The sequence below is a fragment of the Leucoraja erinacea genome, chromosome 23 (assembly GCF_028641065.1).
Source record: "Leucoraja erinacea ecotype New England chromosome 23, Leri_hhj_1, whole genome shotgun sequence".
Lineage (NCBI taxonomy): Eukaryota > Metazoa > Chordata > Chondrichthyes > Rajiformes > Rajidae > Leucoraja > Leucoraja erinaceus.
In genome coordinates this window covers 11,464,397-11,708,967 of record NC_073399.1, presented here as the reverse complement: position 1 = coordinate 11,708,967, position 244,571 = coordinate 11,464,397, and the positions used below count along the sequence as shown (strand labels likewise).

General features: G+C 42.2%; 3 protein-coding genes across 5 annotated transcripts; 2 read left to right on the top strand and 1 right to left on the bottom strand.

Annotated features, from left to right (window-relative positions):
- Positions 1 to 7,184: 7,184 nt before the first annotated feature.
- Positions 7,185 to 191,416, top strand: LOC129708244 (dynein axonemal heavy chain 17-like). Its single transcript, XM_055653887.1, has 77 exons — positions 7,185 to 7,287; positions 11,124 to 11,551; positions 12,468 to 12,661; positions 18,920 to 19,112; positions 22,879 to 22,978; positions 24,235 to 24,320; positions 25,475 to 25,600; positions 26,312 to 26,464; positions 27,898 to 27,984; positions 29,631 to 29,798; positions 40,112 to 40,228; positions 45,527 to 45,795; positions 47,613 to 47,808; positions 49,034 to 49,180; positions 49,617 to 49,725; positions 56,304 to 56,407; positions 59,598 to 59,738; positions 63,467 to 63,610; positions 65,816 to 65,998; positions 67,600 to 67,854; positions 69,552 to 69,721; positions 73,339 to 73,561; positions 74,993 to 75,109; positions 76,144 to 76,230; positions 77,323 to 77,475; positions 78,364 to 78,612; positions 81,268 to 81,390; positions 82,011 to 82,358; positions 84,513 to 84,604; positions 86,331 to 86,457; positions 86,884 to 87,036; positions 87,808 to 87,933; positions 89,483 to 89,590; positions 91,456 to 91,626; positions 103,648 to 103,869; positions 104,855 to 105,082; positions 112,663 to 112,800; positions 114,445 to 114,577; positions 115,664 to 115,791; positions 123,943 to 124,091; positions 125,255 to 125,537; positions 126,592 to 126,765; positions 128,961 to 129,168; positions 130,031 to 130,196; positions 131,423 to 131,525; positions 137,232 to 137,379; positions 137,653 to 137,744; positions 138,669 to 138,830; positions 139,616 to 139,780; positions 143,424 to 143,615; positions 145,820 to 146,086; positions 152,423 to 152,584; positions 155,193 to 155,426; positions 156,150 to 156,314; positions 156,422 to 156,517; positions 157,792 to 158,009; positions 158,999 to 159,206; positions 161,116 to 161,231; positions 161,473 to 161,665; positions 164,788 to 165,023; positions 165,428 to 165,550; positions 166,749 to 166,953; positions 167,890 to 168,054; positions 169,233 to 169,373; positions 170,200 to 170,370; positions 171,286 to 171,408; positions 174,672 to 174,865; positions 176,297 to 176,445; positions 179,396 to 179,523; positions 180,650 to 180,877; positions 181,631 to 181,822; positions 185,098 to 185,277; positions 186,475 to 186,657; positions 186,949 to 187,131; positions 189,031 to 189,174; positions 190,559 to 190,784; positions 191,066 to 191,416. Exons 2-77 carry the CDS (start codon positions 11,183 to 11,185, stop codon positions 191,311 to 191,313), a joined length of 12,957 nt encoding a protein of 4,318 aa, XP_055509862.1. The 5' UTR covers positions 7,185 to 7,287; positions 11,124 to 11,182; the 3' UTR covers positions 191,314 to 191,416.
- LOC129708238 (CDP-diacylglycerol--glycerol-3-phosphate 3-phosphatidyltransferase, mitochondrial) lies at positions 190,864 to 221,467 on the bottom strand. Of its 3 annotated transcripts, none has more exons than XM_055653872.1 (10): positions 221,068 to 221,467; positions 218,784 to 218,976; positions 214,599 to 214,679; positions 213,209 to 213,308; positions 211,350 to 211,539; positions 210,698 to 210,876; positions 203,366 to 203,881; positions 196,206 to 196,354; positions 193,566 to 193,709; positions 190,864 to 191,247 (listed from the first exon to the last, which is right to left on the bottom strand). In XM_055653872.1, the coding sequence occupies exons 1-9, from the start codon at positions 221,166 to 221,168 to the stop codon at positions 193,590 to 193,592; spliced, it is 1,629 nt and encodes a 542-aa protein (XP_055509847.1). In that variant the 5' UTR covers positions 221,169 to 221,467; the 3' UTR covers positions 190,864 to 191,247; positions 193,566 to 193,589. The 3 variants fall into 3 exon arrangements, with proteins under 3 accessions (XP_055509847.1, XP_055509846.1, XP_055509848.1); XM_055653871.1 differs by lacking the exon at positions 190,864 to 191,247 and adding an exon at positions 191,337 to 191,596 and having other exon boundaries at positions 221,068 to 221,465; XM_055653873.1 differs by lacking the exon at positions 190,864 to 191,247 and adding an exon at positions 191,337 to 191,596 and having other exon boundaries at positions 214,599 to 214,676; positions 221,068 to 221,462.
- Positions 221,468 to 234,550: 13,083 nt separating this feature from the next.
- socs3b (suppressor of cytokine signaling 3b) lies at positions 234,551 to 236,274 on the top strand. Its single transcript, XM_055653870.1, has 2 exons — positions 234,551 to 234,913; positions 235,414 to 236,274. Exon 2 carries the CDS (start codon positions 235,507 to 235,509, stop codon positions 236,122 to 236,124), a length of 618 nt encoding a protein of 205 aa, XP_055509845.1. The 5' UTR covers positions 234,551 to 234,913; positions 235,414 to 235,506; the 3' UTR covers positions 236,125 to 236,274.
- The last annotated feature ends 8,297 nt before the right edge of the window (positions 236,275 to 244,571 follow it).

Sequence of the window (244,571 nt, the reverse complement as noted above, 5' to 3'; positions counted from 1 at the left end):
TAAATACTGATACATTTCATTTCTTCTTGTAATTTTCATGGTTTCAAAAGTTTCACATAAAAACTACTTAAAAGACTATGTATTGGTTTATTGTTGTTACATATACCGAGAAACCGTATTTTGCGTGCTACCCAAGCAAGCCTTCTGGGCTGAATAGATGTGTCCTGCAAAGCAGTATCCTTATCTGTGTTTGGTTTCTTCTTTGCTTAGGATATTAAATTGTGAGGCCTAAGGCAGTATATTAAATTGAAAGAAGCATAAAGCAATTTCCTGTTTCACTTGGAAGAGTTGTCTGGATCCCCTGGTTGACAGGAAGGAGTATTTTTGCTCCCGTTTGCAACAGTTGTATGGGAGATATGGTGAGGGGAGGAGTGAACATCGGTGGAGATAGAAGAGTAAATCAGAGCTGGTGAAAAAGATCCACGTGATACTGAAAAGGAAGACAGGCATGAGACAGGAAAAAAACTGAAAAAGGAGGAAGAAAGATGGGGGTCCATCCTGATAGGATTCCTGGCGGAGGTAAAAGGTGGTTGCGCCCCCTTTATGCAGACATTTTTTGATAATTGTACCTTGAAATTACACATTTTACTTGCTTGTCACTTCTTAATTTACACATACCTTAAAATGACAACTCCTTGCTTGTTTACACTTGTCATATTGAAAATATTTTATAATATACCTACATCTACTTATAGGATACCCGTTCCTTGCTTGTTTACTCTAATTGAAGCATGCGCCGAACTGAGAAGCAGCAAGTCCTTGTAGCTCCGAGTTTTGTTTTAGTGTTTTAGCATTTTAGTGTGTTTTGTTTAGTGTTTTATTTAGTTTTTTGTGAAGGACAAGGACAAGGACTTGGATACAAGTCCTTGTAGCTCAGAGTTTTGTTTAGTGCTTTAGTGTGTTTTTGTGCGTTGGCTGCTGCCGCTGCTGCTGTGCAGTAATTTTTACACAGCATGTGTAGAGTCGCGTATAGGAGGGATGAACTCCTTATGTGGCGACAGACAGCTTACGGAATAAAACACCATATTCCATCTGAGCTGAAGAAGCCGTTCCGTGGTTGCCGTGCAGGTGCCAGGCTAAGGGCCAGGCTAAGGGCCTGGAGGTGGATATACAAGCCGTTTCTGCCATCGATCCTTATGGGGAACGTCAACTCATTCCCTAACAAGTGTGAGGAGTTGGAGGCCCTTATGAAGAACCAACGGGTCTACCGTGAGTGCAGTCTCATGTGTTTTACCGAGACGTGGCTGATGGACATCATCCCGGATTCCTGTGTGGATCTCCCCGGCTTCACTACGGTACGAGCAGATAGAGACCCGAAGGCGAGTGGGAAGATCAAAGGTGGGGGACTTGCTCTGCTCCTGGCGGTTGGACTGAGACCTTATTATGTACCGAGGGAGTTCTCCCACATCGTCGCCATTATTGTTTACATTCCTCCTCGAGCGGAGCCTGTAGTCGCATGTGACGTCATCCAAGAGACTGTCGCGAGATTACAGACCCGACACCCGGACGTACTCATTGCCTTATCAGGGGACTTCAATCGTGAACATCAGCCCCCACTTGTCAGGCTTCTCACAGTATGTTGACTGTCCCACAAGGCACAATAAGACACTGGACTTGTGCTATGTCAATGTCAAGGAGGCCTATAGTGTCTTAGCCTTTCCACCGCTTGGCAAATCAGATCACAACCTGGTTTATCTAAGGCCTTCTTACAAACCCTATGTACTGAGACAGCCTACAACCACCCGGTCTTTCAGAAAGTGGACACCAGAGGCCAGTGAATCACTGAGGGACTGCTTTCAATGCACAGACTGGGACATACTGATGGAGTCACAGGAATTAAACAGCTGTATGGACATCGACAGGATGGCTGGATGCGTAACGGACTACATCAACTTCTGTAGGGATGTTGTTGTGCCAGTAAGAACTGTTTGTTGCTTTCCCAATAACAAACCTTGGATTACAAGCAACATCAAGAGCCTCCTAAACGAGAAAAAGGAGGCTTTCAAGGTTGGTGATCGGGAAAAAATCAAGAGGGTACAGCACCACTTGAAAAGGAGTATGAAGCAGGCAAAAGGGGACTATAAAAGGAAGCTGGAGAAGAAACTGCAGTACAACATCACAGAAGTGTGGAGAGGAATGAAGACCATCACTGGCTTCAAGGAGAAGAGAAGCCAGCCGTCAGGAGACGTGGACAAGGCCAATGAGTTTAACCTGTTCTATAACAGGTTTGATCTGGTATCCCCTCCCACCTCTACAGGTGCAGCCTCTCCCCCACCATCACCTCCACGAGGCAGCCCCCCCCCCAACACCTCAGCTGCAACACCTCCTACGCCGGCATCTCCTCAACTGTTCTTCACGGCAGACGAGGTGAGAGCTGAGCTGAGGAGGTTGCGCCCTGGTAAAGCAGCTGGCCCTGATGGTGTATGTCCCAGGCTACTAAAAGACTGTGCGGCTCAGCTGTCGGAACCGTTCCAGACCATTTTCAACCTGAGCCTCCAGTCAGGGAGGGTACCAGGTCTGTGGAAAACATCATGTCTCGTGCCGGTTCCCAAAGCAGGGCGGCCGACCGAGATCAACGACTACAGACCGGTGGCCCTTACATCCCATATCATGAAAACAATGGAGCAGCTACTCATTCGTCTCCTGAGACCACAAGTCCAGCACGCACTCGACCCACTACAGTTTGCATACCAGGAGAACATTGGGGTGGATGACGCAGTCCTCTACATGCTGCACCGGATCTACTCCTTTTTGGACAAACCCGGTGGCTATGTGAGGATTATGTTCTTCGACTTCTCAAGTGCGTTCAACATCCAACCCCTGATTCTGAATGACAAGCTTAAGAAGATGGGGGTGGATTCCATATTTATCTCCTGGATATACGACTACCTGACGGGTCGACCACAGTTTGTCAAGCTGGGGGACAGTGTCTCTGGCACAGTGGTGTGCAATGTTGGTGCCCCACAGGGAACGGTTCTGGCCCCGTTCCTCTTCACCCTGTATACAGCAGACTTTAACTATAAGTCTGACACATGCCACGTACAGAAATATTCAGATGATACAGCGATTGTGGCATGTGTAAGGAATGGGCAGGAGGAGGAATACAGGAACTTGACCAGTTCCTTTTGTGTCTGGAGTGAAGAGAACTGTCTTGTCCTGAACACAACTAAGACTAAAGAGATGGTGGTTAACTTTGGCAGGTCCAAGCTCCCCCTTCAGCCGGTCAACGCTGCTGGGGCTGACATCGAGGTGGTGCAGACATATAAATACCTTGGAGTGCACCTTGATAACAAACTGGACTGGTCCGTCAACTCTGACTCCCCCTACAAAAAAGGCCAGAGCAGACTCTTTTTCCTCAGAAGGCTCAAATTCTTCAATGTGTGTAGTGATATGCTGCACATGTTTTACAACACTGTGGTTGCAAGTGTTATTTTCTACGCTGTTGTCTGCTGGGGCAACAGCATTAGTGAAAAATACAACAAGAAGCTGGTTAAACGAGCCAGCTCAGTGCTGGAGGGGAGAGTAGACTCTGGGATGGATGTGCTTGAGAGGCGTATGAGGCACAAGGTGCAGGTCATCCTGAAAAACCCCGGGCAATTCTGGAGAGTCAAAAGAGCACTCGGAACAACAACCGGCTCCTCTCTGCCCTGTAGAACGGAGCGGTTCAGGAGATGCTTCACCCCTGCAGCCATTAGATTTTATAATTCGGACCGCTAGGTTGTAGGGGGATGCATTTTTGCAATTTTTAATTGTTAATTATTGGTCTTTTTAAGTATTTATTGCTCTCAGGTAGTGTCCACAGTGTATTCTATGTATTTTCTGTCTGCGTTCGTTTTGAATCTGTGGGCTTGTTGGTTGGGGGCTTCTGGACATCTGAATTTTCCTGAGGGGATCAATAAAGTATTTATTTATTTTATTTTATTTATCCTTTACAGGAATTTTTGATAATTATGCCTTGAAATGACAATTTCCTTACTTGTTTACCCTTAATTTATACTGTAATTTTTTTAAATTATATCCTACAATAACACATTTTACCTGATTGAATTGGGTAAAAAAAAGAACATTGTAGTGTCTATGACATACAACTCTTGAATGCAGTGCGAGCGTTGTGTACGTGTACGTAACTCTGTGCTCCCCGCGCCAACTCCATTACGGTTGACCTAGGGAACAGAGGAAAACTACTACTCTACATGTGCGGAGCTAAGCGCTAGCCATAGAGATGCGCATGCAAAGACGGTGGTCCTGCATCCGGGTATATGCTTTCCGCTAAAATAGACTCCACGGATTTCTACGCACTCAACCATCGGCGCAGCGGCTCACTGTCTCGCGGAAAGATTCAAGATTCAATTTAATTGTCACGTACCAATTAAGGTACAGTGAAATTTGAGTTATCATATGCCATACTAAGTAAAAATCTAAAATACACACAGCACATAAAATAAAGTTTAACATAAACATCCACCACAGTGGAATCGACATTCCTCACTGTGATGGAAGGCAATAAAGTTCAGTCATCTTCCTCCTTTGTTCACCCGTCGTCTGGGCCTTTGAAGGGGCCATTGCCGACAGTCCGCTGTTCAAGCCCTCTCGTCAGGATGATCGAAACTCTGGCGTCGGGAAGGATCGGCATGGAGCTCCCAAGTCGGCTGCTTCTTACCGGAGACCGCTGCTTCACAGTGTTAAAGTCCACAGGCCCCGCGGTCGGAGCTCCAACACTGGCGATCCTTGGCAAAAGTTCCAGGCTCTGCGATGGTAAGTCCGGGCCGGATTTAGACAAGTTTAAAAGGAAAATAAATATATTTACCGAATTTCAAAATCCGCGGAGAAATCGCATGCATGGGAAGATGACTGACACAGGATTTGTCAGAAATTAAAGAGGATGGTCCATTGAAGAAGAAGGCTGAAGGGGAGGAAAACATAATGTTGCTAGTCTCATTCAGAACACACAGGGGTGGGTGGGTACCAGCCCAGTAGGGCAATCTTTTGAGTGCCAGTTAAAACTTCTTGTCGGAAAAAAAAAGATAGTGTCTGCTTTACAATGGAATCTATTGGTCATAGAGTTATACAGCATGGAAATAAGTCTTTAAGCTAAAATCGCCCATAATTTCCCTTCTAAGCCAGTCCCATTTGCCTATGTTTGTCCTATATCCCTCAAAACCTTCTTATCCATGTACCTGTAAATATGTCTTATTGGACCTGCCTCAACTATTTCAAATGTCAGCTAGTTCCCACTATCCTCTATTTGAAAAGATTGCCCCTCAGGTTCATTTTCTATCTTTCCCTTCTCACCTTAAACTTGATTCACCCACCCTATGAAAAAAAAACTCTGCGTTCACCCTATCTAATCCCATGATTTTATACATATTTATAAAATCATCTCTCAGATTCAACTCTCCTGTGCTCCAAGTAATAGCCCCCCCAACATCCTTGTAATTCTTTTCTGGTCTCTTTCCAGCATAATAGCATTGTTCATATGGCAGGGTGAAAGGGGGGGCTTGTATAACTCTTGATGCTATATTATTTAGCAATCCTCATCTATCACCCATGAAAATTATAAATTATTAAGAACACTGTACAATAATTACAAATTCTGGAATAACAAGGGGTAGTTCTTTGCTGGTGTCTATGTTTTTGCTTTCTTGCAGGATGATCTTAGCTCTCTAAATTATGTGTACACATTGTCTAAATCGAATTTAAAGCAGCTACTAGCTTGCCAAACTCAAGAAAATGCATGTCCTGAAATTAAATTGAAAAATGCTTGGTAGTTTTTCATCATTACGAAATTGAAATTTACGCCTCTGATGACTACCTGCTAATAGCTGTAACACATTTCCCTGTTGTTGCAACACTTTTATTCTGTTTTTTTGTCCTGTCCTATGGTGCCGCGTGGAAATTGGTGGCGCAGAGTGTCATACCTTGACGCAGCTGTGTCGTATCCTGTCCTACTACTTGACGGTTTTTAGGCGACATCGGGCGTCGGTGACCCACGCCCGGCGTCGCTCAAAAAAATCGCAGTGGGACAGAAAACACCAGAGAAACTGCGATTCACGGGAGGTCATCGCCCTACAACGTTTACCTGCACAACCATTCCAAACAGTGGCATCATTCTCTGACTTCAGTTCTACCAGGAGTCCCAGCAACTATACCTCAAAGCTCAGAACATGTTTATCTTCCCCCTGGAATTTAGCTCTTTGGTCCAAAATTGCACCAACGCTGATATGAATAGTCTCCGGTTAATGCAAAAGCGAGTAGCTTAATGTTAATGTTGATATCGATCAGCGCAGGCATTAAGCCTCGTCACATTGAAACGTAAAGTGTCTAAGCAAAGTGTGGTATACCACAGAGTGGCAAATGCGAATGTACTTAATATTCATGGGAGTCCGGTGTAATTATATGAAAAGAGCATCGCATTTGTTGCTTCGGTACGCCAAGCAACCTTCATTTTCTAGCATTCTAGAAATTTGTTTTTGCTGTGGTCCCTTTACCCGATCTCAGTTCAGAAACGAAAGTTTTTCTGCTGACGGATACTATTCTTTTGAACACAAGGCAATCCCTCAAAATGCATATCAAAAACAAAACAAAAATGCAGGCAAGTGGGACCTGATGTGACTGGGAAATGTTGGCCGGTGATGGGTCGAAGGGCCTGTTTCCACACTGTATCACTCACTCCGACTATGAAAAATGCATTTCAAAATAAATCTCAAATATAAATAAATGCATTTCACAAATAATTTAAATACATTTCAAAAACAAAACAAATGCATTTCACAAATAAATTAAATCAAATGTATTTAAAAAAAACATGCATTTCACAAATAAATCAACTGCATTTCACAAACAAAACAAATGCATTTCACAAACAAAACAAATACATGTCAAAAATTCAATAAAGTGCATTTAAAACCAGGTGTGCCTACCAAAGATCCGCTTTATGATCTTTGGTGCCTACCGCGCCGTATCAGCCGCTCCCACTCAGCAGCGCAGGGGAGAAGGCAAAGACCGACCTAGAGAAGGATAACTATGTTGGTGTCACGGCCGTGACCAGCTGCATTCCAGAATGTTGATGCAAGTTGTTAAATCAGAAGCGCGACATTCGAGTGGGTTATGCATTTCCGTTGCAGATCTGGGGTTGAGGGCTGGGTCGTTGAGTGACGGTTGGGTGGGTGGCGGTTATATTCAAACGGGCGGCGGTTGGCGCTCGCACTGCGGGCGGAGGTAGGGAGGGAGGACGTGCAGCACCCGCGCTCAGTCTCCGCCGCGTCCATCGACCGAATACATTGAAATGTAAGAATCTAAAAATCGTGTAACTCCACTCATTTATTCCCTGCATTTCCCTCGTCTATTCCTTGTATTTCCCTAGTTTTCCTCATTTATTCCCTTCATTTCACTCATTTATTCCCTGCACTTCCCTCATGTATTCACTCAATTATAGAGATGCAGTGTGGAAACAGGCCCTTCGGCCCAACTTGCCCACACCGGCCAACATGGCCCAGCTACACTAGTCCCACCTGCCCGTGTTTGGTCCATATCCCTCCAAACCTGTCCTCTCCATGTACTGTATGTACTTGGCCAACTGTTTCTTAAATGTTGGGATAGTTCCAGCCTCAACTACCTCTGGCAGTTTGCTCCACACACCCAACACTCTTTATGCGAAAAAGTCACCCCTCGGATTCTTAGTAAATCTTTTCCCCTTCACTTTATTTGTTCCCTACTTTCCTCAACATTGTTTTAACCCTATTGTGCTGACAGTGCAAATAAACAAACTTTGGTCCCGATACAACACCTAAGATAGACTCAAAAAGCTGGAGTAACTCAGCGGGACAGGCAGCATCTCTGGAGAAAAGGAATGGGATGAGGGAGACATGGATATGGATGGGTAAAAGGTGAAATCAACAGATCAAAAGGGACAATGATAAAGGAAAATGTAGAAATACCTATCCATATTCTCCAGAGATAGTGCCCGACCCACTCCAGTCTGAAGAAGGGTTTCGACCCGAAACGTTGCCTATTTCCTTCGCTCCATAGATGCTGCTGCACCCGCTGAGTTTCTTCAGCTGTTTTGTGTACCCACTCCAGCACTTTGTGTCCTGCTATGTATTAACCAACACGTGGAAGGGAACGGAAGCACCTGGAGGAAACCTACACAGTTACAGAGAAAACGTGCAAATTCCATGCAGATGGCACCCAAGGTCAGGTTCGAATCCGGGTCTCTGCCATATGAGGCAGCAAATCTACTAGCTGCGTCACTGTACTGACCATGATGTGCACAAATAGTAAGCAGAAAAAAAAGAAAGTGCTGGAAGTACTCAGCAAATCACACAGATTCCAGCACCTGCAGTCTCATGTGCGGCAATAGCAATGTTCGCTTTGGTGCACGAGAGCTCCATTGTCTGCAGGCTCCCTGCTGCTCTTCTATGAAAATGCTGAAAGCCGTGCCAGCATAATAAATTGACTCTGCTGCGCAAGCCAATTGATATGGGGCATTTTTAATGCATGGCTATATTCCAGGGACTTTGATCTCTTACACTTCCTTATCTCTGTAACTCCCTCTCCCCTGACACGGTCCATGGCTCTCCTTGGGGACAAATGTGATAGCAAGGAGTCTGAAGGAGGGTCTCGACCCAAAAAGTCACCCATCCCTTCTATTCAAAGATGAGTTACTTCAGCCTTTCGTGTCTATCTTCGGTGTAAACCAGCATCTGCAGTTCCTTCCTACACACCTAATAGAATGTGATAGTTGACCAAGGGAAATTCATACGTGTGAAGAGATTTTATAATTGAAATGTTTGTATCATATTTTAAAAGCACGATTCGCTGTTGTGCAAGAAAATGGCACAAGAGGCAGAGACAAGTTTTTAATTTACCTTGGATTGTATTTAAATCGGAAAACAGGAAGAATACCCCAACAGAGTTTGAAAAGGTTTGCATTGGCAAAGGTAAATATTTTGTCAGCTGAAAAATAAGGTGAATTGAAATACAGGTCTGAGTAAAAATCTTTGTAAGCTGCAATGTTTGATGTTTAACATGGGGATGACTTCCTTGCACGGAACCACAAACCTGCATTGCACACACAGCTGTTTAAGACTTACAATTCACACTAGAAAATTGAAATCTGATATTGTGGATCTTTGTTTACTTCCATTAATTTTTCAACTATGCTTGTAGACTTTGATCTGGTGATTGTTCCAGTTAGTTAAATAAATCCTCAAAAGAAGAATATAGAATATGATAGCAGGAATGATCATGACAAAAGGGAAGTCCTGTCAATAATTTCAACAAACTCCCCAGGGATTTAGAGTTATAAATACATGTTAATCTTTTAGAGAAAAGGTAAGTTTAAGAACATTTATTTTGACATGAATAAAAAATGAAAGAAGCAATATACACTAAACAGTAATGCTTTAAATGGGATGGGATATGTGTTCATGTATATAAATCTCGAGAGGGTTGTTGAAAAAGCATTCAGGATAACAGCTACATTGTTATAGACAGTGTAAACGTTATACTAAATTTTGATACAATATTTATCTCTCAGTTGGTGGATAACGATGAAAAAGATAAAGCTACAAATAGTCTTTATCATAGCCAAGCTGGTTAGATGAAATGTTTAAGAAGGAACTGCAGATGCTGGAAGATCGAAGGTACACAAAATTGCTGGAGAAACTCAGCGGGTGCAGTAGCATCTATGGAGCGAAGTTTCCTTCGCTCCATAGATGCTGCTGCACCCACTGAATTTCTCCAGCAATTTTGTGTACCTCTGATGAAATTTAGATGAAAATTTGGCGAAAACTTATAAGATCGTGCATGGTTTGGAAAATAAATGAAAAATGTTTTCTTCATCAAAAATGGTGGCAATTTAAGGGAAGATTTTAAAGTAGTGGTAGCAACACTTAACAGGTTGAGGATAGGCTAAGTTATGCAAAGAATTTTAATGAGTTCATTGCTGGAAAGAACTTCCAAAAGGAAATTACATAATAAACATTCATATGGACACATTTGCAGTATGTCTGCTGGTAGGAACTGCAGATGCTGGTTTAAACCAAAGATAGACACAAAATGTTGGCGCAACTCAGCGGCTCAGACAGCATCTCTGGAGATAATAGACAATAGGTGCAGGAGTAGGCCATTAGGCCATTCGAGCCAGCACCGCCATTTAATATGATCACGCTGAGCATCCCCAATCAGTATCCCATTCCTGCCTTCTCCCCATATCCCCTGACTCCGCTATTTTTAAGAGCCCTACCTAGCTCTCTCTTGAAACTATCCAGAGAACCGGACTCCACCGCCCTCTGAGGCAGAGAATTCCACAGACTCACAACTCTCTGTGAGAAAAAGTGTTTCCTCATCTCCGTTCTAAATGGCTTACCCCTTATTCTTAAACTGTGGCCCTGGTTCTGGACTCCCCTAAATTGACGTTTGGGTCGAGACCCTTCTTCAGATACTCAGTCTGAAGCAGGGAATCAACCTGAGATGTCACCTATTCCTTTTCTCCAGAGATGCTGTCTGTTGTATTAGGCAAATAATTATATGGCGTGAAAGGTGAAAATAACGATGGGCATTTAATTGGGCAAAAATAGAAAACATAAGTTAGTAGAGAAACTCATGCAACAAATAAACCTGGAAATGGGTATGCAGATTTGGAATGGGTCTTAACCTACCTGATCTTCTGGTGGTTCAGCACTTTAACTCCCCCTTCCATTCCCAATCTTTCTGTCCTGGGCCTCCTCCATTGTCAGAGTGAGGCCCAGTGCAAATTGGAGGAACAGCACCTCATATTTTGCTTGGGTAGTTTACACCCCAGTGGTATGAACATTGACTTCTCTAACTTCTGATAGCCCTTGCTTTCTCTCTCCATCCCCTTCCCCTTCCCAGTTCTCCCACTAGTCTTACTGTCTCTGACTGCATTCTATCTTTGTCCCGCCCCCTCCCCTGACATCAGTCTGAAGAAGGGTCTCGACTCAAAACGTTGCCCATTCCTTCTCTCCAGCGATGCTGCCTCGCCCACTGAGTTACTCCAGCAGTTTATGTCTTCCTTTGATTTAAACCAGCATCTGCAGTTCTTTCTTACACAATATTTTTGATATGTTATAGATGGATTTATTTATATTCTTCCCATTTAGGAAAATAAAAAACACCTGATTTCACGAAGACATTGGGCAGAACTGGTTGAAGGGGCACAATGGAAGAAGAGGAAGAAACAACTCATAAACAAGAGGATGACCCACGGATGGCGTTTATTCAGAGCTTATGTTTATTGTTTTTTAGTATAAAAGAAGATAAATGGGACAAGTTTTCTGCGTCAGAAGACAGCAGGCGAATAGTGATGGACTTTTTTGGTACAGATGATATAATGATTCTGGTAATCTATATCAATGCACAAGGACAATTAACTGCAAATTTGGGATTTCCGCCTTTAATAAAAACTAAGGGAATTTATTTTGTGAAAAAAAAGATGATTCGTATCACTAATGAGAACATTAAAGAGGAACTATTAATTGGTGATATTAGTAATTCTCCTGTTGAACAGTTATTAACAGTGATCGAAGAGGTGAGTGCGAGGGTGAAAAATATCAATTAATCAATGATGTATGACAAATTGAAAATAAGGATGGCCATTCAGAGTATTAAAGTTCAATATTAGATTGGGGTGGCATAGCGGTAGAGTTACTGCCTTACAGCGCCGGAGACCCGGGTTTGATCCTGTGTATGGGTGCCATCTGTACGAAGTTTGTACGTTCTCCCCATGACCGTGCGGGTTTTCTCTGAGATCTTCGGTTTCTTCCCACACTCCAAAGACGTACAGGTTTGTAAGTTAATTGGCTTGGTATCTGTGTAAATTGTCCCTAGTGTGTGTAAGAGTGTTAATGTGCAGAGATTAAATAGTAAATGCAAAAATCTGTGCAAAACAACAGATTAGTTCGAAGATTTTCGTGCAATCTGAGGTAGTGGAAAAAGGAAATTAATTGGAATAACCGAATGAGGATGAATGTGAATGAAGAGTATGGGGTAGCACCTCCATGAAAGATGGGTTGAGATGATTGATTTTGTGAGTCTGATACTGAGCCGCGGTGAAAATCTGGATGTCCCAGCTTTCAAGCTCCTATATCTTCTCCCAAAGGAAGGATCCTGCATCCTCGCTGATACAATCATCTTTGACTATTTCATCACACGATGCATTTGAAAATAAAGAATATTCATATCTTGCTCAAGTTGTTATTGAATGCCAGAATTTCTCTATTGTTGGTGTGTGACAGAAACTGACATTGAGTAAAGAGCAATGCACAATGGTGCCTATGTGGAACTTTCTAGTCGGTCAGCAGCAAATGCCGTTTCCATCCACAGTAACTGCTAAATTTGGGCACCTGCAAAAAATATCGATGTCACTTGGATGCAGTATTTTATGGCTTTGGTATTTTCTGTGATTGTAGGTCATTCAAAATTCATAATGATTCTTTTCTTTCTAGGTGTTTTGTCCACTTTTCACAAACACTGATAATATGATTAAATGGCCTCAGGTTGTGTCAGAAGATGTAGTGAAGCATGCACAGCAGCTTAAAAATGATGCATTTGTCGTTGGTGGACAACTAAAGGGGAAAGCACTCCTTGCTCTCCCAAAAAGCGCTGACACTTTGGAAAATTCAGATGAGGACTCCGATAGGTAATTGCACATTTTCCATTTTATTTACTCATAATTGTAAACATTTTTTTCTAATAATATTTGGTCTAATATTCATTGTTTTCTGGTTAAACAATACAAGTAGGTGAGCTTGTCTAAGCACTCTTCCTATGATGTTGATTGAGTGTTGAAAGATGCAGAAAGTGATGTGCTCTGATTATACTTTTCCCTCTTGGCAACTTCCCAATTGAGGTCCCACCCCAAGCCACATAAACCATATTATGTATTTTATATTCACTATGTCTTTGCATCAGTCAGCAAAAGAAAGGATCGTAAGATAAAATGCTCCTTTTGTTGTTTTAAAGAGATTTTTGGTGTTGTTGATGCATGTTGCCTATGTTTGATCTTCATCTTTTTGTCAGCTTTGGATGCTCCTCGAATCTGTTAAGAAGCATGCATTTAACATAATAGTATAGTTCTGCATATGTTTTTAACCTGTAGAGTTCTATAATTTGGTGGTGAGGAAAGATACTCGCAATTAGAGACTAAATTATTAATGATTTGGACAAGTATGGGTTGTTTAGGAGACAGAAGAGATTGCAGATGCTGGAATTTTAAGCAAAAAACAACCTGTAGGAAGAACTCATCAGATTAGGGAGCATATCGGGGGGGAAAACATTTTGAATCGGGAGCCTTCAACAATTTTGATGAAGGATCGTGGCCCGAAATATTGTCTGTCCCTTTCCTTCCACAGATGTTTAATGTCTGACCTACTGAGTTTCTGTAGCAGTTTGTTTTTTGCTCATCGATTGTTGAGGAAAGTCAAATTGATGTGATAACAGTAAATCATGCTCAGTAAATGTTACTGTGTATTTTTATGGGAAACATATTATTGAAAACAATATAGCTAATGTTTATATTGACATTTTGGTTGGTTTTGTTGTTCAGGATCAGAATCTAACCTGTTTTTGATTGAATCTGATGGCACTTAATTCCAGTTGCCAGACGGTAGGGTCAATTTATATTAAATACCACAGTTACCTCTGAGCAATTGACATGTGTGATATTTTTTTATTTGCCATGCCATTTCTTTTCACGCTGTAAGGTTAACTTATTGCTTGATACAGTAGTTTGGTGGAAGTGGATCACACATTAATTTGAAGATTGTTACAATGATTTGACGACAGAAATGGATATTCATCATGCAGCCCACCTGTCCACAAGTATATTAATGGTTATTTTCTTTCACACCAGAATGCCCTTTGTTTTCTGTTTAATGCCGAAGATCTTTTTGCTTAAATTTCATTTGGTTATTTTTTTTACAAACTGTCTTTAGCCTTCACAAATCTTTGGTAATATGTATAGGAAAGAACTGCAGATACTGGTTTAAATCAAAGGTCGACACAAAATGCTGGAGTAACTCAGCGGGACAGGCAGCATCTCTGGAGAGAAGGAAAGGGTGACGTCACCCATTCCTTTTCTCTAGAGATGCTGCCTGTCCTGCTGAGTTACTCCAGCATTTTGAGTCTACCTTTGGTAACATGTAACCAGTTTTAAAACGATAAGAGTGTTTTGCTCAGCTGTTTTTCATCTTTTAGGACCGGAAACTATGTATCAATATTGTGAGAAAATCAGGCTAACGTTATGGAATCCAAAAATAAGGGTCCAGAAAGCTTCAAATGAAGAGTCACAATGATCAATTATGTAGAAGGACAATTACATTGTGGTAGAGATTTGTTTGTGATTGCTTGTTAAACAACTGATACCAAGATGTTAAAAGCATCAAAATAGTTGTTATTACATTCATGGCTTCATATTACAATGTGTGTGTGTAAAGTACTATTGATACAGAGTCATTATATTTCATAATGTACTTTAATTAGAAATCGTAAGTTGAAGTGCCTAACCAACATGGCTGCCCGCATCGCACTAGGTGGTGTGGAAACGTGACATGGATTATGGATCAGGTAGTCAGCAGCAAAACCAGACATGGATCAAATCAGCAATACATGTTTGATCTCCATCCCCCCCAAGGCTTCTTTTTTTTTCAGAGCAAACATAAAGCATGCAGAAGTAATATGTATATAAAGCTGTAGAATTAACTATCATCTACAGTAAAGCAATGGAGGATTTATTGTAAGTAATATAAATAATGTTGGTTATAGTTAATTAGAGTCCAAGATCTGCCTCTAGATGTAATCTCCGTATCTAGTCACAGGTTTGCTGACCCGTCCTGCATGCGTACGGTACAGCCTCGCAGGAAATGTCGCCACAGGCACGGCCTCCATCAGCAGTTTCTTAGCAGGCGATGACTCAACCAGCACACGTTTCACAGGGGATTTGTCGACAGGCTTTACAGGGGTCTTCATCATTGGCACCAGCCCCATTGGCAGTCCTTTTGCAGGTGTGAAAACAAAGTCCTGATCCCAGAACTGCTCACCGTCTGCTGCCACATGTCCCTCATACAGATAATCATCTCCATCCTCTGTCCATAAGCAGAAGATTCGTATATGTATTAATCCGAGGAACCCGAACACAGCACTCATCACCCCATGTATACCGTGGAGGGCAAGTCAATGGTGTTCTCTGTATTAGACGCCAAGAGCTCCTTCTGGCAGATTCCCCTGGATCAGGCATCATCTATGCGTACCTCCTTCAGCACTGCTTTCTGCTGTTACACATTTTTGCGCATGCCGTTTGGTATCAGTTCAGCCAGTGAGGTTTTTCCGCACGCCATGGAGCAACTGTTTGACGGATACCCTTATGCTATCATCGTGGACGACATCATTGTTAGTGGCAAAGATATGGAACGACATGATGCCAACTTGAGGAAGGTACTCGAGCGTGCCAGGGAAGTGAACTTAAAACTGAATCCCAAAAATGTCGGTTCCATGCTAACCAGATGAGCTACGTGGGGCATATTTGTATGGCTGATGGGCTCAAGCCGGATCTTGGCTGTTAGCGAAATGTCCACACCCACGGACGTTGCAGGCCTGCAGAGATTTCTGGGCATGATTAATTGCCTCGGAAAATTTGTTCCTAACTTCACCGAGTTCTCGGTTCCCTTGAGGCAACTTACTCACAGGGACACTGCCTGGACATGGCACGAACAGCCATGGGCGGTAATCCTAGGGAGGACAGGGGGGAGCGCGTGGTCCCCTCCCCCCCCCCTTGTTAATCATCCTTTGTTAATGATAAACGCTCATCCATTCCGTATTCATTACAAGCTTTGTAAAGTATTGTCGGGTTTAATGAGTAGTGTACTGCAGAACGATTCGAGTCGTTTATCACTTCATTCCTCTGACGGAGACGAAAACGATGTGTTAACTGTCACTATTAACTGCTCCATCGATATGCATTCCCCATTCCTTAGTAAATATAATTATGTTTAATACATCCAAGAATACAAAGTTTTAGGTTGCCTATAATGCAGATCATTTACATATTGCTCGGTTTATTAATAGCTTGAATATGACAATGAATATTAGACCAAATATTAATAGCTTGGTTTCCATACTACAGCTTGAAAGTGTCCTGTCCTATATTATGTACAGAACTGCACTAGTTAACTCATTCTAACCGCCCCATAGTAGAAGCGTCCACGTCGCGGGGCTGGAAACTGGAAGAATCCTGAGCTAATTACCATCCACTGGGCCCACGGCTGAAGCCTCCGAAGCCGCGGGTGTGCGTGCATGCGCGGCCTGCCAATAAATTGCGCCCCCCCCCCCCATGTTTTTATAGCGATTTCCGCCCCTGCGAACAGCAGCAACATGCTTTTGACACTCTAAAACGTCAGATGACATGCCCACCGATATTGTCTTATTACAATGTCCATCGACCTGTTACCTTGACCTGTGACGCATCCCAGTACGGCCTCGGTGCAGCAAGCCTGCAGGATGAGCAGCCTATTGCTTATGCTTCCAGGACGATGACGGACATTTGTATTGTATTGTATTCAAATTTATTGTCATTGTCTCAATTTGAGACAACGAAATGAATTTCCCTTACAGGCAGTATCATAAAAAAAAACCCAAAACACAAATAAATAAATAAATAAATAAATAATAAACATATTAAAAATAAAATTGAAATTGAATTTAAAAAAAGCACAAACACAGAAAGTCCACGACACAACATAACATAAATGGCACCAAGGTGAGGATGGCACCATAGTCCAGCCAGCCTCCCCTCCGTGTTCATCCATGGTCGGGGCCTTCCGAGCACCCGCAGTCGCCGCCCCGGGTGAACCGATGTTCAGGCCCTCACGCCGGGCTGGTGGAACGCCGACGCCGAACCCCGACAGTGAACATCCTCCTCCTCAGCGGCCCGGACCTCCCAATCAGCCGCCTCCCGCAGCCGGAGTCTGCAGCTCCTGAGTCCACAGGCCGAGCCGGGCAGAGTCACAGGACCCCGCGCTGTCCATCAGCGCCGCCCGCGTTGGGAGCTCCGCAAACCGCAGCTCCAGGATGTCGGTGCAGCAGGTCCATCACTCCGGGCTCCAGACGGCGAACCCCGGTAAGGCATCGCCAGCCCCGCGATGTTCCAGCGCTGTCCCGCCGCTGCTGGAGCTCCGGTCGATCCCGGCAGGAAAGGCCGCGCCAATCCAAGTAGGTAGGCCGCTGTGGGGGGAGGGGGGGGCGAGGACGCGACTCAAATAATAGTCGCGTCCTCACCAGGAAGCGGCTGAAGGACGGTATCCCCCGCACCGTGCCCTCTTCCCCCACATAAAAACACCAAAAAAAACACAAAAAAACACACTTTTTCATAACTAAATAAACAAAAAAATAAAAAGATACCGGGCTGTAGGTGGAGGCTGCTGACACCAGCGCCACCGGAAGTACAACACATGGAGATGAGGTGTGCTCAGATCAAGAAGGAATTACTGGCGGTGGTCTTTGCATGTGTTAAATTCAACGATTACATTTTTGGCAAGCTGCTACCTTAGAGACTGACCACCAACCTTTGGTTACCATTTTAAACAAGCCTATACATGCTGCTCCGGCGTGGCTGCAAAGAATGATGCTGTAGCTCCAGAAGTATGATATCTCTCTCACTTACAAGCAGGGGTAAGCACATGCATCTGGCTGACATCTTATCTCGTGCTCCCAGGAGGTCGAGCGCCCAGCACTCATCAGAAATAGACACTTTTGACATTATGACTTTTTATTTCACTCATCCTTCACATCTGGATACGTTGGTGGTTCACACGACAGAAGATGCCACCCTGCAGATGCACGCCTCAGTCATCAATCACGGATGGCCTGGCAAGCAGCATTTGCTTCCGCTTGCCGATCGGCCTTACTTTTCTGTCCGGGACGAACTGGCCATTAAAGGTGGGGTTATCAAAAAGGGCCACAAGGCAGAGATTCCGGCTTCACTCCAACAGAAATGAAGCCGGTCGTCGTATTCAGAGGTCATCCTCGTTCTGAAGCTACGGTGCAACGAGCGAAGAGCATGTTTTTCTGGCCTGCCATGTCAGACTATATACGCCAGAGGGTGCAGTCCTGTGCTGTGTGCAACAGCATGGCTCCACATCAACAGAAAGAGCCCCCTTTGCAGCACCGGTTCCTGACATGCCATGCTCTATGGTAGCTACTGCCATTTTTGACTGACATGGCAACCAATACTTGGTTCTGGTTTGAAATTGATCTGCTCCCCACAGCTTCCACTGCGGTGGTCGACAAGAAACTTACAAGGCATTTTTCGGTCCACGGGGCACCTCAAACCCTCATGTCTGACGATGGTGGCCAATTCATAAGCCAGCATTTCCTGAACTTTGCACAGGAATGGGATTTTAAGCACATCACCAGCAGTCCAGAGTACCCCCAGTTGAACGGGCTGGCTGAGCGAGCTGTCACAGTGCAAAGTGTTTTTGGATCTTCTCAATTTCCGCAACATTCCACGTGATCCCACTTCTGACACCATGTGTATACTATTGATACAGAGTCATTATATATCATAACAAGTACTTTAATTAGAATACATACAGAGACCATCAAAATGAAACCGCAAGTTGAACTACCTAACCAACATGGCTGCCCGCATTCCACTAGGTGGTGGTAGTGTAGAAGGCTGACATGGATTATGGATCAGGTCATCAGCAGCAAAACCAGATGGATCAAATCAGCAATACTGTTTGATCTACAGTGTGTTATTGCAAATAAATTGTATTTAAGAAACTAGTAATCCTTGCAATCTCCATAAAATTAGAGTATTACATTATACTACCATGTGGGTGTTTATTGAAATTGCCATGTGACAATATTAAGCTCTCTATTAATGGTATTTTTTTAATTCAAGCTCACCTGTTCAAGTGGATAGTGCCGTTTTGCATGCCATTGAATCTGTAGTTATTGACTGGATGCACCAAGTGAAAGATGTTTTAACCAAGGATTCAGCCCAATCTTTGTTGGATGGCTTGAACCCTCTGCCTAGAGAAGAGATTGATTTCTGGGACCTGCGGTTAAAGGACCTAAAGTGCCTAAATGAACAGGTGCTCATAATTATTAAGCATTTTTAAATAAGAATTATAGGTTAAATTGAAAATTCTGTTGGTCAAAAATGTTAACGAACTCCGTGAACTGATGTTTGGGCGGCACAGTTGCACAGCGGTAGAGTTGCTGCCTTACAACGCTTTTAACTCCAGGGACTCGGATTCGATCCCGACTTCTAGTGCTGTCTGTATAGAGTTTGTAGGTACTGCCCGTGACCTTGTGGGTTTTCTCTGAGATCTTCGGAGAAAAATTATAAATGGACTGGACAAGCTAGATGCGGGAAACTTTTTCCCAGTGTTGGGGGAGTCCAGAACCAGGGGCCACAGTCTAAGAATAAAGGGGAGGCCATTTAAAACTGAGGTGAGAAAAACAAATTTCACCCAGAGAGTTGTGAATTTGTGGAATTCGCTGCCACAGAAGGCAGTGGAGGCCAATTCACTGGATGAATTTAAAAGAGAGTTAGATAGTGCTCTAGGGGTTAGCGGAATCAAGGGATATGGTGAGAAGGCAGGCACGGGTTACTGATTGTGGATGATCAGCCATGATCACAATGAATGGCGGTGCTGGCTCGAAGGGCCAAATGGCCTCCTCCTGCACCTATTTTCTATGTTTCTATCTTTCGGTTTCCTCCCACACTCCAAAGACGTACAAGTTTGTAGGTTGATTGACTTTGTATAAATATGAATTGTACCAAGTGTGCGTAGGATAGTGTTAATATGCGGGGATCGCTGGTTGGCGGGGACTCGGTGGGCCGAAGGGCATGTTTCCACGCTGTATCACTAAACTAAACTCCAGGGTGCTATACATGATTAAAATAATGTATGAAGAATAGTGAAAGGTTTGGATAGAGTGGATGTGGAGAGGATGATTCCACTAATGGGAGAGTCTAGGACTAGAGGTCATAGCCTCAGAATTAAAGGACGTTCTTTTAGGAAGGAGAGAAGGAGGAATTTATTTTGTCAGAGGGTGGTGAATCTGTGGATTTCTTTGCCTCAGAAGGCTGTGGAGGCAAAGTCAGTGGATATATTTAAGGCAGAGATAGATAGATTCTTGATTATTTCGAGTGTCAGAGGTTATGGGGAGAAGGCAGGAGAATGGGGTCAGGAAGGAGAGATAGATCAGCTATGATTGAATGGCGGATTAGACGATGGGCCGAATGGCCTAATTCTACTATCTCTTATGATCTAAGTGTTATAAGGATCAATCACAATTCAGCCTGCCAATTCATATGGAAATCAATGTCATTTTGCCAGAAACATTCAATAATTTGATCAAGAGTTTAGCATTGATGGTGAACTTCAAATTTCAGGGATGTAAGAAGAGTTGCATATTTACAAAATGTACATATTTATTCTGCACCATTAACTTACCAAAATTCTCCAATATGCTTTGCAAAAGGATTATTAAATGAAATTTGATACGCCACCATATTAGAGATTAGGGCAGATGATCAAAAGCTAGCTAGATCAAAGAGGTAGATTTTAAGGATAGTCCTAAATTCAAGAGCTTTTGGTCCATGCCAGACAAAAAGGTAAGAATTGGAGGAGGTTCACCATTTCAGATGATTATAAAGCTGGAGGGGGTACAGAGACGAGGGAGAAATCCATGAACCTAGAAATACAGAAAAAGATATACCATCAGTCAATGTGATCATGGCTGCTCATATATCTCAAAACCATATTGCCACTCTTTCCCCTCAAGGTGTAAACCATTTTAATTTGAGATGTTGGGCAGTGCAGTGGCGCAGTTGGTAGAGCGGCTGCATCATAGCGCCAGATACCCGGGTTCAATCCTGACCTCAAATTCATGCTCTCCCCATGACCAACATCCTTGTGGGTTTCCCCCAGGTGCTCCATTTCCTTCCACATCCCAAAGACATGCAGGTTCGTAGGTTATAATCAATGTCTGTAAATTGCCCCTAGTGTAAGGGAGTGGATGCAAAAGTTGGATAATGTGGAACTAGTGTGAATGGGTGTCAATGGAGTGGATTCTGTGGGCCTAAGGGCCAGTTTCCATGGTGTATCGGTAAATCTAAAAATAAAATTTAAGACTGAGATGAAGGAAAATGTCTTCTCCAATAAGAATGGTGAACTTATGGAATTATTTATTGTTAAAAGCAGATCGGCACAGTGGCGCAGCAGTAGAGTTGCTGCCTTACAGCGCTTGCAGTGCCGCATGCCCAGGTTTGATCCCAATTACAGGTGCTGTCTGTACGGAGTTTGTACGTTTCCCCCGTGACCGCGTGGCTTTTCTCCGAAATCTTCCGTTTCCTCCCACACTACAAAGACGTACCAGCTTGTAGGTTAATTGGCTTGTATAATATGTAAATTGCCCATAGTGTGTGTAGTGTGTAGGATAATGTTAATGTGGAAGGATTGCTGGTCGGTGCGGACTGGGTGGGCCGAAGGGCCTGTTTCCGCACTGTATCTCTAAACTAGAGACTAGACTGAAAGCACTTGAAGCCAGATCATGAAATATATTCAACAGTGAATTAGCTACTTCTCTTCGGGCTTGAGAGACCAAAGAATATTGGGCAAGAGCTGGACAAGGTACTAAATTTGGATGGTTAATCGTAATCATATTGAATGGTCGGAACAATCTCAAAGGGCCGAATGGCCTACTCCTATTTTCTATAATTTTACCCTTCTGCATCCAGAAATGTCTCTATCTATTTCTTATGCTTATTCAATATCGAAAACCATAGGTATTTTATAACCCAGGAATTGCTTTAACTGTGAGCCAGTGTAGGTCAGCAGGAAACCTGTTTTGTTCCAGTTGTGCATCACAGCACAGTATGACTGATTCAACCTTGTCAGTAAATAGGAACGTGCAGTTTGGGTAAGAGCTATTTTTTGTTCCCCTTTGTAGGCTATTAAACAAGCAGACTAGTTGATAATAGGCCTAACTAAGCAATTGAGTAGCTGGTGTTGAAGATATTCCAATGAGCTGCTTGGCAACCATGAGGAGATATTGTGCTACTGAAGTTTAATGATACAACCAAGTAAAAAAAGTTTTGTTTATTTTGAAATGCAAGCAGAAAAGTATAGTGATACTAGCAGGTTAGGCAGTATCTATGTAAAGAGTAACAGATTTAACATTTCAGGTTGAAGACCCTTTGGATCTGGGAATGAAAGAAATGTCAGTTTTAATTTGCAGAGAAGGTACAGTAAAGATGGATAAGACAAAGGGAATGTCTATGATGAAGTAAAGCCAGGTGGCTCGGGGGATATGTTGTAGAGTTCATCAGACTATTAGGTTAATAAGGGCAGTTAGGGATAGAGAATGCAAACAAAGGACCATGAATAGCTGCAAAATGCAGAGCAGAGTTGTAGGATATGCTCAGCAGGTCAGGTTATGACCAGTTCCGATGCAGGCCAGAAAACTGAAAATTAACAGGTGGTCTTGCAACTTTCCATTTCCTTCTAATGTTTAGCTGCCTGCACGAGGATCTGAGAACAGAGATAATGACTGGATTTGGATATTTTGAAGGTAGACAGGCAGTGCAAGAATAATGGCCATAGGCAACTGGCATCGTCCACAAATATGATGGAAAGGCTGAGAAGGTGAGAGTAAAGTGAACGGTCTCTTGATGGAGTTCTCAAGGAGTGGTTTCTTGAACACTAATATTCTATGGTATGTTAGTAACTTGTATGTAGTCACTTTTATTTCTAGACTGAACTTGTGTATTGCTTATGGTGCCTGGAATATAAATATTATTCCAAACCATTCAGGCTTTATCATTTAAAAAATGTTACTGTATTTCAGTTGTGGATGCCAAAAGTACGCAAAATTTCAGAAGTTCTGGAAAAATCAAAGAGCAGTTATTGGCCAGCTTTGAAAAACCTTTATGAGGACATCAGAGCAGGTACTTACAATGTTACACTGTTTATTCTCTATGCCCTGTCTAATACCAGGACAAAAGGTTCATTTGATAGGTGCAGTAGGGTCTCTTCTCTGCTTTATTTTTATGTTGGAAAATCATGTTGTGTGATTAATGTATGCTCTTAGCTTTGCAGACTAAAAATCTATATACTATGCAATCCAAATTCTAGAAAAAAATGTGAATAAGGATTGGGGTCTTGTCACTTAGATTAATGTTACAGAGTTCCATCTGTATCAATGCATACTTTGATGTGTTCACAGCTTTCCAATGATGCAAATGCATGTTTGGATTTTCAGTTACCCATGGGTGACATACGTGGTCCACAGGCAGAGGTTTCCATCTTGCCTTTGGACGCTGTGTCTATGCAAGTTAAAGTGGAACTCTCTGAGCCTAGGTGGGCATTGGGACGACATAAGTAAATGCCCTTTAAGTAACTTAATTAATATACTCCTTCTGGACCACCACCTACTGACCTTTCCCTCTCCTTTTTCAAAAGTGATGATGGTAGAATGAATGAAGAGAAGTCAAAATCTCATTTTGGCTCGTGCAGCGTTTTGAAACAAAATCGCTCCATTGGCTTCAACTACACTAATAGCACATATGAACATAAGAAACAAGAACATGGAGAGGCTATATAGGACACTCTACTCCCTCCATTCCCTCAAGCCTAAGCCCCTTGATCCACCATCACCTCTCAGCTGTCATTCTCCCAACCACCTCCCAAAACACTCAATACTCCTCAAACTATTGCCATTTCACAAGTGACAATACCACTGCCCCAATTTAATTAATTCTCATCCAAATGGTAATTGCAACCCCTTGATTTGGCTTTTCTGCATGCCCTCACTCCCATTCTTCCAAGCAACAATTGCAGATTCTTGACATAACTTTATTCCTTCATCTCATTGATTGATGATCACACATATTCCCACTTACTATTGTTACCCTGTAGTAGATCATTTCCCTAACCCCTCTATTTAATCAACAATCCATGAGCTTATACTTGCAGGCCACTCTCCTCAGTTATCTGACTACATACAGCTTCGGACTTAACTATTTTTCTTCACATGCTCTACACTGGTCTTGCCTACTTTTATATTCTAGCTGTGCTCCTTTGAATTTAGCATTTGTGTATCTGCCATACTCTCATTATTACACGACCATCTGATGAACCTCAGGGCCACAATTGATAACTGCTTAGCTCTCATTTCTGTTACTATTGTCTTTGTTAAATGTAGGCCTGGAAGAGGCTAGCGACATTGTTTTGTATCTGATACCCCTGAAGTCTTTAGTCGATGATGTAATACAAACAGATTATGAAGAGGTAAGAAGAAAAATGAGAACTATCAACGTTCTCTTCAGAAATGTGTTATGTGGTCACATTATTTAAGTAGGTAGGAAAGAAAAGGAACTTGTGTATTTGAGACATTGAGCACATCAAAGACGCAGGCATGATTAACACAGATCCCAGTTCAACAGGAGCTGACAAGCCTGAGCATTGGTTTTGCTGTAGAACAGAAGTCTCCAAACAATCCAACCGCCACGATATCTTATCCGGCCCGCAGCAAGCTCAGCGCAGGACGGAACGTGTCTTAGTGTTGCCCTCTCTCTCTTGCTCTCTCTCTCTCTCTCTTGATCTCTCTTGATCTCCCCCTCTCTCCCCCCCCCTCTCCCCCTCTCTCTCCCCCGCTCTGCCCCCCTCTGCCCCCTCTCTGCCTTTCCCTCTCTGCCTTTCCCTCTCTGCCTTTCCCTCTCTGCCTTTCCACCTCTCTCTCTCTCCACCTCTTTCTGCCTCTCTCGCTCTCTTTCTGCCTCTCTCTCGCTTTCTGCCTCTCTCTCTTAGGGGCCTTAGATGATAGCCCCTCTCTGTCATTATCCTTATCCTAAAAAAAAACCCACAGATGACCCTTCCAATTTTACAGTATGGATATACAGGACCATATGTTTGGTAGGCTGAAAGTCCACATGCAATCTCAAGAAGCACCAATAGGGAAAGAGATTTGTGATTTAATGGAGGTGTTTTTTGTGGCAAAAAAAGATTAGTGTTTAAAAAGACTGGTGTCAGTAGCATGACAAGTATTTGTGAGGCTACCAGTTGAATCCTTAACCTTCGCTTTAGAAGCTGTCATTGTGTAGCGTAAGTGTGTGTAAGATGCAGAGATTTCACTTGTTCAACCATTTTGCATCAACTGCTCAATATTGTACTTGAATTCAGAAAATCCAAATCCGACATTTCATCAGTAGATATATGTGGCATTTGCAATGCAAGTAAAGTATCGGAAATGTTTGATAATGTATTTGAGTACCTGGTTTGCAATTCTCAGTGTTCACACCACAATATGAATTGAACAGTAAAGTCTGAGTAAATAATTGAGAGATAATATGTATTGCAAGTTAATGGAGCAGCCAGCAGTAGTGTTTAATGTGAATATAGCAATGACACTTTTTGCTTCTATTACTACTTATCTTTGGTTCCAGGTGTCTCCCTATGTTGATATTATAATGCATACTGTCTGCTTAGTGTGGGCCAATTCAAGATATTACAACACTCCTGCCAGAATCATAGTTATCTTACAAGAGATTTTCAACCTCTTCATTGAGATGGTATGGATTTGTTTTAACTGTCGTGCTTATCATTCAGCATATTAGAGATGCAAATCTTGCGTAATGTATTTTTATAATTAGACTTTTTCAAGTATAAGTTGCATACATTTTTCTTCATTATTTTGTACGTTTAATCACCCCAATGAGAGCGATTACAACCTCTTCATTCACAGTTGTTCCTTGGATAACCATGGGGATCCTTTCTTGAGTTTTTAGACATCTTTATTAAAATAGGATTTTAGATATTAAGGAAATCAAGGAATATGTGGCTAGTGCAGGATAGTGTGATTGATGGATCAGCTACGAGCGGCTAAGTGGCCGACATCTGCTTCTGTATCTTGAGTTTAGTTTTAGTTTAGTTTAGAGATACAGCGTGGAAACTGGCCCTTTGGCCCACCGAGTCCACACAAACCAGTAATCCCTGCACACCAACACTACCCTAAACACACTCGGGACAATTTTACATTTATACCAAACCACTTAACCTACAAACCTGTAGGTCTTTGGAGTTTGGGGGGAAACCGAAGATCTCGGAGGAAACCCATGCAGGTCACTACAAACTACATACAGAAAGCACCCATAGTCAGGATCGAACCCGGGTCTCTGGCGCTGTAGGCAGTAGCTCTACCACTATACCACCATGCCATTTGTGGCTTTCTAAATCAGTTAGAGAATATTTTGTTTTTGTTTCCTAAAATTTTGTTTTTGTAGACCTGTACATTTTTGAATCCAGATGAGTTGATGAAAGGGTTGCAGGGAGAAATAGAAGAGGTGCTGGCATCAATCAACATAGCAACATCTATTCTACGGAAGGTTTATACAGCCTATGATAATAACCGTGTAGGAATGGACAAGTTCTTTAAGGTATTGTTTAGTCACACAATTTTAGACTAGAAATTTAAAAATATTGAATTGAATACTTTTGCAGAAGTATTTGAAGCAAAATCTGCAGTTTGAAATCTAAAATGCTGGAAGTACTCACTCGGTCAATGAAGAGAGTAAAATGTTATGTTTCAGGTTACCCACTTTTCATAAGAAATTGTAAAAGGAAGGGAACAAATGTTGCAATGAAAGAAGGAGAATTGGTAAAATGTATTGTGTTGGAATGGAGAACAAGGTTGCCCAGGAAGCTATTATCTTTGGTGCTGATGGAGATAAAATAGATAGATGAACTGTCAGGTTCAGAGAACTGTAGTTACTACAAATCTGAAACAGAATAAAGTGCTGGATATACACACTAGATTAGACAGCATCAGTGGAGGAAAAGAAAACCGGAATTAATGTTACGGGTGGATGACTTTGCTAATGTGCTGGACTATTTTGACATACAGATGGATGACCACACATCAGAGCTTTTCAGGATTGACCTTACTTCATGGCTGGCTAGTTGTATTAATCTTTCATCTGGACAACTATCCTTCAATTTGGTCAATTGTGATGGAAGGTAATTAATTCAGTCAGAGTCAAGATGAACCGATATAACTGTGTATGATTGCCCAAGTTCTTTAAAGTGGAGATACACAGCACAGAAACAAACCCATCAGCCCATTAAGTTTTTGCTAACATCCAAGGACCCATTTATATGTTAATTCTATTTTAATCTCCCCACATTCCCATCAGCTCTACCCAGATCCTACCACTCACCTATATATTAGGGGAAATTCAGAGTAGCCAATTAACCTACCAACCTGCACATCTTTGGGATGTGGGAGTAAATTGGAGCACCCAGAGGAATTTCATGCAGTTACAAGGAAAAGTGCAAAATCCATATACAGTACCTGAGGAAAAGGATTAAACCTTGGTCTGAGACATTTTGAGGCCACGGCTCCATTAACTCTTTCCCTCTGCAAATACTGCTTAATCTGCTGAACATTTTCAGCACTCTCTTTTGTTTCAGATTTGTAAGTAGCTGCTGCGTCGAGAATCTGCCCTGTTTTCACACACTGTTCTTTGGTTTCCTATCCTTCTTTACCGTTGGCATTAAAAATAGTTGTTACGTGGACAACCTTGGTCTCCATCATCTGACAGACGATCCCTCAATTCTCTCTATCCCTCCTCCCAATGCAACTTTTAAAAATATGCTTACTTTTTGTCTTTTTTCCAATTGTGATATTGGCATATGGACTGGAAAATTTGATGCTGTTCATTCTGCTGCATGACCTGGTGGGCATTTCTGGCATTTTTCAGTTTTGTAGAAGTACATGGTAGGTTATTTTATCAGTTATTATTTTCCAAGAAACACCTACAGTCTCATATCTTGTTATCCATTTGGGGAAATGTATGTCCTTTTGTTTTAGGACAGTGAACCAAAGTACTGGGAATTCCCTTCACGTCTTGTATTTGTGAGGTTGGACAGATTTATGCACCGCTTACAGACCATTGAGGTACTGTGCTTTATTTATTTTTAAGATTCAGTCTTTCCTGGGCACTTCTAGTGTTTAGTACTATGAATATTGATGTGCAGGTGAATGACAATTTTTCTTTCTTTGGCATGTTCTTAATCTTATAATTCTTCCAGAACAAGACAAATACTGAATCAATACACTTGCTTTTTATCTTTTAAAATTCTAATTCAGAAATGACTGAAATTAACCATTGAATAAACTAAAGAAATAAAAAAAGAAAATCGGTAATGTTGGTAATTTATTTTTAATGGACAAGGTATGAAATGAGATTTTTTTTTTTCAATTTAATTGAACAGAAATTAGATAGTCAAACAATCCTTGTTACAGGTGCACAACCTTTTATCCGAAGTTCCAAATAACGAAAAGCTCCGAATAGTGGACATTTTTTCGGTCCTTGAAGAAAGGTCCTTGAAGACGTTCACCGAGGGCGGCCCGCAGAGGTGACAGCGGAACCTCCGGTCGGTCCTCGAAGAAAGGGGAACTAAATCCCCATTCATAAAAGAGAAGGTGAGGGTATATTGCGCGGGAGGGTTAATAATTGACAATCTGCTGCTGCCTGCCCGCTGAGTTAAAATGTTCCCACGGTAGACTCACGATAAACAGAGAATGATCCCAGCCTAACCCTCCCTATTCTCTCCTATTCTGCAAGAAAAAACTACATTGAAGACTCAAACTCGTGATCGAGTAACTGCCGGGATCGAGGCGCAAACTCGCGACCTTGCGGATATGAGCCGAGCACTCTACCACTGCGCCAGCCGTTAAAATCTTCGCTAAAAATCTTCCATTCCGAAAACCGAAAAATTCTGAATTATGAAAAGTGTCTGGTCCCAAGGCTTTCGGATAAAAGGTTGTGCACCTGTATTCATTTATTGCAGAGTTGACACATTTGTCCAAATAAGTATAACGTGTTGGGTTTGTGTAAAGTGTTTATACAGTTAAACACATCTTTATTGAATGCCATTATAAAATAAATATATCCCAGAAAGCTTTAAGAGCACTGAAATGGAGTAATTGTGACAGGACTATCTCACATTGTGCTTCGCATATTTTGCCCATGACAGAATGCCCAACATTAAACCCAACCATAACCCGAACATAAATTATATTGTGCATTCTGCATTTCGGCAAAATACACAAGGCACAATGTGGGGTGATCCTGATATATTTGTTTTACAATGGCATTCTCTGGATAGCCCTCACTACTTCCGGCAAGTTAAGACAGGATATTAAGCAAATATAGCAAATTCCACAGTTAAATGTATTTGTGATAAACAACTCTCACCAATTAGCAAAGATACATGTAATATGTTAGAGTGGCTGTGACAAGATTTTCCATTCTTTTTAGTCAGTTGAGGTTGAATTGAATTTGCTTAAACATGTGTTGTGTAGTTTCTGAACTGGCTGAAGAATGCTATGTGGGTTTTGCGGATATTTCCACAGGTGGGGCATATGATCATTGGTATGATGATCAAGTAGTTGGGTATGTTATATACTACTTCTACTGCTTGCTCATGGCCTCAGTAGGTTCCCACTGTAAAGACTCAAGGGACTTATTACCAAAGGTCATTAAGTGAATGAAGAAAGTATTATGATATACTGATACTGAGTTTTATGTCTTTATATAGGGGATATTTTCTACCACTGTTGAATTCTTAAAGCTTGAAAAGATTGAAGTAGGAGGGGTTAGAGGAAATTCCCTTGGTCAAATGGTACAACAAATCTATATGGAATTTCTAGAAGTCATTAAAGTTTTTGCTGATAGCAATTACAATTCTTTGAACGCAGACGAACATGTAAGAAAAATCCTAATAAAGAGATGCAATACTTTATGAAATATTTAAAACTATTTGAGATTTTAGTAGTTTACTGACAAAGTGTCAGCGTCAAAATTGAAATGTGCTCTATATTGCTATTGATATTAAAAATAATTGGCTTATACACTTGAAAACAGGTTTAAGTATAGGGATTTAATTTAATTGAGTTGTCCTACATTACGAAGGAATGAGAAATATAATTAAAAAAATAATTATCTCCCAACCTCTTCCAGCCACCACATTCTCTGGTCAATCTACAATTCTCAAATTCTTGCCTTTGTCCTCTTTCTTTGTTCTGCCATAGCTGCAACTTTTTAGACTTGCAAGTTCTTCAGTACTACCTAGATATTATGTTACCCTCTATTTTTGATACTCTATTAAAACTTATTTAAATAAATATTTGGTATCCATTCTAATGTTCACCTGATGTTCATATTTGACTGTACTCCTCGGAATTTCCCATGACATGTGAAACACAGCATGAATATGTGTAGTTATTTCTCGTGTTAGTTTTATGAACTGAACTATTAAGATAGAATTCTTGAGCTAGAAATATCACATTAACTCGTTTTGTTGGAACAGATGGTTTTTGAGATACATTTGAAATTTGGCTGGTCCTTACTTAGTTTTGCCGGTACTGTATTTCTAATTGTAGCTGTCAGCACTTAGAAATTAGAAATTAGGTGCAGGAGTAGGCCATTCGGCCCTTCGAGCCACTTAGGCATTGCAATAATCAAAAGTTGTGGATAATAATAATAATAATAATAAATTTTATTTTCGGGCGCCTTTCAAAGTCTCAAGGACACCTTACAGAAATTAACAGAGGAGAAAAAAAACATATAATCGGAGTAAAAAGAATAATAAGGACATCACCAATACACAAATTAAAGACAGAAATCGCTCCAAAGACAAAAAAATCAAAAAATACAATGTGAAGAGAGAGCAGCGGCAGCTAAAGCGCGCCAGCATCCACTCTTCCTTCCGACAGCCATCTTGGACACAGACTAACATGTTTACTTAAACACAAAAAAATCATCCCCCCACAGTGGATACCACTGTGGGGGAAGGCACAATGTCCAGTCCCCATCCCCAGTTCACCCAAAGTCAGTGCTATTGAGGCCACCGCTATTGCCTCTACGGAGGTCCGATGTTCCTGGCCGTTCTGGCCGGGTGGTATTGCCCCGTCGTCGGGAGAGTCCTCACAGCGGCTGGGCCACCTGGAACGGCCACTTCCTAGCTGGGGACCGCGGCTTCCGAAGCCGACAAGGCCGCACCGGGTTGGAGCTCCCAGGCTCCCGATGTTTGAGTCGGCGCCCTCCGCTCCGCAGACCCGCAGCCCGGAGGTGTTGACCTCGGCGGTCACAGCTCACTGGAGCTCCAGCGCGTCGATCCAGAGCGGCGACCCAAGCAAGGCATCGCCCGCTCCGTGATAGCGCCCCAGCGCTGTGCCGCCAACGAAGCCGAGGTGCTGGGCGGTCCCTGCCAGGAAACGGCGCTCCACGCCCGCTGGTAGGCCACGAGGACGGGTCGACGGGGCAGCCCGGAGAAAAAGCTGCCTCACCGACCAGGTAGGGACCTAGAAGTATAATTACCCCCTTCCCCCCACATTAAGAAGTCCATTTCTCCAACAGACCTGTAAATTATGAAGTTGCATAAGTGGGACAGGCCCTTTATTGTCATATGTCCCAGATAGAACAATGAAATTCTTATTTGCTACAGCACAGCAGAATATGTAATCATAATAAATAATATAACAGAACTCAAAAAAACAAACAATAACAGTGCAATAATAATAATAATCTATTGTAGTTCATAGCTTATGAGGTTTTAGTGTTTAATAGCCAGATGGTTGTAGGGAAGAAGCTGTTCCTGAACCTGGACGTTCCAGTTCTCAAGCTCCTGTGTCTTCTTCCCGATGGCAGTGGTGAGATGAGTGTTTGGCCAGGATGGTGTGGGTCTCTGATGATGTTAGCTGCCTTTTTGAGGCAGCGACTACGATAAATCCCTTCGATGGTGGGGAGGTCAGAGCCGGTGATGGAATGAGCGGTGTTCACAACCTTTTGCAGTCTTTCCCCATCCTAGACGTTTAAGTTGCCGAACCATACCATGATGCAACCAGTCAATATGCTCTCTACTGTACACCTGTAGAAGTTCAAGAGAATCCTCTTTGACATACCGAATCTCCGTAACCTTCTCAGGAAGTAGTGGCGCTGATGTGCTTTCTTGATAATTGCATCAGTGTGCTGGGTCCAGGAAAGATCGTCGGAAATATGAACGCCCAGGAATTTGACGTTTTTGACTCTCCAACATCGTCCCATTGATGTAAACAGGATTGTGGGTCCTCAACCTTCTTCTTCCAAAGTCCACAATGAGTTCTTTGGTTTTGCTGATATTGAGAGCCAGGTTGTTGTGCTGGCACCATTTGGTGAGTCGGTCGATCTCACTTCTATACTCTGACTCGTCACCATCTGTAATTCGTCCCACAACAGTGGTGTCATCGGCAAACTTGAAAATGGAGTTTACACTAAGTCTGGCTGCACAGTCATGAGTATAGAGTGAGTGGAGCCGGGGCTGGGCACGCAGCCTTGAGGTGCTCCTGTACTGATTATTGCTGAGGATGAGGTGTTTCTGCCAATTCGAACAGACTGTGGTCTGTAGATGAGGAAGTCGAGGATACAATTGCAGAGGGATGCGCAGAGACCCAGTTCTGTGAGCTTGGTAACCAGTTTGGAGGGGATGATGGTGTTGAACGCCGAGCTGTAGTCTATAAACAACAGCCTGACACAAGTATTTATATTGTCCAACTGGTCCACTGTGGAGTGGAGAGCCAGTGAGATCACATCCTCTGCGGACCTATTGTGACAGTAGGCGAACTGTAGAAACTTTGACGGTAGGCGAACTTTAGAAACTAGGAACTGTTGATGCTTGTTTGCAAAAGAAGACATAGACTGCTGGAGTAGCTGAACGGGTCAGGCAGCATCCCAGGAGAACATGGGCAGGCGATGTTTCAGATCAGGACCCTTCTTCAGACAGAAGAAACAAAATGTCACCTGTCCATGTTCCCCTGTGATGCTGCCTGACCCGCTGAGCTATTCCAGCACTGTATTTGACCTAACTTTGCTGGCAATTGAAGGTTGTCAGATATACTATGGGGAGGGCCTCTAATCCTTTCCACCAAGAGCCAATCCCATCCTTTCTACCAAGGGCCAACCCATGGTGTCAGGCCAACAACCTCTCGCTCAATGTCAGCAAGACGAGGGAGCTAGTTATCACTTTTCAGGAAGCATGATGGAGTACATTCTCCAATCAGCATCAATGGTGCCGAAGTGGAAATGGTTGAGAACGTCATGTTGCTTGGCATTAATATTACCAATGATCTGTCATGGACCAACCATAGTGAAGCGTCAGCCAAGCAGGCACACAAACACTCTACTTCCTTAGGAGACTGAAGAAATTTGACATGTCTCCAATGACTCTCAGAGACCTCTGGCAGCGTACCACAGAAACCATTCTGTTGGTTTGTATCACATCTTGGTTTGGAAACAGATCTGTCCAAGACAGGAAGAAATTGCAGATATTTCTGGAGATAGCCCAGTTTATCAGACTCTCCATCATTGACTCCACGTACACTTCATGATGCCTCTGCAAAGCGGACAACATAATCAAGTACTTATCCCACCTTTGTCATTCCTTCTTCCTGCTCCTGCCAGACACAGAAGCCTGAAATGGAGCACCATCAGACTCGGGAACAGCTTCTTCCTCTCTGCACTCAGGCTTCAGAACAGTCCTTCCGTAAGTCAGGATATTTTCCATTCACTTCAACCCCATAGTGGACATTGGACTATGGAGCTACATTGTATTCTGCGCTCTACATCTTCCCCTTTGTGTAACCTATTGTACTTGAGTTTGACGATTGGATATCTGTTCTGATTGGGTAACATGCAAAGTAAATCTTTTCACTATTCCTTGGTATGTAGGACAATAATAGACCTAAACCTAAACACTGCTGGACTCCAGGATGTTGAGGACCAGCAAAATTGACCCTACCCCAGGGAAACATGGGTGAATAGCAATTTTACTTCGGAGTCACGCGAGTGACTACTTGAAGACCCCGCCAGTACGCATGCGTGTCATATCGTCTATCGCATTGCGTGACGACTGGCAGGATGGACGTGATTCTCCTGCCAGCAACAGACCTGAGGTAAGTTTTTTTTTAAACTTTTTCAGGTTTTTTCATCTTCTTGCAGGAACCTCCACTTAGAGGTCCTGCTAAAAGTCCGGGGCAAAGTCGGGACTAAGGGGGAACCCCAGTCACGAACTTCCAGGGGACCCCGGTCACGGGGATGCCTGCCCACGGACCAAGTCGCTCGGGAGACCGCGGAACGCGGGGAGCGGGCGGCGGTGGATGCGCCTTCCGAGCCGCTGACGGTAAACCAGCGGCTTCATATTGGTGCTGGTGGCACCCAGAGCAGATACCCCCTCCCCCCCCCCGACTTTGCAAATCCCGGCTATCCTGGCTGCAGTTAATGCGGGGATACCCAGCTCGGGGGGGGAAGGTGGGGAGCCCTGACTGGAGAACATCGTGGAGAAATTCTGCTATAGGGACTGCAGAGGTAAAGCTCGGGGGAGAAATACCCGACATGGAAACCTTTCTACATGGACCACAGAGGGAACCTTAGCTGCAACAACTACGACCAGGAGGAACGTTGCCCCTGCAGCAGGAGGTTTAAAACGGGACATGCAGGTAAAATCCTAACTCAAAGGTCGTTTTGTACTATTTTATGAGAATATGTTACAGGAATGGACCGCATCCAGACTGACTGAGGAGGACCACGGAATTGCGGGCAGTCAGCAGTGGTAGGCTGCACCTGGATCGCTATTGATCAGCAGTCTCCGACCTGGCACCTGCACAGTCGGAATCAACACCACAGACTGGCGGGAAGGCCAAGCAGATGTCGGACAGGCCGAAGATTCGGACGAGTCGGGCTGTGAAGACTCACCGCCGGCGGGAGTGACTGATCGCACATCACGCATGGAGCGGTTGATGGAGCAGATGCTCCAATGTGACATGCTCCGGTATATGGAGTATAGTCACCATGGGGTCCTAGGACGCCCATGGCAGCACCTTATCGAGGGCTGCATAATACATCTCCCTCGACAGAGGGGAGCATTAGGAGTCACTTCTGGGCTAACTCTGAAGACTGAAGATGCCACAAGTGTGCTCGGGGTGCAGGAATAACACAACCAGCAGTAGGAGAAGGCTGTGAATAACAACTACCAAATACCCAGCACCAGGGAACTGTATTTCGCTCCGTGTCCCTGAGGTGAACATCTATCTGGGGGATACTGCCATTTGGGCAACCTGATGAAACAAGTCAAGAAGCTCGACAAGGGCCGTTGGGCTTATGAAGGCCACATCATCACACAAGACCTCACATCTCCAGCGGCAGCACCCCTACGCACCCACCAGCAAACCACGATACACTGAAGCTGGTGAAAGCTTGAAGGTCGTACAACCAGGACAAAGGTCTTTTTAGGCCACAGCCCAGAACGGCCTTCCTGGAAGATGCGCCAACCCAGTACTCGAGCTCCTCTCCCTCCCAGGAGCAGAAGTGCAAAATCATGCACACATGTTGAGGCAGCTCCTGGGTCGGGTTGCATAAGTCCTCCCATTTGGATGTGGAAGGATGAAGCTGATTGAGGCAACTCCTGGAAGTTCCCCATCCGGCGGTGTGAAGGTAGGGAGCCAGATCATGATGTCTCCTGTCGCGGATACAAGTTGGTAATATTTACACTGGTTTTAATATTTACCCTGGTTTGGGATAACATAAGATTAGTTTATACTGCACAACAGGTATGGTTGGAGTAGCCTTTCAAGGCAGGCTCACAATTATGGGAGATGTGGACTGATCATTGTCAACAGCCTCAAACCACAAGTGCAGTATAGACATTTCTGAATAATTTCCATGTGATCATTTCCGCTCACAGGGTTCGGAGATAATTGAAATTTAACTGGATGAGGCAATGATACACTCAGAACCATATAACTATATAACAATTACAGCACGGAAACAGGCCATCTGGACCCTTCTAGTCCGTGCCGAACACATATTCTCCCCTAGTCCCATATACCTGCGCTCAGACAATAACCTTCCATTCCCTTCCCGTCCATATAACTATCCAATTTATTTTTAAATGATAAAAACGAACCTGCCTCCACCACCTTCACTGGAAGCTCATTCCACACAGCCACCACTCTCTGAGTAAAGAAGTTCCCCCTCATGTTACCCCTAAACTTCAGTCCCTTAATTCTCAAGTCATGTCCCCTTGTTTGAATCTTCCCTACTCTCAGTGGGAAAAGCTTTTCCACGTCAACTCTGTCTATCCCTCTCATCATTTTAAAAACCTCTATCAAATCCCCCCCTTAACCTTCTGCGCTCCAAAGAATAAAGCCCTAACTTGTTCAACCTTTCTCTGTAACTTAGTTGCTGAAACCCAGGCAACATTCTAGTAAATCTCCTCTGAACTCTCTCTATTTTGTTGACATCCTTCCTATAATTAGGCAACCAAAATTGTACACCATACTCCAGAATTGGCCTCACCAATGCCTTGTACAATTTTAACATTACATCCCAACTTCTATACTCAATGCTCTGATTTATAAAGGCCAGCACACCAAAAGCTTTCTTTACCACCCTATCTACATGAGATTCCACTTTCAGGGAACTGTGCACAGTTATTCCCAGATCCCTCTGTTCACCTACATTCTTCAATTCCCTACCATTTACCATGTACGTCCTATTTTGATTTGTCCTGCCAAGATGTAGCACCTCACACTTATCAGCATTAAACTCCATCTGCCATCTTTCAGCCCACTCTTCCAACTGGCATAAATCTCTCTGTAGACTTTGAAACTCTACTTTATTACCTGCAACCCCACCTATCTTAGTATCATCTGCATACTTACTAATCCAATTTACCACACCATCATCCAGATCATTGATGTACATGACAAACAACAGTGGACCCAACACAGATCCCTGTGGCACCCCACTCGTCACTGGCCTCCAACCTGACAAACAACCATCCACCATTACTCTCAGCCACTGTTGAATCCATCTTGCTACTCCACCATTAATACCCAACCATTGAACCTTCTTAACCAACCTTCCATGAGGAACCTTGTCAAAGGTCTTACTGAAGTCCATATACACAACATCCACTGCTTTACCCTCATCAATTTCCCAAGTAACATCTTCAAAAAATTCAAGAAGATTAGTCAAACATGACCTTCCAGGCACAAATCCATGTTGACTGTTCCTAATCAGACCCTGTTTATCCAGATGCTTATATATATTATTTCTAAGTATTCTTTCCATTAATTTGCCCACCACTGACGTCAAACTAACAGGTCCATAATTGCTAGGTTTACTCTTAAACCCCTTTTTAAACAATGGAACAACATGCGCAGTACGCCAATCCCCCGGCACTATTCCCGTTTCTAATGACACTTGAAATATTTCTGCCATAACCCCTGCTATTTCTACACTAACTTCCCTCAATGTCCTAGGGAATATCCTATCCGGACCTGGAGACTTATCCACTTTTATATTTCTCAAAAATGTCAGTACTTCCTCTTCTTTGAATCTCATAGTTTCCATAGCTAAGCGTTGCAAAATGGGCTAACTTCAGTTTCCAGATTATTTACCAAGTCACTACAATCAGTGCTTTGACTGCACAGAGCTAACAAATAAGTGTTATGGCCAATCTGGATGATATTGAACATACTGAATTTTACTAAATTAGCCTTATCAGCCACATAGCTATATTTGATAAATTGGGGTTCTAACCCGTCCAGTTAAATTTAAATCAAGCTGATACCAACTGAAACTATTGATTATTATAATACAATCAATCCATTTATTTGTCTGGGATTCGGCTCTGAGACAAAATACTAGACATCTGCTATTCCCAGCTGAAACTATCAAAGTCACAATGGTGGACGAACAGTATTCAGCGTTGCTCCACTAAACCTCTCATCCGTAAATCTTCAGTCATTCACAAACTGATGCTATTGCTCAAAGATGGGGAATTTACTAATACCATCTCTAGTTACGGAGGCAGATGGGATTGCACGAGTTATCAATTGTTCGGTCATGGTATCAACTGCCAAATGGACACCAGGTGCATTCTGTGCATTAAAGGGTGTGTGAATATGTATAATCTGCATGCACAAGTCCTAGGTGATGCACTTTGGTGGTGGAATATGTTAATCGCTAAGGTACAATCAAATCAAAGTATCCGGTGATAGTTTTACCTAACCGCATTTAGCACTGGTGTATTATCGTGCAAATCAATGACAGCACAGAATGAATGTGCGATCACAAGGTATTTAATGACATTGTGGATCGATGGAACACTAACGATCGAGATGCTTGCATCTAGGCTCAATTACCAGCTGCAAAAATACGAGGCATTTCAGTGGCGAAGGGTGCATTCTCGCTACACAAGGGAGGAATGGTCTTTTATGTCTTCCTCCATTTGGCCTCATAGGACGGGTCATGCAAAATTCCCGCTTCCGGCTTTTTCATAGTGCCTGCCTGGGTTATTTACCCATGGTTCCCGCTGATGTGGGGAATGAGCATAAAACCTTACATGGTTATTTCAGGACACAAAGATGCTGGTTCAATTGTGATGTTGAAACCATCCTCTGCATGATATAATCAATTCATTGACTTACAGACTCTGAGAGACCGTTCCTGTGGCTCGGGTTGTCAAACCTAAAGCATTGGGAGTGCTCACTGCAGATTGCAGAAATAGCAGCATTCCTCATAGGAGATGGGAAGTATTGTTTATGCTTCTTTACGTTTAACTCGGCACGGATGACTGACATCTTGAAATTCAGTTTTATGGAATTTTAACATTAAGTTAATATTCCATTTACTGCGTCTGAAGTACCTCCTCACCATATGGCTGCGGGGAACATAAACCACTCTGTACAGTCTCACCCTCTGACATTTAGATTATGAAGGGTATCATCAACTTAAAACCTCCCAGGTCTAGGGACGCAGAGATATGGGTTGTTAACATTGTGCTACGTCACTTCGCTGATGGGCACCAGCAACATCCCTGTCCTTGGTTAAACTCACTTACTAGTGGTTATGCCATGGTGCTGAGTACAGCGCTACGGGTCCAGTCATTGCTGCACTGGATAGGATGATCATATCTGTGGGCTATAATAATCATGTTTTGTTCATGATTAGTCTAGCAGAGTAGACAGGGACATAGACCAAACTAGATGTTGCATATCCCATGGAACTTGGGTTGCGTGTAACCACGCATCTACACCAGTATGTCAAGGTCCCTAAGAGTCTCATAGACTCTGACTAGCTATATTGTTAGTTACATAAACCTCGTTAGAAAGAATCACTACAAATCTTTTCCAGAGGATTAAATGGGTCTGGCATATACTGGAGTGAACATTGACATTTTGAGTCTCACTCCACCAGGACCACTATACCTCAGCAGCAGTGTTATGGACCACATCCTAGCGGCTGCAGGATGGTCAAACTATTGATCTGTCCAAATATTCAGATCAAATTCATTGCCAGATTGGGGGTATTTGCCAACTCTATGTTAGGTATTTTCCTCCCGGTTGAGGGAGGTTACTATTGCACTATTGTTCATTAATAGCATCAACATGTCTATATCAATGTCATGTCTGAATGCAATATTAATGTTCACTCATCATTGGCCTACTGATGCAGTGTATGACGCCTGGACTCATTTCCACGGCATCGAATCACAGAGCTTTAAAATCCTCACGTAGTCACTCACGTGACTCCGAAGTGAAATAGTAAGATTAAACGAGAACTTGAAGTTTGATCTTTATTTTATGAGAAGTAACGTTGAGGGATTACGTGCCCTGCACTCCCAGCCCTCTATCATAAAGGTCAACTGGTATTATGGTTCTTTTATCTTACTATGTTCAGTTCAACAACTGTTGTCTGTGATTTCACACCGCTGCCTTGAAAATTGACACGCATGCGTACTGGCGGGGTCTTCACGTAATCCCTCAACGTTACTCCTCATAAAATAAAGATCAAACTTCAAACTGATAAGATCGTTTAATCTTACTATTATAGGGAGCAGGTGTATTCCAGCATGTTCCAGTCTATTCATTCTGAAAATAACTCCAGTCTTATACATATATTAAAATTTCAAAATTGTTTCTTTCTGGATATTTGTCCAAAAATAATAGCATTATTATATTTCAATGCATTTACAAACAGAAATTTGAAGAAGATTATGCAGTGTTTCAAAACGCAATTGAAGATTTTGACAGAAGATTGAGTATGATAATATCCCAGGGATTTAATGACTGCTCCAACATTGCATCTGCTGTAAAGGTAAACACAATTATGGTCTGTATTTGCGTTTCAGGAAAAAATAAAACTCTGCTTTTCTTCAGTAGAATCACAAAATGGTTATAACGCCTAAGGATGCTATACAGCTTGTCAAGTCCATACCTGGTCTGTATAGGACCAACCAGTTTGTCCTATTTCCTCATGTTCTACAAATGTTCATGGCTCTTATTTTGTTTTTTGTACCTTTCTAGCATCCCTTTATATGCTACGATGGAATCTTTTCCCACCAATATCCTGGCAGTTCCTATCAAACTTTTATCATTCACTCTGATAACAAAAAAAACTCTTTCCACGTGTCACTTTCAATTCTTTTGCAAATCACCATTTTATTCCCCCAATTTCTTGAAGGTGGCCAAGATTATACTACAAACCTCAATTAACATCAACCCACTTTTTACAACAGATTAACGAGATGCCCTCTCACCCTGCAAGTTTCTTCAAATTTTATAAAAGACCAAAATAAACCGGAGGCATTCAGCGGGTGAGGCAGCATCTATGGAGAAAAGGAGGAGGCGAGACCCTTCTTCGGACTGATGTCCGGGGGGTGGGGGGTGGGGGGGGCGAAAGAAAGGAAGAGGCGGAGACAGTAGGCTCTAGTGGGAGAGCTGGGAAGGGGTAGGGGAAGGAAGGAGAAAGCAATGACTACCTGAAATTAGTTAAGTCAATTTTCATACCGCTGGGGTGTAAACTACCCAAGCAAAATATGAGGTGTTGTTCCTCCAATTTACGCTTGGCCTCAATCTGGCAATGGAGGAGGCCCAGGACAGAATGGTCAGATTCAGAATGGGAGGGGGAGTTGAAGTGCTGGGCAACCAGGATCAGTTGGTTAGTACAGACATCTTCGTGTGTGGCTAAATCAGGCAGAGCGTAGAGCCAAGGCACGTGGGCACCAAGTGTCACTGCGGTGTTGTGAAGGATGTGCCTGGCGCAGATGCCATGCAATGTGCCAGTCAGCTGGACATTGCCACACCATCTGTCGTTCTTGGAAAGGTTCTTCCGGACCAACACCTTTGATCACAAGTCCATCGGGCAGTGGTCAGCATGGCACGTCCTGCAGGGAAATGACTCCATGGATCCTGTGGCGTGGTTCTCAGAGGAGACTGCCCAGCTTCTGGCAAAAATTCTCATTGCCAGAACTCATCAACAAGCACCAAGACCTGGCTTGGCTGGCGGTGAGGGGAGCCCTCCCAGTCAGATCTTTCCTGCACCGTCGGAACCTCACCACCAGCGCACGCTGCCCTTGGGACGGCTGCTATGGAGAGGAGACGGTTGCCCATCTCATTGCAGAGTGTGGATTCGCAAAGAGAGTCTGGAGAGGTCTGCAAGGGTCCCTGTCAAGGTTCATTCCGAACCGCTCCGTCACAGAGGACTCTGATTTACGGACTGTTCCCAGGGACGCATTCAGAGACGGACATCAAGTGCTACTGGAAGGTCATCAACTCGACACTTTTTGGACTGCCCGAGCGTTGTTGACCACCCAGCGGAGCGAAATGACCATCGGGGAATGTTGCTGACTGGCCAACTGCAGACTGCAGGAGTACGTGCTGAGGAACGCATTGAAGCTCGGTGCAGCCAACGCCAAGGCTCGGTGGTGGAGGACCACAGTCTAGGGACCTTCCGCTGCTGGACATGGCGGGCAGGATGTGGTGGAGACACCCCTCAAAATAAGGGAAGGGATTCCATGCCAGTGAGCCACATGAGTGGCAAGGGTGGGGGGGGATAGAATTTGTGATTTGGAGAAACTATTGTATGTATGTATAGCCTCCGAGAATGTCAGATGGAGTTTTGTAAGGATCATGTATTGTATATATTTATTTCTTGAATATAGTCTATTTTGAAATGTAAAAAAAAAAGTACGGACTGAGCGGAGGTGTTCGGCGAAGCTGTCGCCGAGCCTACGCTTGGTCTCGCAGATGTAGAGAAGGTGACACCTACGACAGCGGATGCAGTAGATGAGGTTGGAGGAGGTGCAGGTGAACCTATGCCTCACCTGGAACGACTGTTTGGGTCCTTGGATGGAGTCGAGGGGGGAGGTGAAGCGACAAGTGTAGCATTTTCTGCGGTTTCAGGAAAAGTACCAGGGGAGGGGGTGGTCTGGGTGGGAAGGGACGAATTGACCAGGGAGTTATCGATTTTTCCAGCATCTGCAGTTCCTCCTTAAACATTTCGTCTACTCCACTGTGAAATCGCCTCAGATTTTGTCTACTTTGAAGAAGTTCTCTCTCCGAACACAGTTTACCACGGGCCTCCACCAGCAACTCTGCCGCCCCGAGCCACTCCACCACCCACCAGCAGGCCGCAGTCGTCGCCTTGCCTGAATCCCAGGCTCAGCACCGTCTCCACGCTGCAGAATCTCACACCATGTGGTTCAACTGCGCTGGGTCCTAATGCTCCCCCTCCCAATCAGGGAACCTCAGTGGGGTTTCCATTGGGTCTCCCCCATCCCCCTTGAACCAGGTGACCTCAGCTACTCCCCACCTACACTATAGGCCTCATACCCCCCCTCCTCTCTGACCACCCACCATCCCCCCCACCTGACATCATCTGCCTTCCTCTGACCCCAACCCCCACCCTTGCCTTATGTTAACCATCCCCTCTGACCTCTCCCTTTCCGATACCGAACAGTCTGTCCTCAGTAGAGGTCTCACCTTTGTTCCCCTCCGTCCCCACCTCAATGATTTCCGTGTCCGCCACGATGTGGAGCTCTTCTTCCGTCACCGCATCCTAGTGATGACCCCTTCTCTCCTCTCCAACGGACCCCCTCCTCATGGCCCCTCCCCATGGCCATCTACCTTCTTTAGACCTGTTCATTTCAAACTGCCGGCAGACATCAACCGTCTAAACTTTTCCACTCTCCTTACTCAGTCTAACCTCCCCCCCCGGAACGTACAACCCTCCACTCACTCTGCAACAACGCGACTGGGTAATCAAACCGGCCGACAAGGGAGGTGCCGTGGTAGTCTGGCACACCGACCTCTACCAGTCTGAGGCCAGGCGACAACTCCTACTTATGGTGGACCATGACCCACAGACAAGCACCAGGCCATCATCTCAAGCACCATCACTGGCTTCATCGTGCCCGGCTTCCTGTCCGCCCAAGCCTCCAACCTCATCGTTCCCCAACCCCGCAAGACCTGATTTTATCTTCTCTCCAAAATCCACAAACCTTACTGTCCTGGCAGACCCATTGTTTCTGCTTGCTCATGTCCCACCGAACTTATTTCCACATACCTCGACTCCATCCTATCCCCCTTGGTCCAATCACTCCCAACCTATGTCCAAGACACCTCACACGTTCTTCGTCGCCTTCACGACTTCCGTTTCCCAGGCCCCTACTCCCTCATTTTCACTATGGATGTCCAGTCACTCTACACCTCCATCCCCCACCAGGAGGGTCTTAAAGCCCTCCGTTTCTACCTCGACCGTAGAACCAACCAATGTACGTCTATAATACTCTTCTCCACATAGCAGAGATGGTCCTCACCCTTCACAGCTTTTCCTTTGACTCCTCCCATTTCCTACAAATCCAAGACGTAGCTAAGGGCACGTGCATGGGCCCTAGCTATGCCTGCGTCTTTGTAGGGTACGTCACACAATCCCTGTTTGAGGCGTACCGTGGCCCCATCCCTGAACTCTACCTCCGCTACATTGATGCCTGCATTGGGGCTATCTCCTGCACCCATGCAGAACTCACTGACTTCATCCATTTCACCACTAACTTCCATCCGGCACTCAAATTCACCTGGACCACTTCCAACATCTCCCTACTGTTTCTTGATCACACCATCTTCATCGCAGGTAACAGATTACTGACCGACATCTACTACAAACCCACTGACTCCCACAGCTATCTTGACTACACTTCTTCCCACCCTGCTCCCTGTAAGTACTCTATCCCTTACTCCCAATTCCTCTGACTATGCCGCATCCGCACGCAGGATGAGGTGTTCCAGACCAGGGCATCGGAGATGTCCTCATTCTTCAGGAAACGTAGGTTCCCCTCTTCAACTATAGATGAGGCTCTCACCAAGGTCTCCTCTATATCCCGCAGCTCCGCTCACACTCCCCATCCTCCTACTCATAACAAGGACAGAGTCCCCCTTGTCCTAACTTTCCACCCCATCAGCCGGCGCATACAAAATATAATCCTCCGACACTTTCGCCACTTCCCATCTCCTCCCCTTTCTGCTTTCCGTAGAGACCATTCCCTCCGTAACTCTCTGGTCAATTCGTCTCTTCACACCCAGACCATACCCTCCCTTGGTTCTTTCCCCTGAAACCGCAGAAAATGCTGCACCTGTCACTTTACATCCCTCTGTGACTCCATCCAAGGACGCAAACAGTCTTTCCAGGTGAGGTGTAGGTTCACCTGCACCTCCAACCTCACCTACTGCATCCGCTGTCGTAGGTGTCACCTTCTCTACATTGGCGAGACCAAGCGTGGGCTCGGCGACCGCTTCACTGAACACCTCCGCTCAGTCCGTACTAACCAACCTGATCACCCAGTTGCCCAGCACTTCAACTGCCCCTCCCATTCTGAATCTGACCTTTCTGTCCTGGGCCTCCTCCATTGCCAGAGTGAGGCCCAGCGTAAATTGGAGGAACAACACTTCATATTTTGCTTGGGTAGTGTACACCTCAGTGGTATGAACATGGACCTCTCTAATTTCAGGTAGTCCTTGCTTTCTCCCTCCTTCCCCTCCCCCTTCCCAGCTCTCCCTACTGCCTCCGCCTCTTCCTTTCTTTTTGCCACCCCTCCTCCCCCGACATCAGTCTGAAGTAGGGTCTCGACCCGAAACGTTGCCTACTCCTTTTCTCCATAGATGCTGTCTCACCCGCTGAGTTTCACCAGCATTTTTTGTTTTCTTTCAATTTTCCCAGCATCTGCAGTTCCTTCTTCAAATAAACCACAGGTTTAGTTTTTATAGTTTTATTTCTGAATGTATAACCCTCTAAGAATGGCTATGGTTTTTCTATAGGGAGAGCTAAGTATTACCTCGGCTTGCAAGGAGCCTTGATTCAACTCTCCGAACACCAGGAATGCAGTGCTTTAACAGCATGATAGCACACTGTACCATCCAAAAATAATGCTGGTAATGCAGCATATGCCAGGCAACTTGTTGCCTAATACAAAGGCAGTATAGAAAGCAATTATCTTTAATATTTTTAAGAGTCTTTTTCCAACCATTATGCTAGATTAAGATTTTTTTTTAAATGTGTTAATTACACATTATGTTAAATTAGCAACCCTAGTGTTGACTTATTCTTCTCTTGTTTCAGATGTTAAACATGTTTGGATTTTTCATCAAGCGTCCACTGATTAAAGAAGAAATGTTTGAGAAATACGCAATCATGGTTGACATGGCCAACAGAGATTTAGATGATATCAAGTTAATATTTGATGCACACTTGAATGAAACTGAAGAAAGGGGTGGTTTTCCTTACATTAACAAAAATATGCCACTCGTAGCTGGTGAGCTGAAATGGGCATTGGAAGTTACTGAGAGAATGGAAGTCACAATGAAGTATTTTAGATCCTTTGAACATACGTAAGTCGATAAATTACAATGCTAGATGATGATAAAAGTGAATATTTAATTTGAATTGTATGGAGAGATAAGGTAACAAGGTACAGGGGGCCGTATAATATTTTTTCTTCCTCAGAATAGTGGTCAAATGAAATTTTCTTTAAAAAATGAGATTCACCACCTTTAGTATAATACCAGTGTATTAAAAAAAATTGTACCCCGTTTACCTGGCTGAAAAATGACTACATTTTCACCTTGAGATAACTTATCTCGTTATGCTTTCTTTATTGCGGTTTCTGAATAAGCGAAACATGTGCGTGTGATGACATGGGTTACAAGGGATACATGGGTTGTGAAGGCCTTAACAAGCCCCATTTTATAACAGCTCCATTATTTAACAGCCCCATTATCCTGTATGCCCATGTTCAGAAAATTCCTGAACATTTTATGAAATCATATCGATTGTATAAAATGAAAGGAACATAATACAAGATCTGCAAGTTACTCATTCATACCACTTTTATTAAAGTACAACAGTCCTTAAGATACGGGTGATGTCTTTTTATGGGATGGTTCAACAGTTATGCTTTAAAAAACAGTCCACAGCATGATTTTCCATAACGAGAAGCTGTGTTGTCTGATCATGCGAGGAGAGATGCATATTGAAAAAAATCAAGTGATTATTTACTTTTTCCAATAAATTCCATGAGAGTGATTAATATCCTGTATTTCAAATTTTTGGGTTGTGATTTGTAAATCCTGTTAGGGTGCAGTTCCGTAACATGGGAGTCACCGATATATGGCATTCAAAAAGCAAAGCTGTAAGTTGTTCAGAAAAAGCACACGGAGGCAGATATATACCTGCCAATAACAATTGGTACTTTAATCAGTGACGACACATCTATATTTTTCAATAAAGTACTCCAGTTGCAGAATCATATAGCTCTGTAATGGGTCCGTTTGCAAACCTTGTCCATGTCGTTTGTGATGCTTATTTACGTAATCCTGCTTGCTCGCAATATGCATGTATCCCTCTGCTCTTTTCCTATCTAAGTACCTGTCCAAATGCATTTAAAATGGTATAATAATATCTGCCTCCACTGCCTTCTCGAGCAGGTTGTTTCAAATACCTGAAATAAAGTGTGGCAGTTAATTGAGAAGAACGGTAAAGCTGGATTGTATAGTTTAGAGTCATGGTTAAGAAGGAATTTGATAGTTATTAAAGCTGTGAACAGTTTTGAGCAATGAGAAAGTATTTCCAGTGGCAGAAGGTTTGTTAACCAGAGGGGTTAGATTTAAGACGATGGCATAAAGATCCAGGGGTGACATGAAGAAACACATTTTAATACAGCAAGTAGTTGTGATCTGAAATGTGTTGCCTGAAAGGGTAGTAGAATTAGATTTGGTAGTAACTTTCAGAACAACATTGGATTTACTCAAGGGTAAAATCAAATATCATGCTGCAGGAAATATAGAGGGGAATGGGAATAATGAAATAGATTCACCTTAGAGCTGTCACAGGCAAAATCGAGCTGACAGCCTCTTTCTGTAAAGAATAATTGATCTCAATAAATAACTTTTTTTTGGAGTCAATTAATTGCTTCAATGTTAAAGTTGCCTTTTTAAAAATCACATCAACCACTTTCTATGCTATGTTATTCAACATTGTGTGTTCTTTTAAAGTATCCCTCTTGCCCCCATTGTGTGTTTTTGCCATATCCTATTACCTGTATAGAAAATATTTGTAGCATTTATCAATGCATCTAAACATCTTTAATGCCGTAACCTTAGAGATTCAATTTCATATTTGGCACTACATTTCATTTCCTTTCAAACAGTTATAGGTCAGATGATGAGGCTAAACTGCTTTTAAATAAATATGCAGAGATGAAATCCTTACTTGAGGATTTCAGTGGGAAAGTTTACGATGAGTGGATTACAAAAGTAGACGAAGATTGCCAATTTAATTTGAATCAACCCCTTATTCTTCGTAATGTGGCAACGGGCCTTATTAGTGTGAGCTTTAGCAGAAAGGTGAGAAATCAGCCTTTAGAAACTATTTTCTACAATTGTGTGAAAGGATTAAAACTAATGTAAAGGTATTTTGTGGTAAAGTAAAGAATATGGATCTCAAGAAATAACTTTTTTTTTTAAGTCAATGAATTGTTTCAATGTTAAAGTTGCCTTTTTAAAAATCACATCAACCACTTTGACAGGTATGGTAATATATTTCATATTTTTACTATAAAAATGAAATGTGTATGGTGGCCATTGAAATAAAAAGTTGGAAGTGCTGACCATGCCATGACCAGAGTATTTCCAGTATCGCATGTCTTTGAACATGTTGTCATTAATTTCTGTAAGTGTCCTTTGTCTGTCTAAAATGTTTTTAAATCGCACTAGGCCAATGTACACATTGGAATTTCGCATTTTATATAAACTGTTGTATGGTCTTTTGTCTATCTGAACCGGTAAACTTCACAATTTTTTTGACAATGACAGTAAAAGTCTTGCATACAATACGATATTGAGGACATGGATCATCAGCAATCAAAAATCTAAATGGAATATTGTGACCTTTATCTAAAGTAGGTTGGAATACAAAGATGAGAATTTCCAATGAAAAAACTATCCAGTTAGATTTTGAAGAATTGAACCCACACTTGTCACCAAGTTGTAAAATGGAACCAAACCATATGTTACCTTGCTATCACATTTGCCCCCCCCCCAAAAGAGAGCCTTGAACTTTGTATCTGTACCATCATTAAAATCAATGAATCATCAGACTGCCATCTCCTCAGACCATATCCACCCTTCACCTTCCAACATTGCTGACTATTTCATGCTATAATCCCTCATCTAAGCCTTTTCTATCTCATACTTTAACTATAACAATGCCCTTCTGCTGTCAGTTGTTCATCTTTCTGTAAATTTTATCTTAGAACTCAGCAACTTATGTCCTAACATACATTAAACCACGTTCACCCAGCACCCCTATGCTTGCTGACATACAAATTTACTCAGAAATCAGCAAGTCAATTTAAATTCAAATTTCTGTTTCCCTCAATTCTTCCTATTTAGAGCAGAAGCTTAAATAATGGCATAAGACTGTAATCAACAAAACAGTAATAATGTTTTAATAAAAGGATAATTAATTATTGATTATACAACATTTCAGATTCTTCATATTTTTATTGATAAAATGTCTCAGTTATACCTTTTGGATTTTTAAAAACATAATTTTATTTATTTTGTATAGTTGGTTGCGGTTCTTCGAGAAGTCTACTATATGAACATTCTGGAGAAGGAAGACATACCAGAGAGTGGAACAGAGGTCTTCTCCATGAATAAAACTTTCAGAAATTTTGTTGACAATTTGGACCTTATAGTTGGATGGTATAACAAGGTGCATTTCAGATATTGCTTTTATGTAAATGTTTTTCAAAAAATTCAAAGTAATTCAGATCTCTAATTTGACGTTCTCTAATATGGCTGTGAAATCTTGCCCAACAATGTTATTTATTTGATAATTATGCAGTATTTGGGGGATTTACATTGAAATGACAATATTCAGATAATGTAAATGAAATATTCTTGCACTGTTGAAAGGAATTGGCAATTATTTTATGTTGCTTCAAGGTTTTTTTTGTAAAATCAATGAAGTATGGTATATTTGAAGATTGTCCAAAAATTATAATTGATTGCAGTTTAAATAGTGAATTATCTATTTTGAATTTAGCACAGTTTATGAATACAACCAAAGTGGGATTGTATTTACAGTCTTGTTAACTGAGAAAATCGTGCATTGACAATTCTGTATTTATAATATTCTATTCTTTCAGATAAATCTTACAATCCTTGATGTTGAACGTCCATTGATAAGAAATGAATTGATTGATATCGATTTTAAATTGGTTAAAGCTGAAATGCAATTGCATTGGAATGATCCAGGTATATTTTCTACTAACATTGGAAGGTGTATGTCTTTACATCTCAGTATCATTCAACCAGAAGCAATATTAAATACTGTTCCAAAGGAAAATAATTCTGGTTAATACAAATTTTAATAACAAACTAGTCACATAGCCCATGTATTGTTTAAAAAAGACACAAAGTGCTGAATTAATTCATCGAGTCAGTCACTATTTCTGGAGAACATGGATAGGTGACTTTTTGTGTTGGGACTATCATCTCCCAGCTTTCTTTCACCCCCCACCCCCACGACAATAATTCTAAAAAAAGGCCGCCGATTCGAAACGCCACCTATTCATGTTCTCCAGGAATGCTGCCCGACCTGCTGAATTACTCCAACACTTGGTCTTTTTTTTGTAAACCAGTATCTGCAGTTCCTTTAGTCTCTATTTATTCTGTATTTCAATTGAATATGTTTGGATCTCTAATATGTAATTGATTTAAAATGCATACAGCATCATAACTGTAATGTATATTTGAGAGAAATTCAGCAGTGAAAGCTGTTGAAATTTGATGTTGTGGCGGTTACTGGGGAGTAGGCCACTCCCTGGTTCATCCCCCTCGGCACTTCATGGACAGGTCCGGGGGTGGCTCCCAGCTGTGAAGATAAGAGCAGGGATTTTTGGCACGAGACCGGTCTTCAGTCTCTCATTGAAACAGAGAGTAGTGTGCTGTGCTCATTAAAGCCTTTACAGAATTTGCCTGACTCCTCGCCTTCATTCCGGGCTCTCTCACGCACCCGCTACACTTGGTGACCCTCGACATTTCGTTACAAGTTGTGATGGACCCGAATGTTCTTCAGGACGCACAACCTGGTCAACTGTCCTTGTGCCCTGCCGGCTCAGCCGATCTCCACGCCGTTGCGCTGAAGCTGCCTACCCTGTGGACCGATGAGCTCGAGATCTGGTTTGACCAGGCCGAGGTGCAGTTTGCACTGCAGGGCGTGATGGCAAATGCAACGAGATACTATTACATTATCAGCGACCAGGCCTCTGCACGACGGGTTTAACCTTTTTTCCGCGCCCCCCCTCCCTGCGGCTAATAAGTATGAGGCCCTTAAGGCCTTACTATTACGTAGGTTTGGCCTCAGTGAGGACGAACGGGTGACCAAAATCTTGCGGATGACTGGCCTGAGTGACCGTTGGCCCTGCTGGGCGATATGCTGGCCCTTATGGGCGACCACGAGCCCTGTTTTCTTTTAAAATATGCCTACATGCAGCAGCTCCTGTTGGACATCCGCCTGTAGCTTACCAGCGACCCTTTCACTGACATGCAGTCGATGGGCGAGCGCGCCGATCAACTTTGGATGGCCCGTCAGCAGGCCCTGGATGCGCTGGAGATCCTCCTGACGGCGCCGGGCAGCGCACAGCAGGTCGGCACTTCAATTGACCGTGTCTCCGCCGCACCTAAACGTCCTCCACGGTGGGATCCGGCCGCCATTGCGCACCCGGGCGCCGGCACCCAGTGGACCTGCCGTCATTTCTTTCGGATGCCACCAGAGGTCGCTGGTGGTCGGAACAGCCCGCACCTCCACCTGTCTCTTCAGACGCCAGCAGGGCGAGCTGGTGCTACTATCACCGCCGCTGGGGGGCTGCAGCTCATCAGTGTCGGCAGCCCGGTACGTTCCCGGGATACAAATGGACCGGCCTTCAGTGATCGCTTTGGCCGGCCGGCAAGATTCCTCACGTGTTTGTATGGGATAGCCGCACTGGGGCTCGCTTCCTCGTCAACACCGGGGCGGAGATAAGTGTGCTGCTCCCTTCTAATGGTGAAGTCTGCGCCTGTAAACGCGGCCCCCTCCTCACCACGGTAAATGGGAGCCCAAACCACTCTTATAGGGTGCACGCTCTCCCTCAACTTCGGGGATGGCCGCTTTTCATGGACATTTGCCATTGCTGATGTTTCCCAGCCGTTGCTGGGCACGGACTTCCTACACGCACATTCCCTGCTTGTGCATGTCAAGCGGCAGCGCCTGGTGCACTCTGTGACATTGGAGCCTGTTTCCCTCCGTATGGGCGACCCGGTCGTGCTGCCTGATCGTCCGTGGATGCAACATTCTCGCGTGTACTGGCCGACTTCCCTGAAATCCTCGACCAGCAGTTCAGCTCCTCCGCCCCGAAACACGGGGTGGAGCATCACATTCCGACTACTGGCCCGCCCCTGCACGCCAGGGCGCGGTGTCTTCCACCGGACAAACTCTGTCTAGCTTGGGAGGAGTTCCGCCTTATGGAGTGGCTGGGCATCGTGCGCCGCTCAGACAGCCCGTGGACATCCCCGTTCCATATGGTCCCCAAGGCGGACGGTGGCTGGCGCTCTTGTGGAGACTATCGTCGGCTTAATGATGCCACCATCGCTGACAGGTACCCGGTCCCCCACATTCAAGATTTCAAAGTGCACCTGGCTGGGGCTGCGGTGTTCTCCAAGGTCGACCTGGTGCGTGGCTACAATCAAATTCCCGTCCACCCTGACGACATGCCCAAGACGGCCATCATAACACCATTCGGCCTTTTCGAGTTCCTGAGCACGCCATTCGGGCTCAAGAACGCTGCGCAGGCCTTTCAGCAGGTTATGGACTGCGTGTGCCGTGGCCTGGACTTTGTGTTTGTTTACCTCGACGACATCTTGGTGGCAAGCCGCTCGCGGTAGGAGCATTGTACCCATCTCTGCCAGCTATGCCAGCGATAATGGGCTGGCCGTCAAAATAGCCAAATGCCGTTTTGGGGTGACGTCCATTGATTTCTTGGGCCGCCACGTAACTCCGCACGGTGCAGTGCCGCTCCCGGCCAAGATGGACGCTGTGCGCCGGTTTCCACGACTGGCCACCGTGAAGGGCCTCCAGGAATTTGTCAAGATGGTGGCCTTCTACCACCGTTTTATACCGTCTGCAGCCAGGATCGTGCGCCCGTTGTTTCACGTCATGGCGGGCAAACAAAAGGAGGTTGAATGGACTGACGAAGCAGTGGCGGCGTTCCACCAGGCCAAGGAGGCTCTGGCACCCATGGGCGGATGCACCAATCGGGCTGACGGTCGACGCTTCCGATGTTGCGGTTGGAGCGGTGCTAGAGCAGCTGATCGACGGGCATTGGCGGCCTCTGGCCTTTTTCAACAGGCACCTCAGCGGCGAGCAGCGGCACTACAGTTCCTTTGATTGTGAGCTCCTCGCCCTTTACCTCAGCGTGCGCCACTTCCGTTACTTTTTGGAGGAGCGGACATTTACCGTTTACATGGACCACAAGCCAAGGTTTCTGACCCGTGGTCCGCTCGCCATCAGCGGCAGTTGCCGTTCATCTCTCAATACACAACCTACATTTGTTTCATCGAGGGCAAAGACAATAGAGTAGCCGACGCCTTGTCTCGTCCCTCGGTCAACGCCTTTTGCAGGTGTCCGATGGCATTGACTACTCAGTCCTGGCTGCTGCCCAGCTGACGGATGATGAGATGTCCGCCTATCGTACCGCAGTTTTGGGCCTGCAGTTGGAGGACATTCCATATGGCCCCGGGAGTGCGAGGCTGCTGTGCGACGTCTCGACTGGTCAGCCCATCGTCCCCTTTGCCTGGCGGCGCAGATTGTTTGAGGTGCTCCACGGGCTGGCCCACCATTCTGTTCGGGCGACGACGGCCTTCGTGGCTTCCCGTTTCATGTGGCACGGGTTGCGCAAACAGATTGGGCATTGGGCATGCAACTGCATCCCGTGCCAAACTGCTGCGCGGTACAGTGGCATGTGTGGGCACCGCTCCAGGAGTTTTGCATCCCTCGCCAGCGGTTTGACCATATCCACGTGGACATCGTGGGGCAGCTGCTGCCTTCTCGGGGCTTCACCCACCTCCTGACCACGGTCGACCATTTCATGCTGTGGCCCGGAAGCAGTTCCATTGGCAGACACCTCTGCGGCCACGTGTGCCCGTGCTTTGGCGGCACACTGGATTGCCTGATTCGGAGTGCCACCGGACATTGGAGTGCCATCGGGGGACTCAGTTCACATCTGAACTGTAGTCGGCCAAAGCTCACCTTCTCGGGGTTAACCTGCACTGCACCACGGCGTATCATCTGCAGGCGAACGGCCTGGTGGAGCGTTTCCACCGCCAGCTCAAGGCTGCCATGAAGGTTCGGCTCACGGACCTGGACTGGGTCAACGCTTTGCCGTGGGTTCTGCTGGGTGTCCACACCGCGCCCAAAGAGAACTTGGCCACCTCCTCAGATAAATTGGTGTATGGGGCCCCGCTGGCAGTGCCCGGTGAGTTTATATCATCAGCACAGCGCCAGGCGGAGCAGTCATCAGCCGCCCTGCAACGACTTCGGGAGATGGGTGGGCAAGCTGGCCCCGGTGCCGACGTCTCGCCACGGTTCCTTCAGGCCGCACATTCCTTCCGCTCTCCAGGACTGCCTGTTTGTTTTCCTGCATTGGGACCCGCACCGGACGCCCCTTCAGCGGCGGTACGAAGAACCATTCAAGGCCCTCGGGTATGGCCCTTCCATTTTCGTTTTGGATATGCGGGGTCATCGTGAGACGGTTTCCGTTGCGCGGCTGAAGCCGGCACACGTGGACATCAGCCAGGTGGTGCTACTTGCGCGGCCTCACCCTCAGGGTTGCCCTCTGTTCTGGCCGTTTCCCCAAACTGCCCGCGCCGCCACCTTCGCCTGGCAGTGTGTCTCCGGTTCCTGCGCCAGCCATGGTGCGCACACGGGCTGGTTGTCCCATACATCCCCCCCCGTCCGTTTTGTGCCTCCGGTTCTTGGGGGGGGGAGGGGGTCCTGTGGCGGTTCCTGGGGAGTAGGCCACTCTCTGGTTCATCCCCCTCGGCACTTCATGGACAGGTCCCGGGACGGCTCCCAGTTGTGGAGATAAGAGCAGAGATTTTTGGCGCGAGACTGGTCTTCAGTCTCTCACTGAAGCAGAGAGTAGTGTGCTGCGCTCATTAAAGCCTTTACAGAATTTGCCTGGCTCCTCGACTTCATTCCAGGCTCTCTCACGCACCCGCTACAATGTATAGCTTTGAACACGTCTTTGAATCTTTTTCTCTGTCCACCTAATAATATGCCACGATAGAGCTGGGAATAAAGTGCCTGATATAAGGCAATATTGATGGTGTGGCCTGCATGTTATGGCTGACTGACAGGAAGCAGGATCTGAGAGGAAGCAGGATCTTAAGCAAGGTAATGCTGGGGAAGTTGGCATCGGAAGGACGCTGACCTTGGTTCCTTCCAAATTGGACGCTGACCTTGGTTCCTTCCAAATTGGACGCTGACCTTGGTTCCTTCCAAACCTTCCAAATTTTGAAGGATGTTTGTAGAAACAGAGTTGATGGTATTTTACCAGTGCTTTGAAATATGAAAAGGTGGGGATGCCTGCTGTTCTATGAATCTTTATTATTGGATGCAGTGTGGTACAGGAAATGGGACCCATCCTCTTGTATGGTGAATTCCTTTGGTGAATAAATTGACAATGACTTGGTGTTCAGCCCCTGAGACTGGGCAGCTGCAAACATTGCCCAGGTTCTGCAGGTAGACTTCTGAGATTTAGGTTGGTGCTGATTATTGAGCGTAGTCACTAGGTTAAACAATATCCCATTAGTTCTGAAAATAAATTCTAATTCCACTGGAAGTTTCATGGTGAATATCACCATTGGGTGAGAAAGATTGAGGTAGTTTTGTTCCAATGATGTATCTTCTTTGATAGTAGTTTTCACTGAGATTGGTTCTGTTGTAGATGCATTTGGTATTGAGGTGTAAATCTTGTCATTGAGCAACTGTAAGATGGTGATGAATTTCTCTGGACTGCCAAATTTGAGCAGTATGTTCACCAGTTGCTCTCAATTGATGGAGTCCAAGGCATTAGCGTAGAAAAAGAAAACAACTTGGCCAGGTGCCTCCTAAATAACATAGTTTCTTTCGCCATTATCCCATCTGGCAGCTCATTCCAGTTACCAACTATTGTTAGTGTGATTGAAAGCATTCATTTTATCCATGTCTATACTCGGCTTGTACTCACCGTGATCATATTGAATGGCAGTGCAGGCTCGAAGGGCCGAATGGCCTACTCCTGCACCTATTTTCTATGTTTCTATCATGTAAAGTTCAATAATGTCACCCCTCAGCTCCAACAAAGAAAGATGTCTCAATCCATCCAACCTCTCTATAAGTTCGTAAGTTCAGTTAACATCCTGGTGAATCTCTTTGGCAGCCTTTCCATCTTAATGACATTCTTCCTATAGCTGGTGACCAGAACTGTGCAGAGTACCCCATGTATGGTCTCACTAATGACTTGTACAACTGCATCGTAATGTACCAATGTTTGTACTCGATACCCTTCCCAATGAGGGTAAGCATGCAAACCCTATGCCATGTCCCTGTCCCCTTTATCACCACTTTAAATGCTTTGGCAAATGAGCTTTTGCACCAGTATAGAGTGAAATTATATTTTGACTCATTATAGCAATTCCTAATTAAAGTTGGGTTCCCATGGGCATTGGGTGTTTTGTCATGCCAAAAAACCTTATAATCAATATTTCTAACCTTGTGATGAAAATTATTTATTTGTGCATCTGTTTCTTGTTAGGTGTTTGGGAATATATTCAAAAGATGAGAAATATATTATATGACCTTGAGCGCAGAATTCAGAAATGCAAAGACAATGTAGAAATGATGCGCCTCATGATGTTGGTGAGCATCTGCAAAGAGTATGATTTTTGATTACAAGGACTGGAATTTGTGTTTATATTTGGTCCAGTTTGAGGGAGTTTTTTTCTATATGTTTTTAATACTTGGCAAAATCAAGTACAGCAAATCAAAATTGAAAATTGTTAGCATAATTTATGTAAATTTTAGGAGAGGAGCTCTGATTAAGTCACATGAAGTCTAGTTGCCATTCTTAACCCGCTCCGCTTCGAGATGGAATATTTTTGAGTAAATTAAAATGGGGTTATGGAGTTTTCTCACCAAAAGATATTAAATATTTAAAATGTATACTTTATGACTATGAAATATACACCTAATATTAAAAATATACAGAAATAAAATAAAATAGAACTATAAAAAACAGGGTTAAAATGTAGATGCAGATGTTTAAGATTTCAAAGACCCATTGTGGTAAATTGAGACATACAGTGCCGTCCATAATGTTTGGGACAAAGACTCATCATTTATTTATTTGCCTCTGTACTCCACAATTTGAGATTTGTAATAGAAAAAAAAAATCATAGGTGGTTAAAGTGCACATTGTCAGATTTCATTAAAGGGTATTTTTATACATTTTGGTTTCACCATGTAGAAATTACAGCTGTGTTTATACATAGTTCCCCCTCCCATTTCAGGGCACGATAATGTTTGGGACACATGGCTTCACAGGCATTTGTAATTGCTCAGGTGTGTTTAATTGCCTCCCGAATTCAGGTACAAGGGAGCTCTCAGCACCTACTTTCCATCACCTTTGGAAACTTTTATTGCTGTTTATCAACATGAGGACCAAAGTTGTGCCAATGAAAGTCAAAGAAGCGATTATGAGACTGAGAAACAAGAATAAAACTCTTAGAGACATCAGCCAAACCTTAGGCTAACCAAAATAAACTGTTTGGAACATCATTAAGAAGAAAAAGAGCACTGGTGAGCTTATTAATCACAAAGGAACTGGCAGGCCAAGGGAGACCTCCACATCTGATGACAGAAGAATTCTCTCTATAATAAAGAAAAATCCCCAAACACTTGTCCGACAAATCAGAAACACTCTTAAGGAGTCAGGTGTGGATTTGTCAATAACCACTGTCCGCAGAAGACTTAATGAACAAAAATACATAGGCTCTACTGCAAGATGCAAACCACTGGTTAGCTGCAAAAATAGGATGGCCAGATTACAGTTTGCCAAGAAGTACTTAAAAGAGCAACCACAGTTCTAGAAAAAGGTCTTGTGGACAGACGAGACGAAGATTAACTTATATCAGAGTGATGGCAAGAGCAATGTACGGAGGAGAGAAGGAACTGCCCAAGATCCAAAGCATACCAGCTCATATGTGAAAACACGGTGGTGGGGATGTTACGGCCTGGGCATGTATGGCTGCTGAAGGTACTGGCTCACTTATCTTCATTGATGATACAACTGCTGATGGTAGTGGCATAATGAATTCTGAAGTGTATGATCCCAAACATATTGCTAAAACAACAAAGGCGTTTTTCAACGCTAAGAAATGGTCAATTCTTGAGTGGCCAAGTCAATCACTCGATCTGAACCCAATTGAGCATGCCTTTTATATGCTGAAGAGAAAACTGAATGGGACTAGCCCCAAAACAAGCATAAGCTAAAGATGGCTGCAATACAGGCCCGGCAGAGTATCCCTGGAGAAGACACCCAGCAACTGGTGATATCCATGAATCGCAGACTTCAAGCAATCATTGCATGCAAAGGATATGCAACAAAATACTAAACATGACTACTTTCATTTACATAACATTGCTGTGTCCCAAACATTATGGTGCCCTGAAATGGGGGGGGGGGGGGGGACTATGTATTAAACAAAATGTATAAAAATTGCTATTATAAATATCTGACAATGTTTTAGCCACATGTGATTTATTTTTTTCTATTACAAATTTCAAATTGGAGTACAGAGGCAAATAAATAAATGATGGGTCTTTGTCCCAAACTTTACATTGGAGGACACTTTATATATGTGTAATGTGTAATGACTCTCTGGCCATCAATGCTCTTCTTTGTGGATATTGATGATGAGAGACAGAATACTCTACATCTGCACTGGTTGCAAGAATATTCAATATTATCTTAAAATATGTATTTGCTTTATCAAAAAGATTAAGATGCATTAATCCACAGTAACCTGGTAGTTTAGATTCATAACTGCTTTACTCATAGAATACTGAAAGTGTGGTGGAAGGGTGTTATTCAAGCTGTAGGTTGTGATCAGTGGTGTTCTGTAGAGACCTGTCCTGAAACCTAAATGTCAATAGATTGGTTAGTAAGTTTACAGACAACACCAAAATGGCCATCAAAGGCTGCCACATGATATAGATCAATTGCAGATACAGGTGGAGAAATGATAAGTGGATTTTAATCAGAGCAAATTAAGGGGAAAGTATATAGTTAATGGCAAGACACAGTATTTTGCTCCCTGAATAATACTAATCCATAGCGCCCTGAAGCAGTAAAGGCCACATTTGGAATATTGTGTGCGGTTATGGTCAGCCCATTACAGGAAGGGTGTGGAAGCTTTGAAGAGGATGCATAAGATGTTTACTAGAATTCTGCCCGGATTAGAAGAGGGTATTAGCGATAAGGAATTGTTAGATAAACTTGGATTGTTTTATCTGGAAGATAAGAGGTAGAAAGAAGACCTGACAGAAGTATATACAATTATAAGACACGTAGACAGTCAGAACCATTTCCCCAGGATGAAAATGCCAAAGACTAAAGGGCATAGCTTTAAGGTTAGATGGGGAAAGGAGATGTGCAGAGCATAGTAGAAACAAAAGGGCATTTGAACCTCATCCTCACTCCATTCAGTAAGTTTTGGACTTTTATTTCAGAGCCACTTTATTGTACCAACCTTGTATCTCTGGTTTCCCTTAAGACCTCACTTTTTAGTTGGCAAATTCATACATTTCCTAATTTTCTGCATTGTATTTGGCATTAACGTTTGATTGGCTTAATTAATTGACCAATTCAGTTCAGTTAGTTTATTATCAAGTATACCGAGATATAGTGAATATCTTCTGTTGCGTGCTAATCAATCAGCAGAAAGACAATTCAATTCAAATAGTGATGACCATATAAATGCTTGGAATTCTTGGAATGGCAGCTATATCATATTGGTTGAATTAGAATAATTATTTTTATTATATATAGGACTGGTCAGCGAACCCTTTATTTGAAAGAGGAGGCAATAAAAAAGATTCGTACTTGGATCTTGATGCCCGACCACAATTGTTAAACAAAAGATATGGTATTGTTCGTGAAGATGGAGAAAAACTTCATGGATTATTAGAGGTAAAATAGAAAATGTTTATTGTTTAAATTACTCATTGTAAATTGCCACCATTTACTGTCTTGGTCCCAGAAAACTCAGGTCTTCATCTGGCTCAGATATATTAGAATTATCAAGTTTAGAAATAAAACCACATGGATAAGGAATTAGTTAAAGCAAGAACATTGTGCATGGTTGCAGAGATGGAAATAGGCATGCTACTAATGGTATGACCACAGATAATAGGTGTAGGAGTAGGCCATTTGGCCCTTCGAACCTGCACCGCCATTCAATGTGATCATGGCTGGTCATCTACAATCGGTACCCCGTTCCTGCCTTATCCCCATATCCCCTGACTCCTCTATCTTTAAGAGCTCTATCAAACTCTCTCTTGAACGCTTCCAGAGAACCGGCCTCCACCGCCTTCTGAGGCAGAGAATTCCACAGACTCACAACTCTCTGTGTGAAAAAGTTTTTCCTTATCTCCGTTCTAAATGGCTTACTTCTTATTCTTAAACTGTGGCCCCTGGTTCTGGACTCCCCCAACATCGGGAACATGTTTCCTGCCTCTAGTGTGTCCAATCTCTGAATAATCGTATATGTTTCAATAAGATGCCCTCTCATCCTTCTAAATTCCAAAGCATACAATCCCAGCTGCTCCATTCTATCAACATATGACAATCCCGCCATCCTGGGAATTAACCCGGTGAACCTACGTGGCAATCCCTCAAATTTGGTCTCACTAGGGCCATGTACAACGACTCTTTGCTCCTATACTCAACTCCTCTTGTTAATAAGGCCAACATGCAATTTGCTTTCTTCACTGCCTGCTGTAGCTGCTTGCTTACTTTTAGTGACTGATGAACAAGGACCCCCAGATCCCGTTGTACTTCCCTTTTTCCCAACTTGACATCATTTAGATAATAATCTCTCTTCCTGTTTTTGCCACCAAAGTGGATAACCTCACAAAGCACATCAGCGCCTCTACTTCCTGAGAAGATTACGGAGAGTCGGTATGTCAAGGAGGACTCTCTCGAACTTCTACAAGTGCACAGTAGAGAGCATGCTGACCGGTTCCATCGTGGCTTGGTTTTGGCAACTTGAGCGTCCAGGAGCGGAAAAAGCTGCAAAAGGTTATAAACACTGCCAAGGCCATCACCGGCTCTGACCTCCCTACCATCGAGGGGATCTATCGCAGTCGCTGCCTCAAAAAGGCTGCCAACATCATCAAGGACCCACACCATCCTGGCCACACATTCATCTCTCTGCTGCCATCAGGTAGAATGTACAGGAGCCTGAAATCTGCAACATCCAGGTTCAGGAACAGCACCTTCCCCAGAGCCATCAGACTATTAAACACAACCTCAAACAAACTCTGAACTATAACAGCCTATTGCACTTTATCTGTTTATTTATGTGTGTATATATATGGTCTATGGTATGTAGACACACTGATCTGTTCTGTATTTATGCTTACAATATCCTGTTGTGCTGCAGCAACAAGAAATTCATTGTCCTATCTGGGGCACGTGACAACAGAACTCTCTTGACTCTTGACTTGATTTATCCACATTAAACTGCACCTGTCATGCATCTGCCCCCTCATCCAACCTGTCCAAGTCACCCTGCATCTACATAGCATCCTCTTCACAGTTCACACTGCTACCCAGTTTTGTGTCATCTGCAAATTTGCTAATGTTATTTTTAATCCCTTCATCTAGATCATTAATGTATATTTGTAATAACTGCGGTCCCAGCACTGAGCCTTGCAGTACCCCACTAATCACTGCCCGCCATTCTGAAAGGAACCCGTTAATCCCTACTCTTTGTTTCCTGTCGGCCAACCAATTTTCTATCCATGTCAGCACCCTACCCCCAATACCATGTGCTCTAATTTTGCCCACTAATCTCCTATGGTAGGACCTTATCAAATGCTTTCTGAAAGTTCAGGTACACTACATCCACTGGATCTCCCTTGTTCATTTTCCTAGTTACATCCTCAAAAAATTTCAGAAGATTAGTTAAGCATGATAAATCCATGCTGACTCTGACTGATCCTGCTACTGCTATCCAAATGTGCTGCTATTTCATCTTTTATAGCATCTTTCTCACCATCGATGTCAAGCTAACTGGTCTATAATTCCCTGTTTTCTCTCTCTCCCGCCTTTCTTAAAAAGTCGGGAAAAAGTATGATTGTGTAGTTGTTTGCCATTACCTCTAGTGCCCACTCCTCTCCTTGCCTTCTCAATGTGGTGGTTTGAAGTAAAATTGTCTGAAAGCATCAGAAATATTAGCACAATTATACCAATGACATCCATCTCTGCATCACCAGTGTCTACAACATTACCTCCGCTCTAAAATGTCAGACTGTTTGTCTGATATTCAGTACTAAAGGGGCAGCAATATCCTTCAATTAAATAATAGGAAGAGTGAAGGTATTTAATTTTTCTTGCTAAATCTGTTTTCTATTCACTGCCTATCATCTTTTGAAAATTGATTTAAATAATTCATAACTGTGCACTCATCACTCAACTCAAAATGTGCTTTGCACACAGATAGTCATCATTAAGATGGACTTTTTCCACAAAGCAGCATTGTAGCACTCCATTCTGCTATCAGGTCATTCATGCCCTTGTGTTCTCTAGACTTGTCTATTCCAACGCAATCCTGGCCAATCTCACTCGGGTACCATCCAAAAACTTGTTAACCCACATTATAACTTTGGAAGAGATGCGTGATATAACAGTTCAGCATTTTTCAAGTGCATAACTTCCTCTGAAATCCTCTTCCTTATCCTTTTGCTGCTGCCAACCATTATCTGGTAGAATAATTTATTTTTGTTGAAGATAGACACAAAATGCTGGAGTAACTCAGCGGGATTGGCAGCATCTCTGGAGAGAAGGATTGGGTGAAGTTTCGGTTCGAGGCCCTTCCTTTTGTTGTAGGTTTTCAGGATTGGGCCGAGTTTCTTTATTAGTTGGATTGTGCAGCATGCAGAAAGTTGTTTAAAGCTATTGTACCTGTTTGAAGTCTAAAACAGTGTTCCCCTGGACTGCTGAATGAAACTGAATCTCATCTTGAGAAGTCTGATGAGATTCTTCACTTCTGACCTGAGTGTATTGTAGTTTTCATTGTACTGTCACTTAGTTGTCAGAAACAATGTGGTACAATGCCTAAAGACTTATGGCAAGGTGGAAGAATTAAAAATGTCATGTTCTTCTCATGATCAACAAGCTCTAAAGGAAAATGATTTTAATTCATAAAGATCTCTGGGTTAAGTCAGTGGCAGTTGGGATTTTAGAGAAGCTGGTATCGTAGAATTGTATATAGAGTCAATGAATCATACAGCATTGAAATATGCCTAACAGTTTATTGAATCTGTCATTGGGCACTCATTTACACTGATCCCATTTTCTTATTCTCCACAAATTCCCACCAACTTCCCCCCAGATTTGACCACTTACCTACAAACAAGAGTCAATTTACAGTGGCCAATGGACTGCACATTTTTGGGATGTGGGAGGAACCCCATTAAGTTATTCAAAGGAAATCCAAGAAGTCATAGGGAAAATGTGTAGACTTCACACGGATAGCACATTTGCACACTTTCAAATGCAATATTTGATATTTTGGTCATTACATTCAGGCATTCAGAGACCCTATGCCATCATCTTCCAGCACACAGAAAAATCAACGTTAAGTAATTTTATATATACTACAACATTTTGTTTTATTTTCCCCCTATTTGCAGGAAAACAGAATTCTTTTCAATACGGAAGAAAAATCTTCAAGCTGGGAGAAATATGTGAATTATGTAGATAAGATGGTTGTAGAAGGCTTCCATGCAGTGGTTTTGAAGTCCCTCCGATTTCTTCTCAGCAACATGGAAACTGAGGTTCGTAGTACTTGACATTATATATACTGTATGAAAGAAAATAGTTGTATACACAATACAGAAAATTCATGAACAGAAAAATCTTGAGTAACATTTAAAATGTTTTTCCCTTCTTGATCAACAGCAGCGCTAAGAGACGACAAACCTTAACTGTGATACCCAGTGTTTATATATATGGATTGCATTTTCTTGATTAGTACAGGTGTCAGAGATTACGGGGAGAAGGCAGGAGAATGGGGTTAGGAGGAAGAGATAGATCAGCCATGATTGAATGGTGGAGTTGACTTGATGGGCCGAATAGCCTAATTCTACTGTATAGGAAAGAAGTGCAGATACTGGTTTAAATCAAAGGTAGACACAAAATGCTGGAGTAACTCAGCAGGACAGGCAGCATCTCTAGGGAGAAGGAATGAGTATTCAGACCCATCAGTCTGATGAAGAGTATCGACCCAAAATGTCACCCATTCCTTCTCTACAGAGATGCTGCCTGTCCTGCTGAGTTACTCCAGCATTTTGTGTCTACCTTCGGCCTAATTCTACTCCTATTCCTTATGACCTTGAATAGTATAATAATCCTTGTATAAGATACTAGACTAAGTGGGACCCGTTGGGTCCCAGCATCACACGGGAGGGCTGGTCCCCCAACATAATATTCCACCTCTCCACCAATTCTAATATTCGTGGCCAGTGGGGTGGGGGGGGGGGGCTTTCTGGAGCGCTAATATGTGTGTTGTGAGCTGAAGGGACTGGTTTCCAGAGGGCTAGTATGGACATTGTGGGCCGAATGGATTCTTGGGCTGGCAGCTCAGTCACTCAAGCCTGTTGTGCTGGCAGCTCCCTCACTCACAGGTGGGCTGACAGTTGACTCACGGCTATTCCTTGAAATTCCATTTCAAGCAGGATGCAAGGCCACGAAATTCAAGTGTAGTTTCTTACCACTTCAAGCACGGTACAAGGCCACTAAAGACAGCAAGTTGTGACCTCTCTCTCCTTCATCTTGCAGAGACTGAGCCACGCCCACACTTCTGGGTTTTATAGTCCCTCCCCCCTCCAACCAGAAGGGGTATGGCCTTCATGGCATGATTGACAGGAGAGAGAATCTCAACATTTTTTAAACACTAATATCACTTTTATTTTTTATCGATGGGAAAAATCCTCGGCACCTGATGAGCGGAGGGGGACTGAGTAAGATGGCCAAAAATCACAGCCGTACGTGGTAGCGTTTTTTTTAAATCAATATAAAGTGCAAACAGGAAGTGGTCAAGATTAGACTTTTAATTATATAGAAGGCAAGGCAACTTTAGGCAACACAGCTTTAGCATTTCCAAACCAAAGGCAACACAGCTGTAGCATTTCCAAACCAAAGCCAACACAGCTTTAGCATTTCCAAACCAAAGGCAACACGGCTTTAGAATTTCAAAACCAAAGGCAACACAGCTTTAGCATTTCCAAACTATATTTTCAACTTTTTCACACTACGGGTGGTGGGTGTATGAAACAAGCTGCCAGATGAGGTAGTTGAGGCTGGAACTACCCCAATGTTTAAGAAACAGTTCGACAGGTACATGGATTGGACTGGTTTGGAAGGATATGGACCAAACGCAGGCAGGTGGGACTAATGTAGCAAGGACATTGTGGCCGGTGTGGGCACGTTGGGCCAAAGGGCCTGTTTCCAAGCTGTATCACTCTATGACTATGAAATGACAGAGGTAGTAAATATTTTGTATCTGTATACATATCAGAGGACGCAAAAGATGTTCCATAACTAATGAAAAATTGAGACAAAAGGATGGATGGAAAATAGGATCACTGGGGTGAAAGTGATAACAGCAGCCTTTTGGAATGCATTAAAAGAAGATGCAGAATCTGGGAATGTTGCCAAATTCCAGAAAGGTCCCCAAACAATGGAATAGTCCTTTGTAATATTATTCAAAAAAGGAGGGAGAAAAATAGCAATGAAATGAAAGACAATTGGTATAATTGTTTATGAGGAAAATGTTGGAATCTATTAAGGAAGTGGTAATATGCCACTTTTCATGAGTTGGTGAAGAATTTTCAAGGAAGTTTTCAGGTTGACCATAAAATAATGTAACAGTTTTCACTACATGAGCAACAGTGATAATATTTCTCCCAATATACTTAACAACCTCTGATTCTCAGTTTTTTTAAACATAATGACTACTTTATGATGTTTTTGATCCTTAGGCACAAATTACACCACTCTTTGAAGTACGTCTCGAGCTCACTGAATCTGATATTGATTATCGTCCAACATTGGGAATAGGCAGTGAATTCTATTCGCTCATAGAAAATTTGATGAATGATATCTATAAACTTGTAGGTCTTGTGCCACGTTTGGCAAAACATAGTTTCCGGAAGAAGTATCAGGTGAGACCACAAAATAGAAAATAAAATCCTGTACTTGTTCTTCAACCTTAGTACTGAAAGATGATTTTATTTATTGATGTTAATGTAATGTAAAAAAGTTACATTTCTGAAAATATTAATGATGTACGTATATACGTTACTTTTTTAGTGATCTACCTAATATGAACTAGCTTATCCAAGCCCAAAAACAATGAATTCATGGAGAATTGCCTCTGATCCTAAGCTCCAAAAATAAAAATGACATGAAAATCAATGTTGTTGATCGTGACGAGGATAGTCCTTGTTGGGCAGAGAAATGGCACAAGAAAATAAAACACAAAAATTTGGCGTAACTCAGCCGGACAGGCAGCATCTCTGGAGAGAAGGAATGGGTGACATTTCAGGTCGAAACATCACCCATTATTTCTCTCCAGAGATGCTGCCTGTCCCGCTGAGTTGCTCCAGCTTTTTGTGTCTATCTTCGGTTTGAATGAATGAATGAATATGAATGAATGAATTAATTAATTAATAAGCTTATTGGCCAAGTGTGTTCACGTACAATGAATTTGCCTTGGTGCTCCGCCCGCAAGTGACAACATGACATACAGTGACAATTAGGAATGACACATAAAACATTATCGATTATTATTGAGTAGAGCTACTACTTGTGAAAAAAAGCTGTTTTTATGTCTGGCTATGGCAGCTTTGACAGCGCAGTCCATCATCGGCTCTGACCTCCCCACCATCGAAGGGATCTATTGCAGTCGCTGCCTCAAAAAGGCCGCCAACATCATCAAGGACCCACACCATCCTGACCACGCACTCATCTCTCCGCTACCATTGGGCAGAAGATCCAGGAGCCTGAAATCTGTTACATCCAGGTTCAGGAATAGCGCTCTTCCCCACAGCCATCAGGCTATTAAACTCGCCAACAAACAGACTCTGAACTGTAACGGCCTATTGCACTTTATCTGCTTATTTATGTGTATATTGAATTGAACTGTTCTGTATTTTTGCTTACAATATTCTGTTGTGCGCAGCAAGCAAGAATTTCATTGTCCTATCTGGGACACATGACAATAAACTCTCTTGACTTGACTTGAAAGATGGGAATTGAAAAAGTTAGCTGCTCACTAAATCCAGATAATAGGAACTGTAGTCTCATTTAAGGGTAACAATCTTGCTCTTAAATGCCCTTGGGTGACCAACCAGAAATTAGTATACAAACATTGATTGGAATTAAAATCGCTTGAGCTCATGGTGGTTTCACATAAGGTTTTTGTTTGCCACTTATCCCAGCAGTTTTTGTCTAGTAAAATCAAGGGTATTGTAATACTATGTACACAAAAGGAATTTTGTACAAATTTCCTTTTGTTATAACTAATAGATTCATATTGAACAACAATTTCTGACAGGCTGAAGAAGGGTCTTGACCTGAAACATCACCTATTCCTTCGCTCCATAGATGCTGCCTCACCCGCTGTATTTCTCCAGCATTTTTGTCTACCAACGATTACTGACATGTATCACTTTGCTTTGGTTTTGTATACTAATATAGTATAAGGGCAATTAATATTTCATCTATTAGAATAGCAAAATATATTAATTTTCTTTCACTGTAGATAGATCTGGAAGAGATGACAGACTTGTCAGAAATGCGAGAAGAAGTAATGTCTCAGGTGATAAATGTTATGAAGCAAGCTGAAGAATACGAGGACTCTTTCGACGATTATTCATATTTGTGGGTGGATGATCGTAATGAATTTCTGGAAGAATTTCTAATATATGGGCGTGTGCTCACACAGGAGGAGATAGAGTCTTATGGTGAAGGAGGTGTTCCTCCAACTCCACCTACTCTTCAACAGTTTAAAGATCAGGTAATTTCATGTTACACCTTTCTAAATAGACATAAGTGTGGAATCTACAATGTTCGCAACAGTTTTACATCATGTCCAGATCATGGTTGAAGAGAAATGTTAACTTTTTGTTTGGTGTTTTCACATATTGAATATAATGATGATATGCATAATGAGTCTACATTTTCACACATGCTCAGATGAAATGGAAGGATAAAATGTTACAAATACCAAAGACCATTGCTCCATATTTCCTAATCCTCCTATAACACCCACGACTCATTTCTAGGACTTGAGTACTAAGATATTGGGAGGTTGGACAGACTGGGACTTTATTCCTTGGAATTTAGGAAATTGAGAGGGTGATCTTATAGAGGTGTATAAAATCAAGAGGGCATAGATAGGATGAATACACAATATTTTTCCGACGGTTTAGTTTAGTTTAGAGATACAGTGCGGAAACAGGCTCTTCGGCCAACCGAGTTCGTGCCGCCCAGCAATCCTCGCACATTAACACTATCCTACACTAGGGACAATTTTTCCATGTATACAAAGCCAATAAATCTACAAACCTTTGGAATTGGAGGTTGGCGAATCGAGAACCGAAGGCCATAGGTTTAAGATGAGAGGGGAAATAGAGGAACCTGATGGGAAATTTTTTCACACAGGATGAAAAACGGGCTGTCGGAGGAAGTAGTTGAGGCAGGTACAATAACAACATTTCAAGACTTTTACATACATAGGAAATGTTTAGAGGGGTATGGGTCACCGTGGGCAAATGGGACTAGCATAGATGGACACTTTGGTTGGCATGGATGAGTTGGGCCGAGGGCCCTGTTGATTTGCTCGATGACGTCAGCTTTCTTATGATAAAAGTCCACGAAACACATATCAACGTGTCATTGGGAAAGAGGCAGAATGATTAAAATAGTTAACCTCTTCATAAATGGTATTGAGTTGGAAATCAAGTTAGCCTTAGACCTTGCGCTCTATGTGCAACAGTGCAATGTGTATTTTCTCTGCTTTGGAGGCCAACAGGCTGTTAAAATTATTGACCAGGAAAAGAATGCTTTGAAAAATCCAAACAATATGACTTATTTGTTTGCATAAAAAACTACGAAACCACTTGATTGTCACCATTAAAATGCAATATAAATGTCAATTTTTTTTTAAAAGTCACTGGATGTCTTGCAATGCTCTCAGCTGATCACAGTACTCAAGCCATTTGTTTCCTCTTAGCCTGGAACTCTACATTTGTAATTTGAGTATCTGGATTTGGAAAATAATAACAGAAATAGGATTACTGTGCCAACTCCGCTCAAACAAGTTTCCATTGAAATAATAGAAAGTAGACAAAAAATGCTGGAGAAGCTCAGTGGGTGAGGCAGCATCTATGGAGAGAAGGAATAGGCGACGTTTCGGGTCGAGACCATTCAGTCTTTAACTCCACTCTTCAGCCTAAACAACAAACCCTGGTCAAAAGGATTGATGTAGTTTTCCAGATAATTTATATAAATCTGAAATTTTTTGATTGATAAGCTGCGATAAATAATGAATTTGTACAAATTACAACTCAAACCAAGAAATTATCCAATTTGTTGACTGTAACTGATTTAAAATATAGTAATTATTTTTAATCGATGCATTTAATTAATATTTTATAATGTATGCTATATGTAGAAAGATACTTATGAATACATATTATTCCTTATCTTTAGATTGACTCCTACGAAATATTATATGAAGAGGTATTAAAATTTGAGACTGTAAAGTTAATAGCTCCTTGGTTTAAAATTGATTGCAGACCTTTCAGGCAGGCTCTTCTAAACCTCATAAAACGCTGGAGTCTTTTATTCAAACAATACCTTATTGACCATGTAACCGACAGGTAATACTGTGTATCAAATTTAACTTTGTGGATAGTTCAATAACGTAAATAACACGATTAATTTATGTATGTAGTATTAAATGTTATTTTATTTAAGTCTAAATAATTTGTGCTATTTTAGGCACCGTAAACAAATGGGGATACATTAACAACATTCAATGGGCTGTAACCTGTTGACCTATTTCTTCTACCAAAAATTGTTCCTTTAGGACTCCCAATGTTAGAATTTATCTGAGATTCAGTTATCCTCACCTTCACTATCCAAAACATCAGCAGTTATCCCAGGGACACTTGTGGTGCACCGAGGAGACCAACCATGAAAGCACTGTACTGTGAAATGTTTCATGACTAGTAAAGCTCTGTCCTCATTTTATTGGTAGGAAAAGCTGAAAAGGAGTTTTAATAGTTTTTAAAAGTATTTACCATTCAGATAGATTTCATTGAAGTAAGTAACATAAAAATTACATTTGTAAAAAAATCAAGCAAGGATATAAAAACACAATGTTTAGAAACATTAAACTCAAGTACAAAGATAAATACTTTAGGAAGTGACTGTCGTCCAGGCTAACATCCCCACAATGAATCCCTAAATACACTCATGTGGTTCTCTTGGAAACGCCATGTCTTATACATGCTGTATTTCAGATTTCTGAAACATTCATACTATTTTGAGCTCTGGTGGACAAGAGAAAAGAATCAAGAAAGTGCTTGAAACTGCCTTGGGGAGGGGGAAAATGCAACATCCCATTGACTTTTAGCAATCCCTCTTCTATTGCCACTAAAATGGAGTAGTGCATTTCAGATGGTATTGAGATCCTCAAGTCCTCCATTGGGAATACAAAGAAGCCCAGTATATGCAATAGAATGCATTACTTTACAAACTGCATCCATCCCAACTGAAAGGCACATCCTGCTCCATCCGTGGAAGTCTGCTGATTGAATACTGCCGTCCTCGGTCATCTCAGAACACACAGAACTGGTGGGATTATAGATTTCAAGAGACTGTCTAAGAAATGTGGAATAATTAACCATCCAAACTGCATCCACTTTCCAATCATCATTTTTTATGTAACACAAATCACCTCCTTTAGCTTTACAGTGAGACATAGAAACATAGAAAATAGGTGCAGGAGTAGGCCATTCAGCCCTTCAAGCTGATCATCCAACTCAGTATCCTGTACCTGCCTTCTCTCCATTCCCCCTGATCCCTTTAGCCACAAGGGCCACATCTAACTCCCTCTTAAATATAGCCAATTAACTGGCCTCAACTACCTTCTGTGGCAGAGAGTTCTATTAAATCTATACACAATACCCCATAATAAAAAAGTGAAAACAGGTGTTTAGAAATTTTTGCAAAGTAATTAAAAAGAAATAACTGGTATATCACAGTTACATAAGTATTCAGACCCTTTACTCAGTACTTTGTTGAGGCACATTTGGCAGCGATTACAGCCTCAAGTCTTCTTGGGTATGATGCTACAAGCTTGGCACACCTAATTTCTTCCATCCTTCTCTCCAGACCCTTTCAAGCTCTGTTAGGTTGGATGGAGAGCATCAATGCATAGCTATTTTCAGGTCCCTCCAGAGATATTCGATCGACTTCAAGTCCGGGCTCTGGCTGGGCCACTAAAGAAAATTCACATACTTGTCATGAAGCCACTCCTGCATTGTCTTGGTTGTGTGCTTAGGGTCATTGTCCTGTTGGAAGGTGAACCTTTGTCCCAGTCTGAGGTCCAGAACACTGGAGCATGTTTTCATCAAGAATCTCTCTGTACTTTGCTCCGTTCATCATTCCCTCGATCCTGACTAGTCTCCCAGTTCCTGCCGCTGAAAAACATCCCCACAGCATGATGCTGCCACCACCATGCTTCACCGTGGGTATGGTATTGGCCAGGTGATGAGCGGTGCCTGGTTTCTTCCAATCGTGACATTTGGCTTTAAGGCCAAAGTGTTCAATCTTGGTTTCATCAGACCAGAGAATCTTGTTTAGGTGTCTTTTGTCAAACTCCAAGCGGGCTATAATGTGCCTTTTAAGGAGGAGTGGCTTCCGTCTGGCCACTCTACCATAAAGGCCTGATTTGTGGAGTGCTGCAGATATAGTTGTCCTTCTGGAAGTTTCTCCCATCTCCACAGAGGAAGTTTGGAGCTATGTCAGAGTGACCATCGGGTTCTTGGTCACCTCCCTGACTAAGGCCCTTCTCTCCCGATTGCTCAATTTGGCCAGGCCGCCAGTTCTATGAAGAGTCCTGGTAGTTTCAAAGTTCTTCCATTTAAGAATGACGGAGGCCACTGTGCTCTTCGGGACCAGCAATGCTGCAGAAATTGTTTTATACCCTTCCCTAGATCTTTGTCACGACACAATCCTGTCTCGGAGGTCTAAGGACAATTCCTTCATCTTCATGGTGTGAAATCATGTACAATCAATTTAATTTACCACTGTTGGACTCTAACCAAGTTGTAGAAACATCTCAAGGATAATCAATGGAAACAGGATGCACCGAAGCTCAATTTTGAGTGTCATAGCAAAGGGTATGAATACTTATGTAAATGTGATATTTCAGTTATTTATTTTTAATTACATTGCAAAAATGTCTAAACCCGTTACCCCTTTTTTATTATGAGGCATTGTGTCTAGATTATTGATTAAAAAAAATGAATTTAATCCATTTTAGAGTAAGGCTGTAACGTAACAAAATGTGGAAAAAGTGAAGGGGTCTGAATACTTTCTGAATGCACAATACACATTATATCATCTAGTCTTTGGTCTGTTTTGCTTTCTATGATTTGTACCAGGCTTCATAAAAATGTATTCTCTTTAACTTTCTTCCAAAGTCTCTGGCTGATTTTCAAAAGTCCTTAACATTTTGTATAAACCACAAACTGATTTGGTCAGGTGTAAGGGGACTAACTACCCACTAATCCCTAAAGTTAATTGAAATTGTTAGACATTTTTAGGCTACACCACTAACCTCACATGTGCAACAGGTTACATAGAATTTACACCGAATAGCTTAAGGATATTTAATAACTGCAGTCAATAAGCAGTGTGGTATCTTATTCTAGGGAGTATTTTGTTAAAGACTCTCAAATTTGATGAGGAAGACCATTGGAAGGAAAAATATGGTTAAACATATTTATACTGATTCGTAATAAAAGATAACATCCTTGTGAAAAGTGAGATTTGATATTTAAATTATTTGGTTGCACTGTAACATCAAAGGCCAGGCATTTTTGGAATTATAATTTATGGTCTTCATGAAACAAATACTCAGGAGAAGGAAACCTGTAAAGAGACCTTCTGCACATGAATTCTTACTCTTACAAATAGATGGTTGTTCCTGGATAGTCCAGGAAATTTTGTTTACTATTTGCTTTCACTTGATGAATTAGGCCACTGGTTCCATGTTTTAATAATTAGAAAATGTTCGGTTTACTTACTAACTTTTCATTAATTCACTCAAAAGGACATTCAAAAGAACCGATACTGTAATTACTAATTGCAACTGACAGATTATTTTATACATCCCTTTCATTTCAATTTAGTAACTATTTTATGGTATCAGCAGTGAATCTAGTAAAACTATCTAATTCAAACATCTGTGCATTTGGTTTTCCAGTTTGAATACTTTGGAGGCTTTTATCAACGAGACAAATGCTGAACTATCAAAACCAGTGAAAGAAGGGGATTTGAAGGCCCTTATACAAGTAATGGGATATCTAAAAAAAGTAAAAGAAAGACAAGTGACCACTGATATCATGTTTGAACCTTTGAAGCAAACAATTGAACTGTTAAAGACCTATGATGTGGAAATGCCGGAAGAAGTTCACACACAGTTGCATGTAAGAAGTAAACCTTTGATTTATAAATATCATAAATAGTATAAATATATCTTTGTCATATGTTCATAAATGAATTCAGTCATCCCTAACAATTTCATTATTGAAATATGCTTTTAGGTTAACTGGCTACTGTGAATTACCCCATACTGTTGATTAATGGCAAATGCAACAAAGAGGAGTTGAAACAGAACGATTGGCGGTGTTGCCGAAAAAATAAGGAAGGAAATTAGGACTAATAACATTGTTTCCCGTAGTAAACTAGTAAAGACTTTACACCTTTGTGTAAAAAAAAAAAGGCTCTCAGATTCCTATTAAATCTTCCCTCCCCCTCCCCCATCTTAAACCCATGTCCTCTGGTTCTCGATTCCCCTACTCTGGGTAAAAAAACTGTATTTACCCCACCTATTCCTATCATAATCTTGTACACCTGAATAAGATTACCTCTCATTCTCCTGCGCTCCAAGGAATAAAGTGCTAACTGGCTCAACCTATCCTTATAGCTCAGGCCCTCAAGTCCTGGCATCATCCTCATAAATCTTTCCTGAACTCTTTCCTGCTTAACGACATCTTTCCTATAACAGGGTGATCAAAACTGAACATAATACTTTAAGTGTGGCCTCACCAATGTCTTGTACAACTGTAACATGACCCACCAACTTCTATCTTCAATACTCTGATTGAAGGTTCTAGCGGATGCTAGAAACAAACATAAGAGAGTAAGGCACATGGGACCACTACTACTCCCCTCCAAGACACCTAACCTAACTTGGAATTGCTTCACTTTTCCTTCATCATTTCTGTGTTTAAGTCCTTGAACCCCAAACCCCAAACTACTAGAATACCTGTATCAGAAGGACTGCAGCTGTTCAAGAAGATTGCTCATCGTTAAATTCTTGAGGGCAATTATGAACATGCAATAATTTTCCCCTTGCTAGTAACACCCATGTCCATTTAAAAATGAATGAAAAACATAGGTTGAGTGAAATATGTTCAAAATGCACAGTAAATTCTAAATAATTCTGGCATGTGCTGCCTGCCTGAGGCAATGGTGGTGGCACAATATTTAAGATAAATTAAATTATCACAAAGGCGTAAAAGACTTACCAATTGTAGGTAAATTGAACCAGCATAGATAAATACAATTGCTGGCAAGGACTTTATGAGGCAAAGAGCCGGTTTCTATGCTGCTCGTCATTATAACTCAAAGTCAAAAGTCAATTTTTTTCGTCACATACACACAAAGGTGCAGTGAAATGAATTTGCCAGCAGCGATACAATTAGCTGAAAGACTCTTTGTTATTCCATGTCTCTAATTTGTTGCAACTCTGCTTTCCATTTAAACCTGCAAGTTACTTTCAAAGAGAATTATGCGACATTAATGATATTTGATATGATAGTAGAAATTTATATATATATATATATTATGTTTAGGATCTTCCAGAACAATGGAACAATACAAAGAAGATTTCTGTTATTTGTAAGCATGCTGTATCACCTTTACAAGCCAATGAAGTTAATGTCATTAGAAGGAAATGTCTCCGATTTGAGGTAAGTCTTGCCAGAAAGGAATTTTGTCACCATCAGCGAAAAGGTTTACTGCTGATAAAATGATGTTCCTTTATCCGATTACTTTATCTGTGATAAACAAAATATCTGTATTAATCTTCATGGGAACACTGAAAAAAAGTGGTGGACAAATGGTAGCAGACCACATAAAAATAATAATAGGATTGGAAAGAGTCAACATCAATTTATGAAAAGGAAAAGGTGTTTGACAGCTCTATTAGTTTTTTCAGTGATGATAGCCAGAAGAACCGATTAGGGTATGGATGATTCTAGCTAATGTAGTGTATTATCTATGCCTTGCTCCCTATTTAGTGGACTATGAATTGATAATTTCATAAATATTATGTAGAGGATTCTAATGATTTAATCTTTGCATCACTTTGCAAATACAACTCGGAGAAACTGCTCAAACCTTTCCCAGCATTCAATAAGCTTTCATCTCAGCTTCTCAACTACTGGTATATCTTTCCACCTTTTTTTCACAACCTTGATACACTTGCACACCAAAATGCTTGCTGGCTTCAGTTTTCACATTTTCAATTGACCTGGTTTGAACAAATTTTGGGAGGAGTGAGTGCCAGTTGTCCTTTCCACTTTATGTGATGAAGATCGTTCCGATATCATCCTTGAATGATCTAGCCCTAAACTGGATATTGTGCTCTTTGCTCTACTCCTTGCCAGAATAAATAGTTTCATGCTATTTATATGGAAGATAGATGTCTCCATGCTAAATGTTTTTGTGTCTTACCTTATCATTATCTTCTGTTGTGTAGACAAATTAATCTTGTTATTGAACATTACTGAGTCTTTCAGTCCAATATGATTTGGCTCTAGCTTAATTGTTCTGTGTCCCATTTTATCTGTTGAAATTCTAAAATATTAATAGGAATGTGGGGAAACCTTTGGTATTTATTGCATGATTTGGAATTGACTTTAAAGCCTTCATTTACTGTTACGGTATGCAAGTAGAATTTACTTGTAAAATGATTTCATTTCCTATATTAATTTTTCTGCAGATTAACCAACATGGTTTCAGACAAAAATTTAAAATAAAGGCACCTTTCAAGTTTGACACTCCAACTCCATATAAGGTTTTGGATAAGGTAATGATTTCTAATTTTATTTTATGGCTTGAAATTGTTCTGCATCATTAGATTCTTCCTCGATAATAGCAGAGAATATTGAACTCACCATTGAGGCTGCCTGTCTGTTCTCTGCACATCCATTCATGCTTGCTCAATCAGCTCTATAAATTTGTAATTGATGAAGTTATATTTTCCCACAGCCATTTCCTTACCCATCTCAATTTTTAGAGCTTACCTTGAAATTGTTTTCTTCCAGGTATTTTGTTCCTGTGCCGTTCTTCTTTGTTTACGATACAATAGAACTTTATTTATCCCAGGAGGGAAATTGGCCTGCCAACAGTCATAAAACACAACAAAATGCATGAAACCTGAAATTAAAGTGACGAGTGGAAAATCCAGGATTGGGGATCTGCAAAGATTTGGGGTGGGGGGCGGAGGGAGAAGTCGGTCTACCCCACAACAGAAGGGGGAGGAGTTGTACAGTTTGATAGCCACAGAGAAAAAGTATCTCCTGTGGCGTTCTGTGCTGCATTTTGGTGGAACTAGTCTGCTGCTGAAGGTGCTCCACAGATTGACCAGTGTGGGGGGTGAGCTGTATTGACAAGATGCAGTTTGAGGAGCATCCTCCCCACCAAGACCACCTCCAATGAATCCAACTCCACTCCCAAGACGGTGCCAGCCTTCCAGATGAGCTTGTTGATTCTGTTGGCGTCCATGGCCTTTAACTGTCATACTGTAGTGGACACGGAGCTGTCCGTCAAAGAACGATGCAGGACGCAAAGTTTGTCCAAACACGAGATTCCTTATTGTTACGACAAGTCTCCTAACTCTCTCACCGTGCGCGCACGATTATCACCTTATATAACCCCGAGGGGCACCCGTGACCACTACGTGACCCCTACCTCTCGTCACCGGGACACGTGACCCCCCCCCCCCCCCCCCCCCCCCCAGAGCCGAAGGTTATGTACAGTGCGTGGCCCACCACCAGGGCCGCCACAATACTTGGTTTTGTGCCCCTTATTTATTTCCTTGTTCTAGTTTAAGAAATACTGTATCAAAAGTGAAAGTTGTCATTTTAAAAAAATCATGTTTTTCCATATTTCGTTATAGGCTCAAAAGAAAATTCTTGTGATGGAAGATGAATTGCAAACACTGTCACAATCAGCTGCTCTATTTGAAGTTTCAGTTCCTGATTGCAAACAGCTGAAATCTTGCCGCAAAGAAATTGTTTTGTTGAAGAACCTGTGGGATATGATTATTCTTGTAAGACGTGCATCATTTATCTTAAGATCTGAAATTTTAATCAGTGGATTGATTATTACCATTTTGATTTATTTTGATTGGACTCGTATTTTGAAATTAGGTAATTAAGGGAAGAATTTGTCAATGTTTCTATAAGGGTTAGTTGTGGCAAGGTATGGCACGTGTACAATTTCTGTTTCTGGGTCAGTGCTTGTTTAGGTAAGTTCACATTATGAAGCATTATCTTATAGTTGGAGCTCATCTCCATCTTCTGCATTGTGTTATGTGCTTAGCCATACCAGCAATGCCCAGACCTTGAAAATTAATATTAAAAAATGTTATCTTTCTCTGCCATTTTCTTATAGCATTGGAAATATTGTCCCTTCAAGTGCTTACCTAAATCCAGTTGGAAGATCCTGATAATCTCTCATTCCAACACCCTTGCAGGCGAATTCTAGATTATATTCACACTGCATAAAAACTAGCTTTTCTTATAACTTTTGCCCCACTAAAAAGAACCTGAGCACCTTAGTACTTGAATTACCTACTAAAGAGAAATGCTTTATTCTATTCTATCTCAACCAATTATGATTTTGTATATCTCTGAAATCCCCTTTTGTGGAATCATGGAAAATGTGTTATCTCCCAGATTGACTTCCACTTGTCAATTTTGTGCATGATTGATGATTCCATTAATATTTATCTGCATTCAAAAGCTTTCTGCCTTGCTGTGGATCAAACAATCAAATTTTGGATTATCTGCAAGCCTTTTTATCATGCCATCTCCATTTCACTCTTAATCATTAATGACTCCCAAGTATTGTATCTTGTGGAACCTCACCAGAGCATCCTTCTAGTTGCAAAACATAATACATTTACAATATTTTACAAATTGTCTCTACTTTGTAGGTTAGCTTAACATTTGACGATTGGAAGACGACCAAATGGAAAAACATTAGTGTGGAGAATATGGATTCTGATTGCAAGAAATTTGTTAAAGACATAAGAACAATGGATAAAGAAATAAGGGCATGGGATGCTTATTCTGGATTAGACAATTTAATTAAGAATACTATGACTTCACTGAAAGCTGTAAGTGAATTGCAGAACCCAGCTATAAGAGATCGTCACTGGCAACAACTTATGCAAGCAACTAAGGTACTAAAGGGGAATTATTTGTAACCTTTAGCATAAGTACAAACAATTGATTCTTACTTAAAGCATGCAATTTATAATTTCAACTCCGAACCCACTGTTGATTAGATCAATTGAATGTGTTGTGGCATCCCTGCATTTTTATGCCTTTACTTTTTTTTGTTTTCACTTATTTTTAAAGGAGTTCCTTTCACCAACTTGTTTGATTTGAATACATAGTCAGACATGCCTGTTAGTCTCAAATTTGCCATTACAGGTTTGTTTCTGTAGATAGTATTGAGCAAAGTCATTACAGAATAAAACAGCAAACATGGTCTGAATAGTGGTATTTAACACATATCTGATTTTCTTGTATTTTGTCTGTTCTTTTTGCCTCTCACATGCTGTCTTTCTATCATCATCTGTGGCTCTTTTGATAAGCTTTGCTATTTTAACGGCTTTTATTTCCCTATTACTTCATTTTCATTATGCTTGTTAAATCTCTTGACACATTAATCACTCAACAGGACAGTCTGAGGATCACAGCCACCCCCCCACCCCCTCTTTCACCAGTATTGTGCCAAGAGATGCATTCGATAATTGATGAAACGGTACACTTCTTGGTTTAATTTGATGTTCCTTTGTCAAGCCAAAGCAAAAGCACTCACAGTTTGCACATTTAAAATTTTGATAACATTAAAATTATATATGTTGAAATCAAATTCTATTAAGCAATGAGATGAGCAGTTTTGGTTAGTCTTGTGGTAACCAGTATTCTCTGTGTACCATTCTAAGAGCTTGTTACAGACCATTAACCATCCCTATATGTGCCGACCTCCAAATGTCTGTCAGGATTGATTGTACTGTCCATTTCTCTATTCTGTGATGATTGTGTTAACACTGATTACCACATCTATTTTTCAGGTACGTTAATAACTCTTATTGCTGCAGTTTACAGCTCCGAACCCCGAGTTAGAAAATTTGACATGGACCAAATGCAGTTTTGGAAAGCATTTTTGAAATATCTCTGATTAGTTCACAAATCCAATTTTGTTATCAGATGCCTGATATTGTGAATCCCTGTCCCATTATTATCCTGATGTATATTTTGTCTTTGACCTCTTGCACTGTTTCAATAAAACTCAACATAAGCTTGGGGAACACAGCTTGTGCTCTGACAAGATGTATTAAATCGTTCTGAAAAACACCAAATTCAACCATTTTAGCTGATGAACATTTCCATCATTTTCTGTTTTCATTTAAATCCTCAGCATCCACAAAACCTTCTGTTTGTAGTTTCTAATATTTCTGCTTCTCCCTTTATGCTTCCTTGAGATAATTCTTTTGATTTTTCACTGATCCTATTATCACCAGCTTTCTCTGTTCAAGTTCAAGTTCACATTTATTGCCACATGCACCAATTAGGGTACAGTGTAATTTGACTTAACATGCAGCCACACAATCAAAAAGAACACAATACACAATAGAGTACAACATGAACATCCACCACAGTGGAATCAACATTCTTCACTGTGGTGGAAGGCAATAACATTCAGTCAGTCCTCCTCCTCTGTGTTATAATTCATGTGGTCATTTAAACTCTTCTTTTTATTTTAACACAAACATTTAAGAAGTATTTTGATCCATTTTTCCCATTAATGGTGCTTGTTAATCGCTTAATCTTATTTATTTTTAAATTGTTAACTTTTCTCATTGATTGAAAGTTCGTGAAACTGAGACATTAGCTTGATTTTTTTTTTCTCCATAGAACATGTCCTGTCTGCTGTGCAATTCTAGCATTTTCTGATTTTATTTCAGCTTTGGGAAGTCATCGCCATTTCCTTCACATACATTCCATTAATTTTGGACAAATTGTAAATGGAACTCCCCTTTCAACTGTTTTTCAAGTACAATTATAACTGCAACAAAAGATTGTTTCAGGACTCTCTAGTTTGCTCTTGGCAATCATTGATCCATGTCAAAAGGCCTTATTGTGCAATGATAAAATAATCTTTTCTGATAGACTTTTCAGTTCTATTTTGATGAATTATCATTTCCTTTTTTCGTAGAAAACAAATATGTGTTTTAATTTAAAAGCAGGTTAAGGCTCTGTATGTATTCCTTATTTTCTCTATTATTTCAAGGAATGCCATACTATTGTAATCTGAGAAATTAGCTTGTATTTAGAACAAGTTAGCATATTTGCAGAGGTCGCATCAGGTTCATAATCTTATTTACAATTTCCATATGGATAAGTCTTATCATCTGTCCATTTTTTTGGAAATGTTGCTATCAATATGAAGTTAAGCTATATTGCACTAGACGTTCCAAGCTCTCCTGAGTAAGATGATCTTAGATGGTATAACACAATGCAATTTAATTTATTGCCAGCACAGACGACTAAATGGGAAAATCCTTCATGGTCTCCATTTCTATCTTATGTGGAGTCTCTTTGAAAAACTATTGAGAGGTTCGGCTGTGATGAGTCACAAAACCCTATAGTCACTGGCATTCATAATCTTTACTTGCATGTTTGGAAAGGTAATTTAAGTGAGAGGACTTGCAGTTGGATGATTTAAAGAAAGGAGGAAATACATTTTTGAAAGAAAGAGAAAATTGATTTTATATGTGTGGAGAAATTAGAAAATGATAGTTTATTTCTATTTCTTGTTCTCACAGGTCAATTTTGTAATGTCAGATGAAACAACTCTTGCAGACTTATTGAGTCTGCAGTTGCACAACTTTGAAGATGAAGTGCGCAATATTGTTGACAAATCTGTGAAGGAGTCTGGAATGGAGAAGGTAATGGGTTCACTTAAAAAAAAAAGATAAACAGGAACACATGTGACTTTCAAATATCAATAGTCATACTAGCCATTCTGTAAAGGATAGATTTTTAGAGATTTGGACTAGTTCACAGAACCTCAGAGCCAATGTCCTTAAGTTTTGAAATGTCCCCTATATTGAAAAATTTACAGTGGGAATGCAGATATACACTGTATCAATTATATATGTGTAATTTAATACTCCATTAAAAAAAAACGTAATTCAGTTACCCAGGCTCTATTTGAAGGCTAGTGAAAAGGAACCAAGATGAAACAGTCACAATGTAAATATTGCCAAGTTACTGCACCATTTTCAGTCAAATCATTGAGACACTGGAATCTTCCCTTATATTTGAATTTTTGGGATCCGAATATAGAAAATCTTCCATCTATCTTAGTTCTCCCTCTCCTGGAACAAGCCCCACTGGATAATAGGGATCGTAATTCCCCTCACAGTTTATTGATCAATTATACTGTGCACAGTGAAGTAAAAATTTGTGTATATTTGAAGGAGTATTAAACATCAAAATTGCAAGTAAAAAAGAACACTTCATCAAATTGTAAATTATTTAAAGAAGTATATTTTCTATTTTGCAGGTATTGACTCAACTGGATAACATTTGGACTGTTATGGAATTCGAACATGACCTTCACCCCCGGACAGGAATTATGTTGTTGAGAGGAAGTGACGAACTTGTCGAGACATTGGAGGACAATCAAGTTCAATTACAGAACCTGATATCTTCTAAATATATTGCATATTTTCTTAAACAAGTCTCCAGCTGGCAGCATAAGTTGTCCACTGCAGACTCTGTCATTTCCATTTGGTTTGAAGTACAGAGAACTTGGGTGCACCTTGAGAGTATATTTATAGGTTCTGAAGATATCCGTACTCAGTTGCCTGAGGATTCCAAGCGTTTTGAGGTCATTGATGTTGATTTTAAAGTAAGTTGGCCTCATGGCTAAAAGCATAAAAACAGTCATGCTTCGTTGAAATTCTTGATCATCCTTTTCCTTATCATAGCCGGCCTCAGATTGCATAGAAGTGAAGAAATTAAAAAAGAAGCATAGATGGAGGTTATACAGTATATGCAATAATTTAAAAACAGAGAGCTAAATGAAGAATCAATATTTCTTTCAAATGAAAATTCAATAAACTTTGGAAATTATAACGTGGCTTTAACATTCCTGGGTCAGAGACTTAGCATGTTCAAAAATGAGAAATATATAATGTGATCAATTTACTCAAACAAAGCATTTTGATGCAGGATTTGCTGTAACTGACATTTTTGACAGAATTTACTCAATAATTAACAATAAATTCCAAACCACACTTCCCTACAGCCACCCATATGTCAACATAGACATTCCTCATAAATGTAGGATGTTTCATTTATTGCAATTTATAGCGTCATACGGCATGGAAACAGGCCCTTGGGCCCAACTTGCCCACACCGACCAACATGTCACATTGTCACTATTCCCACCAGCCTGCGTTTGGCCCATCTCTCTCCAAGCCTGTGTTTATACATGTACCTGTCTAATTGTCTCTTAAACGTTGCAATAGTCCCTGCCTCAATTGCCTCTGGGGCAGCTTGTTCCATGCACCCACCACCCTTTGTGTTACCCCTCAGATTCCTATTAAATCTTTCCCCCTTCACCTTAACCCCATGTATTTCTATTTATGTAAGTTATATAATTTTAATTTTCTATTTTGTCAGTTATATGTTCTCTTACCTAATAAAAGATGTTTATCTTGTGTTTATAATGTGTATTGATATAATCAATGCAGAAATATAATTAACTATACTTTGAAGTATTTTTCAATTAAACAAAGGGCTTTAAACATTGCCAAAAATCAGTGTTTGCTTAGAGCCATAATTTGTACATACATTGCTTGGAAACTAGTTTTGGCATCTCCCAAAACTGTTTGTGGACTTCATGGAGCATTATTAACCTGTGTTGCTTTCAATTCAGGCAGCACGCTAAATTTGTGTTTTCTCATTATGCATGCAATACTGCGAACTCCACTATTTATTGTATGCCTAGTTTTCAGAATGCCTGGTACAACTTGAAGCCAGCAAATGTCTCTTAACGGAAAAATGTACTGTGACTACATTAGGTGACGTGAACTTACAACTGAACTTCACCTCAAAGATGTTTAAGAATGGCCTAACATTTGCTAGATGTAATTTATTATGCTGTTTTCCAAAACTGCATAGAAGACTTTTACTGAAGAGGAGAGGTATCCTTTTTCTGGAAGGCCCTGAAAGCCCTTTAGACATTACAGTACATGTAGAAGTCAGTGGGAGGAAAGAATTGTGGAGATTAATGCTAGGAGTAAAGCAATTGCAATCTGCATACAAGGCTGCAAACATTGCAATGACCTTAAACATTTTAAGTGCTATATTTTACCAAATACATCAGTAGTCACAGACATTAATCAATGCACTACTTTCTACTCCCTGTTGTATTAAACCATCAATCACGTTCTTAAGGGTTGTGGATGACAATGAAATTTTAATGTTTAAAATTGACAGGATATATTATTCATATGGCCACATAGTTACTTGTAATCCATATATCAAAAATGTTGCAGATAATTAATGTAATATTTTCCAACTTCGCAGCGTTGAAATCATACAGACACACCAAGCGGATACACACCTTTTGGCTCACTGAATCCACGCCTACTGTTAATCACCCATTTACGCTAATTCCATTTTTATTCTCTCCACGTTGTCATCAGTTCTCCCCAGATTCCCCCACTCATCTACACACTAGGGGAATTTTACATTGGCTATTTAGTCTACCAAACCACATGTCTTGGGATGTGGGAGAAAGCAGACACGTCCTCAAGCTTCATGTGGACAACACTTGAGATTAGGATTGAACCCACGCATCTGGCATTGCAGGGCAATGGATCTACTAATTGTGCTACAATACTGCCCAGTTCATAGCAAATACTCCAGATTTCCATGCCACTTTTGATGGTGGAATAAAACATGCTTGTTTTCTGCATTTATGAAGTGATGTACTAAAATTAATGTTTGGATAACATTTCTACTAGATGGATAATTGTCATTTTTTACTCGGCAGGAGATCATGGCAGATGCAATTAAAACTCCAAATGTTGTCGAAGCAACAAATAAACCTGGTTTGTATGATAAATTGGAAGAAATACAGGGACGGTTAGTGATGAATTTATTTTCATATTTTGTATTAATGAAGCATTTTCTTTTGTTTTTATAATTTCTAGACAGAACAACTTAGTACATTTTGTTTTCTAGTTTTATTAATTGTTTCAAATGTAACTCAAGAAATTAATCGGCATAGTGATAGATAAAACTTAAAGATTAATAAGTGGTTAAATGATTGGTATGGGATTTACATTTAGAGATTTGTGACCCATACTAGGATGTTCATCCTAAACTGGGTGGGAACAATGTCAGAACAAAATAGGATTGCGATAAAGGTTGTAGTTAGAACAGCTGAAGTGGATATATAGAGAATGGACGCCAATAAAATATTGCTGAATTTAGAAAGGAAAGACAAAGAGGAGGATGTGAGATAACTATGAATTTGCAACAACTTGACAACAGTAGAATAAAATGACATAACTAATATTAAAAGAGAGACAGAATTGTGACAAAGAATAAAAAGGGAATGATTGCTTTAAATGGCTATTTGATGAATGGAATAGAAATGGAAGAAGAACTATGAATGAGTAAAAATAAATTGAACAATAAGACACAATTTCAACAATCCCACAATAAACTGGAAAGAAGAGTTAGAAAGAGGAGAAAATGGAATGCATTCTTCCTGTTTTCTTTCTAAACTCATGTGCAAAGAATATCATTGGAACCAGGGCAACAAAGAAAAATAGACACTATGAAACTGAAACAATAATGATCATAACATAAATGGAGACTAGATGTAATGTTAAACATGTGTACATTTTTGTCATGTTCAGATAGCACCTTGCAGTTCTGGTCTCCATATTAATCATAGGATATGGAAGGATTGAGAAATTGTAAAAGATTTGCAAGAAAGTTGAAACAGAAAAAGAAGTGACTGATAGGTACAGTGCATTCAGAAAGTATTCAGACCCCTTCACTTTTTCCACATTTTGTTATGTTACAGCCTATTTCTAAAATGGATTAAATTATTTTCATCAATCTACACACAATGCCCCATGATAAAAAAGCAAAAACAGGTGTTTAGAAATTTTTGCAAAGTAATTAAAAAGAAATAACTGAAATATCACATTTACATAAGTATTCAGACCCTGTACTCAGTACTTTGTTGAGGCACCTTTGGCAGCGATTTCAGCCTCAAGTCTTCTTGGGTATGACGCTACTAGCTTGGCGCACCTGCTCAGTCAGGTTGGATGAGGAGCGTCGATGCACTGTACCTTATGAGTAGAAGTGGAGATTTGGTAAAAATGTAACTTACAGGCCAGTAAAATTGTGGGAGATGTTTGTTTTATTACATTCTTAAAATTTGCTCAAACTTTGGCTCACTAGTATAGTTTGTATGTAGTGCAAGTACATACATTATAAACCTGTTTTTGCTGATGGATATGAAAGCTGCAGATCATAAATATAAGAGACTCTTTTGTAAATCCAGTGGGGATTTAGGATCTATTACTTTACCCAAAACATGATTAAGAAATGCATTACATGATAATAAGTAGTTGAGCTAATTGATCACATAGGTAATTAAAATTATACTAAACAAGCAGATTGTGGGAGGAAGGATTGGAAGTTTTATGAAGGAGATTGGGTAAAGGTTATAGTGGAATGTACATTGACCAATTAAACCGAATGAGCAGTTTTGTTGTTTTAGATTTGATATAACACTGAAGAGTTTCTGCTTTTTTATATAATCCTTTTATATTCTGTGATTTCACTCCAGTTTGACACTTTGTGAAAAAGCCTTGGCAGAATATCTTGAGACAAAGAGACTGGCTTTTCCAAGATTCTACTTTGTCTCTTCTGCAGACTTGCTCGATATATTATCTAATGGTAACAATCCCGTAGAGGTGAGATATTTAACTTTCCATATTGCTCTCTATGCAAGATATCATAATCCTCATAGATTACTGTATAGCATACAACATTACAATTGCAACTACCATTTCCCGTGCGCATTTATAATGTAACTCACTTACTTTATAGCTCAATTATTGGCCATATTTTAAGTTAAAAGCATATGAATTACCTGTTAGTCCCAAATCATACTTGCAATTAGGGTGGGATAATTTATATACCATACTCTATAGGGATTGCAGATACTTGACACACAGAAGCTACATCTGATAGAAGTGGGATGAAGGATATCTAGAATGTTATTATCACTGAGTATATATATATATATATATATATATATACTGCCACATTGATGATCAAAATATATTTTCATGAGAAAATAAAATTATTATGGCCATTAATATTCCTTCATATCCTAGGTGAGCGTACATTTGGCAAAATTATTTGACAGTCTGTCAAAAATGAAGTTCCAAATGGATGCTGATAACAATGTAATGAAAATTGGAATTGGCATGTATAGTAAAGAAATGGAATATATGCCTTTTGATGAGCCATGTGATTGCACTGGTCAGGTCAGTGTCAATACATTTGATATTATGTAATGATCACTTAGTAAGGTGGAAAAATGTGATTATCTCTTTTATGATCTACTGAAACAATCCTAATTCATCTCCACACCTGAAGATTGTATGAGGACTGTGTTGATTGATATTACATTTCTCTGTGACTCCTTCTCCCTCACCCTCACCCCTCCCTCTCCCCCTCTCCCTCTCTCACCCCTTAGATGTTGTTTGACCTACTGAGGACTGTCAGAGTTCTCTTTTATTTCAGATTTCCAGCAACTGTGGTGTTTTATGGTGCAAAGTTCCAGCATTATTTTGTTGCCCTCTCCTCTTATTCATCTATTGTTTTCCATCTTCTCCAGATGGAAAAGATGTGTTTACTAAGCCTTGCTCTCCATCACAGACAATCCATTTGTTATCTCACCATTTCCCCATCTCTGCAATTTAAAATGTTTGTTTTCTAATATTTCCTACCTCGGGTGAAAGGCCATTGACTTGAAGAATTATGTTTTCTTCACTTCCTGCTGATATTACATGAGCTACTGAATATTACTAGCATTATCTGTTTCTTTTTAAAGTTCTAACGTGTGCAATTTTCCACAAATTTTCTGCTGAATTTCTTTGCATTTCAGTGGTAACTACAGTTTAAATTAACCTAATTCCCTGTGATAAGATAGTTATGAAAGGCTCTGGTAAAGGAATATAATTTATTTAGTTATTTACATTTGTTCCCAATTCAATTTGCTCTCAGTGTATGTTTTCTGTATGTTTTGTGGACAGGTTGAAGTTTGGTTAAATCGGCTGTTAGACAGAATGCGTGCCACATTACGGCAAGAAATTGCTGAAGCTGTAACGGCTTATGAAGAAAAGCCCAGAGAGCAATGGATATTTGAATACCCTGCACAGGTAATATTAGGAACAAATGTCTAAAATTAGGTAATTGTGGGGGTTAAAGGAACGATAGCAGGACTATCCACATTGTGGTTCCTGGAGTCTTTCTGACTGCCAATCTTGTTATCAGTTGAATCAGTGCCATTGTAACTGCAAGGAAAAGATTCACCACGGGTGGATGAGCACTAAAGGAAACAGATGGGAATTAAGAGCTCAGAAGTATTAATAATCCAAATGCCATGATTACTTTACATATGGCAGCCTGCCTTCTGGAACCAATGCCATAAACTCTTACTTAATAGATCTGGCAATGAGAGATTCATCCTTCATTTTAGTTTTAAAATTCCGATTAGAGATCTAAGTGCGCAATGTACCTACTGTACAGGCTCATACTTGTTTATAATGAAACCTTCATCCAGCCAGAAAATGTACACTTAAATTGCATTAAGTATCATTTGAAGTTGGCAAATACACCTGCTCAACCTCTATGCCTCAAATGTTACATACTTGATTAGTAGCAGGGCATAATGTTGCTCCCTACTATTTCCTTCAGGATTTACTTAACCTTAGATTATCACTGATATAAATACCTGTAGAAGATTATAAGAGTAAGCAAGTCATGATAGGGTTTATAGGATTTTGGTTAAGCTGCATTTTGAGTATTGCATGCAGTTCTGGTTGCCACATTACAGGAAGGCCATGGAGGATTTAGAAAGGGTGCAGAGAAGGTTTACCAGAATGATGCATTATTCGAGGGTATTAGCAATAAGGAAAGGTTGGACAGACTAGGATTGTTTTCTCTCGAACAGCAGAGGTTTGTGGGAAGACCTGATGGAAGTATATAAAATTATGAGAGGCGTAGATAGGGTAGACAGTCAAAATGTATTTCCCAGGATGGAAATATCAAATAGTAGAGGCATAGCTTGAAAGCGAGAGGAGCAATGCTTAAAGGAGATATGTGGGGCAATTATTTTACACAGAGAATGATGAGTACCTGGACTATGCTGCCGGATGTGGTAGTTGATACAGATACAATGGTGGCATTTTAGAAATTTTTGGATAGGCACATGGATATGTAGGGAATGGAGGGATAGGGTTTATGTGCAGGCAGGTAAGGGTTGGTCTTGGCAGCATGTTCAGCACAGATATTGTGGGCCAAAAGACCTGTTCCTATTGGAGGAACAGCACCTCATATTCCGCCTGGGTAGTTTGCGTCCTGATGCCATTAATGTTGAATTCTCCCAATTTTGCTAGCCCTTGCTGTCTCCTCCCCTTCCTTAACCCTCGAGCTGTCTCCTCCCATCCCCCCCCCCTCTCGGGCTCCTCCTCCTCCCTTTTTCCTTCCTTCTCTCCCCCCCTCCCCTCCACCCCCCATCAGTCTGAAGAAGGGTTTCGGCCCGAAACGTCGCCTATTTCCTTCGCTCCATAGATGCTGCTGCACCCGCTGAGTTTCTCCAGCAATTTTGTGTACCTTCGATCTTCCAGCATCTGCAGTTCCTTCTTGAACGAACTGTTCCTATGGTGTAGTGTTCTATGTTATCCAATGTTACAATTCTTGTTTCAGGTTGCTCTGACTGGCTCACAAATTATTTGGAATGGTGAAGTTAGCGGTACATTTGGAAAATTGGAAGAAGGTTATGAAAATGCCATGAAAGACTATCTGAAAAAACAGGTTTGCTAATAGAAACATAGAAACATAGAAATTAGGTGCAGGAGTAGGCCATTCGGCCCTTCGAGCCTGCACCGCCATTCAATATGATCATGGCTGATCATCCAACTCAGTATCCCATACCTGCCTTCTCTCCATACCCCCTGATCCCCTTAGCCACAAGGGCCACATCTAACTCTCTCTTAAATATAGCCAATGAACTGGCCTCAACTACCCTCTGTGGCAGAGAGTTCCAGAGATTCACCACTGTCTGTGTGAAAAAAGTTCTTCTCATCTCGGTTTTAAATTGAATTCTCCCAATTTTGCTAGCCCTTGCTGTCTCCTCCCCTTCCTTAACCCTCAAAATAATGAAGTATATTTTCTTTATATTAGCATTATTGTTGAAATTCTGACACTTTTTAGCAAATCAGGTGTTAATCTGAGAGTCAAATTGGACTATGGTGAAAGAATCAGTCAAACTTTTATTTTACTTAAACTTGCAAGCCACTTCTCCAGGAATAATATTGTAAAACAGTTTCCGTTAGTTATTTTGGCTGAAGGCCATTGATAAGATCAGAGATTAGAAAACCTATTGTAATATTAACGACTATAAGAAAACAATGGAACTATATCACCCACATCATGAAATTATTTTTGTAGTTGTCATTTCAAACTCCTTGTCACATTTTGTGGAAGGATGTTATAAGAAAACCATAAACATCTAACAAACCTGCACTGTGATTGCCCTCCATCTTGGGAACAGTCTCTGACCTGAAAAAGCTGCATGTTTACAATTATCATAAAATGGTGCAACATTGCTTGCACCCTTCCTTATTTTAATTATTGCTGTATTTCTATATGCCAAGAGGATGCATCTGTGCACACATCTTTTACTTTTTAGTGCAAACAATTTGACTGTCCTTACAGCATTGATCATCTTTCCATGATGATAGTGCGGTGACCACAGCACCTTCTCTTTTGTTTTATTTTTCTGTGTAATTGCCAAATTGATGGCAAGCCCAGCTGCTGTGGTATCTATCTGTTCCATCCCCCAACATGCAGTTCAATGGTTCAGAGAACTTTATATGGAATTTTATGTCATCAACCAAGTCAACATTGCAATAATTCTGAAAGTCTGGGCTTTGTAAAAGCAGAAATTTGCTTCTTCTTCTCCAGGATAAGGTTGTGGAAAGTTACTGCTAATATTGCTCGGTCAACTGTGGTGACTAAATTTCAAAATCAATCTTTTGCTTGCAAAGTACTTGCAGGAAGAAGATGTTATAATAATCAGTTGTAATATTTTATCTGAAAGGCGATCTTTTTAATAATACAACTGTTCTCATTTATGCCCTGAATAATAAGTTAGGTCATCAATAACCTGTAGATGATCTGTAAAGCTACACCTTTTTCCAGTATCATGCAAGTTCATTTAAATGTTTATTAACATTTTAGGAAATATGTAAGTTATTTATTCTTTTTTTATGTTAGGCTTATCAGTAAACTGATTGTAAACATGTTTTCAAGGTTCATATTTTATTTTACTTCTTCAGCAATTTTAATATTTTTTTAAATCCATAATTTAATCATTTTTGTGTCTGGAACTTGAAAAATTCCAAGCATCGTTGGAAAAGTCTATTAAAGTTAAAAAATTAAAATAATTACTGATGCTGGAAATCTGTAATAAAAAGATGCCGGAAACACTCAAAAGGTCAGGCATCATCTGCAGATAAAAATTGAAAGCTTGATTCAGATGGTTCTTGACTTGAAACATTAACTGTAATTTTTGTACAGGTGATGCCTGAGCTGCTGTATTTTCTGTTTTTATCAGTTTTGCTAATTATCAATTTGGCTCATTAATGATCCTAAATTTATCTTTATGTAAATGCCAGATCGGTCAACTGAATGCACTTATCACATTACTGATTGGCGTCTTGTCAGTTGGAGAGAGGCAAAAGATCATGACAATTTGCACAGTTGAGGTGCATGCTCGAGATGTTGTAAACAGAATGATTTTAACAAAGGTGGGTAATACTGGTTTTCCATTTTTGCATTCATTACTTGTTCATGGAAAATAACATAATTCCAGTTTACAGTGATTATGGTGATTTCAACAGTCAAACTAATGGAGGTGTTTCTAGGAGTCACAAGAGACTGCAGAGTATTCAATATTCAGCAAAAAAACAAAGAGTATGACTCCAAGTGCTGGAGTAATACAGTGATCAGGCAGCATCTTTGGAAAAGATGGAAAGTAGGAGGGGGGGCAATGCCTGTCGAGTGATGGGTGGATATAGGTAAGGAGGAGGGTGATTTGATTAACAGTTAGTTGTCAAAGGTCAGAGGTGAAAATACAAATGGCTGTGAGATAAGGAGCGGAGTGAAATGTAAAGCCTGGGGAAGGGATATTGGTGGAAGGGTAACGGGATCAGGATAATGGGAGAAATGTATGTGCATCCAGGGAAGGTGAAGGAGTGGGGGGGATTGTTACCTAAAATTGATTAATTCAATATTCATATTGTTGGTTTGTAAGCTACTCAAACGGATACCGTTCCTCCAATTTGAGTATGGCCTCACTTTGGTGATGTAGGAGGCCCAGGATAGAAAGGTTGGTATGGGAAGGGAAGTTAAAATGGCCTGCAACCTGGAGATCCAGCAGGCTTAGATGGACCGAGTGCAAGTGTTTGGCGAAGAGATTGCTTAGTCTACTTTTAGTCTCACTGTTGTGAAAGAGGCCAGATCAGGAGCACTGAATGCAGTAGATGAGATTAGAGGAAGTGCATGTGAACCTCTGTCTCAACTCGAAAGGTTGCTGGGGACCTTGGATAAATCCCACGCATTAGAGTCATATAGTCACACAGTACAGAAACAATCCCTTCTTCCAAATTGCCCAGCTGCCGGTCGCGGACTCTGGCCGAGTCGGAGCGGTGGAGGAGCGCTGCTGCTGCTGATGCTGTTGCTGTTGCTGCTGCTGCTGCCGGAGAGTCGGAGGCTCTACAGGTCTGTGGACGACGGCGCCGGGAGCCCACGGCTCCCTGGGGGGAGACCGCTTTTCGGGGCTTCTGCGGCGGCGACTTCTCCCGCCCGAGTTGCGGGGTCGAAGAGCTCCTGGAGCGGGGCCTGACACCACTTCCCCGCGCGGCTGGAAATGGCCGCGACAATCTCTGCGATGGCGCACACCGGGGGCTCCAACTTTGACAAGACCCGGGGGGTGTGTGACCTCACACACCCGGCGTGGAGATGCGACTGTGTTACCGCTCAGTGCAAAAAGAACAGACACAAAAGGAACCAATAAGGTGAACGAAGAGAACTAAAAAAAAGAAATTAAAAAGGGGATCGTAGTTTGGGGGCATCGGGAAAACATAAGGGTACAAAAAATGAGAGAACGAAAGTATAAATCAGAATAAAACTTAAAGTGGCACAAGGAAGTGATAGCTGGGGTGGGTTAGGAAGAGTGACACCGAAAAAACAATAAACGCAAAAAGCGGGCGATGTAAAAAAAGGACCGAAAATCGCAGCGAGATAAGGATGAATTGACGTAAAAATGATATAAATGCGGAAAATGAACGCGAAAGTAAGTATGAGAGGCTCGGATTAATAAACCAAAGACATGACGATAACAAAATCCATCACAGACACGAAACCACTGAGAACGACAAAAGACCTAAGTAGACACGCAGTCCCAATACAAGAGGCGTAAGCGAAGGGATGAAGGAGAATGAGTTTATAGAAACGGTGGGATTGGGAGGCAACACAAGGAGGGGGTCCCGAGTAGAGGGTAACCGGAGCGGGATCGGTCACTACCTCGGTGAAGAAAAGTTGAGCATCGAGGGACAGGAAACTATATCTGTGAAGAAGACACCAGGGGATAGAAGGAAGAGGGGAAGCCTGAAGGAGAAGAAACAAATAGTAAACAAAGAGGGGGAGGGAAGCAAGGCTGCACCAGAATAGAAACCAACTAGAGGGATAGCAAAACGGAACTAATAGGCGGAAAACCGGAACAAAGTAGGAACATCGAGCTGGGGCGTCTATTACACTAGAAAAAAGGAAGAGAAGAAGAGAAGCGTAGTCAGCAACCAGCAAGAGGCGCCATGGGGTAGAAGGTCCACTACATCCCAAAAACAAACACAAAAAGTCCGTAGGTGAGGAAAGGGGGAACAGCCGTAGAGAATGACATTTGGCTGAAGATAGGAAAAGCGCACGCGATGCCCGATTCATCAAACCCAGAGGGTCAGAAGTACTTGCGGCTAAACAAATCGGTTAAGTAACGAAGGAGCCAGTAACTAACAATACCAAGTTGCGTACGGGAACACCTCTCCGTATGGCTACCCCGATATGGATGCACAGTCACACGAAAAGAGTCGCGGTCACCGACAAAATAACAAAGGCAGCTACGTCGGCGTGGGACTATGGCTACAACCCAGGTGCCCACTGAGAAGAACTACGTACATCGCGATATCAGGTGCAAGCGGACTAAATAATAGCACCAAAACAGAAACCCCGGCCCGAGGCGTCAACCCACAAATCACCCCATCCCACAATCCGAAAAAAGAGCCACCGACCACCGCCAGGGACATAACGCAACCCCTAGCCAACCAGTGGCACGGCTAAGCGGCGTGCACCAGGGCAGGGAGGCGGCGCCGGAAGCAAGGGGGACACATACCCAAATAACCGACGGCGGGAACAAGGACTGCAACTCGGCAAAGCCATGAGCCAATGTGTAAGGCAAGGTGTCAACCTACTGGCACCACCCCCTGTCCCTCGGTGCCACCGGCATAGGGCGCATACGATCCTAGCCGCACTGGAGATAACTGAAGAACGTATGAATAGTAAGACGGGGTGAGGAAACCACTACACAATGTAGGAGACGGACCTCATGTACACGTCCTCAGCAATGATAAGGGTGTGGCTGCAAGCATAGATCAGATCAGGAAGGTGAGATCCCTTGAAATGAGAAGAAGAAGTACAGTGGTGCGTGAACTGTGTGAGTAGGGGCAAAACGGAAACAAATGGCCAAAGCTTCAAATAAATCAACTAGCATGGGAAAAAGTGTGTCACATGGGAAGAGATGTAACATTAGAGAAGGAAAAACAAACCGTAGGGCTATACGCAGAAAACAAATGGCATACTAGACAGAAACAGAGTGCTTCCGGAGAAAGAGCAAAGGTAACAAGTCGATGTGGCAGAGACAAAAGCCCTTTTGAAGGCAGAAGGATGGACGTCAGGGAGGCACAGTGAGCGTCCGCACACTTGAAAGGACAAGGAACAAAGATCGCAAGGTGAAATTGATGGGGGCTTTACCGACAAACATATGAAAAATGGTGCAGGTGCCAATAAATGCGAGCACTAGTAAGAACCATGGAATACAAGTAAATATCACACCGTGCGTGGATCACGTATATTATGGGGCATGTCAGGAACTGGGAACAGAAATTTAAGTGCTTGCGAAGTAGTATGAGCTAAAACAATCAATCAAACGGACAGTGGAAAAGGCAGGTAGAGGAGTACAGCAGGAACAGGCATCATTTACCACCAGACTACCCATAACGGCCACAGCTGAGCGGACCTGCCCGCCCCAGGGGGGGTATCGAACTTTAACCGGGCATGTAAGGTACACACTTAGGAAGCGGCTCGTTCCATAGAACAGCACAGTCAGGCAGTAACCCACCGACGGGACGGCGGAATAAGCGCGGGACACGTTTGCGAGAGGCATGGCACAGGGAGGCCCGACGCAATTCCATAGAGTCGTAATCGTCCATATATGCAGCTATAGTCACGCTAGCACCGGGTGGTGGGTACTATAAGTATGTGGAAACCAATAAGAGGGGGATGGGGGTTGAGTAAAAACAGAGAAGAAGCTTGGTGAGGGGTGTAGTCAGGGGACGAAGTTACAATTAACGACGGGCCTGCGGCTGGGAGCTGGGGCGGATCACGCCCAGGGCCGACCAACAGAAGCAGGGGGAAACAGAGCCAAAAGAGTTGGGAGAGCGGTGAACCGGCGAGGGGTGGAACTCACAAACATGATACGAACTAGCGGCGCCAGCACAAAAGGCAACAATGCCAATCACCCAGGCTTCCCAGAGCCCTACCGAACTTCTGTTGCGATGACCGCACGCACCGCATAGTGCGCACGCACCTCCCAACCCGCACCGACCAATTGGAGGCAGAACAGACGTGGGGGCCAGGGTAAGGTAGGCCTGAAATTATATGTCTAGGTAAGGGTGGCCGATGGCCGTCGGCAAGAAGACATCAAGAACCAGCGCCCCGACACGCAAAAAAGATAGAGCGCCGGTTCGTCGACCTGTCGTACAGATACAAGCGCCCAACGAAAGTACACTCATACCCAGTTTCCAATGAGGCTGCACCAAAACCGCGGGCGACTACGCCAGCATGCTTGGATTTCTCTTTGGATAAGCCGCATCTCAGGCCGTTGGAGGTACAGGGATCTATTACAGTATGGGGGACAGATAAGGCTACCGGGACGAAACCCGGAGGCAGCCCACCAGCTGGTCCGCATTGTACCACGCATGGGTGGGTGAAGAAGGGGCAGTGTGCGGGTCGTGAGGACGTCCAGGAAGGGTCCGGCCCCTCGGAGGTGGACGGTCAGGGGCTGGGGGGTCAAAAGGCGGCCAAGCCTAAACAAGCAGAGACCACTGACTGGTTGAACCCGCGGTAATAGCGCAGGCCCAGGCAAAGGAGCCTACAGACTTGGCTTGAGGACTTCCAATAAAAGCTCGCCGCAAAAGAAAAATGTACGTGAAGATACAAAGTGTTACGAGAGGGACAACCGTCAGGCGGGCCGTTTGTGCCAGCTGGGAGGCTTCAGGCCAAGGAAAGGACGAGGGGGCGTTTCTGGCAAGTCGTGTTAAGTGTGTGTAGGTATGTGCCGTGGTACAAAACGACGAGAGGGTGGAGTTGTGAAGGGCGTGAGAAGCTTTGAGATCGAGAGAGCAGAGCGGGCTGCCGGGGCAGTCCTAGCCCAGTTCCCGCAGCCCTGCAGGCCGTGGAAGGACGGTCGGCTGGCCCGTCGCAGACGCGCCTACAAAAACAATCCGGGTGTGTGCCCCGCCGAATCCGTGGCGGGGACAGAAACGCAGAGCGGAGGGGTCGAGGCATGGAGGCGTGGCAGCCGTACGAGACACGGGAGGGCGGTCACGCTTTCGGTGGGGAGCCCCGTCGAGATGCCGTGACATGGTGCGGGAATCGGGACCCATTCTGACCGTCGCTCGGAGGGCATTGGCTGGGGCACGACGCATGCCCGGCGGGGAACGGTTCCCATAAGAGAACAATCGGGAGCAGGGGAGGCCTGAGTAAAAAAGGCGCTCTGCGCCCTGTCGGGCGGGGTCCTGGGCCAGGGCTGCTGTTGTATAAAAGGACTAGGTCATGTGAACAACGTCTGGCTCACCGCCCGACTCGCCTAGGACAATACAACGGCTGTCAGGAGGGGGACGGGAGACCAGGAACCCGGGTGCCTGCCGAAGGCCTGCCGGGGATGGCGTGTTCGTGGCCCGCTGTCCCTTGTGCTGCCACCCATCTGCGCCCACTCTCTCTCTCACTTCGTCACACCCGTAACCATCAAACAAAAAAAAAAAAAAAAACCCTAACTGTCCCTTAGGGGTGGAGGACCTTATGGGGGAGTCGGTGCTGGGAATGCGAGAGATGCTCGGGGCTCTTCGTATTCATAAGAAAAAGGTGATGAGGTTGAAATGAATTCCATTGCCCGGGGGGCGGAAGCAAAGTATGACACTGTGGGACCGGCACCTCGACACTATCAAATGACGTTGTGTGCCAGGGCTGTTGGAATACATACATTCCCTAATAATGGACGCAAACACCGTCGCACCAACCGTGCCTCGAGATTACATATCTTTTTTGCCAGAACTTATGAAGAAAGGTAAGAAGGTATTATACACACGTTTACTTAACATGACCACAGGCTGCGTTCCTTTGGGGGCGGAGTGAGGACCGTGTGGAACACAAACCCAGGATTCCTTAATGCATTGCAGGAGACCGGGAAACTCGCAGGAGTGCCTTGGAGAATGGCATTAAGACAATACACAACAATTAGCGTCACTCTGATAAGCCTGGGAGCAGGTTGCGATTTAGTAGTAATTGTGAATTCAGCCAGGGATAGGGTTCCGCGTGACATAAAATGGTACGTACTTCTCAAAGCAGTTAGTCGCAATACGAAAAATCAAGATTCGAATGCCTTAGATCGGAATAAATAATATAAAAAAAAGTGAAAGGGAAGGGGGGAAAGGAGACTAGAGTCGTCCGGACAATTATAGTTTGGGTGATCTGGGACGAGAAAACACAAACCACGGAAAAGGTAAAGGACGGAGGAGGAGAACACCGGAATTGCATGTAAAGGAGAAATGGCGGAGGGGAAAAATGTGTAGGATGTGGGGAGGTGAGCAGTAAAAATAAGGACTTGAAAGACAGTGACATTCACGCGGTCAAATTATGGGGGAAACCGACGGCAGGGGGTGGTTTGGCGCGGGGTCAACAGGGTGCATACCCTAAGAATTTGAAATACAGTGCAGAAAATTGGGGGAAGGGGCCAACAGTGAACAAGTGATTAGGAGAAGCACCGAACAACCCTTAGGAAGAAGGGGAGATGAGAAGGAAGAAAATAAATCGAGACCAGAAAGAGAAGTAAAAAAAGAAGACAGAAAAAGCATCGCTCTATTGTACACAAAAACTCCCACAAAAGACATCCAACCGGGTGTGTGTTAAATGAAGCTGAGTTGAATGTGGTCTGCAGGTGTGAAAGATACTATGGGCACTGGGAATATTCTGAGGTCTCCAGCCTTGCAACTCTATATAGGTCCATGAAGTTGGAAACGAACTGGAGACAGGCGGAGGTGGGGGGAAACCAAATAGCCGGTGGGTAATATCACAAGGCTGGCACAAATTGGAGCGGGGGCTGGGGAGGAGTTCAACATCGCGGGTGAAGGTCTACATAAGTGCAGTGCAGGAGGCTGCAAGAGCTGCATGTGGCCGAACAAAGAGAGCCCACTCAACTGTGTAGATGTGTAATCATCCTTGTCCGATCTCATTGATCACAACAGGAGAAAAAAAACAAATAACAACAGGTATTCTGGATTGGGGTTGAATCAACGGGCCTCAACACGTGTAAAGTATACCAAGTCATGGGTTCCAAATGAGATTTCAAAGAATGGATTTTCTGGAACCTGTGGCCACTCATGAAATGGGTCTGCGTAAGGAAGGGAATTCACACGGGGGAAGCCGACTGGCAAATAAAAAGAAAATGGGCAAAAGGCCAGTATAGTAGTTGGGCCGCTAACGCTGGTGCCGGCAAACGCCGTTATTACTAAGTGATTTTTAGAGAGGCACCAAATATACTCATAAACACGCCCTACCAAGAAAGAAGTAGAAGGTGTGGTGAAAAGGATGAGATTAAGGGCGCCAGTCATAGGAGGTCGGTGAAGGTGTGAAATTGCGGCTCTTGCCAGCGCCGAGGACAAAAACAGAAAGCATTGTGTGACAGGCAGTTGTTCGTCTTAATTGCAGCTCAACTGGACCAATCAAGGGCAAGGCCCAATGGGGGCCTTTGCGACCGGGATAATCACCAAGGATCAGATATATTCTACACAGAGGTCGTAATGGGTCGGTGCAGAATGATGGAAAAAATGTAGACCGTCAATAGTCCAGGGAAGGGCTTAGAGTCAAGCCAGCACCTTGTGTGGGCTGGCAATGTGCACTGCTCAGCTTTGCAATCGAGCATGAAAATCGTATCGCAAATCAGTATTGGGGACTGTCTGTACTGGAAAGAAACCAAGGGCATGCAGAGAGCTAGCCAAAGGGGGCGGTCGCCGGCACAAAAAAAAAGGTACAGCTGGGGATTGTGTGGGGGAGAAAGCATTACCTGAGAGAGTATCCTCAAAGGGAAAAGGCAAAAAACTAGTGCAAAGGAGTCGCGTTGTGAAAGGCGGGGCAGTGAGTAAACACGGTGGGATAAGGGGCCGGGAGAAGGGGGGTGTCAGGACGCAAGACGTGACAAAAAGAAAACAGTAACTGGGTGAAAAAGATTGGCTGGGCTGCGGTCTTCGTTGGAATTTTTTATGTACATGAGCCAGGGGAATCAGTGCGACAAGCGTCCAAGAAAGTATTAAAAAGCTATATGACAGGAGTGACCCTATAATCAAAATCAATACAAACAGAGAGAGGTGAGGTACTAGGCAATGGCGAAAGAAAACCCATCGCCGCAAGCAACGGGGGGTACGCAGGTGAAAAACCACAGAAAAGTAGGAAAAATCGGCGTGGGGCGCGGGATGTCGGTAGGAGTTACAGATAAAGGCGATGAGCCCAAACGGAGGGAGAGATAGAGCACGTGTCAAAGCCGGGGTTAAAGGGCCCACACACAATGATTGGGTAGGGAGGGCCATGAGAGAGATGGTTGGCAGAGCAGAAAAACAAAGTATGAAGCACCGCCCGACAGATTGGGACAGGCGTGGCGGGCGTGCCGGGGTAAGGCTCAGGGGCAGGGCCGCAGAGCGATGTGTACGACATATGAAGGTGCGGACCACAGTTCAAACACTGCCCGGCGTCCATCCAAACCCAGTGCGAAGGTTTGGGGAGGGGGAAGGAGGCTTCTCCTATGAAAATTAGGTATCGGACATAGACCGCGCGCCTCTCGCACACCACATACGCTCGCGACCAACAGGGTGCATGTGCCGCCGTGCGACCGGGACAAGACAAACCATACCCAGTCAGCACCCGGGTAGTGCCGGTGCACTTTGCCATAGGCGAGACAAAAAGTGCCCCTAAGCAACCGCGGACCAACAGACAAGCTCAGCGCTTGAGCGCGCTCCCCAGGCCAGACGGGGCGGCGGACCAGCAAATGGCATGAGTCCCGGCACGAAAGCGCATTTTAGGCCCATCCGTCCCTTGCCTAAAGGGGGTGTTTACACAACCAACGTGAGGGGTGATAAGGTGGGAGGGGATGAACATAGACACAAAATTGGCAAGGCAAAAAGCGATGGGGCAGGGGGAAGCTCGAAAAAATGGAGTGAATGCCGGGGACTTCAAACATAAGAAAAACCGCAGTGAGGGGGGGCAATCAGTGGATGGTAGAGATTATTACCACTTAGGGGTCACAACAGTCCAAGCAGATATAGCGCAAGGGGGGCCGAGTAGGAAAGAGGAACGTAGGGGAACGAGAAAGGTGGGCCGGGGACACCATTCACGAAAGAAACATCCGAACACAGGCAAGACGAAACGAAAGATGGACGCGTCATACGAAAGAATTTGTATATAGAATAAAAGGGGATGGCGGACGGCATTTGCGACAGCCCCGGAAGCACCGCTATGAATTGTGTGCAGGTTTTGGCTCAAAAAACAACAAACACTTTAAAACAGGGCAATCCCGTTGGACTGGATACAGCACGGATGGCCATGAGGGTGAAGGGCCCGAGTGGCGTACGGTTTGTTGTGATGGGTCACAAAATTGAAAAGGTGGGTCTTAGACGCACTGGAAGTTACACACAGAAGAGATAAGGAGATCTTATCGAACCAAATACAAGTATAAAGGACGAAGGCAGCTAGAGCAAAGATGCGCCCAAGGTAATATCCAGAACCGGGGTCGCCGCGGGCCCCTAAGAGAAAGGAAGGCCATTGCAAATGGGAAATAAACGAGAAACCTAGAAACTAGGTGCAGATGACAGCGCACATCTCCCGTCGTAGCCGGCACCGCCAGGAGGGGCGTCAATAATGGCCACTGGTTACTGATTGTGGATGATCAGCCATGATCACACTGAATGGCATTGCAGGCTCGAAGGGCCAAATGGCAGCCTCCTACACCTATTTTATATGCTTCTAAAACTCATTGGTCGGCGGTTCATTCTACAGCAAGACAATGATCCCAAGCATGCTGCTAAGCAACAAAGGAGTTTTTCAAAGCTAAAAAATGGTCAATTCTTGAGTGGTCAAGTCAATCACCTGATCTGAACCCATTTGAGCATGCCTTTTATATGCTGAAGAGAAAACTGAATGGGATTAGCCCCCAAAACAAGCATACACTAAAGAAGCTGCAATACAGGCCTGGCAGAGCATCACCAGAGAAGACACCCAGCAACTGGTGATGTCCATGAATTGCAGACTTCAAGCCGTCATTTCATGCAAAGGATTTGCAACAAAATATTAAACATGACTACTTTCATTTACATTACATTGCTGTGTCCCAAATATTATGGTGCCTTGAAATGGCAGACTATGTATAAATCCGACTGTAATTTCTGACAATGTGCACTTTAACCACGTAATTTTTTTTTTCTATTACAAATCTCAAATTGTGGAGTACAGAGGCAAATAAATAAATGATGGGTCTTTGTCCCAAACATTATGGAGGGCATTGTGATTTCAGAAGTACGTACTTCACCAATCATGATAAAGACTGGGAATTTCTACCTCGGCCTGTGAAGATAGATAATCAGCCTAGATTGTACTGCAAAATTTCCTTGAGTGGGGCTTACATCCACAACTATCTGACTCAAGAAGTAAGAGTGCTACCGTCTCAGTCATAACTGACCCAGAAAGGATGAGGTATAAGTTAAAAGCGGTGTTTCATCAATGAAGCAACTGTAACCTATTTCACCCCACAAGAACAGAAATATTGAATTCCTTTGAAACAGTCATAATAAGAAATCTTTAAGAAGCATTTAAATATATATTTTAAACTATTTGCTTGAAAGGGAATAAAACTGCAGATATTGTAAATTTTAAATAAATAGAGAATGGTGGAAATATTGGGCAGTTCAGGCAATATCTGTGGGATGAGCAACTTTCAGGTACATTATACGTCTTGCATCAATGTGCTTTGTGCTTTCACTTTTATTCCTGTTAGTCTGTGATTAGATCGTCATCAATCACCATTATCCATTTCTTCTGTTTCTGATCTCAGTTCACATATCTACCTTCTCAGGCTGAGGTGGATATTCGCAAACTTTCGTAGGGCAGTTTATTTGTTGGAGGAATATTTGTATGTTTTAAGCCAAAACCGATGTCCAAGGAGAAGAAAACACTTCCTGGTCAATATTTTTCACAGTTTAGATTGCAGAGTGACAAACTGCTTGGCAGTGCCTGGCCTTTTAAGAACTGAATGAATGCTCACCTCTGTATATCTGAAGGATGGATCACCTCATAACCAGTCATTTTAATTAAATTATATAATTATATAATAACCAATTGTTAATTTGTCTAAACTACTGTACAATTCTAGAATGAGTTAAAACTTTCATGCAGAGAACCAATTTTCTGAGCATTCTCTGCCATGCTACCTTTCAAGAGCTAGTTCAACTTTGACAATAATGTGGGCATAACTCTTTTGAACTTTGCAATAATGAAAATATACATTCATGGTTTGTCTTCAAATTTCTTCAGGGGGAGGGAAGTATCTGTGGGAAAATAATGCCATAAAATGGAAATCCTCTTGTTGCATTCTCATTTAAATTAAATATTTTATATAAGACACATGAACCTGTAAGGTTTTTGCAGATAACTGGGTGCAACGTTAATGGTATAAGCAATTCAACATTTATCTTATTCATTGGCAAGGCAAGCTTAAGTGGTTGAGTGGCTTACTCCTATTCCTAAAATGTATGTTTATAATTCCTCTTGCTATGATAACCATGCCTTATTAAGCCATTACATGCCTTATTAGAGTTGTCAATGCACTTTTCAAATGTGGGAAAACTTTGATGTTAGTTAATGCCCATATATAACCTTGCTTTGCCATACGCCTCTGAGACGGGTTTCCTTACAAGTTGTTTTATTTTTGAGCTTTTTAGCTGTCGGTCATTGTTGAGGACTTATCCCTGCAGTCACAGGCAAAGTTAAATGTCACAAATACAGAGTTCTTATGATACCAGTTTATTTTTGTGTATTATTCAAGTTAATCAGGAATGCAGAGCATTTTTTAAAGCAATTTTTGAAATGGTGAAGTGTCATAATTTACATTGGAAATTGTAGCAATTCTGCTTTTGTATTGAAGTCCATATTGGTATTTTGCCTAACCAGAGGCCTGAAAGACACCAACAATAAATTTCTGGGTCACCATTTTAATGCAGCAATTTGTAGCCTATCAAAGATTAATACGCCTTCAAGTCTTCAAGTTTCCAAATCTGTGGTTTATATATTTTTCTTCTTTTAGACCCTGTGCTATGGTTGTACCTGACTTTGAACTGATTTGTGAAATCATGTTGGTTGCTGAAGGTTTCATTGATGCCAGACTTCTTGCCAGAAAATTTATTACACTTTACACACTCTGTAAAGAGCTCCTTTCAAAACAGGTAATGTCAAAACATTGTATTTTATTATTGGCTAGTATACTGAGATACAATGAAAATTTTTGTTTGTGTGCTATCTAGTCAAATCATACCAAACCTGAGTACAATTTAAAAAAAGTCAGTGCTGGAAGCACGATTTCTCCTTCGGTCATCTCTCGCCCCTGACTAAAATCTGCTCTTCTGGCCAGACTTTCTCTGAGAAGAGACGGGCTATCCATTTTTCTTAGATATTCATTGGTATTACTACGATCATCCTCCGCGACTAACGCGAAGTTACCATTGGCCATCATCTTGACCTCTTACATGAAACTATAGCCACAAGAATAGGTTAAAGACCAAATCTTTTAGTTACTCAGTTGCTCAGGTCAAAACGTCTTTCTTCCATCCACAAGACAAAAGTCAGGAGCATGGTGGAATAACTTTGCCTGAATAAGGTCAGCCCCAATAACAGGCAAAGATGGTCATTACCAACCAAGACAAAGCAGCTTAGTTGAGTGGCATACCAGCCATACAAGCATTAATTTCCTTCACAAAAAATTGCTCTATCACTACAATGTGTGCCACCTACAAAGTACACTGTCTGTATTTAATATGATGGTACGAAACCGCTGGTCTACACCACCCTGAAGAACAATGGCAACAGGTTGGATAGATCACCATTGCCTTCGGATTCCACTCTGAGTGAACAGACCACGTTGACTTGAAAAATCTATTGGCAGTCCATAATCGTTGGATCTAACTACAACCCAAGTACTGAGTACCTTCACTAAAAGTACTATCATGTAGGCAGCTTACCCCCAATTTCTCAACGGCAATTAGGGCTAGGCTTCAAAAGCTGGCTTAGTCACCAACTCCCACATTCCAAAAAGATTAAAGAGTTTTAAAATAATGGTTAGCAAAATGTTTTTTTAATTTCCAAATCAAAACATGACATTTATTTTAAGTTTAAATAGGCACTGTATACGTACTATTGCTGTTTCATTTACAGGACCACTATGATTGGGGATTACGAGCTATCAAGTCTGTATTGGTTGTAGCTGGTTCTTTGAAAAGAGGAGATCCAAATCGCCCTGAAGATGAGGTCCTTATGAGAGCCTTGAGAGATTTCAATATCCCTAAGATTGTAACAGATGATTTACCTGTCTTTATGGGACTAATAGGAGATCTATTCCCAGCATTAGATGTGCCAAGAAAGAGAGATCTAGACTTTGAACAGGTAATACTAAAGTTCATGTGCTCAGATTTATAATTTACAATATGCTGACGATCATATAAGTATGCACATAAAGACACACATTTTCAAATTATACACCAGCAGTCATTGTTTTAATACAATCAATTAAACATATGTAGAGTGTAATGATAATTTATACATAGAATGTACTTGCTCTATGCTACTTGAAGCATTGTTTATAGTTTTATATTGCATACATATGTTTCCTGTCAATATTTGGGCAAATTTGTCCAGGATACATCTGCTGCAAATAATTTTATGAATTTCATTTGCTGTTGATGATATAAATGCAGAAATGTGGAAGGATTGTTAAATTGTTCAATGGACGTATGAAATGCATCCTGAATCTGGCTTTCATGTGGGGCCTAATCACCTTCACAGCTCAGACCGGACAGAACATAGAGACAATCTCATACAGTGATAGTGATTTTACCGATAAATCTGATTATTCAAGCATTGTACAGTATATACAAGATAAGTACTTCGAGAGAGTGCTCAGAGATACCTCAGTGACTCGGAGACCTCTAGTAATTATAAAATTCACAATACAGTAGTTACATGTGGGAACAACTCCAGGACTGTATGGCGTCTGTAGACTGGGCAATGTTCAGTGACTCGGCAACGGACCTGAATGAATTCTCCACAGTCGTTACAGACTCCATAAAGAAATGTGTGGAGGACTGCATCCCAGCAAAAACCTTCCGAGTGTTTCCTAACCAGAAGCCTTGGATGAACCATGAGATTCGCATTCTTCTAAAGACCAGATCCCGGTCTTTTAAGGCCAGGAGATACAGAGGTCTATAAGAAGTCCAGATACGACCTTGGGAAGGCCATCAAAAAGGTCAAAAGGAACTTTTGCACCAAGCTGGAGGATGAGACGGATGTTCAGCAACTGTGGCGGGGCTTGAATGCAATCACCTCCTACACGGCGAAATCAGGAGGCAGCTCAAATGTCAGCAAAGCATCACTCCCTGATTAGCTCAAAGCGTTTTACGCACGCTTTGATAGGGAGAACACTGATGTGCCTTCCCGAGCCCCCATTCGCCGTGATGGTATTTCGGTCACAGTCCCAGAGGCCAATGTCAGAAGATCCTTCAGAGGGGTGAACCCTAGGAAAGCGCCTGGACCTGATGGTGTACCCGGGTGTGTTTTAAAAACCTGTGCGGACCAACTGGCTGGAGTTTTTACGGACATTTCAACCTCTCACTTCTGAGGCCTGAGTTTCTACCTGCTTTAAAAGGGCATCAATAATACCGGTGCCCAAGAAGAGCAAGGTGACGTGCCTCAATGACTATCGACCAGTGGCACTAATGTCTGCGATGATGAAGTGCTTTGAGAGGCTGATCATGGCGCAAATCAACTCGTACCTCGACAAAAACCTGGACCCACTGCAGTTTGCTTACCGCCACAACAGATCAACGGTGGATGCGAACTCACTGGCTCTCCACTCCGCTCTGGACCACCTGGACAACAAAAACTCATATGTCAGGCTGTTATTCATTGACTACAGCTCGGCATTTAATACCATCATCCCCTCCAAGCTGGTTACCAAGCTCTCAAATCTGGGTCTCTGCACATCCCTCTGCAATTGGATCCTCGACTTCATCATTCACTGTCCGTATTGGTGGAAATGTGTCATCCTTGATAACAATCAGCACAGGAGCACCTCAAGGCTGCGTGCCCAGCCCCCTGCTGTACTCACTCTATACTCATGACTGCGTAGCCGGACATAGTGCAAACTCCATCATCAAGTTTGCCGAAGACACCACTATTGTGGGACGTATCACTGATGGGGACGAGTCAGAGTATAGAAGTGAGATCGACCGATTGACCAAATGGTGCCAGCACAATAACCTCGCTCTCAACACCAGCAAAACCAAGGAACTCATTGTGGACTTCAGAAGGTGTAGGATGAGGACCCACAGTCCCGTTTATATCAACTCATACCTCGACGGTGGAAAGGGTCAAGAACTTCAAATTCCTGGGCGTGCATATTTCCGAAGATCTCTCCTGATCCCAGAACACTGATGCAATCATAACAAAATCACATCAGCACCTCTACTTCCTGAGAAGACTACGGACAGGGCTGGCCTTAAGCCCCGCGTTAATTTTCCATATTTCATACGGAAATACAAATTCACTTTGTTAAATAAAGATTTTTAAAAAACATTCGCCATACAGATTTTTTTTCAAAACGAACATGGATAACAACCGCTCCATGGACATCAGACACAAACAACTTGTTAACTACTACTGTAGCACTTGTTAACAGCCAGTAGTTAACAAGTAGTTATACAATGGGCCATCAATGCATCGATCCACATTCCTCAATAAATGTAATTGTGTTTTGAACACGTATTAATGACGCTGCGTTCCTTTGAATACAATTCACGCGGCGTCATTAATACTTGTTCAAAACACAATTACATTTACTGTGGAATGTAGATCGATGCATTGATGACACATTGAGAATTTCTTAAAACTCAGCATCATGATTGAGGGCTTCGTCTTGGTGAGCTTCTTGGTGTGCAGCAGGTTAGTCATTCAATTTACCTACTGACCCACGTTGTGCCTCTCTGTCTTTCGCTCTCTCCCTCCCTTTCTCTCTCCTGCTCCCCATCTCGTCTCTCTCTAGCCCTCTAGGCATTCCCGGAATCATTGACATTTTGCAGACGAAAATGCTGGAGAAACTCAGCGGGTGAGGCAGTATCTATGGACTGAAGGAAAATGCAATGTTTCGGGTCGAAACTCTTCTTCAGACCCGGCTATTTCCTTCGCTCCATAGATGCCGCCTCAAGCCCTGTCCCACTGTGCGAGTTCACCCAAGAGCTCTCCAGAGTTTAAAATCTCTGTGTGGCATCTCTGTCCCTATCTTCAAATTCCCACTTTGAAATAAAATACAACTTTCGACAAAAAATTTGCAGCAGAATTAGTCGATTCCCACGCATTTTCAATCATCATTCGATTCAGTGTAATTTTCACACCTAGTTGATGTAGCTTTTTTTGAAAGGTACAGTACATTACAATAAATTGTGAAATGGAACTCAGAAATTATGGGAGGATTACATAAAACGACAATTCAAAGGCAATGAATATACTGAGTATTCTTATTTCAATCATGAACATACAATAGTGATATAGGACACCAGGTCCTACTACGGTAAACTCACGAGCTACTACGGTATGACTACGTTGAAAAGTATAACATTTTTACATCCAGAGCATATTTTACTAGTGGACATTTTTCAACATGTTGAAAAATCTTCACGAGTTACCACGTTTCCCGTGTACCTATCGTTAGCGCTAAGAAACGTCCCCAGCTCCGACGTACCCGCTACGTTCATTCTACGTGCTTACCACGATTTTTTTTTTTTTAAACGTCCTGGCCCGTGGCGGCTCCTGATAAGTGATATGTTCCCTCAATATGTTCCCTAATACAAGGTGCTGCCTTGCCCACAGAGTTCCTCCAGCACTCTGTGTTTTTGGTTTGGCTCTGAAGTTGAAGGTGGACCCCCCTGTGTCTCTCTTCAACTTCCTGTCTGTGGTGGATCAGCAGGACGGGCAGGGGCTCTGGGGAGAGGTTTGCGTTTCTGATCAAGACCCTTCAGACAATCACAAGTACTCTCACCGACGAGAGTTCAGTTCAGTCTGAAGAAGGGTCTTCTCTCCAGAGTCGCTGCGCTGCCTGTCCTGCTGAGCTACTCCAGCTTGTGTCTATCTTCAATTTCAGAGTTAGATAAAATTTCTCATGGGAGGCTTATAGGGTACCCCTAGTTCCTAAAACCCATTTCCATCACTGATCTGGCATATAAATTCATGACAGTGAGATTTAAAAATCATGTTATATTCTTGTGTGAATGAGATTCGTTTGTTATTTGGATACTTAGACTATTTTTTAAAATTATCTTTTTGTTAAGAAATGGAATCTACAGGACATTCTTAATGGGAAAGTAGTGGGCAGAAAGGCATGTCATGCGTGGTTTGAAGAGCAAAAACTTGTAGTTTACAATGCCAAAATTGAAAAGTTGAGGAAGAACAAGGTGTACAGAGATGTTTATTGGTTACATCTGAGGAGTATGATGATGCTACTGATTACGGTATGCCAATGTACCAGCTGGCAACTGATCTTCTCCATAAAGACCTGGTCTATTGCTAGAAATTTTAATTTATTTGCCTGTCTGTTACGGACTTACAGCATATAATACAATAATATTAAAGTTCTGATCTTGAGAATATCACATTTTTGAATTTTCAAGGCAGTCTGGGTGTTTATTACTATTTCCGTCACAACGGCAATTTTGTAATTAGCTACAATTAGGTAGTTAACTAATTATATGCTTTAATTTCAGGTCATCCAAGTAAGATCTTTTATATTTGTTTCAGATTGCTTCAATCTATAATAACTGAAAATTTCATTCAGTTCTCTTAATTTTTAAGAAGGTTATGGGCTTTTGACTGTCCTCGATCACAGCTTTTGTGTTGTCAATGGAAAAACAAGATGCTAATTTCCGAGTATGAAAATTGCCATAATTTTTTAAATGCTGAAGATATGAAAGTGAATTAGGTGTCAAATTAAACTTCATTTTATGCATTATCTAATGGGATAAATTGCGACTTGATATTTTAAATCTCAAAATTTTGTAACATTGCTAGGAAATGTACCTGCATCTTGGAGGCCGAAGGTTAGGTTGTTAGCCAAGAAAGATAGACTTCGTTATCCCTCAGTACAGCAACATCAAGAACGATGTTGCTGTACTGAGGGATAGCCAAGTCTATCCCTCATTGCTAGCAGCTGATGGGAAGCATCTGAAAAGTGGGAAGCAGCTGTAAAAGGACAGCGCTGTTGGGGGGCTTACTCCATATGTCAGGGCGAGCAACCTCAATTGCTCCCTTCTTCGTGCTGACACAGGAGTAAGCTACAACTGCCCGCTGTGATATTATCCATCACCCGCTGACCCACTCCGCTCTATGATCTTATGTCTTGAGCTGGTCCCCTCACTGTTCAGAAGGAGAGCATGCCAGAGGTGAGCGGGCCGGCAGAAGGCGCTGAGATGGCAGTCGGTTCCGCTCCGGTGATAGTGGCTGCTCGTAGCCAAGCGAACTGCTTCCCTCCCCGGCCACAATGCGGTGGCTCCGCGCCCGGAGCGCCGAGGCAGCAGTGAGTGAGTGAGTTACCGGCATGAACCCGACCCCCTCCTTCTCAACGCTTCTGCCCTCCCTGCAACTTTACCCCTGGCTAGACTCCCCACACGCTGTGAAAAGAACTCTCCCCCCAATTGGTTCCTTGAACTAGTTTTGTCATTCAATAAGATGACAACTGATTCATGTGTCCCGGTGTGCTCCCGGTTTCCCCACCATCTTTCCACCTGCTGTCACCTTCCACCTCCCGCCCATTCAGTAATTCAGAAAGAAGGAGATTTGGAAGCCTTGGGCAAATTGAATTGTTACTTTATTTATTCATTTTTATTTTTACGGAGAGAACAATATGCGCATGCGAGGTAAAAGATTTCTTTAAAGCCAACTGACTGTCATATTACTCACAACACGTGACTCATTTATGATTATTTATTTATATTTCTATGAAAATTGTTCCCGATTGGGCCCCGTGCCTCCTAAGGCCGGCCCTGATTACAGAGAGTCAGTATGTCAAGGAGGACTCTCTCGAACTTCTCCCGGAGCACAGTAGAGAGCATGCCGGCCGGTTGCATCGTGGTTTGGTACAGCAACCTGAGCGTCCAGGAGAGGAAAAGGCTGCAAAAAGTTGTAAACATTGCCCAGTCCATCATTGGCTCTGACCTCACTACCATCGAGGGGATCTATCGCAGGCGCTGCCTCAAAAAGGCTGCCAGCATCATCAAGGACCCACATCATCCTGGCCACCCACTCATCTCTCTGCTGCCATCAGATAGAAGATACAGGAGCCTGAAATCTGCAACATCCAGGTTCAGGAACATCTCTTCCCCACAGCCATCATACTATTAAACACAACTTCAAACAAACTCTGAACTATAACAACCTATTGCACTTTATCTGTTTATTTATATATGTGTGTGTGTATATATATATATTATACTAGACCAAGTGCAGACCCGTTGGGTCTGTTCCCCCAACGTGCGGTTGTGGAGGGTGGGGGAGGTGGCATGCAGCGTCACACACACTAACTATCCTCCCCCCGCACTCACGCTAATTACCCCCCTTGATATTATATTAATATTATTAATTTGCTCCTTTTACCCCATAACCACCCTATCTACTGATGCAAAGCCCCCAACTTGCAGTGACATCTAGAGAGGGAGGGGGGAGGGGAGGTTAGAGAGCGAAGGGGCAGAGACACAGAGAGACACAGAGAGAGGGGCAAGAGGGATAGGGGGAGGAGAGGAGGAGAAGAGAGAGGGTGGGTGAGGGGGAAAGGTGGGGGGGGGGGAGAGAGAGAGGGTGAGAGTGAGGGGGAGAGAAAGGGTGTGCTGAGAGGGGGGTGAGGGGTGGAGAAGAGGGTAGGGAGGTGTGGGGGAGGAGGGGGTAGGGGGTGTGTGTGAGGGGAGAGGGGGGTTGAGGGGAGGGATGGTGGGGGAGGCGATGGAGCGGAGGGAGAGGGGAGAAAAAGAGGGGAGGAGGGAGAGAGGGGGGGGACGGGGGGGGGGATGGAGGGAGGGAGAAAGAGGGGAGAGAGAGAGAGAGAGAGAGGGAGGGGGGGGGGAGAGAGGGGGAGAGGGGGGGGGGGAGAGAGGGAGGGAGGGGAGAGAGAGAGGAGAGAGGGGGGAGGGGGGGGGGAGGGGGGGGGGGAGAGAGAGGGGAGGGGGGGGGGGGAGGGGGAGGGGAGAGAGAGAGGGGGAGAGAGAGAGAGGGAGAGAGAGGGAAGAGAGAGAGACGGGGAGAGAGAGAGAGAGAGAGACGGGGGAGAGAGAGAGAGAGAGAGAGAGAGAGATAGGGAGAGAGGGAGAGGGGGAGCGAGCGGGTGCCTTTTTACTTCAACCCAAACAACAATTTGCAGGCAGTGCTTTTTTCCTCAAACTAACCATATTTTCATTTTCAAACCACATTATGGGTACTCACAGCTGTGGAGACATTTGTTTAGTATCTGAGCTCTGATTGAGGCACACCACTTGCAGAGACTGATTGAGGCACACCACTTGCAGAGACTGATTGAGGTACACCACTTCCTGGTTTTATAGTCCCTTCAGCGGGAGCAGCAGAGAGAATGGGGAATTAAAAAAAAACATTAATATCTCTGTCACTTTTCTTCGACGGGAAAAATCCTCGGCACACATATGGCAGAGGGGGGCTCTGAGCGAGGTGGCCAAAAATGACGGCCGTAGGTGGCGACGTTCTCTCGGAAATCGCAGCACAGAAGGCCAAAACCGGTCAAGAACAGACTTTTAGTAATATATAGATGGTATATGGACACAATGATCCGATCTCTATTTATGCCTACAATATTCTGTTGTGCTGCAGCAAGCAAGAATTTCATTGTCCTATCTGGGACACATGACACTCAACTCTCTTGACTTGACTTGTGTGATTAATTTGCTTTTTAATAGGACAAATTTTCTTACTTTGTATAGATTGTTAAGCAGTCAGTTCTAGAACTTCATCTACAACCAGAAGATAACTTTGTCCTGAAAATAATTCAGCTGGAGGAAATACTTCAAGTACGTCACTCGGTTTTCATAGTTGGCAATGCTGGAAGTGGAAAATCACAGGTAAATAATAGTTTGATATAGTTCAGATCATGGACAGTGTTTTTCTCATTCATTAATGTCATCTTGATGTACCATGATCCGCAACTTATGTATTTGACAAATCCAATTGATTCCTCATATGAAAGATTGCCTTCCTTGAAGTAAACAAGTTTAATTTGGTTATATGAATTTAAATTCCCCAAAAAACAAGCTGCTAGAGGAACTTAATGGATCAACCAGCATCTGTGGAAGGAAGTAGACAGACAGCATTCTGTGCTGGAATACTTCTTCAAACGAAAGCAAGGTCTCAAATTGAGAAAAAGTAATTTGTCTATTTCCTTGTACAGATGCTGCCTGGCCCACTGAGATCCTCCAGCAGCTTAAGTTTTCGGCATATGTGGCCTTGTGTGCCTCTTTCTCAATCTATAATGTACTCATAGTACTCAATGCAACCAAGCCTTCACATCCCTCTTGGATAGATCATTCCAAAGATTTGCCACCCTCTGGGTATAGAAAACATTGTTGTGTCAAGCCAAGATTGAGTTTGTTGCCTCTGGCAATCAAACTGAACAAACATCAACTCTTGTAATCCCCCTTAGAATTTTATTCATTTCAATGCGATCAGCTCTTATCATTTTAATCTCGAGAAGCACAGGACTAGTTAACCTAATCCTCATATGGCAATCATGCCATCCCAGGAATCAATCTGGTAACTCTTCAGTTGCACTCCCTCTATTGAAAGTGTGACTAAGTTTGAGAAGTTTGACCAGTACATGATATTCCAGATACATCTTCACTCGAAATATCCACTATTGTACTCAAAACCTCTTGCAACAAAGGTCGTCATAGCATTTTCTTTCTAATTACTGGCTGAACATAGTTATTAATGTCCAGGGACATCCAGGTTGAAACCCAATATATTCGAAACGGCCATTTTCTTATTTCCCAATTCTCGCATAACCTACCTGTCACCAACCTTGGTCTTTTCACACTGATACAGTGATCAAGCAAGGACATCAGCATATTTACTTTCTTGGCATCTGGGAAGGTACCGCATGTCCACAAGGATTCAGAAAGACCCATGAGAGTATTGTCATAGTGCTGTATATCTAGGATGGAGCAGTTCTGGGAGTTCTTAACATTTTCTCCAAACCCTATGAGGTCTGACATGATCATGTCAAATATGGGCAAAAATGCTTCTGCTGACTGCCATCTTTGATCATCTGTTAACAGATGAATCAGTTCATGTTGAACACCACTTGAAAGCAACACTTGAAAATCTAATGGGTAGCGTCTGTGCTTCAGTTGGGAGCCTTGGTAAAACTAAAGTTTATGTATGTTTGGAGCACAATTTGCACAAACAAAGATGGGAATGATTCCTGCACATCAACCATCTCAGCTTCAAGACATAACAACATAAATTTCTCACGACAGTATAACCATGTTCAGCTATTTCAAGCATGACATTCGTATCATCAAATCAGAATTGTAAATCTTAATTTCAATGCCACTGCTCAGAAAATGAAGTATTCATGTTTGCATGCTACCCAGGCAACATTTAAGCAGGGATTGATAAGTGGTAAGTAATATTCATGCTACGTTAATACTAGCCAATAATGTTGCTAACTGATTTTCAGCCTGACTGTTTTTTGTTTAACTTTGAAGGTAATGCGATCATTGAAAAAGACTTACATGAACCTGAAACGAAAAGCTATCATGATTGATCTTGATCCGAAAGCTGTGACCTGTGATGAATTGTTTGGGATTATTAACCCAGCAACAAGGGAATGGAAAGATGGTAATCAGTTCACATTGCTGAAATTTGAAAACAATATAATTCTGTTTATTTCAGAATAAGTCTTGCTGATGTAACAGCTATGCAGAAAATTATTGTCCAAAGACTTGGACATAAGCATAGACAAGTTGGTTAGTAAGTTTGAAGATGACACTATGATTGCTGGGGCCGCGGACTGTGAGGAAGGCTGTCAAAAGTATACAGCAGGATGTAAATCAGCTGCAGAAATGGCCCGTAATTCGAGCAAGTGTGAGGTGTTGCACTTTGGGGGATCACATGTAAGGGGAAAATATACAATTAATGGCATGACCCTTCACAACATTAATGTACAGAAGGATCTTAGGGTCTAAGTCCATAACTCTGAAAGTACCAACATAAGTAGATAGAGTGGTAAAAAATGCACATGTTATGCTTGCATTCAGAGGTCAAGGTATTGAGTATGTCAGGAAGGTCTAATGCAGCTTTATAGGACTTTGATTAAGCTACTTTGGAGTCCTGCATGCAGTTCAGGTCACACCCTTAGAGGAAGGATGTGGAGTCTTTGGAAAGGGTGCAGAGGTTTACCAGAATATTGCCAAGATCAGGGGTATTAGCTACAAGGAACAGTTGGACATACTTAGATTGTTTTCTCTAGAATGCCAAAAATTGTGGGGAGATCTGACAAAATTATGAAAGGCGTAGATAGGATAAATAGTCAGTACTTTTTTCCAAGGTTGGCAAAATACTAGAGTCCATCGCTTTACGTTGAGAGGGGCAAAGTTTAAAGGAGATGTGTGGGGAAGTTTTTTTTACATAGTGAGTACGTGGAATGCGCTGGTGGTGGTTGAGGCAGATACGATAGCTGCATTTAAAATACATTTGGATAGGTAAATGGATATGCGATAATAGAGGGATATGAATTATGTACAGGCAGATAAGAATTGATCTTGGCATCATGTCCGGCGTAGACGTTGTGGGGCGAAGGGCTTGTTCTTGTGCTGTACTGTTGCATGTTCAGTAAAAACACCAGTTTTCAAGTATGTGCTGGTAGAGGGAAACCAATAACTAAACTATTTAAGGTGCACAGTATGCTTTGTTTTTACATTTCAGGACTGTTCTCAACCATTATGCGTGATCTGGCCAATGTTTCACATGATGGACCAAAATGGATTGTGTTAGATGGTGACATAGATCCAATGTGGATTGAATCTCTTAATACTGTGATGGATGACAACAAGGTCAGTCACCATTTCAATGATTAGTTGGGACTGGCTAAGTTTGTTTGAGTAAGAAAGCATTTGTGAATAATGGACTGCCAACTCATTTATTGTAATTCTGTTGACAAGATGCTTTTGGAGTTTTTTTGCCATTCCTGATATAACCTTTGTATCGGTCTCTAATTTAATTACCTTCAGTTTTTAATTTAAATTCTGCACAACCACCATTCAACAGTTTGCTAAAATAGTTGGTATCACTTCTGGCATTCCTTTGGGAATTAGATTTGTACTTGCCTGTTAAAGTAGTTTCCTGCATCTTTTCTAACACAGCAAAGCCTCAAAAGTATTGCTGTTCTTGTCTCCTTGAATTTTTTGATGTTGAAGCAAGTTGTAGTGAAATTGAGAGGTGCATTCGTTGCCAACGTACATCCTCTCTGTACTCTCCCAGACCCCACCACCTTTACGCCACATGTACAGGAAGGAAATACAGATGCTGGTTTAAACTGAATATGGACACAAAATGCTGGAGTAACTCAGCGGGACAGGCATCAACTCTGGAAGGAAGGAATGGGTGACATTTCGGGTTGAGATCCTTCTTCGGACAGAATAACTCTACTTTCCCAGAATTGTGTGTGCTATAGAAATATTTTGACGCCCCTATAATACCATTTCCCAATGACTGAATCCCCTGTCACTGTTGCTCTCATGTCTTTTCTACCATTACCCATGTAAAACATCACCCATTGTTCTACACCCTTGAACAGCTGTTAGGACTCCTGGTGTACCTAAGATGCTGATTAATGATCTGGTTTCTCTTCTTAACATGCTGACCAATAACCTGTTTTCTTTTGAAAATCCAATTAGTGAGGTGACATCTTCCTCAAATATGCCATCTGTATAACCATTCAGATGTATTGCCAAGATGCCAACTGATGCTTAATGTAGAAATTAAGACATTTAGGACTTGCAATTGGCAATGTGTGTCACAGGATATATATACAAGGGACTGAGGAGAGCTAGCAAGACTGTTTACTAGAACAAATGTCCTTCAGCTTTATCATTAATTACTGCCGTACTGGCTTATTTAATTAAATCATTGTTATTTTTGAACTAATTTCACTCTTTAGTACCGAACAGGACCTCCTTGGTCCCCCTCTCCAGGATTGTTTTGCAACATGCAGTATTGTTTGACATTTTAAACAGTATATACTAAGTTGTGTCGTAGTTGTTTGCGAGCTAGACACGATAGGCCACAGATCCTTCTGTGCAGGGAACTGTAGTTTAAAACAGCAGCTGGTCAAATCGTCGAGAGTTTGTCAGGCTATCTCTATGTTGTGTCTACGTGGCAAGATGCCGTCCTTGGGATTGTTTAAGATTTTTTTTTGTCGAATTAGCTAAGTTTTAGGTGAATTGTTACTCCAGAACAGACAGGAAATCGTGGTTTTTGAACGGACTTTAAAAAAAAAGAGAACAACATGATGGCAGCGTCCACGGGCTACATCAGAAACCTTGGTACTTGTGACAAGAGTAGAGAGCCGTTCAGCTTCTATATGGAGAGAGCAAATATGTTTTTCATGGCAAACAACATAATGGAGATTAATGGTGAAGGAGAGATAGTGACTGAAACAAATAAGGCCATTTGCGAATGCATGAAAGTGATTCTGATCACAGAGATTGGTCCAGAAGTGAACGGCACAATCGTGAATCTCCTTGCGCCCATAAAAGCAAAAGACTTGCCATTCAATTACATTATGAAGAAGTTGGAGGAGCACTTCAACCCAAAGCCTCTGGAAATTGCAGAAAGCTATAAATTCAGCACTAGAAACCAGAAGCAGAATGAGACAATCAATGAATATATTGTTGCCTTGAAAATTGTAACTTTGCACTGTAACTTTGGAACCTTTCTCGGATGTGCACTATGCCACAGACTTGTTTCTGGGCTAGTGGATGAACGAATTCAGTCCAAACTCATGAACACTCCAGACCTTACATTCGAGAAAGCATGCAAGTCAAGTCAAGAGAGTCAAGTCAAGAGTCAATTTAATTGTCATTTGGACCCCTGGAGGTCCAAACGAAATGCCGTTTCTGCAGCCATACATTACACACAAATAGACCCCAGACACAACATAATTACATTTAACATAAACATCCATCACATAGCTGTGATGGAAGGCCAAATAAACTTCTCTCTCCACTGCACTGCACTCCCCCCCCCCCCCGATGTCAGAGTCAAAGTCATAGCCCCCGGCTGGCGATGGCGATTGTCCCGCGGCCATTAAAGCCACGCCGGGTGGTGCGAGGTCGCACACCGGGTCTTGGTGTTGGAGCCCCCGGTGTGTGCTCGCAGAGTCCGCGGCCATTCCAGCCGCGCGGGGCAGTGGTGTCAGGCCCCGCTCCAGGAGCTCTTCGACCCTGCAACTCGGGCGGGAGAAGTCGCCGCCGCAGAAGCCCTGAAAAGCGGTCTCCCTCCAGGGAGCCGTGGGCTCCCGGCGCCGTCGTCCACAGACCTGTAGAGAGCCTCCGACTCTCCGGCAGCAGCAGCAGCAGCAGCAGCAGCAGCAGCAGCAACAGCATCAGCAGCAGCAGCGCTCCTCCACCGCTCCGGACTCGGCCAGCTCCGCGACGGCAACGGTGAGTCGACACCTGAGTCCCCGGTCTCTTCCTGTTGGAGGCCGCTCCTCGTTGCGGCCTCAACGACGACTGAGACCCGACGAGAAAAGGTCGGGTCTCCAGTGCAGGGAGAGATTCAAAAAGTTTGTCCACCCCACCCCCCCCCCCCCCACACACACACACCCCAACATAAAATAACAAACACTACATAAAAACACAGACAAAAATAATAAAAACGCGGACAGGCTGCAGAGGCCGCTGCTGGCCAGAGCCGCGCCGCCTACAGATGCTACCACAATGGAGATGGCATCAAAGAATGCTTGCGAGTTTCATCCACCACGTACTGCAGTGGCCGTTTACAGTAACAAGGCAGTGCCTATGGCCAAACCAAGATCCGCTAAACCCAAACCAAAGTATGGCGGGGAGCCGAGTTCAGCCAGTTGTTATCGTTGGGAAATCACTCGTCCCAATTTAGTCGGTTCAAAATGGCCAAGTGGTATAACTGCCAGAGGAAAGGCCATATCGCCTCAGCATGTTGGGCCAAGCTTAAACCAGGAAACCAACAATCTGCGGAAAACACGTGACAACACCAGAGAGGAGTTCACAACTTGGAGGTGAACCCAGATGGAAATGAACTTGTGTTGTACACCATTTATGCAACCAACATCGATAAGCCTATAACCAGCCAAGACAAGGACATTCGAACTAAACTATTCATAAATGAACAGTTAATCGATATGTGTATTGACACGGCAACAGATTGTTCGGTCACGAGCAGAGACCTGTACGAAACAAAGTTCCCACAGACACCATTGTTTGAAAGTAAGGTCAAGATGAGAACCTACTCGGGCGAAGTTTTGGAGACATGTGGACAAATGAACTGTAAAGTTCAGCATAATGGTCAGTCAGTAACACTGCCCATCATAGTGGCCAGCTACAGAAATAAACCAACCCTCCTTGGAAAGGTTTGGCTGAGTAGGATAGAGTCAGACTGGAAGAATATTTTCAGCTGCGATTTGTCCAAATCACGTCTCGAAAACATCATAACCAAACATACAAACACTTTTGCCGACATTTCATGGGAATAACAGGGTACTCTGCACAAATTCAACAACTTCACAAATAACGGGGGTTCCGCTCCCCTGCCATAGATGAGGCTCGCACCAGGGTCTCTTCCATACCCCGTAACATTGCTCTCTTGCCCCATCCCCCCACTCGCAACTAGGGCAGAGTCCCCCTAAACCTCACCTTTCACCCCACTAGCCATCACATACAACAAGTAGTCCTCCGTCAGCTTCGCCACCTCCAACGTGACCCCACCACTCGCCACATCTTTCCATCTCCCCCCGTCTGCCTTCCACAAAGACCGCTCCCTCCGTAACTCCCTTGTCAATTCTTCCCTTCCCTCCCATACCAACTCCTCCCCGGGCACTTTCCCTTGCAACCGTTTTACCTCCCCCCTCGACTCCATTCAAAGACCCAAGCAGTCGTTCCAGGTGCAACAGAGGTTCACCTGCATCTCCTCCAACCTCATCTATTGCATCCGCTGCTCTAGATGTCAGCTGATCTACATCGGTGAGACCATCGAGCTCAGCACTTCAACTCCTCCCACCCCCCCATTCCGAATCCGACCTTTCTGTCCTGGGCCTCCTCCATGGCCAGAGTAAGCACCACCGGAAATTGGAGGAACAGCACCTCATATTCCGCTTGGGGAGTCTGCATCCTGGTGGCATGAACATTGAATTCTCCTTGCTAGACCTTGCTGTCTCCTTCCCCTTCCTATCTCTCACTCAGCCCTCGGGCTCCTCCTCCTCCTTTTAACTTTCTTCACCCCGCCCCAAACCGCACCCCCACACCCCATCAGTCTGAAGAAGGATTTCGGCCCGAAACGTTGCCTATTTCCTTCGCTTCATAGATGCTGCTGCACCCGCTGAGTTTCTCCAGCTTTTTTGTGTACCTTCGGCTTAAGCAAGATGTGAGACCTGTGTATTGTCAACCAAGACCTGCACCATATGCACAAAAGCAACAAGTGGAGGAAGAACTCGACAGGTTAGAGCGGAATGGAGTACTCGTGAAGACAGATCAGAGTAACTGGGCAACGGCAATTGTGGCCGTAACCAAGGCCGACAAAACTGTTCAACTATGTGGTGACTGCAAAGTCACAATCAACCAAGCCATTGATGACGAACAATATCCGTTACCAACCTCGCAAGGTCATTACGCAGAACTTAACGGAGCAAGAGTCTTCACTAAACTGGATTTGTCTCACGCTTACGCCCAACTCAATGTCGACAAGGAAAGTCAGCAGTACTTGACTATCAACACATATAAAAGGGCTTGTATTCACATACAAAGCTGCCCTATGGTGTGAAATCCTCCCCGAAAGTGTTCCCGTCGGTCACGGACAAAATGTTACGAGGCTTTCCACACTATGTGTGCAACCAGGATGACCTACTGATATTCACAGAGGGCGTGGTAGAACATCTGGAAATCCTTGAGCAAGTTCACACATGACTGAACTGCCACAATGTCAAACTGCGACAAAGTAAATGTGCATTTGCGCAGTCAGAGGTGGTCTACCTTGGACTCAAAGTAGATGCCAACGGACTTCGCCCTATGAAGGCGAAAGTGGAAGCAATAGTGAATGCTCCAAAACCCAACAATGTGTCAGAGCTACGATCATTCCTCGGGATGGTGCAGTTCTATGCAGGAGTCCTTCCAGATTTAGCAACTGTGCTAAAGCCTCTACATTACCTGCTACAAAAAGATGTGAAATGGACGTGGGGAAAGGAACAGCAACGTGCATACGACATTTGCAAGGAAAACTTGGCAATTTACAAACTCCTTGTTCACTACGATACGACACGTGAGATAAAACTTGCTTGTGATGCTTCAAGTTACGGTGTAGGTGCAATGATCTCCCACGTAATGAATGACGGACAGGAAAAGCATATTGCTTTTGCATCCCGCACCCTATCACCGAGTGAGCGTAATTATGCACAGATAGAAAAGGAAGCACTCAGCATCGTGTTCGGAATCAAGAAATTCCATCAGTTTCTCCTCGGCAGACCATTCACCCTACTGACTGATCACAAGCCATTACTAGTGATACTTGGTCCCAAAATACCTTCCATGGCGGCATTAAGGATGCAGCGCTGGGCAATTTCGCTGTCCCTGTACGACTACACGGTTGAGTACAAAAGCTCCGTGCAATGCAGTTGCAGATGCGTTGTCCCGGTTGCCCCATGAGAACTCTGACATGGGAAGTGAGAACTCAATCTACACACTGCAACTTGTAGATGAAGACTTTCCAGTGACTGCAACAGAAATTGCAGCAGAAACAGAGAAAGATACTGTGCTGAAGTGGGTCTATGAACAGACATTGAATGGTTGGACTGAAATCAATAGTGGATTAAACTCAGTTCTGAACTCAGAGCTGAAGCCTTCCCATAATCAACGCCATGAATTATCATGTGAGCAGGGATGCATTAAATCGGGTTACAGAGTGGTTGTACCAGTGTCTTTGGGAAACAAAATTATGAATGAACTTCATGCTGAACATCCTGGCATAGTAAGCATGAAGTCAATTGCCAGACGTTTTGTGTATTGGCCTGGTATTGACAGTTACATCGAGTCACTGGAGAGCAAATGTAGCGTCTGCCAAAATTGCCGGAGTAAACCACCAAAAACACCATGGCAACCCTGGTCAAGGCCAAGTTGACCTTTTCAAAGAATTCATGTAGATTTTTGTGAAAAGGGTAATGATCACTTTCTGGTACAAGTAGACAGTCATTCCAAATGGATAGAGGTTAAGCATATGGAGTCAAGCACTACTACTGAGTGTACCATAGATGAGTTGAGATCAATTTTTGCATGCCATAGTTTACGGGAAGAACTTATTTCTGATAACGGGCCTCATTTTCGTTCAGAACAGTTCAAAGAGTTCATGCAGCGGAATGGTGTAAAACAAACATTTGTCCCCCCATACCATCCAGCCTCCAACCGGGCAGTGGAAAGGTCTGTTAGAGTTGTCAAAGATGCTCTCAATAAACAGGTTCTGCAGGATAATTCAAAGCTCAGCATGAAACATCGTTTGGCTAGTTTCTTGCTGAAGTACAGAACCACACAACACACAACAACAGGTTACTCACCTGCAGAACTGTTGATGAAGAGAAGGCTAAGAATACGCCTGTCTAGTTCAACCAAATTTGGCCTTGAGAGTTGAGCAAAAATAGTTAAGCCAAAAACGTTATTTTGACTCCTACAAAAAGGAGAGGTACTTCAAGCCAGATAAGCAGGTTTGTGTTCTCAGTCCTCCCAACAAGTCCAGTCGAGACAAATGGGATGTTGGGAAAATAGTGGTGTGTGGAACAAAAAGATACTTAGTTGAAGTTGGAGATAGGATCAAAAGCGTTCATGTTGATCAAATGATTCCAGCCAAAGATGAACCAAAAAAAGCATGAAGTCCTAATCCCTGAGTTTTACCTGAGTTGGAATAGACCATCGTGATTGAAAACCAAAGTTCAGTTAGTACAGAAAAAGAAACAGATTCCTCTGGTCAAAGTGAGGGTACTAAAACACTAAAACAGAGCCAAACAAGCCTACAGTTGAGTCAATACCTAAACCTGTTACACCTGTTATCGTTAGACGATCAGGCAGAATTCGTAAACCAGTAGTCAGATTAGGTTTGTAAATTAAGTAACACTCTGTATAAGTAAAACAAAAATGTGTAGATGCAGGAAAAATGTTCCCAATGTTGGGCGAGTCCAGAATCAGGGGCCACAGTCAGGGGCCACAGTCACAGAGGGCAGTGGAGGCCAAGTCACTGGATGGATTTAAGAGAGAGTTAGATAGAGCTCTAGGGGCTAGTGGAGTCAAGGGATATGGGGAGAAGGCAGGCACAGGTTATTGATAGGGGACGATCAGCCATGATCACAATGAATGGCGGTGCTGGCTCGAAGGGCCGAATGGCCTACCCCTGCACCTATTTTCTATGTTTCTATATGTAAAATAAATATATTATGTTTATCATTTAGAATTTCATAAATACTGGTTTAAATCACAACAACACAATTGTAACTGAGTACTTAGATTTAATACTTAATAAAAGGAGAGCAGTGTAATATATTCATACATATTCATGTGTATGTTAATGAGTTGGTGTTCAATATAAGCAGGGACTGTTGGGTAATAAATCTCTCTCTCGTGATCCAGGCAACCTGCATGTAAGTTGTTATTCATTCTGCCGTCCGAATATAACTTACTAACTCTCTGATCTTCATATTCTATTTGCTTGCCTTGACTTTTCACTTAGAAGGATTTCTTCCTTCCCCATTACTTCAGAGAAAAATTGAGTAACCTTTGTTATGAGTGGCAGTTACATAAAAGTTACCATTTAGATGTAAACTAAAAGCAACAGTTTAGTCTTTCAATTTTGGAATTAATTTTTTTGTACATTGAGTTACTTTTGTTGCAAACAAGCTATTACATTATTAATAGGTATTCGTTTTCTCTGTTTCTCAGGGAAATTAAAATAGTTTCTTTTTTTTGTAATATGTGAAGGTATTAACTCTTGCTAGCAATGAACGAATTCCCCTGAACCCCACAATGCGGTTGCTGTTTGAAATAAGTCACCTTAGAACAGCTACACCAGCTACTGTGTCTCGAGCAGGAATACTCTACATCAACCCTGCAGATCTAGGATGGAGCCCGTAAGATATTTCTTTATTTTTCTAACCTGAATTACTGTAAATAGTGAAACAAGGACAATAATAATTTAATTAATAAATAATTTAATTTTCATTGAAAATTAGGCCAATTTGTTCCCACGCAGGGTTAAATGCACAGCAGTGTGGGGCAAGCACAATATGTGCCTGTCACAGGTAAAGCTTGGTAATGCCTAGTGAAACATACTGTTGGTGCGGTCTGCTCAACTTGTTGCCTACACAACAGTGCGAATGGTAGAACATCATCTATCTAAGAGGGGTCAAGGAAAGAGCATTCACATCGGGGCCCTGTTTCCACCATTCTTTCCACCACCACGTACAAGAAGCACAAGAAGCGCAAGACGCCATTGTATGCAGATGCCGAGAAGTGTGTTCAGCTCTGGCTGAACAATTTCTAACCTTATGATATGGACTCGATAAGAAGATGATCTATCTAAGAGATAATTAAAAAACGGTCAAGCCATGAGTAGAGAATTGCATTCTGATTGCAGCTACCACAAATGTACTTTTTAAATGAGCAATATAGCTGCTGCAAGAGCACCAATATTCTTGCATCACTATGCATTGCTGGTTCCAATGTACGACAAAAACTGTTATCTTCCTCCCACCAGTAGACATAGACATAGACATAGAAATTAGGTGCAGGAGTAGGCCATTCGGCCCTTCGAGCCTGCACCGCCATTCAATATGATCATGGCTGATCATCCAACTCAGTATCCCGTACCTGCCTTCTCTCCATACCCTCTGATCCCCTTGGCCACAAGGGCCACATCTAACTCCCTCTTAAATATAGCCAATGAACTGGCCTCAACTACCCTCTGTGGCAGAGAGTTCCAGAGATTCACCACTCTCTGTGTGAAAGAAGTTCTCCTCATCTCCTCAGTAGGCAGTAATGTTGAGAAGCCTAAAATGAGATAAGGACTTGTAAATATTGCAACTTCCAATGTTGACAGGATGATCCTCGTAAATTATTTGCTCATGTTATTAAGGCCACAAGAGGGCTGGCTAGTTTATCCAAAGCAGGCGTGTGACTTAGCTCTAGGCCCATATACACTAATGTTCATAGACCTTGTCTATGTAAGATCAAACTCAATATTTTAACTTGATTCAGAAATATTTAACTTTTTTTTTTTTCTTTTGCTTTCCAGTGTGGTAGCTAGCTGGATTGAAGGTCGTGAGGTACAGTCAGAGAAGGCGAATCTTCTGATATTGTTTGATAAATATTTTCCTACCTGTCTTGAAAAGTTGAGAACAGGATTTAAAAAGATTACCCCGCTGCCAGAGATCACTATGGTGCAGACAGTTCTTCATTTGATGGAATGCCTTATGACCCCAGCCAATGCACCTGCTGATTCTCCCAAGGAACTCTATGAGCTATATTTTGTGTTTGCTTGTGTTTGGGGTTTTGGAGGCACTATGTTTCAAGATCAGGTAAGACTTGGGTGTATTTTACTTTGGCTATAATTAAAGGTTGTGCATTAATTGTTGCCCAGACTGATTCTCATATTCCATTTTGTTAAAATCAGTGTTTTTTTTGTAATGGCTTATGCTGGCATTAAAAATAGATTTTCAATTTTTTAACACATGGATTTTATAATCTTATAATTTTAGGTATTGCCTGTAGTTTATCAAATCAGAGATTGATTGGTCACAAAATCAATCAGAATTGGGGTGGAGGGTAAATTGATGGCCAAAATAATGCTGATGAATGTAGCTTATTTTTAATTGATATGTACACCAGCACCGTTTTGTCTACAAAAAAAGCACTGGTTAAAATCTTGCAGTTATTTTACTCCAAGGGTGGAACTTCAATCATGGTAGCTGTGGAACCCATTGACCCATTACCTATGCCCTATGGTCATAACACCTCTTAGAACGTAAAGTGTTTCAAATTACCCTTTCGTGCCCTTACATTATTGTGTACCCCAAGTTTCCCTTGATCTTTCTAGATAGAATTAGCCTATCAACACTCTCCTCATAGCTGAAGTATTTCATCCCAAGTAACATCCTGTTGAATTTTCTTTACACTTTCTACAGTGCAATGACACCCTTCCTAGAATGTTGCAAACAGAACTACATTCAATACTTTGAAATTGCATTATGGCTTAACCAATGTTTTATATATTTATACCAAAACCTCTTATCACAAGGTCAGTTTCAGATTCAACTTTCAAATTACTGAAGATGTAATGGGTTATGACATTTATGGCCGCAGATTGCTATGTGGAGCCTTGTGAAATACCTCTTTGAAGTTCATGTAGATTACATTGATCACACAAACCTGAGCAACATACTTGGTGATGTCCTCGAAAAAATTATGTATTGCTATTTCCAATAATTACTTATGTGATTTAAAATTAAAAGATAATATATTTTCCTTTCTGGTCAATAAAATTTTTAAAAGAAGAATGTATCTTGTAAACAGTGTGTTTTTTGAAAGATATTAAATTATGTATTATTATTAATTACACACTATTTATTTCAGCTTGTGGATTATCGTGCTGAATTCAGCAAATGGTGGGTGAATGAATTTAAAGCTGTCAAGTTCCCATCCCAAGGGACTGTCTTTGACTATTACATTGACTCAGAAACAAAGAGGTTTATATCTTGGTCAGAAAAAGTGCCTCCATTTGAATTGGATTCTGATTCCCCACTTCAGGTATTAAATTAAAATTACATATTTTTATTTAAAACTCTTAATGCTTTCCTTCATATTTTGCTTTAGCTTTTAATGGAAATACCATCTCTGACGCAGTACAATCATACAGAGAGGTAATTATGATAGCTGATAAATGTCAATTTAAGATAGCAATATGTTTTTTATTAAATATTGTAACTGTGGCCTTTTGAATTCTATCTTGTTTTGTTGGCAAATCAAATAATATGTTAGCCCCATAATATTGCTCTGCTCTCTCGTTGCCATTTTCCGGCACTGTTTTCCATTACCCTCGATTCCCGTAATGCTCAAAGATCATCTGTATTTTGAATGAATGTAACTGACCCTCCTTTCCAAAGTAGGGCATTTCAAAGGCTTACCACCCTTTCAGTGAAGAGGTTTCCCCTCTCAGATCCAAATGGCCTTATTCTAAAACTGTCCACTGGATCCTACACTCCCACTCAGGGATCTTCCTGCATCTAGCTTGTCAGATCTTTAAGAATTTACATTTTCTAACATTCATCTAAATTCCAGAGAATATAGTACATTCTTTTATCACATAGCAAACCTGCTCTAGCTGAAACTAGACCTATGACAAATACTGCATCATTTAGGTTTTAATCAGTTGCTGCACCTATATTTTGACCTTCAGAAACCTTTACAAGTACACGTAGGCCTGTTTGAACTTTACCACATCCCAATCTCTTAATAATTAACAAATACTCAATGTTTCTGATGTGCTCCAAAGCATTAATGCTTAAACTTTCCATATTGTATCTCATCTGCCTGCTATCACATTGTTATGCACATTGTTCTTGAAGCCCCCTTACATTTTCTTCTATCCTTAGAATTGCACCTGTTTTCCAATCATCTTCTTATAGCGTGCACAGCCTAAAGTTGTGGGACAACTTGTTCTTATTTGATTGTGCATGCCAGATTGATTGCATTTGTTGAAACAGTGGAGCACGTGAAGGTTGGAATCGCCCACCCCTGTTTTTAATCATCAGGAGGATTAGAAATTACATTTTGTCCTCTCAACCACATTGTGAAAGCTGGGGCTAATCCCTGTAGTATGCCACTGGCCATTGCCTGCAAACCTGGAAAAAAAACAATTTATCCCCAGGCTTTGCTTTCAGCCTCAATTCTCAGTTTTCTCAATCCCAGTTCTCAATCTCATAAATATAATACTCTCAATTCCACCTGTTCTAACCTTGCTAATTAACTTTCTGTATGGAACTTTAATGAATCTCTTTTGAAAATACTTGTAATGCGGAGCTCCACCCCAGTGTCACCTCCATCAACCAGAATTGTTGTTGCTGTTTCTATTGTTTCTGTTGTCACTCAATGCCTGCTCCATTTTAAGTTTGTGTTACTGCCTCACAATTCAACTGGTCATTTGACTGTCCTGTTATATTTTATGCACAATTGCATTTCTACCACTCAGTTGATCCTCTCCACATGCCCATGACAGCTCATGTGCATTTTTGCAAGCATATATGTATAATTGTTTTATCCTTGACTTTTTTACTACCTATTTAAAAAATATATACTCTTTGAAGAACTCAAATAAAAAATATTGGGCTTTGTAAATAAGGTAAAACTAGGAAAAGGAGGGCACCACTTATGTTTTTGCATGGGAACAAAGGTTTTTTACATGTTAAAATTTAAAGAAATTTAGTCACTGGAGGGAGTGTACAATAAGTGACAGACAGTAGAGCATAATAGCTGCCGTTTTCTAATGTACTCACATCTTTCTGTTCTGAATATAGATGCCATAATTACATAACTTTATGTGAATGAAGAAAGCTCTCAACCTGAAACGTCACCCATTCCTTCTCACCAGAGATACTGCCTGTTCCGCTGAGTTACTACAGCATTTTTGTGTCTAATGTGAATGAATGTTTGATTGCAAATGATAATAGAAGCCTGGAGATGCAAGAGACTGCAGACACTGTAATCTTGAGCAAAAAGCGAAGTGCTAGGGGAACTCAGCAGGTCAGACAGCATCTGTGGAAAAGTTCAGACCCGAAGTGTCATCTGTCCATTTCTCTCCACAGATGCTACCTGACCTGCTGACTTCCTCAAGCATTTTATTTTTAGCGAAATAGTAGAAGTTGTTTGTTATTTTCTAAAAAATCAGTTGCATCAAATGCACACTTTTAAAATGTATTTCCTATTTGTAACTTTGTGTGACATAGGCTGCCCTCGTACATACAACAGAGACAATTCGCCTTCGTTACTTCATTGATCTAATGATTGAAATGGGTCGGCCAGTAATGTTAGCAGGAAATGCCGGAACAGGAAAATCTGTACTCATGGGAGAAAAGCTGAATGCGCTTAATGTTGAGGAATTTGTGATTCAGGCTGTTCCTTTTAACTTCTACACAAATTCCGCAATGTTACAAGGTATTGAAACGATTATACGTTAAATCAATAGGTATTGATCTCCCAATGGAAAAACTATGATTGAGGAGAAAAATTAGACTGGAGCAAGTTAATATTTAGGTTAATGCTAGATGTTCTGTGATGTTGAAACTATTGAAGTTTGATTTGAAGTGAAAATGGTATTTGATATTTACAAGGTTTTTTTTTAAAGGAAAATCTGGAGCCAACATGAACTGAACCTGAATCTCTTGCCTTTTTGAAAAATTATTATTTGTACATCTTTTACTTCACTTTCCAGTCTACATTATGTGGCCACATCTTTCTTCTGCTATTTCAAAATAATTGTTTTCATAATAATCATTCATGATTAAAAGAAAAAAAAGGCTTTAAAAACATTTAATTGACTTGATAATCTAGTAGTCAATTGGTATTTCATAAATTCTTTAATAGTAAGCATATTAGGGCATTGGTTAAATGTAAGTAATTACATTTCAAATCATTTTTTTTTTCAGTCTGAGGAACAGAGGCATGAAATCTGCCTTAATATTTTCTGAAAATCGCACTCACTATGAAAGCAGGGTCACCTGGAGGGGAAGGTGGAAAAAAATCACAGGAAGTATGGCGTGGGATTATTCATAGTTGTCGTCGGAAAAATCTTGTTCATTATTAGCATTTTTTTTGTAACGATTGATCTGAGAAAAAAACTGATGGATCCTACAGATATTTAATTGGATAGAGTCTATTTCTAATAAGGCTCACATCATTAAACATCATCGTTTGAGCTATATATTTTTAAAAAATCGTTCTTAAAGAAACTTGAATTTCTTAGCGTTTTATATCATTTGATAAATAAACTGAACAGTTCAGTTTGACTTTCTTTTAGCTGTACTTGAGAAGCAATTGGAAAAGAAAACGGGTAGAAACTTTGGCCCTGCTGGAACAAAGAGATTAATCTACTTTATTGATGATATGAACATGCCTGAAGTGGATAAGTATGGAACTGTAGCACCTCACACATTAATCAGACAACACTTGGATCATGGACATTGGTAAGTACTGTAACTGCTGAGATGCTTTAAGCTCCAAATGTTAGTACAGGTCCACTACCAATTTGCTGGCACTGATTAATTCTTTAATTAACCTCATTTAATTTGGACAACGACGCTCCTTACAAGAGAGCACTTGAAATCCCCGAAGAGGTCCCCAAAAAAAGTGATGCCTAGGCCGAGTTAGACGGCTGATCTCGACCTCATTGGAACCCCCGCAACTGATCAGCGGGTTGAATTTATCCCATGCGGCCGGGACTCTGGTACTCCGGCCCAGCCAGAACCGGCGGATCTGTTCTCACAGCCATCTTGGCAAACCATTATCACAGCCTTCCCGACTGCCTAGGCAGACTATTCCAGTACCACTCGACTCCTCTCGGAGGCCCTTCGTGATGGTGTGGACCCCTCCTGCATTTTCAGCAGATTCGGCAAATCTTTGGTCGGTGGAGGTCAGCTGGAAAGTGGCGGCTCGGCCTCATGTGCATCCAACCCTTGATGGAATTTCCGAAGGCAACTGCAAAAAATGCAAGATTCACAGTATATTTAATTTACATTTAATGTTGGTTTTATTTAAGTGTCTCGCTTAGAGACCCGAGAGGGGTATAATTAGTGGGTCAGAGGTGTATTGTTGAATTATTATTACGTGACCTCCTTGGTCCGGAAAAATTGATAATCGTTGTTGTGCCTGTCTTGTTTAGATCACCGTTATTAAAAGTCTTGCATCTGAAGCTTTTTTATATCACAATAGTTTTAAGTTTTTGTTTTTTTAAACTAAAGAAGCTTTATTCTTACATCATAATATTTGAGTGATAATTCTTTTATGATATTTATAAATTTGGAGATCCCTTTTTCTACCTGAAAGGGATTTTAACTTGCTTTAGTTAATTTAGTTATGTGTACCGAGGTATGGTGAAAAGCTTTACATACCACTTGCAGTTTAAAAAGGAAAACCCAGTCTTTGTATGCTAAAAGCTGATGAGTTTCCTCAGAATAACTTTTGAATTTGGCAGCTAGCCTATGGATGCCAATGAATTTTGGTTATTAAAATTGACCAAGCCTGTGTCTGCTGGATTCCTATCCAGAAATTAGGTGTTCCTTTTTATCAATTAAACCTTCTTTAAAATAATTGTGAATATAGTCCAAATTATTAACAAACAATGTTAACAAACATAGAAATTTGCATATAATAATAAAATATTTCCTTAAGTAACGTGCCTATTTATCATTAGGTACGATAAGGTCAAGTTGACATTGAAAGATATTCATAATTGCCAATATGTTGCCTGTATGAATCCGACAGCAGGTAGCTTTACAATTGATTCTCGGCTTCAGGTAATTCATTACAGTTTCCTTTTAAATATGACATGCTTTGTTGATTACAATCAGTCTGCATTTCCTCCATATTTTCCTAATTTCTTTTAGAATGCTTTGTAGAAAATAGGAAATAAAATGTAATTAATTAATTTGCATTTTATTTATTAGCCAAATATGTAAAAACATACAAGGAATTTGATTTGCCATACAGTCATAACAAATAAGCAACAAAACACACAACTGCATAAAACTTAACATAAACATCCACCACAGCGCTCCCCACATTCCTCACTGTGATGGAAGGCAATAACGTTTTATCTTCTTTCTTCCTTATGAGTAGAGATGCAATATTATTCAGAGTTCTACAAAAAAATCTTACACAGTGAATTAGTGACCTCTGGACTTGTGACTTGTGGACTTCAGACGTAAAAGATAGAATGCTAAAAAATTTTGAATCATGTATTCAACTTGCAATTCATCAGTAAAGCTAAATTTAGGTCAAAAAATAATTTTGACTGACACAGTAAGGCAATCTCAAAGTAAAATACAGGTTTACCTAAATATAATGGACCAGAGGTGGACGGTGGGGAATGGTGTCCGTTTTTGCCGATTGTCCGCTATAATTGAGTAAGGTATCATCATTGTATGTGGTTGAAACAAAGAATTACAATTGATGATTAATACACAAAAGGACCCAAAGTGCTGGAGTAATTTAGCAGGTCAGGCAGCATCCCCAGAGAACATGGATAGGTGACGTTGGGACCCTTCTTTAGACTGGTTTAGTCTTCTGAGTTACTCCAGCACTTTGTGTCGTTTCGCTGACAAAGGCAAGGGGTTCTTTGATAGGCAGATGGTTGGAACAAAGGCCAGAGATTAAAGCAGAAGGTGTGAGTCAGACGGTTGGAAGAGTTGCAAATTGTGAAACCACAGGATGCATGTAGGAGGATGGGGAGGGTGAAGGGATAAATAGGTGTGATTCAAGTCAAGTCAAGTGTATTTGTCACATACACATACGAGATGTGCAGTGAAATGAAAGTGGCAAAGCTCGCGGACTTTTGTGCAAAAGACAAACAACCAAACAAACTATAAACACAATCATAACACACATATTCTTTTACATAATAAATAATGGAAGGAAAAACGTTCAGTAGAGTTAGTCCCTGGTGAGATAGGCGTTTACAGTCCGAATGGACTCTGGGAAGAAACTCCTTCTCAACCTCTCCGTTCTCACCGCATGGCAACGGAGGCGTTTGCCTGACCGTAGCAGCTGGAACAGTCCGTTGCAGGGGTGGAAGGAGTCTCTCATGATATTGTTGGCTCTGGAGTTGCACCTCCTGATGTATAGTTCCTGCAGGGGGGCAAGTGAAGTTCCCATAGTGCGTTCAGCTGAACGCACTACTCTCTGCAGAGCCTTCTTGTCCTTGGCAGAGCAATTCCCAAACCAGATGGTAATGTTCCCGGACAAGATGCTTTCCACCGTCGCTGCGTAGAAGCACTGGAGGATCCTCGGAGACACTCTGAATTTCCCCAATTGCCTGAGGTGGTAAAGGCGCTGCCTTGCCTTACTCACGAGTGCTGAGGCGTGTGATGCCCATGTCATATCTTCGGAGATGTGGATTCCCAGATATTTAAAACAGTTCACCCTATCCACAGGATCCCCATTTATCCTCAATGGAGTGTACGTCCTCGGATGATGTTCCCTCCTAAAGTCCATGATCAGCTCCTTCGTTTTTTTGATGTTCAAGAGCAGGCTGTTATCCTGGCACCGGTGGGAGTGGGGGGGGGGGGGGAACAAGTTCCTCTGACCGACATCTTCTATAAACCCACTGACTCCCATGGCTATCTGGACTACACTTCTTCCCACCCTGCTTCCTGTAAGGACTCCATCCCCTACTCCCAATTCCTCCGTCTACGCCGCATCTGTACCCAGGATGAGGTGTTCCAAATCAGGGCATCAGAGATGTCCTCATTCTTTAGGGAACGGGAATTCCCCTCTTCTACTATAGATGAGGCTCTCACCTGGGTCTCTTCTATACCCTGTAACTCTGCTCTCACTCCCCATCTGCTTACTCGTAACAAGGGCGGAGTCCCCCTTGTCCTCACCTTCCACCCTACCAGCTGCCACACACAACAAATAATCCTCCGACATTTCCACCACCTCCATCGGGATCCCACCACTGGCCAGATCTTCCCATCTCCTCCCCTGTCGGCTTTCCGCAGAGACTGCTCCCTCCGTAACTCCCTGGTCAATTTGTCCCTTCCCACCCAAGCCACCCCCTCTCCTGGCACTTTCCCTTGCAACTGCAGGAAATGCTACACTTGTCGCTTTACCTCCCCCCTTGACTCCATTCAAGGACCCAAGCAATCTTTCCAGGTGTGGCAGAGGTTCACCTGCATCTCCTCTGACCTCATCTATTGCATCCGCTGCTCTAGGTGTCAGCTGCTCTACACCGGTGAGACCAAGTGTAGGCTTGGCGGTCGCTTCACCTAACACCTCCGCTTGATTCGCAATAACCAACCTGGTCTCCCGGTGGCTCAGCACTTCAACTTCCCCATCCATTCCAAATCCGACCTTTCTGTCCTGGGCTTCCTCCATGGCCAGAGTGAGGCCTGCTGTAAATTGGAGGAGCAGCACCTCTTATTTCGCTTGGGTAGTTTACACCCCAGCGGTATGAACATTGACTTCTCCAATTTTAGGTAGTCCCTGCTTTCTCCTTCTTTCCCCTCCCCTTCCCAGCTCTCCCACAGTCCACTGTCTCCGCCTCTTCCTTTCTTCTCCCCGCCCCCCCACCCCCACATCAGTCTGAAGGGTCTCGACCCGAAACGTCACCTATTCCTTCGCTCCATTGATGCTGCCGCACCCGCTGAGTTTCTCCAGCATTTTTGTCTGCCTTCGATTTTCAGCATCTACAGTTCCTTCCTAAAACCTCTAGCACTTAAGATTCTTCCTCAGTCTGAGGAAAGGTCTTGACCCGATAACGTCACATATTCCTTCGCTCCATTGATGTTGCCTCACCCGCTGAGTTTCTCCAGCATTTTTGTCTTCCTCGTCAAGCACTTAATGAACTTTTACATTTTACAAACCAAACCAAAAGTAGACACAAAATGCTGGAGTAACTCAGCGGGGCATGTCAACTGGGTTGGTATAGCATTTCATTTTCTGATACAAAATTTAGCTTTTTATACTTTAATTCTTTTTAATTCTTTCTTTGGAAACTCACTTCTGCAAAACATCTGCTATCTATATAACTAAAAGTCTCATCTTGACCACTTCCTGTCTGCGCTGTATATTGATTTTAGAAAAAACGCTACCATATATCGCTATGATTTTGGGCCATTTCCTCAAAGTCCTCCGCTGAGGCAGCCCTGAGCATTTTTCTGATCGATGAAAAATAAAAACGTTATGAGTGTTTAAAAAATCTTGAGATCAGCTGATTGGTCCTCTCGCCTGTCAATCACCATGATGAAGGTAACGCCCCTGGTGACGGGGCAGGACTATAATACCCCGGATGCCTGGACATGAGTCAGTCACTCTGGAAGATCACGAGGGAGAGTCCACAACTGTGATTCTAAGCTGTGAATCAACTGAACTGTGAGTCTGCAATGTACTTGCAATAAATGATTTGTTAGCCTCTAATGACAATGCAATGAGTTGTTTGGCAATTTGGTGGCCAAAACACCAAAGATTATAGAGCAGAGCAAGATGCGCCACTCTGCGAAAAGAGCGTAGTATGACATGGGTAAGACATGACGCCATTTTTATTGAGCTGCAATTTACAATAATATTAATAAAATTAACAATAATATTAACTAAATATGTGAAGTTATCGATGCTATATAAAACACTGCCTATATAACACCCTACAACACTGATTACACCAAAGATGATAGAGCGGATCAATCTTTGGAACGGATCACACCAAAGATATAAGAGGAGCGTTGCCCGCTGCCTCGGGTATGCCGACCGCGGGCAGACGCTTGAGGCTCTCCCGCTGGCCGCCTTCATCTGGTATCGGGGGGACCGAGAATCAGTCCTGGATCAACTCAGGAGTGGAGGAAACGTCTTCTTCCCCCAAAGATACTAGAGGAGCCTCTAGTATCTTTGCTTTTCCCTGCGACCTGATGTAAGAGCAGATTGTATAACTGGAGTCCATCCCCGCTACCAAAGATGTCTTGTTTGGCATAGACAAATGGCCGCCGTGACGTTCCGTTACGGACTACACGACAGACCATTGGATTTCGGAGTAGTGGTCTATCTTGCTCTGCTCTATAATCTTTGCTGCACACTGCCTGAAATGCTGTCAAATTGAGGTTGGTGGCCTGCACTCTGCCTGAAATGCTGCAAAATTGAGTTTGGTGGCATGCACTCAGTCTGAAATGCTGCAAAATTGAGTTTGGTGACCTGCAAAATTGAGTTTGGTGGCATGCACTCTGCCTGAAATGCTGTGAAATTGAGTTTGGTGGCCTGCACACTGCCTGAAATATTAAGAAACTGAGTTTGGTGGCCTGCACACTGCCCTGAAATTTAGTTTGGTGGCCTGCACACTGCCTGAAATGAAATTGAGTTTGGTGGCCTGCACTCTGCCTGAAATGCTGTGAAATTGAGTTTGGTGGGCTTGCAATGGAATTTCAAGGAATAGCCGTGAGTGAACTGTCAGCCCACCAGCCCTGAGTGACTGATCTGGCAGCCCACCAGGCCTGAGTGACTGAGCTGCCAGCACAAGAATCCATTCGGCCCACGTCCTTTCCAGCCCTCTGGAAACCAGTCCCTTCGGCCAACAACACCCATACTAGCGCTCCAGAAAGCCCCCCCCCCCTCCCCCCCCACTGGCTACCAGTATTGGAATTGGTGGAGAGGTGTAATATTGCGTTGGGGGACAAGCCCTCCCGTGTGAACATGGGACCCAACGGGTCCCAATTAGTCTAGTAAGGCTTTATAAATGTAGGATTAATATTTCTATCATTCTTCAAAGGCACGGTGAAATTCATTCACTTTATAATTTATTTAATGCAATTTAAAAGGCGCACATTACAGAAAGAAAGTAATTAAGATACATGAAAAAAGGTACATTTGAAAATGATAAAACGACAGTAAATAACGAACAGTAATGAAAAACAAAATATGCCACCTTTTAATTACAATAATGTTTATCATAATTGTATTTTTTTTACCTGAAAAAATTAAACTTAGTTATAATCAAACTTAGAATCAAACCTATATAGTCATTGAGCTAAACAGCACAGAATCAGGCCCTTCGGTCCAACTCACCCATGCCTATCAAGTGGTCTAACTGAACTTGACCCACTTGCCTGGTGACCCCTTGACCCTTATCATCCCAGCAACGGACTGTTCCAGCTGCTACGGTCAGGCAAATGCCTCTGCTGTCATGCTGTGAAAACAGAGAGGATGAGACGCATTTTCTTCCCACCGGCCATCAGGACTGTAAACTTTTATCTCACCAGGGATTAATTTACTGTACTAATTTACTGTTGTGCATTTTAAAAAATATATATTTTCTAACATGTAAATATTGATTCTGTTCTGTTCTGTAGTTTTTGCATAATCCGCAGGCATTGCCACTTTGATTTCACTGCACATCTTGTATGTGTATGTGACAAATAAAGTTGACTTGACTTGACTTGCATTCCCAAGATATTAGTGTCTGAGATTAGTTATATTGATGCCAGATAATTATTGTGTTTTTTTATATCTTATTATTTCAGCGCCATTTCTGTGTTTTTGCTGTGAGTTTCCCAGGACAAGATGCACTTCACTCCATCTACAGTGCTATCCTCCATCAACACTTAGTAAATCGAAGTTTTCCATCGCTCGTGGTCAAATTCCATACACAGCTGGTCACTGCAGCCCTTGGTAAATGCATGTATAGCGACAAAAAAAAATGTGGCTTTCCTCTGTCTATTTCTTTTCCAGTAATTAAATATATTATAAATTACCCAGATTCTAAGTTTTCTGGCCTATTTTAAAACATTTTGATTGCAACAATCTTCTTTTAAAGTGTGCATACATTTTTAATGTGGATTTACTAGAAGTTGGGTTGTTTGGCACTGCTTGAAGGTAGGCTTCGATTTTTAGTTTCTCATTGATATATAAGGTTTTTTGTAAGCTTTACTCTTTTATTGACAGTTTTGCACCAGAAAATAACAGCATCTTACCTGCCAACTGCCATAAAATTTCATTATATCTTCAACTTGAGAGACCTTTCAAATATATTTCAGGTGGAGTATTACATTTTATCTCCAAATGTATTATCGCATAGAGATATTTTCACTTCTGTAATTCCTTGGACCACCATTGTTTCTTCATGCCTATTTATATTGAGTTTCAAATACAAGATGATCAATTGTATCGGAATCCCAGGATCATCTCTGTTGGAATGGTTGCTGATCTGGATGTAGGTTTTGCTAATTTTAAGAAGATGTTTTTCACTTATGTTTTTTAAGAAGATGTTTTTCACTTATGTTTTTTCATGTGACCTAATCCAAAATTACCAAATGCCAAAGGCAAAATAAATACACTGGAAACTGTTCCTTGATGTAATTAAGATTCTAAACCTGATGCAGCTTTAATAATAGAGACATAGAATCATACAAATGGCCCCTGGGCAAACGATATCCATATATATTTATACTGATTCTGTTTGCCTGCATTAGATCCATTACCTTCTATGCTTTGCTATTCCAGTGTCTGTCTAGATGCCTGCTACATGTTAGTATTGTATCTACTCTTGTGCGTGCGTTCCAGATATCAACCACTCTCCGTGTGGAAAATCTTGCCCCTCTAATCCCCTCTAAACTTTCCACTCACCTTAAGCCCCTGCTCTTTTGTTTTAGTTACCCCCTCTACAGGGAAAGATTCCTACTATGTATGGAGGCACACAAGTGGCATGAACTCCCATGCACAAAACCATGCTGACTATTCCTAATCACTGTGGAGAACTGAAGCACAAAAAATTACGAGAAGGAATACAGGAAGGAAATAGAGAATGCAGATAAATATTCATTTAACACTTTGCTAATGGTCTATGTGCATATATTCTCAAAATGATTTGTATGATAAACAATAGCTCTGTCATCTTATAATGAAATAAACCTTAATATCAGAAACGGCAGATTTTTATTAATTAATCGTTTTTATTGCAGGGTTTCCTGTTTGCAACAGTAGAATGTGCAAGAAATAATCTTGACTTCGTTCGACTTCTCTTACATGAAACTTCTCGAGTGTATGGTGATAAATTAGTTGATACACATGATATTGAAAACTTTCCAAAACATCAGCAGCACATGTGTAAATCATGCTTTGCGGTAATTAATTGTTTTCACTTAAAATTATCCCAGGTTAAAAAGAAATAAATCGGGCATTGCAAGTAGGAGGTTCATCTTAAATGGTTATTTAAATGTTGGATGATAGAACATAAATCATAGAATTGTTAAGGCACAGAAAGGAACTTCTGGACACGTTGAATCAAAATTGGCTGCGAGCAGAGTAATCCCGTTAGTCCTATTCTCTTGTTGGTCTCATGCATCCCTTCATATTATTCTCTCGCAGGTGCCTATTTTCAGTTTGAAGATAGTGATTGATTCTGTTTTTACTACCCTTAAAGACAGCAGGTTGTTAAGTACTATCTGAATAACTGGCTACTGCTTAAAGGGGCTGTCCCACTTGGCGATTTTTTTCGACGACTGCCTGCATCATTTATTGACGTATCAGGGTTGCCGAAAGATTTTGAACATTGTGACACTTGAGGGAACACGTCAACATGTCATCACACAGCATCATGCCTCGACTTTTTTGGTGACCTGATACGTCAGACAATTATGCCAGCATTCACCGACAAAATTGGCAAGTGGGACAGGCCCTTATTTTCCGCTGTATCATTTCCTCAAAATTTTAAATCTGGGTCCTCTGTTTCTTGAGCCATTCACTGGATGGAATGGCATCTCCCATATTTCGCCTATCTAAATAAGATTGTAACTTTTAATATTTTGAAAAATAGCTTCTTTTTTATATCTAGTAGTTCACAAAGAAATAACCTAAACTGTTGGAACAATTTCAATAACACGTATTTAAACTGATATTTTTTGGCCAGGATATGGAAGAGTCCAGTCTTTTTCAAATTCCGAATATTTTCTGTCATTTTGCTACTGGTATTGGAGAACCTAAGTATTTGTCTGTGGGTGACTGGCCAACTCTGAATAAACTATTAGTGGATGCTCTGGACAACTATAATGAAATCAATGCGGCGATGAATTTGGTGAGTGATTTAAAAAGTTTGCATTGAACTGACAGAATAACTATTTTTTAATGTAATATTATTGTCAGATTTTGTTTTCTGTTCATGTAATATTAAAAGTTAGATGAACATTAAGCATTGTGATGAAAGGATAATTAATTTGTAAAGATATTTATCAGGTTCTTGAACAATGTAAAAATAGATGACATTCATAGTTTCCTCTTCCAATCGATCATCATTTAGCTTATCAGTGTTTCTTATTTCCATGATCCAAAAATGCAAACTTAACCCTTGAAATAATGATACAAGATGCATAGAATTTATGCCAAGTATGTAAGAACATACAAGGAATTTGATTGGCCTTACAGTCATACCAAAAAAGCAGCAAAACACACAAGTACATAAAAATTAACATAAACATCCACCATAGCACACTGTGATGGAAGGCAATAACGTATTCCTCCTTGTCTCCCACTGCCGGGGCAGTCAAACCATCCACAGTCGGGGCGATCGAAGCTCCCTCAGCCGGCGATCAAAGCTCCCGCATCGAGGCGATCTATGCTCCCGCGATCGGGGCGGTTGAAGCTCCTGCGGTCGGAGCTCCCGAAGTCGAACCCTGACAAAGGATCCCTGACATAGCAAACTCCACGATGTTAAGTCCGCAGGCTCCTGAGGTTGGAGCACTCAAAAGTCGATCCCCAGCAAAGGGACCGCCATCTCCATGATGTTAGGCCGCAGTGCGGATGAAGATACGATAGGGAAATAGTCACATCTCCATTGAGGAAAGAGATTTTAAAAGTTTCCCCCACCCCCCCACATAATACAAAACTAAAAACACACTAAAACATACATTTAACAACAGACTAAAAACAACAAAAGAAGAAAAGGACAAGACAGGCTGCCATCATGCGGCGCCAATGTATGGTTCCATTTTGTAATTAGTTTTGTATTTAACTATATAGTTTCTTTCCTTTCCTACTGATCCATCTCCAAATCCATTTTGTTTATGGGTTTAACAGCTGCTCCTCTAACTCAAGTCCCTTTAAAATGTTGAATACTCAACTTCACTTTCTGGGCCCAATATTAGCTGAAATTATTAACGGTTCTATATCTTTAGAGACAATCCTCTTCTTTGGATCTGAAGTTATCACCAATCTCTTGGAAAAAGAGCCCTTAACTCCACAGTGGTTGCAAATGAATGTCATAGTTTTACAGCATGGAAACGGGTCAACACATCCAGTCCCACCAAGGTGCCTTTTTGAGCTAGTCCCATTTGCTTGCATTTGATCGTCAAAATGTTAAACCCGGTCTTGAGTTTCCCTTTTGACTCCATGCTATTGCCTGCAAAATCAGCTTACATCTTTTCCAAAACTCTTTGCGTGAATCTCCAATCAGATGTGCACTATTGTCAAATTATTAAAATGGCTCCTATTAAAGAAACTTGCCATCCTTCTCAATCCGTAACATCCAGAAGAGTTAACCACAGAATCTTTTTCAATGCCTCTCCATTGTTGCTCATCTAGGTGGAAACACATGCTGTTTGCATTCCCAATCACCGGGTTGCAATTAGAATTGTCACCAGTGACTTCTCTCCCCATTGTTGCGCTGTCACATTCGGTGACCCCAAGGATCAGTCATTGACTCTTTGCATTAATAATGCTTCATCATCCAAAATCAGTGTTGAGACCATCTTACTATCCCTAAATTGCCACACATATATTTGGACGTCTGGTTTTGCTTTTGTACAATTGGTCATCTTTGCTAAGATAAGCATTTGAGAAAGTGGCAGATATAGTGGCAGTTTGAGCACAAGTGTTACTATTTTCAGAGCACTGTACCAGGGATGTTATGGATACACAGAACTTTCGCTTTTCAAATTCCCGTGGCCATATTTTACTATTACTAAAAATGAATCAACTTGGCTAAGTTACAATCAGGCCATTCATGTAGGACATGGCCAAAGTGGTTAAATATCCTTCATTGTTAAGGATAGAGAGGTTAATAATGATTAGTGGTGGATGCGAATGAACATGGAACAACTGTTGTTGTTAGCCTTTTAGGTAAGTCCATAAAGCATTGATGTGTTCTGCTGGTTTTGTTACATTGCTGCATAAATTATGTGATAGATTAAGGAACATGTTGGGCCATGAGGTCGTAAGGAGTACAGTTCTGCTGCAGGTGACGCAAAACTCTTAATTATTGCCTAATTTGAAATCTGTCCATTGAGCATGGCATTCGTATCACATAGTACCATAGAGATTCATCTGAATGTGACTACATTTCATAAAGATTGTACGTGGTCACTTTTATTAATACTATCAGCGATAAATGCATCCATAACAGCCATAATGGCAAGGACATTGTCAAATTGGTTTTTCACTTGTGCCATTTATTTTACCAGTTAGCCGGTTGTCTCCTTCAGGGCTCTTTCTATGTACTTTGTGGTAGTGACTTTAAAGAATAAAGAATCCAAGATCCTTTGGGTGATGCTCTCACTCAGAATATGTCCTGTGCTCGTGTTCTTTTCAGTTCTTCTTCCAGATAATATTCACCATGTAGCAATGCTGATAAATCAACTGAGGCATGGCTGCGGGTCTCAGAGCAACAATTCCCTTAACTGAAGAATGGGAAAATAAGAGCCATCCATAATGTTCATTATTAATTCCATCCCTCCATGGAAATTGTTTGAGACTGAACCGGACTGTTTGTAACATTGATATTATGTTTGATCCCAAAATAAACATATTTGCGATGTCATAAATACTATTTTTACTTCCATAATATTGCTCTGCCCTGTCACAGCTCAGCTGCAGATGAGGTTTCATCCAAACCTTGATAGCAATGGACTTGATTCGTCCAGATCCCCAAATATTGGGTACAGCAACCCAGATAATTCTTGTAGGTCATGGGAAAGCACTTTGATGCTTGCTGCAGGACATGAAAATGCATTTCAGCCCAAAACGTCATTTGGCCATTTCCCTCCACAGATGCAGTTTATTTTTGCTCAAAATTGCAGCATCTGCAGTCTTTTATGTCTGAAAATAATTTTTGTTGCTTCTGGCCACAGAAAAATAATTTATAACCACCTCTTTAAAGTGTCAATAAAACTCTAGTGAATGCAGTGTGCCATGCTAGCTTCTTCTATCATCACATGGCAATTAGCTGCCATTGAAAGCAATGACATTTATTTTTACATGGTGCCAGGGACGTGGTCCCGAAAGCAGCATGTTTCTTTGCTACTCAGCAATACCTCTAAGTTTCAGTCAGCAGAGCACGGCCATTTAATGGTGTTGGATGTCTACAGATCCTCATTTTAAGGGTTCCCCATTATCACTAATCTACACATTAATATTAATTAGAGTTCCTTGCTCCCTTAACTCCTCTAGTTTGGAAAGTTGATTGATCTTTCCAGCGCGAATAATGATGGTGTACAGATGTCACAGTGTTTCTTTATACAGCAAATCTAGGTTGTTCAGAATAGATGTGAAAGATATTTTTATTTGCATGTAATGTTTTAATTATAAAATCTTTGGAATGTTTTGTGGAAATGTTCACTGAAGAATTAAAGAATTCAAGAATATTTGCGCTTACAATGGGTAATTTGTACCAATCTTTATAGAGCAGCGTCTTTATAACATGTTTTGTTAAAATTTGATCTCTAAAGGTTCTGTTTGAAGACGCAATGGCTCACGTCTGTAGGATAAATCGTATCTTAGAATTTCCAAGAGGAAATGCCCTGCTTGTAGGAGTTGGAGGCAGTGGAAAGCAAAGCCTGTCTCGCTTAGCAGCATATATTAGTGGTTTAAATGTTTTCCAGATCGCACTTAGGAAAGGGTATGCAGTTGCTGACCTTAAGGTACAAAAGCGTTTTTAATTTGTTAAAATATTTGTTGCATTTTGATTCAAGACTCTATTCTAATGCACAGCTTGATTTGTTAACAAAAAATGCTTGGATGATGATAAGATAGCTGCAAGGGAAGATGCATACATTTAGTGTCACAATAGGAACCGTACTTTCACTTAGAATAGAAGATACTAGAAATGCCCTTGCTAAACGTATTTATCACCCTTCATCAGATATTTCCATGTTGTGTGACTCTATGGCTCTATGATTCTGTTATCCCTTTTGGAATTTAATTTTGCCTATCCTCCAGCCAATCATAAGTTCATAAGTTATAGGAGCAGAATTATGCCATTACATCAAGTCTTGTCCGCCATGCAATCATGGCTGATCTTTCTATCCCTCTCAACCCCATTTTCCCCAGAAGCCCTGGACACCCTTACTAATCAGAAATCTTTCAATGTCCACCTTAAAAAAAATCCATTGACCTGCCCTCCACAGTCCACTGCAGCAATGAATTCCACAGATTCGCCACCTTCTGAATAAAGAAATTACTCATCATCTCCTTTCCAAAGGTACATCCTTTTATTCTGAGCCTATGGCCTCTGGTCCTGGACTTTCCACATCCACTCTATCCAGGCCTTTCACCAGGTCAAATAGTCGGAGACTATATTCAGCAGGGGGGCACTGCTGCATGCTCTGCCATTAACAATATAAACTCAGTTCACCAGTTGGTGTCCGATAGATATTCTGGTTATTCATCATGTTATTTGTTCGTTTTTACCCCCAGCTACTTATTTAAGCCATATTCCTTTAAAAGCTTGAAGTTTTTATTGTAATAAATACCACAACATTACTTAGTATTGTTAATACATTTTACTATTGTCCAGAATTTTTTAAGAGAATTATAATCACTTCCTTCTCACTGTTGTTAAATAATCTTTAAATTCACCTGGCTGGTGTCATTAATTCCAAGTTGTAGGATGGATTTTGCCCAGATGTATTCAGAACTTATGTGTCTCTAAAGGGACTGTCCCACTTGGGCGACCTAATTGGCGTGTTTAGAAGAGTTTGAAAAAATGGCATGTTGAAGACCTCCTTCGACTATGCAGAAAACATCCTTCGACCTCCTTCGACTATGTTGAAGACCAGCTTCAACTAGCTAGACTGACTTCAGGAAAATTGGACATCGAATAGTTGCGAGTGAAGACTACCTCCTTTGATCTCCGACCTCCCTTCGAACTCCTTTTTGACTATGATGAAGACTATCTACGACTACTCTCGATTACCTACCACTAACATGCCGACCTACTACGACCACGAGTATAAAAAGTATCGATTTTTTCCATGGCGACCTTTTTTTACTCGCGGGCATTTTTTAACATATTGAAAAAAACACCGCAACCTAGCTGACGCCTCGAGTACATGGAGACCACTCTCAAGCAGGAAGGAGAGTTACGAAGACCTCCTACGACCTTGTGTCGACCATGCTGCGAGTATGAGTCGAGAGCAAACTCGCAGATTAGGTCGCCCAGGTGGCCCTTACAGCTTATCCTCTTGATAAAGGATACAATGTAAACTACCATTTCACTTACAGCTTCAGTTAATCTTCAACCAAAGAATGCAGTTGGGTTCCACCCATAATCCAGCAAGATACTGCTCTAATTTTGTGGCACAGAAGCAAGAAGAAGCTGATAATTTTAGGGCTTTATTCTCAGTTGTAAATAATTGTGGCATGGGCAAGCTGAGGTATTGTGACCACCCTAATCAAAACATGATAAATTAAAAAGTAAGTATTCCCATTCAAATCTTACACACATTGAGTTGGGATAAAAGTTGCTGTAATTATACTAAATAAGCTACATCACTTTTATTTTCATGACTTTATGAACATGAGAATATTGTTCGTGCCATTCCTACTCTAATGCAGATTAGGAGAAATGTAGAAAGAACAACATTTCTTTTGATGTCAGCATCATAAAATACAATTTAACATTATAGTCATTTTCTATAAATTATGAAGAAATGCTGAAATTACTGATATTCTTATACTTTTTGATATATCATTCTTATATACTTTAAGTTTCTCCCAGTAAAGGTTTTAGCTATTATTAAAAGATCATCCATCCTTGCAAGCTAAAGTGTACAATTCATACTGTGAATCAATGCAAATTAGTCAGTTAAAACTGATTTTTTTCTTTCATTGTTTCTTAAAATAGGCAGATCTTGCTACTCAGTATATCAATGCTGGAGTAAAAAATCGTGGAACTGTATTTCTGATGACCGATTCCCAGGTGGCAGAAGAGATGTTCCTTGTACTTATTAATGATCTTTTAGCATCTGGTGAGATTCCAGGATTATTTCAGGATGATGAGTTGGAACATATTATTGGTGCCATGAGAAATGAAGTTAAATTAATGGGCTTGCAGGACACCAAAGAAAACTGCTGGAAATTTTTCATAGAGAGAGTGAGAAGACAACTCAAGGTACGGTTATGCTTTTGTTAATTTTACTCATCCTGTTCAATGCAGTAAATGCAGATAAAAAAACATAATGCACAAAGAGAAAATTAGGGTTGGCAGATAAATGAGGGTGTTCAGAACTCATTTCATCATATTCTCAAAATTCATACTTTTTTTAACTTTTCTGTAATAAACAGACTAATTTGCTTATAGTTTGGGGAGAAGGAAAGTAGAGGTGTTTCTGTTTAGTGGATTTAAAGTAATTGGAAGATTTCATGTTTAAAAAAAAATTAAGTTCTACATCATCATCATTCACAGGAGGGTATTATTAAATTTTATTACAACAGGTAATAATAGTGAAATTGACAGTATTTGCCATGGTTATTAAATGGTTATTAAATACAGGTCCAGAAGATGATTTTGGTGATTTCCAGGTTACCAGTCTATGGCCAGTGGAATCTTCAGGAGTTTGTAATCTGAAGAGAACTTGGCTATTGGAAAACTGCTCTCATGAGGAAATATCCCAAAAGTATTATAGATAGACATAGTGCTGGAGTAATTCAGCGGGTCAGGCAGCATTTCTGGAGAAAAAGGATTGGTGATATTTCAGGTTGGAACCCATCTTCAGGCTGAAAGTAGGGGTTGCATGGGGGGGGTGAAGAGTTGGAGGCAAGAAAAGACCAGGACCGGCAACAAATGACCCCTGGCATGGAGGTGCCCCGGTATGCCCGTTGTTGGCTAGGGATGGTGTGATCTCCAGAGGGATACAATATGGTGAACTGTGAAACTGGTTAAATTACTATGGTATTCAGTATTCAGTATATCTTTATTGTCATTTCCTGAGTACTCACATACCCAGAGGAAACAAAAATACAATGCTCAACCAGTGTCCATTCAGTGTGCAGTACAATTAACAACAAGCAAATAGAAATAAAAATACATATATCATGAACAAATTAAATTAAACACTCTACTCTCTACTAAACATCAACAGACGTTCCGATCGACAGCTGCTGCAGTGTGTCCAGGTTGATGGTTGGTGCGCGATACTTTGGCAGGGGGCTAAGTCAGTTTATCAGTCTTATAGCCTGCGGGAAAAAGCTGAGGAGCATCCTGCTGGTTTTGCAGCTAATGCTCCTGTACCTCTTCCCAGATGGCAGGATGGAGAATATGTGATGCGATGGGTGGTAGGGGTCTTTGATGATGGAGATGGCTCTGTTGATACATCTCTTCCTGTAAATGTCCAGCAAGAAAGGGAGTGGAGCACCAATAATCCTGCTGGCGGTCTTCACAATCCTGTCAAGTTGGTGCCGTTCGTACGCCTTGCAGCTCCCGAACCAGGAAGTGATGCCGTTGGTTAATGTGCTCTCGACTGTCCCCCTATAAAAAGTTCGTAGATGTGTAGTGGGGAGACCTGCTTTACGTAGTCTTCGGAGAGGGTGTAGTCGCTGCTGGGTTCTCTTGACCAGTGCTGTGGTGTTGGTTGTGGACATCAGGTCATCTGACAGGTGGAGTCCTAGGAACTTCACGCTGCTGACCCTTTCCACATCAGCTCCATCGATGTGCAGAGGTGTATGGTGTTGTTTCCCCGCCCTCCTGAAGTCAACCACCATCTCCTTAGTTTTTCCCACGTTAAGAATGAGGTTGTGGGATTTGCACCATCCTGTGAGCAGCTCCACCTCCATCCTGTACGCCGACTCATCATTGTCACTGATGAGACCCACCACTGTTGTGTCATCAGCGAACTTGTTGATGAAGTTGTTATTGAGTCTAGCAGTACAGTCGTGTGTCAGCAGACTAAACAGCAGGGGGCTTAGGACACAGCCTTGGGGCGAGCCAGTGCTCACGGCTTTGGTTTTTGATGTCCTACTGCCCATCCTGACTGTCTGCTGCCGTTGTGATAGAAAGTTCAGGACCCAGTTACATGTGCCAGCATCAACCCCCAATAGCTCCAACTTCTCCACCAGCTGCTGCGGAATGATTGTGTTAAACGCAGAGCTGAAGTCTATGAAGAGGATCCTGGCATAAGTATTTTTCCGATCAAGGTGTGACAGTACGAGGTTCAGTGTTGTTCAGACTGCGTCCTCTGTGGATCGGTTGGCTCTGTAGGCGAACTGCAGTGGGTCTAGGTCGGCAGGTAGACTATTTTTGATGTGCTGCATAACCAGTCGCTCAAAACACTTCATTACTATGGGTGTTAGAGCCACTGGTCGAAAGTCATTATGGTGGAGGAAGGGGGAGGGGAGGGGAATGTTAGTAGAAGTTACTTAAAATTAGATAATCAGATTCAGATTCAATTTTAATTGTCATTGTCAGTGTACAGTACAGAGACAACGAAATGCATTTAGCATCTCCCTTGAAGAGCGACATAGCAAACGATTTGAATTAAAAAAAAAAATAAGTGTCCGGGGGGGGGGGGGATGGTGATTGGCAGTGACCGAGGTACGTTGTTTAGTACAGTGACAGCCGCCGGAAAGAAGCTGTTCCTCGACCTGCTGGTTCGGCAACGGAGAGACCTGTAGCGCCTCCCGGATGGTAGGAGGGTAAACAGTCCATGGTTGGGGTGAGAGCAGTCCTTGGCGATGCTGAGCGCCCTCCGCAGACAGCGCTTGCTTTGGACAGACTCAATGGAGGGGAGCGTGGAACCGGTGATGCGTTGGGCAATTTTCACCACCCTCTGCAATGCCTTCCGGTCGGAGACAGAGCAGTTGCCATACCATACTGTGATGCAGTTGGTAAGGATGCTCTCGATGGTGCAGCGGTAGAAGTTCACCAGGATCTGAGGAGACAGATGGACCTTCTTCAGTCTCCTCAGGAAGAAGAGACGCTGATGAGCCTTCTTGATCAGAGTAGATGTATTGTGGGTCCAAGAGAGGTCATCGGAGATGTTGACTCCCAGGAACCTGAAGCTAGAAACACGTTCCACCTCCGTCCCGTTAATGTGGATGGGGGTGTGCGTGCCGCCTCTGGACTTCCTGAAGTCTACAATGAGCTCCTTGGTCTTCTTGGAGTTAAGGGCCAGGTTGTTGTCAGCGCACCATGCTGCTAAGTGCTGGACCTCCTCCCTGTAGGCCAGCTCATCGTTGTTGCTGATGAGGCCAATCACCGTTGTATCATCTGCATACTTGATGATGGTGTTAGTACCATGTACAGGTGTGCAGTCATAGGTGAAGAGGGAGTAGAGGAGGGGGCTCAGCACACAGCCCTGAGGAACGCCGGTGTTCAGGGTGAGGGTTGAAGAGGTGTGCTTGTCTAACCTCACAGACTGTGGTATGTTGGTTAGAAAATCCAGTATCCAGTTGCAGAGGGAGGGGTCGATGCCCAGGTTACCGAGTTTGGTGATCAGTTTTGATGGAATAATGGTGTTGAATGCTGAGCTGTAATCGATGAACAGCATTCTTACATAAGTGTCTCTGTTGTCGAGGTGGGAGAGGGCAGAGTGAAGTGCCGTTGAGATGGCATCCTCCGTACTCCTGTTCTTGCGGTAGGCAAACTGATAGGGATCCAGTGTGGGGGGTAGGCAGCTTTTGAGGTGTGCCAGGACCAGCCTCTCGAAGCACTTGGTGATGATGGGGGTAAGTGCAACTGGGCGGAAGTCGTTGAGGCTTGCCGCAGTTGAGTGTTTTGGCACTGGCACGATGGAGGTGGCTTTAAGGCAAGTGGGGACAACTGCTTGGGCAAGTGACAGGTTGAAGATGTCAGTCCAGACGTCTGTCAGCTGCGCAGCACAGGCTCTGAGCACGCGCCCGGGGATGCCGTCAGGGCCAGCAGCCTTACGTGCATTAGTCCTACTCAGTGCCACGTACACGTCGTAGGGGGTGAGTGTGAGGGGTTGGTGATCGGCAGGTAGCACAGCCTTGATGGCTGTCTCTAGATTGTCCCTGTCGAAGCGGCCATAGAAGTGATTATGCTCCTCAAGGAAGGAGGCGTCGCTGGATGTGGGGGTGATGTTGGAGGGTCTGTAGTCCGTGATGGCCTGGATGCCTTGCCACATGCGTCGGGGGTCGGAGTTGTTGTTGAAGTGCTCCTCAATCCTGAGCTTATGGCAGTGCTTGGCCTTCCTGATGCCCCTCTTCAGGTTAGCCCTGGATGAACTGTAGGCTCGAGCATCGCCTGACCTGAAAGTGGTGTCCCGTGCTTTCAGCAGTAGCCTGACCTTGCTGTTCATCCATGGCTTCTGATTCGGGTATATGGTCACCTGTTTGAGGGAGGTGACACTATTGATGGTGGAGTTTATAAAGTCCAGAACAGAGGATGTGTAGGAATCAATGTCCGTGTGAGAGTCAAGGGTGGCCTGGGCTGCAAACGCCTTCCAGTCAGTGTTTCCAAAACACTGCTGAAGTGTGAAGTCCGCTTCCTCTGACCAGACTTTAACTGTCCTTACAGTTGGTTTAACCCGTCTGATGAGTGGGGAGTACTTAGGGAGCAGGAACAATGAGACGTGATCAGACTGACCAAGGTGGGGGAGGGGGATGGCTTTGTAAGCTTCAGCCATGTTGGTGTAGACTTTGTGCAGTGTCTTGTCTACTCTAGTGGGGAAGGATACATGTTGGTGGAATTTGGGGAGTACAGTCTTCAGGTTGGAGTGATTGAAGTCACCCGCAACAATGAAGGCTGCCTCGGGGTTGTGCGTCTGTTGTTTGCTAATGGCAGTATGCAGCTCTTTCATTGCAAGCTTGGCATTAGCATCAGGAGGGATATAGGCTGCAGTCACAACAGTGGAGGTGAACTCTCTGGGCAGATAGAACGGTCTGCATCTAACCAAGAGGAACTCAAGGTTAGCTGAGCAGTGACTCTCGATGATGGTGGAGTCCGTGCACCATGCTTTGTTTACATAAATGCACAGACCCCCCCTCTGGTCTTACCAGAGTCTGATGTCCTGTCCGCTCGGAGTAAATGACGCCCCGATAGCTGGACGGCGCTGTCAGGAACGTCAGTGTTGAGCCAAGTTTCAGTGAAGATCAAGATGTTGCAGTCCTTGATCCGGTTGTGGGAGGTGATCCTTAGCCGGAGTTCATCCATTTTGTTTGCCAGTGAGCGCACGTTGGCGAGGAAAAGGCTAGGAATCGCTGCCCTGTGTGGGGCTAGCTCTAACCTGGCCTTTAACCCACCTCTGCGTCCCCGGCGGTGTTTTCGTACCCGTCGCCGTCTGTTGGTGCTTCTGGTGGGCCGAGCTGGCTTGGTGCGCGCTGGTGTTCTGCCGCTCCGTTGCTCTGCGTCTGCGTTACTCCGCAGGCGGTCTTCAGCCCCGCGGCTCTGCTGATGGTCTCCAGCCCTGGGGCTTACCTGGCGATCTCCAGCCCAGCGGGTCGGGTGGTGGTCTCCAGCTCCACGGGTCGGGTGGCGTTCTCCAGCTCCATGGGTCGGGTGGCGTTCTCCAGCTCCATGGGTCGGGTGGCGTTCTCCAGCTCCATGGGTCGGGTGGTGGTCTCCAGCTCCATGGGTCGGGTGGTGGTCTCCAGCTCCACGGGTCGGGTGGTGGTCTCCAGCTCCACGGGTCGGGTGGTGGTCTCCAGCTCCACGGGTCGGGTGGTGGTCTCCACATTCATACTGCTGTTGTAAGCTACCCAAGCAAATTATGAGGTGCTGTTCCTCCAATTTGCGTGTGGCCTCACTCTGGCAATGGAAGAGGCCCAAGAGAGAAAGTTCAGCATGGGAATGGGAAGGGGAGTGAGTTGAAATGGTTGGGAAGTGGGAGATCCTATTGGCCTCAGTGTACTTACCATAAGTGTTCAGCAAAACGGTTGGCGAGTGTACGATTGGTATTGCCGATGGAACACCGGATGCACTAGATGAGGTTAGAGGAGATACATGTGAACCTCTGATGGAGTCAAGGGAGGAGGTGTAAGGACAGGTGTTGCATCTCCTGCAGTTACAGTGGAAAGTATCTGGGAGGCAGTGGTTTAGGTGGGATGGGATGAGTGAACCAAGGTGTTGCGGACGGAGCAGCCTCTGTGGAAGGTGGAAAGGGGTGGAGATGGGAAGATGTGATTAGTGGTGGGATCCCGTAGGAAGTGCTGGAAAAGTTGGAGGATAACGTTTAGGATGCGGAGGCAATGGGGTGAATGGTGAGGACCAGGGGAACTCTGTCCTTGTTACGTCTGGGGGGAGGTGGAGCGAGAGCAGAACTACAGGACACAGGGTAGTCACCTGTGAGGATCCCATCTATGACAGAAGGGGGGAAACCCACATTCCCTGAAGAATGAGGACATCTTGGATGTCTTAGTATGGAACACCTCATCTTGCGAGCAGATGCGTCAGCATTCAAAATGAATGTTAAATGAAAACATAATTTATCATTGCAAAATTCATATAATTTTTTTGTTTTTTTAACGTTTTTTCTTTTTACATATTTTGCAGGTTGTTCTGTGTTTCTCACCCGTGGGTTCCATTCTGCGGGTACGTGCTCGAAAATTCCCTGCTTTGGTGAACTGCACATCAATAGACTGGTTCCATGAATGGCCAGAAGATGCTTTGATGTCTGTTAGTAGGCGTTTCCTTGCCAGCACTGAGGGTATTGAGGTAAAAATCATTCATATTTTTTATCTTCATTTATATATGAAATACTTATTATGAATCGAACGATGAGGAGTGATTTTATATAGAAATGATGAGTGCGATAGATACACTCAATAATCACAGCTTTTTTCCCCAGAGTAGGGAAGTCTACAATTCATAGGGCTTTGGCTAAGGTCTTAAGAGAAAAACTGCATTAATCCTATCCATTCCCCTTATGATTCTATGCACCTCTATAAGATCATCCCTCTGCCTCCTACCCTCCAAGGAACACATTCCTAACCTGCCCATCCTCCCCCAAATCTCAGGCCCTCAAGTCCTGGCAACATCCTTGTAAATCTTCTCTGTGTTCTTCCTAGCTTAGTGGCATATTTCCTCCAGCAGGGTAACCAAACTGAACACAATATTCCATGTGCAGTCTCACCGGCGCCTGATACAACTGTATCATCACATCCCAACTTGTATGCTCAGCACTCTGAGTCATGAAGGCCAATGTGCCAAAAGCTGCCTTCACCATCCTAGTTACCTGCGATATACTTTCAGTGAACTATATACTTGTACTCCTAGTTTACTCTTCTCTACAGCACTACCAGGGTGATACAGTTAACTGTGAAGGTCTTGTCCTAGTTACGCTTCCCTAAATGCAACATCTCACACTTATCTGAATAAAATTCCATTAGCCATTCCTCATTCCACTTGCCCAACCAATCAAGAAAATGGTATAATTCTTGATAAAGATCTTCGATATCACCTATTTTATCTGCAAACTTACTAATCATGCCATACATTCTCATCAAAATCGTTGATTTAGATGACAAATGACAATGGGCGCAGAACCAATATTCAAGGCGCATCACTAGTCACAGGGCTCCTCTCCAATCAATAACTTTCCACCACCACCTATTTTCTACCATGAAGCCAATTCTGTATCCAGTTAGCTAGGTCTCCCTGGATCCCTTATGATCTAACCTTTTAGAGCAACCTACCATGCGAGACCTTATCCAAAGCTTTAAAATCCATATAGACTACAGATTCGGCCCTGCCCTCATCAACTTCTTGGTTACTTCTTCAAAATAATCCAATCAAATTCGTGAGACATGACCTCCCACGTACAAAACCATGCTGACTATCCCTGATCAACCCGTTTTTCAAATTAATGTATATCTTGTCTATATCTATCTATATCTATCTATATATATATATATATATATATATATATATATATATATATATATATATATATATATATATATATATATATATATATATATATATATATATATATCTACTAAAACTCTCATCTTGTCTGTTTGTATGTATGTGTGCTCCGAAACTCCGGAGTGTGCGTGTGCTCCGAAACTCCGCCTAAATGGTACCTGATAGTGCTACAATTTTTGGTCCACCGTACTCTCCATTGTCCTACGATGTAAATGAACCAAGTTTTGTTCAGATTGATGGTATATTTTACTAGTTATTCACGTTTTAAACTTTACAAAAAACACTTTACAAAACCACTTTTCCACTTGCCCTGATTGTTAGCCTTTGACACCACAATGACATCACAATGGGATCCCGAATATCATTTTAAAAAATTGCAATTTTCATTGACATTGATTTTATTCTAAAAAAAAATCCCTTTTAATCAAATTCTGTTTTCATTAACAGCTAACATTGTGTTTAGGTTATTTTAAAGAAAAAAACGCGATTTTCATTGAGAGTTTCATTTTTTTTAAAACATCATGGTTTTCATTGGGGGCGGGGCGGGATAGGGGCGGAGTTGAGTGGGGGAGCAGGGGATAGAGGGAGAGGAGACGGGTAGGTAGGGAGAAGAAGGGGAAAGTGCAGGTGAGCAGGGAGAGTGGGGAGAGAAGGGGGATAGAAGGAGAGGATGGGGTGGGGGAGCAGGGATTGGGGATGGAAGGAGAGGAGGGCAGTGGGGAGGTGAGAAGGGAGAGTGGGGGATGGGGGGAGGTGAGGAGTGGGAGAGGAGGGGGTAGGAGAGGAGATAGGCTATGGAGGGAGGGAGTGGCTGAGGGTAGGGGAAAGGACAGGTGAGGGAGGGATGGGGGAGGGGAGGAGGAGAATGGAAAGAAGAGTGAGGGTGAAGAAGAGGGATGGCGAGGTAATGGAGGAGGGGAGGGGGAATAAAGAGGAGGGGAGCGAGGGGGTGAGGGGGAGGAGGGCAGAGGAGGGTTGGTAGAGGGTGGGGAGAGGGAGGATAATGGAGGAGGGGGAAAGGGGACTGAAGAGGGAGAGTGAGATGCGTTTAAATGTTATTGCTATTTTAAACTTTAAAAACCTCAGCCACGCCTGCTCAGTTGGGGGCAATGGGTGAGTGGTGAAATATTGCGTTAGGGGAACGGAGCTGAATGGGTCCCACTTGGACTACCTCATAATCCTCTTCACTAACATTCCTATCACAGATGTTAGACTTGGTCTATAGTTCCCAGGTACCTGTTGATTTTTCTAGTGAGTCATTTATGTTTATTTACATTGTGCCATTGTTCATTATCTTTGAAGATGCTTCAAGTTTCATCATTTTCAGCATGCTGTATTAATGTATATATACCTGCAAACTTACAATGTAATTGGTGGTTACTGTATTACATTTCAGGATGATGTAAAGCACTCTATAAGCCAGTTCATGGCATTCGTACATGGAAGTGTTCAAGAAATATCTGCGATCTATCTAGCTACTGAAAGGCGCTATAATTACACAACACCCAAAACATTTTTGGAACAAATTAAACTATATCAAAACCTACTGTCTAGCAAAAGGAAAGACTTGATCGCTAAAATGGATCGACTTGAAAATGGTTTGGCAAAACTTGAAAGTACTGCTAGCCAGGTTTGCAAAACGAACAATTCACGTTATCCAGTACATTTGATAAATTAAAATTGTAGTTACATTTTCAATTAAAACTAATAATTGTTTTGCATACCTGTTGCCGCACAGTTTTTGCTCCAGATGCCGAGGAAACACTACAGAATGCTGGATTTTGAAAGAGACTCTTCCAACTCATTTAATGTCAAGGAAGATAGATTTTTCATTGATGTACTCTAATCATACCAGAAGTCCAGAACAATCATGGAATTCCTGTACAGCCCTTGACTCCATGCTTTGATCTTTTGAAACTCTTGTACATATGATTTTTCTAAGCCTTAGCTGAGCCACTGTGCTTTATCTTCTCTAGTAAACCTTGTGTTTGTTTTTTTCTCTTGTCCAATGGTTTGCACGCAGTATGGGATTTACTGTATCCATTGTGGATAGATCCCTTAGATCTTTTCTCAGTGGTCATAAAGATCCCAGGTGCTCTTTTGTTTTAACCTGTGCTTCAAAAAGTATATGGAAACCCACTGTTTCTCGAAAACCTCCAATTCACTGTGAACAAAGTTTGCATATTTGTATCCAGAATTTTAGAGTTGCCTATTCTTTCATATATTTATCTGTCTACTTAATTAATTCCTTGACTCCTAGGACTGAGGCATTCCATTAGTATTTCAGAACCTCAGAATTTTTATCTTGTACAGTGTACTAAAGGATGAAACACAAAAAAATGTCTACTTTTAGGTGGATGATTTAAAAAGCAAACTTGCTGTACAAGAAATCGAGCTGCAACAGAAGAATGAAGATGCAGACAAATTAATTAAGGTTGTTGGTCAACAAACAGACATTGTCACCAAAAATAAAAAAATTGCAGATGAAGAGGAGAAAAAAGTACAAGTCATTAATGAGGTAGCGTGTTTTGCCATAATGATGACAATTAATAAAGTATGATTATGATTAATAAGTATCAATTTAACCATTGTAAAATTGTAATATTGCATTTTATTCACATTTAGAATGTAAAAGAAAAACAACAATCTTGTGAAGAAGACTTGGCTAAAGCAGAGCCAGCTTTAGTTGCTGCCAATGAAGCACTGAATACACTAAATAAGGTATAACTAATAATGAAACAAGATAATATTGGCAAATATTAAGGAGTACATCATGAGTAAAATGCAATTTCTTATATTTTTAGTATCGGTGCTTTCCAATTTAGTCATGTTGGATCATGTTTGTGGCATGGTCAAATCTTTTTACAGCTTTGGTTTCCCCAGGGTGTTTTATTTTCTTCCCACATACCAGAGATGTGCTGGTTAGTACCTTAATTGGCTACTGTAAATTGTCCTCAATGTAAGTGGGTGGCAATTTTGCAGAGTTGATGGAGAAGTAAGAGACAACATTAGGATTAGTTCAGGATTATTATAATGATTGTCATAGACATGTGGACCAAAGGGTCTGTTTAACTGCTGGATAATACTAAAACTCAGAAGAAAAACAATGACTGAGGAAAATAAATTATTCAAAGTATTTTATAAGTTGGGTAAACACACGGTCAATACATAATTTTAGTTATTTATGGGATTTACGGACAAGGGCTGTGTTTACGGCAATATTTCCAAGTCTCGGGAACAGATTTAAAAACAGAAAGTGTTGGAAACATTCAGCATTTGTAGAAAGAGAAACAGGGTTAATATTTCAGATCAAAATGCCTCCATAGAGTGCCACAGTGACGCAGCGTTGGAGTTGCTGCCATACAGCACCAGACCCGGGATTGATGCAGACTACGGGTGCCCTCTGTACGGAGTTTACACGTTCTCCGTGTGACCACATGGGTTCGGGTTCTCAGATTTCTTCCTGCATTCCAAAGACATGCAGATTTGTAGGTTAATTGTCTTCTGCAAATAGGCCCTAGTGTGTAGGGTGTGAAACGGATAACATTGAACTAGTGTACGGGTGATCGATGGTTGCGTTGGACTCGGTGAGCAGAAGAGTCCATTTCCATGCTGTATCTCTAAACTCAATTAAATTAAGAACTAGGAAACATGTTAAAAAACATTTTTTTCAGTTACTAACTACCATAACATTGATCATCCATCACATGACCCACAATATTTATGTGACTATTCCATTTTAGTTTTAGTTGATTGGCGACCCTAAGATATTGATGGTGAAGGATTTTGCATTGGTAATTCCATTTAGTTGCATGGGGAAGTTGATTGGTCTCCATTGTTGGTAGTAATCATTATCTGACAATTTGGTGTCATGACTGTTACTTATTATTTGTCAAACCATTTTTAATGTTGACCAGGACTTAACAAAAAGGATGGTTAGTAATGTTACCTATTTCATTTTAAACTATTAATTTAATTTTTGTTTTATTTGCTAGAACAACTTGACAGAGTTGAAATCCTTTGGCTCCCCACCAGATGCTGTGGTTCTCGTGACAGGGGCTGTTATGGTCCTTTTAGCGCCAAGCGGGAAGGTCCAAAAAGACAGGAGCTGGAAAGCTGCCAAAACTATGATGGGTAAAGTGGATAATTTTTTGGATTCACTGATAAACTATGACAAGGAACATATTCCTGAATCTTCTCTGAAGGTTTTTCGGTATGTCAATAAATTATTAAATCTTTTAATGTTTTGTAAGTAATGCTCATTTTTACCTGTCAAACAAACATTGCTGTTCCTTAACACAGAACTTCAAAATGTAAAATGATATCTATGTAGGAATCATCATGAAATATTTTATGCACAATATATCAAAGGATTTCTTGAAAAATATATTATTTAAAATAATGAAAAATGGTGATAATGTCCATGTAAATGTAAGCTAGAATAGTTCTGCAGGGAGGACATTAATACTTTAGCCAATAATATCAGTGTTCATTTGAATGGAAGAGAGTATTTGTGTTTTATATGTGTGTATTATAAATAGTGATCATTCCCCTATTATATGCGCAAAAAATAGCATGCTATAGGAACTCAGTGGGTCAGGAAGCATCTGTGGAGGGAGCGGCTAGCCAACATTTCTGGTCCCAACTTGAAACATCTAGGCTGTGGGCCGAGCATCAAAAATGTGTCTAGAAATCAACTTTCGTGACCCATTCCGCCACAGATGACGTCTGACCCGCTGTGTTCCACCAGCATTATTAATAATTGTTTATTGTTGTCACGTGTATCGAGATACATTGAAAAACTTTGTGGGCAATCCAGGCAAATCATACCATACATGAGTATGTCAAGTGGTGCAAAAGAAGAAATAAACAGAATGCAGAAATTGGTATCACAGTCACAGAGAAAGTGCAGATAAAAAAATGGAAGAACTGGAATTAGATATTCAACCCGAACATATGAGAGATCCATTCAAGAGTCTGATATTAATATTACTTATTGGATAAGGATAAGAATGCACACACATGTATTTTAACAAAATCATTTTCAGATTCAATACATTCCTGTTTGTTTATGCAATTAATGTATTACTTAAGTTATAATAGAAATGATTTGTTATATTCTTCATTAAAATATTGAAAATAATTAATTTCTGAACATAAACATTTATTTTATTTTACTATTTACAACTTTCCTTTTAACAGACCAATTCTTGGAAATCCAATATTTGATGCTGATTTTATTCGTACTAAATCCATAGCTGCTGCTGGTTTATGTTCCTGGTGTATAAACATAGTAAAATTTTATGACGTATTCTGTGAGGTGGAACCTAAAAGAATAGCTCTGGCACAGGCTAACGCTGAATTGGCAGCAGCACAGGAGAAACTTGCTGGTATTACACGTATGATTACTGTGAGTATGCACATCAGCCATAAAAATCTAATCTCTGTTCTTTTAAATAGTCAATGAGAAAATTGTATAGTAGCAATATAGCAGAATCCCTTCAATAAGTTCTATTTAATTAATACTGTTAAATTTATCATATTCTATTAGAATATAATTGATTGCTGAGATTAATGTTTATTTCCTGGATGATTTTTCAATCTGGTCTTGCTCTCCATTCCCAAACTCAAAATAATTGGCACCTGTATGAAGGCATCCTGTACCATAAGGAGCTAAGAAGAAGAAATATTAGGCTACTAAGTCCCTTGAGCCCACTCTGCCGTTCAATAAGAATGGCAGAGTGGGCACAATGTTCCCAATGTTGGGCGAGTCCAGGGTCTTAGAATAAAGAGGAGGTCATTTAAGACTGAGGTGAGAAAAAACTTTTTCACCCAAAGAGTTGTGAATTTATGGAATTCCCTGCCACAGAGGGCAGTGGAGGCCAAGTCACTGGATGGATTTAAGAGAGAGTTAGATAGAGCTCTGGAGGCTAGTGGAGTCAAGGGATATGGGGAGAAGGCAGGCACGGGTTATTGATAAGGGACAGTCAGCCATGATCACAATGAATGGTGGTGTTAGCTCGATGGGCCGAATGGCCTCCTCCTGCACCTATTTTCTGTGTTTCTAAGATTACTACTGAATCTCCTATATCCATTGATGCTCTTAAAAATCTATCAATTTAGCTCTTGAATATGCAGCAACTAAATCTTCTCATCCCTCCTGGGTATCTGAAAGATTCTTCTCATCTGAGTCCCGAATGATTGCCCCCTATCTTGAGGTTGTGAGCCCTGGTTCTGGACACCCAGTGAGCAGAAACATCAACACCATTTTCATTCAGTCAATCCCCTTAAGCATTGTGTCTGTTTGAAGGATCACCTCTCATTTATCCAAACTCAAATGTGTATAGACCTCATCTTTTAAATCTCTCCTTATATGATAAAAACATACCTTCCCTGAAATCTATCTGATGAAATTTTGCTGAATCCCTCAATCATTTTATGTATACCAGGCGAGTACACAATATTCACGATGGAGTCTCGGCTACTATCCTCAACTCTTCAGGCATACAGCCCAGCATGCCTTTTGCCTTCTTGCTTCAGCCTGATATAATAATTCACTAATTCATGTACAATGACACTGAGGTTCTCCAGACAATAACACCTTTCATTCTCTCACCATTTAGCAGGGGTCGCGGCCCTGTTTCCACCAATCTTTCCACCACCCCGCATAAGAAGCAACAAGACATACACCATTGTATGCAGATGCCGAGAAGTGTTTTCAGCTCTGGCTGAACAACTTCTAATCTTGTGTGTGGATTCGATAAGAAAAAGACTATTTAGCAAATACTCCATCTTTCTATTTTTTTCATATAAGAGGATGATATCACAATTTTCCACGGCAAACGTTCAACAATCCATGCATTTGACATATCCCCGAATATGTTCATTTTCAAAATTCTCATTTACAAATCCTTCACATTATTACCCTCTTGCAACCTGCTCTGGTCTATGTCTCAGCTCAGTTTATAACCATCCCATAACTTTTTAGAGTTATGATAGTATCTATCTACAATGCATCATAAAGTTGCAGTCCACTTTGTACTGATGTTGCCAAACCTCCCTAGGAGAGAAATTGGTATTCTTTAATTCTATTGTTGCAGGTGTAATAGAAATGACAAAATTACAAATTAAGCAGTGAAAATCCTAAAAACATATCAGGCTATGAATAACATTTGTGCTATTGGAGTGAATGTACTTAGTGCTTGCTAATTATGTTCCAGTTGAAATAATATGTTTTAATAGAAAACACTATTAAATGCAATTGAGAAGAGTAGTTTTTAGATTGCAATTTTTCCCTATGTACCATTCTTAAATTTCAGGAACTTGATGAAAATTTATCAAATTTGACAGCTGAATTTGAAAAAGCCACAACTGAAAAGCTCAAATGTCAAGAAGAGGCGGATACTACCAACAGAACCATTTCACTTGCAAACAGGTACATATGGACTTCAGTAACATTACATGAGCATACTAGTTCTGGATACTCTGCCATTTTAACATTTTTAGGCCTACTTTGACAGAAAAATAGAAAAAACTCTTCTTGAGGTTTGTTTACACACTATTAACCTCTGATCTAGAATAGTATGAGCAAAATTTGTCGACTTCATCATTCTCATTGTCCTATTGTGACAATAAGAATAGCATAGATTGTATTAAGAAGAAATTATCTTTTACAGACTTGTTGGAGGTTTGGTATCCGAGAAGATCCGCTGGGGTGAATCTGTTGCACAGTTCAAGGAACAGGAAAAGACATTGTGTGGTGACGTGCTCCTTGTTACGGCATTTGTTTCTTATGTTGGATATTTTACAAGAAAGTATAGGAATGATCTTCTGAATAATTGCTGGATGCCCTTCCTGGAAAAGCTAGAGGTATGGAATTGCATTGCATTATTTGAAAAACTGAGAATTGATGGCATTCATTTAGAGACATGTCTGTTTATCTTTGCTGTTGATATTGTCCTTTGAGTACTGGGATACTCAAAGCTAAATATTGTTTTCTATTTGTGCAGATTCAATTGTCTTAAAAGTGACACACCTGAATGTTAAAGACTAAATGATAAATTATTATCATCTTCTTTTCCACTAATATATGCACAGAGACCATATTTCACTCCCCACTTCTCTTTCTTATTAGATTCCATCATTTGTACACCTATTTTCAAACTTCCAGCCTTGGTTACAATCCCTACCCTTCTTGCTTCCAATAAGTCACCTGCCAATCAGCCCCTTCTTATCTGGGTCCTTCTATCCCCTGCCAGCTCTATCCCCACCCCTCCCCTCAACTCTTTCAACAGGCTTTCTCCCGTCTACTCCATCAATCTGAAGAAGGGTTCTGACTCAAAATGTCATTGGTCCATTTCCTTCCCTAGATATTGCCTGACCCGCTGAGCTCCTCCAGCTGCTTGTTTTTTTTTTTGCTCAGGATTTTGGTATTTGCAGTCTCTTGTGTCACCATTCTTCTCAACAGAGGCTTCACTTGCACATCATATTTCCTAGAAGTAATAACACCCTCAATGTGCTTGGCTTGTTTTAATTGTTAAATGACAGAAATTGTATGAAAAAGTCTTGACCTATGATCCTCACACTTAACTCACAATAAAACAAGAAGTATGTTATACTGAAAGGAGTGTTATCCTCTCAGAAGAACATTTGCTTTTATATTTAAAAAAATCTAAAATTCAAATGTGATGTGGATAACACGCAGACAAAGGAAACTCATTTAACTTGGCATCAGATTCAGCATAGATATTGTGGGCCGATGGACATATTCCTGATCTCTACTTTCTATGTTCTCTATGTTTTATACTATAATGTCAGCAAGCCTCTATGAAGATAACTGGTAAGTATTGTTCACAAACCTCTTGACCTAAGAGCCTAATATTGTTGATTGCAAGAATTTGGGGCCACCTCCAATTTCAAAGAGTTGCTCCATAGTCATGAGGATCACCATTGTATCCATCTCCTCCTGTTGTCCACGATTTTCCCTTCAACTCCACTGTTCCTCTTCTCCATGCTACCTTTCAAGAGATTTCTTTTTAAATGCTGACCTGCTTCTTGTTGGTCTGATTTCAGCCATCTGTGAAGTGCACAGGTCACATTTTAGTATTTGTAAAAGGGAGCAAACCATCAATAGAATTTGTTAATGCTAATAATTGTTGTTATATTGTGAGTTAAGTGTGAGGATCATAGGTGGAGACCTTTTGATCCATTTCCTGCTGGTAAATAACTAAATCAAGCCAAGCACTTTATGGCATAATTGGTTGTTTCGTGACATCTGAATTTGGTTTTAATGCACTAAAGCCAATCATAGCATCCATTTTGTCAAGTCACGTCAAGAGAGTTTATTGTCATGTGCCCCAGATAGGACAATGACATTCTTGCTTGCTGCAGCAAAACAGAATAATGTAGGCATAAATACAGAACAGATTAGTGTGTCCATATGCCATAAAATATATTTATACACACATAAATAAACAGATAAAGTGCAATAGGCTGTTATAGTTCAGAGTTTGTTTGAAGTTATGTTTAATAGTCTGATGGCTGTGGGGAAGCAGCTGTTCCTGAACCTGGATGTTGCAGATTTCAGGCTTCTCTACCTTCTACCTGATGGCAGTGGAGAGATGAATGTGTGGCCAGGATGGTGTGGGTCCTTGATGATGTTGGCAGCCTTTTTGAGGCAGCGACTGCGAAAGATCCCCTCGATGGTAGGGAGGTCAGAGCTGATGATGGACTGGGCAGTGTTTACAACTTTTTGCAGCTTTTTCCGCTCCTGGGACGCTCAAGTTGCCGAACCAAGCCACGATGCATGCTCTCTACTGTGCACCTGTAGAAATTCGAGGGAGTCCTCCTTGACATACTGACTCTCCGTAATCTTCTCAGGAAGTAGAGGCGCTGATGTGCTTTCTTTATAATTGCATCAGTGTTCTGGGACCAGGAGAGATCTTCGGAAATATGCACGCACAGGAATTTGAAGTTCTTGACCCTTTCCACCATCGACCCGTTGATATAAACGGGACTGTGGGTCCCCATCCTACCCGTTCCAAAATCCACAATCAGTTCCTTGGTTTTGATGGTGTTGAGAGCCAGGTTATTGTGCTGGCACGATTTGGTCAACCGGTCGATCTCACTTCTATGCTCTGACTCGTCCCCATCAATTATACGTCCCACAACAGTGGTGTCATTGGCGAACTTGATGATGGAGTTCGCAATATGACTGGCAACGCAGTCATGAGCATTGAGTGAGTACAGCAGGGGGCTGAGCACGCAGCCTTGAGGTGATCCCGTGCTGATTGCTATCGAGAATGACACATTTCCACCAATATGGACAGACTGTGGTCTGTGAATGAGGAAGTAGAGGATCCAATTGCAGAGGGATGCGCAGAAACCCAGATCTGAGAGTCTGGTAACCAGCTTGGCGGGGATGATGATATTAAATGCCGAGCTGTAGTCAATGAATAACAGCCTGACATATGAGTTTTTGTTGTCCAAGTGGTCCAGAGCGGAGTGGAGAGCCAGTGAGCTCACATCCACCATTGATCTGTCGTGGCAGTAAGCGAACTGCAGTGGGTCCAGGTTCGTGTCGAGGGATGAGTTGATTTGCACCATGATCAGCCTCTCAAAGCACTTCATCACCACAGACATTAGTGCCACTGGTCGATAGTCATTTAAGCACGTCACCTTGCACTTCTTGGGCACCGGTATAATTGATGCCCTGAGAAAGCAGATGGGAACCTCAGAAGTGAAAGGTTGAAAAATGCTTACAGTCTAATTATTACACTAAAAGTGCTTACTGTCTAATTATTAAGCAAGTATTCTAAAGTAGTGAAAGCTGTTATTTTGAGACTTTAAATATATTCATGCAATGCATAATAATACTTAAAGTTTAATATAGACTGCAAGAGCTTGATCATTTCTGTGCATACAGAATAATGCATGTTCCAATCAGATTTCAGAGTACTTACTACAACCACTTTTTTGGGAAATTATTTTAGGTGCCAATTCCAATTACTGAAAACTTAGATCCACTTTCTCTTCTGACTGATGATGTTGACATCGCTGCATGGAATAATCAAGGATTGCCAAGTGATCGGACATCATCAGAAAATGCGACAATTCTTTGTAATACTGAGCGTTGGCCTTTAATTATCGATGCACAACTGCAGGGTATCAAATGGATTAAAAGAAAGTACGGAGATGATTTGAAAATAATAAGACTTGGACAAAGAGGGTATGTGTACTGATTGCCGATCAAATAATATCTTAAAAAATAAATTCCTAATATTTAACACATTTAATTAATAAAGTTAGAGCCTATTATTGTATTTAGTACTAGTGCTATGAACAATAAATGCAGAGATCATTGGGAAGTTTCCTATCAATCAAGCTTGATAACCACTCTGTTGTGTAACTAAGACTGATGTTCTCTGCACGTTATTGATAATTATATCCCAATTATTGCATTTATCTAGACATTAACTGTACTCTGTTTTCTTAGTAAGTTGAACTTTGCTTGGCAAAGATTATTTAACTTGATTCATAGCCTAGTTCTATCACAATTTTATTACTTGTAGCATTTTAAATGAGTATGCTCTATAAAGTTAGCATCTCATTTATTTCTGCCTATGCATACAGTTATCTTGACAGCATTGAGAATGCTGTATCCAATGGTGATACCTTACTACTTGAAAATATAAGCGAGACTGTGGAGCCCGTGCTGGACTCCCTCTTGGGAAGAAACACCATAAAAAAGGGAAGGTAAGATCAACTGTCATTTAGTCTTTTGATGCCATAATGCAAATACTGGGACATGGAATAAAAATGGAGAAGGCCACAGTAACAAATTGTTTAACATATCAAAAAGAAATGAGTGAGTAATGACACGGGATAGTGAAGGAGGGAAAGTATGACTTGAAGAGATAGAAAAAGCAGTAAATATATGCAACAGAAATTGAATCTGAAGTAAGAATTATAAAAAAAAAGTACAAAGCATAAGACTCTTCACCTGTATCCACCTATCACTTGATAGAATTTACCCCATTATCCCCTCACCTCTCTTTGCTAGGTTTCCTCCCCTCTACCCCATTAGTCTGAAGAAAAGTCCAGATCCAAAATGTTGTCTGTATATTTCCGTCCACAGATGCTGTCTGGCCTGCTGAGTCCAGCAATTTGTTTTTTTTGCTCAAGATTCCAGCATCTGTAGTCTCTTTTATTTACTAATCACAGATCCAAGTTTGCAGCGGTCTGCTGACTGCCAAGGAGATCAGACTTCAAAAATTCTTCTTTACCCGAACAGCATAAAAAAAGCAAGCAATACCTTTTTCTGTTGACTTATTTAGACTCCTGAGATTCTTGCCATCCTTACACAACCAATATCCATATTAAATAGCCATGCCGTGGTGCAAAGAATTGTTTGCCAGAAATGCCAGGCACCGAATATCTCCATCTCTAACTTATTAATGTGACAAAAGTAATTCTGTTTACTGCAGATATACTTGTAACTGCCAGAGATTTGCTTGTAACTGCCAGCTTGTACAATTCTCCCAAGGGAGTCCCAGAACCCCAGAGTGGCATACAAGAGTTTATAAAGACACAAGATTGGGTAGTGTGACTCCTCAAGTCTGCTTCCTCCATTCGATAAGTTCATTGCTGATCTGATCTTGGCCTTGACCCCACTTTCCTATCTGTTCCATAACCCTTTATTGTCCGATCATCAAATATTTGACTGTTTTAGCCTTGCATATATTCAGTGATTCAGTTTCACTTGCTCTCTTGGGTAAACAATTCGGACAATGATAATTAGTACGATCTCTAGCTCCTTTCTCAAAAATGGGTGCGGATAAATACAGTATGCCACAGGACACAGATTCATATGCTACAAATACATTGTAAATTTAAGCATAGCCTGTTCTGCAGTATATAGACTTCAATAATTTTTATTTAATTATACATTTAGGTATATCCACATAGGGGATAAAGAAATTGAATATCATCCCCAATTCAGAATGATACTCCACACCAAGTATTTTAATCCTCATTTCAAACCTGAAATGCAAGCTCAATGCACTTTGATTAATTTCCTTGTAACAAGAGATGGTCTAGAAGATCAGCTACTAGCTTCAGTGGTTGCTAAAGAGCGTCCTGACTTGGAACAACTGAAGGTACATTTTAAATTAACAAATAGAAATCCAAATTTGTATGAATATATATTTCATAAACATATTTCAAATGTTGTCACACAAGTGCATTCCACATGTCATTACTTTTTCGGATAGTGTATAACTTTATGTTATTATTGCGGAATGCATTACCAAATAGGAGTTATTTTCAATATTATAGAATTGATGAAACAACAATTTTGGTTTAGTTTAATTTAGAGATACAATGGGGAAACAGGTCCATCGGCCCATCGAGTCTGCGCTGACCAGCAATCCCCACACATTAATACTATCCTATAAGCATTAGGGACAATTTTACACTTATGCCAAGGACGTACAAACCTGTACGTCTTTGGAATGTAGGAGGAAACTGATCTGAAGAGAAAACCCGTGAAGAACGTACAAACTCCGTACAGACAAGCACCCGTAGTCAGGATCGAACCAGGGTGTCTCCCGCTGTAAGGCAGTAGTTCTACCCCTACGCCACTGTGCCGCCCACAATTTCTGAAATTGCATAACATTTTGTTCTTAATTCTTGGTGAAACAGTAGTCTTGATTAATATTGTGATCATATTTTTCTCAGAAAATAATTCCGTGTTATTAAATTGTTGCCACCAAAAGAGCTATTGTTATTGATGTCTTTTGAAGGATACATTTAATTTACATAATAGTATATATTGCCCGAGTTTTCTAATGAAGCATACTAACCTAATCAAAATATTTTATGGGATAATTTACTCGGTTAATTAATCCATCTGATAAAGTTATCCCAAATCTTTGAACATAATGCTCTTTGAATTCAAGAAAAAATCTGGAAATTACACGTATTCCCAATATACTTTCCTAATAGACAAAATTCCCCACCAAGAGTGTTATTTTATTAAAGCAGTCATAAGCAAAAGGTTGTGACGATTGCAATAATTATCTGCACTATTTCAGGCAAACCTTACCACACAACAGAATGAGTTCAAGATTGTTCTTAAACAATTAGAAGACTCTCTTCTTGCTCGACTATCAGAAGCTTCAGGAAATTTCCTTGGTGATACAGCGCTGGTTGAGAACTTAGAGACAACCAAACACACTGCTACTGAAATAGAACGAAAGGTCATTATTCCTTAATAATAGCTTTGGTATTCAATTGTTTTAATATATTGTATAAATAGTTTCTGCAATTATATATATTTGGACATTTGAAATTATACATTGATATAATTCTACTTCAATCAGAGATAAAAAAGAATAAGTAACTGCCGGACTGCAGCCAATGTGGCCAAATTCATTTAGGAAATATTTGCATTACTTATATTTACGTAAGGTTCTGCATGGTAGGCTGTTCTACAGGGTTAGATCACAGGCATCCAGGGATAGCTTGGAAGGAAGCAGAAGGTGATGGTGGAAGGTTGTTTTTCGGATTAGAGACCCATGACTAGTGGTGTACCTCAGGGGCCCATTGTTGGTTTTGGTTTATAATATGGCTGAGAATGTGCAAGGCATTAGTAAGTTTGCATATGACACTAAAGTAGGTGGTACCTGTATCACAAGACTTTGGTGGGGCTACATTTGGAGTATTGTGTGCAGTTTTGGTCATCCTGCTTTAGGAAGGATGACATTAAGCTGAAAAGGGCGCAAATAAGATTTATGAGGATGTTGGCAGAACTCGAGGGCCTGAGCAATTGGGCGTGATTGGGCAAGGTATGACATTTAGGGGTATCCCATGAAGTGCAGGAGGCTGAGGGATGATACAGGAGGTGTTTAAAATCACGAGGGGAATTGATGGGCTGAATGCACAGAATCTTTTGCCCAGGGTAGGGGAATCAAGAACAAGAGGGGAAATACTTAATAGGAATCTGAGTGGGATTTTTTTCACATAAAGTGGTGGGCATATGGAGTGAGTTGCCAGAGCAGGTAGTTAAGGCAGGTAGTGTAACAACATTTAAAAGACACTTGTTTTCAAGTAAATAGATAAGAAAGGTTTAGTAGGATAAGGATCAAATGAGACTAGCTTAGATGGACCATCTTGGTCAACCTGTTTTTGTGCTGTATGACCTTGACTCTAGTATAGTACTCATTAAATCTACAGAGAATCTTCATACCATTAATATTCTTACTCTCGGAGTATATTTTACATTTACTTCCTTTATTTAAATATATTTTTCTTTACTAAGATTTATGTTCTGTTTGGCTTTCTGCTTTATTCTCTCAACGGCTGTTTTTCTATGAAAGGGGTAATAAAATGAGTTTTTGCTTTAATGTATTAGTTCTTGTGTTTGATCTTTTTGCAGGTGGCTGAAGCAAAGGTCACAGAGATTAAAATAAATGTGGCAAGAGAAAACTATAGACCTGCTGCGCTGAGAGCATCTTTGCTATATTTCATTATTGATGATCTTAATAAGATCAATCCTATTTACCAGTTCTCGCTCAAGGTAAATGCTTGTCATGATATTGGCAAATGACTAGTTATGGTCTGCAATGGTGTGGGCAATAATTTTTTCTTCCATGGCCAACACTAGCTCAACCACAATGCCCCTCCACTTAATTACTGCTGGCTACCTTTAATTTCTTAAGTGCCACATTAAATTAACTTTACCACAAGCACTTTACTGCTAGTGTCAAGTGCTGCTCAATCCATGGCACCCCGTCAGTCAACCAGCAACAAGTTCAATCAGTCAGGTCTCATTCCAATCAATCAGTCAGGTCTCATTCCTAACGATGAAATGGGTTACCTCCCCATCCTCACACACTCAGCAATTCTGTAAACCTGCCAAGTATCAATGGTTGAATGGTTGCTTTATTATCACATGTACCAAGATACAGTAAGTTTCTTCTTGTGCATACAGATCAGTGAAATTATTGCCCTACAAATACAATCTCGTAATATCATCTCATGTATAGCACATGCTGGCAATTACATGATAGCCACATCACTCAAACATTTTTCATGATGCTGATTAGCACACTGTCTTTCCTCTTTCTTGAAATGATAGTACATAGTTGTAATTAATAATAGTTTAGCCGATCAACTTGAAGTCCATGCTAGCCGTACAAGCTACCATGATAATGAACAAACAATGCAATGTTGGCATCTTGTCTCCAGTCCAAACATTGGATGGAAGTTAATTATGTTTCACCATCCCTGGACCGATCTTTGAGGATTATTAATCATAACTCCCAGTGTACTTGATTTTGATTGATATTTCAGTAGATTTAATTTTAGTATTAACACTATCTAATTGATTCTTACTTATTTAGGCTTTTCATGTTGTATTTGAAAATGCGATTTCGCGCTCAGCACCTGCCGATGAACTTGAAGAACGTGTTATCAACCTCACAGAGGAAATCACCTACTTAGTGTTTGTATATACCACCAGAGGCCTATTTGAAAGGGATAAACTCATTTTTACAGCTCAAGTTGCTTTTCAGGTAAACGTTTTTGTAGTGGGGATATTGCAGATCACACTGTATATGTTACTGTAGATTGATTTCTGGGTGAGAAATTTTAACATTCTCATCTCTCCCCACATCTAGGCCCTAGATCATCCCCATGTTTATTCATTGGTGTTGTTGGCTATGTCTTTAGCTCCCAAAGTCTTAAGATCTGAAAATTTCTGCCTGAACCTCTCCACTTCCCTTTCTTCTTTTAGAGTATCCCTTAAAACATCCAGCATTTAGAATAAAAAGACATACCTTTTAGAAAGGTGATAAGGGTGCATTTCTTTAGTCTGTGGGTGGTGAATCTATGGAATTCATTGCTACGTCATTGGGTATTTTTAAAAGTGAACATTGACAAATTCTTGATAAGTAAGGACATCAATGGTTATGGAGAGATGGCAGGAGAATGGGGTTGAGAGAGAAAGATCGATCAGCCCTGATTGAATGGTGGGATAGACTCGGTGGGCAGAATGGCCTATTTCTGCTCCTATGACTTATAATCTCTATATATAACTAATGCAGCATTTTGGGAGGCAAAAAAATGTAGATTCTGTAAAACTAAAAGCGAAAATATCAGAAACACTTTCTAGGAATAGAAAGGTTAAAGAATAGGCAAATGCCAAAAAATTGTTTTGAACCAATGGTAGCAGGAAGTTTGGGTTTGTATAATGATGAAAGCATCTCAGTGTGTCAAATTATCTTTAAATGGGGTGGAAAGAAAGATTTTAAGCATGGATGGTTGTTACCTATAGTGAGAAATGAAAAAATACTGGAAATGAGTAACATATATTGATGTGCTAAGTATTAAGTCAAAATATGTTCTTTAGTTAAAGTATGTTAATTTTTTCAACTTTTGTTCAACAATATAAATGGTGTCATTTGAAGTGCATTCTTTATATTGAATAGGTTTATTTAATGAAAAAAGAAATAAACCCACTTCACCTAGACTTCTTACTGCGATTCCCATTTAAAGTTGGAGCCACAAGTCCTGTGGATTTTCTTTCGCACCAAGGATGGGGTGGAATCTTGGTATGTGTCTATATGCTAAGTTGTGTTACTCTCTGATATCGTGATCAATATAATCGACACAAAAAGATGGAGCAACTTAGCAGCACAGGCAGCATCTCTGGAGAGAAGGAATGGGTAATGTTTCTTTCTGAAGAAGGGTGTCAACCTGAAACGTCACCCATTCCTTCTCTCCAGAGATGCTGCCTGTCCCGCTAATTTACTCCAGCCTTTTGTGTCCATCTTCAGTTTAAACCAGCATCTGTAGTTCCTTCCTACACAATATAATAGTATTTATGTGTGTTCATACAGTAATGCCTGCATATGTATATATAGTGCATATAGTAATTAGAGTCCACACTTTTGTTGTGCAAAACAGACACAGCACCGTAGCCGTCACGCCCTGGAGCTAGACATCTGGAGCTAGACACAAAAAGCTGTAGTAACTCAGCGGGACAGGCAGCATCTCTGGAGAGAAGGAATGGGTGACGTTTCAGGTCGAGACCTTTCTTCAGACTGGTTAGGGATAAGGGAAACAAGAGATATAGATGGTGATGTGGAGAGATAAAGAACAAAAAATAACGATGATAAAGGAAACGGGCAATTGTAAGCAGTTTTTAGGGTGAAAATGATAAGCTAGTGCGACTTGGGTGGGGCAGGGATAGAGAGAGAGATGGAATGCTGGGGCTACTTGAAGTAAGAGAAATCAATATTCATACCACTGGGCTGTAAGCTGCCCAAGGAATATATGAGGTGCTGTTCCTTCAATTTGCATTTAACCTCACTCTGACAATGGAGGAGACTGAGGACAGAAAGGTCTGTGTAGGAATGGGAAGGAACATTAAAGTGTCCAGCAACCGGGAGATCAGGTTGGTTCACGCGTGCTGAGCTAAGATGTTCCACGAAACGATCGCCCAGTCTGTGTTTGGTCTCGCCGATGTATAAGAGTCCACATCTTGAACAACGGATACAGGAGATGAAGTTGGAGAAGGTGCAAGTGAACTTCTGCCTAACTTGAAAGGACTGTCAGGATCCCTGGACAGAGTCGGGGGAGGTGGTATAGCGACCTCTGGAGCTAATTGCTTTGGCTACTTCAAAAGTACTTTACAAACGCACAATCTCCACCACCAAGGACAAGGGCAGCAAGTGCATGCGAATATTGCCATCTGCAGGTTCCTCTCCAGGTTGCACCCAATAATAACTTGACAATTATATCACCTTTCCTTTATCATCACTGGGTCTAAATCTTTGGAGCTCCCTAACCAGCATTGGCTCAAGAGTTGCCTGTCAATCATTTTCTCAAGTGCAATTAGGATGGGAAAGAAGTGCTGCCCTCACGAAAAATGAAATAAATTAAAATAGTGACCTGGAAAAAACCCAACTGACAAATTGTCGATGCAGTTTAACCCTGAATCATTCACAGAGAACAGCTGTATAAAAGGCCACAGTGAAAGAAGGACGTTGTGAGATGAGAGGGACTAGGACAATTTTCCATGTCAGACCATGAGTCTTGCTGAAGTGCCCCAGTGCTGCAAGCCTCTGCAAGTTACACGCTTGTCAAAAGGCCAGTGATAGCAGAATCGTGCATAATATAAAGATGCTACAATCATTGTCAGTGACCCTTGTAGGTATAAGTGGAATACAGAAAATCGAGTCTGGTTAAAGTGGTGAACAAAATGTTAACTTCTCAATTCACTGTCCCACACTATTTCATTTCCAATTTGTTGACAACTTGCTGTTTTACTACAAATCTTTAACAGCCAGTTTATATTGGTAAACACAGAAGTAGCCATTATACATTAATAATTCCATTAGATGCACATCTGACATGCTGAACATTCTAGATATACAAATGATAACTGTTCCTAAAATTGTCTTAGCTAATTTTTCCCATTGGTTGTTAATGGGGGGGCAGGGAGAAGAAAGGAAAAATGAGGAGGAGCCCAAGGGGTGAGGGAGAGCTAGGAAGGGGAGGAGACAGCAAGGGCTAATGGAATTGGGAGAATTCAATGTTTATACCATTAGGGTGCAGACTGCCCAAGCGGAATATGAGGTGCTGTTCCTCCAATTTACGGTGGTGCTCACTCTGGCCATGGAGGAGGCCCAGGACAGAAAGGCCGGATACAGAATGGGAGGGGGAGTTGAAGTGCTGAGCCACCGGGAGGTCAGGTTGATTAATGCGGACCAAGCGGAGGTGTTTGGCGAAATGATCGCCAAGCCTACGCTTGGTCTCACCGATGTAGATCAGCTGACATCTAGAGCAGCGGATGCAATAGGTGAGGTTGGAGGAGATGCAGGTGAACCTCTGTCGCACCTGGAACGACTGCTTGGGCCCTTGAATGGAGTTGAGGGGGGAGGTAAAGCGACAAGTGTAGCATCTCTTGTGGTTGCAAGGGAAAGTGCCTGGGGAGGGGGTGGTGCGGGAGGGAAGGGAAGAATTGACAAGGGAGTTATGGAGGGAGCGGTCTTTGCGGAAAGCAGGCAAGGGGGGAGATGGGAAGATGTGGTGAGTGGTGGGGTCACGTTGGAGGTGGCGAACCTGACGGAGGACTATTTGTTGTATGTGACGGCTAGTGGGGTGAAAGGTGACGACTAGGGGAACTCTGTCCTTGTTGCGAGTGGGGGGGGATGGGGAGTGAGAGCAGTGTTACGGAGTATGGAAGAGACCCTGGTGCGAGCCTCATCTATAGTAGGGGAGGGGAACCCCAGTTCCTTGAAGAATGAGGACATTTCTGATACCCTGGTGTGGAATACCTCATCCTGGGAGCAGATGCGGCGTAGACGGAGGAATTGGGAATAGGGGATGTAGTCCTTACAGGAAGCAGGGTGGGAAGAAGAGTAGTCTAGATAGCCATAGGAGTCAGTGGGTTTATAGTGGATGTCGGTCAGAAGTCTATCACCTGCGATGGAGATAGTGAGTTCAAGAAATGGTAGGGAAGTGTCGGAAATGGTCCAGGTGTATTTGAGATAATTCAAGGTAATCAGAAGTAATGGATGCAAAGGCAAGAGCAGGATTAAACAGCTAATTTAACAGTTCAGAGGATGAGATCAATTGTACTACTGTATATCGAAGTTTGCTGTTGATATAAACTTGGTGTCAATTTGGATCCCACCTATATTGTGAAGCAGAATAGTGAAGTTATCCAGCCCCTTCCTAAAGAAATTTGAACACAAGAGGAAAGGAAAACATATTAATGCATGCTGCTGTTGACAGAATTAAGTTATATTTGTATGGCTCATGAATATGTGTTCTTTATCTATATAGTTCTACAAATTTTACTTTAAAGGTATTGGCAGAAATGGCACAGTTTAAGAATCTGGACAGTGATATAGAAGGTTCAGCCAACCGCTGGAAGAAAATTGTGGAGTCAGAAGCTCCAGAGAAGGAGAAATTGCCACAGGAATGGAAAAATAAAGGGGCAATGGAGAAACTGTGCATGATGCGATGCATGAGGCCTGACAGAATGACTTACGCTGTTAGGTACCGTCTACATATGTATAATAATACATGATTACAAACAATCCATTCACAGTGTATAGATACATGATAAAGAAATAACGTTTAGTGCAAGGAAAAGCCAGCAAAGTCTGGTCAAGGATAGTCCGAAGAACTATGCCTGATGGGAGAGGGGAGAAGAGGGAGTGGCCAGGGTGTGACTCATCCTTGATTGTGCTGCTGGCCTTGCCGAAGCATCGTGAGGTATAAATGGAATCAATAGAAGGAAGATCCACAATTCGCTGCAAGTTTTTACAGTCCTGAATGGAGTTGTTCCAAGCTGTGATGCATCCTGATAAAATGCTTTCTACGGTGTGTAGGGGACATGGCAAACCTTCTAAGCCTTCTAAGGAAGTAGAGGCTTTGGTGTGCCTTCTTGGTCATTGCTTCAAGGAGAAGGAGAAGTTGTGGTTGATATTGATTCAGAGGAATTTGAAGTTTTCAACCATCTCTACTTCGGCACCATCAGTGCAAACTGGGATATGTGTACTGCTTCGATCACTATCTCCTTTGTCTTGCTGATGTTGAGAGAAAGGTTGTTGTCTTGACACCAGGACACAAGGTTATCAATCTCCTACCTGTACTCCATCTCATCAGAATAGGGAAGGTTTCTGGGAGCATCTGTAAGTTGGCACAATAGTTGAGAACCATGCCTCATTTATATGTTGAGTGCTAATCTGATGTGCAAAACAATGGGGAATTTAATGGGTAGCAGCTCCCATACTTTTAAAATTAATAGAATTCTTAGCAGAGAATAAAAGCCTTGGCGAGAAATCTGAAGTGGTGAGACTTCAGACCTAATGTGTGATTAACTGTGGAAAAGTAGACCAAGGAAACTATAATTGCTTCATATCTGATCAACACCTTGGTCACCTGCACCATATAAATCATTAAAAATAAATTGAAGAATTGAAGTAAAATGGATCCTAATGCAATTCCACCACTTGCTTTCTTCCTATTCAAGACATCCCTACTCTTAGTCACCTATCATCAAATCAATCCTCTCACCTAACAATTTGCTTTCACTTCCTTATCTTTTACTTTACTTAACTATTTATGTGGGAGATCATGAAATGGTTACTAGTAGCCAATTTAAACGTTATCCATTGATATTCTCTGAGAGTTACTTTGAAAAGTTCATATGACTATTTTTAATCAATTTGATGTTCAGTTATTTCAAATTATTATTTTTAACCATTGTCTTGAATGTAAGAATAAATCAACATCGGAATAATTACATAGCAGTAGATATTCAACACCATTAGGCGGTGGCATAATCCAGTTAGATTATGGATGATTGGTACCTCTATTATCTTTGCTTCGCTTAATTTTCTTTGATAGCCTTATTAAGCAAAATTTCTATTTTGATAATTTCAAAGGCATATTCATATCTTCAATGTATTTTCATATTTACAGTTGCTATGTGGAGGAGAAGTTTGGAGCTAGATATGTGGAGGGTCGGAGCATGGAGTTTACAAAATCATATGAAGAAAGTAGTCCTTCCACTCCGATATTCTTCATTCTCTCACCAGGAGTTGATCCGCTGAAGGATGTAGAGGCACTAGGTACGTGGTCTAGATAGGGCAATTAATTAATGTGTTTGTGGAAAGACCCAGGACTCAGTTTGGATGTTAATTTAGCACCTCAACACTCAATCACTATATCATCCAATTTAAATTCTGAAGACTTGTTTAAATTCTGCCAACCAATTTCAAACCATTTTGGATGTGCATCATTGGAAATGGTGCAAATTTGGTTAACAATTTAAATGTTGATCATGTGAACAGCTGCCTTGCTATAATTGGAGAAATATTTATTATCAGTTTCTTGATGTAATTAATTTCTATTTGCAATCCTATTACTTTTGAGCCCATAAGGAAAATATCAAAATTTCAAAATCATAAGCAGGATTAACTCTCACACAAGACTACTCAATCATTCAATAAGATCATAAGCAGATTTTCATCTAGTGTCTTATCATCTGATTTCAGCCTTGAATATACTCGACAATGACATTCATAGCCTTCTGTGATTGGGAATTCTAATGATTTACAATCTCCTGTACTCTTCTGCTCAGTTTTAAGGCCTAAAATAGACACACAATCCTTTTGTTTTGCACATTAGCATATAAATGAGGCATGATTCTCAACAGGCAGCATTTCTGGAGAGAGGGAATGGGTGACGTTTCGGGTCAAGAAACGTCACCCATTCCTTCTCTTCAGAGATGTGGTTTGTCCCGCTGAGTTACTCCAGGATTTTGTCTATCTTCGGTTGAAACCAGCATCTACAGTTCCTTTCTACACAGCTCTAAGGCCTGCTCTTAATCCTGAGACTTTGCTTCCTGATTCTACATTTCAAGGTAAAAGGATGCTAAAAAGTCTTTCAGCATCATTCATGGCTCGGTCAGAATCATGTAATGCTCCAGATAATCTCTGATTCTTATGAAGTCAGTAAGAGTAATTCAGTTTTACTCAATAGTACAACCCCCTCATTATGGGAATCAATCCGATGAATATTGGCAGCTCTGACTAAGACAAATATAGCAAATTTAAATAAAGAGATCAATATTGCATATGGAATTTCACCTGAGCAATCATTAAAACTCTGCAAATCTCAGTGAGGTGTCATTATTTCTCTACTTAAATCTCCAGATAATGAATGTTAATGTACTGCTTGCCTTCCTAAATATCTGCTTCTTGTATGCTTACTTTGATCTTTCTAATTCAGAATATCAAGATTCCTCTATACTCCAACACTTCCTGGTTTCCCATTGTTTAGTAATTATTTTCTATTCTTTCTACTAAAATGCATAATCTCATATTTCCCACAATCTTGCCCACTCATTTGCCAAACTGCCTAAACTCCTATGCAATGTCCTGTCTCCTCACAGCTTATTTTAGTTCTTAGCTTTGGATCTTAACAAAATTGGATATATTACACTCTGGCTTTTCATCAGTCATGAATAGAAATTCTGAACAGCTAACTGGAAAGTAATGATTGCTGCAATATCCCACTATCATTCTTCCAGCCTCAGAATGACCCATTTGAATCACTTTTTCCCCAGCATTTTGTTCTCAACCTGCCCTCTATCCATGCTAATCTGTTACCCACGATCCCAAGTGCTCTCATTTTATATACAAAACTTTATCTCATATCTTTTGAAAATCCAACATGTTATATGCATGAGATTCCACCCTGAAAGTTATATCGTCAAAAGAAGCAATGTTAGAATTTGCTAACATCTGTTTCAAAGGACTCTGCTGGGTCTTGGAAATGTCCGTGATGAACCTGAAGGAAGAAAGTTCATTGCCATCATTTTGCCAGCAACCAATATCAAAATGGTCTATATTTCACCGGGTGGCGCCGCGATGGCAGCCACTTCAACAGTCTGTCTGTCCTTATGTCTCTATTTTGTTATTTTTAGTGTGTTTTAAAAGTTTGTGTTAATGTTCTCTGGTTTGTTTTATGTGGGGGAGGGGGTCGGGGAAAACTATGATCAGTTACCTTGCTGGAGATGCGATTGTTTTCTGGATCGTATGTCCGGTCGCTCTGCGGCCTAACATCATGGAGCTGGAGGCCTAGATCGGGACTGGCTTAGGGCGTTGACTTACCATCGGGGCCAATCACATGCCTGGGATCGGTGCTCCAACCGCGGCCTGTGGACTTTAACATCAAGGGCTCGCAGTCTCGGGAGAGACCGAATCGGGAAGCTCCGAAAGACGCAGAAGGCTCGACTAGCCCCGACCCAGGGTCCCATCGCCGGCGCGGGGAGCTGACATCCCCCCGATGCAGGAGCTTGATCGCCCCGACGCGGAGGCCCCGACCGCCAGCTACGGGAGTAAGATCGTCCTGTCAATGGAAGGCTCGAGGCCCCCGACCGCAGGCGAACAAAGAAGGGAAGATATTGAACTTTTTTTCACCTTCCATCACAGTGAGGGAATGTGGAAGAGTCACTGAGGTGGATGTTTATGTTAAAATATATTTTGTATGATCTATTTTTTATTAGTATGACTATGGCAAATCAAATTCCTCGAATGTTGCAAAACATACTTGGCTAATAAAGTATGATTATGATTTCACTGTACTTTTCGATCTAATTCTTAAATAATATTGTTAGGTCATAAGTGATATAAGAGTAGAATTATGTCATTTGGCCCATCGCCTATTCTGCCATTCAATCTCCCTCCTAAGCTAGGTTCCTTATTGTCATTAGATGCTTGTTTCCTGTCCATTGTTCTCTGCAGTCAAGATATTTGTTAAACCACCTTTATAATTTCTGCATTATGATCTCTCCTTATTCTGTTGGACCCGCGTTTATTTTTGGTCCTGTCTTTTGCATAGCTGTGGAAGTTTTGATATTCTTTTTGGGGTGAAAGTAATTTGCTAAGATGTGTTTTCATCCTCCTTAAACTTTCAATACTAAAATTCAATACTAAACTATTGTGATGCTATATATGATGTGTCCTTCACAGTTGATGTAGTATCATTTATTTTGTTACTTTTCTCTTTACATAGGCAAGAAATTAGGCTTTACCATTGACAATGGCAAATTTCATAATGTATCCTTGGGGCAAGGACAAGAGATAGTTGCAGAACAGGCTTTGGATGTGGCAGCTGAAAATGGACATTGGGTTATTCTTCAGGTATTGACATATATAAAATGTTTAAATGTTATACCCTGATGTAAAATAATTATCGCTAAATACCCATAACAAATATAAACTTTTATCTTGATGTGGAACCAGAAGCAGCTGAATGCAAGCCACTCTGCAGGAAAGAACTGTAGATGCTAGGTAGACAAAAGTGCTGGGGAAACTCAGCGGGTGCAGCAGCATCTATGGAGCGAAGGAAATAGGCAACGTTTCGGTCCGAAACCCTTCTTCAGGATTTCGCCCCGAAACGTTGCCTATTTCCTTCGCTCCATAGATGCTGCTGCACCCACTGAGTTTCTCCAGCACCTTTTTCTACCTTCCTTTTCCAGCATCTGCATTTCCTTCGTAAAAACTGTAGATGCTAGTTTACACCGAAGATAGATACAAAATGCTGGAGTAGCTCAGCGGGACAGGCGGCATCTTTGGATAGAAGGAATGGGTGACGTTTCAGGGCGAGACCTTTCTTCAGACTAAGAGTCGGGAGAGGGAGACACAGAGTGTAAGGTGTGAAAACGAGATATCAAAGGGGATGCAGTTCAAGGAAAATGTAGAATAGATCATTGTTAGCTAGAAGGTGACAACAGAGTTTACAGATATGACATTTAATCAGGGGGTCAGTCAGACTTGTCAGAGAACTCGGAAGGAGGAAGGATGGAGAGAAAGCAATGGTTACTTGAAGTTAGACAAGTCAATATTCTTATCACTGTGGTGTAAGGCCACTGTTGACTGAGTTCTGATGCCATCTATTCGCCTCCTTGCCAATATTCCACTACCTATTCTAGCCACAACCTAAGATCTCTCCATGGGCCAGCTTTCTTTTTCATCCTTTTAATTATGTGAAGCCACAATAGGTGAGGCCCATGCCTTATTTGCTTGCATACTGGTTTTATGAAAAGAATTTCAGTTGCACCATGATTGCCAAAATATTGGAAAATATTATCAGTGTTACCTGCCCAAGTAGTGAATAAAGTATGTTGTATTGAATTTCACTATTTGGTTAAACTTATATAAAGTATTCACTACTTGGGCAGGTGTTTCTTGAATAGTTCCTTATACATTTAATTTGTACAATAATATTATGAAAAATTGATGGTATATTTATAAAAATCTCCTTTAGAATATTCATCTAGTGGCTAAATGGCTGAGTATACTGGATAAGAAAGTGGAGCAATATAGTATTGGCAGTCATGCAGATTATCGAGTTTATATGACTGCTGAGCCAGCTGGAAGTCCAGACGCACATAATATTCCCCAGGGATTACTGGAGAATTCTATTAAAATCACCAACGAACCCCCAACTGGCATGTATGCCAACCTGCACAAAGCGTTGGACTTGTTTAATCAGGTATGAACAAAAAGGGAATGTCTGAATCTAACTGTGTCCCAATTATTGAATGGCTTTTTTTATTGTAAGTACCTGTAGTAGCTTTCTTTCGGTCTTCTCCTATCATCTTAGATGCCGTATGAAATACATTTGAAAATGTATTTCTAGAAATAAAATATCTATAAAAATGGTAATGTACAACACTACAATGCATTTGAAATAACTGCTTTAACATGGTTAAACTTATATATTCAACCTTTTCTTAAATTTTAAGTGTTTAAATTGTATCTAATAACTATTTTCATTATTTTTATTTGTTATTCACGGCACATGCATGCTGTTCTTAAGGCCGGTAAATAACTTGCCTGCTTCAAAATAGCCTGAAGCAGGTTTTAATCACCTTCATCACTACAGTCTTATGGAGTCTGAGGCAGTTTATGTCAATGTACCAACTATAAATACAATGTAGAAAGTTATGGTAGATCAAAGGAACAGCTAATTCCCTTTACTTCACCAATTCTTCATAAGGTAACCTGTTGGTCTAAACTGCATGTTTTGGATAAGCTCATGAAGTACAAAAGGGCCTATATTAACTAAATTAATATAGCTGCACAACCTGTGATTGTTTTGCATTTTGCTGCAATCTTTAAATATGCTCCAATCACAATTCATTGATATTGGCAATTAATATTCTCATTAATTCATGACATTCATTTTGTTATTTATTATTTTGTTTATGTCCAGATTGATTAATTATTTTCTCTGTTAATGTAGGACACCTTGGAGATGTGTTCCAAAGAAACTGAATTTAAATGCATCCTCTTTGCGCTCTGTTATTTTCATGCTGTGGTTGCTGAGAGGCGTAAATTTGGAGCACAAGGATGGAATAGATCCTACCCTTTTAACAATGGAGATCTTACAATTTCTGTTTATGTACTGTTCAACTACTTGGAAGCTAATCCAAAGGTAACAGTTCAAATAGAGTAGTTTACATATGAATACTTTTGTGAGATTTATTTCTTGTTTCAACGTTTCAGTCCCCCGTATCTCCCCGTTCCTTTCGCCAGCACGGGGAACTTAACAACCCTGGAGGTCCTGCTTTTCAACATTTTTTCCGCGGGCTCTCTAAAGTCAGTGCTTGCAGAATATCATTCCGACATCGTTTGTGCCGACAGCACAAGGTGAACATAGGTTTCCTACCTTTCCGGAAAATTAATTATTTCACCTTGTGTCATGGAAAATTTATCTGATCAATGAATGAGATAGATGTTAATCATGGGAATAGGCTATTGGTCATTAAGTACAAATAGTGAAATTCAATACAACATCCAAAGGTTTTGATATAAACCTGGTATTTTGACATAAGCACTGTTTTTGGACCCTTGACTCAAACAGACTATATACCTTAATCTGTCATTAAAGGTCAACACTCCATCTATTACAAGTATATATATTTTCCCATGTAACTGCTTATATTTCCAAATGTAACTGTGAAAATGATTCTTATACTGTACAGCACAGAAGTGAGAAGCTGTAACAATCCACCACCACTTGTGATGGGAGATTTACATGGATATACTAATGGTGCAGTTAAACTATTGATTTCAGTGGAGTAAGAACTACAAGGAAAATACTGGTTGATATAGACGTTTAAATATTTCTTAAAGCTGTTTAAATGATTTAGTTTCTTAATTTTCATAATTTTTCTAAAGTAGTTTTTTATTGCTAAATTTCAATACCATGACTATTCGGATGTTTGCTGACTGACATCAGGCAATGAAGGAAAAATGGCTTTGTTAATATAAGTAGGTTCAGTTTCTTTGTAGACTTATTCTGGCCCAGTCCCCATTCCCATGATATCCCCTTTGCATCATTGAAGACCCTGTTGATATGCAGGTTGCATTATGTGAATGATTGAGCTGATGCTGAACAACTTTGTAACACTGATAAAAAAAAAATATCATGTTTGAATGAATGAATACGTTTATTGGTGAAGTATTCACCTACAAAGAATTTGTCTTGTTGCTCCGCCTGCAAGGGACAACATGACATACAGTGACAGTTAGGAATGACACATAAAACATCAATAATAAAACATTATTGATTAAACATGCGAATTAAATAAAATACCAGAACAAAAGGAGGCGACAGACTTTTGGCTATTGAGTAGAGCTACTACTCGTGGGGAAAAAGGCTGTTTTTATGTCTGGCGGTGGCAGCTTTGACAGTCCAGAGTCACCTTCCAGAGGGAAGTGATTCAAAGAGTTTGTGGCCAGAGTGAGAGGGGTCAGAGATTATCTTGCCCGCTCGCTTCCTGGCCCTTGCTGTGTACAGTTCGTCAATGGAGGGAAGGTGACCACTAGGGGTGCCGCATTGAAGGCAGCCTCTGCCTAGTCTGTCTGTTTTTTTCTATCTTTTTTATTTTAGTTTGTCTTAACAGTTTGTTTTGGAGGGGTCTTTAGTTTTTTTATGTGGGGGGGGGGAGGTTGGGTAAGGGGGAAACGTTTTCCAGTCACTTCCTGGCGAGGATGCGACTATTCTCCGAGTCTCGTCCTCATCCCCCTCCTCGCGGCCTTCCATCTGCCTTTCCTGCTAGGGACCGGACCAGAGCTACAGCGGCGGCGCTGTGCTGGATTCACCGCGGAATGGAGCGATGCCGTTTTGAGCTCCGGAGCGTTGGACCTGCAGCATCAACACCGTGGAGCTGTGGTCCATAGAACTCCCAGCACGGGCTGCGCTGACCAACATTGCGGAGTCCTGGGTGCCTTTGCCGAGGGCCGCCAGCGTGAATCTCCGCCCAGCGCAGCCTGTGGACTTCGGGAGCCACGGACTCTGGTAGGAAATGGCCGATTTGGAGGTCCAAGCCGCTGAGGCTGTCCTCCCATTCCGACGTCGGAGTTCCATCATCCCGGCGAGCAGGCCTGAGCAGCAGGCCTCCCGTAGCAGCTACTGCGGAACCCTCGGGAGGCCCCAACCACGGGTGAACGTCAAGAACAACAGAGGAAGATGACTGACTTTGGTGCCTTCCCTCACAGTGGGAAATTTTGATTCTGCTGTGTGGGGATATTTTATGTTGGACTCTATCATGTGTTGTGTTCTTTATTTTATTTGTATGGCTGTATGGTGAGCACACATTTCACTGTACCAACTGGTACATGTGACAAATAAATGTATGTTGTATCTTGTAATAACTTTCTCAGCTGATCGGACGATTCGCTGCAGCCTCCGAATATCGTGCTTGGTGGCTGAGCCAAACCAGACCATGATGGAGAAGGTGAGGACAGACTCTACGATGGCCGTAGAGAATTGGACCATCATTGCCAGTGGCAGATTGTGCTTCCTCAGCTGCCGCAGGAAGTACATCCTCTGTTGTGTTTTTTTTTACTGTGGAGTCGATGATTAGTTTGCTGATAACTGCATATTCTTGATTAATGCAGTATATTTTAAGGATTCCTGCTGATGGAATATCCATTCTGTAATTCGGCAGCAGTCCACTCGCCTGGATCCTGTGTCATATCACAAATGAGGAGTTAAGGTGGAGAAGATGTAGCATATAACACATCTAACAACTACCTAATTGTGCCAGGGTTGGAGCAGTCAAAACAGATTGCCCCCACATGTAAAGACTTTATCTGTTGGTCATTTGAAGCCTCTCAACAAAAAGCTTTTCTCCTGACCACACCCTGTCACAAATGTTTCCAAAAAGAAAACAGGATTGAAGTCAAATGTAATGATCAGAACATTCCCCCTCAATGTAACTGCAGATTGCCACTATGACTGAGATTCGTGCTCATTCGAATGATATTGAAACTGAACAAAAAGCCCATTCTCGTTATCGACATTTCACCATCAATACTGTTAATCAGGATAAGAGTTAAACCTATATTACAAAAGTAAAAGAACAAGACTGTTAACTCAGTGCTTTATAATGTACAGATGTTTTACAGGAAATATTGGGAATAAGATAAATCATGAGCAATTCGATGCTCTATTGTCAATTAATTAAAACTTTGATGAGTAATTTACAACCCTTTGTTATAATTTCTAGATGGTGACAAAGACTACATGATTGTGAAAATTCATAATAAATTCCATTCATTGCAGTATTGATCAATAGTAAAAATAAACATGAGGAATTAAATCCTAATCACTATCTTTTTGTACAGAATCTCTTGAAGAGTTAAAATGTAAATTATATCTAGATTTTCTTTATACTGGGGTAAACGTTATTGAATTATTAGGTACCCTGGGATGACTTGCGCTATCTCTTTGGTGAAATAATGTATGGAGGCCATATCACTGATGATTGGGATCGTAAACTATGTCGTACCTATCTGGAGGAATTCGTAAAAAATGAAATGCTTGATGGCGAATTTTTTCTTGCACCAGGTTTCCCTATCCCGCCCAATACTGATTACAAGGTAAGATTTTTTTCTTTAAAGATTAATTATTGTCAAGTATCAAAAAATGGTGTTGCTGTTTCTTTGGGTCATCCGAGGAGCTGGTCATTATGATTTTTTGGGCATATTTTGTAATTTTATTACATGGTGTAAAATCATATTAACTATGCACAAATAAACATGAAAATATCTCACAGATGACCAACGGGAAGAGTGGAGATCAGTAGAGGTCAGAGCTTTGAGCCACCTTCTCCAGTCATTTTGGGGCAGGTTTCACTTGTCCATGGACAGTGACTATAGCTTTCTGGTCTGTGCAGGTTTGAAAGTCAACACCCCTAGATCCCAGTCCTGTCTCCTTCCATCTAAGTTGATCAAATCCCAAGTTGAATCCATCCAGTTGGCCAAAACGCACAATGCTATTGAGCCATACAATCCTCAATTAGCATCTGTTATTGGCCAATGTCAATGCCAAAGCAAAATAGTATTGACGTTTTTCAACGCTATTTAGAGTATAGTGTGGTTGACTATGGTGTTGATAGGAGGATTGTGGAAGAGGAGGTAGGAAAGACTTGGGGGTGGAGCTTGAGGGAATGTCAGGGGGCAGAAAGAGCAAGGTCAAAACAGGAGTTGGAGATTGAAAACTGAGAATTGTAAATATGAGGGTGGCAGTAGGTCAGTGGGAAATTGTAGCTGTTTGTGGGAAAATCTGAAAATGGAAATGTTAGGCAGACATACCTACTACTCTTTACCCACAAGTAGTGTTGTAAAGACATTTACCTATGTACCAAGGCTTTCTGATATTCTTCTAGCTCTTGGGATTTCTTGAGGTCCAGGAAAACTTGACAATAATGATTTTTATTTTAAATGTTAAATTGAAGACATATCTTCTTTAAGACGTTTCAAAAATCTACCCATTTCTCGATAGTCAGTCCCTTACATTAATGTTGAAAGTGAACAGGTAGCTATTTAACATTTTTAATGTGTTAACTGACTGTTAATTAATGTGTAGGAAGGAACTGCAGATGCTGGTTTAAACTGAAGATATACACAAAATGCTGGAGTAACTCAGTGAAATAGACAGCAGCTCTGGAGAGAAGGAATGGGTGACGTTTCGGGTTGAGACCCTTCTTCAGACTGGGTGACTCCAGCAATTTGTGTCTGTCTAATTAATATATTGGTTTTGATAAAAGACACAAACTTCTATTTGTTTCACATTAGGGCTATCATGACTACGTGAATGAAGTGTTGCCTCCTGAGAGTCCATACTTGTACGGTTTACACCCAAATGCAGAAATAGGATTCCTAACAGTGATCTCTGAAAAGCTGTTTCGCACAGTTCTCGAGTTACAACCTAAAGAATCAGCTGGTGATAGCACCACTGGAGTAACCAGGGAGGAAAAGGTATTTTTTAAAGAATTTCTTTCAAATACTATTAAAACATGGTAACTATATTTTTAAAATATTAATTAAAATTAATGTGCAATCATTTCAACAACTGAGTTTCAATTAAAGGTGTATGCAGTATTGGCAAGATCAATTTAACAGTGAGAAAACTATGTACCTTTAGTTTCCCTAGTTTATTTATATTATATTTGTATTTATGTTATATTTGTGTAGCATGGCTTTTTTTTTCCTAAGCAAATCTCAAACATAAAATTAAAATAGTGTTAATTTGATCCTGTTGATATTCAGGTTAAGGGAACGTTGGATGAAATCCTGGAAAAACTGCCAGAAGCGTTTAACATGCAGGAGATTATGGGTAAAGTGCAAGATAGGACGCCTTATATTGTAGTGGCCTTCCAGGAATGTGAAAGAACAAATATTTTGACCACAGAGCTGAAACGATCTTTGAAAGAACTAAATCTTGGTCTGAAGGTTTGACCAACATTTTTTTAAAATTGTTTTTATCTTCATTGTCATACTATTTCAATGTGAATGTCTGGATTACTAACATCCAATTGCTCTGATCTTTCTTATACCATAGCTGACCTTTTTTTGTGTCCAAATGCTAAGTTGGAAATTTCCATATGTAGTGGGATGTAAAGTAAGCTTTCCATAGGCAAACGTGATCAACAATCTGCCCGTGTGAAATATTAGAGCATCGCAGAGAAATACTTCTGGTAATCTCAAGAGGACAAAATCAAAGACCACAAAATCAAGATAATACTCATAAAAGGAGTCATTTGATTGCAGCTCTTCATCACAATACAATACGGGTTTATTCGTCACATTGCACATTAAGTGCAAGTGAAATGAATATGTCAACAGCGATACAATGAGAAAGAACACACAATACACAATTAAAATTTAACACAAACATCCACCGCAGCATTCATCACTGACCAGTCCAGTTGGCTCTTCCCCACCGGAGTCCGCGGCTTCAGGATGGTGCAGGCCGGCGGTCGAAGATTTAAAGTCCCCGCTGAGCCGCAGCCAGAAGCACCGCAGACTGCAGGGAGGGCGGTCGAAGCTCCCCCTCCAGGGGTGATGGGAAGTCCATGCCGGGCCCGCGGTAGAAGTTGGCCGCGGGCCGACGGTGGAAGCTTCTTCTACTTCCCGGGTCCCCCACGAGGGATCCCGGGCTGTAGACGCCGCGCCAGCTGGAACTGTGCAGACCGGGGCTTCAGGCTGCCGGCTGCCGGGGGCCAGCGAAATGGAGCGCTCCCCTCCAGCGAGGGCTCGCCCGCTCCCCGCTGCGCCCGCCAGCTGAAGCCCCGGGCGCGTCTCCGGGAAAGGCCGCCCGATCCTCGTTGTTAGGCCACGGGGGAGGCGACCTGGAAAAAGTCGCCTTTCCATGGAGGAGGTGACCGAAGCGGTTTCCCCCTCATCCCCCCACACAAAGAAACACAAAAAACACACTTTAAAACATACTAATGCCATACTCTCAATGAAGGCTGGCAATAATAAAAACAAAAATCGCCATTGCCGTCAGTGCACCGGCTTAGGATGCCCAGCATCTCAAACCCAGCACCAAACCCATGATCCACTGAGCGTCACCAATTCCCTTCCTCCTGTATGCTTTGGAGACGGATAAATTAGAGCAGGCATCAGAGTATCAACAATGCCATCTAATGACCATGCCCTTTTCTAAGCCAACATATTGAGCATATTGCATCCAGCATACAATATATTCAGATTCTCTGAAGCACATTATTTATGCAGTACTGGAATATTAACCTCAAAACATTATTTATTCATAATTATTGATTGAAAATGTAGTTTCAATTGCAGTTTCAGTGTACCTGTGAATATTAAAAAATATATTTTGCAGACAAATGTTTCCTAGGCTTCTATGATAACAGTTAAATAATGGCCAAGTTTCACAATTACTGCAAACCAACAACTTCTACCATCTTGCATAACATAACAACTACTCTCTACAAAGTACCGTGTTGATGGGCATGAATAGATGATGGTTCATAAAATAAGATTTCTAGGATATGAATATACAATTTCTCTATAATGATCATTTCATTCTGCAGATGATTCTGGAGGCCATGAATTGGGAAATAAGAACTTCATCTTTGGGAAGTTGAATAGCATAATGTGTGTTGGTGCAGTGCAGTAGGTGATAAATTCTCATTAGTCACAGCGATGTTGTCTTATGCTGTCTAATGCGTAGACCAGATTTTACCCATTGATGTCTATTTTTAATACAACATTTTGACATTAAAGTTACAAATTAAGATTACATACATGTAAACATTAAATAAAAAAACTTTACATTTAGGATTCCAGTTATTAAAACGTATTTCCATCTGCACTGTTTTTCAGGGTGAACTGACTATCACAGCTGATATGGAAGATATTTCAAATGCCTTATACTTTGACACAGTCCCCGAAACATGGGCAAATCGTGCTTATCCATCACTTTTGAACTTAGCTGCATGGTTTACCGATCTCCTCATTCGTATCAGGGTGAGACGCAATCATTTAACTGAATATTTTATTCTTCTTTCGTGTTTATCACTGGAACTCCAATGCTTCAGTCTTCTCAAAGTTAATATCGCAGGTTTTCCTCACTAGCACCATACCGGAAATTATTTAAAAAAAATACCTCATCAGGTTTTTCCAAAATGAATCTAATCCGTAATTAATTTATATCATGTGAAGAGATGTCTTATAAAATAATTAAATAAGGGAACTGATTTTGGCTTCAGTACTAAAGTGAGCTGACAATTCCTTGGGTTAGTCCAGGAATGTTACCGTTTCATCTGAAAGATGAGCCCATTTCTATGAGAAGCAAAAATACAACCTTCAGGCAAAAATTCTCTCCAATCTCCCAAGTGATCAAAGTTTGTTCGATAAGAAGCATTCATCATCTCACCCTTCAAGTAGCTGTTGCTACAGATGTCAGCAATGTACATTCTTTAAATTGGGAATTAATTTTCTCATCCTTTATATCAATGATTTGGATGAGATTGTACAAGGCATGATTAGTAAATTTGCAGATTACACTTAAATGGATGGCATTGTAGATGGCGAAGATGGTTATCAAAGGTTACAGCATAGAAACATAGAAACATAGAAATTAGGTGCAGGAGTAGGCCATTCGGCCCTTCGAGCCTGCACCGCCATTCAATATGATCATGGCTGATCATCCAACTCAGTATCCCGTACCTGCCTTCTCTCCATACCCCCTGATCCCCTTAGCCACAAGGGCCACATCTAACTCCCTCTTAAATATAGCCAATGAAGTGGCCTCAACTACCCTCTGTGGCAGAGAGTTCCAGAGTTCTTGATCAGTTGGACAAGTGGTCAGAAGAATAGTTAATGGAGTTTAATGCAGATCAATGTTAATGTGTTGGATTTTGGGAAGTTTAGCCAGGGCAGCACCCTCACAGTAAATGGCAGGGCTCGGGAGTATTGTAGGCCAATACAGGTACAGGAGTACAGGTACATAGTTGCTGGTAGATAAGGTGGTCAAGAAGACTTTCAGCACATTGGCTTTCATCAGTCAGGGTTTTAGTATAGAAATTGTGATCTTATGTTACAGCTGTACAAAGGGCTGGTGAGGCAACATTTGGGAGTATTGTGCTCAGTTTTGGTCACCCTGTAATACTAGCGTAGATGTTTATCTTGGGTTTGCAAGCTGAGCCGAAGGACCTGTTTCCATACACTTTGCCTCTAAAACACATGCATTACTCAAAATGAAATAAGATTGGAACAGTTAAACCAAATTATGTATATTGTTTTAGTGAATTGTCTTATAAATACATTCTAGCATTCTATCAAACTAGTTTTAAAATGTTTGAGGAAAATATGTTATTGCTACTTTCTCACTCGGTTGTGTTTATTTCAGGAATTGGAAGCATGGAGCTCAGATTTTTCTCTACCTAATGCAGTGTGGCTTGGTGGTTTATTCAATCCGCAGTCTTTCCTCACAGCTATAATGCAATCTATGGCTAGAAAAAATGAATGGCCACTGGATAAAATGTGCCTGGCCGTGGAAGTCACAAAAAAAAGCAAGGAAGACATGACAAGTGCTCCCAGAGAAGGATCTTTCATCCATGGGCTGTACATGGAAGGTAAGGCAATTATGTTGCATAATTAACTTTAAACTATTAGTAAGTGTTATAATACAAATGTAAAAGAAAATTATTCAACAGCTTTGATGGATTTTATTAGCTTTTACCAAATTAGCAAGATGCTAAAATGAAATCTAATTGACAAAATTTACTTAGATGTTCCATCAGGAAGAGGCTCATTCAGATTCCATTATTTCTGTTTGCCAATTAGTAAATAAAATACAAGTTTGCAGTAAAAGATATTCCAGTGAAATCACCAATAATATTTTATATGTCGAAAGGTGCACGTTGGGATAAAAACAGTGGAGTCCTTACTGATGCACGACTGAAGGAACTTACGCCACCGATGCCAGTGGCATTTATCAAAGCCATCCCAGTGGATCGTCAAGAAACAAAAAACATTTACGAATGTCCAGTGTATAAAACCCGCACCCGAGGTCCCACGTATGTCTGGACTTTTAATCTAAAAACAAAAGAGAAACGAGCAAAATGGATCCTTGCAGGTGTTGCAGTTTTACTACAAATTTAAATGAAGATTCCGTTTATGACAGATTTAAAAAAAAATTATCTGCTTTATTTGAATAAATGATAATTGCCACAAATTACTATTTAATTGTGATAATTTGATTTCATCCCAGTGGATCTAATGCACAAACAGAAATTTACGAGGAGCTGAGGCAATTTAGGTGCCTTTTAAATAGTTGTTGCAACATTAGCTTTTTGTTCTTTCCATAATATCATCAGCATTCAATATGTTTGCAAGAATTTCTTCTGAAGTGTTCAATATGTAAACCAGGAATCCTCTTCATACTCTACAAAGGAATAAAAACCATGGCAGGCAATCACATATCTATCAATCATTAAACATTGTGTTCCACTTCTAAAATTCATCTATTTGTATCTCTGTGCATGTGACAATAATTAACCAATATTACTCATTCTGATTGGACCTGCTTCCCCACAGAAAACAAACAAGAGTGTTTCTAAAGTACACTTGGTATCATAAATAGTCCATAGATTTTGTTGCAGATTGCTTGTCTCCCTATTCGTACAAGACTCCCATAATTATAAATCGCTCCGGCGAATAACAGGGATTTTGGAAGTTTAGAAATATTTATTTCCGTTCAGCCGACAGGCTTGGTAAATGTGGAATTAAACAAAATGCTTTTGAGTACACACTCCCATGTTTACATTCTTACTGCTTAATCTTCCATCTTACAAGCGAGCATTTTTCCAAAATATAATTGGTATAAAATACTATTACTCGGCTAATTTAGTACAACACAAAATATTCCACATAGCATTTGCAATGTTTAAGGCAAAGAAACACCGGATTAGAAATTTGCACAAACAACCAAGGTCAGATTTCTGAAGATAGACACAAAATGCTGGAGTAAGGGGCCTGTCCCACTTGCATGCGACTGCATGCGTTTGGCACGACCAAAACGGAAGCGGAGTTCGCGGTAAGTACGCGCTAAGTTCGCGCATGACGTAATTCGTGTCTACTTACCAATCAGCTGGGCACGAGGTGGGCCGACTGAATTTGGGCGTCGCACGGCATCGACGTCATCGCGCAATACCACACGCTAGGCGTACGCCGTCAAGACGCTGCGTACACCCTCAACGCGTGGAATTTTCGGATGTCGGGACCAGCCCCGCACAACTCCATACGCTTCTGCGCTTGGAAGTGGGACCGGCCCCGTACGTCTCACGCGACCACGTTTGGTTGCGCCAGACGCATGCAAGTGGGACAGGCCCTCAACTCAGCGCGCCCGGAGCATCTTTAGAGAGAAGGAATGGGTGACGTTTCGGGTCTAGACCTTTCTTATTTCTATTGGTTTACTCCAAATCTAATTTCTTGCATCATATGAGTTTTGACATTAGGAGACTGAAATCAATTTCTAAAATCTAATTTCTCCTGGTTGCATTGATAAAAATTGCCCTTTTACGTATACTTAAACCTTTCAACCAACATCCTTTCGAAATAGAAACATAGAAAATAGGTGCAGGAGGAGGTCATTCGGCCCTTCGAGCCAGCATTCATTGTGATCATGGAGGATTGTCCTCCATCAGTAACCCGTGCATGCCTTCTCCCTATATGCCTTGATTCCACTAGCCCCTAGAGCTCTATCTAATTCTCTCTTAAATCCATCCAGTGATTTGGCCTCCGCTGCCCTCTGTGGCAGGGAATTCTACAAATTCACAACTCTCTGGGTGAAAAAGTTTTTTCACACCTAAGTCTTAAATGGCCTCCCCTTTATTCTAAGTGTGGCCCCTTTATTCTAAGTGTGGCCCATTGGGAACATTTTTCCTGCATCGAGCTTGTCCAGTCCTTTTATAATTTTATATGTTTCTATAAGATTCCCCCTCATCCTTCTAAACTCCAGTGAATACAAACCTAGTCTTTTCAATCTTTCTTCATACGACAGTCCCGCCATCCCAGGGATCAATCTCATGAACCTACGCTGCACTGCCTCAATCACAACGATGTCCTTCCGCAAATTAGGAGACCAAAACTGTACACACTACTCAAAATATGGTCTTACCAGAGCCCTATACAACTGCAGAACCTCTCTACTCCTATACTGAAATCCTCTTGTTACGAAGGCCAACATTCCATTAGCTTTCTTCACTGCCTGCTGTACCTGCACGCCAACTTTCAGTAACCGGTGTACAAGGACACCCAGGTCTCGCTGTACCTCCTCCTTACCTAACCTAACCCCATTTAGATAGTTTTATGGACTAAGATACAAAATGAAAGATGAGCAGTAGTGAACTTACAACAGCTGTATCCTTCGCTAGTTTCTAGAAAAAGTTCTTTATTAATGGCGTTACCAGTTTCACCCAAAGTTTCACGTGTCTATTTGGTTGGTCAAATGTAGTAGTCAAAACTTCACTTGATAAACGGTACAAATGCTCTTGTTCCTGGAAAATATAGATGCAAATATCTTAGTCACAGCATTCATATAATATAACAATAAATTATGTCCATTAAAACAAATTTTATCTCAGCCAAAGGAGAGATTATGAGGTCTATACGGTCAAAGTCAGCATGAGAAATATTCAACTATTTTTATCCTATCCTACGCGAATTCTGCCTGGGCATCGCTTCCAATCTCATCAGCTCCCACCTCACCGAGACTTAACATTTTTTCCATTCACATTCAAAATTCGTCATTCCTTCACTATGACATTCGATCACTCATCCTACTCAAGATCTCCCTTAAAATTCAGGTCTTCGAGCAAACATTTGATTAACTCAGTATCTGTTCTCCATACTATTTGTGATTCTGTAACAAAGTCTGCTGTGCTTTATAACATGAAAGATAGTAAATGAAAACTTGATGCAAGGAACAAGGAAGGTGTAATGGGATGAGATGTGGTGAAAAGCTTTGTCAGCTAAGGTAAGGGGTAAGAAGCCATGGTTCAGAAAGTACAAGACGTTCCAGAGGCATCTTTGTGAAAACTGTCTGTTAAAAGTTCCTTAGTCTCCATCATTTTTATGTTGGATATTGTTCATCGCACATAGACACAAAATGCTGGAGTAACTCAGCGGGTCAGGCAGGATCTCTAGAGAAAAGGAATTAGTGACCTATTCCTTTCCTCCACAGATGCTGACCGACCCGCTGAGTTACTCCTGCATTTTGTGTCTACATTGTAAATCAGCTTCTGCAGTTCTTTTTTACACATTCTTCATCACACTCCCACTCTGACCTGTGCCTGTGGTCTTCCATACATGTACCATCCCAATACATGCTTGAACAACACCCCATCTTCTAGCTCAGTACTGTGTGACCTTTTAAACTCGAGACTTAATTCTCAAATTAAGACAGAAAATGCTGGAAATAATCAGCAGGTCAGGCCCCCATCTTTGGAAGAAACAGAATTGACTTCTCAGGTTGGAGATCATTTGTCGAACTGAAAAGGAGTCAAAAGAAGCATGTAAAGCTGCAGGGGGAGTGAGTGAGCAGATGCCTCTGATAGGGGAAAGGAACCAGGATTAGCATGGGGATAAACTGGCTTTGTCAGGTCTCTGACCTGAAACATTGACTCAGTTTCTCTTCCCACAGATGTAGGCTTACCCACTGAGTATTTACAGCAATTTGTGATTTTGTTTCAGTTTTCGCAGCTTTTTTTGTTTCTTACTGGTACTCTGAATAAAGCATTTCAAACAAAAAGTCAGGAGGACAAACACTTGCCATGGTTTCTTTAAGTCTTTAGACCCTCAATTAATGCCCTGCGAAATGCACTAGGTATACTCTTCTATTGAAAAAGCCATATTAGCTTAGGTCTAATATAAGCTGTATGGTCAAGACTGCTATCTCCCTCTCCCAAGAAGGTCACTACTCTCTTGTGTGAATTGCAAACATCAGTGAGTTGCACCCAACTTCCCAATTAGCACCACTTTCTGTAGAATCCACCCACTATGCACGTTAAAACTACACACCTCTGGATATTAAAATTGTGTTGTTTCTATTGATCTAAAGAAATTATAGGTTGGGGTTAAAATGTTAGCAGTATGGAGTTTACAAGAATTATTCCCAGCACATAAAAAATGTGAAGAAATGAATTACTTTTCTACAAAAGGTTGTTGAAGGCAGGTGAGCGAGTCACACGTATGAGCACCTGAAGGATATGCAAAGGCACACTAGGTATTTGGAATGGAATTAAAGTAGACAGTTCCCATGGTGCGCTGCCATTTTATGATTTTCCCCTATTTCCTAATGGTGTACATGTACATGTTGTCAGAGTAGAGAAAGCAAAGATGTGCAATGTTCATAAATATATCCATGAGACACCAACTCGGATCAATTCTGTCTAAGCAATAGTCAAATTACAATTAATTCGTCCATTTTAAAATAACAGAATGCTACAATTTAAGACAGAAGGCAGAAAATATTAAGGCAGCACAGTAGAGCAGCTGGTAAAGCTGCTGCCTCACAGCATCAAAGATCCAGGTTTGATCCTGACCTCGGGTGCTGTCTGTGTGGCGTTTGCACGTTCACCCTGTAGGTTTCCTCCGGGCGCTCCGGTTTCCTCTCACATCCCAAAGGCATGCAGGTTGTAGGTTAATTGGCCTCTGTAAATTACCCCCAGAGTCCGTGGATGTGAATTGGGATAACATAGAACTAGTGTGAACGAGTGATCGATGGGTGGCATGGATGCAGTGGATCAAAGGGCCTGTTTCCACGCTGTATCTTTCAATCAATTGTGTCACCAAACCTGCCGAGTATTTTCAACTTTTATTGTTCTTATTGTACTTTCTCATTTTTATCCATTTTTAATGTTGGTGAAATTTTAAACTACTATAGCTGGTATAAACTCTAAATGAAGACAAAATAAATGGGAAATTCAATGTTAATAATTATGTTTTTAAACATATAGCCTAACATAAATAAACCCTTTAAATTCACCACTGACCTGGTGTAACTGCTGCTGTAGGTTGCAATTTTCTGTCACAATTACTAGCTGAGCCTCCAGGTCTCTGTGCACTGATCTATATCCAAAGTTAGGAGAGCCAATTAAAGTTAGACAAGGCCACTTGCTTCCTGACAAGTAATACCACAGACCTGTAAAAGAAATGGATAAAAATGAAAGACAGCTTCATTTAAAGACAAGGAGGCACCATCACTCATTCATTTTACTATAATTTAACTCAACACCAGAAGGGGTGGCACACTGGCAGCATTGCTGCCTTACAGCGCCAGAGACCTAACGACGGGTGCTGTCTTTATGGAGTTTGTACATTCTCCCCGTGACTGAGTGGGTTTTTTTCCGGGTGCCTCCCACACGCCAAAGATGTACAGATTTGTAAGTTAATTGTCTTTGTAAATTGTAAATTGTCCCTAGTGTGCAGGATAGTGTTACTGTGCGGGGAACGCTGGTCAACACAGACACAGACATGGGCTGAAGGGCCTATTTCCCTGCTGCATCTCTAAATTAAACTAAATTAGACACAAAAGACTGCAGAATTGAAATATTGAGCAAAAAAGAACTGCTGGAGGAACTCAGCAGAAAAGGCAGCATCTGTGGAGGGAAATGGACAGTGGACAGTCAATGTTTCAGACTGGGAAATAGTTCATGCTTTAAATACTAGGTCAATAAATACTGACGGTGAGCATTTCACATACCAAAGAATTCTAAACAAAAAAAAATAAGCTGAACTGTAAAAGCCTTCAGTATAACTAACTTCCACTAAACGTGTTCCAACTGGGGGCAAAGGGATCAAATGACATTAGATCAAAGTAAGATGTCAAATTATAATAAATAAGATGTCGAATAATTTAGTAAATGCACGGCCGTAATCATCCTTTCATCGTAAACAACCCAAGGCATATCTGTACAGAAAACATTGCACAATGAAAGTGAAGTACAGGAAGCCATCCTCGCTTCTCGGAAATCACGCCAGGAGGCAAACATTGAACACATTCTTTGTAGGCCCTTCATGTATCCTTAAGCAAAGCCGAAAAGCATTCCATTTATGAAAAAGCAGCAAATTGAGAATTTCAGTAAAACACAAACGCTCTGTGGAGGCTGGATTTGCAAAAACGCAACACCTTATACTGTGTAAACAAAAGCACACATGACAAACTGTTCATGGGGCCGTCTACCAATGCAGAATTTAGAACGGAACTATACATCTGCTATAAATAAAAAAAAGAATTAATAATGCCCGTTAAGGATGCACAGAAAGTCCATTGCCCCAGTGAAGGACTTGCATTCCTGAGCATTAAAAGATATCAAAGCCGTTTAAATGAAGAGTCACAACAACAACAAAATAGAACTACGATTTCCTGGAATTGTGAAAACAAAACAGAAATTGCAGCAATCCGTCAATAAGTCAGAGTATTAAGAAAAACCAAATCATCATTTCAGTTCCAAGACCCTTCATGAGAACAGGAAAGTAAGAATACAAGTTAGTTTTAAGTTGCAGAGAGAGTGGGGAAGAACTTGATAAGACATCAGAAACATCTCCGATAGGGCAACAAGGGCAATAGTGTCTCTTTGCAAAGCTGCCTGAGAGTTACAGAGAAGCACGATAAAACGATAAAGGCTGTGAAATGGTGGTCAAAGCCATTGAGAAATGTGAAAACAAAAGGAGAATTCTTCTAATGCCCAGATGAGGCTGTGGGCATTGGCAGACACTGCCAATTGGTCATATTACTGATGTTGCTGCTCCAAGTCCACTGGAGCCCACACTGTGAGCAATGAATGCTGTACTCTTCATTAGATGAGGTGCGAGTGACCTGCTGGCGGACTGTTTGGGTCCCTGAAAGGACAGATGTTGCATCCTCTGCCATTGCCGACGCATAGCTAGGGAGTTAGGGAGGAAATGAGTAGCAAGGAACTGCAGATGCTGGTTTACACCGTAGACACAAAATGCTGGATTAGCTCAGTGGGTCAGGCAGCACCTCTGGAGAGAAGGAATGGGTGATGGTTCTAGACCCAAAACGCTAGCCATTCCTTCTCTCCAGAGATGCTGCCTGACCCACTGAGTTACTCCAGCTTTTTGTGTCTGTCTTTGGCCACGGAGGAAATGCTGAAGGTTATGAGGGTGAGGGAGGTGAAACTCTTGAAAAGTGGTGGAAATCATGAAGGGTTTTCGTCCTGAAACAACCCTGAAGAGTTTTCACTTTTCCTAGAGGCTACCTGACGTTCTGTTTGGAGCTTTTTCTGTTTTTATTACAAGCGGTTGGTACTAAGCAACAGCACAAACAGTACAGCAGAGATGGGGTTTTCGTGTAGATTTTAACGGTGCTTTGCTTTAGTTACAAAACCATAGCTCAATTATTGGTTTCAAATCTCCACAAAACACCACCAGTAGGGTCAAATGGCATCGTCATCCATTTTCTTTCCCTATGTCCAGATTGATTGACTGTTTATCACATGTGAGATGACACAGTAAAATTCTTTGTTTTGCGTATAATGTGAGCAAAGAGTCACACGTATAGGGCGGCGACAAAGTGTTCAATGTGGTCCCTATTTTTTCTCGGCGCCCGAGGGTTTTGAGCTGAAACATTGACCCTTCTTCCTGGGTCAGAGTTCCTCCAATTGTTTGGCTTTTGCTCGCATTCCAGCATTTGCAGTCCCTTGTGTCTCCACCGACAGCCACGGCCGCTTACCAAAGACACAATGGTGGAATAACTCAGCGGGTCAGGCAGCCTCTCTGGAAATCATGGATCAATGACGTTTCGGGTCAGGGCCCTTGTTTAAAACAACATCTGCAGTGTCTTCCTACTCAAATTCTCTTTAAGCCCTGCCAACCATCTGGCATGCACTGGTTCTGAAGATCTCTCAACAAAGCATTCTCTGTCAGAAGACCATGGAAACAACGAAGAGTTGAGCCGTCTGCTTTGCCAACCAAACATGCCATTGGCTGTACCTACTTGTATTCCAGTTACTTATCTCCCCCAGGAGTGCGGTTTTGGTCTTTACAGTTTAGAGATTCAGTGTGGACACAGACCATTCGGCCCACCGGGTCCATGCCGACCAGCAATCCCTGTACACTAGCACTATCCTGGCGACAATGATACAATTTTATCCAAGCCACTTAACCTACAAACCTGTACGTCTTTGGGATGTGGGAGGAAACTGGAGCACCCCGAAGAAACCCGCGCGGACACAGGGAGAACGTACAAACTCCGCACAGACAGCACCCGTAGTTGGGATCGAACCTGGGTCTCTGGCATTGTAAGGCAGCAACTCTACCGCTGCGCCATCATCCTGGTTCTGGTGATATCTGATCAATAGACACCAAAGCTCGGTCCCCAAACCTTGCCCTGCACATGATGCAAGTTAGCAGGCATTTTAAACAAGGTCACATTGGGTCATACACACTTTTACTGGAATATCGTTCCCTAATGCCAGGAAGAGAACTGTTTACTGAGAAAAAAAGAAACTTCGTGCAATTCATTGAATGGATTAAATTACTTAGATTCACGTAAAGCTGTTTTCAAAGTACACCATAAGATTCTTGCCTTTCCAAATTAAATGTGGTCACACAATGTATAAATAAAGGGATTACTTTTGAAGTGGAATGTCAGGGGTTCGCAACCAATGGTTTCTGAAGAAACATAGCAACCAATTTGTACGCAGAAAATGCACAAGCAGCTAAAACATAGAATGTAGAAGAGCATTCAACCCAGAATGCCTGGGCTTCATGCAGTGCCGTTAAGCTCATCTCCTCTGTCTGCACATGGTCCACATCCATCCTACCCTATATATCCATGTGCTGATCTAAAAGCCTCTTAAATGTCACCATCGTATCTGCCTCCACCACCCTGGCAGTGAGTTCCAGGCACCCACCACCATCTGTGTAAAAAAAAACCTGCCCCACACATCTCCTTTAAACATTGCTCCATTCATCTTGAAGCTCTGCCCTCTAGTCTGACATTCCCACCCTGGGGATAAGGTCCTGACTGTCAACACCATCTATGCCTCTGAAAATGTTATATACTTCTATCAGGTCTCCCCTCAGACACAGACATTCCAGAGAAAACAATCCACGTTTGTCCAATCTCTCTTTCTTGCGAAAAGCCTCTAATCCAGGCCGCATTCTTCTCAGCCTCGCCAAAGCCTCCACATCTTTCGGACACCAGAACAGCACACAATACTGTATTGGTAGCCTAACTAAATTCCTATAAAGCTACATCATGACTTCCTCATTCGGATACTCAATGCCCCAACCATACCATGTGCCTTCTTTACCAGTTTATCTACTTATGCTGCCATTTTCAATCTTAATGCTTTTAAAGGTCTTGAAATTAAGTGTACGTTTTCCCCCATCCATTCGACCACCCAAAGTGCAACATCTCAGACGTGCTCAGATTAAACTTCCTGCCATTGCTCCACAAAATCTATATTCCACTGTATACTTTGACAGCCTTCCTCACTGTCTGCAACCACCTATTTTGTTGTTGTCAAGAAATCAACCCACAGAATTTACGAAATGTCTTAATAAATGCCATGTAGACAAGGTCCCCCCGCCCTACACTCACCTTCGATCACCTTTGTCACCTCCTCAAAACACTCAATCAAGTTTGTAAGTCATAACCTACATGGACAAAGTCATGCTGACTGTCCATACTTAGCTCATTCTCCTCAAAATAATCAGATTATACATGTTATTAGGTTTCCGCGCTGTATCTCTAAACTAATCTAAATCTCAACCTTCTGAATTGGGACATAACTACTGACTCACAGGTAAGAGCATTTATTAGCTATCACTCTGCACCAGCAGAAATTGGAAAGACTTCGGGACTGAAGATTCTTTGCCAGTGAATTTCTGATCCAAACATGGATAAACTGGGATGCTTCTCAAAATGTTGTAGGAGCAGTACAGTGTAAAGAGGAAAACAGACAAAAATCCCTCCGACTCTCAGTCTGAAGAAGGGTCTCGACTCAAGATGTCACCTATTCCCTTTCTCCAGAGATTACCTGCTGAGTTACTCCAGCTCTTTGTGTCTATCTTCAGACAATAATCACGATGGAAGATCAGTGTGCATCGGCTTAATGCTCTCATGCTCTCTGTGGTCAAAAACAATAATCGTCAGAGGGAAGGTTTCTCCCATCAATTCTGGACATTTGTAGACAGAGCCCTGGGCACCAGCTCTCTGCTGATCCCTCTGACCAGCTTCCAAAAACAGAAACACGTTTGATTTAGATCTGAGAGACACTCCAGGGTTTTGCCAATTTTATGCTTCACCGAAAAATATTCTGGAACTAATGTTGAATCACACTGTTTTAAATGATAAACTGCTTTGCACCGAGTCTTTTAGCCAATATTACACAGACTCACAGCATAGTAAGATAGTTTAGTTTAGAGATACAGCGAGGAAACAGGCCCAGCGATCTCCGTACATTAACACACACACGAGGAACAATTTTACATTTCTATCAAGCCAATGTACATCTTTGGAGTGGGGGGGGTAAACCGAAGATCTCAGAGAAAACCCACGGGGAGAACGGACAAACTCCATACAGACAGCACCCGTTGTGGGGATCAAACCCGGGTCTCTGGCGCTATCAGCGCAGTAAGGCAGCAACTCTACCGCTGTGCCACCATGTCTTAATGCAGTCGCAGATACAGCATTCAGATAAAATGAATCTAAAATAACCTATTATGTAAAATCAATGGCACACGGCAATGTTGTCCAGAGCCACAAGACGTTGCTGAAACCGGAATAGTGAGCAAAAGAGCGGGTCAGGCAGTGGAGGTGGTGGAGAGATGGACAAGTGGTATTTCAGATGTCCACCAGCACTACCTCCACTGAGTTGAGTTGACTACGTTCCTCCAGCACTTTGTGTTTCACACTGTTGTATAAAATGTGTTTTATCGTGTAATGAACAAAGACAAATGGATTTCTGATGAAACAACCCCTCTCCTCCCCAAGCAAAACACAAAGTGCTGGAGTAACTCATTGGGTCACGAGTGTTTTTCATCTCACCCAGTGTGGGAACAGGCACTTTGGCCTAACTTGCCCACACCAGCCAAAATGTCCCAGCTACACTAGTCCCATCTGCCTGTGTTCAGCCCATATCCCTCCAAACCCGTCCTATCCAGTACCTGTCTAACAGTTTCTTAAATGTTGGAATAGTCCCTGCCTCAGCCTGTCCCTACCTTGCAGGTACAGCGGCAGTGAAGAAAGCGAATGGCATGTTGGCCTTTATAACAAGAGGAATCGAATATAAGAGCAAAGAGGTCCTTCTGCAGTTGTACAGAGCCCGAGTGAGACCACACCTGGAGTATTATGTGCAGTTTTGATTCCCTAATTTGAGGAAAGACATTCTTGCTATTGAGGGAGTGCAGGTAGGTTTACAAGGTTAATTCCCGGGATGGCGGGACTGTCATATGCTGAGAGAATGGAGCAGCTGGGCTTGTACACTCTGGAGTTTAGAAGGATGGGAGGGGATCTCATTGAAACATATAAGATTGTTAAGGGTTTGGACACACTAGAGGCAGGAAACATGTTCCCGATGTTGGGGGAGTCCAGAACCAGGGGACACAGTTTAAGAATAAGGAGTAAGCCGTTTAGAACGAAGACGAGGAAACACTTTTTCTCACAGAGTGGTGAGTCTGTGGAATTCTCTGCCTCAGAGGGCGGTGGAAGCAGGTTCTCTGGATGCTTTCAAGAGAGAGCTAGATAGGGCTCTTAAAAATACAGTCAGGGGATATGGGGAGAAGGCAGGAATGGGGTACTGATTAGGGATGATCAGCCATGATCACATTGAATGGCGGTGCTGGCTCGAAGGGCCGAATGGCCTACTCCTGCACCTATTGTCTCAGCTACCTACTCTGGCAGCTTGTTCCATACACCCACCACCCTTTGCGTAAAAAGGTCACCCCTCTGATTCCTATTAAATCTTTTCCCCTTCATCTTAAACTTATGTCCTCTGGTTCTCGATTCAACCACTCTGTGCATCTACCCAATCTGTTCCTCTTTAACAGAATAAGGATTGCCTTCGTACAATCAGATCAGAAATACCCCTTCAGTTAAGAAAATGTTGATATTTTGAAAATATTTATTTTCACACCCAACTTTTAAACCATAACCAATTTTACACAAAAAGCTACCACGTACCTTTTGCATGGAAAGTCCACCCTTTCCTGAAGTATTCGTGTAACATTATTCTATCTTGCAGTCCACCCTGACACAACCTGCTGTAAAACTGCCTGGCAATGTAAACATAGGCTGAGGGAATGGCCCCTGCCACACCCTTAGCACCGAGGAAACCATTCACCTCCGGTGAGGCTAACAATATCTGGTAGTCTGCGCTGGTTCCCAAAATCAGATCCATGTAGGCTTGAGTGAGGTTGAAGTAACCTGAAGTCAAGTATATCCTGGAATCCTCATCAGCTTCTGTCATCAAAACCTCAGTCACTTGCTCATCTATTTCTATTTGGAAAGGCTTCATTTGTATCAGTGGGTAAATCCACGTGTCCGCCTGCCTCACGTTTCTATCAAGCGCCGACTCTTCCCCAGAAGGACTCTCGGCCAAGCCCATTAGTTGGTTTGCGAGTTGCTGCTTGCGTCTTGCCTCGTGCACCACAGACATGATCCTCTTGTTTGCTGCCGCACAGAAATCTCTTCGACTGCCTGAAAAACAATTTCAACGGTAGAGTCACGGAAACATGCCCTTCTGCCCAACTCGTCCCTGCTGACCAAGATGCCCCATCCAAGCCATTTCCAGTGGCCTGCACCTACACATTACACTTCACCCACCAATATTTTCCTCACACACTTCATAAGGTCATAAGTGATAGGAGAATTAGGCCATTCGGCCCATCAAATCTACTCTGCCATTCAATCATGGCTGGTCTATCTCTCCCTCCTAACCCCATTCTCCTGCCTTCAGCCCATAACCCCCAACTTCACCTTTCTACATCTCCCTGCAGACTCCGTCTTCCTCACAACCTGCTTTCCCATCTCCCTTCATGCTCTCAGGAAACTTGGGATACAATCCATTCTTGTCTCTTATTGCAAGTTGATAAAGCCTCAACACTGGCCCTTTCAGTGCGAACTAATTACAGCTTTGTCCATCAGATGTTGACCAGAAGTTCTCCTGATTGCTGGTTCACTAATCGTCTATCCCTGCTGATATGTTGCCCCCAAAATAAGCATTAGTGAGAAGTTAAAAAATAAGGCACCAAAAGTCGCAGATCTCACATTCAGTCTGGAGGGTCCCGGCCTGAAGCGTTGCCTAAACCTATCCATCAGAGATGCTGCCTGACCCACCGAGTGAATCCAACACTCTCTGTTCTTCATAGTGAAATATCCCAGTATAATATTCATAATATTCCAGTATATCTAACTTTTGGAAAAAAAGGTGGAAGGTTTGAGAAGGTTTGTCACGTTGCTAAATACTCAGTCTAACTTCTACAGATGCACAGTGGAGAGTATGCTGACTGGTTGCATTGCCGCCTGGCTTGGTAACTCGAATGCCCAAGAACAAAGGAGGTTGCCGAAAGTGCCCGGTCCACCACGGGTCTGAAGAAGGGTCTCGACCCGAAACATCACCCATTCCTTCTCTCCAGCATTTTGTGTCTATCTACGGGTATGAACCGTCCCACCATCGAAGCAATCTACAGAAAGTGCAAAACACCATCAAATATTATCAAAGACCAATACTACCCTGACTGGGCTTTTATCGGGAGAACTGTTACCTCCAGGATCAAGATCAGCTTGTGTAGGAAGGAACTTCAGATGCTGGTTTAAACCAAAGTTAGACACAAAATGCTGGAGTAACTCAGCGGTTCAGGCAGCATCTCTGGATATGAATGATGATTTAGTGCCACGTCAGTGTTTTGCATGCACACGGTATACAAATAGTCGCCACATAACAGGCACATAACAGTTACAAAGTATCCCATTTGTGGTCCGCCTTAGTTCTCGCCAGTTTCACCACGCTGGATACATGGAAAGGTGACGTTTTGGGTCGGAACCCTCCTTCAGACTGAAAGATACGGGTGGGGGAAGCTTCTATCTTCCCGTCAACTATCAGGCTGCTGAAACACACTTCACAAACCTAACCGCAACCCTATCACTGCAATGAACATCTATGGGGTTATTTTATAGGTTAGACTACATACTTTAATTAACTCTCAAGCACAAGGGGTTAATTAAGAACCCAGTTGTTCAGGAGCCTGTAAAGAATGACCTTAACTCAACAGAGCTCTATGTAAAGAAGCAAGTACACTGCAAAACCAGGCTGTTAAATTATAACAAGGCATAAAATGAAGAACGAGTTGGCCATGGTGGTTCAGGAAACTGCACTGACAAGATGTGACAGGAAATAAAATTGTCTGATTTATACATTTATTAAGAAATAATATACACCATAAGGCAGAAAAAAATGAAGAGGACAACCAGAATGATTGAGGCCAGCACATGAGGGTAAATATAGTATTAGGTCACAGGGAAAGGCTTATGTTGCAGTCAGATAATGGACAGTGTGCCCAAGGGTCAGGGATTCAGTGAAGGACATTGACAAATGAAAAACAGAATTTCAAGTAAAGCTGTGTAAAATATAACAAGAAACAGTGAAAACTGCCACAGCTATGAAAACAGGAAGGAAAAAAAAGTTAACTATATTGGTCCCTGGAAGACTGAGCCAGGAGAAAATAAATTTGGGAATACAGGCGACCCTGACGTTATGGAGGTGTTTGTGTTCCTAGAAATCCATCCACATCACTATTTTCCTTGATCCCAAACCCTATTTCTCATTGAAACCAAAGACAGACACAAAACGCTGGGGTAACTCAGCAGGTCAGGCAGCATCTCTGGAGAAAAGGTCATAAGGCCATAAGCAATAGGTGCAGAATTAGGCCATTCGGCCCATCGTCAACCGCCATTCAGTCATGGCTGATCTATCTCTCCATCCTAACCCCATTCTCCTGCCTTCACCCCATAACCCCTCACACCTGCACTAATCAGGAATCCATCTATCTCTTCCTTAAAAATATCCATTCTGTGCCTTCTGTGGCAAAGAATTCCACGAATTCACCACCCTCTGACTAAAGAAATTCCTTCTCATCTCCTTCCTAAAGGAACGTCCTTTAATTCTGAAGCTATGACCTCTAGCCCTAGACAAAGGAATAGGTGACTTTTTGGGTCGAGAACCTTCTTCACACTGAAAGTCAGGAGAGAAGGAAACGAGAGATATAGAAGGTACATAGAAGAAATGAAAGATGCAAAAAGCAATGATGATAACAAATAAATGAAAGATATCCCACGGTTTGTGGAGCTGCATTCCTGCAGGATCTGAGATTATATTCAACAATAATTCATAATTCTACTATTATACAGATATGGTACAAATTAAAAATTAAAAAAGGGAAAAAAATGTTATGAAGAACTATAAATGCCTGTCCAAATCCATTGCCTTTGAATCTTTTTGTTGACTCCCGAGTAATGCTTGAATAATTTAACTGTTTAATAATAATATTAGTAAGAGTGTCAGAGGTTATGGGGAGAAGGCAGGAGAATGGGGTTGAATGGGAAAGATAGATCAGCCATGCTAGAAAGGCGGAGTAGACTTGATGAGCCGAATGGCCTAATTCTGCTAGAACTTATGAAGTATTGTGGCGTCAGCTGATACACAGACCACTTATGGTCGAACCCTCGTCAGTAGCTACGAAGGCTGTCACGTGACGTCAGGGGCTAAGGGGAGTGTCGTGCTACATAAGTATATCTCACCTTGAGATCTGCAGTCAACATGTAGTTGAGCTCGAGACAACACCCTCACTCAGCTACAGCAGCAATGACAATTATGTTAGTGGACCAAACTTACATGTAACACCTGAATAAAGCAACTGTTTATTCACCTCGTCTGGTGCCACTACGGTATTGTGTTAAAATGTCTAGTATTCCGTTTCGGGACATATGACAATAAAACTCTTCACTCTTATGAATTACATTCCAATCATTCCATGATAAAATGGTTTTTAAAAAGTGCTAAGCATCAAAGGTGGTATCCTGTACTAAGTTGAAGAAGAGTCTCGACCGGAAACGTCACCCATTCCTTCTATCCAAGGATGTCGCCTGTTCCGTTAAGTTAATACGGCATTTTGTGTCTATCTTCAGTGTAATCCAGCATCTGCAGTTCCTTCCGACACACTAAGTTGTATGAATCTGTTCTCCAATGCTGCCTGCTATTTGTTATAAGCAGTGTTTCTGACTGTAGAGTGTATTCCTCTTTAAAAATTCATGCTTAGAATTGCTGACAATCTTAGGATTTATTATTCTTTCCAAGTTACCCTTGATGTGGTGCCGAGCTGTCTTCCTTGAACTCCAGTAATCGGTGTGGTTAATATTCCACTACTGGGCTTTTTACTGGAAAGTTAAAATATTTCAATCCAAAGACCTTGAAGGAATGTCAGTATATTTGCCAATCTTTTGTTGAAAAGTCAAAACAAATTCTGGGATCTTATCCTTAATTTATAGTTAATATCATTATTTTCTACAAAAAAAAAAACAAATATGTTCAGGATGGATTCAAATAAATGGATTCAAGATTAATGTGTGTGCAGAAGATTAGTTTTTGTTGAGATCAGAGATACAGGGAGGAAACAGGGCCTTCAGCCCACCGAGTCCGCGCCGACCAACATTCACCCCGTACACTAGTCCTATCTTACACTCTAGGGACAATTTACAGAAGCCAATTCAACTGCAAACCTATACATCTTTGGAATGTGAGAGGGAAGCAGAGCACCCAGAGAAAACCCACTCTGGTCACAGGGAGAGCGTACAAAGTCTGTACAGACAGCACCAGTAGTCAGGATCAAACCCGGGTCTGACGCTTTGAGGCAGAAACTCTACCGCTGCTCCGCTGTGCAGCCTTGTTATAAATATACTATAGCGAGAAAGATTTAGAGTAGTTAGGAAGAAATACAAAATAAGCTCAAATTTGTAAAAAAAAAAAAAAGGACATGAAGCCAAGATAAATGTTTTTCTACATACTTAATGAGAAATATGAAAAGTTGTAGAAATATTTTGCATGCCTTGGTGGGAGACAAGGGAAAGCTTCCTTCTAGTGCCAGAACTCCCAGAGCGATGGAACGATATCATTAGATCAGTTTGGCTGCTCCGCTGGACCCGTTTAGTTTAGAGATACTGCGCAGAAACAGGCCCTTCGGCCCACCGAGCCAGCGCTGACCAACAATCCCCGCACACTAGCACTATCCTACACACACTAGGGACAATTTGCAACTTTACTAAGCCAATCAGCCTGCAAACCTGTACATCTTTGGAGAGCGGGAGGAAACTGGAGCTCCTGGAGAAAACCCACGCAGGTCAACAACAGATACAGCAGATGAGGTTGGAGGAAGTGGAGGTGATCCATGCCCCACCTGAAAGGTGTATCGGGGTTCCTGGACAGAGTCAAAGGAGGAGGTATAGGGACAGGTGTTGCATCACCTGCAGTTGCAGGGGAGGGTACCTGGGGAGGGGGTGGTTTGAGTGGGAAGGGATGAGTTAACCAGGGAGTTGCGGAGGGAATGGTCTCTGCAGAAAGTAGTGGAAATGGGAAGATGTGACTTGTGGTGGGATCCCTTTGGAGGTGGCGAAAATGGTGGCGGTTTATGAGCTTATTTAACGGCTGATGGGGTGAAAGGTGAGGACTAGGGGGACTCTAGTCTGCCAGAAAAAGGTCACATTATCATTAACAATAAATGGTCTGCAGTAACTAGTTATTAAATGTATGACCAAGCGATTATAATTTTCACAAATCGCTTATGTGGCAAATCCACTTCCATACATTTAAGAGAATAAGGAACTGCAAATGCTGGAATCTTGCATAGGAACATAATGTTCTACAGTAACTTAGCGGGTCAGGCAATATCTCCTGAGGGCATACATCTGTAGAGGATGTCAATAGAAATTTATCCATAAAAGCAATTTTTTAATAAAATATCTACAAACTAGATTTTGACCAAAAATCAGCAAGGAAATTAAAGAACAATTTGATTTGCTGTCACACTAATGAATTCGTATTGAAATATGAAGAAACTTGAAATGTTGCCTCAAGGGTGTTGGCACAATATAACATTCAAATACAATACTTGTTTTCCTCAAAAATTGTGTTGGAAGGAACTGCAGATGCTGGTTTAAACTGAAGATAGACACAAAAAACTGGAGTAACTCAGCGGGTCAGACAGCATCTCTGTGAGAAGGGTCGAGATGCTTCTTCAGAAGAGTCTGAAGAAGGGTCACAACCTGAAACGTCACCTATTCCACAGGTATTTCTCGCACTAAAATTAGTGAAGCGGCACATCATTTGAATTCCCAAACTGGATTTATAGCCTTTATAAACAGATTTAAATCCCTTCTTAATGATGTTGAAGCGGGCTCTTCTGTCTGTACATGCTTTGTTTGATGATGTTCTGACTGTGACTCTATTTATATGTTCTCTGTTGTTTTTAAATTATTGTCTGTAACTGTAGAACTGTGCTGCTGCCTGTCTTGGCCAGGACTCTCTTATAAAAGAGATTTTTAATCTCAATGAGACTTCTCCTGGTTAAATAAAGGTTAAATAAAAAATAAAAATGTCCTGCAAAATGTTTCAACTTTAAGTGCCACTCAGATATAGCTTTTGAACATTTAATATTGCCGAGCGTCACATGAAAATCAGTAAAGAAATGGCATTAAGTAGCCTTCAATTTACATGCCTTCACCACAGGGTGTCAGTGTGAAACAAAGAAAGAGTATGTTTCACTACTGGCACTCAGTACATGCATGCGATTAAATAAGGGGAAACATTTCATTCTAACTCTGTTTGGACTTTCAGAATTAATTTACTGATAAAGTTATTTGAAAAGTTACTCTTTTATTAAATTCTATTGTGTATTGTGTTTTTTTTACTTGTATGGCTGTATGGCAACTCAATTATCACTGTACCTTAATTGGAGCACGTGACAATAAATGTGAACTTGAACAAACTTATTTTGTTAATAGATCAAACAAGATGTTATCCATGGAATTTGTATGCAGGCTTTTGCGTGTGATAGTCGTTATTTTTCGCTTTGCACAGCGCAATTGCACTCACGTACAGTATTTGTGTAGGAAGGAACTGCTGGTGCTGGTTTTGGACACAAAATGCTGCAGTAACTCCGCGGGACAGACAGCATCTCTGGAGAGAAGGAATGGGTGACGTTTCGGGTTGAAGTCTGAAGTCTCAGTCTGAAGAAGGATCTCGACCCGAAACGTCATCCACTTCTTCTCTCCAGAGATGCTGCCTGCCCTGCTGAGTTACTCCAGCATTTTGTGTTTATAGTATGATTTGACTAGAAAGCAAGAAAACTAAGTTTTTCACTGTATCCTGATAAACAGGCTAAAAATAAACCAACACAAATAATTCCATAGGGGGGTACAGGCTCCAAGATAAGTTTTATTGTAGGAAAAGTTAATTGACCCTACCTGTAAATGGATGGACCATCCCTAGTTTCACCTCTGCTGTGTCGTCCTGCTCCAACTGTAGTGAGATATCGCTGACGGCATTGACCAGCTCCTCAAAGAAATCTGCTAGCTCATGGCAGTCACGGAGTAAAACGTAACGATCCTGGCGATTTGTAAAGTAGGAGTCACTGAGATTTGCTCTAGAATGTTTAAAACAAAAGGCAGGTTTTAGTATATGCAATATCCTATCAGCTCCTCAAATTCAGGTATCTTCAATGTATAGTTCCATTGTACAGCACTAATTACATTCACAAACACAACATATTTGGGCGGCACAGTGACGCAGCGATAGAGTTGTTGCCTTATAGCGCCAGGGACCCGGGTTCGATCCTGAGTACGGCTGCTGTCTGCACGGAGATGGCACATTCTACCTGTGACCACGTGTGTTTTCTCCGGGTGCTCCGGTTTCCTCTCACACTCCAAACACATACAGGTTTGTCGGTTAATTGGCGTGGTGTAAATGCTCCTTAGTGCATGTAGGATAGTGTTAATGTGCGGGGATCGCTGGTCGGTGTGGACTTGGTGGGCCGAAGGGCCTGTTTCCACACAGTATCTCTGAACTGAATTAAACTATAAAATAATCTATTTTAAATCTCAATTATTTTATACTCACCCACTAATAATAACATTATTGTCAAAGAGGTAGATTTTGATGTGTTGTAGGCCAATTGTCTCATTGAACCGCTCTGGAACAAGGAGTTTGAGAATACCGCGGAGATCGGGGGTGTGATATAGAGAGATACGCACTTGATTTGGAAACTTCTTCAGCAATGGAATCAGCATAGTCCGAGAGTTCTTTTTGCCTAGGGAATATCACAATAATCACAAATAGAATGACAACCAATCACAATTTTTTAAAGTTTCACACAAAGCAAATATAGTTTAGTTTATTTTCCACTGTAGCGAGATACAGTGAAAAATGTTTGTTGCATGCTAACCAGTCAGCAGCAAGACAAAACATGATTACAATCGAGCCATTTACAGTGTATAGATACATGATAAGGGAATAAAGTTTACTGCAAGGTAAAGCCAGCAGAGTCCGATCGTCTGAGGGTCACCAGAGGTAGATAGTAGTTCAGCACTGCTCCCTGGTTGTGGTAGGGTGATTCAGTTGCCCGATAACAGCAATAATTAATGTATTTTAATTGAATAAATGCAAATTGATCAAAATCTCACTGGCATAGAAATACAAATGTATCCTTATGGGTGACGTGATTGTAATCATGTGTTGCCTTTCTGCTGACTGGTTAGCACGCAACAAAATCTTTTCACTGTACCTCGGTACACGGGATAAAATAAACTCAAATATTGTATGTTTTGAATTGTAAATGTGCAATCGCACTTGAAATCTGGAATTGTATTAAAACATTGTAACTTTATAATGATCATTTTAATTTTGCCGCTTTCACCTTAAGACTATGTCCTCTAGTCTTTGACATTCCCACCCTGGGGAAAAGGTTCTGACCGTCTACACCACTCGTAGTTTTATTTCTTTCCGGTCAATCGTGTCTTGTAGCTAAATTTCATACATGTCATAAGACATGCCTGATATTTGTTTAACCTCGTTTTTATTTCCCCACATGCAAATGAAAACGGGTGTCTAATGCATGCCTGCGTCCCATCCCAAAAGCAGTGAGGAGAAAGGATGTAAATGGTTTCTATTGTCCTTTTGTGGGAAAAGCCCAAATTAAGATTCCTAGGTTTATTAATATTTATGAGGACGTTGCCAGGACTCCAGGGTCTGGGCTACACGGAGAGGTTGATTAGACTGGGATTCTATTCCTTGGAGCACAGGAGGATGAGGGTCGATCTTATAGTGTATAAAATCATGAGAGGAATAGCTCCGGTAGACGTATAGCGTCTCTTGCCCAGAGCAGGGAGAATTGAGGATCACTGAGTCCGTACCGACCAAGAATCAGCCGCCAAGGGAGGACTAGACTCGATGGGCCGAATGGCCTGATTCTGCTCCTATCACACATTAATTTATGAACACATAACAATCTACAACTTGTCTTCACATTGATCACCAAAATAAAAATAAAATGGACAGTTTCCTACAATAGGGTGGAGCAGCGGTAGAGTTGCTACCTTATGGCGCCAGAGACCCAGGTTCGAACCTGACTACGGGTGCTGTCTGTATGGAGTCTGCACGTTCTCCCTGTGACCTGCGTGGGGTTTCCCTGGAATCTCCGGTTTCCTCCCACACTCCAAAGACGTACAGGTTTGTAGGTTAATTAGCTTAGTATAATTGTAAATTGTCCCCAGTGTGTGTAGGATAGTACTAGTGTGCATGGATCACTGATCGGCGTGGACTCAGTGGGCCTAAGGGCCCTTTTCTGCGCTGTATCTCTGAACTAAACTAAATTAAGTTTCACTAATTAACTTACTGCTCTAATGCTTCAAATGAATTATTTTCGACATTTTAGGAATAGGTAAATTATTTAATGGTTACAATAGTTAGCATTTACAGACCTCTAGACCCTCTTGTGCAGTCGAGTAGGACAGCAACTCTAAGATCTGATATTGTGGTTTCGTCCTGCGATCTTTGCAGTGTTTCCTCAATACAATCAACCTAAAAACATTGAATAAATTTCAATTACTTGACACACAATTTCAATTCCACCATTACTGTTAAAACTAAAACTTCAATTCTCAATTTTGGAAAACCAAATAACAATATCACACTGTCTCTTGGTCGACACCCTTGACCACCGAGCCCAAAGGAATTGTGGAGTAGCTTTACCCAGACTGCAACGGTTCAAAGTGGCTCAACATTATCTGCACAATTGAAATTACAGATGAACGGAGTTAAAAAAGGAATGGTCACAACACAAAATGTCACACGTCCTTTTTCTCAAACGATGCTGCATGACCTGCTGGGTCATTGTAGCACTTTGTGGTCATTTAGAGTATACACACAATGCTGCAGTAACTCAGCAGGTCAAGCAACATCTGTGAAGAACATGGATAGATGATGTCCCAGGTCAGGACACTTCTTCAGACTGGGGTGGCACAGTGGTGCAGCAGTAGACCTGCTGCCTCACAGCGCCAGAGACCCAAGTTCGATCCTGCCTATGGGTACTGTTTGCGCTTAGTTTGTACGTTCTCCTTACAACCGTGTGAGTTTTCTCCAGATGCTCCAGTTTTCTCCCACATTCCAAAGACGTGCAGGTTTTTAGGTTGATGGGCTTCAGTAGATTGTACTTAATGTGTAAGATGCTAAAGTGGGATAACATACCCAAGGGTGATCGATTATTGGCATAGACTCGGTGGGCCAAAGGAGCTGTTTTTACACTGTAACTTCAAACTAAACTAAACCATGATGTCATATATCAATATTCTCCAGAGATGCTGCTTGATGCACTTTTGTGACTTTTTTTCAGTAAACCAGCATCTACAGTTCCTTGTGTCTCCATGAATGCTGACTGACAGCAGACCAACATCCTTATAAACTAAGCGAGGTATATTAACTATGCAGTTGAAATGCAACATGATGTGTGGATCCATTTTCAATCTTTAGCAGCCTTTGATGATTACATTCCAGTACTTTATTGAATACTTTTTCATATAATTCCTGAATTTCCTGGTAACTGACAAATACAAAGTAATAATTGTGTAAGAAGGAACTGCAGATGATGGTTTAAAACCGAAGATAGACACAAAATGTTGGCGTAACTCAGCGGGACAGGCAGCTTCACTGGAGACAAGGAATGGGCGACGTTTCATGTCTGAAGAAGGGTCCCGACCCGAAACCTTCTCACCCATTCCTTCTCTCCAGAGATGCTGCCTGTCCCGCTGAGTTACTCCAGCATTGTGTGTCTATTTACAAAGTAATAATTAACTTCTGTAGTATGATACCCACCAACTCCTGTTCCAATGGTCCTGTCCCAAGGTACAAGGAAGCCAAAACTATTCTCTTCTTTGCCGTCATGATGTGTTCCTGCTTATAAGAAAATAAACATTATTTCAATGCAATCAGCTACTTAGCACATTCAGAAATTTATGAACATGAGATATTAAAAAACTATCTAAATCCTTTGTCTAGTGGTACAGGTGCACAACCTTTTATCCGAAAGCCTTGGGACCAGACACTTGTCGGATTTCGGACATTTTCGGATTTCCGAATGGAAGATTTTTAGCGTAGATTAGGTAGGTAGCGCGGGCGTCTTGAAAAGTCTGGAGCGGCTGCCTCCTCCCCGGAGACCGGGGAATCATTGTAAATCATTGCATAAATGTTAGTCAGTTAGTTTGGAGGGATTTTATGTGGTGGTGGTGGGGTGGGTGGGTGAAGGGGTAAACTTTAATTCTTAGTCCCCTACCTGGTCGGCGACTCCCAACATCGCGGAGCAGGGGGCTCCGTCCGGCCGCAGGCGGCGCCGGTTGTAGCTCCGACCCCGGCAACTCGACCCCTGGCTGCGAGGCGGTCCAAATCCAGCGTCGCCCGCAGCCCCCAGCTCCGCGAACGTTGGGAGAAGGCGGCCTCAGCGCCCTGGAGCTTACCGCACAGCGACCCAGTAAGGCATTGCCCGCTTCCCGCTGGTATCCCAGCGCTGCGACGCCGCCGACTCCCAACATTTGCGGAGCTGGGGCTGCGGGCGTCCTGTCGCGGGCGGCGCTGGATTTGGAGCGCCTCGCAGCCAGGGGTAGAGTTGCCGGGGTCGGAGCTACAACCGGCGCCGCCCGCAGCCCCAGCTGGGAGTTGGCAGCCACAGCGCTGCGGAGCTTACTGCACGGCGACCCGGTAAGGCATTGACCGCTCCCCGCCTCTCCGACCAGGTAGGGGACTAAGAATTAAAGTTTACCCCTTCAACCCCCCCCCCCCTTTCACATAAAAGTCCTCCAAACTAACTGACTAACATTTAAGCAATGATTTACAGATGTTTAAGTGTCTCCCCGGTCTCCGGGGAGGAGGCAGCCGCTACAGTAGTACAGACCTGGGTTGACCGTGGGTCGTTTCGGGTCAAGTTTGGTGCCAAACGCGAGCTTTGGTGTGCAGACGACATCCTGGAAAAAATGGCCGGTTTTCGGAGTTTTACGGTTTCCGGAACACCGGATAAAAGGTTGTGCACCTGTAGTAGTAACACAGAGGACTCTTGGCCCCTTTGCTGTATCTACATCAAACTACAATGTAATCTCCAGAGAACAAGCAGAGCTGTATGGCTCTTATTTTCCTTCAATGCGTAGTAAGTTCACAAGTAGAATTAGGCCATTCGGCCCATCGAGTCTACTCCACAATTCAATCATGGCTGATCTCTGCCACCTAATCCCATTTTCCTGCCTTCTCCCCATAACCCTTGACACCCATTCTAATCAAGAATTTGTCTATCTCTGTCTTAAAAATATCCACTGACTTGGCCTCCACAACACTCTGTGGCATTGAGTTCCACAGATTAACTACCCTCTGACTAAAGAACATCCTCCTCACCTCCTTTTTAAAAGAGTTACCCTTTAATTAAAGATGCAGAAGATGTCAAGAACCTTGTAAGCTGGTTAGAACAGAGAAGGTCACAAATTAACTCACCGGGTCAGGCAGCATCTCTGGAGAACATGGACAGGTAACGTTTGGGGTTGGGACCCTTCTTAATGCTGAGATATATAATTAGAATAGATATATGTATTCTACTTAGTTTATCAACACTTTGTGATTTGTGCAACTGAACATTGTTTAGAAACCTCTGGTGTGGTAATGGCTCATGCATCAAACTAGTTAATTTAAGCATCTTTGCTATATTACTTGTCATGTGACAGCCACGGTGACAGGAAGACATTTGTTTGATTGTGTGCACAACAGGATAAGATTTTGCCATTGATAGGAAGAATGTCTTTGGACTGGAGACAGACATAAAAAGCTGGAGTCACTCAGCGGGTCAGGCAGCATCTCTGGACAAAAGAAATAGGCGACGTTACGGGTCGGGACCCTTCTACAGACTGAGAATCAGGGGAGAGGGAAACGAGAGATATAGACAGTACTTAGAACAAATGAATGGAAGATAAGCAACGATAATCGAGGAAATGTGGAGCCCACAATGGTCCATTGTTGGCTGTGGGATAGGTGATAATAAGTTATGCAGACAGTGGAACTCAACAGGACGACAGTACAACTGGTGCTATGACTAGGGTGGGGGAGGGACAGAGAGAGAGGGGATGCAAAGGATACTTGAAGCTAGAAAAATAAATATTCATACCGCTGGGTTGTAAGCTGCCCAAGCAAAATAGGAGGTGACGTTCACCCAATTTTGGCCTGGATTTGGAAGTGATGCAAAGAACTAAGCTGGGGAAGATAATCCAAGTACGCTAATGTCAGAGCTTTTGAACGGCAAAAGGGATAACATCAATTGTTTGGTTTTCTTGAGAATTGGTAGTTTCCTGGACTGATTGATCATTCATTGCCGCAAACTGTAGCTGTGGCTGCATGGTGACAAGAGCTCCGATAGCTGCCATTACCAGGAACAGCAAAATGTGTAGCGGGACTGTACTTGTGTGAATAGTGCAAACTGTTTGTTCCTGTTACTAATTTTATGATAAAAACTATTTTTATCCACGCATTTCATCAGACCATATTGTAATTAATTAGTGATTTGCAGCGCCATGGTTTTTAAAAAAAAATACATTCAGGGCTTGTGAGTGTTCCTGGCAAAGGCCCTTGCTAGTAGGCCTGAGATATCAGCTGCCATTTCAATAAATAATCTATGGTTTGGTGTGTGCTATATTCGCACATTGGCTACAGTAGGTGTCGGTGGTTGATAGACACAAAGTGCTGGAGTAACTCAGCGGGTCAGGCAGCATCTCTGGAGAAAAAGGATGGGTGATGTTTCGGGTTGGGACTCATCCTTTTTCTCCAAAGATGTTGCCTAACCGACTGAGTTAATCGGGAACTTTGTGCCTATTTTTTGGTATAAACCGGCATCTGCATTTCTTTGTTTCCTTATTCTTGAATCTAAGAATAAGAACACTGAGCAAACTCATCATCGGCGGTCATTCGAAACAAATATGACTGTCCTCTCCTCTCCATAGGGACGTCTACTTGTGGGTCTGCAGATGTCTTTAGAGGCTGATCCGCGATCCACACACCTTGATGCAACGTGGGCAGTGGAGACTGGAGTTGGTTGGTAGTCGTCGAGCCCCCTTCTCCCTCTCCTTACGGTGCTGTCGCCTTGTCTCTGCGACACGGCGTAGTTCCATTTCGTGACGTGCTGCTCCTTCCTGCATGGATTTCCTCCAGGAGCGCCTGTCCAGTGCAATGTGCTCCCAGTTGTTCGATGTGATGTGGAATTTCCTCAGACTGTTCTTGATGTTGTCCTGGAAGCGTTTCTTTGGCCTGCCGGGAGTTCGCCGACCTTTCTTCAATTGAGAGTACAGGATCTTTTTAGAGATCTGTGTTGGACATGCAGATGACATGGCCAGTCCATCGAAGTTGGTGCTGGTCATGTTGGTTTCCTCCAAAACGCTGATGTTGGTGCGTTTGTCCTCCCAGCTGATCCTCAGAATCTTTCATAAGGATCTTTGATGGTATTGTTCCAGGGCTCTCAGGTGTCTGTTGTAGGTGGTCCATGACTCGGCTCCATACAACAGGGTGGAGAGGACAACGGCTCTGTAGACCAGCAGTTTTGTTTGAGCCTGTGGGTCTTGGGAGCAAACTCATCATCGGCGGTCACTTGAAACGAGTATGACTGTCCTACTGAGCAAACTATGACATGCATGAAGAAAGGTCCTGACCCAAAATGTCACCCACCTTTTTTTTCCACAGATGCTGCCTGACCCGCTAAGTTACTCCAGCACTTTGTGTCTATTTTTGTTATAAACCAGCATATGCAGTTGTTTGCTTCTACAAGGATGGGAGGTGCCCTGTACATTCCTGAACAAATTAGCTTTTTTTTTGTGGCAATTTTAATTTATTCTCAAATTATCTGCAGTTTCACATTTGAGTCTGGAACTCGTTTGGCAGGCATTAAACCAAAACAAACTTCCCTTCAGATTCTGACGGCACTTAATGCATGAGAAGATACGGGCAGATTACGGGCAACTTTACTTGACTAAATCGTCTCACCTTCAAAGTATCGTAGAATTCTGCCGGGGAACTTAGAACATTCACTTGACTGCCTGAGATTCGGAAAGCTGGAACAAATTCTCCAATCCATTGGAAGCGCTGAATATTGTGCGTGGAAACACAAGGTGGAGGGGGCAGATCAGCACGTGCCTTGGTTTGAGCCAGTAATGGAGCCAACAGGAGATATGAAGACCTACGTACAAAGAGGTTTCTGGTATTAAGAAAGGCAGCATGAAAAGTTAAAGAGCCTGCGTGTTTTATTTTGACATAGACCAGGTAGCACATGGTGATTAAGTTCAAGTGAAGAAACTGGTCATGACATGCAGAGCAAATTTTCAATTAAATGGCACGATGGCGAAACGGTACAGTTGCTACCTTACAGCGCCACAGACCCATGTTCGATCCTGACTCTGTGTGCTGCCTGTACAGGGTTTGTACGCTCTCCCTGTGATCGTCAGGTGTTTCGGTTTCCACCCACACTCCAAAGACCTAGCGGTTAGTGGGTAAATTGGCATCTGTAAAATTGTAAATTGTTCCTAGTGTGTAAGACAGCGTTACTGTATGGGGATCGCTGGACGAGCACGGACTCGGTGGGCCGAAGGAGCTGTTTCTCTTAAGCCTAAAGACTAAATCAATGGGTCCATCCAAGGTAATGAGAGAACAAAAATAATTGATTTCTCATTTTTGACATTGTTCATGGTTTTTAAAACTGAAGCTTTTTGCCCAAATGATGAATTGCAGATCCTTTGAAAGCAATGTGGTCCACAACTGGGTTGGTGCAGAGAGGAGACTTCTAATTACACTTAATTCATGTACATCTTTGGAAATCAAAGGGAGTATCAGTAAGCTCAATGCATTTCAGATCCTGTTAAGTCTTGTAATGATTTATAACTATGCAACATTGCAAATGCAAACATAACATTATGGCTCATCTGCACCTGAAAACATTCCCTTGCCGACCAGACCTCCCCGCCTGTCTCTCCTCCCAGGTGTTTACGAAAGAACTGCAGATGCTGGTAAAATCGAAGGTCGACACGAAACGCTGGAGAAACTCAGCGGGTGAAGCAGCTTTTATGGAGAGAAGGAATTGGGAGACATTTCAGGTCTGAAGGGTCCCGACCCGAAACGTCGCCAATTCCTTCACTCCATAGATGCTGCTTCACCCGCTGAGTTTCTCCAACATTTTGTATCTTCCTCCTCCCAGATATTTTATGTAACACCTTTTACTTTAGACTTAGGTACAGTGTGGAAACAGGCCATTTGGCCCACCAAGTGCATGCCAACCAACAATCACTCCCTACAGCGTGCATTGTCGTACACGCTGGGGACAATTTACAGTTGTTTTTCCCGAAGAGGGGGGAAACTGGACCAGGAGAAAGTGGGGAACAAACGAGGGGAGAAGGGCATTGGGTCTGGGGTTGAAGGGGGGGGGGGGGGTGGGGGGATGAGGCTGGGAGTGCAGGAGAGAGGGGGTGAGGAGGAAATTGAGAGGGGGTGGAGGTGGGGAGGATAGAGAAAGAGGGGAGGGGAGAGAAAGAGGGGAGAGAGGGGGTGAGTGGTGAGGGAGGGGGGTGAGGAGAGGGGAGAAGGGGTGAGGCGAGGGGATGGAAGGAAGGTGAGGGGGGGGGGGGGATGAGGGATGGGGAGAGGAGATGAAGGGGTAAGAAAAAAAGAGGAAGGAAGGATGAGGGGGAGATGGGAGGGGGGTGAAGGGGTGAGGAGAGGGGTGCCGAAGGGGAGAGAGTAAAGTAAAGGATGGATGAGAGGGGAGGGGGAGAGGATGAGGATGGAGGGGATGAGGGAGGGGGAGAGGGGAGGGGGAGGGGAGAGAGAGTAGAGGGAGGGAGGGATGGAGGGGGGAGGGGATGAGGAGGATGGAGGAGGAGGAGAGGGTTGAGGAGAGGGAGGGGGTGGGGAGGGAGGGGATGAGGATGGAGGTGAGGAGAGGGACGAGGTGAGTTGAGGGGAGTGAGGAGAGTAGAGGGAGGAAGGATGAAGGGGGGAGGGGAGGGGATGAGGATGGAGGTGAGGAGAGGGGGGGGTTGGGGTGCGGTGAGGACGAGGTGAGCTGAGGGGATGAGGAGAGTAGAGGGAGGAAGGATGAAGGGAGAAGGTGAGGAGAGGGGGGGTTGGGGCGCGGTGAGGACGAGGTGAGTTGAGGGGGTGAGGAGGCCACAACCGGCCCAGCGGTACGAGCGGCCTTGCAGCCTAACCCACCCCCGCCCTCTCCTCCGGCAGTGTAACCGGCTCCTGCCGCTCTCGGGCCGGCGGCAGCCACACTCACCTCCGCTCCCGTTTACCGAGCGCCGCCCTGCTCCTGGCCAGGCCGGCGGCGAGACGCTGCAGCCGGGACACGAGCAGCCTGTGGACCGCGGCCGCCGCCATCGCCGCACCCGCAGCGCCAGGAACCCTGGGCTGGGCCGGCCTGGGACATCCCCGAAACCTGCAAACCAAAGATACCAAAGATATCGCTGCAAACTACACCCTGCACTTCACCTCCGCCTCCCCGTGTGTGTGCAAACTGCACATTGTTCATACACACTGCAAACTACACACTGCAGTTCACCCCCTCCTCCCCCATGTGTGTGCAAATTGTGCATTATTCATAAACGCTGCGTACTGCAAACTACAGCTTCCCCATCCCTCCATTAGTTTGCAAACTGCGCATTTTTCCTAAACCCTGAATATTGCAAACTATACTTTGCCCCCTCCTCACAGTGTGTTTGCAAACTGTTCATTATTCATAAACTCCGCCTACTGCAAACAACAGTTCACCCCCCCTCCCCATGTTTGAAAACTACATGATTCATAAACCATACATATTGCAAACTAGTTTACCCCCTCCTCCTCCTCAAATGTTTGTAAGCTGCACGTTATTCCTAAACATTACATATTGCAAACCTTACTTTGCTCCCACCTCCCCATGTTTGGAAAATGCACATTTGCAATTACGCTTTACCCCCCACCTCTGCATTAGTTTGCAATCTGCACATTCGTCCTAAAACCCTGCATATTGCAATATACATATTGCTCCCACCCTCCTCCATATATGTTTGAAAACTGCACATTATTCCTAAACCCTATTTATTGCAAAGTATACTTTGACCCCCCCACCTCCCTACACGTTTACAAGCTGTATGTTGCAAACTGTACTCTGCATTTTAGAAACTACACATCTTGCTTTTTGCAGTCTTTTCAATGTCTTGCAGAATTAATGTCATAGTGATACAGCGTAGAAACAGGCCCAACGCCCCCAACTTTCCCACACCGACCAACATGTCCTATCTCCACGAGCCCCACCTGCCGGCGTTTGTCCCTCCAAACCTGTCCTATTCATGTACCTGTCTAAATGGTTCCTAAATATTGCAGGTAGTACCTGCCTCAACTACCTCCTCTGGCAGCTTGTTCTATACATCCATCACCCTTTGCGTAAAAGAGTTACCCCTCAGGTTCCTATTTAACCTTTCCCCCCTCATCTTCAACCTATGTCAGCTGGTTCTCGATTCCCCTACTCGGGCAAGAGACTATGTGCCTTTACCCGCTCTAATTCGTCTCATGATTTTGTCCACCTTTATAAGATCACCTATCATCCTCCTGTGCTCCAAGGAATAGAGTCATAGCCTGCTCAACCTCTCCTTATAGCTCAGTCCTTTGAGTTCTGGCAACATCCTGATAAATCTTCTCTGAACCCCTTCAAGCTTGACAACATTATTCCTGTAACGTGCTCCAATTTTAACATTTGCGCTCCAGATTTCCAATCGATATTGCTTCTCTGTCTTTGTAGATTGTTCAAACCAGTCAATCCTCCTAGATCACTACACACCTTCAATTCTACCCTCTAGGTCATTCCTACATTTAATCCCTCTGCCAACTGACGGGGTTCTACGTTCTTAAATCCCCTCCCTAGATCTCTCTGCACATATATTATACATCAGCAAGCATTAAGAGAGGAAACAAAGCAATGATTGAGAAATAAATTCAGGGTTCTTTAACATCATCTCAACATTGGTCATGTTCTTTAAACTTTCTGTTTGTGGCACAGTGAAAAATCATCACAGCAGTGTTTGACAACACTGAGGAAAGGTCCCGACCCGAAACGTCACAACTCCATGTCCTCCAGAGATCACCTGCTGAGTTACTCCAGCACTTTGCATCTATCTTTGGTGTAAACCAGCATCTGCAGTTCCTTTTTTTTACTGCTGTGAAGCATCATGGGATATTTTGTTATGTTAAATGCATTGTATAATGACTGGTTATTATTTTAAGTAATTGCACGTTCTATCCATGTAATGTAGCGTGGTGTCTAAATCAAGGCAGCACTAAATTTTTGGCATGGTCATTGTGAATTTTGAATTAAAAGTTACAGTATAGAAAGCCAGAACAAAAGAGGCATCAACCAAACTCTCTGGTGATGATCACTGTTGAAACATAACTCGATGCGGTAAGACAGAATCTGCAGCGATGCCTCTCAATGAAAATAAGTTTCTTTCATTCACTGCCGTGGCTCACACAAGAAGTGTAAAGAAGTCTGAAGAAGGGTCTTGACCCGAAACATCACCTATTCCTTTTCTCCAGAGATGCTGCCTGACCCGCTGAGTTACTCCAGCATTTTGGGTCTATCTTTAGTGTAAACACTGATGTAGCAGAGCATTAAGAGAGGAAACGGAGCGACGATTGAGAAAAAAGTTTAGGGTTCTTTAATATCAGGGCGGCACGGTGGCGCAGCGGCAGAGTTGCTGCTTCACGGCGTCAGAGACCCAGGTTCAATCCTGACTACAGGTGCTGTCTGTACGGAGTTTGTACGTTCTCCCCGTGACCTGCGTGGGTTTTCCCCAGGAGCTCCGGTTTCCTCCCACACTCTAAAGACATGCGGGTTTGTAGGTTAATTGGCTTGGTATCAGTGTAAGCTGTCCCTTGTGTGTGTTGGATAGTGTTAATGTGCGGGGGATCGCTGGTCGGTGCGGGCTCGCTGAGCAAAAGGGCCAGTTCTCGCGCTGTGTCTCTAAAGCATACTAAACTAATTCATCTTTGCAACTAGCAGCTTGGTATTTATGTCACAGCTCCGACACGGATAACGTAGCTGGAAAGAAACTCTCTTCCCTCAGCAAAAATAAATAATTGACATCATTGCATGCTGTTACTTTTTCCAGGTTAGGCATTGCTCACTCGGGCAGTGTGGTTTTCATATTCCTGGCTTGCCCTGACATTTCCCCAGCATCATGAAAAGCTTATATTATGCAGCGCTCAACTTGCATTGCGGTGATGCCAGTCCAGTGGTATTTGCCTGCTATGCACTTGGATTCCACAACAGCAGAAGTCCAAGGACGTTCCAAGATTATTTCTTCCCTAGAAACTCTCAAGAAATGAAAAGGTCAATTAATTTTAATATCGTGAGATAATTATTACCATGTCCGCGTCTTTTACTGCACTATTAATAACGGTTTATGCATTCTTTAACCATGACAGAAATTACATTTGGTCACCACATATTCTGGCTTCCTTTCCAAGTCTTTACTCAGCGGTTTGTGCACGCTTTTATAATGTAACGGCATCATTGGCAAGGGTAGGACTATCTTAGTAGAATCGTAGAATAGAGTGGCACAGTGGCAGAGTTGCAACCTTACAACACCAGAGACCCATGTTTGATCCTGAATATAGGTGCTGTCTGTATAGAGTTTGCACGTTCTCCCTGTGACCGCATGGGTTTCCCCCGGGTGCACCTCCACAGACGTACAGGTTGGCAGGTTAACTGGGCATGATAAATTGTCCCTAGTGTGTGTACAATAGTGTAAGTGTGCGGGGATCGCTGGTCGGCACGGACTCGGTGGGCCGAAGGGCTTGTTTCTGCGCTGTACTTATAAACTAAATCATATAGCTCAGAACAGACCCTTCAGCCCAGCTGGCCCATGCCAACCAAGATGCCCCATCTACACTACTCCCACCTGCCCGCGTTTGACCCAAATCCCAAAACACTTGTCCAGTACCTGTCATGTTCAATAGCTCTTGATAAGTTGATGGAGAGCCATGTTCTGAACCACTGCAGTCCTTTTGGTGATGGTACTCGCACAAAGTAGTAGGGTGGAAAGTTTTACCATTTAGACCGAGTAATGGAGAAGGAATTGCCATATATTTCTAAGTCTGAGTTGTATGCAAGATTGAGGGAATCCTGCATGTGCTGGTGTTCCGTTTCTTGATTAGTGGTTATGGGGAGAAGGCAGAAGGGGGTTGAGAGGGAAAGATAGATCAGCCGTGATTGAATGGTGGTGTAGACTCAATGGGCCAAATGGCCTAATTCTGCTCCTAGATTGTAACAACTTATGAACTTCTACTGCCATTGTTCCTTCCTGGTGGAAAGTCTTTGGGAAATTATAAGATGAGGCATTTACCGGGATACACATCCGCTGACTTGTTCTTACTGCCATGGTGTTCATCTTTAGATTTAACATTTTTGTAGAGATACAACATGGAAACAGGCCTTTCGGCCCACTGCATCTGCACTGATCAGCGATGAGCCTGTACACTACCTCTATGCGTGTGCAAAAGATTATTTTTTGTTGAGTTCAGAGATACAGCGAGGAAACAGGGCCGTCGGCCCACCAAGTCCACGCCGACCAACATTCACCCCATACATTAGTCCTATCTTACACTATAGGGACAATTTACAACAGCTAATTAACCTAAAAACCTGTACGTTCTTCAGAGTTTGGGAGGAAACCGGAGCACCTGGAGAAAACCCACGCGGTCACGGGGAGAATGTACAAACTCAGTTCAGACAGCACCCGTAGTGAGGGTCGAACCCGGGTCTCTGGCGCTGTAAGGCTGCAACTCTACCGTGCCGCCCACATTGATAGATTATTCAACAGCAATCGCTCCCCTAAACCAAAAAAAAAAACCAACTGGGCTGATAAATGGCAGATGAAGTTTAGTAAATAAGAAAAGCCCGCCCTTGCTTCTAGGAAGTAAAATATGGGCATTACTGATTCCACTGGATGAGATGTAACTTGCCAAAGGTAACATTGCAAGGAGGGTGTTAATATACGGTACTTATGATTCACTCTGTCTAAATATTGTGAGATGGCAAAAAACAAACAGCTGATAAGTTTACTTCACAGAATTTTCCTGGATTTGCAGCTTGAGAAAACACATTGCCTAGTCATAGTGTATGTCAGAAGTTCAGGGAAATTGGAATGTACACCTTCAAATGGAACGTATCCAATTTCCCTCTAGTATTTTCAATGGAGCAATATCAGGTGATTTCCTTACCAGACAAGCACTCTGAAATAACCTAGCCTTTGATATTCACCGTGCCCGTAAAGTAAGGCTTGCTGAATCAAAGATAGGCACAAAGAGCTGGAGTAACTCAGCGGGACAGAGAGCATGTCTGGAGATAAAGGATGGGTGATATTTCAGGTCAAGACTTTTTACCAGAACATTGTCTGATGAAGGGTCTCGACCTGAAATGACACCTATTCCTTTTCTCTAATGATGCTGCCTGTCCCACTGAATTACTCAAGCATTTTGTGTCTCTCTGCAAAAGGGTAGTTGAGGTAGGTACTTTGACAGCATTTAAAATACCCTTCTTCAGAAAGAGAGACATAGAGATATGGAAGAAGAAGGACATTTTTGCGATTGAGGGAGTGCCGTGTAGGTTTACCAGATTAATTCCCGGGGTGGCGGGACTGACATATGATGAAAGAATGAGTCAACTGGGCTTGTATTCACTGGAATTTAGAAGGATGAGAGGGTTTCTGATAGCAACACATAAAATTCTTAAAGGATTGGACAGGATAGATGCAGGAAAAATGTCCCGGATGTTGGGGGAGTCCAGAACCAGGGATCACAGTTGAAGAATAAGGGATAAGCCATTTAGGACTGAGATGGGGAAACATTTTTTCACCCATAGAGTTGTGAATCTGTGGAATTCTCTGCCACAGTTGGCAGCGGAGGCCAATTCATTGGATGTTTTCAAGAGAGAGTTAGATTTACAGTAGTTCTTAGGGCTAAAGGAATCAAGGGATATGGGGAAAAAACAGGAATGGGGTACTGATTTTGGATGCTCAGCCATGATCATATTGAATGGCGGTGCTGGTTCGAAGGGCCGAATGGCCTACTCCTGCACCTATTTTTCTGTGTTTCTACGTTTTCTATGTTTCTATGGAAGGGTAAGGTGTGAAAGCGAGGGATCAAAGGGAACAATGGAGATGCTAAATGGTGTGAAAGTGAGGGATCAAAGGGAATCTGACAAAGATCAAGGAAAATGTAGAATGGATCATTGTTAGCAGAGGGGAAGGTGACAACGAGGGCTGTATTATGTACCGGTCATCATTTTGACAGATGACATCTGTTGCAGACTAGAGCAAAGTAATCCATTAAGTTAAACAAAAAAATGTAATTGTAAATGTAAAATAGCCTAGGACGAATTAGAATGAGATTCCGATTTATGAACAGTAGAGAATAAAAATGATCAAAGTTGAAAGACTTAAAAACAAATGAGAGGAAATTATGATGAAGCGTACAGGCTGGTCAGATGACATCTGGAACATTTCATCCAGATCTGCTGGGTTGGATACAAGGAAATTGAGACCCTGGAGGTGGAAAAGAAGCACAAACCTTTTTCCCTGGTGTTCAGGGCCTCATTGCTGAGTGATGATTGCAGTGATTCAGGCTTCTCAATTTAAATGGCATGTCCAAAGGCATATGGCTTAAAAAAAGATTAAACTGATGTATTAATTAAGATAAATGGCCCAAGTCAAGCTGACAAGCATGTAAACTAATGACAAGTAATCTTAACATTTATGTCCATACATTCTTCTTTGTGGAGACAAATGTTAAATAAATGCAATAAAATAGTGAGAAAAAATGACAGGACGAGAAAAAGTAAATCTTATAATAAATATAAGCTGGGGTCAATCAGTTTGTTTAGTATACAAAAGGGCACTATGTGCCGGAGTAACTCAGGGGGTCAGGCAACATCCCTGGAGAACGTGGATAGGTGACGTTTTGGGTCGAGACTCGTTCTTCCTCAATTTCCCTCCGCTACGCTCTCCTCTGCCTGGCGGAACTCACCCTCACGACTTCTCTTTTGACTCCTCTCACTTTCTCCAAGTTAAAGGTGTAGCCACTCTCCTTCAAGCATTAGTTTAGAGATACAGGGTGGAGACAGGCCCTTCAGCTCACCGCATCCACGTGGACCATCGATCACCCATGCACAGGTTCTATGCTTTTGCACCATTGCATCCTACACACTGGGAACCATTTACAGGAGGCAATTGACTTACAAACCCACGTGTCTTGGGGATGTGGGAGGAAACTGGAGCACCTGGAGGAAACCCATGTGTTCACAGGGAGAACGTGCAAACTCCACACAGACAGCACCCATAGTCGGGATTGAACCCGGGTCCATAGTGTGTAGGATAGCGCTATTTTACGGGGTGATCGCTGGTCACCACGGATTGGGTGGACCGAAGGGCATGTTTCCACTCAGTTCCTCTAAAGCCTAAAGTCCAAAACCCCATCCTTCATTCTATACTCCTGTCAGATGTTCAGCCAAGGACAACTCGAGAGGTTTTAAAATGGAAAGCCCTTGATCATGAATGGTGGATAGGAAGCGAGTCCGGCCTAACCATGGTCATTGGTCATCGGCAAGCCGCAGATGCTGACAATCTGGCTGCTCTTGAAAAGGAGGCGCAGTCGTCTTTCTTCTTCCCAACCAATTGTTCAAGCGCTTTTGATTGCAACATGCGCCTTAATTTAGTTCAACAAAGAAACTGACAAGTTACTAAAGAACCTTACATCTTGGGTTGATCTGCCTTAATCCGTTGTCCATTTGAACCCAAGGGATAAAGGACTTGCATATATATTCATGTATTAGATACATTGCATTGAATCAAATGTTGCAGATGCAACTAAGTCTTTCCCACAGTATATGCATTGTGTAATCCTGCTTATTGCTTGCTCTGACAAATTCTGTTCTATAATCAGCTTTTCATTACAAACCACTAATTATATCTGAGAAGTCACTCCCTACTTAAGATAGAATAACTTACAGTATACACTTTGATTTATTGTCAAGGATAATAACTTCCTTATGTCTATCTATAATTAAACAAATGATTGCAAGGTAACAACCAATTGCTTCAACATACCATTCCTTTCAACACAGCTTTCTTCCCGAAATAACACAAAGCACCAAAGTGGCTAAATTGCACACTATTTATTAACCGAATTTATCTTCTAAGATAGCACCTGCATTAAAGTACAAATAAAATGGGCAGAGCTCCCACTTTATCTTTCTCTACAGTTTCCTCTACAGTTTTGCAATGAGCAGAGGATTCTTCTTTTCAAGTAATATAACAAAATAAATTAAAAATGAATTATTCGTGATTAATATAATAGGAAGTGTTAGTACATAAAGTACAGTCTTCTCAACCTTCTTACATAGCACTTCAGCAATTATTAAACTTCCAAGCAATTTGCTTTGTCTCTGGTTCTGGCCACAAATCCCCTTGGTGTTTGCTCCTGTCTCATGTGTATCAGATCTGCCACCCTCCCCACCCCCCTTTCACCCCTTCCCTTCCCCCTCCCTTTCTCCTCCCAATGTCCCACCTGGATCCACACCTATTTCTTCCCTTCCACCTATATTCCTTCTTCTGGCTTCACAATTCATATCTCTTCTATCCGTATCTCACACTTCTTGTCCCTTCAACTCTTGCGTTTGCCCAACCATCTGCCTATCATAAACCCTCCTCACCTGTATTTGCCTGTCACTCACCAGGCTTTGTCCTGCCGCCCACCACCAACCCCCCCCCCCCCCCCCCCCCCCCCTCCACTTCCAACTTTCTCCGACCACAGCCAGTCTGAAGAAATGTCCTGATCTGAAACGTCGCTGATCCATGTTTTCCAGAGATGCTGCCTGACCCGCTGAGCTACTCCAGAACTTTGTGTAGAAACAAGGAACTGCGAATGCTGGATTACAAAAAAGGGCACAAAGTGTCAGAGCAACTCATTAGGTCAGGCAACAATATAGAATAGAATGCCTTTTATTGTCATTCAAGCAACTTGGTTTGAACAAAATTGCATTTTCTACAGTTTTACATTACAAAAACCCCCCCAAAAAAACCCAAGACCCACACTTAATACAGTTTACACAAACATCCATCTCCAACATCTCCTCACTGTGATGCAAGGCAAAGTCTTATCTCTTCCCTTTGTTTTTCTCCTGCGGTCCAGCAGTCCAACTGCAGTGTTGAGGAGAACTGGGGCTCCGATGTTAAAGCCCCCGGCGGACTATGGTAAGTCCTGTGACCGTTTAAGCCGCGTGGGGTGATGTTAGGCCCCGCTCCGAATTTAAACCCCGCGATTACAGCGGAAGAAGTTGCCGTTGCGGGAGCTCCGAAAAGTGGCCAAATATGGATAATATGGAGAAGTGACCTTTTGGGTCGGGACCCTTCTTTTTTTTTCAGATGGTTCGATGGTTATTGATGTCAAAACCAGCACCTGGAGTTTCTTATATCTCAGGTCTGTCTGTAATTGTTATTCAAACTGCTCAGATGGTCACATAAATTCTCCCTTTAATACCAAAGAAACACTCCCATGCCAATTAATTGGCACAGATCCTTCGCTTTTGAATGTCCCCTCCGCACTTGGTTTCTTTCTAATAAAGGCCATGCACCCTAACCCACTTTGACCCATGGCATGAAACTTCACTGAAATGCTGTGATCGTGAAGGGATTCGTGTATATCGGCACGTGGACAAGTCAGACTACAAAACCTTTGTGGAAACGGATGATGTCAATATTAGACCTTTGGTCAATCTCCTGTACACGCTCTCATTTTCTTCATATTCCAGCCTGTTTCTTTGACATTGGTTTTATTTAAAAAAAAGTCCCCTGGTTTCCCATAGCATAGAACTTTGGTAAATTTTGATAAAAGTTGGCCAATTTGGAGTTGCACGCATATCTTCCTGACGATGATTCCTATAATTTCCCAGCAGGAACTAGGAAACAAACAGGCCACTGCATGTTTCAGTGTTAGCCTGGTAAGCAAAGATAGAGCATTCCACCTCACCATTTCTTTATTTGGTGAATGCAGACATCAGTTTATAGTTCCATAGAACCCGTAACAAACACAGCAGTTCAAAGGGTATAACAACGCACATCTGCGGATTCAGGGACAGTTTCTTCCCAGTTTCTTCCCAGCTATTATCAGGCAGCCGTACCATCCTATCAACAACTGGAGAGCAGTCCTGAACTACTATCAAGCTCATTGGAGACCCTTGGACTACCTTTGATTGGGCTTTAGTGGCTTTATCTTGCACTTTATTCACGTTATTCCCTTTATCACGTATCTGTACACTGTGAATAGCTCGATTGTAATCAGGTAATCAGGTATTGTCTTTCCACTGACTGGTGAGCACGCAACAAAAGCTTTTCACTGCACCTCAGTACACGTGACAATGAACAAAACTAATAAAAGGAAGCTTCTTCTGTGATGGCCATAATATGACTGAGGGGATGCAGATACAGACAGAGAAGATTTACGGATGTAATTTAGTACTTTTCATCATATTTTGACTTAAATGCTTGGAGGTTCTAAATACTTGCTTAGTTTGAAATATTTGAGAAAATAATTCAGTTCAGCTTAGTTTATTGTCGCGTATATTGAGGTACAGTGAAAAGCTTTTGTTGCGTGCTAACCAGTCAGCAGAAAGACAATACATGATTACAATCAAGCCATTTACAGTGTATAGATACATGATGAGGGAATAACGTTTAATGCAAGGTAAAGCCAGCAAAGTTTGATCAAGGATAGCCAGAAGGTCACCAATGAGGTAGATAGTAGTTCAGCACTGCTCCCTGGTTGTGGAAGGATGATTCAGTTGCCCTATAACAGCTGGGAAGAAACTGTCCCTGAATCTGGTGGTGTGCGTTTTTACTTCTATACCTTTTGCCTGATGAGAGAGGGGAGAAGAGGGAGTGGCCATAGGTGTGACTCATCCTTGATTATGCTGCTGGCCTTGCCGAGGCAGCATTGAGGGAATACATTGAGTCAAAATAGCATGTATTTTTACTTGAGGTAATAGTCTAATTTTACAATTGTTTTATGATTTAACAGTGTTGAGTTTCAGCATTTGATACGTCAACGGTGAGGATAATAAACATTTAACACGTTTGGCCTGAAATTACACAATCTTGCACATTCTATTTTATATGGTTAAGAATGTGGAACATCACCATTGACACAAGTTGCAAGTTACTGAGCTGCCATTCTGAAACGTTTTAGTTACAGTAAATAACATTTGGTTTTAAACCAATTTGATCATGTTTACAATTGAAAGGCATATTAATCTCAAATATGAACTGATTAATTGAATTTACATCTTGTTGCTTTCTTTGTAGATGCACATGTTTGGGAAGGAACTGCAGATGTTGGTTTAAACCGAAGATAGACACAAAAAGCTGGAGTAACTCAGCGAGTCAGACAGCATCTCTAGAGAAAAGGAATAGTTGACGTTTCGGGTCGAGATCTTTTTTCTATCTGAAAGAACGGCCTTGGCCCGAAAAATCACCTATTTCTTTTCTCCCAAGATGCAGTCTGACCAGCTGAGCTACTCCAACTTTTTGTGTCTATCTTTTGTAGAAACACAGCTGGGTGAATACATCCATTTTACAACAACTCTAGATTTTGGGCATTTCAATCTAAAGTTTATTATGCATGTATAATGCCGTATACAGTGGTGTGTGTGTGTTCACTTTCATCTTTATTTATCAACCCACGGGTACTTCTATAAGTGTAAAAGACACACACCACCCTGACCACTACCCCATTTCACTCCTACCGTCAGGAACAAGGTATAGGAGTCCGAAATCCGTCACCACCAGGTTAAACAATCGGGAAACAAAGAACTGCAGATGTTGGTTTATACCAAAGGTGGACACAGAGTGCTGGAGTAACTCATCGGGTCAGGCACCATCTCTGGCGAAAATGAGTCCTCACCCAAAATGTCACCCATCCTTTTTCTCCAGAGATAATGACCCACGGAGTTGCTCCAACGCTTTGCCTCTATCTTAGGTTCAAGAATAGCTTCTTCCCAACAATCATCGGACCCTAGAACATCACACAACACTAACCTCAACAACGACGCACTGTTGGTTGCACTAAGGACATCAGAATTTTTGCACTGGTATTGGGGAAATTAATTTAAAAAATTTTTGGGGAAAATATATTCATCTAAGTAAGTAAAAAATGAAAATCACTTCCTTTCACAAAATAAACTGAAACCGTGACTTGAAAAGATGGCCATATTTTGACAAGTGGAAACTGCTGTTTACCACCACCACCACTTACTTCCATTTAGCCCATTCACTGTCCCGAGAAGTGGGATGAATCATATGTTCACTTATCACTCGGTGTTTGCTCAATTGCTGTTCCCAGAAGCCCAGTACATATTTGGAAACGTGAGAGTGGAAACTCCTTTTGTTCCCAGTTAGAGATGGAGACTGTAACGGCTCCTTCTTGGAAGGCAAACGAGGGTTTTCCACAACAAACCCCAATGAAGTGAATGCGGGAAGAAGCCAGCTGAAGTTTTTGGGCTCGCTTCAAATTTTCAAGGACTCCCTAAAACAAAAACTATTTATCGGCTTTATTATTTACTCTTGACGGCAACGCAAATTAATGTGTTTTTGTCTCCCCTTTTATTTCTGGTAACGGGTTTAAATTGATGGAAGCCTTTCAGTAAAAGGGGGATAGGGTGAAGCCGACGTCCCACACGCACGCACACCACTGTATACGGGAATTTGTGCAAAAGGGCGAGCGGCACTGGGTTTGAATGCGTGCAGTTTGGTGTCAGTCCAAGTGATGGCGCTACCCGATCTCCAGCACAATGCGGGGATCGAGAAGAGAGCTCGGCGCTTTGTCAGATAGTTGCATGCATGTTCCAACCCCCAACTAAAACAGAATGTGAACCGGTGCAGATGGAACGGCACGCGTTACAGTTCAGGGTCGCAGTCTTACGGGACATTTTCAGTGTTTACTGTGTGATTTTTTTAAAAACCGGGATCCCTCTAACTTCTTTGTACCTTTTAATTAGGGTTCTTTGTACCTATATTGTTTTTAACCCCCAGCCAATTCCCCCCCCCCCCCCCCCCCCCCCCCCCGACTCTCAGTCTGAAGAAGGGTCTCGTCTATTCCTCCTCTCCAGAGATGCTGCCTGACCCGCTGAGTTACTCCAGTGTGGTGTGTCTATCTATCTTCCCTCTGGCTTCACTTTTGACAGAGTTTGGCAGCATTTCAATGGCGGGGCCGAGGGGGGAAGGTGCGGGTCTTAATGCCGGGAGGGAGGGGGTGTCTGTCTCTTAAAACGGGGTGTGCTGAGGGAAAGGGGGGGTCGTTGTACGCTAGGATTCCCAGTAGCAGAGCGGGCGGCGTGGTTAGAAGCAACGCACAGTGTGAATGGAACAAACACGGAGTGAGTGGGGACACGAAGCTCATGATGTGAATCATTCCTTCTCAGCAAGGGCTAATCGACGGCGAATGGGAAGGGGGGAGGGGGGAGGAATAGCAATAATTTCCCTGCACCCTCTGAGAATGAAAACACTGAATCAAACTCTCCGAGAACAGCCTGTAATCAATATCCGTAAAGGCACGTACTTTTAGACACTTCCCATTTCTGGCAACTCGCCCGATTTTTTTTTTTGAATCACGACGTTACCAGAACTAATGCATTTCCAGGAACGGGAGAGGGCGGAGCAAGAGTGTGCAAATATAAAAGCGAGCTCACTGGAGCAAAGCTGCGTGTACGTATGAGAGAGCGATCGCGATCAGAGCCGTCACACACACACACACACTCTCACACACAGAGGTCTGGCAAGCAAGCGATCGACCCACGTACACAAAACTTTATCGACTTCTCCAGATACATTTAAAAAGGGCATTGATTTGAAAGGAGCCAAGCAGACAGGAAGCCTCCTGTACGCCTGCAGTTCACATTCCGTGGCCCCGGAGGCTGTACAGAAAGAACCAGGCTTCACATTTTTGCTTCGCACTGCTTGCTAACGTCCAAACTCCAAGTCCAGCTAATCTCACCGTTTTGGAGCGTGGACCGACCCTAAAGACACAAACTGTAGCCAACGGTAAGACGAACGGATATCTAAACTTGCTTGATATGTGTGTGTGTATATGTATATTTATATATTATATATATATATATTTGGGGGGAGGGGGACCATTGTAGAAAAAGTTGTACACAGTGAGTTCGACTAGTTGGGGAGAAACTGCGCGGTTGAATTAAAAAGCAAGGCGTTGTTAGAAGTGGAGGCTTGAGATGCCGGGGATTGTGAACATGTGCTTCGGAGAGGAAGAAAAAACTGGGAGCAAATAAAAGAATGGTGACGAAAGAGAGCTCAAAATTGAACCAGCGGGTAGTGGATACATTTGTTGCCGCATCCGCTGCTTTGACATGATCAACTGAAACACTCAGCCGGGTTCTGTCATTGTTAAAATCATCAAAAGATTCACCTTTGTAAATGGTGTTTGGGGGCGAATAGATACACTTTCTATTGCAAGGCTGGGAACATAATTCTGTAGATCGATTATTGATCAGATGTGTTTTTTTCCTCTCCTCCTCTTCCAGGCTCTGGAAACACACCAACAAGCCACTTTATGCTTCTTCTTCACAAGCTGTTTTGAATTCTCCCGGAACTCCCAATTCCAGGACTTGTCTGCGATGGTAACACACAGTAAATTTGACGGGATGAGCCGTCCTGTGGATGCGCCGACCCAAAGATTATCCTATCGACTGAAAACCTTCTCTTCCAAAAGCGAGTACAACCTCATCGTGAACACCGTTCGGAAACTTAAAGAGAGCGGATTCTACTGGAGTACAATGAATGGAGGCGAGGCAAACATCCTGTTGAACTCGGAGTCGGTCGGGACGTTCCTCATCAGAGACAGCTCGGACAACAAGCATTTCTTTACCCTGAGCGTTAAGACAGAATCGGGCACCAAAAACTTGAGGATACAGTGTGAGAACTGCTCCTTTTTCCTACAAACGGACCCTAAAAGCACGCAGGCAGTCCCGAAGTTTGATTGCGTGTTAAAACTGATTCACCACTATATGCCTTCAAAGTCCACAGACTCGGGGAATGTGAAGAGGGTCTATTTCATTTACTCAGGGGGTGATAAGATTCCGCTGATACTCTCTCGACCTCTATCGTCCAGCGTGTCGACTCTACAACACCTATGTAGAAAAACTGTAAATGGACACGTCGAGGTATCCGGTAAAGTCCAAGAACTGCCAATGCCTGTAAGACAGTTCCTACAGGACTACGATGCTCCTGTATAATCCTAAACTTGCCACATGAACTCTCACACAACCCTCTGGCCTTCTCGGCTGGAGATCTTAAGCTTGAAGAAACAGGAAATATTTGCACTCTTTTTTTATTTATAATAAATTTCAATAATTTATAATAAAATGCACTATTTTTAATGACAACAAATCTGCATGCTTCATTTCTGAAATGTGCGCTCTATTTATGATGCCGCTCGACCAAGTATTCATCAACGGTTCAAGTTGCTAGCGTTGGCACCTGACCCTACATTGGCTGGCATTTGGAATACCTGCCACTTAAAATGGACAGGTCTGCTTTCTATTAGTGTCCACGATGATGTATCCAAACTCAACCCCTTACCCCTGCATTAAGGGCTACCATTTGCTCTTCTCCGCGTGGAAAGTTGCTGCCTTAATGTCTTTTCGGGGAAATGTCCATATAGATTTAGGTTTGGAGGGATATGGACCAAATGTGGGCTGGTGGGACTAGTGTAGCTGGGACATGTTGGCTGATGTGGGTAAGTTGGGCTGAAGGGCCTGCTTCCACAATGTATCACTCTATGGCTCGAATCATACCAACCCCATCCATGATGGGAGTGTCTAAGGCTCGGTAGCACTGTCAGGTTACAGATAATAAGTTGACATGGCTTGCTTATTTTTCATTGCAATATAAATGGCAAGCGCACAGTCCCAGCTGTCGTGAAAGTGCAGTGTGGGATCTTAGTGCTGCAATCTTCAGTTTGTTATTGTAATATGTAAAACATCCTATTGCACGAACCTTAATAGGCTTGATTAACAAAATACAGATCGTGCTGCAAGAATCTGAATTCTGCAAGAAACTTGTTTAACACAATTTAATGCTGCCAATTGTATGAACAGTTTCAAGTATTGTCACCTTGCAGGTCAAAATTCTCCGAATCAGACTGCAATCAGTCACCTGCCTGTTTTCACACATTTATTTCCTGTAATGTTTAACTCGTGGTCAGGGCTTCTGCGTAAACAGTTTGGCGTGCTCTCTATGAACCAGAGCCATTTACTAGGTAGCTGGAAACAGGCAGAGAGATGTCAAGTGAATAATTCAACACTTCACGTCAAAGTTGTAGGTTTCAAACTCCATTTAACTTGTCGATTCTCAGGGAAGTGAACTGACCATTCTTGATTGCCTGGATGATATTTAATAGACTCCGATGGAATGGCAGAAACACATTACCACAAGTCCTAAGACCTTCTAAGCAGTGCGTGTGATTCCATTAAAATCCTCTATGATAAGCTCATTTACCAATCAGAGCAGTTTTGAAAACTAGCAACGTCCAGAGAGTTAAGTAGAACCTTCTGGGAAGTGGTTAATAGCCCTGCCAAGTGGGAACATTATAAGGTTACGTTGTGCGGCAAAGGGATTCAGTAAGGGAGCTTGAGCAGTTAGTAGTTACCCCTGAACAGCTGAAAGAGCCCAGCATTGGAACCATGTTGATAACTATACTCAAATCAATACCCTACTTGCTCAAGCCCTTGGCAATGTAATCCTCTTCTTGTAAGGGCGCAGAGCCAGTCAGTCATGGCCTGATGGAAATGTGTGCTTTTTGTGCCAGTAATCACTCTGCACAAATGTGAATGACTGGGAACGCTGATAAAATTTAAATAGTTGTGCTTGTGCGGTTTGATTGTGTACATGACCTAACCTATTCCATTGTGCTGTAACAATATATCATCACATTTAATACGATATGACAAAACCTCTAGTCTATCTGAAAGTATTAATTTTCCTAGACAAGATTATAGCCAAGTCAAAATAAAAAAAACGTCATTAGAAGTAACATACTCATTTAATTCCATCCGAATGAAGATATAAGATTTTGTTCAAGTGCAAAGCATGACCATGTATACAACCCTGTAACGGAGAAAGACACGATGCTATTCCTGTATAAATTCAAGGACAAATTATTAGTCTTGTTTGCTTTCTATATTTCACTAGTGATCAATGTATTGAACACAATCGTAGTGCTGGCGGATGTATAGTGTCCACACCCAAGGTCTTTCTTTGACCTGGCTCTATTCCAAACGGACTTTAACTGACAGCGAATACTATTACAAAATTATTGCTTCCCATCATGTTGAATTGCACTAACCGCTGCTGCCAGTTTCTTCTGATGTTGTGAATTCGGCAGCAAATGGCCATTGAGAAGGTCTGGGGAGCCCAGTGAGGTATCTTTACACACACGCACACTCAATGTTTTCCACTGAACAACTTTTTGAGATTAATATTGAGGATAAAATAAAATAATAAATAATGCTGTGGGCTGCTCAGTTTCAGCACAGCACAGTGAGGTAAGTAACTTAATAGCTTCACTCAGTTATCATTCTTTTCGATATAGGATTCCGATTCTCTTCACTTCAAGGTGAATGGTCCTTAGAAGAAGATACAAGAAAACCCTTATTGGCCCTGTGAGATTATTCGATGAATATGTTCATTAATTCTAGTGGCAGAGTTAGGCCATTCGACCCATCATGTCTATTCTACCATTCAAACATGGCTGATCTATGTTTCCCTCATTCTCCTGCCTTCTCCCCACAACCCTTGACACCACACAGACCTCAGTTTATATCCTAATCCATATCATTAGTCGTTCTCTATCACAGTGGTTTTAGTGTCCGGAGATTGTGATCAGTACGTTGCATGGTGGCGCAGCAGTGGAGTTGCTTCCTTACAGTGCCAGAGAATGGGTTCGATCCTGACTACGGATGCCGTTGGTACGGAGTCTGTACATTCTCCCTGCGATCATGTGGGTTTTCTCCAGGTACTCCGGTTCTCTCCCACGCTCCAAAGACATACAGGTTAATTGTGAATTGTCCTTTGTGTGTAGGATAGTGCTCGTGTACGGAGTGGTCGGTGGTCAGCATGGAATCGGTGGGCCGAAGGACTTGCTTCTGCGCTGTATCTCTAAAGTTTAAAGTGTGCAATGATCCTGATATGTTTAAGAAAGAACTGCAGATGCTGGAAAAATCGAAGGTAGACAAAAATGATGGAGAAACTCAGCGGGTGAGGCAGCATCTATGGAGCGAAGGAATAGGTGACGTTTTGGGTCGAGACCCTTCTTCAGACCTGAAGAAGGGTCTCGACACGAAACGTCACCTATTCCTTCGCTCCATAGATACTGCCTCACCCACTGAGTTTCTCCAGCATTTTTGTCTACCGATGATCCTGATACACTGTTTGAGTGTGCATGCATGTGTGTGTTCAATCAATTCATACATTCATTGCTACAGTTCATTAAAGAATAATATTACAATATTCCCCATTGACTCCCGCTTCCATTCACATACTGACCTTTCTGTCCTGGGCCTCCTCCATTGCCAGAGTGAGGCCTCACGCAAACAGGAAGAACAGCACCTCATATTCCGCTTGGGTAGCTTACAACGCAGTGGTATGAACATTGATTTCAACGCTGTGGCATGAAGCGGCGATGGAAAGGACCAACACCACCGCCAGACCCCTGCATCTCTGATCCAGTGCTGCCGCCTGGACAATGGGCCTTGAAGGCAAAGAGTAATTTAGTTTAGTTCAGAGAGACGGCACGGAAACAGGCCTGTCGAGCCTGCGCTATCCAGCGATCCCTGTACCCTAACACTATCCTACACATTAGGGGCAATTTACAATTTTTACCCAAGCCAATTAATCTGCAAACCTGTACGTCTTTGGAGTGTGGGTTGAAATCGGAGCACCCGGAGAAAACACGGGTGGTCACAAGAAAAACAAAACTAAACTAAACGTACAAACAGACAGCATCCATTGTTCGGATCGAACCCGGGTCTCTTGTGCTGTGAGGCAGCAGCTCTACCGCTGAGCCACTAAGCACAATATTTTTTATAACTCTATACCTGAAAGGTAGGAGGTGGCACGGGAAAGGTGGTGACTCCATGAACTGCCTTGGAAGAAATTATAATTATTTATGTTAGGGATTGGTGCCTTTACTGTATGTAAATCATGATTTTCACTTGAGTGTATGCAAACAAAGTATTTCACTATCTACATATATGTGGCAATGAAGTAACTATTGAACTATTAATAGCTTCTGTGGAGATGTTGGGCTGGAGAAAATTGATGAATTCATTTTCAGATTCCTCGAAGCCACGGGCGATACCAAACGAATCAAAACTAGCCAGCGAGCTGGGCAGAGAAGGTTTGCATTTATTGTTGGGAGAGTAAGGTACAGAAATGAAAATGTGGCCGTGGTTCAATGGTGCTTTATTATCACATGTACCGGGGTCAAGGAAAGAGCGTTCACGTCGTGGCCCTGTTTCCATCAATCTTTCATCCACTACGCACAAGTAGCACAAGAAGCGCAAGAGGCCATTGTATGCAGATGCCGAGAAAACATAGAAAATAGGTGCAGGAGTAGGCCATTCGGCCCTTCGAGCCTGCACCGCCATTCAATATGATCATGGCTGATCATCCAACTCAGTATCCTGTATATGCCTTCTCTCCATACCCGCTGATCCCTTTAGCCACAAGGGCCACATCTAACTCCCTCTTAAATATAGTCAATTAACTGGCCTCAACTACCTTCTGCGGCAGAGAATTCCACAGATTCACCACTCTCTGTGTAAAAAATGATTTTCTCATCTCGGTCCTAAAAGACTTCCCTCTTATCCTTAAACTGTGACTCCTTGTTCTGGACTTCCCCAACATCGGGAATAATCTTCCTGCATTTAGCCTGTCCAACCCCTTAAGAATTTTGTAAGTTTCTATAAGATCCCCCATCAATCTTCTAAATTCTAGTGAGTACAAGCCGAGTCTATCCAGTCTTTCTTCATATGAATGTCCTGCCATCCCAGGAATCAGTCTGGTGAACCTTCTCTGTACTCCCTCTATGGCAAGAATTGTGTTTAGCTCTGACTGAACAATTTCTAATCGTGTGATGTGGACTCGATAAGGAGATCACATGTACCAAGGTATTAGTTATTCAGGTTATTCTCTTCATCAGGTATCTGTACGCAGTAAATGGCTCGATTGTAATCATGTATTGTCTTTCCGCTGGCTGGTTAGCACGCTACAAAAGCTTTTCACTGTACCTCGGTACACGTGACAATAAGCTAAACTCAACCGTGCCAAACTGTGTCAATGGCCTCCTCCATTGTCAGAATGGGGCTAAATGCAAATTGGAGGAACAGCATCTCACATTTCACTTGGGCAACTCACAACCCATTGTTTGGAATATTGATTCCTACCATGTTTCCTCTTGAACCCTTGAAAAATTAAAAAAATTGTTAGATTGAAAGCACGAGCCATAGGTTTGAATACAGATGTTTAGTTTAGTTTAGAGATACAGTGCGGAGACAGGTCCTTTGGCCGAGCAAGTGCATGCCGACCAGCAATCCCTGCACACTAACAATATCCTACACACACTGGGGACAATTTACAATTATACAAAGCCAGTCACCCTACAAACCTGCACGTGTTTGGAATTCAGGAGGAAACTGGAGATCCCAGAGAAAACCCACTCAGGTCACGGGGAGAAGGTACAAACTCCGTACAGACAGCACCTGTAGTCAGGATCGAACCCAGGCCTCTGGCATACTGAACTTTACTGCTGTGCCACCGTGCTGCCATCTCCAGATGTGTTACATCTGGCGATGGCAGCATGGTTTCAACATCTGCCAACCCTTACTGTGCAGTGTCTACCATTCAGTGGTGGCCAGTGCTCTGTTTTTTGCTGTGGCCTGTTGGGGAGAAGGCGCCCGCATAGCGGACAAAAACAGACTGGACAAGCTGATCAGGAAGGCCGGCTCAGTGGTCGGGGCTGAGCAACTAACGGTCCAGCAGGTGGCAGAGGCCAGAACTCTGAACAAACTAGGTTCAATAATGACCAACCCCACTCACCCACTCCACGCCCTGAAGGTGATCAAGAGCAGCATCTTCAGTCAGAGACTGACTGCACCAATGTGCAAAACGGAGAGATATAGGAAGTCTTGTATACCAGCTGCTATAAGGTTTTATAATGCACAAAAATAATTTTGGATTTTTTTAGTATTCATTCATTGTATTTTAACTTATTAAGTATTGAAGCTATCTGAGGAAATGTGTGGTGTTATGTCTGTCTTGAAGCTGTTGTGGCACTGTAATTTCCTGTAAAGGATTATTAAAGGTTATTCAATTCAAGGTACCCATTGACAGCTGAAAATTGAATTATGTGCAAGTTATCTTTGTCTGAATTGAAATGCTAGAGCTCTTCTGTAGCCAAGTAAGGTATTTGGATGTACACAAGAATCAGTTCCCTGTTTTCGAAGATAGACACAAAATGCTGGAGTTACTCAGCGGGACAGGCAGCATCTCTGGAGAGAAGGAATGGGTGAAGTTTCGGGACGAGACCCTTCTTCAGACCTAGGTACTGTTGTTGAGGGGAGCTGCCTTCTTCAGTCTGAAAAAGGGTCTCGACCAGAAACTTTCCCCATTCCTTCTCTCCAGAGATGCTGCCTGTCCCACTGAGTTAGTCCTGCATTTTGTGTCCATCTTCGGTTTAAACCAGCATCTGCAGCTCCTTCCTGCACAGTGCCCTGTTTTCATTCACTGTTCAGTGGAAGGGAGGATCCTTTGACGTAGTTTCGTACTCTGCACGCCCCTCAATGTTTTGTTACCATAGCGGCAAAGCGAATGTACTGTAAGCAGAGCTGTTTATTCATGGTAAATGCCAGGAAACCGCAGTGAAACACTCTGAAACCCTATAGTCTGAGCAGTGTCAAAGTGCTGCAGACCTACAATTCCTATTAACATGCTTATCGCTACATTGAATTGTTATGTTTTGAGTTCTTCCAAACCACAGCTTGAAGTGACCGGCAGTGAATTTCTTAACATACTGCAGTGGCGGTAGATGTTATGGGACACATTTGAAAGCAGAGTTAGTAAAGAAGTTTCAGTGCTTTCTATAATTGTGCTTTAGTGGGACAGAAATAAACTATTACTGCATGCCTGTGCGCCCACTAATTTCGGGTTTGGCCAGAATTGTTTAATTGAATCACAGAACTTAAAACAAATACGACGAAGACAAGTTCAAAAGAGACACGCAAGGATTGAGACATCTATCTCCTTGGGAACGATACATTTTCTTGCAAAACACGTTACTATCACTAAAACATCGAACCAGTGGGTGGGGAGAGCTCAAGATACACGCATTTCCTGTTAGTCATGAAATTTCAAAACACACCCCTCAGTAAAGGCTCAAGGACCTTGAAGGTTATTCGGCAAATCAGCTGAGTGTTAGTGCAGTTTGGAGCTCTGGACGACTAATCTTGGCATTAGTGATAGTATACGTGTGGCTGAAGTTAAACGGTATTTCCAAAGTGTGTATAAGCATTTTTAGCTTAGTTTAGTTTAGTTTAGAGATACGGCACGGAAACAGGCCCTTCGGCCCACCGAGTCCGCGCCGACCAGCGACCACACCGCACATTAGCACTACCCTACACACACACTAAGGACAATTTACAATTTTTGTCAAAGCCAAACGAACCTACCAACCTGTACGTCTTTGGAGTGTGGGAGGAAACCGGAGCACCCGGGGAAAACCCTCGCGGTCACAGGGAGAACGTACAAACACTGTACAGACAGCACCCGTAGTCAGAATCGAACCCGGTCTCTGGCGCTGTAAGACAGCAACTCTACCGCTGTGCCACCCTATAAAAGTAATATCTTCCTTTGACAATGATAAGTATTGAAGTTGTGAAAGGCTCTACATAGACATTTGTTTAATGTTCCTTCGTATCCTAGTCTGTAATAGTAGTGTACATTTTTGCTGTCAAGTCACCAGACTAAATTATGAAACTAAATGTGAATTTAACTACTATTTTAATATGAGCTCTGTGATCTTTGATCTTATAGTGTGTAAAATCAAGAGAAGAATAGATTGGGTTGATGCACAGTCTCTTGCTCAGAGTAGGTGAATCGAGGACCAGAGGACATAACTTTAAGGTGAAGGGGAAAAGATTTAATAGGAATGTGAGTGATAACCTTTTCACACAAACTGTGGTGGGTGTTTGAAAGAACGAGCTGCCAGAGGAGGTAGTTGAGGCTGGGATTATCCCAACTTCTAGGAAATAGTTAGACAGGTACAGGACAAGTTTGGAGGGATGTGTACCAAACGCGGGCAGGTGGGGCTAGTGTAGTTGGGACATGTTGGCTGGCGTGGACAAGTTGGGCCGAAGGGCCTGTTTCCACGCTGTATCACCCTATGACTTGATGACTCTATGGCTATGACTCTAAGCCTAGACAATAGGTGCAGGAGTAGGCCATTTGGCCCTTCGAGCAAGCACCGCCATTCAATGTGATCATGACTGATCATCCCCAATCAGTACCCCGTTCCTGCCTTCTCCCCATATCCCCTGACTCCTCTATCTTTAAGAGTCCTATCTAGCTCTCTCTTGACAGTATCCAGAGAACCGGCCTCCACCACTGAGGCAGAGAATTATACAGA

Coding starts and splice junctions, on each gene's coding strand:
- LOC129708238 (XM_055653872.1), bottom strand. CDS start 221,168: ATGGCGGCGGCCGCGGTCCACAGGCTGCTCGTGTCCCGGCTGCAGCGT. Junction 218,977..221,067: donor CTCGGTAAACGGGAGCGGAG/GTGAGTGTGGCT, acceptor CTTTGTACGTAG/GTCTTCATATCTCCTGTTGG. Junction 193,710..196,205: donor TACAGCAGCAGTTACACCAG/GTCAGTGGTGAA, acceptor TATATTTTCCAG/GAACAAGAGCATTTGTACCG.
- LOC129708244 (XM_055653887.1), top strand. CDS start 11,183: ATGGAAGAAGAGGAAGAAACAACTCATAAACAAGAGGATGACCCACGG. Junction 12,662..18,919: donor TCAGATGAGGACTCCGATAG/GTAATTGCACAT, acceptor TTTTAATTCAAG/CTCACCTGTTCAAGTGGATA. Junction 65,999..67,599: donor GTTTCCGGAAGAAGTATCAG/GTGAGACCACAA, acceptor CTTTCACTGTAG/ATAGATCTGGAAGAGATGAC.
- socs3b (XM_055653870.1), top strand. CDS start 235,507: ATGGTAACACACAGTAAATTTGACGGGATGAGCCGTCCTGTGGATGCG.